Source organism: Macaca fascicularis, chromosome 13 (genome assembly GCF_037993035.2).
Source record: "Macaca fascicularis isolate 582-1 chromosome 13, T2T-MFA8v1.1".
Taxonomy (NCBI): Eukaryota; Metazoa; Chordata; class Mammalia; order Primates; family Cercopithecidae; genus Macaca; species Macaca fascicularis.
Window position 1 is genome coordinate 67998023 of NC_088387.1, and position 288358 is coordinate 68286380.

At 40.0% G+C, this 288358-nt stretch overlaps 4 protein-coding genes, 1 long non-coding RNA gene and 1 other non-coding gene across 33 annotated transcripts; 3 read left to right on the forward strand and 3 right to left on the reverse strand.

The window, feature by feature from the left end:
* Window positions 1–639: 639 nt before the first annotated feature.
* Window positions 640–186046, forward strand: LOC102121007 (probable G-protein coupled receptor 75). 23 transcript variants are annotated; one of them, XM_074011814.1, is made up of 12 exons: window positions 67457–67625; window positions 72307–72426; window positions 92304–92528; window positions 106732–106890; window positions 128183–128295; window positions 128906–129041; window positions 137635–137738; window positions 141106–141283; window positions 143476–143673; window positions 161570–161827; window positions 168038–168168; window positions 185357–186046. In XM_074011814.1, the coding sequence occupies exons 8-12, from the start codon at window positions 141270–141272 to the stop codon at window positions 185542–185544; spliced, it is 789 nt and encodes a 262-aa protein (XP_073867915.1). In that variant the 5' UTR covers window positions 67457–67625; window positions 72307–72426; window positions 92304–92528; window positions 106732–106890; window positions 128183–128295; window positions 128906–129041; window positions 137635–137738; window positions 141106–141269; the 3' UTR covers window positions 185545–186046. The 23 variants fall into 23 exon arrangements, 22 of the variants coding, with proteins under 22 accessions (XP_065383165.1, XP_015288928.3, XP_065383170.1 ...); XM_065527101.2 differs by lacking the exon at window positions 137635–137738 and adding an exon at window positions 146928–147008 and having other exon boundaries at window positions 92304–92512; XM_074011810.1 differs by lacking the exon at window positions 72307–72426 and adding an exon at window positions 146928–147008 and having other exon boundaries at window positions 92304–92512.
* LOC141408344 (uncharacterized) lies at window positions 10100–11602 on the forward strand. The gene is made up of 2 exons (XR_012422385.1): window positions 10100–11258; window positions 11346–11602. It is a non-coding gene; the product is annotated as an uncharacterized lncRNA (long non-coding RNA).
* On the forward strand, window positions 20206–20305 carry LOC123568539 (small nucleolar RNA U13). Its single transcript, XR_006691908.2, has one exon. It is a non-coding gene; the product is annotated as a small nucleolar RNA U13 (small nucleolar RNA).
* On the reverse strand, window positions 34224–67390 carry ERLEC1 (endoplasmic reticulum lectin 1). 3 transcript variants are annotated; one of them, XM_005575895.3, is made up of 14 exons: window positions 67065–67390; window positions 59659–59763; window positions 58088–58168; window positions 56517–56594; window positions 56317–56380; window positions 55342–55376; window positions 52784–53007; window positions 52562–52691; window positions 45928–46089; window positions 45109–45168; window positions 41017–41141; window positions 39321–39398; window positions 39002–39077; window positions 34224–35117 (listed from the first exon to the last, which is right to left on the reverse strand). In XM_005575895.3, the coding sequence occupies exons 1-14, from the start codon at window positions 67224–67226 to the stop codon at window positions 35046–35048; spliced, it is 1452 nt and encodes a 483-aa protein (XP_005575952.2). In that variant the 5' UTR covers window positions 67227–67390; the 3' UTR covers window positions 34224–35045. The 3 variants fall into 3 exon arrangements, with proteins under 3 accessions (XP_005575952.2, XP_045225278.2, XP_073867916.1); XM_045369343.2 differs by lacking the exon at window positions 39321–39398; XM_074011815.1 differs by lacking the exons at window positions 55342–55376; window positions 56317–56380; window positions 56517–56594; ... (1 more) ...; window positions 59659–59763; window positions 67065–67390 and adding an exon at window positions 53361–54470.
* Window positions 82771–90128, reverse strand: CHAC2 (ChaC glutathione specific gamma-glutamylcyclotransferase 2). 4 transcript variants are annotated; one of them, XM_045369347.3, is made up of 4 exons: window positions 89911–90128; window positions 87924–87994; window positions 86021–86061; window positions 82771–83823 (listed from the first exon to the last, which is right to left on the reverse strand). In XM_045369347.3, the coding sequence occupies exons 3-4, from the start codon at window positions 86021–86023 to the stop codon at window positions 83440–83442; spliced, it is 387 nt and encodes a 128-aa protein (XP_045225282.1). In that variant the 5' UTR covers window positions 86024–86061; window positions 87924–87994; window positions 89911–90128; the 3' UTR covers window positions 82771–83439. The 4 variants fall into 4 exon arrangements, with proteins under 4 accessions (XP_045225282.1, XP_005575950.1, XP_065383175.1 ...); XM_005575893.5 differs by lacking the exon at window positions 87924–87994 and having other exon boundaries at window positions 86026–86061; XM_065527103.2 differs by lacking the exon at window positions 87924–87994 and having other exon boundaries at window positions 89911–89954.
* On the reverse strand, window positions 96035–119625 carry LOC141408343 (syncytin-1-like). The gene is made up of 2 exons (XM_074011817.1): window positions 119106–119625; window positions 96035–97012 (listed from the first exon to the last, which is right to left on the reverse strand). The coding sequence occupies exons 1-2, from the start codon at window positions 119180–119182 to the stop codon at window positions 96820–96822; spliced, it is 270 nt and encodes an 89-aa protein (XP_073867918.1). The 5' UTR covers window positions 119183–119625; the 3' UTR covers window positions 96035–96819.
* Window positions 186047–288358: the final 102312 nt, after the last annotated feature.

The following is a 288358-nucleotide window of genomic DNA, read 5'->3' on the forward strand; positions in this document are numbered from 1 at the left end:
TATCAAGATTTTTTACATTCAACATAGTATTAAGTAATACATTAATATCCATGATTCCCGGGCTTGGTCGTTTTATTTGCATGGGTAGTTTCTTTATACTTTTCATGTTTCCTGCCAATTAGTCCCCTTGCTGAGTTCCCTCAGTTAATTCACTAAAACCTTAAGAGAGCTTAGGTAAGTTCAAATTGGTTTAATTTAAATTATATTACAATGACTTGATTTGTAAAATCTAGGTCTCAAAGTTCCAAACTGGAGCCGCCGCCAATTTCGGGGAACGAGGAGGAGGTGGGCTGCGGGCAGGGTAAGCAGCCTAGGGAGGCCCGCAAAGACCTCCCTGGTTCCCTGCGTGCCATCAGTACCCCTATCTTTCCCTTCCTTCCCACTCCACTTTGCTCTGCGTTTCAGGTTTTGGCTATATCAGGAAGCCTGAGTTCCCCAAAGAGCAAAACCGCGAGCCTGAAAAACCTTCTAGCTCAAGCGCCCCTCGTGCGGCGGGCAGCGGAAGTGTCCGGGCTCTGGGCCCCGGGAGGCCGGCGGCGGAGGCGCGGAGGGTGCGGGGCGCAGGCCGGGCGCCAGGCCCGGTGTCCGGCAGAGGGGGCGGTGCCCTGGGCGTCTCCGTGACTGCGCCTCTGCGCCCGCGTCTTGCCGCGGCTCCCGGGATGCGCGGAGGCGGTGGCGATGGCGATGATGCCTGTAGTCCTGCATCATCCGGAGCGGCAGGCGGAGCTGGGGTCCGGACTGCGAGATGGAGGAGGAGGGGAGGCGCTGCGGCCACCTGGCAGGTGAGAGGCCGCGGGCCCCTGGAGGAGGACTACCCCACGATGCCGTGGACAGCTCCCGGAGACCGGCGGGATAGCTAGGAGCGCGGCTGCGCAGGGCCAGGCCCGGCTCCGCGTACCTGTCTTCCTGGTGCGGCCTTCAGGGTAGCCTTCTCGCCCGTCCTTGCCGGTTCCCAGGCTCTGCTCAGCCGTGGAATCCCCCAACCAACCAACGCCCCTACCCCGGCTGAGCCCTCCTAACCCATCACCCCTCTGCAGATTCGTTTACAAGCTAACCTGGCCCGGCCTAGGCCCTCCTTACCGTCACCTCACCCTTGTCCGGGAAGTGCCTACCCACCGCCAGCCCCTCACGGGGGGTCGACCTCCCCTGCCTGCAGTTTCCCACTCTGTCCTCAGGTTGAGGGCTCCATGGCCTCTTCATCCCTCCCATCAAATGACTCAGGCCTTCCCATCCCATTAGCTGCTCCGGGTTCAGTGTAGTTCTGCTGGATAGACAGAGCAAGGGCTTTGAAATCCGATAAATCTGGCTCGACTCTTAGTGACCTTGGGGAAGTTATGGAACCTCCCTGAGGTTTTCCTGATCAGCAGAAATACAATGGGAATCACAATAATACAGAACCTTGCTCTCTCTGAGGGTTAGGCTCTGAAAATGCTAGCCTAAGACATTCTGGGGGAGGCGCGAGGAATGCGTTGGAAGAATTCAGGTCGTGAGTTAACTTATAAAAGCCCCTATAACATGTTTTAATATTTACTAAAATTTTAAACAGCACACTAGATATATCACAGGCTGTTCACACATCTTAATGAAAAATCATTGCCACTCAAATTATACAATAAATTTTCATCAGTATTCTTTGCTTACTTCAGGATGTCTCAGTTGTAAGAATATGCATGTGAATTCGTTCTGTCTTACTGCAGCTAATATGCATGCTTAAGACTGGTGTTCCAACTTAAAATCTTTCTGATTTTATGACTTTAATCACATCTTCTTCCATAACCTATTCTCCGTCTCAAAGATAAAGTGTAGCTTGTATGTTTGCATTGCAGATAACATGGGTAACCTTTATTTAATATTTAAGAGTAGCAAATCAGTATTAATTTACTCCCCTTCCAAAATCACTTTTATTTTCTGCCATCATCATGTCGTTCCAAATTATGGTCACAGCCTCCTCTTTCTTAAAGTCTCAGGGGTTACTACTAAGACCTGAGTTTACTTTCCCTCAATTTTCTTGATTTCTATTACACTAAAGTATTTCTGCAAACCTTTTCGTCTATTCTGTCCTCTGCTTTTTCTCCCTTTTCTCTTCCCAGCCCATGATTCCTTCTTTTTTCTAATTTGAGATAATTTGAGATATAGGAGTGATTTATGATTACATTATATGTGCACTACAATTATCAAGTTTGCCAAAAAGATACGTAGAAGAGTGTGTGTGTGTGTGTGTCTATCTGTATCTACATAGATGTAGATATAGCTATATAGATATATTAGAATTTCAGATTCCACAAAGTTTCAGCGGGGAAGGGGTTGCAATACCTATTCATAGGATTATTGTGAGAATGAAATAAAGCTTGATAATTTATGTAAAGCCTCTAGAATAGGTGCCTGGTGTGTAATAACCACTTAATACTTCTGACCTGGGGATGCCTCCCAAAAAGGTTTTTTTGTTGTTCGGCTTAGCACGGTGGTGAAGAGTGTGGAAGAGCAACTGCTTAGATTCAAGTCCATGTTCCACCACTTTAAATAACTTCTCTTTGACTTGGTTTCCTCAACTGCAAAATGGAGATGTTATACCAAATATTTCAGGGTTTCGTGAGGACCCAATAAGCTAATAGTGTAGAACCTTGAGAACAGCATCTGGCACATCCTAAGCACTTGATAAAATTAATATACTAATAATGATGCTGATAATTATACTGCCATTGTTATTTCCTGACCTGGAATTCTTATTTTTTTTAATTTATTGAAGGCTGAGTACAGTGGCTCACACCTGTAATCTCAGCACTTTGGGAGGCCAAAGCAGGCAGATCGCTTGAGCCCAGACATTGGAGACCAGCGAGGGCAACATAGTGAGACCCCCATCTCTATTAAAAATATATATACTGAAAATTTTAAAATTTGTTGGAAAAATGTAACTGTACAAAACGTGAAAGTTGCCTCTCCTCTACCCCAAATCACCTTTTTTCCTGCTGCCTCCTATTCTTGACTTACGTTAGTGTTTCATCATCTCATTTTTCTCTTAATCCCTTTTTCCAAATATCTCTTAGCCTGAAGTCTTCATAACTTCTGTCATCTCACTTCATTATTACCTAGTTACTTTTCATTTCTCTTAGCATCCTAATTCCAGACTCTTCATTCTTCTAACTTCCCCAGGCCAAATTCCTGCATCCCTCTTCACCCCTCTTCATTTCTCTACTTCCAAGGAAACCCTTGGAGATGAGGGGGTTAGAGACACCAGTATCACCTCCCTGCTCTTCCTGCCTCCTCAAATTGTGTTTTCTCTTCTACTTCTCTTTTCATAAATTAGCTCTAGTCCTCCCGTTAGCAATTTTAAAAAACAGTAAAAAGTTGTCTTTCTCACTATAGGTATCAAAAGTGTTCAGAAACAAGTATACAGCCTTTAAGTGGAAATAGAGCTGTCTGGTACTATTTTTAAAAAATTCTAACCATCAAAAAACAAAAGTTCAGGATTTTCTTCTCTTATGGAACTTTTATTTAAAAGGAAAGTATAGAAAAGTTGGTCTCACTTTCCCGTGGACAAATTCACCGTGTCGTCCTGATCTGTACCATATGAACGTTAAGAGTAGAGATGGGGAGGGATTGCATTGGGAGTTATACCTGATGTAAATGACGAGTTGATGGGTGCAGCACAGCAACATGGCACAAGTATACATATGTAACAAACCTGCACGTTATGCACATGTACCCTACAACTTAAAGTATAATAATAATAAATAAAATTAAAAAAAAAAAAAAAAAAAAAAAAGAGTAGAGATGAAGATATCTTCTTCCTTGATGAAGGACACCAGTCAATTATATGGATTTCCCAGGACTGGTATATGTCCGATAGTCACTGGCATGGCTGTACCTGTTGTTAAATGCAGAGAGACCTCACTATTGGGTAGTCCATAGCTGCTAATCGGAGCCCCAGGTAATCCCTGACTGACCTGGTTCATTCCTCTGTACCCCCTTGATCCGGCAACTAAAGGGTTAACAGCTGGAGGCTTCTGGGATCCAGCTTGAGCTGGTGGTTAAGTACACTGAATATCAGCCCTGGACCTCCACAGTGCCACTGATTATTCCTAAAATTCTAGATTAAGGCAAACACTTTTTGGTTGTCAAGAACATAGCGCTGTCTCCAAGGAACAGCTTAGCCGGTCCCACCAGAAGCATCTGTTGGGAGCAGGTTGGGCACCAAGCCATGCAGGACTTTGGGATTTAGGACAATGTAGATTTGTGTGAGTGCACATTAAGTCTCATTGCAAAATAGAAAAAAAGAAGTTAGGAAAGCAAGAAGTTATTCTTTTAAAGTAGTGACTGTGCCTTACTCATCCTAGCACTTAGCACCTGGCATAATACTGGCATATGGTATACACATAATTAATGTAAATTGAGTGAACAAATGCAGGAATGGGTGCATGCCTCCTGCTTCACCATCAGGATATTCTTGTTGGGGATGATGGTAACTCACATTTATATAGCAGTTTAGACTTTCCAATGTGGTGCTTTGCACCTTGTAAATTTCTAGTATAATTCCAACATCCTTGGTTACTTCCAGTTTTCCCCCTCACATGTAGTTGTACACAAGGTTTTTTTTCCAAAGGAGAATATGCAGTTAATTGGCCAAGACATTGCAAGCTGGGGGAAAAATTATAAATACTGGGAAATAAAGGATTCTTCACAGGGAATGAAACAGGATTTGTTAATGATTTATGGGAAATATGTGAAGGGCCACATTATGCATCAACAATACCCTCCAACCTGTATTTCAAGCACGTGCAGTTTTTTGCCTCAGTGTCTCTGCTGCAAAGACCCACCCCCACTTCTCCTAGCCTGTCTGTCCCCACTCCATACCCCCGACCTTTCATCCAGCTGGCCCCTACTCGCTAAAGCACCCTTCATCCTTTCCCAGCTCCCTTTCCACGTTGGAGTAGGTTCCCCCCTTCCATGCTCTCATAGCACCCTGCAACCTTATTAGGCTATAATTACATAGTTAGATTGATCTCCAACTAGATTGTGATCTCTTTGATGGAGAGGTTACGTTCTTGTATATCTTCAGTGCCTGACACAGAAGTGTTTCTAAAAGTAACATCTGCACACCCCTCAAACAGAATCACAAGGGGCGAGGCCAAGAAATCTGCTCTCCAAGTGATAACTTAAACTTTTTAACATGCTCTCCAGGTGACACTTAAACTCGTTTGAAAACCTCTGTGTCATACAACTAAATATTAGCTGGATTAATGCATCTGTTTGTATCTTTTTCTGTGTTGGGTCTTGTGAGGAGAAGTGCTTTCTGTGCACCAAGTCAGAGCTGAAAAATTCTAGTGCTTCGTTAAAAAGAGAGAGAGAGAGAGCTGGGTTTGGTGGTGCATGCTGTAGTCCCAGCTACTTAGGAAGCTAAGCCACGAGGACTACTTGAGCACAGGAGTTCAAGTTCAGCCTGGGCAACATGGCAAGACCCCATCGCTAATAAGTGAATAAATTTTTCTCTCAAGGTGACAGATATTAGTACTAATACTATTACTAATAATAATGAGATCACTGTATGAATTCCTTTGTTTCTACATTAATCCCTTTCTGTTTCTGGGTATGCATTTTTGTGTGTAGGCTCATCTGCCTTGGGCCTCTTTTGTCACATATTGTTCATATTGTTCGTCTGTGAGCTGAGGTCCTGACTCACTGAGTGTTTTTGGGGAGCAGAAGAAGGAGACATTTCTCTCTGAAGATGAACTCAACAGGCCACCTTCAAGATGCCCCCAATGCCACCTCGCTCCATGTGCCTCACTCACCAGAAGGAAACAGCACCTCTCTCCAGGAGGGTCTTCAGGATCTCATCCACACAGCCACCTTGGTGACCTGTACTTTTCTACTGGCGGTCATCTTCTGCCTGGGTTCCTACGGCAACTTCATTGTCTTCTTGTCCTTCTTCGATCCAGCCTTCAGGAAATTTAGAACCAACTTTGATTTCATGATCCTGAACCTGTCCTTCTGTGACCTCTTCATTTGTGGAGTGACGGCACCCATGTTCACCTTTGTGTTATTCTTCAGCTCAGCCAGTAGTATCCCAGATGCTTTCTGCTTCACTTTCCATCTCACCAGTTCCGGCTTCATCATCATGTCCCTGAAGACAGTGGCAGTGATTGCCCTGCACCGGCTCCGCATGGTGTTGGGGAAGCAACCTAATCGCATGGCCTCGTTTCCCTGCACCGTCCTCCTCACCCTGCTTCTCTGGGCCACCAGCTTCACCCTTGCCACCTTGGCTACCTTGAAAACCAGCAAGTCCCACCTCTGTCTTCCCATGTCCAGTCTGATTGCTGGAAAAGGGAAAGCCATTTTGTCTCTCTATGTGGTCGACTTCACCTTCTGTGTTGCTGTGGTCTCTGTCTCTTACATCATGATTGCTCAGACCCTGCGGAAGAACGCTCAAGTCAGAAAGTGTCCCCCTGTAATCACAGTCGATGCTTCCAGACCACAGCCTTTCATGGGGGTCCCTGTGCAGGGAGGTGGAGATCCCATCCAGTGTGCCATGCCGGCTCTGTATAGGAACCAGAATTACAACAAACTGCAGCACGTTCAGACCCGTGGATATACCAAGAGTCCCAACCAGCTGGCCACCCCTGCAGCGAGCCGACTCCAGCTGGTATCAGCCATCAACCTCTCCACTGCCAAGGATTCCAAAGCCGTGGTCACCTGCGTGATCATTGTGCTGTCAGTCCTGGTGTGCTGTCTTCCACTGGGGATCTCCTTGGTACAGGTGGTTCTCTCCAGCAATGGGAGCTTCATTCTTTACCAGTTTGAATTGTTTGGATTTACCCTTATATTTTTCAAGTCAGGATTAAACCCTTTTATATATTCTCGGAACAGTGCAGGGCTGAGAAGGAAAGTGCTCTGGTGCCTCCAGTACATAGGCCTGGGTTTTTTCTGCTGCAAACAAAAGACTCGACTTCGAGCCATGGGAAAAGGGAACCTCGAAGTCAACAGAAACAAATCCTCCCATCATGAAACAAACTCTGCCTACATGTTATCTCCAAAGCCACAGAAGAAATTTGTGGACCAGGCTTGTGGCCCAAGTCATTCAAAGGAAAGTGTGGTGAGCCCCAAGATCTCTGCTGGACATCAACACTGTGGTCAGAGCAGCTCAACCCCCATCAACACTCGGATTGAACCTTACTACAGCATCTATAACAGCAGCCCTTCCCAGGAGGAGAGCAGCCCATGTAACTTACAGCCAGTAAACTCTTTTGGATTTGCCAATTCATATATTGCCATGCATTATCACACCACTAATGACTTAATGCAGGAATATGACAGCACTTCAGCCAAGCAGATTCCAGTTCCCTCTGTTTAAAGTCACTGAGGCTATAGGATCTTATTTTTGTTTCTGATACTAATGGACTTTCTTCTAACTTTGAGTTCAGTGACGGATCAAAACCTAAAAGATTCAACTGAAAAGTTGGCAGTTATGGTTTTCTTTCGTCTGATGTGTCAGTATGTGTTGATTTGCTTTGTAGTTTGTTGACATCTTAAGATTTGATGTGAAAGTTTTAGATTTTTACCTTGATCTTTGCCCCAGTCTTTTGTACCAAACCTTTAAATAGATGCCAGGAATGAAGCTACTGTGTTAAAGTAGAAAGTCAACCGATTTTTATGATTTGAGTCAGTGTTATGTGTCTTCAAAATAAGATATTGACTGGACTTTTTTAAAGAATGTGAAGGTGTGATTTTTGCTGAGGTGTTATTTTTATTAAATGAATTGTAAATTTTGATTTTTTGAAGTGCTGAAATTGGGAACACTATACCTTTTTGGTAGCAGGTTGATTTGAATAAATAATATATTGTTAGCTGGGTGCAGTGGTGTGCACCTGTAGTCCTAGCTACTTGGGAGGCTGAGGCAGGAGGATCACTTGAGCTTGGGAGTATGAGTCCAGCCTGGGCAACACAGCAAGACCTGTCTCTAAAAGAAATGTATATATTCTTTTTTTTCTTTTTTCTTTTTTTGAGACAGAGTTTCACTCTTGTTGCCCAGGCTGGAGTGCAATGGCACAATCTCGGCTCACCGCAGCCTCCACCTCCCGGGTTCAAGCGATTCTCCTGCCTCAGCCTCCCGACTAGCTGGGATTACAGGTGCATACCACCATGCCTGGCTAATTTTTGTATTTTTAGTAGAGACAGGGTTTCTCCGTGTTGGTCAGGCTGGTCTTGAACTCCTGACCTTAGGTGATCCGCCTGCCTTGGCCACCTAAAGTGCTGGGATTACAGGCATGAGCCACTGCACCCAGCCAGAAATATATATATTCTTAAGGCAGAAAAGGAGATAACTCTGTCTTTACCAAAAACACTCAAACATAGGCATTAGGTACTTTTCTTTCATAGGACAGTCAACTAAGAACATAGTAGTGTGATTATTGCCATTTCTTATTATAGACATATTTTATGTCAATTGAGTAGGTTTACAGTTCTTTTGAAAAAGAAATATGTTTGGGCCAGGCGAGGTGGCTCACGCCTATAATCCCAGCACTTTGGGAGGCTGAGGCGGGTGGATCACCTGAGGTCAGGAGTTCGAGACCAGCCTGGCCAACATGGTGAAACCCCGTCTCTACTAAAAACACAAAAATTAGCCAGGTGTGGTGGCAAGTGCCTGTAATCCCATCTACTTGGGAGGTTGAGGCAGGAGAATCGCTTGAACCTGGGAGACAGAGGTTACAGTGAGCTGAGATTGTGCCATTGCATCCAGCCTGGGTGACAAGAGCAAGACTTCATCTTAAAAAAAAAAAGGAAAAAGAAAAAGAAAAAAAAGATATATTTTTGCTTGTTAAAAGTGTATTCTTTTTTTTTTTTTTTTTTTTTTTCTGAGATGGAGTCTTGCTCTGTCGCCCAGGCTGGAGTGCAGTGGTATGATCTCTGCTCACTGCAACCTGCACCTCGCAGGCTCAAGCGATTCTCTTGCCTCAGCCTCCCAAGTTGCTGTGGTTACAGGCATGTGCCACCACACCCAGCTCATTTTTGTATTTTTAGTAGAAATGGGGTTTCACCATGTTGGCCAGGCTGGTCTTGAACTCCTGTCCTCAGGTGATCTGCCTGCCTCGGCCTCCCAACATGCTGGAATTACAGGCGTGAGCCGCCCCACCTGGCCCAAAAGTGAATTGTTTCTGAATGATCTTACTCGAGAAGCCTAGTGACAAGGACTGCGTCTATGGTAGCGGTGCACTCTTCCCGGGAGAGAAGGCACTGCTGTAATCATCTCAGTTGCTGGTGTTCTGTGGAAAACAGTGTGGACTCCTGTCATGCATTGGGCAATATTCATTATTGCTTAACAAGGTGTAGAGATGAGATTGGGAATGTTTTGATTTATGTTTTCCTTCTGTGTGAGAAGAGTTTGCTAACTGCCTGACAGTATTCAAGTAACTATTTAGAAATGACTTTTTTGTCTTTATATATTACTATGGTAGAAAAATTCTCAAGATAATCTATTTTCAAACTAATTGTTTTATTTCTCTCCCATTAATCTTAAACTGGAAATGGACAGAAAGAAAAAATAGATTAAGTATTTCTTTACCTGAAACTAATTTTACTATATGCTCTGCGATTCCTAGCATAACAACTGTGAACTCATATTTTTATGTAAAAATATTTTCATTATACAGTTAGTATTTGAACTCACTAGGTTTTTAAATGTTAGACACCCAAGATGAGCATCAATATACAACACCTATCTTTATAAGTTGTTATAGTCAAGAATTATTATTGCACATTGGAAGGTGCTTTGTTCCTTTACATAAAAGGCTTTTTTTTTTTTTTTTTTTTTTTTTTGTAGAAACAGAGTGTCATTCTGTCACCCAGGCTAAAGTGCAGTGGCATGATCTCAGCTCACTGCAACTTCCACCTCCCGGGTTCAAGCAATTTTCTTGCCTCAGCCTCTGGAGTAGCTGGGATTACAGGTGCCTGCCACCATGCCCAGCTAATTTTTGTATTTTTGGTAGAGACAGGGTTTCACCATGATAGCCAGGCTGGTCTTGTATTCTTGGCCTCAAGTGATGCACCTGCCTCGGCCTCCCAAAGTGCTAGGATTACAGGCGTGAGAAACCACATCCAGCTGAAAGGCATTTAATTATAGTTTCCTCCCCCAGTTATCCCCAAATACAGGGGTCATGAGAGGTATAGAGAAGACAGAATAGATATTCAGTTAGAACTCTGCTCAACCTCATCTTACAACTGTTACCTTTCAGTATTGATCAGTTATTTCTATTTCTGAGATTTAAATATGAGGCATACATTTTATTTTGTTTTCCTTTTCTTCTAAATGTTTTTCTTGCCACACCCAGGGATAGCCTCAGATTACTTTGTTTTTAAGTTCACCTTTTAGACTGATTTGCCTACCTACTCCCTCCTTCTTTTCCTTTCTCCCTCCCTCCTTCCCTTTTTCCCTTTCTTTTCTTTTCTTTTTTTTTTTTTTTTTTTGAGATGGAGTCTCACTCTTGTTGCCTAGGCTGGAGTACAGTGGCACGATCTCAGCTCACTGCAACCACCACCTCCCGGGTTCAAGCGATTCTCCTGCCTCAGCCTCCTGAGTAGCTGGGATTACAGGTGCACACCACCATGCCCAGCTAATTTTTGTATTTTTAATAGAGACAAGGTTTCACCATGTTAGCCAGGCTGGTCTCGCACTCCTGACCTTGTGATCCACCCACCTCGGCCTCCCAAAGTGCTGGGCTTACAGGCATGAGCCAGTGCACCTGGCCTATTATCTCTTTTTAACAAAGAGTTAAGAAATCTAATATTCTCTCCCAAGATCATTTGAAGAATTGTGGCAAATTAGGAATTAGATTTTTGTCTTAATTCAAAACCTGGTATTTACCCCAGTATGCCAAACAGCTTTATAAAGAATACAACATTAATCAAGAATCACATTTTTAAAGGCATACATCTATTTTTTTGGCTAGGCATTTCAAATGTGATGTAATAAAAGATTAACACAAAAGTAATTTCTATTTATAAAATTTAAAATGGCAGGTTTTCTGTGTGATGTTTGAATCTGAGATGATTTGACTGGCATGAGGCCCATCATTGGGAGGTAAAAATTATAGCACAAAGAAAACTAAGCAGGTGCATGTGAGGTATTGTCTCTTTATGCTCATCAAAAAATTATCTCCAAAAGAAAAGTTTAAAAAAAGGAAATTATTGTTACAAATTGCATGAAATATATAGTGGGCTCAATTCGTAGCCCCCTCCATATCTGTGTCTCTATATGTAAATATAGAGATGTAGACATAACTTGTTTCTTCCTAAGTTATATATGTCTACCTCTACCTGCGTTAACATAACATAATAAAGGTGTCATGGTACAGGAGGTAGACATATATAACTTACCTCTTCATAAGGGCTAAAATGAGAACTAAAAGTAATGAGAATTCATTTGAATATGATTAATTATCAGGATATGTCAATTAGTTCTCTTGATGCTTACTGTGATGCAAAGTATGTGATGTATTTTAAACATTTTATAATAATTGTTCTTATGTTAACCATTAGGCAAGATTTGTATTTCTAATGCTTTTAATGTTCTTTTAAAATAATGTTTGGAAAATAAAAATACTGAAAATCCTAACATTTCTGAATACCAGTTTGCAATATAATGATTTTCCTGTCTAATCATTTTAAAACTATCAGAGCATGGCAATGATCATTTTTGCACAATGGATAACAATGTGTTGAACCACAGAGAACTCTTTCCCTTAAGAGATGAAATAACGTGTTTGATTTTATATATTTTTTATTTTATTTATTTTTTGTAGAGACAGTGTCTCCCTGTGTTGCCCAGGTTGGTCTCCAACTCCTGGGCTCAAGCAATCCTCCCGCCTCAGCCTTCCAAATTGCTGGGAAAGAGGCGTGAGCCACTTACCGGTGTTTGACTACGTTTTGTATCATATATGCTTAGACTAACCAAGGATAGATAATGCCAAAGACTATTTACAAAACTAAGTTTCTTGCTCAGTGAAAAGAGGCTAAATGAACGTTTCAACAACTCATTTAAATGAGATTTACCTGGAAAAACAAAATTTTCGAATTTTTAGTTTACCGATCAGAGTTTGGATTTAAGAATCAAAAAACATTAACATAAGCAGGAACGGGTTTCATATAGGAAACTAGATGTCTACAGAATGGTTACATAGGGCTCTATGATGAGTCTCCAGGAAAGATTCCACCATAAACATGACCAGCCGGACTAGCCAGAAATGCTACTACTTCTGCTCCAACCAAGAAGAGAGGAAGTCAGGAAGCCTACCTTGGACTTTTGACTTCTAGAACACACTGTTAAAGTTGTCCAGCAATGAGGAAGTTGCTGCCACCACTATTTCCACAAAAAACTCTCTTGATACCTTCAAAGCAAGTATCTAAACAAGACATTGCTGTAGGAAAAATCTGGCAGCATGCAATTGGGTGGAGAAACTAAGTTTGCCTCTGGAACGCTAGCTTCAGGGGAATCTGGAAAGTGTACTAACACAAAAGTATACTCAAAGGAGATGCAGAGTTCTAATCTGTTCTGTCCACAGTGGTTCAACTTGTTAGTCAACAATTTTTTTTTTTTTTGAGATGGATTCTCACTCTGTTGCCTAGGCTGGAGTGTAGTGGTGCAGTCTTGGCTCACTGCAACCTCCACCTCCTGGGTTCCAGTGATTCTCCTGCCTCAGCCTCCTGAGTAGCTGGGATTACAGGCACGCGCCACCATGCCTGGCTAATTTTTGTAGCAGAGACAGGGTTTCACCATGTTGGCCAGCTGGTCTTGAACTCCTGATCTCAGGTGATCCATCCGCCTCAGCCTCCCAAAGTGCTGTGATTACAGGCATGAGCCACCGTGCATGGCCAGTAGTCAACATTTTTTATACATACCTCTAGCCATACTTCCAAACAACAGCAGTAGCCATACCACCATTCTCCCTCTTGAAATAATGCAGCTTCTCTCATTTAAACAAAAGTGTGTACTTTGCTAGGTGCTGCGGTAATCTTAGCACTTTGGGAGGCTGAAGTGGGAGGATCACTTGAGCCCAGGAGTTTAAGATGCACCTGGGCAACATGGCAAAACCCCGTTTCTACAGAAAAGTTACCTGGGCATGGTGGTAGGTACCTATAGTCCCAGCTACTGGGGTGGCTGAGGTGGGAGGATCACCTGAGTGAATCCAGGAGGCCTCGGCTTCAGTGAGCCCTGCAGAGTGAGATCCTGTCACAGAACAAAACAAAACAAAACAAAAAATGTGTGCTCTCCTCCAGAGGGAAGATGCTAAGTCTGATCAATCTCTGGGTTTCTCAGTGATGTTCATTATTATTCTAGTTCAGTCAAAAATCTCTACGTGATGCTCTGTAACCTAAGGACTAAATTATAAAACTTACCACCAACAAACAAATTTAATCATCAAGGGAAAACAGAGTACAAAGAAGAAATTGGTTGAAAAGGTTTCATAGACACACACACACACAGACACACACACACCCTAGGATAAAGAAGAAATGGGGATTAGTACAGACTTTGCTTGATTCCATTGGTCAAGAAGCTGTGATTGGTATTTTATAATGTCTTCCACTTCCCATTTCCTATCCCTTTGCCATTAGCTAGCTTATCATATAGTCTGAGAAAGTAAGTTTTATCAAATAGCAGAGGGAATGAAATACTAAGAAAACAAAATTTATAAAACATAACGTAGGATTACAGAAATAACTGGATAAATGGAAATGCTTAATATCATATATAAAAGACAAATCTTTGAATTAAAAAACAACATGAAGGCCGGGCGCGGTGGCTCTCGCCTGTAATCCCAGCACTTTGGGAGGCCGAGGTGAGCAGATCACTTGAGGTCAGGAGTTCAAGACCAGTCTGACCAACATGGTGAAACCCCATCTCTACCACAAATACAAAAATTAGCCGGGCATGGTGGCAGGTGCATGTAATCCCAGCTACTCGGGAGTCTGAAGCAGAAGAACTGCTTGAACCTGGGAGGCGGAGGTTGCAGTGAGCCAAGATCACGCCACTGCTCTCCAGTCTGGGTGACAGAGCGAGACTGCGTCTCAAAAAAATAAATAAATAAATAAAAACAACATGAAAATACATGCAACATTTGCTGCTTGGAATAGAGAAACACAAACTGGAGTAAAAATTAAGATATAGACAAAAGTAGACAAGCCTTCATGAACAAAAAATGATGATGACAATATAAATATCAAAGAACTGAAAGCAAAACCACATTCTAGAAGATAACTAATACTGATTGATAAGAGGAACAACCAAAAAATAAAGCAATAAGTTTCATTCATTCAGCTGATATTTGTTGAATACTATGTACCAGCTTGAGATAATGGGTGAACACAACAATGAAGTTTCTACCCCCATAACACATTATACTGCAGATGAAAAATATGTAATTTTCAAGCACAGGATCCCACAGTAATGCATGGGGGCTATGTCCCAAGACCCCCAGTGGATACCTGAAACCTGGGATAGTGCCAAACCTGAAATATTCCATACTTTTTCCTTTACACACATACCAGTGATAAAGCCTAATTTATAAGGCATGGCAAGAGATTAACAATAACGAATAATATTGTAATAAAAGTTATGTGAATGTGGTCTCTCTCGAAATATACCACAGGAAACTGAAACCAAGGATAAGGGGGGACTACGGTAGTGATACGTTGTATGAAAACGATAAAATAGTAAAAGCGGAGAAAGTATAGGGGGCGGTGGGGATGTGATTTTGACACAGGGAGACTAGAGATAGTCTTTCTTAGGAGATATTTGAGCAGCATCTTGAATGAAGTCTAAGGAATTGAGCCAGGAACATAGTTGGGACAAGAGCTTTCCAAGCTCCAGGAGTAGCCACTAAAGGCCCAAAACAGGCATATGTTTGGCATGTTTAAGAAAATCGGAGGTGGAGTGCGGTGGCTCATACCTGTAATCCCAGCACTTTGGGAGGCCAAGGCGGGCGATCACTTGAGGTCAGGAGGTCAGACCAGCCTCGCCAACGTGGCGAAACCCCTTCTCTACTGAAAATACACAAGTTAGCCAGGCGTCGTGGTGTATGCCTGTAGTCCCAGCTCCTTGGGAAGCCGAGGCAGGAGAGTCCCTTGAACCCGGGAGGAGAGGATGGCAGTGAGCCGAGATCACACCACTGCACTCCAGCCTGGGCGACAGAGTGAAACTCTGTCTCAAGAAAAAAAAAAAAAATTGGCAGACAGAATGGCAGGAAATGAGGTAGCCAGGAACCAGATCATATAGGCTCTTTGCAGGACTTGACAAGTGTTTTAGATTTTTATTCCACATATGATGAAAAATCATTGCAAGGTTGAGAGCAGAGGCTTCATAAAACCAGATTTGTCAAAAACAACAAAGTGCACAAAGCAAAATCTGTTAGAACTACAAGAAGAAATGGGCAGAAACATGAGCAAAGTAGGAGATTTTAATACCCCATTAAGTCTAGGATGGACCAAGAAGACAAGAATAATAAGAACATAGAACAGTTTACAAATATATAATTAGAAAATAGAATTAATATTGAGGTGTATATACATAATTTTATATACCTCACAGCAAATAAGCTTTCTTTTACATGTTAGCAGAAATAAAGAAAACTGAGTAAATTAATAGACCAAAAGAAAACGCTCAATGAAATAGAAATGCTGAGTCCCAGTGTAATAAACTAACAATGTTATACACCATTTAAGCTCTATTTAGCTCCATTCAACTTTTGTTGTTTTTGCCATTTTTAATTCTCATCTGTTTTTATTTTGAACCTGACAAGATATTACAGTTATTGTGTGGTCAATATCTTTTTTTTTTTTCTGAGACAGAGTCTCACTCTGGAGTGCAATGGCATCTCTGCTCACTGCAGCCTCCACCTCCACCTCCCCAAATTAAGCAATCCTCCCACCTCAGGCTCCTGAGTAGCTGGAACTACCCGCACAGGCCACCATGTCCAGCAAATTTTTGTTGTTTTTGTTGTTGTTTTTGTAGAGGCAGAGTTTCATCGTGTTGCCCAGGCTGGTCTCAAATTCCTGGGCTCAAGTGGTCAGCCTCCCAAAGTGCTGGGATTACAGGTGTGAGCCGCCACACTTGGCCTACTCATTGATATTTACCCATATATTATCACATTTCTTAAAAATTTTATTTTTTTTTTGAGACAGGTCACTCTGTCACCCAGGTTGGAGTGCAGTGGCACAGTGATGGCTCACTGCAGCCTCATCCTTGTGGGCTGAAGCGATTTTCCTGTCTTAGCCTCCCAAGTAGCTGGGACTATAGGCACGCCCCACCGTGCCTGGGCTAATATTTTTTTTTTTTTTTTTTTTAAGTAGAGGTGGGGTCTCCCTATGTTGCCCAGGCTGGTCTCAAACTCCTGGGCTCAAGCAATCCCATTTTGGCCTCACAAAGTGCAGAGATTACAGCCATGAGTCATCATGCTCGGCCCTTAAAATTTTTAAATAAATTTTCAATTGTTTTGATTCAGCAGGTAAGTTATTACATACTCCTTAGTGGATTCTGACTTCTGACCTCCATGGCCCCCATCTAGCTTATTTTCCTCCCTCCCTCCCTCCCTTCCTTCCTCTCTCTCTCTCTTTCTCTCTTCTTTTCAAAGAGATTAGGTCTTGCTCTGTCACCAGACTGGGGTGCTGTGGTGCGATCTTGGCTCACTGCGGCCTCCACCTCCTGGGCTCAAGTGATCCTCCCACCTCAGTCTCCTGAGTAGCAGGGACTACAGGAGTATGCCACCAGGCCTGGCTAATTTTTCTGTAGAGACATAGTTTCTCTCTGTTGCCCAGGCTGATCTTGAACTCCTGGGCTCAAGCAGTCCTCCCACCTCAAGCCTTCCAAAATGCTGGGATTATAGGCATTAACCAAAGTGCCTGGCTTATATTTCTTCCTTACTATTCTTTCTTGCATCTCAGACCTTTCATTTGGTTCCATTTCCTTCTGTCTTAATGTGTCGTTTAGAATTTCCTTTAATGTTTCTTTTCTGTTAGTGAATGATCTCTGTTTGTTTTCTGGTAACATTTTTATTTTGCCATCATTCTTTATTTTATTTTATTTTATTTTATTTTATTTTATTTTATTTTATTTGAGACAGGGTCTCATTCTGGCACCCTGGAATGCAATGGTGCAATCACAGCTCACTGCAGCCTCAACCTCCCATTGCCTTCATTCTTACAATAATTTTTTTCTGAGTAAAGACTTTGTGTTTTATCTTTTAGTGTAGTAGTGTATTCCCTACTTCTTGGTTAGTGCTTCGTTAAAAAAAAAAAAGAAGGAAAGTATTATTCCATTGTCTTCTGACTTTCACTGTTGCTATTACAAACTCAACTGTTTGGCCAGGTGCAGTGGCTCATTCCTGTAATCCCAGCACTTTGGGAGGCCAAGGTGGGTGAATCACCTGAGGTCAGGTGTTCGAGACCAGCCTGGCCAACATGGTGAAACCCCGTCTCATCTAAAAATACAAAAATTAGCTGGGCGTGGTGATGGGTGCCTGTAATCTCAGTTACTTCGGAGGCTGAGGCAGGATAATCGTTTGATCTCAGGAGGTGGAGGTGGCAGTGAGCCGAGATCGTGCCACTGCACTCTAGCCTGGGTGAAAGAGTGAGACTCCATCTCAAAAAAAAAAAAAAAAAAAAATAGCTGTTTGACTGCATGCTGCTTATTTGACTGCATGCTGCTACCCCATTCCATATCCCACCTTCTGGCTACTTTTATTATATTTTTGTCTTTGGTGTTCTATAGTTTTAATAGATGTGTATTTTTTTAATTTATCTTGGGATTTGTTGGACTTCTCAAATTTATGGCTTGGTGTCTTTCATCAACTGTGGACAATTCTCCGCCATTAATCTCTTCAAATATTGCTTCTGTCCCATTCTCTCTACTCTCTCCTTAACCTGGCTTTCATTTTTTTCATCTCTTGCTTTCTTTGTTGTACTTTGAATAACTCCGTCCACCCTATCTTCTAGTTCATCAATTCTCCCTTCTTCTGAATCTATTCTGTTAAAATTGATTATCAAATTATCAATTTTAATTATGATTACTATATTTTTCATTTTGAGAAATTTTCTCATGTTAAAAAAAAACCTGTTGGCCAGGTGTGGTGGCTCACACTTGTAATCCCAGCACTTTGGGAAGCCAAGGCTGACTAACATGGTGAAACCCCATCTTTACTAAAAATGCAAAATTAGCCAGGCATGGTGGCATGCGCCTGTAATCCCAGCTACTTGGGAGGCTGAGGCAGGAGAATCACTTGATCTCAGGAGGCGGAGGTTGCAGTGAGCTGGGATTGCACCACTGCACTCCAGACTGGGCAACAGAGCAAGACTCTGTCTAAAAAAAAACCCAAAAAACAGAAAACAAAACAAAAAAAACACCTGTTAGGTTATATTTTTAGAGTTTCCAGTTTCTACATATAATTAAAAGTGTGGTGGCTCACACCTGTAATCCCAGCACTTTGGGAGGCTGAGGCCGGATGGGTGGGTCATCTGATGTCAGGAGTTTGAGACCAGCCTGACCAACATGGAGAGAAACCCCATCTCTCCTAAAAATACAAAATTAGCTGGGCGTGGTGCCGAATGCCTGTAATCCCAGCTACTTGGGAGGCTAAGGCAAGAGAGTCGCTTGAACCCGGGAGGCGGAGGTTGCGGTGAGCTGAGATCGCGCCATTGCACTCCAGCCAGGGCAACAAGAGCAAAGTTCCATCTCAAAAAAAAAAAAAAAGAAAGAAAAGAAAGTGCATCATTTATTTTTTATTTAGTGCAAGGATAGTTTTCTAAAATGACTAATAATCCTATTGTAATATTTGATTTTCATAAAATAGGACTTTTGTCAATTATTTTTGCTGGTAGTCCTTCATCGTGCCTTGTTTCCTTGATTCTGTGTTTACTTTTACTGTGAGTTGCTAATTTTCCTTAAAATTTTTTGGTGAAAATTTTCACCCCGGTTGATAGCACTGCCTTAAGTGAAGGTACATTCCTCCAGAAAGAACTTGCATTTGCCTCTTCTAGGTGCCTAAATGTATTACCAGTTCAGGACCACTTTAAACTGAGCTTAGAGTTCTTCTGAACTACTTAGGTGATGTGGGTATATAGGTTACTATCTACAAGGCACTAAGTTTGCGATTATAACCTCTAAGAGATAATTTTTTCCATTTCTCTGTTTATATCAAGGACAACTTTTCCTGATGTTCCCTGGACATGAGGTAGAGAGGAGTGGGATGGATTTATTTCTTCTTTACCATTACCTTGAGGATGTAGCACTTTGGAGTCTTAGTTTTAAGGAAAGTGGGTCTCCTTTTAAGAAGCTTCAGTCATCAAAACTGAAGCGCAATTTCTCTAACGTTGGCAAACACCTTCAGGGCAAAAGTGTCTACCATCCTTCACTTACCTCTTGGAGTCCTCTCCTTAGAGTCCTCTCCTCTCCCCTCTTCTCCCCTCCCCTCCCCTCCTCTCCTCCCCTCCCTTCCCCTCCTTTCCCCTCCCCTCCCTTTTCCTTTCTCCTTTCTTCTCCTTTTCTTTCCTTTTTCCTTTCTTTTCCTTTCCTTTCTTCCCCTTTCTTTTCTTTTCCTTTCCTTTCTTCCTCCTCCCCTCCCCCTGCTCCCCTTCCCTTCCCTTTCTTTCCCCTCCCCTTTCCTTTTTGTTTGAGACAGATTCTCACTCTGTCGCCCAGGCTGGAGTGCAGTGGTGTGATCCTGGCTCAAGTGAGCCTGCCACCTCAGCCTCTCAAGTAGTTGTTACCACACGTGTGCGCCACCATGGCCAGCTAATTTTTCATATGTTTTGTAGAGACTGGGTTTCACCATGTTGCCTAGGCTTATATTTTTGTCTTGTAATTTTTCACTCTTTTATCAGCTCTTTGAAGTTTTTAAGACGTTTTATGTATTAGAGCATATTGTGAAGTTGAAATATTTATTGTTAACGAAATCAGAGCGTTGTTATTATCATCAACCTCTTACCCAAACTGCTCAATTTAATAATAATAATATCATCTACATTGTGGACACTTCTTGGCTATCTTTCCAGACCTACTCTATGTATGTACCCATGTATATGTAGAGAAACCCGAGAAAATAATGCGAGGTATAAAGTAAATGCTACAGGGACGTATAGGCTGCTACTGGAGTGCAAAGTAGGGAACAGTTTATTCAGAGTGAGAAAAAGGGAAGGCTTGATTAAGAAGAGAAGGGAGATGGGGAGATCCTTTTGTAGTTCGTAAGTGTGATGATTGGGTTTTCACACGCATGTTTGAGATGTGCCTCCTTCAAACCTATATTAGTCTGTTTTCACACAGCTGTAAAGAACTACCTGGGACTGGATAATTTATGAAGACGAGAGGTTTAATTGACTCAGGGTTCTGCAGGCTTAACAGGAGCATGACTGGGAGGCCTCAGGAAACTTACCATCATGGCAGAAGGGGAAGGGGAGGAAGCACCTTCTCCACATGGTGGCAGGAGAGAGAGAGAGAGGAAGCGAGGAGGGAAGTGCCACACACTTTTAAACTATAAGATCTCATGAGAACTCACTCATTATCACGAGAACGGAATGAGGAAATCGCCCCCATAATCCAATCACCTCTACCGGGTCACTTCCCCAACACTAGGAATTATGATTCAACATGAGATTTTGATGGGGACACACAGCCAAACCACATCAAATCTTGTTACAACGTGGGCACATTACCCATCTGACATGAATAAGTAAATAATAAAAATTAAAAGAGGGGGAAAAGGAAATTGATGTATGGAACATGCACAAAATGCCTGTACAGCATTGAGGTTAAGAATGACAGCCCACATACTGCATTTCCGGGGTTTGAATGCTGGCTTGGGTGACTCTGGACAAATTTAATTACTCTAAGTTTCAGATTCTTATACATAAAGTTGAAATAATAATTGTATCTTATATGATCTCTTTGCAACTTACTGAAGAAATACTTCTCACCGTAAAATATAAGTAAGTGAACTGATGGATATATTCATTAGTGTGATTAATCATTCCATATTTTGTATGTGTATCAAAACATCCCATTGTACCCAATAAATTTATACAATTATGATTTGTCATAAAAAATAATTTAAAAAGAAATGCTTCTTTCTAGAGGTCATTCAAATATCCTATATTTTCTTTTTCTTTTTTTTTTTGAGATGGAGTTTTGCTTTGTCACCCAGGCTGGAGTCCAGTGGCACCATCTCTGCTCACTGCAACTTCTGCCTCCCAGATTCATCCAATTCTCCTGCCTCAGCCTCCCAAGTAGCTAGGATTACAGGTGTGCACTACCACACCGGGTTAATTTTGTATTTTTAGTAGGGACAGGGTTTCGCCATGTTGGCCAGGCTGGTCTCAAACTCCTGACTGCAAGTGATCCACCCACCTCAGCTTTCCAAAGTGCTGGGATTACAGGTGTGAGCCACTGCGCAAGGGCAGATTATTTCTTTTCTTAAATTAATGTTTGTTTTTTGCTGAGGCATAGAAGTGCAATATTTTATGTAAATCAATTTTATATCTAGCCACTTGACTAAACTCTCTTATTTTTAATAATTTATCTAACACATGTTTTGGGGTTATTATGTAGAAAAAAAATGTTATCTACTTGACAGAGGAAACTGTTTTGTAATGTTTTCTAAAAATGTCATCTACAAATAATAATGTTTTGGTTTTTGGTTGTTTTGGATTTTTTGTTTGTCTGTTTGAGACAGAGTCTTGCTCAGTTGCCCAGGCTGGAGTGCAGTGATGCAATCTCAGCTCCCTACAACCTAAGCCTCAAGTGATCCTTCCATCTCAGCTTCCCGAGTAGCTGGGACTACAGGTGGGCACCTCCACACCCTCCTAATTTTTGTATTTTTTGTAGATGGGGTTTCACCATGTTGCCCAGGCTGGTCTTGAATTCCTGGACTCAAGTGATCCTCCTGCCTCGGCCTCCCAAAGTGCTGGGATGACAGGTGTGGGCCACAGCACTCAGCCAAATGTGGTGTTCTTGATACTGCGCACGTGCAGGTAATAGCAATAGCTATTGAGCTCACATGGTGGGAAGATATATCAATTTCAGAGAATTTTTTTTTTTTTTTTTTTTTTTTTTTTTGAGACAGAGTCTGGCTCTGTCACCCAGGCTGGAGTGCAGTGGCGCGATCTCGGCTCACTGCAAGCTCCGCCTCCCGGGTTTACGCCATTCTCCTGCCTCAGCCTCCCGAGTAGCTGGGACTACAGGCGCCGGCCACCTCGCCCAGCTAGTTTTTTGTATTTTTTAGTAGAGACGGGGTTTCACCGTGTTAGCCAGGATGGTCTCGATCTCCTGACCTCGTGATCCGCCCGTCTCGGCCTCCCAAAGTGCTGGGATTACAGGCTTGAGCCACCGCACCCGGCCTGAGAATTTTTTACAATGTGAAAAAAATGCACATTTCAGACTTGGTGATATGTTGTGTGTGTACGCTGGGGAAGACACAAAATCATGGTTCATTCATAAATAATTTAGAGATTTGAAACTAATATTTTTCATAGTTCCTTAGTTAGTAGCTTTTTATATCCAGGAGCAATGCACCCTAGTAAGATTCAAGGTGGGAATTCTTTTCTGATGTAGGAAGAGGTATATTTCTCAGACAGGTCAGTTTTAGGAGCATGAAAAGTGAGCAACTATAAACCACTCTCTTATTTGTATCCATGGTACTCACCGTTCAGTTGGAAGACCTCTAGTCTAGCCCACCAGTATCTCCTCTTGGGTGTTGCAGTCTCAGGGTCCCCTCCATATCTGACTTGTGATAACAGCTCTTACTTAAATGACACTCCATAATCCAGCCAGGTCAGTTTACAGAGCCCCCGCTTTCGAGGCCACTCTTGTCATTCACAGATCAGTGGCAACATATAAAGTAATGAGGATGAAGGCTGTAATGGGATCTTTCAATCTCTCAGACACACAGTTTTTCTCCTATATTCACTAAAAGCAGGTTTTTTGTTTTGTTTTGTTTTGTTTTTTTTCATTAATGCAAGATGACCATGGTTATCTTTTTTTTTTTTTTTTTTTTTTTTTTTTTGAGACGGAGTCTCGCTCTGTCGCCCAGGCTGGAGTGCAGTGGCCGGATCTCAGCTCACTGCAAGCTCCGCCTCCCGGGTTCACGCCATTCTCCTGCCTCAGCCTCCCGAGTAGCTGGGACTACAGGCGCCCGCCACCTCGCCCGGCTAGTTTTTTGTATTTTTTAGTAGAGACGGAGTTTCACCGGGTTAGCCAGGATGGTCTCGATCTCCTGACCTCATGATCCGCCCGTCTCGGCCTCCCAAAGTGCTGGGATTACAGGCTTGAGCCACCGCGCCCGGCCGACCATGGTTATCTTAAAAGAGACTTGCCTCACTGTTCTCCTACCGCAGTTGAGGAAAAATCCAAGTCAGTGAAAACTTTAAGGCCTTGGCCAGGCGTGGTGGCTCAGGCCTGTAATCCCAGCACTTTGGGAGGCCCAGGCAGGTGGATCACCTGAGGTCAGGAGTTAGAGACCAGCCTGGCCAACATGGTGAATACCCGTCTCTACTAAAAATACCAAAATCAGCCAGTGTGGTGGTGTGCCTGTAATCCCAGCTACTTGGGAGGCTGAGGCAGGAGAATCACTTGAAGAGGGGAGGCAGAGGTTGCGGTGAGCCGAGATCACACCACTGCACTCCAGCCTGGGCAATAGGGCGAGACTCTGTCTCAAAAACAACAAAAAACAACAAAAAAGACATTAAGGCCTTGTGGAATGGTGAGAGGAGTGGCAGGCAAGCTGCTGGGAAAAGACTTGCCTTTGTCAGGGGTCCAGGCTTTAGAGAGGTCAGGCCTAGATTTAGTTTGGAACCACGGGCAGAGCAGCCAAGCTCCAGCACTGGGAAGACTCTGCCTTAGCAGATGCCCAGAGCATGTGCTCCCATGTGCCCCAGTCCGGCTGCACTGGCCCAAATGCGGTGAAGGGCGGGACAGGCAAAGTCACTTCCAGGAATAGCAGACAGTGGCCGCTTGAAGCTGGATGGGGTAATCTTGAGGGGTTAGAGAAGGAAAAGGTGGAACAGGAAGATTGGAAAATAGCTTTTCATCCCCTCCTGCATCCCTAAAGAAGGATCTGTAAATTGAGAAGCAGGTGCTGGTAGTAATTACGATAATACTCAGCCTTCTGCTTTCAACTTTGTTTAAATGCTAATGACACTCACTTTTCTATTTCCAGTCCTGATCTTTCCCTTCACTCCATGCTGCTCTATCAAGTTGCCTATTTAACATTTCCACTTGTGTGTCTAACAGGCATCCCAAAATGTAACATGTGCAAAACAACCCTTGACTCAACTCTGTTCTCTACCACACGAACTCCTCCTACCGTTTTATCATCTCTGTAAAAAGCACTGCAGTAACCCAGCTGCACAGCTCAGTTTGGCGTCCTTGACTCTTTTCTTTCTCTTGCACACCATGTCCAACCTATTGACAGATCCTGAATTATTTTAAAAATAGACTCTTAAATCCAACAATTTCTCACCTCTTCCATCCCCACCCCACTAGCCCATGTCCCCATCATCTTTTACCTGGAAAATTAAACCAACCTCATCATTGTTTTCCAGCTTCCAGTCCTTCTCTCCTACAGTCTCTTTCCTATGTAATAGTGATCCTTTTAAGGTAAATCATATATGTCACTGTCCTGCTTACAGACTTCCAGTAGCTTTCTATTCCACTTAGAACAAAATCTGAAGTCTTTGCCATGGCCTGTGTAGCCAGAATGAACTGGTCCCTGGTTTCCTCTGTCTCTGTTTACTTTCATTCCTACCCTGCCCAATGTGCTCAGGCTGCAGAGACTTTCTGGCTGTTTTTCACATGCCGCATTTTTGTCCCCATGTCAGAGAATTGCCCCTGAAATATTTCCATCTCGAATGGTCTTCCCCAGTGGCCTTTTCTGGTCCCCATACTCAGTGCCATTTTCCATTCTGCCACTGCCTATCTATCTGTCCCTCTACCTTACATGATTTCCTTAATAGTTCTGATCATTTTCTAATATTATGTTATTGTATTAGTCTGCTCAGGTGGGCATAACACAGTAATACCACACACTGCGTTGCTTAAACAATGGAAATCAATTTTCTCATGGTTCTGGAGGCTGGAAGTCCAAGGTGCTGTCAGGTTTGGTTTCTGGTGAGGGACTCTCTGGCTTTTAGAAGGCCACCTTCTTTCCGTGTCCTTACATGGTACAGAGGAAGAGAGGAAGCCAGCTCTTTGGTGTCTTTTCTTGTAAAGAGCACAAATCCCATCATAAGGGCCTCACTCTTATGACCTCACTTAACCTTGATTACTTCCTGGAAAGACTCTGTCTTCAAACATAGTCACGGTTGCATTTAGAGTTTCGCCATATGAATTTGGAGGGGGACACAGTTCAGTCTACAAGTTACACTTCACTGTTTACTAGCTGTCTCCCCACTAGAATACAGCTCGAATGGAGCCAAGACTGTCTGTTTTGTTTAGCACCCTACCCCTAGTACCTATCAGTCCTTGTCCCTTGTGGGCTTTCAGTGAATAATTGTTGAATAAATGGATCAATAAATAAATGGATGGATGAAGTGATCCATGGAAGTGATGTCAACCCAAATCAATATCTGGCTGGCTTATAATTTCCTCATGTTTATTTTTTGTATGACTGTCTATTTTCCCAGGATGATTTTCCGCAGGACTTTAGTGAAAGGGGACCTGGGTTCTGACTTAGGACTGCAAGGCCCTCTTCCTGACTGTTTACTCAGTTAAGGGAACCGTCAGCCAGCTCAGAGGGCATCTTTTCCCAGGGACAGCCCTGGCTGCCCAGCAGCTGCCAGACAACCTGCATTCATTCTCATTGGAATTCCTTGGCTCATTATACTGCCTGAAGACGAAATAAAACTCTTCAGCAACCACAAAAGAATTAAAGGAAAAAAGGGACAACTGGTTCTTGCAAAGAGAGGAGAGGGGGTACCAATTATTTTAAAGCATAGGACAATTTGAATAAAGGATATTGAGGGAAATGTTACTTTCCCTTAGAGATAGTTTGACAGACAATCACTTTAGGTCTAATGCCTTGGAGATTATTTTTATTTGTATGTTTTGAGACAGAATCTCACTCTGTTGCCTAGGCTGGAGTGCAGTGGCATGATCACAGTTCACTGCAGCCTTGACCTCTGCAGCTCAAGCAAACCTTCTGACTCAGCCTCCCAAGTAGCTGGGACCACAGATGTGTGCCACCACCTCTGGCTAATTTTTGTATTTTTTTGTAGAGATGGAGTTTTGCCATGTTGCTCAGACTGGTCTCGAACTGCTGAGCTCAAGCCATCTGTCCACCTTGGCCTCCCAAAGTGCTGGGATTACAGGCAGGAGCCACTGCATCTGGCTGCCTTTGCAATTAATTTTACCAAACGAAAAATAACACTTAGTTGCATATGGACAAATTAGTGAATTTCCTTCTTCTCATCCCAATAAACACGTTTTGGTTTTTTTTGTGTGTACACTTGGCTGATGCTAAGTTCAGTTCAGTTTGTTTCTCTGAGTTCCATTTCTGTGAAGGTTTGCCCTTTTGACATCTTCCTGATCCTTCAGCGGCCTTGTAGCATGCTAATGAGTGGGAGATCTCTCAATGGACTCTCAGTGTGGGAATCCGAATTTTCATGCATAGCCTGATGTTTTGCAAAATGTCGCTTGTTCAGGTGCCAGATAGACCTTACAAAGCTAAGCAGTTCACAAAGAGTGCTTTATGCCTGTCTTCTGAGGCCAATGTACTAGGACAAGTTTCATAACCTGTGTAAATGCCTCAGAGTTATGTCACATTAGGGCTTATGAAAGCTTGTGGATCATTTGTTTGGCTTTAGCAACAATGTTTGTCAAAGAAATTTTAAAAACTAGTTTTATTAAGATTACTTGAGGAAAGAGAAGACAGAATTACATTTCGCGAAGAGGCCATGAAAATAGCCACTTTTTATGGAAGAGTTCAGAGTGCCTCAGAATTGGAATGCTTTCAGTTCATGGAGCGGGGTGGGTATGCCACAGAGGAGGGAGACACAGACGCTGCTTTCTCGTTAGTTTGGAGAAGCAACATATGAGACTGTGAGAAATCAGTGCAAGGCAGCAAAAATTTGATTACATGATGCTGTATGGAATCCAAGAGAAAAGGAACACGGATGAAACAAAACAATAAAAATGGTTCCTTTTTCTTTCCTGACCATTGAAAACTGAAGAACATATTTTTTTTTCCCCCTCAAAGCACAAAACACTGAAAAATAAGGAGTGTTGAGAGTGAACAGAGGGATTAGTTTTGTTTTTTTTTTAAAAAGTACTAGGGAAAATTGGAGTGGTTGAGGAAGATTTGATAAGGTGTGGGTTAAGAGAAGATCAGGGTTCATTCATTTATTCAGCAAGTGTTTGTTGAGGGTCACTTTTATTCACAGTCTGAGGAGAAACAAAAATAAAATGCGTTCTTCACTCCAAAACAGAAAGCCATACATAAAAGATGAAGGAATTATCATTCTGTTATTTAAATCATAAGCATGATCTGGATCTAGATAATTGGCATTGTGCTTGCATTGTTTACCGTCACCAAAAGATGATCAAAGAAGAGAGGGTTTGGCATGTAACCTAGCCAGAATTCCCAAGGTGACATTTTAATCTTACTAATGAATTATTTGCCAGATTTTTGAATTGCATTAGCATAATAAAAATAACATATGGGAAAAAATGAGTGTCATATGTTGCCAGGACAAAATTAATCACTGTAATCATTTTACAGAGAATTTTGCCGAGCCCGTCTATGTGTTCTCTCAGGTGGCAGATGACAGTAGAGAATGGTCTTCTGCATGAGGCAGAAGACGTTTCTGTGAAGCAAAGGCAGTGTGGCGCTCATTTATACTTGATCTAGCTGAAAGGCCGAGAAGCGGTATGGCATACATTTATAAACGTAGACTCTGAGTTGGTTCAAATGCTGACTCAGCCACATGGAGTAGTTAGTTCAGTGTTTGTTTTGTTTTTTTGAGACAGTCTTGCTCTGTCACCCAGGCTAGAGTGCAGTGGCACGATCTCAGCTCACTGCTATCTCCGCCTTCCGGGTTCAAGGGATTCTCCTGCCTCAGCCTCCCGAACAGCTGGGACTATAGGTACCCGCCACCATGCCTGGCTAATTTTTGTATTTTTAGTAGAGATGGGATTTCACCATGTTGGCCAGTATGGTCTGGATCTCTTGACCTCCTGATCTGCCCCCCTCTGCCTCCCAGAGTGCTGGGATAACAGGCATGAGCCAACGCGCTTGGCCTCAACTTTTTTTTTTTTTTTTTTTTGAGACGGAGTCTTCCTCTGTCCCCCAGGCTGGAGTGCAGTGGCTCGATCTCGGCTCACTGCAAGCTCCACCCCCCGGGTTCACGACATTCTCCTGCCTCAGCCTCCTGAGTAGCTGGGACTACAGGCGCCCGTCACTACGCCCAGCTAATCTTTTTGTATTTTTAGTAGAGACGGGGTTTCACCGTGTTAGCCAGGATGGTCTCGATCTCCTGACCTCGTGATCCGCCCGCCTCGGCCTCCCAAAGTGCTGGGATTACAGGCTTGAGCCACCGCGCCCGGCTTTTTTTTTTTTTTTTTTAGAGACAGGGTCTTACTCTGTCACGCGGGCTGGACTGCAGTGGCATAATACTGGCTCACTGCAGCCTCTAACTCCTGGGTTTAAGCAATCCTGTTGTCTCAGGCTCCAGAGGAACTGCCACCACAGTGGGTGGCAAAAAAGAAAAAAAATTACAAATAGCCATGGATGCAAGATACTTCAAGCTCTGTGTTTTATTTGTTAATTATTTTGCTTTTCTTTCTACTTTAATTTGAGACTGTCAGGCTTGCCTTTATTTTCTCCATGTATTAAAAAGTGGAATTCTAGTAGTCTTCAAACTGTAGGCTCTTCTGGCTGTTAACCAGGAAAACATGCTCATTCTTCCCCATAACTGTAAAAAAGACATTACTATATTCTTTCTTTTTTTTTTTTTTGAGATGGAATTTCGCTGCTCTTGTCACCCAGGCTGGAGTGCAATGGCGCGATCTCAGCTCACCGCAACCTCTGCCTCCCAGGTTCAAGCGATTCTCCTACCTCAGCCTCCCGAGTAGCTGGGATTACAGGCATGCCCCATAAGAGTTTCACCATATTGGTCAGGCTGGTCTCGAACTCCTGACCTCAGGTGATCAGCCCACCTTGGCCTCCCAAAGTGCTGGGATTACAGGCGTGAGCCACTGTCTCCTGCAGAAGGCATTCCTCTATTATTTCTAAAAGAGAAGTCTTGCAAGATCCGAGAACCTCAGTGATTATAACCATGGCTGGTGAAAGTCACCTTTTAACCTCCACATCATAATTCTGATTGGTTATCTACCTGATAAGGTAAAATCTTTTTGTTTTTTTTTTGGAGATGGAGTCTCACTCACTCTGTTGCCCAGGCTGGAGTGCAGTGGTGCAATATCGGCTCACTGCAACCTCTGCCTCTGAGGTTCAAGTGATTCTCCTGCCTCAGCCCCGAGTAGCTGGGACTACAGGCGTGCGCCACCATTCCTGGCTAATTTTTGTATTAGCAGAGACGGTGTTTTACTATGTTGGCCAGGCTGATCTCGAACTCCTGACCTCAAGTAATCGGCCTGCTTTGGGTTCCCAAAGTGCTGGGATTACAGGCGTGAGCCATCACGCCCGGACAAGGTATGATCTTAATGCTTACATTTAGAGTAACAATTCCATTTTCTGAAAGGTAATTACTTTAGTCTATGATCCTGTAACAGGATGAAAGTGAAAAATAAAGAAGGGTATCCCATCAATTCCTCCAAACGTGTAACACCAACTCTTAGGATGTTTTGTTTATGACATAAGACTTTCTGATTTATGAATTACTGTGTGTACCACATATTATATATTAGTGAGGCTTAACATCTTTCACAGATTAAAAACTAATAGAATTTCGAATATGTTCTTCCTACAACCCACTGCATCATCTTGCCTGCTTGCTGAAACCACTTTTGAGACTATCAGCATAGGAGGTAAAACATGCTCTTGAGTGTACAATGGGTTCCTTACCTCCCCTGCTAAACAAGTGAGAAAAAGAGAGCCAGCATGGTGACGCCCATCTTGAGTTCCCAAGAGGCTGCAGCTGGAGGGTGGCTTGAGCCCATGAGTTCTGGGCCTTAGTGTGCTATGGCAATGGGGTGGTCTGCATGAAGGCTGGCTTCAATATGGTGACCTCCTGGGAGCCGGGGACCACCAGATTGCTCAAGAAGGGTGAATCAGCCCAGGTCAGAAATGAAGTAGGTCAACAACAACGACAAAAAAAAAAAAGAGATGGATTGTCTTCTAAGCCGTGCTATCATGGCAGGCACTGGTAATAAAATCGCCCAACACTAGGAAGAGTTTGAAATCATTCTAGGAGTCCAGCGTGGTGGTGCACACCTGTAGTCCCAACTACTTGGGAAAGTGAGGCTGGAAGATTGCTTGAGCACAGGAGTTTGAAGCCGTAGTTAGCTGGGATGGCACCACTGCACTCCAGCCTGTGCAAAAGAGTAAGACACCGCTTCTAAAAATAGCATCAAATAAAAAATAAAATCATTCTAGGGAAGCTGATATGTATTTTCATTTGAAGCTCTGATTGCAAAACATAATTATTCAAAATTTAGTCTTAGCTTTATTTTCTTGTTTAGCTTAAGTCCTTTCATGCTAGATCTTTGGTGCTGCTGGGTCAATAATTTGGCCTGATTATGTGCTAAGTTTAACTACATAAAGTTTATGTACTTAAGTATTGTCAGAAACCAGGTTAGGTCTTTGGGTAGCAGACTGATTGAAAGGGATAGCTCACGGGGGACAGTACACGAAGCATAACTATTCAATTTTGAGACAGTTTGTTGCCAATGTCCCTTTAATCAAGGATTATAAACTAGGGGCCAGTGCAGAGGCTCACCCCTATAATCCCAGCAGTTTGGGAGGCCAAGGCGGTAGGATCGCTTGAGCTCAAAAGTTCGAGACCAGCCTGGGCAACATAGGGAGATCTTGTCTCTACAAAAGTTTAAAAATGAGCCAAGTGTGTTGGTGCATGCCTGTAGTCCCACTACCCAGGAGCAGAGGCAGGAGGATCCCTTGAGCCCAAGAGGTCAAGGCTGCAGTGAGCCATAACCATGCCACTGCATTCCAGCCTGGGCAACAGAGTGAGACCATCTCTCAAATAAGTAAACAAACAAACAAACAAATAAACAAACTAGGGCTGGGCTATAAGCCTCACCTAGTAGCCTCTCAAAGAAAAGAGGTAAAATTTCAAAAAGCAGGAAAAAAAAAATACCCAAAACAAAACCCCGACAACAGTTTCCATGTCACATCCTTCTTGTAAAGATGAACTACTAATTATTTCCCTGAAACCCTCACCTGGAGACAGGAGGGCTAGTAGTTAGTGAAGTCCCCATCAACAATTCTCAATCACTGGAGAATTTATTTAACCAAGAGAATCACTTGCTATGTTTATTTAAAATACAGATTCTTAGGCCCTGTCTTAAGAGTCTGGTTGGCTGGGAGCAGTGGCTCACGCCTGTAATCCCAGCGCTTTGGGAGGCTGAGGTGAGCGGATCATGAGGTCAGGAGTTTGAGACCAGCCCAACCGACATGGTTAAACCCTGTCTCTACTAAAAATACAAAAATTAGCTGGGTGTGGTGGCTCTGTACTCCAGCCTGGGTGACAGAGCGAGACTCCGTCTCAAAAAAAAAAAAAAAAAAAAAAAAAAAATCTGATTTAGGTGTGGGATAGCACCGGCTTTAATAGAGACAAGATAGACTTCTCAAAATGCATTAGACACATTATAGCTGAGCCATTTCCCTTCCCTATTAGCAATTCAGCCTGCTTATACAGAATGATTGTATCACAGAGTTAGTAGCAAGTAAGCTGGAGAGCAAATGAGATTTCAAAGACTACTGATATACTGATAGGGGACTCAAGATTTAAAACAGATATGGAGATACCTGGACTAGCACCTACCCTCAAAGAAGTTTGAGCTGTGTTAGTTAAGACAGAGAACTATTTTTTTGTTGAGACTGGGTCTTGCCATGTCACCCAGTCTGGAGTGCAGTGGCTATTCACAGGTGCCATCGTGCAGTACAGCCTTTAACTCCTGGGCTCAAGCCATCCTCCAGCGTCAGCCTACTGAGTAGCTAGGCATGTACTCAACTAGAAGCCTGACTCATTCATATAAAATCTTTTTCATTTTAAAATAATGAATTGTTTTTGAGACTCTTCCCTAGTAAACTATTCCAGTACAGTTTTTAAAAGATGATTTTTTCCCCTCTTCTAAGACAGAATTTGTTCTATATATTCTAAACGTATCTTCTGGCACTGAACTAATTAACTCCCTCTCCTATCACCGATACTAAATATGAGGGTAGTTATGTTATTTTAACTAATTGATATAATGATTCCGTAATTCATTAAAGAAATGAATTTTGGCCTGGTGTGATGGCTCACGCCTGTAATCCCAGCACTTATGGGAGGCCAAGGAGGGCAGATTACTTGAGGTCAGGGGTTTGAGACCAGTCTGGCCAACATGGCAAAACCCCATCTATACAAAAATACAAAAACTAGCCGGGCATGGTGGCATACGCCTGTAATCCCAGCTACGCAGCGGGCCGAGACAAAGGAATCGCTTGAACCCAGGAGGCAGAGGTTGTGGTGAGCTGAGATTGTGCCCCTACACTCCAGCCTGGTCGTCAGAGCGAGACTCCATCTCAAAAAAAAGTATTTTAATGGCTTTGATCTTCTTATGTTAACAGGAGACAAACGCCAATAAAAGGAAGTTAACACATACTGGTATCAAGTACTGGACAAGACTTTTTACACACAGTAAAATTCATGCACTGATATAACCACTTTATGAAGTAAGTATTCTCTTCACAAAAGAGGGAGAGAGACTAAAAGACATTCACTGACATGTCTAGGATCACATAGCTAGTATGTGTTATAAGAAGAAATTTGGTGTTTGTCTCAGGTTCTTAACACAGAGCTCCTAAAACCCTAGGAACTTCCCAAGTGATGGGACTGTCTTACCTGTAAGGAGCCCTTTTTGATCACCCTATTGCTATCTGGATAGAATTTATGCTGGATAGTTTATGTTAATGAGGTTACTTAGGCGGAGCCCCTAGATAGCCTCAGGATGTGGCTTACTACATCCCGATTATCATGGCTTACTACAAAGACCAAGTGACTGATTAGCCGTTGGAACTTTCAGACCCACCTATTGACCTCGGGGAAGGAAAGAGGGAGGGGGGTCTGAAAATCAAACTCTGTAACTCTTGGGATCTGATGAGCTTCCAGGTTCCCGAATCTAGTGTTGGGGGAGTGGCATGCCCAGAGGAAGCCTAGAAGGTCTGCAGGCACCCCCTTGCCTCCCACCCTGCCATACCTTGCCTTATGCAGCTCTTCCATCTGGCCGTCCCTGAATTGTATCCTTTATGATAAACTGGTAAACATAAGTGAAGTGTTTCCTTTAATTCTGTGAGGCATTCTAGCAAATTATTAAACCCAAAAAGGGAGTCATGGAACCCCTGATTTATAGCTGGTTGGTCAAAAGTACTAGATGCCCAGACTTGCAATTGGCATCTGAAGTAAGCAAAAGCAGTGTTGTGCAACTGAGTCCTTTACTTGTGGGTCTGATGTCAACTCCAAGTAGACGAGTGTCAGAACTGAACTGAACTGTAGGACACCCAACTGGTGTCAGAAAATTGGTTGGCGTGAAGAAGTAAAACCACACATTTTCGTGACCTAGTGTTCTGTGCTGTATTGGGTGTGTTTGGTTTTTCCTCTCTTGTACACAGTAAGTTAAAGAGAGGATTTTGCACTGGTCTTGTTGGCGTGTGCCTGGTAGTCCCAGCTATCCGGGAGGCTGAGGTGGGAAAACTGCTTGAGCCCAGGGGTTCAGAGCAGCCTGAGCAGCCCCATCTCTGGATAGAGAGAGAGAAGAAAAAAAGGATTTTGACCTAGGTCTGAATTCAAAGTTCATGCTCTTTCTCTATGTGCTGCTTCCTACTAAAATCTATAAATAACCCTAAAATAGTCAATTATATTAGCCTTTTCTTAAACTATCTTTGGCCAGAACTACTGAAAAGGAGGAAAACACTCTTATGACCCTTTTCTGTTCTTGTTCAGATATGTATGTTTAAAATGTGTACAACAGGATAATGGAAAAAATAAAGGAATTTCATAATCTGCCATTGACTACATGACAACACTGCTTGTGGACATTTTATTCACTTTAAAATAAATATTGTGCTGTAAACTGTTCAGAAGTGAAATCTATATTACAGTAGGCAAGTACAAGGGATAGACAGCACAGTGTTTTGTTAGAGCAAACCATTCTGAGTCTCAGAGAAGCATCACCAACTGTCTACATCAGATAGATACTCTGAGAGTAAACATAAGAAGAAAAAAGAAATAGATAGAAGTTCTGAGAGAGAAGCAACCTATTATAAATAAGAGTTTCTTAAGATTAACAAGGGTGAGGACAACTCCCATGTGAGCCTCTACCATGTGCCCAGTTTCTACTTTAACACCTTGCAGAGAGCAGTTGCTATATAAAAATCTGTTGAAAGGATTTCAGGCACTAGAATTTACATATTTTACATGGTCTCTCATTTAAACCTATCAATTTCTTTCTTCATGAATTTTACTTCATTAGCTAGTTATATACATTATAATTTACATAATAAATCTATTATTTAAAAACTTTCAATAGGTACAACAATTATGACATTTGATTAGGCTGGACTCTAACTTGCTTGGATGAGATTTATTTTGGAATCACAGTATCCAAGCAAGAAAAACAATCAGTTTATAAGACACAATAAAAATGAAAAAGAGCGAGACAAATGTCTGCCTTAGAAGTTTATCAATAACCTCTTATATACACATATATATTCACAAAGTGTTTGAGAGTCATTTTATACGATCTTTTAGAAGAGGTCCAATGGCTGAGAACTCTATAATGAGACACGGTCGGACAGAAATTATCATGGCTTTCAATGATCTTTTCTTTCCCCTAACTTGAATATCCTTTAGTTGGGGAGAGAAAGAAGTCCATTTTCGTCTGCTGTATCTAAGATTTTACAGATCACTGGAGATTCAACCTAAAGAAGAAGAACAAAGCCATTAAAAAGTTGCTAAGCTGAATACTTTTCAGTACTATTCTGCTGAATGGATACATGTAGTTATATTTGCTAGAAGCATGAGTCCTTGTTTTAGATAAACATCCAACATTATTTCTACAAATTAAGCTTCTTGAAAAACAACTTTTAGTCATCCATACAGAATATCAGACAAGTGGAGAAAATATTTTTAAACAAGCAGGGGAGGGAAAAGGAACAAAGGACAGGAATAAGACAGGAATACATAGCTAGATTTTAGACAACAAAAATGATAGAACATTATGGCAAAATAATTAAGTGTATTTAAAATAAAAGGTAAAGAAAAATGTAACCCAAAGATGGAATACATGTTGAAATTATCAGATGTTATAATAATTATAATAAACATGATGAAGAAAACATGCACGACCAGATAGGAAATTTCAGCAGAGATAAAAAAGAACCAAGTGGAGGCTGGGCGCGGTGGCTCACACCTGTAATCCCAGCACTTTGGGAGGCCGAGGCGGGCGGATCATGAAGTCATAAGATCGAGACCATCCTGGCTAACACAGTGAAACCGCGTCTCTACTAAAAATACAAAAAATTAGCTGGGCGTGGTGGCACACGCCTGTAGTCCCAGCTACCGGGGAGGCTGAGGCAGGACAATCCCTTGAACCCAGGAGGCAGAGGTTGCAGTGAGCCAAGATTGTGCCACCGCACTCCAGCCTGGGCGACAGAGCAAGATTCCATCTCAAAAAAAAGAGAAAGAAATAAAAAACAGGCCGGGCGCGGTGGCTCACGCCTGTAATCCCAGCACTTTGGGAGGCCGAGGCGGGCGGATCACAAGGTCAGGAGATCGAGACCACGGTGAAACCCTGTCTCTACTAAAAATTACAAAAAATTAGCCGGGCGCGGTTGTGGGCGCCTGTAGTCCCAGCTACTCGGGAGGCTGAGGCAGGAGAATGGCGTGAACCCGGGAGGCGGAGCTTGCAGTGAGCCGAGATCGCGCCACTGCACTCCAGCCTGGGCTGGGCGACAGAGCGAGACTCCGTCTCAAAAAAAAAAAAAAAAAAAAAAAGAAAAAGAAATAAAAAACAAACAAACAAAAAGAACCAAGTAGAAATGTTAAGAGATAAAAAATACGTCAGTGATAAATTCATTCACTGGAATGGACACAGCAGAGGAATTAACAAGTTTGAAGAGAGCTTAATAGAAATGACCCAAATTGAAACAAAGGAAGAAAAGTGTGAATAAAGGAGTGTCTGACATTTTGGGATAATTTTATACTAATATGTCTTACTGGAGTATCAGAAATAGAGGAGAAAAAGAATAGAGCAGAATAAATCTTTGAGGAGAAAATGTCCAAAAATTTCCCCAAATTGATGAAATATATCAACCCACAAATCCAAGAAGCTCAGTGAACTCCAAGCAAGATAAATACAGAGAAAACCACATTTAAGCATTAGATAATCAAAGGTAGAACCATAGTCTTTAGAAGGAAATACAGGAGAACATTTTCATGATTTTGGGGTAGTCAAAATTTCTTTTTTTTTTTTTTTTGAGACGGAGTCTTGCTCTGTTGCCCAGGCTGGAGGGCAGTGGAGCGATTTTGGCTCACTGCAAGCTCTGCCTCCCGGGTTCACGCCATTCTCCTGGCTCAGCCTCCCAAGTAGCTGGGACTACAGGTGCCCGCCACCGCACCCGGCTAATTTTTTTGTATTTTTAGTAGAGACGGGGTTTCACCATGTTAGCCAGGATGGTCTCGATCTCCTGACCTCGTGATCTGCCCGCCTCGGCCTCCCAAAGTGCTGGGATTACAGGCGTGAGCCACCGCGCCCGGCCCATAAAAATTTCTTAGAACACAAAAAGCATTAGCTATTAAAGAGGAATAAATGATAATTGAATTTCATGAAATAAAAAATTTTTGGTCACCAAAAGACATTAGTAAGAAAATGGGGCTGGGTGCAAGTGGCTCACACTGTAATCCCAGCAATTTGGGAGGCCGAGGCGGGCAGATCACCTGAGGTGAGGAGTTGGAGACTAGCCTGGCCAACAAGGTGAAACCCTGTCTCTACTAAAAATACAAAAATTAGCCGCATGTGGTACCATATGCCTGTAATCCCAGCTACTGGGGAGGCAGAGGCAGGACAATTGCTTGAACCCAGGAGGCGGACGGAGGTTGTGGTGAGCCGAGATCGTGCCACTGCACTCCAGCCTGGGTGACAGAGTGAGACTCCATTTCAAAAAAAAAAAAACCAAAACCCCAAAATCAGCCAGGCATGGTGGTGCATGCTTATAGTCCCAGCTACCTGGAAGGCTGAGGCACAAGAATTGCTTAAACTTGGAAGGCAGAGACTACAGTGAGCCAAGATTGCACCACTGCATTCCAGCCTGTGTGGTGGCTGAGCCTATAATCCCAGCACTTTGGGAGGCCAAGGTGGGAGGATCGCTTGAGTCTAGGAGTTTGAGACCCACATGGCCAATATGGCAAGACTCTATCTGTATTTAAAAAAAAAAAAAAAGAAAGAAAAATGAATAGGCAAGCCACAGACAGAGAAAAAAATACGTGCAATACAAATACAAAGTTAATATCGAGACCTCTGTTAAGACGTGTTGAGAAGTGAGGACCTGAAATGTTCTCAACACATAGAAATAATAAATGCTTGTGGTGATGAATATTCTGAATACCCTGACTGGATCACTACACATTCTATGGATGTAACAAAGTATCATATGTAACCCATAAACATATACAAATACTATGTATCAATAGGAAAAAAATAACACAACACCAAACAAAAAGTGTTACACTTAGTCAAAGACTTCAGGCACAAAAATATTATATACTATATGATTCCATTCATGTGGAATCCAAAAAACAGACAAAACTAATCTACAATGTCATAAATCAGAAAGGAGTATCTTTGAGCAAGGCTAAGTGGTGTTTACTGGAAGGGAGTATGAGAGAACTTTCTGCAGTGACATATCTTGTTTTGGGTGATAGTTACATGGGTATATATAATTGTCAAAACTTTTCACGCTCAACACTTAATATCTGTGGATTTTATTTCATGTAAATTGTCTCTCAATAAAAAATGTCACAGGCCGGGCGCGGTGGCTCAAGCCTGTAATCCCAGCACTTTGGGAGGCCGAGACGGGCGGATCACGAGGTCAGGAGTTCGAGACCATCCTGGTTAACATGGTGAAACCCCGTCTCTACTAAAAAATACAAAAAACTAGCCGGGCGAGGTGGTGGGCGCCTGTAGTCCCGGCTACTCGGGAGGCTGAGGCAGGAGAATGGCGTAAAAACCCGGGAGGCGGAGCTTGCAGTGAGCTGAGATCCGGCCACTGCACTCCACCCTGGGCGACATAGCGAGACTCCGTCTCAAAAAAAAAAAAAAAAAAAAAAAAGTCACAAAAAACCATGTCAACTACTACACAAGTGGTATGTGGGCCATATTAAGCCTTGGAGACTACTGAAGGTCCTGCCTAAATTTAATGCAAAAAATTATAACATGGCGGCCGAGCGCAGTGGCTCACACCTGTAATCCCAGCACTTTGCAAGGCTGAGGCGGGTGGATAACCAGAAGTCAGGAGTTTGAGACCAGCCTGGCCAACATGGTGAAACCCCGTCTCTACTAAAAATACAAAAATTAGCTGGACGTGGTGGTGCGTGCCTGTAATCCCAGCTACACAGGGGGCTGAGGCAGAAGAATCGCTTGAATCCAGGAGGCAGAGGTTGCAGTGAGCCGAGATTATGCCACTGCACTCCAGCCTGAGCCACAGAGCAAGACTCTGTCTCAAAAAGAAAAAAAAAAAAAAGAAAAAAAAGAAAAATTAACACAAGGCTCAAAATTGAATTTTTGATTATTTTCTTTTTAACTTACCCCAAGAATATATTGACAGGAGTGAGGCTCTAGCATATATACAGTAACAGCGTGAGGCGAATCTGATTCTTTACACCTAAAACAGAGAGAACTTTAAGGTATTGCCCAAATCATTTAAAGTGAGATCACTGCTAATAGCTGTACTCTTAAAAATCCCATTCAAGTGGATCCTGTATGATTTAATACAATTTTATCAATAATTTAAATAGTATACTTTCGTAATTATTCATAATTATACTTTTTGTTTACATAAAACTTTTGTCCATAGGAAGCAGGTAAAAGAAAAAGGCATATAGCATGATTTGATGGTCTAACTTACTTTAGTTTTACAGTCACCTGTCTTGGTTTGTCAGTTATATCACAAATATCTCCATTTCCATAAAAATGTGACACCATCCTGAATCAGAGAAACACACAAGTTTTATTAAACTAAAATCTCACTAATAGAATAATTGTAATGGGTAAGGTGAGAAGATGGTTAGAGGGATCAGTTTAACATTAGCTAAAAAATAAACCTGACTATATTCTTTTTTTTTTTTTTGAGACAGAGTCTTGCTCTGTCTCCCGGGCTGGAGTGCAGTGGCCAGATCTCAGCTCACTGCAAGCTCCGCCTCCCGGGTTTACGCCATTCTCCTGCCTCAGCCTCCCGAGTAGCTGGGACTACAGGCGCCGCCACCTCGCCCGGCTAGTTTTTTGTATTTTTTAGTAGAGACGGGGTTTCACCGTGTTAGCCAGGATGGCCTCGATCTCTTGACCTCGTGATCCGCCCATCTCGGCCTCCCAAAAGTGTTGGGATTACAGGCTTGAGCCACCGCGCCCGGCCTGACTATATTCTTTAAAAGAGTATTTTTAGGGTTATCTCACAGAGGCAGTCTCTTGGATTCTATAAAGAGAATATAAGAGAGAGAAACTTCATACTGGCTTAGTTAATAATGATTATTTTCAGCTTGCATATTATTTATTTGTATACAAATAATTATGGTTAGATCCCTTTAAAAAATTGTTTTAAAGTTATCAGTTTCCCTAGCCCACTATATTGTTTTGTGAAACAGTTCTTTGCTTCCGTCCTCCATCAAGCTACTCCCATTAAAATACTGTACGTTAGGCACTGTAGTATAGGAGACAAAGCCTAGGCCAAACTGTCAATCTCAAATGAGCAGGATCCAAAGAAAAGCTTCATTTTACCAGTCTAACACTCATGCTTCAACATATATTGTACATGATACCACAACTGTTTTCACATAAAACATATACCTACAAGGATAAGAGAAATCAATCTGTTTAGTATAATAATTAAATGTCTATGTTTTAATTTTGCTGACTTTGACTCTGATCAGCCCAAAAAGTCAGTACACTCTGAAAACAATCCAAATCATCTGTTTTAGGAAGGAAAAGGTAATACCCAAGAAGGAACAAGAAAGAATAATTTAAAACATACTGAGTAAAAGTCTACAAGAAAAGCTAAAGTGTAGTTATTCTTGGGAAATGAGATTAACTTACTGGTGTTTTGACAAGATATACTCATATATCCTAAAACAGATGTGAGGTAGTTTTTAAAAAATAGCCTCAGTTCTAACAGAATTGAGTCATTGTTACTAACACCACCACCACTCTCATTAATGTACTACCCCCATTGTTAAAGGCAGCAGCCCAGGTTTATTGCATGCTATTGTCAGGCATTCTCCTTTACATAAATTACCTCTTAAATGACACAATAATTGTAAGAGGCAAATACCATTAGACACCAAAAGTGACAGAAAAAAGATTCTGTCATTTCTCCAAGGTAGGAAGTGATGAGCCAGCATTTGAATCCAGGTAGTGTGACTCCAAGGACTGTGCTCTCAACTATTACACTGTGTTGCTTCCCCAAGAAAAGAAAACTAACCTAAAAGATGTCCCTTGAAAAAAACTAACCAGGGATTTTACTTAAATGTTTGAATTTTTTTGTTTTTCAATATTTTGAGTTTTAGAAATTCTACTAATTAGCTACAAAGGCAAGTAAAGTGAATCTTTACCTGACTGTCTGGGTACCATCATCTTGAAGATGATAAGCTCTAGCAGTATTCTTCTTAGCCCATTCAATATGCTCTTCTTGGTTCCATGTCCCGACAACCACAGAGGTTTTCCCACTATCCTTGTCCTAACACAGGAAAAAATATTTGTGATAATGCATGCTTGATATCATCAAGTAGATATTTATGCTGATGACCTGACCTTCTTGTAGGCTAGTCTTTATCTGCACAGTGGATCTATATTTAGGTGTAATGATATTAGTCGAATTCAATGAGTGGAAATTTAAGTACATTATCTTCTTTATTCCTTGCTTCTCTGAATAACGTAACTAATTTCTAGTCACGCTAGCTCTAAATGTAGTTATTATTGGCTCTTCTATCTCTTTTCTCTTCTACAGATCAGTCCCATCAGTTCTTTCCTGGAGATTTTTCAGCTTTAGACTCTTCCTCTACTTTTTCACTGACAGCAACTCACCCCACAACCAAGGGTTTAATCTCTCATACCTAGATAATACTATCGCATACTACTGCAATTCTTAATTCAATCTTTGGCCTCTATCTCTTCCACCGCAGCCTAACTTCATCCTATGCAATGTTATACTGATCTTTCACTATTCATTTGGTACCATACTTATTTCTCTATAGAAATTGTCTATCCAGAAACCCCTTTTCCCATCCTACTTTTATTATTATTATTATTATTATTATTTTTTTTTTTGAGACGGAGTCTCGCTCTGCCGCCCAGGCTGGAGTGCAGTGGCCGGATCTCAGCTCACTGCAAGCTCCGCCTCCCGGGTTCACGCCATTCTCCTGCCTCAGCCTCCCGAGTAGTTGGGACTACAGGCGCCCACCACCTCGCCCGGCTAGTTTTTTGTATTTTTAGTAGAGACGGGGTTTCACCGGGTTAGCCAGGATGGTCTCGATCTCCTGACTTCGTGATCCGCCCGTCTCGGCCTGGGATTATAGGCTTGAGCCACCGCGCCCAGCCTTTTATTATTTTTTTAAACACTAACTACATACTGTCTTATATGTGGACATCCTTCCTTCTTTCTTCTTCCTTTTCCTTCCTACCTCCTTGCATTCCTTTGATTTCTTTCTTCACAGTGTATGCCAGACAACCATGCTGGGCACTAACAGATATCTGGTTAGTAGAATTAAAAACCCTTGGCTGGGCACGGAGGCTCACACCTGTAATCCCAGCATATTGGGAGGCTGAGGCGGGTGAAATCACCTGAGGTCGGGAGTTCAAGACCGGCCTGACCAACATGGAGAAACTACTCTACTAAAAATACAAAATTAGCCGGGCGTGCTGGCACATGCCCATAATCCCAGCTACTCGGGAGGCTGAGGCAGGAGAATCGCTCGAACTCAGGAGGCAGAGGTTGCAGTGAGCCAAGATTGCGCCATTGCACTCTAACCTGAGCAATAAGAGGGAAACTCCATCTCAAACCAAACCAAACCAAACCAAAACAAAAAACCCCTATGGTGGCAAAGAAAACAAGCAGGGCCAATGCCCAGTAGAGCTTAGTGCCTAATTTAAGAGATAGCTAATAACATTTGGTTTTAGCTACTAGAATAAGTTCCTGGATAGGCCGAAATTAGAGCCGCGAAGTGAAGTGTTTAAGAGGTTGGATATGGAGCCAGACTGCCTGGGTCTGAATTCTAGTTTCCCCAGTTACTAACTATTTGACCTTAGGCAAGTTATTGAACCTTTATTTCTGTTTCCTCATCTTGGAATAACAACCACTTCTTAAGGTTGTTATGAATATTAAAAGAATATGTGTAAAGTACATAGTGCCTGGCATACAGTAAGCACCCTATTTGCTAGTTACTATTACTTTTAGTATCTCTCTAAATACCAAACACAGTTCCCTAGAAAGTTCCAGGTTATAAAACCTTGGCTAAAATAAGTTTCATAAAACCTAGTGTTGGCAAGTGTATAAGAATGTAGCCATTGTTTATGGGAGTGTAAACTGGTCTAACTCTGGAAGGCAATTTTCCAGTATGCAGATACTTTGACCAAGGAAGTCTGTTGACAGAAATGTCCCTTATGAATATACTTGCAAAAGTATAGCAACAGAACTATTTTTAAATGTTGACTAAAACATATCACAGCAAAAACTGGAAACAACTTAAACGTCCATTAGCAGAGGTCTGGTTAAATACACTGTGGTACAGACATAATCCTCTGTACCTGCTGAAAAGAGTGAAATTGAGTGTTGCTGACATGGAGCAATCTCCAAGATACTAAGTGAAAAGAACAAGTGGCAGAACAGTGCATGATCCCTTCTCTATAAATAAAAAAGTTATACCAACATCTATACATATGCATTTTTTTTTTTGGTGGAGGGCAATGAAAATGTTAACAGTAGTTAAACTTTTTTAAGAAGTGGTATGATGGCAGAGGAGACAGATACTTCTCATTTAAAATTTCTGGCATACATTTCTTTAAGAAACTTATCAGGTATTATAAGGGTTGTAGTTTGATGATACCCTTTTTCTGTACTGTTATTAAAAAAACAAACATCTGCAAAGTAGCAGGAATAAATGGAAAGAATACCTAAATGAAACCCCTTAGGTTTAAGTGAAAACAAAACAAAACAAAAAACAAACCCAACACATCCTAGTCTATTGATGTCTCATTCATTTTGGAAGATGTAAATGTGGAAGGTGAACTGACAATCTGTCCCAGTATGATCTATCTTGGAATTTGAGATCAGTTCAAAACATTATGAGTGGGCAAATACACACTTTTCTATTTTGGGTATTACTTTCTTTTTTAGATAATAAAAATGGCCTTTTAAAGCAGCTAGGTTCATACTCATTAATTAAAGCTTGTCTTCAATACCTAGCAGCTTACTTTACTAAACAAAGTATAAGTAGGGCAAATAACATAATTGGAACTTGAACCTCAGAATTTAAGCAGGCTAGCTCAAGTATGGGAAAATATGCTGAGTTATAAAACTATAAATAAAAGTAAGAATAAGAACTCAAAAAGTTTAATCTTAAAACTTATTTTAAACTTAGATGATATGGTATTTTCTTTTTTAAACATTTTTAAAATTTTTTGTAGAGATGGGATTTTGCTCTCTTGCTCAGGCTGGTCTTGAACTCCTGGCCTCAAGTGATCCTCCTGCCTTGGCCTCCCAAAGCGTTTAGATTACAGGCATGAGCCACTATGCCTGGCCCAGGGTATCTTATTCTTTTGGCTGAGAAACTTGCTGTATTTACCCAATTTTTGTAACCCTAGCGACAATGTATGATCTTACCATTTATTTTCTTTCTTTTTTGTTTTTTTGAGGAGTCTCGCTTTTTTGAGACAGAGTCTCGCTCTGTTGCCCAAACTGGAGTGCAGTGGCATGATTTTGGCTCACTGCAACCTCTGCCTCCCAGGTTCCAGTGATTCTCCTGCCTCAGCCTCCCAAGTAGCTGGAATTACAGGCATGCACCTGGCTAATTTTTGTATTTTTAGTAGTAGAGATGGGGTTTTACCATGTTGGCCAGGCTGGTCTGGAACTCCTGACCTCAGGTGATCAGCCCACCTTGGCCTCCTAAAGTGCTGGGAATATAGGTGTGAGCCACCGTGCCGGCCTCATTTTCTTAATTATTTTTTTGAGATGGAGTCTCACTCTGTCACCCAGGCTGGAGTGCTGTGTTGCAGTCTTGGCTCACTGCAACCTCCTCCGCCTCCCAAGTTCAAGTGATCCTCCCACCTCAGCCTCCTGAGTAGCTAGAATTACAGGCGTGCAGCACCACTCCCGGATAATTCATTTTCTTAATTTAAAGATGAGTTATAAGAATGATTAATTTCTTGATCAAAGCTAAAGAGGTATAGCCACAACAGCTCATTATTCTACTAGGCTCATAGTAATACAAGCATGTAAGTAATTAATAAGCAATATCACTTTAAGGTTACCGATTTGGTTAACGCCAAATGTTCTATTTTCCAAAATTTGGAGATACTTTGATTATACTAATCATATTAAAATCATCTCATAATTAAAAGTTACACCATTCCCCCTTTTTTTTCTACAATAGATTTTTAAAACTTTAAACCATCTAGTGGTAGAATGACATATAAATGCTATTCTATACCTCATGGTATTGATGTACATATTTGCCATAGCAGAATTCATATTTCCACCAACCAACACCCTAAAAAAAAGAAAACATATTAGATCAAGTTAAGCACTGGGCCTCTCTCAATAATGCCACATGATAGCAATAGAAATACATGTTATTTTTAAAACCTGTAAAAGCAATAGTACGGCTGAATATTAAAACAAAACATTACTGAGAAATTAAAGACAAATACAGAGAATATGCACTATCTTGGTAAAATTTTAAATACAATAAAACAAAAATTCCATTAGTAACTGTATTTCCCACTGGTGCTAATAGTCAGGGTCAAAATTTTTAACTTTGTAAAGGGAGATGTTGGCTGGGTGCAGTAGATCACACCTGTAATCCCAGCACTTTGGGAGGCTGAGGCAGGATGATTGCTTGAGCCCAGGAGTTTGAGATCAGCCTGGGTAACATAGTGACACCCTGTCTCTAATTTTTTTTTTTTTTTTAAAGGGAGATGTTAATTCTAGTTTGAAATGTGATTGCTACAGAACCAAAATGTGGGATATACAATCACATGCTCGTTCTAGCAATCAACAAGAATCACATATGATTGCCAGAGAAAAGGTCAAATTTTTACCTTGTGAAATAAAGAACATAAAAGCTATGGATTAGATTATAGACACGTGGGGAAATGAGACTGCAGAAAGAAAATGTTCTTTGAGGATGACAGGATCCTGTCATTTCTCTATAGAAAAAAATCCTTTTCAGTGCTGTTGATGCACCAATGACCATACCTGGCAGGTAAAGTTGTAAAATAAATATTTAAATGGAAGATTTACTTCTCACCCCATGAAAGCAGTAAGAACCACTAAGAAACTCTTTTATGAGCTGGTCATCTGTCAATTTGGATATGTGGGTTGTCCCAACAGTGAGGATTGGCTGAGAGCCAATACCAATGGACTTGTGGATCGCTGGAAATCTCTCTTCTTTTGTTGATTGCAAATCTTCCTAAAATTAAACACACACATCTTTAAGGGTTTCCATGCCACACTTAATTTTTTTTTTTCAGTTATGGCTTAAGTTATTATTTTTAAACTGCAGAAAATTTGAAAAATAAATTGTCCACTTGATTTTAATACATTTTAAGGTAATGGACTTTGCAGCACTTAGCATAGGGAAAGCTCTAGACGAATGTTAGTTCCATCTATCAGTTAGGACCATCCTAAACATTAAGGGATAATTTCCATTTCATATATTTTGTCTCATTCTTCTTCTTTTCTTTATTTTTGAGATGGAGTCTTGCTCTGTCGCCCAGGCTGGAGTGCAGTTGTGCGGTCTCAGCTCACTGCAACCTCTGCTTCCTGGGTTCAAGCAATTCTCCTGCCTCAGCCTCCCAAGTAGCTAGGATTACAGGAGCCTGCCACCACACCTGGCATATTTTTTTTTTTCAGTACAGATGGGGTTTCACCATGTTGGTCAGGCTCGTTTCATCCTGATCTCAGGTGATCTGCCCACCTTGGCCTCCCAAAGTGCTGGGATTATAGGCATGAGCCACCGCACCCAACCTTGTTTCATTTTTCTTAATAAGTACTTTGCTCTACTTGCTAAGCTCTGTGTCCCTACATTGGTTTTGGAAAATGTGGTCACTAAGGGTAAATAAAGAAGAACAAACAGGGTAAAGAGAGCTGGGTTCGAATAAATATGCATATTAGTTACAATTATTAAAATATAACAGCAGCATGCCTGTAATCCCAGCTACTTGGGAAGCTGAGGCATGAGAATCTCTTGAACCTGGGAGGTGGAGGTTGCAGTGAGCTGAGTTCACACCACTACACTCCAGCTTGGGTGACAGAGCGAGACTGTGTTTCAAAGAAAAAAAAAAAGGCAATAAGGGTGCAGAGAACAGGAGACTCAGAGAGGAAGAGGTGGCTCAAATAGGCTTTGACTAAGAACTGAAATATGAAGACTTCACAAAGAGAAAAACCCTCAATCAATTCTTGAAACATGAATAATAATTTGTGATTTATGTGTTTATCTGTGTGTTCTGTGACTGTGTGTGTATATATGCATATAGACTTGAGGAAGAGGTAAAACCAAAGATGTGGGGGTGTGATATTTAAAACTAAAGAGATAAGCAGGTGCTATATGGTAGAAAAGTAAATGCTGAGAGATTTGGACATTATTTTATAGGATTTAGGCAAAGATGTGCTGTGATGATATTTTTTAGTATATATGGTAGAAAAGTAAATGCTGAGATATTTGGACATTATTTTATAGGATTTAGGCAAAGATGTGCTGTGATGATATTTTTAAGTATTACTTCAGCAGTGGCAAGGAAGAAGGAATAGTAGGGACAAATCTAGAGGGAGAGAGTCAAGTTAGGAGTTACAGTAACCCAGGTGAGAGATGAAGAGAATCTAAAGTAAGGGAGTGACAGGGTTGGATGTAGAGAAAAGGATAGCTATTATTAAAGAGGTTAATACATTAGGATCTGGTGGTTAAATGGGTATTGACTGGCAAGGAAATGAATCTAGACCAGAATTTAAAAAGTGAGTGCACCAATTATAAATGAATAATTTATAAAAATTTAGATAGTACATGGGTTCCCAATAAATATATGGTGGATACTATGTCTCCTTTTTCACTTGCTGTAGTTACCGTTAACCAACTATGGTTCTTTTGCTTCTATTTCAGCTTGTAGGAGTCAGTGGACAGTTACTCCAGAAAGCAATGAACTTACTCTCTCTTCCTCCCAATATTAGGAAAAACAAGGACTGTCAAGATGTTGTCTTATTTTTTGAAAGGTCTTTGAACTGTATTGTATACCTTTTTCCACGTTCAGAGCCTACTATATTTTGGCATTATTTTAGGTGCTCAGTATTAAAAATCAAGCAAATATAGCCATTACTCCAAAGGAGTAAGGGTCTAACAGACTAAACTAATAACCTGGGGTTACACGAACCCTCTGTTAAGGTTAATGAAGAAAAACAATAATGCTGCATAGTGAAACCAGAAGCTGAGATAAGGGGAAGAGGTAGCAAGAATAGAAGCATGACCTTTTATTACTACTTCTGTACAGAACATCCATTTTCATTTTTAAGGAAAATTATTCTAATAAAAATAGGATGGTAGTTTATATAATAGAGTAGAAAATTCATTAAATGGACTGCTAATAGTCCAGTAATCTCTCAATTAATATAATAGGCAGAACATCAAACCAAAACTCTGATAGCCAGATTTGTATTTTTGTTTATAAAAGAAAAAAATTCTTTATCTGTATGGTAAACGCTGACCTCACACTTACGAGGCAAACCATATGCCAAATACACATTTTCAAAAGAAAAGTTATGTGTAACAGATTTATAGAAAAGTGATTCCGAAATAAAGATGATCAGTTTTAAGTAACTACTCATCCTACAGTATCAACTAAGATTTTCATATGGCACATGTACCCTAAAGATACTAAGTATCAACATCATTGATCATCAGAGAAAAGCAAATCAAAACTACAATGAGATGTCATCTGACTCCAGTTAAAATGGCTTTTATCCAAAAGACAGGCAATAAGAAATGCTAGCAAGGATGTGGAGAAAGGGAACCCTTGTACACTGTTGGTGGGAATGTAAAGTAGTACAAACACTATAGAGAACAGTTTGGAGCTTTCTCAAAAAACTAAACATAGAGTTATTGTAAGATCCAGCAATCCCACTTCTGGGTCTATATCCAAAAGAAAGGAAATCAGTATACTGAAGAGGTATCTGCACTTCCATGTTTGTTGCAGCACTGTTCACAACAGCCAACATTTGGAAACAACCTAAGTGTCCATCAACAGATGAATGGATAAAGAAAATGTAGGGTTGCCCAGGTGCAGTGGTTCACACCTGTAATCCTAGCGCTTTGGGAGGACAAGGCAGGAGGAGTGCTTGAGCTCAGAAGTTTGAAACCAGCTTGGGCAACACAGCGAGACCCTTTCTCTATTAAAAAAAATATTTAAAAAAAGGGTACATATATACAATGGAGTACTATGCAGCCATAAATAAAAATAAGATCCTGTTGCTGGGTGTGGTAGCTCACGCCTATAATCCCAGCACTTTGGGACGCTGAGGTGGGCAGATCATCTGAGGTCAGGAGTTCGAGACCAGCTTGCCCAACATGGTGAAACCCCGTCTCTACGAAAAATACAAAAATTAGCTGGGCATGGTGGTAGGCGCCTGTAATCCCAGCTACTTAGGAGGCTGAGGCAGGAGAATCACTTGAACCCGGCAGTTAGAGGTTGGAGTGAGCGGAGATGGCACCACTGCACTCCAGCCTGGGCAAAAGAGTTAGACTCCATCTCCAAAAAAAAAAAAAAATTAGATCCTGTCATTTGCAACAACATGGATGGAATTGGAGATCATTATGTTAAGTTAAATAAGCCAGGCAGAGAAAAACATCCCATGTTCTCACTTATTTATGGGATCTAAAAATCAAAACAATTGAATCCATGGAGATACAGAGTAGAAGGATGGTTACCATAGGCTGGGAAGGGTAGTGGGAGGTTGTGGAGGAGGTGGGGATGGTTAATGGGTACAAAAAAAACCCTTAGAATGAATAAGACCTACCACTTGATAGAACAACAGGGTGACTATAGTCAATAATACTAAAAGAGTATAATTGGATTGTTTGTAACACAAAGGACAAATGCTTGAGGGGATGGATACCTCATTCTCCAAGATGTGATTATTATGCATTGCATATCTGTATCAAAGTATCTCACGTACCTGGTCACACGTGGTGGCTCATGCCTGAAATCCCAGCACTGTGGAAGGCTGAGGTAAGCAGATCACTTGAGGCCAGGAGTTTGAGACCCACCTGGGCAACATGGCACAACCCCGTCTCTACTAAAACAAAATAAGAATTAGCTGGGCAAGGTGGCACATGCCTAGAGTCCCAGCTACTCAGGAGGCCAAGGCACAAGAAGCACTTGAACCCTGGATATGAAGGTTACAGTGAGCCAAGATCGTGCCACAGTGAGCCAAGACTTCGCCACAGCACTCCAGCTTAGGGGAAAGAGTGAGACTCTGTCTCAAAAACAACAACAACAACAACAAAAGAGTATATGTAAAATATCTCATGTACTCCATAAATATATATACCTGCTATGTACCACAAAAATTAGAAATTAAAAAAAAAATGCTGAGTATTTTTATTTTATTTTATTTTTTTGTTGAGGTGGAGTCTTGCTTTGTCACCCAGGCTGGAGTGCAGTGGTGCAATCTCGGCTCACTGTGACCTCCGCTGCTCAGGTTTGAGTAATTCTTGTGCCTCATCCTCCCAAGTAGCTGGGACTGCAGGTATGCATTACCGTGCCTGGCTAATTTTTTTGTATTTTTAGTAGAGATGGGGTTCCATGTTGGCCAGGCTAGTCTTGAACTCCTGACCTCAAGTGATCTGCCTGCCTCAGCCTCCCAAAGTGCTGGGATTACAGGCGTGGGCCATGTGCCTGGCCTCTGCTGAATATTTTTAAAGCATTATCATCTGTAGGTTAAAAAAATTCAATTTTTCTCGACTGGCAGATTAAACACATTAAATAATTAATTTTGAGATAGGGTCTTACCCTTTTTACCCAGGTTGAGTGCAACCTTGAATTCCTTGGCTCAAGTGATCCTCCCACTTCAGCCTGCTGAATAGCTGGGACTACAGCTATATGCTATCACGACTTTTATATCACTGGCTGATTTTTAAAAATTTTTTGTAGAGACAGGGTTTTAGTTGCCTAGTTTGGTCTTCAACTCCTGGCTTCAAGCGATCCTCCTGCCTCAGCCTCCCAAAGTATTGGGATTATAGGCATGAGCCACCAAGCCCAGACTAAACACATTATTTAAAGAGAAGTAAACTGGCATTTTTTCCTCGAAGAGTAATGAAAGCTGGGATTTATGAAGCATTTTGATTGAGCTAACTTTTAAGTATGTGCCAGTATACTTTACTATCAAAGGGAAGACCAGAAGAAAATTCTAGCCCAAATCTTTTAAAATAGCATTTCAAATTAAACTGTGGAATTAATCACCTTTTCCTCCCATCAGAATGACAGTGTTGGTCACAACATCCACAGAGAGTCCAGTAATACTTTTGCAAAAGTACTCAAGATGAAGGGAAGAAACAAGCCTTGCAGCCAAGTATTAGTTTCCTCTGCCTTCTGGTTTAATGTAACACCCATAGGTAAAACAACCAGTCTTAGCCATGTAAGTGCTATGATGGAGGACTGAATGAAATACAAGACCACAGAAGAGGAAGTAGTTATCTCTTTCTGGGTTAATCCACTGGAAGTTTTGGCTCATTTCTAAAGGAAGTAACATTGGAATCACATCTTCAAGCATAAGTAGAAGTTCATGAGCAGAAGGGGTGGGAGGAGACAATGCAAGAGAAGAAGAAAACAGTATGCTGAAAGTCAAGGAGGGCTGGGTGTGGTGGCACACGCTTGTGATCCCAGCACTTTGGGAGGCAGAGGCAGGAGAATCACTTGAACTCGGGAGGCGGAGACTGCAGTAAGCCTAGATCACGCCACTGCACTCCAGACTGGGTGACAGAGCAGAACTCCGTGGTACTTTTAAGAAACTAAGTGGTTCAAAACAGCTGGGATAAAGGGAATGGTGATGAAAGATGAGGCTGAAGTCAGACCACAAAGGGGTTTGTATTACATGAGTGATGATTCTATCCTGAAATGTATTATGTGTTAACTACCAAGAGATTAAACACATAATCAAAGGGTGATTTCAGAAACAGCATTTTATCAGCTGTGTGGGAAGAATTAGAAAGGGGATGTGTTAAGAGACAAGTTTCTGGTTCCAGGAAATAATGAGGTCCTGAACTAATGACAGGATGGATTTGAAAAGCCTTTAGAAGATAACACTGATGCCTTTTACTGAATGATTAGAGTTAGAGATAAATGAAGAGATACAGGTAAGAAAAATGACTTAGGTTTCTAATTGGTCAATTGGGTAGAACACAGGAGAAGGCAAGAAAAGGGTCAGCATGAAAGAGAAAAAAATGATGAGTGTGAGATTATTAAAAATGTTTATGGCTATGCCCAGTAGGCAGATGAAGATGGAAGACAGTATATTAAACTGGGGAGGCAGTGCACAGAAGTGGTTAAAAGGGCAGCAATGAGCTGAAGAATTAATAATGTATTAGGAGATACAGATTGAGTTTTAGTCTATTTTTTCAAGAGAGTTAGCTGGGACAAATACCTAAAAATTAAATTATAATGAGTAGGATGTCAAACTTTAAAATACGAAATTATGAATATAAGAGAATATTAAAATAGCTTGAGTAGTACTAGAATAAGGAAAAGGATTAAAATCAATGAAAAATGAAATTCAAAAGGTTGGGCCAGTAAAACAAATTACTACTATTATACTACAAAAATCATTAAAATATTGACATATGCTCTGAAATTTTAAAAATGAAGCACTGAAAAGCTATCATTAGACAATTCTCATACCTCTTTAGTTCTCCTAAAAGGCACCCTTAGTATTTCTTCCTGCTGCTCCAACTGCCTCAGGGTGAGGGGCTTAAATGGCGATCCTGGCAGTGATTGACAAAATATGTCATTCACAGGAGATGCTCTGAACCTATTCAGTAGGAACAAAGCATTAAAGCTATGCACAGAACACTTTAAAGCATGTGTGCATTTTATGTTTAAAATATTAAATGCACATCCTACCTGTATTTAGGATGACTGCACAAGAGTGGTGTCAAAATGACAACTTCATATTCACAAGTTGTAACTTCAGCTACTGAAAGAATTTCATGCTTAGATTCAGGATGACATATGTACATCACAGTACTTGATCTGGGCCGGTTCTGTTTCAAACTACAAGGTGTACCATTTCCCATTCCCACAGGATAGTATGGTGTCATCTGACCTTCGATATTTTTAGTGGGAATCTTAAAAAAAAAGAGTATAAGACAGACTTTTAATTAGACATGGAAATGGGACTGAGGATGGGAGAGGAACTTATTATTCTGAAAGGAAGAAAACTATACATTTTACTTATTAACTGAAAGGTAATATTTCTATATTTTAAGTTCTCCCTCTAATATTATTTTGATTCATAAGTTTTTATTTGAGCAAATATGTATTTTCAGAGCTAGTTTAATACAGCAAAAAGATTATTTGGTGCCAAAATTAACATGTTAAGTAAAAGTACATTTATATAAAGGGCCATAAAATAATGATTAATATGAATTATTCTCAACAGTTCTAAAGAAAGAGACTAAGATAAAATATAGAAACTTACTATACTGGGCTGCTCAGAGCTTTCTTCTCTAAACTCTTGGTGAATGTTACAGTTTAGATTCGACAGGTCTGAAGGCTGATTTGCCAAAAAATAGGGTTGTATAGTAAAACACTGTATTCTAAAACAGAAGTTTAAATACAGTGCTGACTGGTTCATCAATCTGCTTACTCTTCTTCCCCGTTTTTCATATTAACAGCAATACTAGCCAGCATGTAAACTCCTATATAAATCTACTCAAGGCCAGCAAATGACAAATTAAAAAATTTTCATGGAATGAAGGAATAAAGGATAGAACCTGAGAAGACAAGGATCACTAACAAGTTAGCTCCCATACTTTTCTCTACATAAACACAAGAAAAATCTACTGTAAGAACTTTAAAAAAAGTCACTGTTTATAGTATCTCCAAGCAAGCTCTTTGGAGGCAGGGATCTCATCTTCTATCACTTTAGTACCCTGTCAGCACTATGTCCAAAACCAGCAATAAATAAATGTTTTCAGGAAAAAAGGTTTTGAGATTTCCTTATATGTATGTGATTTTTAAGCCAGTGTCTAAAATTAGAAAATCCTGGGTTCAAATCCAAGCTTTAAATTTACTAGATTTATGACTTTGAATAAATTTCAGTTTTTGTCATTTGTAAAAGTAGAATAATAATATACAGTCGTGCACTGCATAATGACGTTTTGGTCAACAATGGACCTTATATAAGACAGTGGCCCCATAAGATTATAATGGAGCATATACAGAAATCTGATATATTGCATTTGATATTTGCATTGCGGTAGCGGAAATAACTGCTATTCAGTAATGGTAATGAGAACTTGGTTTTCCATGGGAAAAAAACATAAATAAAAATATACATACCATGTAGGTCTGTGTAAGTACACTCTATTATGCTCGCACAATAATAATAAAATCACCTAACCACATAATTCTCATAATGCACCTCCACTGTTAAGCGATTCATGACTGTATATTAAAAGGTTTTTGGAAGAATTAAACATTAGCTTTTGTTACATGTCTGGCAGTGTCTAGCTTATAAACTGGGGCTCAAAAAATAGTTTTCTTCCCTTACCATTTTCTTCCTCTTCCTTTATCATTTTACACTTTGAATTCCATCTTTTGCTGTCTTCCAGAGTCACAGTAAATAACTATTTTAATCTCAAAGGTAGTCTGTAAAATTAAAATCTTTTAAAACAGCAATGCTATGTGTGTCTATGCTTAGCTTATCAAGTCTCTCCAAAGCTACCCTTTTAAGTTATAGGCATCACTTTTAAGTAATTTTCAAGGCCTTTGCCATTTTACTTTACTTCTAAAAAAAGTCTCAGTATGGTATTAAGCCATTTATGGAAATATCCTCTATTAATAAGTTATTTTTTAAAAAACTCTATAAACATTTTTGGGATTTAAAAATTGTGATTAGGTTTCCTGAGGAATTACTCTTTTTAAACAATCCTATGTTACAGACATCATTTATCCATTCTTTCAATTAACATTTATGAAGTGCCTACAATATGTCTAACACTCTGCTTGGTACTGTGGGGTAAACAGATAAAAGACAGGCCCTGCTTTTAAGATGCTTGCAGTTTGGTAGTTTGTTATTTATATTATAGTTTACCCGTTTTGCCCACAGGAGAGGGGGATCAAACAAGAGAAAAAAATGCAAAAACCTCTTAACAGTTTCAAGTGTTACATAGAGGGAACCACTGCTAAGCACAGAAGTGATATAATGCTATAACAGAATCTTTCCCAGACACATCAGTGATAGATTTATTTTTGTATAATCTTAAGAGTAAATAGAAAGACCACAGTGTAACTTTTCTCAGAAAAAACGAATATACTGCAAAGGTTCTTTGACCCAATCCTTTGAGGTATTTGACAGATGAAGAATAAGAACACAAAGCTATATTCTGTCAGTTAGGTTATATAAATTCATACCTCACTAAGTGTTAAGAGTAAAAAAAGCAACATCTGTCACTTGCCTCATTTGATTTTTCCTTTTCTTCTGCTTCTCGTTCTGTGGAATAAAGTAAGTGTAAAGAATGAGCAGTGGCATATGTGATACAAATGACTAAGTTTTCAACCACCTTTGTAACCTTAAACTTCCTTCTAAAGAAGGTCTAAAGCACATACGATTTTACTTTAAAGCTAGTTTCCTTGAAATGGTTTTGTATGAAAGGACAGTCATATTTAATCTTTACCTAGGAAATACTCTATTTCAGGCAGAAAACTGGCCACAACAACTTTCTTTTGAAGTATTTTTATCTCAGTGAAAAATTTAATATTAAATTAGTTGACCAATCTGAATATAGAATAAACATATATCACCATTTGAGAGATACATCTCTTTCTACATATAATAACTGCTTAAACCAAGCAGAAGACTAACACTATATAAATATAACACTAACATGCACCTGACATTGTTTTCACTATTTTCTGCTTTGATAAACATGTTTTTTTCTTACTTATTTTAGTAAAGCTTTTAGGCTGTGCATGGTGACTCATGCTCATGCATACAATCCCAGTACTTGGGGAGGTTGGGGTGGGTGGATCGCCTGAGCCAGGAGTTTGAGACCAGCCTGGGAAACATGGCGAGATTCCATCTCTACAACAAATACAAAAATTAGTGGGCATGGTGGCATGTGCCCGTGGTCCCAGCTACTTGGGAGGCTGAGGCAGGAAGATCACTTGAGCCCAGGAGGTCGAGGCTGCAATGAGCTAATGTTCATGCCACTGCACTCCAGTCTGGGTGACAAAGAGAGACTCTGTCTCAAAAAAAAAAAAGGTGAAAACAAAGACTTCTTCAAAAGTTTTGCAAGGGACAGTTCAGAAACCTATTTCAGTATTTTAAAATTCACAGACTGTCCAAAAAAAAAATCTCTTAAATTCCAATTTGAACATATATTTTAAACCAAATTCCAGCATTACTGTCAAATCACTGGGTAGACACCAACCTTTTTCAAATAGAAGGTTCTTGGCCAACATATTCCCAAGGTAGTACTCGTGAATATTTATTTTCTATATTGAAAAGTAAAATAAAAATATACTAAGTATTTTGCAAAGACATTTTTAAGGATACAACTTTAAAACTATCAATCTCATTATTCAAGTTCTCATCTTATAATGTTTCATAATATTTTGAAGAAAAACACACCTGACCAGTTTCTTTCTCTTCATGGTACTGCCGAATGTGTTTTCCGTGACATACTTCATAAGTCCAATAAGACTCAATCTAAGAAAGACGGATATGTTTCAATATACAAAAGCCACATAACTCAGCTGAATTACTTTTTGATATTTGAAGCAGCTGAGATTTCCCCTAAGATTTCGGAGTAAGCTTTCATTAAATGACACTTACAATTATGCCTCAGAAAAATGTGAAATTTCTGAAGTCTATTCATTATTTTCACTAGCTCTGTGTGAGAATTCTGTGAAGTAAATAGGTCTAGAATACACTTGGGGTCTGTAATAATTACCTGGCTTAGGGATAATTTTCTACATAGCTTAAAAAATAAAAATTAGCATTTTAAATTAAAATTATCTTATATACTTTTGGCCGGGTGTAGTGGCTCACGCCTGTAATCCCAGCACTTTGGGAGGCCAAGGTGGGCGGATCACCTGAGGCCAGGAGTTCAAGACCAGCCTGGCGAACATGGCAAAACCCCATCTCTACTAAAAAACACAAAAAAATTAGCGGGGTGTAGTAGCGCGTGCATGTAATCCTAGCTACTGGGAGGCTGAGGCAGAATCACTTGAACTTGGGAGGCAGAGGCTGCGGTGAGCTGAGATCGTGCCACTGCACTCCAGCATGGGCTGCATGGGTGACAGAGCTAGACTCTGTCTCATTAAAAAAAAAAAAAAAAAAAAAGGCAGAAAACTTTAGTTTCAACTGAAAAACATTCAAAACAGCTTGCTAAATGGTATGATTTGTTATTGGTATTATTTGGTATCTGCTGCACACACTAGACAGGAATTGAAATGAGTAAGATGTTATTAAGAAACAACTAGCCAGACACAGTGGCTCATGCCTGTAATTCTAGCACTTTGAAAGGCTGAGGTGGGTGGATGGCTTGAGTTCAGGAGTTTGAGACTAGTCTGGGCAACACTGTGAAAAACCTCGTCTCTACAAAAGAACACAAAAATTAGCAGGGCATGGTGGTGCTCAGCTACTGGGGAGTCTGAGGTGGGAGAACAGCTTGAGCATGGGAGGTTGGGGCTGCAGCTAGTCGTGATCATGCCACTATACTCCAGCCTGGGTGACAGAATGAGACCTTTTCTCTAAAAGAAAAAAGCAAAAAAAAACAAAAAGAACTCAGATTTATACCTAACTTAACATCTGATACAACAGGAACAGAGAACCAAATACTCATTTATAAGTGAGAGCTAAAAAATGAGAACACACGGACACAAAGAGGGGAATAACAGACTTGGGGCATTCTTGAAGTTAGAGAATGGGAGGAGGGAGAGGATAAAAACAAAAACAAAAACAAAAAAAAGCAACCCATCAGGTACTATACTCATTACCTAGGTGACTAAATAGTCCGTACACCAAACTCCTGTGACATGCAGTTTACCTATGTAACAATCCTGCACGTGTAACCCTAAACCTATAACAATAGTTAAAAAAAACCTGATACAACATAATAAAGAAGAAACGGTATTTTCAAAGGTCTGTTGGCTGTTGGTAATCATTTTCTAGTCATCAAGTAAACATAAAATACATACTCTGTAGGAACAACTGCTTTGTTTAAATAGTGGTTCCAAAAGTTCTCTTGGATTAGGGCCTTTATAATCCTTTTCTTCTTCCTAAGAAAGAATTGGAGTTTAATACTTACAGTCTTTCTAGAATTTCACCCAACTTTGCTGTTCGGGTGTTAACTCATTACTCAAATCACAAATGCTTAGAAATAAAAGAGAAAAAAAGTCAAAATGTTTAACAACATCCTAAGGTATGCCACTGCTTTCAAATGAACTGAAGTACAAAATATGGAGCCATAAAATCATCTTTCATAGAGTTCATTCTTTCTTTAAAAAAAGGTCTTTTAAAATGTATTTTTGTTTTTCACAAGGCAAGAATGGAAGGAAAAAAAGGTTTTTAAGTATCAGTTTCCTGAACAATTCTTATAAACTTATTTCAGAATTTTTAAATGCTTTTACCCAAACAAATTCTTAGATATGAAAGCCTTAGAATAGTTGAATCTTACAGAATATATTGGAAAGTTTTAAGGTACTTTTCAGTTTTCTACATATTTTTACATTTCAGATTTGAATGCCGTGTGTGTGTGTGTGTGTATGTGTGTGTGTGTGTGTGTGTGTGTCTCAAGGAGACTTAAAATAGTGGTCTTAGATTTCAAATCTGAACAAAACCCAATAAAGCACTGAGTTTAATATTTCTGTTTTCCAGATCATGAAAATATTATTGAATTGGCTTAATAAATTTATTGAGTGGAGGAAGTGAGTTTCAAATTTGTTCCACAGCTAACTATAGCCTATACCTCAGCCTCCTGGCTCCTAGGCTGGTGTCCTTTCCATTTTACCATGCTGCCTCTCCTGTTTCATCTTGAAAGAAGTCATTGCCTTGAAGGATGGATAAGAGGCAGTTAGGGCATTTCAGGAGGAAGATAAGGGCATGAGCTAAGGTAATGAGAAAGCATGGGGTACCTACAGACTTACTTATAAACAATTCTTTATTTTGAAAGTCACATATACATTTAAAAATTATATCTTGCTTTAAAACTCTAATGTCTACAAAGAAAGCAAGTGTGGAGTTAGATTTTTATTCAAACCATTAAAAATTGGTTGCAGCTGGGCATGGTGTCTCACGTCTGTAATCCCAGCACTTTGGGAGGCTGAGATGGGTGGATCACGAGGTCAAGAGATCCAGACCCTCCTGGCCAACATGGTGAAACCCTGTCTCTACTAAAAATACAGAAATTAGCTGGGCGTGGTGGCGTGCACCTGTAATCCCAGCTACTCAGAAGGCTGAGGCAGGAGAACTGCTTGAACCTGGGAGGCGGAGGTTGCAGTGAGTCAAGATCATGCCACTGCCCTCCAGTCTGGCGACAGAATAAGACTTCGTCTCAAAAAAAAAAAAAAAAAAAAATTTGGTTGCTAATTTTTCCAAGATAAACTGCAAAATCAAAGAATTCAGGAATATTAAAACCAATTAATACTTTTATGCTAAAACAGTCTTATTGAGAAATCTATTATTCAATTTTACTTCAAAGTATGTAGTTACAATGTTTTACATAAATATTTTTGGTGACAGGATTATCGATATATCTATAAAAACTTACCTCATCCCCACTTGTCACAAGGGGAAGTATGCATTTATATTTTTCTTTATGTGCAGTTGTCATGATGACATAATTATCTTCTTTATACAAAACTCCAGTTGTGGGCTGCAAATAGAACAAAAAATATACATTACGTTCTTCTCTGTGAAATTGTATCACATTGAATAACTTCAGTCCTAGCTGGAAAAAAAGATTCTTTAAACTAATTTAACATTTCAACATATGATTATTTTAAAGGGAGGGAAAATATGCTACATACATTAATAAAAATTTTAGATTCAGGAGGGTACATGTGCAGGGTCTGTTACATGGATATATTGCATGATGATGAAGTCTGAGCTTCTAATATTCCTGTCGCCCAAGTATTGAACATAGTACCCCAGTACTTGGTAAGTAGTTTGTCACCCTTTCCTCTCTCCTGTCTTTTGGAATCTCCGGTGTTTATTGTTCTTGTCTTTGAGTGTGTATTCAACGCTTAGCCTCTACTTATAAATGAAAATATACGGTATTTGGTTTTCAGTTTCTGTCTTAATTCACTTAAGATAATGACCTCCAAGCTGCATCCATGTTGTTGCAAAGGACGTGCTTTCATTCTTTTTTGTGGCTTCATCAACATACTTATTAATTACAAAATGAAGGTAATAAGCTTTATTCTGGTGTCATAATAGGAAAATAAATGAACAAAATAATGTTTGGAGTATAAAGAAAAAAAGGAGGAATGCAATAGATTGAAGCTAAAATAGTGATTATACTTGGGAGGTTGAGGTGGGAGGACTGCTTTAGCCCAGGAGTTCAAGATCAGCCTGAGCAACGTGGCAAGACCCTGTTACAAAACAAAACAAAACAAAAAAAAAAAAAGGAAAAGAAAAGAAAAAAAGGCACTAAGAGGTGGCAATGAATGTTCATAGATACACCATCACTGAACACTTATTACTGCTACTAGCAATTACCATCTATATATGAATCCACAGCACTTTACAAATATATAGTACTCTCAGTTCTGTTGCATGGGACATGAAAGTAATGTAATTCAGTATTTTTCATATTTGGAGAATGTATGAATTTATCCACAAATAAATTCCTTTTAAAAGCAAATTACTACAATCATCTGTGTTGACTTGACTTTATTTTTATTATTATTATTATTTTAATTTTTTTTTTGAGGTGGAGTCTTGCTCTGTCTCCCAGGCTGGAGTGCAGCGGCGCAATCTTGGCTCACTGCAAGCTCCATCCCCCGGGTTCACGCCATTCCCCTGCCTCACCCTCCCAAGTAGCTGGGACTACAGGCACCCACCACCACGCCCGGCTGATTTTTTCTATTTTTAGTAGAGACGGGGTTTCACCGTGTTAGCCAAGATGGTCTCGACCCCGACCTTGTGATCCGCCCGCCTCGGCCTCGCAAAGTGTTGGGATTACAGGCGTGAGCCACCGCACCTGGGCGACTTAACTTTTTCTTAGTATATATCAGGGGTCAGCAAACTTTTGTAAAGGGCCAGAGAGTAAATATTTTAGGGTTTGTGAGCCATATGGTCTCTGTTGCGCCTCTGCCACTCTAGCAACCAAAGTACACAAACAGTAGGTAAACAAATAGGGATGATGATGTACTAATAGAACCTTATTTATAGAAATACATGGTGGGACAGCACCATGGCTGTAGTTTGCTGACTTCTGGCATATATTGACAAAATTATCCTTAAAGCTTTTTACAATATGAAACCAAACAAATTCACATTGGTTAGTATGAATCAACAGAATTCAAATAAACACTTCAATTAATACAACTGATATTATTTTAGTAAAAACAAATCTCTGCTCTCTGATAGAAAATGTGATACTTGTTTTACTAAGGCAGAAATGTTTGTGTTTTATGATACATGTTCTAAGATAATTCAATTATCTCTTCACTTTCCTCTTATGGTACTGTGCAACTATGGTACTATTTAGCTATTCCTGGCAAGGAGAACCTCTTCTTATTAAGGACTTTTGTTCTATTCTCAATTTAATAATAACTTTTTTTTTTTTTTTTTTTTTTTGAGACAGGGTCTCTCACTAACCTAGGCTGAGTGCAGTGGCATGATCAAAGCTCACTGTAGCCTGACCTCCTGGACTCAGGCGATCCTCCCATCTCAGCCTCCCTAGTAGCTGGGACTACAGGTACGTGCCACCATGCCTCGGTAATTTTTCTGTAGAGATGGGGTTTTGTCCTGTTGCCCAGGTAGGTCTCAAACTCCTAGGCTCAAGCCATCTGGCAGCCTCTGTCTCCCAGGGTGTTCGTATTACAGGCATGAGCCACTGCCCTGGCCTAACAACTCTTAACTATAATAAAACCAGCACTACTTGGCACCAATGTAATCCTAAACACAAATGCAAATTACAGCATTTTCCGCAAGACAACAAAACAAAACAAAGCAGTAAGTACTAGCTGTATTAGTTCTAGGACAGTACTGTTTTTAAGTGTTTTACATTCATTAACTCATTAATCCTCAAAACAAGCATTACACTCATTTTTACAGAAACATATACTAAGGTCCAGGGCTTAAACAATTTGACCAAGGTTAAAAAACCTAGAGGTAGCAGAGGCCAGAGAATTCAAACAGATTGGCTCCATATTCTGTAAGCTCTTAAATATTTTAACATATTTGAATGAGCTTTTACAAATGTTTTCTAGATTACTATGTAGACTTGAATTGTGGCCAAGGACACTTGTTTAAAAGGCCACTGTAAGTCAGGTGTGTCTCAGCTACTCAGGAGGCTGAGGCGGGAGAATTGCTTGAGCCCAAGAGTTTGAGTCCAGTCTGGGCAACTTAGTGAGACCCCGTCTCTCTTTAAAAAAAAAAAAAAAAAAAAAAAAGAGCATTATAGATGATGAGGGAATCAAAGAGATTTGAAACTAAGAGTTGCAAAGCTAAACTTACAAAGAATTTCTTAGAAACATTCAATTGTGCCAACGATTTGCTATAAGACATAACATTTGTAATTCCTTTCAAAATGGTCTCCAAAATGCTTACCATGTAAAAAGAAAATGCTTGTTTGGAACCACAGCAAAAAAGGGAAGACAATTCTTGATGCAAATAATTGTCTTTCATTAGTTTAGGAAAGGCTGCTTTCCCAATAAAATAGGCCAAATAGCAATTCTATCTGAAAACTCTTTGCTGAAATATTGAGTCACTTATTGGGACCACAAAACATATTTTTAGCAAACTTTACTTTTTGGTAACAGCAATTACGGAGAAAAAGTTAATCTTTTGTGATTTTTCTAAAAATTTTGATCTACTAAAATCAGGATTCTGATTTTGTAAAACAGGTTCTTACTTTAAGAAAACAAAATATAATAAACTCAGAATGTACAGAATTAGATAGTATAAAAAACTTTTTTTATATAACAAGGTATTCTCAGTGGAAGAGGAAATCAGCGATTTGACATAAAGTCAAATTTTATTAGAGATTTGATATAAAGTCAAACTTTAATATAATGAAACTAATCAGAGGAGCTGGGGTACTTTAAAAGTTAAGGAACTTTAAAAATATATTGGCATGAGAGGAATTCCTAATGTTTGACATGGGTCTGGAGGAATTAAGATGGTTAGAGGATGAGAGAACTTCTATAATGGTAGAGGCTATAAAATACACCTGTCGACAGAACCTGTCAATGCTATAAACATGCTATAAACCATGGAGTTGGTCAAAGAGTAGTGCTTGGTAAAATCTGAGTAAAATATATTCTACATCCACAACAGAAGTAGACAGAAAATTAGACTGATTCGTGGTTTAATTTGGTGAAATCTATGAACTCTATAAAGTGATGAATAATTGAACATAATGACAGAGGTGATACTTCAGAAGGAAAATATATACACAAAAACAAAACAATGCTAAACATCAATAAGCAAAGAATATCATAATTATTAACTAGTTAATGTACACATTAAAAAATTCACAAATTTTTTGTTCAGGTGAGATGGCTCATGCCTGTAATCCCAGTGCTTTAAGAGGCTGAGACCAGAGGATAGTTGTGACCAGGAGTTTGAAACCAGCATGAGCAACATAGGGAAACTATCTCTACCAAAACACAAACAACCCCCATTTTACAGTTTTGGTGCTTAATACTTTTTCTAAGCAAATCTGAAAGCAAGATTGTAAGTGATTATATATTGTTTCAATATATCTGAATGGGAAGATGATTTAAATAAGGTAATTTTAAAGCTTAAAAAATTCAGATCTTCTAATCCAGTCTCTTCCAATTTCAGATAGTAGACAGACAAAGGACCTTATCCTATTTCATACAGCTGCATATTAGGTACAATGTCCAACCAGCGGCCAGGCACGGTGGCTCACGCCTGTAATCCCAGCACTTTGGGAGGCCGAGGTGGGCGGATCACTTGAGGTCAGGAGTTTGAGACCAGCCTGGCCAAAATGGTGAAACCCCATCTCTACTAAAAATACAAAAAAAATTAGACGGGTGTGGTAGCGAATGCCTACAATCCCAGCTACCGGGGAGGCTGAGGCATGAGAATCGCTTGAACTTGGGAGGCAGAAGTTGTAGTGAGCTGAGATGGCACCATTGTACTCTGGCCTGAATGACAGAGCGAGACTCTGTCACAAACACACACAAATGTCCAACCAACTGGCCCATTAAAAAAATGGCAGTGCCAGGTGAGGAGGGCAGTAGTTTCTTTTTCTTTCTTTTTGAGACAGACTCCTTCTCTGTTGCCCAGGATGGAGTGCAGTGGCATGATCTTGGATCACTGCAACTTCTGCCTCCAAGGTTCAAGCAACTCTCCTGCCTCAGCATACCAAGTAGCTGGAACTACAGGCATGTGCCACCATGATGGGCTAATTTTTTCATTTGCAGTAGAGACAGGGTTTTGCCATGTTGCCTAGGCTAGTCTCAAACATCTGGCCTCAAGTGATCCACCCAGCTCAGCCTCCTAAAGTGCTGGGATTATAGGCGTGAGCCACTGTGCCCAGCCAGTAGTTTCAGTTAAATGTACCAGCAAAGGGAAGCCTTAGATTATAGAAATATTAAAAAAAAAAAATGCCAATGATAATGACTATTGTGGCTTATTTTTACATAAAGGACATAGGCCTTGTGCCAATTCATAGAACAGTATCTCTAATTTTTCTCAAACTAACGCAGACTTAAAGAAAAAAAAGCCAGATGCAATGGTGACCACCTGTAGTCCTTGCTGCTCCAGAGGCTGAGGCAGGAGGATCGCTTGAGTCCAGGAGTTCGAGGCTGTAGTGAGCATAATCATGCCTATAAATACCTACTGCACTCCAGCCTTTAAAAAAGAATTTTTTTTTTTTTTTGAGATGGAGTCTCACTCTGTCACCCAGGCTGGAGTGCAGTGGTGCGATCTTGGCTCACTGCAACCTCCGCCTCCCGGGTTTAAGCGATTCTCCTGCCTCAGCCTCCCAACTAGCTGGGATTACTGGTGTGCACCACCACACCCAGCTAATTTTTGTGTTTTTAGTAGAGACAGGGTTTCACCATGTTGGTCAGGTTTGTCTTGAACTCCTGACCTTATGATCCGCCTGCCTCGGCCCCCCAAACTGCTGGGATTACAGGCGTGAGTGAGCCACCACGCCTGGCTAAAGAATTTTTTTTGAAATAAAATTGTTAGATACGTGAAAGGTTGGTGTAGCATATGCTAAGACTGAAAGAAAATGGAATGACAATTTGGTAGTGACCTCTAAAAATGCTAGTTTTAATCGCTCACTTATAGGCAATTAAGTTTTCAGGGCTATGTATCAGCAAGTTTTTTTAAATTTAAAAAAAACCACAGGTGCAAGAGTAAAAAATTTTAATGACATAATTCTTCAGACATCTGCCATATTCACTCCAAGTGTGCTCTTTGGATACAATAACAGAGATTAAAGTATTCTCATCCAAGCTTGCTAAAGTTATATCTGATTCATAACAAAATTTTGCATAGGCATTTTAATATAGCAATATTTCGTGGCAATACAAAGAGAAATTTGACTTCCCAGAAAAATGTTTACCTAGATAAATTCAGAAGCCATTGAACAACCAGAATGGGAGAACAAAGGCTGGAGAAACAAACCAGATGTGAAAAATAAGCAAAAAAAACTTAACATTTGATTCACATATGTAATCCGAGTACTTTGGGAGGCTGAGGCAGGAGGATTGCTTGAGCCCAGGAGTTCAAGACTCTGACTTTAGGAAAAAAAAAAAAAATTAGCCAGGGGTGATGGGGTTTCCCTGTAGTCCCAGCTACTGGGAAGCTGAGGCAGGAGGATCTCTTGAGCCCAGGAGGTCCTCTTGAGCCCAGGAGGTCGAGGCTGCAGCCAGTGGTGACCGTGCCACTGCACTTCAGGATGGGCAACAGACTGAGACCCTGTCTCAAAAAACAAACAAAAACAAAAACACCCAACCCAAACCAAAAAACCCCTAACATTTGCAAATAGAAAGCTATCTGGTAATCATAACATCCATTAACTTGATACATCTTGTTTTGACATCATAGTATCACTTACTGTTTCAATAATATCGTAATAAAAGAATATAATAAAGTATTGCAAGTTGAACGCCTGAAGGTAATTGGAATAAAAAGTTAAAAAAAAATTTGCTTTTTCCGGGACTTCAATTTGAAATAAATGAGTTAATTATTACATGGTAAGTGTCATAAGAGTACAATTTGTATGGGCCTGCAGTAGGTACACGTGGACAGGAAGACTTTTCAGCGGTCCACTCCCCCGAGACTGAATTTTCATTTCCGCGAGGTTATAAATATGTTCTTCACTATAGGAAAACAACATAGAAGCTCATGTTCTGGGGACTCAAATAGCAGTCGTAATACATGAAAACTGTAAAGCATATTCTGCATAAAGGGTCGTTAACATCTCACAAGCCAAACAGCCCTCTCAGAAACAACTCTGAAAGGAAAAGATTCCCTTGGAGCTGTGCGTTTGCGTATGTTCGTGTGTGTATACAACAGAGGGAGAACGAATACGAGAGAGGGAACTCGAGTCTGAAGTACTGTGGTGTGGGCAGCGTGCCGTGTAATACTGAAGGAAAGAAGTCTGCTGGTGGAGAAAGAGCCACAGTTAATTTTCCAAAAGGAAGATGAGTAAGTGCACCTGACGTTACTCTACGAAAGCTGCTTCTGCAGGGTGGGAGTGTTCGGAAGCAAGGTCTAGTGCGACAGAATTAAAAAGGTAGAGAGCAGGTGATCGCTGGATCCCTAATGCTCAGCAAGGGGGACGCCTCCACATAACGTGAGACGAATGAATGAACGAACGCGACATAAAAGCAGCTTTGGCTTGGAGAAGGTAAGAGTCTGCAGAGAAGGTCTTAGGGAGAAAAAGCAAAGAAAACCGAGGGAAGAGGCCGAACCCTTAGTATCAGGAGGAGGGGTGGCTGCGGGGTTAGTGAGGGCACTGACCAGAGAGAACTCGGTGCCGGGCCAATTGACTCGGAAAGGGATGTCATCGCTGAGTTGAGGGAGGGCTAGGCCGCCGCGAGACGCCTCCAGGAGGCCGCAGAGGACCAGTAACACCGGCCCGCCCGGGACCAGACTCCGTACGCCGCCTCCTCCTTCCTCCATCCTCCGCCACCGCTTTTTCCAGCCACTTCCACAACCTCCTCTGCTCTAGGAGGAGAGGAGGAGGAGGAGGTGGAGGAGGAGGCGGCGGGACTATAAAGGGCCCGGGTAGCCCCGGCCCAACCGCCGCCACGTCTCCTTCCGGAGAGCCCGGTAACACCGCCTCCGCCCCCTTGAGCTTCTTGTCGCCGTTTCCGGGGCAGACGACATATCAACATCCGGGGCCGGGGGTCGCGGAGCCGTCCGCCTACGGGGGCCGGGACGTCGGCTGAGCGTTTCTCGTTTTCGGACCGCTGCAACATCGCGGTGGGGCTCGAAAGCGGGGACCTTCTGGGACGCCGCATCTGGAGACGCGGTCTCGGACCGGCCATTTCGGTGTAGAAGTGGCAGCACGGCAGGCCGGTGAGTCTCGGTGGCGGCAGCCGCTTCCTGAAGCCACTTGTGCTGCTCTCCAGTGGGCAGGTAGAGGTTTGGCCCATACGGAGTGAGAGTGGGAAGAAGACAGTGTGAACAGTGCGGGTGCGGTCCTTAGATGAGAAAATTCAAAGTAGCATGAGTTATGAGAAATGGCGGTGTTCCTGACTGACCTGCCTTCTCGCAGCTTTTCTTCTTTTTCTCCGCGTTTGGCATTTGTCTTGCCCGCCTGAAGCTTCCCTGCACCTCTTCTGCTGTACACCGTGGCCGTCTCGTTACTTCACAGCTTCTGACTAACGCAGGGCAGTTTGTTCAGCGACTGCAACTCTGTGTTAGGGGAAACCTGGGGTGAGGTAGCCCGCCATCTCCCGGTAGAATACCGCGAGCCTCCGAATTTGGCGTGGTGGGAGACTCTCGTGGAATGGACAGCTAGACATTACATACAGCCCTACATTTTTTACCCCAAGTGGGGTCCTCCGTCTCTAGATTCAAGTGTTGGGATGTTGTTTTATCAAGGAAGCCGATAAGATTCCTTATGTGAGGTTCAGCGCCAGATGAATGTGTCGTTATAAACTAAGTCACATCTGACTGCATCCCCAAATTAAACAAAAACTTTTGGTTTCCCCTCCCCCTCTTCAGAAAAAAATGCCGTTGTCTGTTTTGATCTCCAATGTGATGGACATACTGTGTTGGCTTTAGAGCAATTACCATTCTCTTCCTGCGAGGTTGGAAAAGCTCGACAGTCTTGCTAGATCTGTTAAAGACTGGTTGCCCCCACTTCCTCAGATTTGAACCAAATCCAAAAGCAGGAAGAACAGTCCCATTTTCTATCTGTAAAAATTTATTTTTAACATAAGGAATCCATGGTCTCAAAGAAAATAACTTTGTTCAGAATTGTTATTCGCTAATTATATTCAGCACTTCTTATTAATGCTTAATATGTTCCAGACTACTGGGATTTTTGTTGTTGTTTGTTTGTTTGTTTTGAGACAGAGTCTCCCTCCGTCACCCAGGCTGGAGTGGGCGTAATCTCGGCTCACTGCAACCTCCGCCTCCCGAGTTCAAGGGATTTTCCTTTTTCTCAACCTTCCCAGTAGTTGAGATTACAGGTGCGTGCCACCACACCCTAATTTTTGTATTTTTAGTAGAGACAGGGTTTCACCCTGTTAGCCAGGCTGGTCTTGAACTCCTGACCTCGGGTGATCCGCCCTCCTTGGCCTTCCAAAGTGCTGGGATTACAGGCCTGAGCCACTGTGCCCGGCTCCACTGGGATTGGTAAAATGGCAAATAAATGGGTTTCTGTCTTCGGTCTCAGTCTAGCCAGGGAGATTGTACAAACAAATGATTGCAAACTATTACAGTAGTAATAACAGTTAACTTCCTTTTTTTTTTTTTTTTTTTTTTTTTTTTAGCATTTATTCTGTACTAAGCACTAGTCTTAAGTCATGAAGGAAAAGAGATGTACTTGACTAAATAAAAATGAAAACTTTCTGTGACGTCCTGTTTTAGCATTTAGAACTATAGTGATTGAATCTGTGTTCAATACAGCTGATATTTAAGTAAGAGGGGACTTAAGTAAAATAATTTCTGGTATTGGTAAGTGCTGCGAAGAAACTAGGGTTATGTGAAAGAGAATACCCGTGGGATGTGTTGCTTTTAGTACGTAGGGCAGAGGAGACTTCTGTGAGGAAGTGACATCTGAGCTGTGACTTGAATGATGAGAAGGGAGCCAGACAGATTTCCAGGCAGAGGCCCTGAGGCAGGAATGAGCTTGATGTGTTGGAGTGATAGAAAGAAGGCCGGTGTGGCTGGAGTGTAAGAGGAAGGTGGTAGAAATTTGAGAAGCAGAAAGAGGCCAGGGAGACACAGCTCTGTAGGCAGGAGAGTGGACAGGACGCGATGTGCATTTGTGAAGATCATTCTGGCTGCTGTGTGGAAAATTGATTATAGGGGGTGTTGTGGGTTTAATTGTGTTCACCAAAAAGATACGTTTAAGTCCTATCCCCTACAACCTGTGAGAGTGAACTTAGTTGGGATAGGGACTTTGCAAATGTAATTCAAGTAAGGATGAGGTCATACTGAATCGAAGGAGGCCCTAATCCAATGACTGGTATCTTTATAAGAAGCGGGAAATTTGGATACAGATGGAGACACAAGGAGAATGCCATGCCATGAAGGAGGAGGCAGAGATTGGAGCATGTGTCTGTAAACCAAGGAACGCTAAAGATTGCCAGTAATCACCACAAGCTAGGAAGAGGCAAGGAAGAATCCTCCTCTAGAGCTTTCAGAGAGAATAGCCCTGCTGACGTCTTGATTTCTGACCTCCAGTTTCTAGAATTGTGAGAGAATCAATTTATGTTGTCTAAGCTGCTCAGTTTGTGGTAATTTGTTACAGCAGCCTCAGGAAGGTAATAGAGGCTGAAAACAAAAAAGTAGCTGAGACAAGTGTCAACCAATTTAGAAGTTTATTTTGCCAAGGTTAAGGACATGTCATTGACACAGCCTCAGGAGGTCCTGACAGCATGTGCCCAAAGTGGTCGGGCTACACTTGGGTTTTATACATTTTAAGGAGCCATAAGACATCAATCAATACAAGTCTTCTATGCTTTATTTATAGGTTGATTCTTAAACATTGAAAACCTATCAACTATTTGCCATATTATAATTATGCAATCATCATTCACTATAAAACCAGTAAGTATGATTGCATCTGCAGGGAAAAAATGTAATTCTACCTCTGCCAATTAAGGTATCCTATTAGCTTCCTAATAATGGCACTATATTTGCTAAAATAAATTCATTTTGCTCCTGAAGCTATCTTTCCAGCTCTCACACGTGTAATTTAGACTAGCTGCTTTCCAAGTCAGTTGCATACCTGTTTTCTGAGATTTCTTTGTGTCATGCCTGGGTTAGGTCTACTGCTTTATGTATTCCATGTCCTCATTTGTCACAGATTTTTTTCCCACCTTGTTGGGGTAAAACTAATTTCAAGCAATTTTTTTCAGAAAGGATTAAACAGGTAATTTAATTTCCACAGGCTTCATATGTCTGAAAATGCCTTTACCTTTCCTGCTCATTTAATGATAGCTTGGGAATAGACTTAGTCCACAATCATTTTGTTTTCTTCAAAACTTTGAAGACATTTTGTTGCTTTTTAGCGTCTAGTGTATCTGATGACAAGTCTAATGCTGTGTCTTTCTTTTGCAGGTATCATACTTTTTTCTCTGGAAGATTTTATTAGACTGTTTTCTTTATCATTGGTTCTGTGATATTTTATCAGAGTGTTTCTAGGTGGTGAATCTTTTTTCATTCATCCTTCTTGGCACTCTATGAGTCCTATTTTTCACTTCTGGAAAATTTTCTTCAGTTATTTCTTTAATTATGTTCTTACATTTTCTCTATTCTATTCAGAATTTAGATACGTTCTTCCACATACATTTAGATAGATTCTTCCAAATACAGAGGAAAAATATAAAAAGAAAAAATATATAATATGAAGGATCAATCCAAGAGGACCATTTCCTTGACTTTCAGTTTTTTTCACTTTCTTTATTCAGTGGTTCCCCCCCCCCCCCCCCCCAGTTTCTAGTTACTGATTTTTAATGGATGCATTGTTCTCATGACATGAATTTCTTTGAGGATTACACTTATAACTTTTAAGTATTTATCCCCCATTCCTGGAAATAGCTCTACTTCTTTCAGGTCAATTGTTTATTTTCATCTTTTTCTGTTGAGATTTTCCTTAAAAAAAAAAAAAAAAATCTTGGTCGGGCATAGTGGCTCACACCTGTAATCCCAGCACTTTGGGAGATTACCTGAGGTCGGGAGGTCGAGACCAGCATGGCCAACATGGTGAAACCCTGTCTCTCTGAAAATACAAAAATTAGCCAGAAGTCCTGGCAGGCTCCTGCAATTCCAGCTACTCAAGAGGCTGGTGCAGGAGAATCACTTAAACCTGGGAGGCGGAGGTTGCAGAGAGCCAAGATTGCACCATTGTACTCCAGCCTGGGTGACAAGAGTGAAACTTCATCTTAAAAAAAAAAAAAAATTATTGAGTTCTTTTGTAAGTGAGCAGGGTACTAGCTGTTGGGTCTCACTTGAGGGTCCTTGAGTGAAGTGCAAGAAACGAGTTACCTCTTTCCTCCTCTCTTTCCACCCTGTACCCAAATAACGAATGCTTTGTTATGGAACATGAGGATGCTCAAATGCTTCCAGGGTAGACTGTTAAATTAAAAAGAGCAACAACAACAAAATAGATGTGGTTTTAGCCAGAAACAAATACTGTTACTGCCAGGCTTTTTATGTGTAAAGGGCTGTGGTAAAAAGTTTGACTTGCTGTTTCATATAAATCTTACAATAATTCTGATTTTAGTCCTACATCGTTCTTCTGCTTCTGTTTCTAAGATTGGTACATCTCCAGGCTCTGCTGGCAAGAATGTCTTCTACATTGCTATAGCCTTCTCATGTACGCATGTGTGTTTGTTCTGGACTGCAGTTTTCTCTGCACTGGCTTAAACCTCAATATGATCCCACCTGCTTTCTCTTCCAGAATGAATGAATACATTTCAGTGGGATTTTGTTAGGAAGCGGAGGAAAATGTATGTGCTTAGTTTGTCTTGCATAGAGTGAGTAATCCTTTTTTTTTTTTTTTTTTTTTTTTTTGAGGCAGTGTCTCACATTGTCACCTGGCTGGAGTACAGTTGCGTGGTCACTGCTCACTGCCACCTCAACCTCTGGGGCTCAAGCAATCCTCCCATCACCTCAGCCTCCTCAGTAGCTGGGACTACAGGTGTGCACCAGCTTGCCTAGCTAATTATTTTATTTTTTAAATTCTTGGTTTCCCAGAGTGTTGGGATTACAGATGTGAGCCATGGCAACCAGCCAGTATATTTGCTGAATAAATCAATGCTGTTGAGAAAATTGGGCAAAGCATACTGTTGTTTAAAAAGAAAATTATGGCTGTAGGATATAGGTAATTAGGTGAATCTTTTAAATCCTGTTTTAAAAAGTCCTATTTTTATTTTGTCCTATTTTAGAAAAGAATCTCAGCCAGGCGTGATGGCTCACGCCTGTAATCCCAGCACTTTGGGAGGCTGAGGCAGGCGGATCACCTGAGATTGGGAGTTCGAGACCAGCCTGACCAACTTGGAGAAACCGTGTCTCTACTAAAAATAGAAAATTAGCCGGGCGTGGTGGCACATTTCTGTAATCCCAGCTACTCTGGAGGCTGAGGCAGGAGAATCGCTTGAACCTGAGAGGTGGATGCTGTGGTGAGCCGAGATGGTGCCACTGCACTACTCCAGCCTGGGTACCAAGAGTGAAACTTCCTCTCTCTAAAAAAAAAAAAAAAAAAAAAAAAAAAAGAAAGAAAACAATTTCAATGGGGTTAAGCCCTACCAATGGAGTTACAAAATGAGGTAACTACCATCTCTCACCTTTTTTTTTTTTTTGGAGACAGAGTCTCGCTTTGTTGCCTAGGCTAGAGTGCAGTGGCATGATTTTGGCTCGTTGTAGTCTCAACCTCCTGGGCTAAAGTGATCCTCTCACCTCAGCCTCCTCAGTAGCTGGGACTACAGGTGTGCGCCACCATGCTTGGCTAATTTTTTTTGTATTTTTTTGTAAGAGATAAGGTTTTGCCATGTTGCCCAAGCTGGTCTCGAACTCCTGGGCTCAAGTGATCTGCCCCCTCAAGCCTCCCAAAGTGCTGGGATTACAGGTGTGAACCTCTGTGCCTGGCTGCCTTTTTTGTTCTTTTTAAAATTGTAGGCCTTAATTTCATTTTGTTCCTATTCAGTGCTTAGCACAGTGCCTAGCATGTTGAAAATGTTCAATAAATGATACTACGTTTGTTTTACTTAAACTCTTTGCCTCTCATTTTCATCATCATAGAAAATAAGGATTGAGTTAATATACGTAACGCACTTGGTATAGAATCTAGCATGTAGTTAGTGCTACATAAGTGTTAACCATTATTCTCTGACACATGAACACCTTTTTGTTTTTTTCTGTGAAGCTTTCTCTGATTCTGCTACTTTGAATTGGTAATTTGCCTTTCTGTATTCTGCTTGTATTTTATTTATTTGTTATTAGTTTTAGAGACAGAGTATTGTTGTGTTGCTCAGGCTGAAGTGCAGGGGCATTATGATATCTCACTGCAGCCTTGAACTTCTGGGCTCAAGAGATCCTTCTGCTTCATCCTCCAGAGTAGCTAGGACTGCAGACATGTGCCACTATGCCCAGCTAATTTTTACATTTTTGTAGAGACGTGGTCTCACTATATTGCCCAGGCGGGGAACCCCACCTCCGATATTCAACGTGGGTTCTTTTCTACTTCCCTAAGTGTTGGCTGGTCTGAGAAATAAAGGGAAAGTGTACAAAAGAGAGAAATTTTAAAGCTGAGTGTCCGGGGGAGACATCACATGTTGGCAGGTTCCGTGATGCTCCCTGAGCCGTAAAACCAGCAAGTTTTTATTAGCGATTTTCAAAAGGGGAGGAGTGTACGAATAGGGTGTGGGTCACAGAGATCACATACTTCACAAGGTAATAAAATATCACAAGCAAATGGAGGCAGGGCAAGATCACAGGACCACAGGATGGGGCGAAATTAAAATTGCTAATGAAGTTTTGGCATGCATTGTCATTGATAACATCTTATCAGGAGACAGGGTTTGATACCAGACAACCAGTCTGACCAAAATTTATTAGGCGGGAATTTCCTTGTCCTAGTAAGCCTGGGAATGCTACAGGAGACCGGGGCTTATTTCATCCCTTTGTCTACGATCTTACAAGACAGCCATCCCCAAAGCGGCCATTTTAGAGGCCTCCCCTCAGGGACGCATTCTTTTTCTCAGGGATGTTCCTTGCTGAGAAAAAGAATTCAGCGGTATTTCTCCTATCTGCTTTTGAAAGAAGAGAAATATGGCTCTTTTCCGCCCGGCTCACTGGCAGTCAGAGTTTAAAGTTGTCTCCTTTGTTCCCTGAACATTGCTGTTACCCTGTTCTTTTTTCAAGGTGCCCAGATTTCATATTGTTCAAACACACATGCTATACAAACAATTTGTGCAGTTAATACGATCGTCACAGGGTCCCGAGGTGACATACATCCTCCTCAGCTTACGAAGATGATGGGATTAAGAGATTAAAGACAGGCATAGGAAATAACAAGGGTATTGACTGGGGAAGTGATAAGTGTCCTTGAAATCTTCACTATTTATGTTCAGAGATTGCAGTAAAGACAGGCGTAAGAAATTATAAAAATATTACTTTGGGGAACTAATAAATGTCCATGAAATCTTCACAATTATGTTCTTCTGCCATGGCTTCAGCCGGTCCCTCCCTTTGGGGTCCCTGACTTCCCGCAACAATGTTGCTCAGGCTAAAATGCAGTGGCATTATGATAGCTCACTGCACTCTTGAACTTCTGGGCTCAAGAAATCCTTCTGCTTTATTCTCCAGAGTAGCTAGGACTGCAGACATGTACCACTATGCCCAGCTAATTTTTTTTTTTTTTTTGAGATGGAGTCTCGCTCTGTCGCCCAGGCTGGGGTGCAGTGGCCGGATCTCAGCTCACTGCAAGCTCCGCCTCCCGGGTTTACGCCATTCTCCTGCCTCAGCCTCCCGAGTAGCTGGGACTACAGGCGCCTGCCACCTCGCCCGGCTAGTTTTTTGTATTTTTTAGTAGAGATGGGGTTTCACCTTGTTAGCCAGGATGGTCTCGATCTCCTGACCTTGTGATCCGCCCGTCTCGGCCTCCCAAAGTGCTGGGATTACAGGCGTGAGCCACCGCGCCCGGCTGCCCAGCTAATTTTTACATTTTTGTAGAGACGTCGTCTCACTGTATTGCCCAGGCTGGTCTCAAACTACTGACTTCAAGTGATTCCCTTGCTTTGGCCTCCCAAATTGCTGATATTACAGGCACGAGCACCATACCCATCCCTCTGCTTGTATTTTATATCACATCTTTTATATTAAATAACATAGATTTGTTTGTTTGTTTTTTTGAGATGGAGATTCTCGCTTTGTCGCCCAGGCTGGAGTGCAGTGGTGCGATCTTGGCTCACTGCAAGCTCCGCCTCCCGGGTTCACGCCATTCTCCTGCCTCAGCCTCCCGAGTAGCTGGGACTACAGGCACCCGCCACCACGCCCGGCTAATTTTTTGTGTTTTTAGTAGAGATGGGGTTTCACTGTGATAGCAAGGATGGTCTCAATCTCCTGACCTCGTGATCCGCCCGCCTTGGCCTCCCAAAGTGCTGGGATTACAGGCGCGAGCCACTGTGCCCAGCCTTGTTTGTTTCTCCACCAAATATGATTCTTGATAGCTGGGGACTATCTTATTTATTTTGGTCTCAGTGCATAGTCATTGCTTGCCACCTATCATTAGTTCTCCCATTTGAGCTAGGTCTTAAGGAATGAGGAGGGTGGTGTGATTGGAGCACGAGGGGCAGGGGAGTACATCAGTGGGAAGTGAAATTTGACAAATACACTGACACCACCAGATTGACGAGATTGTAAATAGTTGAATGCCAGATTAAAGGATTTGAATTCATTTTATATGCAGTAGGAAGGGATTTTTGATTACTGACCTTAGTTCCGTATTTTAGGAAAGTAATTATGAGTGCAGAGTAGAGCATGTATTGGAAAGAGGAAAAGAGATTGGAAACAAGAAGAATATGTAAGAAACTCTGGCTCTTGACGTGTGTATGATAAGGCTCTTTCGTTGAGAATCTTTCAGCATGTAACCTTTTACTATCATGTAACCTTTTAAGCCTTATCACAAAAAGACTTCAGGGCTTCCTTGGTAACTTCGTTTTGACTTTGTTAAAAGAAGAACTTTAGACAAAATGAATTTTGTCTGAAGACAGAATTTGTGTGTTAAAGGATTAATGAATGAGGCAGCACCCAAAACTAGAAGAAATTCAGGGAGCTCTGTTTTAATAGTGTAAGCAGCAGACCTTTGCAGGCTGAATATGGAAGCAAAGTAAAGAAATTACTTGATTGGACTGGGCATGGTGGCTTACACCTGTAATCCCAGCATTTTGGGAAGCTGAGGTAGGCGGATCACTTGAGCTCAGGAGTTCAAGACCAGCCTGGGCAACATGGTGAAACTCCATCTCTAATGCAAAAATTAGCCAGGCATGGTGGCACATGCCAGTAGTCCCAGCTACTTGGGAGGCTGAGGTGGGAGGATTGCTTGAGCCTGGGAGGTTGAGGCTGCAGTGAGCTGTAATTGTGCCACTGCACTCCAGCCTGGGCAACAGAGCAAGACCCTGTCTGAAAAGAAAAATAAAATTACTTGATTGTCATAGCTACTTGTTTGTCTTATTTGGGTACAATCTGGCAGAAAGTTGCTCGTTAGAGAATAGTTGTTGATTTCTGATTAAAATTAAGTTGTGACATCCTATGGATTGGGAGGAAATATTTGCAAGCCATACATGTGATAAGGGGTTAAAATTCAGAATATAAAAGGAACTCAAATAACTCTATAGAAAGAATACAAATAATCCAATTAAAAAATGGGCAAGGAACTTGTATAGATATTTCTCAAAAGAAGACATACAAATGGCCAACAGATATATGAAAAGATGCTCAACATTACTAATCATCAGGGAAATGCAAATTAAAACCACAATGAGATGTCACCCCAATATGTGTCAGAATGACTGTTATCAAACAGATGAAAGATAAGTGTAGGTGACGATGTGGAGAAAGGGGAAACTTTGTACACTGTTAATGGCAATGTAAATTAGTACAGCCATTATGGAAAACAATGGAGGTTCCTCAAAAACCTAAAAATAGAATTACCATATGATCCAGCAATCCAACTTCTGGGTATTTACCTAAAAGATTGGAAATCAATATGTTGAAGAGATATCTGCATTCCCATGTTCATTGCAGCATTAATCCCGATAGCCAAGACATGGAATCAACCTAACGTCCTTTGACAGATGAATGGATAAAGAAATATGTGGTATACATACTCTGTGGAGTACTATTCAGCCTTAAAAATGAAAGAAACTTTGTCATTTGTGACAACATGGGTGGATTGGAGAACTTGAAGCAAAATGAGATAAGCCAAGTACAGGCAGATAAACACCGGATGTGCTTACTTATATATTTAATCTAAAACTGTTGAACTAAAAGAAACAGAGTAGAACAGTGGTTACCAGGGGTAGGGGGAGGGCATGGGGGAAGGGGGAGATGAAAGTCAAATGGGAGGAATTTTTTTCTTTGAGATATGTTGCACAGTATGGGGAATATAGTGACTAATAATGTACACTTTATACTTGCTAAGAGTAAATTTCAACAGTTTTCACTATAAAAAATAAATATTTGAGGTGATGGATATGTTAATTAGATTGATTTAATTATTCCATATTGTATTCATAAATCATTACTTTGTACCCCATAAATATGAAACTATAGTCAGTTGATAATTTAAAAATAAAAAGCAAAGATTAAGTTTTGTTTTACTATTTACATTGGGCTTCAGTTTGCTTACATAGGAACCTATCTTAGCCTAATGGCCTTCCAATTAAAGATTGCTTACACTTTCTTTTTTTGAGACAAGAATCCCACTCTGTTGCCCAGACTGGAATGCAGTGGCGCAATCTTGGCTCACTGCAATCTCTTCCTCCTGGGTTCAAGCAATTATCCTGACTTAGCCTCTTAATTTGGGACTTCAGGTGCCCACCACCATGCCTGGCTAATTTTTTTGTATTTTTAGTAGAGATGGGGTTTCACCATATTGGTCAGGCTGGTCTCGAACTCCAGACCTCAGGTGAGCCACCCGCCTTGGTCTCCCAAAGTGCTGAGATTACAGGCGTGAGCCACCACACCCAGCCAAGATTGCTTATACTTTTTAAAAAATATTATATATATTGTTTTTAGCAAAACAAAGGGTAAAATTTAATATTAAAAAAGCACAAACACATTTTGTATATATTGTGAAAATACCATCTATTTTCTCCAAAAGCATATAAATTGATGCGAGTATCATAAACCTGTTTGTTTTTTTCCTGTACTAAGTATGTTCAACATTTAATGTGTATTATGTGCAGGGAGGTAATGTGGGACCAAATTTTCTAGTTGGGAAAGGAGATGAGTACTGGCTTTAGTACAGTAAGTTTCCATGCTTGTGTAGCACAACTGGAGATGCCTTCATGTAACAGACATATGAAGAGGTTGAAAGAGTAGGCTGGAGATTGGAAGCTGTCCAAGTAAAATTGAAGCCTAAGATTTGATGAGTTTGTGTATCTGATGAAGAATAGTGTATGAGTTGTAATTGGAAGCACAATGAAATGTTTTTGTCTTTGGCTTTAGTGACATGGGATGCTTGATCACTAGTGTCTGATGCACCAGAGTAGCCTGAAAATTGAAATCTTTGGGTTCAGTGAGGAAGTGGTCATTGGAGACTTGATACTACAATGATTGAGTGGTTTGGCAGAGTAAAGTTGAATTGGAAAGGCATTAAGATGAGTTGATAAGGAAGTGAAGCACTGTGTAGTTAAAAAATTTCTGTGAAGAATAAGAAAGCTGGAAGAACACAAGAAACTGTAGGATTAGTGGTGGTTTTTCCAGTTACAGTGTGTGTACATGTGTGGGTGAACCATTTATAAAGAGAAGGAGGCTCAGTACAATTAAGTAAAACAAGAAAATGAAATTGAAATATACTATTTTAGAAAGGTAAAATGAACTGAAAAAACCCCTGAAATCCAATAAAGCTAATTTTCGTCGTATAAATTTGACATACAGAATAAAAATTTTAGTACTGTAGTTGTCTTAGGAAGAGTTAAAATTCTTTGCCATAGTAGCCACAGGATTACAAAATCTTTGAGTCTGTAATATATGCTTAGAGTGAATTCAAGGTTTTATTTTCGTTTTTTGAGACAGGATCTTGCTCTGTTGCCCAGCCTGGACTGCAGTGGTGTGATCATGGCTCACTGCAGCCTCGAACTCCTGGGTTCAGGCAATACTCCTGCCTCAGCCTTTTGAGTAGCTGGGCCTACAGGTGCATGCCACTACACCTGGCTAATTTTTAAATTTTTTATAGAGACAGGGTGCTGTTCCGTTGCTCTGGCTGGTCTCTAGTTCCTAGCCTGAAGTGATCCTCCCTTCGCAGCATCCCAAAGTACTATGATTACAGGTGTGAGCCACTACACTGGCCAAATTCAAGGTTTTAGAAATCCATAAAAATAGATTGCTAAAAGCTGAATAAATTACTAGAGAATGCAGTCAGTATTTTTCCTGAAAAAAGATAGGCATAACAGGAACATTTGATAGGTAAGTTTTAACGTGATATGATGAAAGAGAATTTTAAAGCACATTTATCATCTAATTGCCTGGAAAGAAAGAACCAGAGATGGTAAATTACAACTATGATGCTTACATTGATATTCACAACTACCCAGGATGTAAGGATATGTACTTACTCATTGAGAGAGTATTCTCTGAATTTGTAATTTAAAAATAAGATGTATCTATGGAAAAGAGAAATCTAATATAATGAAATGTTGACTGGAAAATGTTTGAAAAATATCTAATAGACCAAATATGGTTCTGGCATGATTGTAATCATTAGGAGTCTTGAAGAGATACTGAACCCATGATACTCTGAATATGTGAATATGTGATATATTTGAAATAATATTTATTAAGTATGTCAGTCATTGTATAATGTTTTACATATATTATAAGTAAATAGGCACTTTAAAGATGTATAATAATATACATTTCAGGTACTTGATTAGAAAATTAAAAATTTTGCCATTTAAGATGAATACGTATTAATAGACAATGGTCAAACTTTTAAAGTCAGTCATAATGAAATGAGTCATGTTCATGCTTTTAAATATTCAGAGTTGACATCATCATAATCTTTGTTTCCCTAAATGATAACTTTACATATGGAGATAGTGGCATCTAGATGCTTACAGTTCTTGTGAATGTATTGTTTGGGAGTGAGGAAAAGTATTATAATAGTATAGGAGTACAAAGACCAACTTCTAAAAATTTAAAAGTTGAGATTTAAAAGGAAATTTTAGTTTCTTTTCTAAATGTAGGGTTCACACACTTCTCTTGAATTTCTAAAACTGAACACCTCCCTAATATTTCTACTCTGAGGAGTGAGAATCTGAGTTTTGTGTTACATGTAATTAGGGCAGAAGGAGAGAAAATGTTTTGAAAGTGAGATCCAAGGGCTGTAAAGAGAGACTTGAGCTTTGCTAAGAAAACGAAAATACATAAGTAATTTGGCACCAGAGTTCTGTTTCTTCCTAGCTTGGAGGCTGCAAACCCCAGCTTCTGATAATGGAATTTAACTTCTCCATTTCAGTCAGGTTTCTCCCCATCCTAATGAAAATGAATATCCCTTCCCTGGGCTGTTAGAACACAATCTCCCTGTAAGTGATGATGGTATACCACATGTATATTCACAAATCTTCTAGTTTAACTTCTAATGGAAAACCTAGAAAGATGTATAAATGGGGATCCCAAAGTAATCCCTCCCTCTTGATATTTTGTAAGCTAGTTATTAAGTAGTATTGACTTTAGGGAGTCACATACTCCTTTGGACTTTGTAAAATGAAAAACTAGATCTCTGCGTTGACTAACATGATTCTGAGCATGTCAATCTTAGATAGGCTCATTATATTTGTGGCAATATATACACATCTGTCAAAATTAACTCAAACATCTTTATGTAACCAGTTACTATTTCATTATACACATGAAATTAATCATTAATCTGGTTTAATCATTAATCTTGTTTACTTTCTGAAAAAGCAAGCAGGGTAGTAAGAAAAGTTAAGTTCATATGGGTTTTTAAAAACATGTCATAGAAGAATCCTGTGCTCCAAAGTCAGAGCAACCTGGATTTTAGCCATGTTAGATGCATAACTGAGTGCAATAGAGGAATTATCCAAAAAATGAGGACATATGGCTCCGTATGTAAAGTGCCTAGCACATCCTTATGAGATATTCATTAATAAATTTATCACCCTTTCTGTTTTACAGGACAAGTGAAATGCCTTCTGGAAAGCTAATATTTAAAATGTTGGAAGATATTTAAAGTAGTTATGTAGCTGAGTAAATTACTAAGATATTAAACAGGAAAACATGAAAAGGACATGTAGGACAGTTTTATGTGAAAAACTTCTGTACTAATTATTAATCATGACTGGGTTTAAGGAGCTTTTAGTAAGTATCATATTACATTTAGTTTTATACTGAAGTTTTTATGGTGAAAGATTCTAGAGCGATTATATGTCCTATTGAGAAAGAAATAACCTATAATCAGGAATAACCTGAATAGTTTGAATCAAAGTTAATTCTATGTGAGTTAATAATTTGTTTCCTAGTTGAGTAGCAGCATACACCCAATTGATACTCTTCTTTAGGTGACAAGATAAAGAAAAAAAAGTTACGTACAAATAATCAGGTAATGCCACTTCTTAAAAAAATACAATCTATGCATGTAACAAAATGGCACTTGTAGGCCATAAATTTATACAAATAAAAAATTATAGGCTGGGCATGGTGGCTCACACCTGTAATCCTAGCACTTTGGAGGTTGAGGTGGGTAGATCACCTGAGGTTAGAAGTTCGAGACCAGCTTGGCCAACATAGTGAAACCCTGTCTCTACTAAAAATATAATTAGCTGGGTGTGGTGGCACGTGCCTGTAATCCCAGCTACCCGGGAGGCTGAGGCAGGAGAATCCCTTGAACCTGGGAGGTGGAGGCTGCAGTGAGCCGAGATTGGCACCACTGCACTCCAGCCTAGGCAACAGAGCGATACTTGGTCTCAAAAAACAAAACAAAATTATAATTCCAGGAGGTGCCTGTTCTTGGCTTCTGCCAGAGGTTACACTGTCCAGCCTGTGGGATGGCCAGACTGCAGGCTGCAAAGAAAAAAAAAAATACACACACACACACACACACACACACACACTGAGAGAGTGACACAGAGAGAGAGAGAAAGAATTCCAAAAGCTATTTTAAAAACTAAATTTTCATTATATATGCCATTAATTTGTATTATCAGAAAGCCCATCTTTTTCAGTTTTGGTGTAAGATTAATACAAAGTGAGTGACAGACCACATGATTAGTGATCACGATTTGTATAATGTAATTTATGCTTTTTACCTTCCATATAGTAAAATGCCTTTATTTTAAAAAGAAGAGGTACAGTACATTATATTTCCAAGGAAATTTTTATATTTAAAAAAAGCCAATTTTTGGCTTAAAACTGAAAGGGTTTCATTTAATACCTGAATAACAAGGAAATTCACAATTAAGGCTGAAATACTGTTCATATTATTGTGTATTTCTAGTCACGTTATTTTAAGCTTGTATATTTTAAACCATGGTTACAGAATTGTATATGAATATATTGAAGGCATAACTTTATATTTATTGGACTTTTGGTTTAATTCTTTAGAACTTCAACATAGTATTGGGATATGAAACAGGATTATTGTTACTCTGATAAAAAAAAGACTGAACTGAGTCCTTCACTGTATTTTTCTAAATAACTCACTTCTAATGAGTAAGTGTTCAATAGCATAAAGTTAGGAAATCTTTATGTTATTAAAATTTGAATTTTTCTTTCACTGTATCCCATTCTTTTGAATATATGTGTTTTAGGACATTTCCAGTTAAAATACAAGTTTAGATAATACCCTGACTACATTAAAAATAAGATCTTTAAGTAAACATATTTCCAAATCATATTGCCATCGTGCACTGAAGATAATTCTCCGAAGACTAAAAGCTCTGCTTGTTTAGAAAAGTCAATGATTAGTTCTTTATATGCAATTGAGGTTCTGTTTCCCTTCTAAACGTTCCTTTACCAATTTTTCCAAAGCGAAAAGATGCTCATCTGCTTCTTCTGGCACAAGGTTCCTAATAGAATTTGCAAGTTCAAAAAGATATTCTGTATTTCTTCCACTTGGACCAGCTGCATTAAAAATTTGTTCAGCAATGTCTTCCAGAGGTGCAGGACCAAGATAATCAGGATTATCACATGTTCCAATATATAGCAATACACTGAATGGTTTTGTTGTGGGATCTTTTGGATAAAAAATGACTGTTGTGGTTCTGTAGCCTCCTTTCTCTCTGAAGTCAAGGTATGCTTTTACTTCGTCTTCCTTTCCTACTGGCAATCTGTAAGCAACACCCCATACACATCCCTGTTGAAAAATGAAAAGAATACACTAGTATTTATAAGGCTAATTAAAATAAATGAAGATAGGTTGTGATCTAAGAAGTATCTCATATATTCTTTTCTGTTTGTTTTTGAGATGAAGTCTTGTCTGTTGCCCAGGCTGTGGTGTAGTGGCATGATCTTGGCTCACTGCAACCTCCGCCTCCCAGGTTCAAGCAATTCCCCTGCCTCAGCCTCCCCAGTGACTGGGATTACAGGAATGCACCACCATGCCCAGCTAATTTTTGTATTTTTAGTAGAGAAGGGGTTTTGTCATGTTGGCCAGGCTGGGCTCGAACTCCTGACCTCAAGTGATCTGCCTGCCTTGGCCTCCCAATGTGCTGGGATTACAGGCGTTAGCCACTATGCCTGGCCATATCTTGTATATTCCTAAAAGTGGGCCGGTAGGGCTCACGCCTGTAATACCAGCACTTTGGGGGCCTAGGCGGGTGGATCCCGAGGTCAAGAGTGCAAGACCAGCTTGGCCAAGATGGTGAAATCCCGTCTTTACTAAAAATACAAAAATTAGGCGTGGTGGCAGGCACTTGTAATCCCAGCTACTTGGGAGGCCGAGGCAGGAGGATGGCTTGAACCCCGTGGCAGAGGCGGCAGTGAGCTGAGATCGCGCCACTGAACTCCAGCCTGGGTGATGGAGTGAGACTGTCTCAAAAAACAAACAAACAAACAAAAAAACAGTCAATACAGTTTTTCTTCACTTAAAGTACACAGAAGAACATACTAAACAATAAAGGAAATAAGCACTTTAAAATCTCCATTGTGAATAATTTCTTTGTATCATAGGCACAGCAAGATATTTTATCTTAAAATTTTTTTAAATTTGGTCTTTTTTAAAAAATAATGGGACTGAAATGAAAAATACGAGGCTTTCACTTGGTTATTAAAAAATTCTACAAACAAAGTGCCATTTGTTTATTAACTAATTAGGAGTTATTAGTTACTAATTTGAAGGTCTTTTTTATAAATGCTTTTCATAGTATAAATTATGAAAGCATTTCCTATTCCACACCATTGTTTATATTCCATTACTAACTGCTTGATTTTTGTTCATTAAAGTTCTTTCCAAAGTTAAACATTTAATTTCACAATATAAAATTCTGAATCTGTACTCCAATAAAATGATTGAAAATATTTAAGAAACTGAGGTTGTTGGTTAAATAAAACTTTCTGGTGCTCCAAACCAGTTTTAAAATCACAGGTGCTACTGGGGTCTACTGGAGGGTGGAGGATGGGAGGAGGGAGAAGATCTAGAAAAATAACTAATCGATACTAGGCTTAATGTTTGTACCTGGGTGATTAAATCATCTGTACAATAAACCCCCATGACACATGTTTACGAATGTAAAAAACCTGCACATCCTGTACATGTACTCCTGAACTTAAAAAAACAAAAACACAAAACACAACACACAAGTGCTATTGATACAATTAAGTAATAAAGAAAATAATTCCTCACTTAGATTTCTGCTGAAAATGAGACTCGTAGCAAAAGTGAAGCGAGCTTTTAAGGGTTCCATTTAATTATTGGTGGTGGTCTGGCTGTCGGGGGGATATTTCCATTAATGTCAAAGGGGACGACAAAATTCTTAGTTAATACACTTGTTTTTTAAAAAAACCCACGACCAGGTGCGGTGGCTCACGCCTGTAATCCCAGCACTTTGGGAGGATGAAGCGGGCGAATCCCGAGGTCAGGAGATTGAGAGCATCCTGGCTAACACGGTGAAACCCCGTCTCTACTAAAAATACAAAAAATTAGCCGGCGAGGTGGCCGGCGCCTGTAGTCCCAGCTACTCGGGAGGCTGAGGCAGGAGAATGGCGTGAACCCCGGAGGCGGAGCTTGCAGTGAGCCGAGATAGGGCCACTGCACTCCAGCCTGGGCGACAGAGAGCGAGACTCCATCTCAAAAAACAACAACAACAACAACAAAAACCCCACAAAAACGAAAACTACATGCCATTTGTTTGTACATTGTTGTCTACCTTGCACTCTGCATTCTAACTTTTCTTACTGGCCTCATTTTTCACAAACACGAAAAAACCCACAAATACAGAGAATTCTAAACTTAGGGTAGTTCAAATTGTCTGTAATGATTGTTAATCAAATTGAAACTGAGAAACATCTCAACATTTTATAAAATTAAAATTACACAAAAAGAATATTTATACCATACCGCAGGATCTTCAACAAGAGTCACAACTCTTCCAGGCTGTTTTGAAAAAGGTAAACAAATTTTTTTTCTGAATTAATAAAGTTCATTAAGTAGCTAAGTATTAGCAACATTTTTGACATGGAATATTTGAACTATATTTGCTTATAAGAAGCACTATTTCTTAAGCATAGTTATTTTTTATGATAAAGCTAAAGTGAATTAAGAGAACCTACCTCATCTAGAGACTGTGTTGGCCTTATTTCTAAAAGATTTCCATCAATTTATACATATTAGGTATATTATATTCACTTTACATGGATATATTGGAAAACATACCAGTAACTAAAGGTCATCTAAAATGAAAGGCAAATGGAAGCAGTAATTATAAATATTCTGGTTTTTCCCTTAGGAAAAAAGAAGGTTATAGATTTATTTGTTTATTTATTGAGACGTAGTTTTGCTCAACAAGCCCAAGCTGGAGTGCAATGGTGCAATCTCGGCTCACTGCAACCTCCAACTCCTGGGTTTAAGCGATTCTCTCACATCAGCCTCCCGAGTAGCTGGGATTACACGTGCCCGCCACCATGTCCAGCTAATTTTTGTATTTTTAGTAGAGAGGGGGGTTTCACCATGTTGGCCAGGCTGGTATGGAACTCCTGACCTTAGGTAATCCACCCGCCTTGGCCTCACAAAGTGCTTGGATTACAGGCATGAGCCACTGCGCACGGCCTATAGTTTTATTAGGGGAAAAAAAATATATGACATAAAGGGTGTTTTCCTATATATAGGGAAGTGACTTTCAAACTTTTAGTGTAGATCAAAATGACCTAGAGGGCTTGAGAAACACATTGTTAGGCCACACATCCAGAGTTTCTGATTCTGTAGGTCTGGAGCTGTCTAAGAATTTGCATTTGTAACAACTTCTCGCTGATTTCAGAAATTGTTTTGGGGCTCATACTTTAAGAACCACTGCTACTAGGGGATATTAAGAGTTTTTAAGTGTGAGAGATTGAGTGATTTACACTTCTGAGTTATGAAGGGTTCTTACCTTTCTGTATATGGTAATGGTGCTTCAAGGTAGGCATTCCTTTTACATTCATAAATGAACTTTACTTTGCCCTACTGAAAGGTCAGTATTAGAACTGGCCTATTTGTTTAGTTCTTATATGGAACAATCACTTGTGTTCTAGGCAATTTTATTTTCCCATTTTGGTTGTAACACAGGTCAGTTAACAATATTATGGAAACCTTCACTTTTTACTATTCAGCTTGAGGTTGAAATGATATATTATGAAGCCAAAACAAGTTTTATTTGTTTTCCCATTTCAAAGACTGATAAAACAGTCTTTGTTTATAAATGGAAAGCCTTAGAGAAAGTTCAGACTTGGAATGTTCCGTAATTTAAGGCACAAAGGTGACACATATCAGTGCCTGCAAATTTTTTTTTTTTTAAATAAAAGTCATCCATAGAGTACCAAAGGCTGTATGTGTACTGGTACCTTAACATCATTCGTGGGAATGTTGAGTCATAAGCCACAATTTTACCTACTTGTGTGGCCAGTGTCTGGCACATAGTGAGCCTAAATCATACAGGCATTTGTGTCATCTTTGTTGCTATTTCCTTCTAGTCTTTATCTGTTCATATAGATAATTCGTAATCATGGAACACATGGGATTTTGGATTATGATTTCTCATTTAATTTTCCTTGTTAGTCTTCTCATACATTTTAATAGTTGCATAATATTGTGTCATTGATGAACTATAAACATTCCTGTGTTCTTGGACATTTAGATTTCTGACTTGTTTTCTTTTTAAGATAATGCTATAATGAGGATACATATATTGGTGAAGGTCAAGTAGATATTACCATATTATTTTCAATTTCAAAGTTACTTAGAAGTTATTTATGAATACCTACTGTGTGCTATGGAGAAGAGGAACTCTTGATTCTTGGTTCCAGTAGCTTATATTGTCATTCCAGAATGCAAACTAACATATGAAATAAATAGAGCTTATGGACTAAGTATGGTATTAAGTGCAGTTAGAATTCTGAGTCTTAGGTGATCAGAAAGACACCTTTTTTTTTTAGCTCCTCTTTTTTTTTTTGAGACAGAGTTTCACTCTTGTTGCTCAGGCTGGAGTGCAGTGGTGCAATCTCGGCTCACCGCAACCTCTGCCTCTCAGGTACAAGCAATTCTCCTGCCTCAGCCTCCAGAGTAGCTGGGATACCGGCATGCACCACCACGCCCAGCTAATTTTGTATTTTTAGTAGAGACGGGGTTTCTCCATGTTGGTCAGGCTGGTCTTGAACTCCTGACCTCAGGGGATCCACCCGCCTCGGCCTCCTAAAGTGCTGGGATTATAGGCGGGAACCACTGCGCCCGGCCCAGCTCCTTTCTCCTTTTAAAAAATCACGGACTGTTGTGTTGACTAGGCAATTTCTGATCATCAGTCTGTTCTGACAGCATACATATCTCAATGTGTTATGTAATACACTGTACGTTTTGGTCAAGACTAGAGTACTAAAGTATGTTGTTATAACCACATACATAAATATTTAATACTTGGCCATTATAATTGGAGGCTGGGCTAAAGGTTTTCTCTTCAGAATGGCAATTTTAAATATTCGTATTAAAACTGAGAACTCTCAAACTCCTGGCCTCAAGCAGTTCTCCTGGCTCAAACTTCCAAAGTGTTGAGATCACAGGCATAGCCACTGGGCCCAGCCAAAACTGACAACTCAGAAGACATTTTATTTAGCTTAATTCTTTAATGTCTTGAATATTGTTTTAGAACATTCTTGGAGATACTTTGGCCATGACATTTCTGTTGATCTATAAATGTGCATTTACCTTAAGCCATTTGCCTCTTTTCAGGTCATTGTGTCCAATGTCCCAATAGGCCAGTATAGTCTACGTAAAAGCTAAGTTCTTAAGTGATCAATTGTAGTTGAGATAGAATGGTTTCTAACTCAGCTTCTTTTCGTGATTTTAATCCCGTGACTCTTTTATGAGCAGGTGCAAACTACTTTAGAGCCTTGATCTTTTCCCATTTCCATTGACCAATTTCCAAATTATTAGTTACCTCAATCTTAGTTTTCTTTATGGGTTAGTTGTTTTGTAGCCAGTACAAAGCTGATTTGCATAAGCAGTGAGCTGCTGCTAATTCTCTATACATATATTAATGCCTTTGTATGACCGACTGAAAAGTGGATCAAATAACTTACATTTCACATTATAATTATGAGAACCATCAAGAAAGTAACATTAAAATAATGCTGGATATAGTAATGAGCTTGGTACTGTGTTACTCATATAACCAGAACTTCATTTAACTTCGCTAGTACCTGAAAACCAAAGTGAGTTCCTCGATAACTAGAGAAAATTTCGGAAACTCGTTCTGTAATCCTAGGTGTCAGAAAATAGAACACTTGAAAGATGTAAAGAAATCCTAGAAGTAACATGCACGTTTAATCGCAAACCCATGAAAGTCGGCTAGAACGCAGAAATGCCAACAAGTTTAATTGCTAAAAAGCTGAATTTGCAACTTGATTTTACTATTTCAACTATGTAATGACATGAAAATTCATCTTCCCGCCAGTGGGATTTTTTTTCCCCTCTCCGCACTCAGCCTGGCGCGAGCTCGTGTGCCCGTGCCCGCGCTTCTCGCCGCCTCTAGAAACTAACCACCGGCATCTTAAGCAGCTTCGGAAGGAGTGCCCGGGCTGGGTTAGAGATGGCGGGCAGGTGGCAGGGAAAATCTACAGAAATAAGTGTTGCCCCAAGCCATGTGCTTGGCCCCCATGAAGCGCTAAGGTGTGGTTCCCTAGGGTGTGAGTGCTGTGTGTGGAGTTGGGGAGCGGGGGTCCGGGGGCAGTAAGTGTGGGGAGCTGGCCGGCGCCTCACCTTGCCGGGGACCCCGCGGTGGTCCGTGCTGCCCTGCCAGAAGCGCCTGCTGTAGTTTGTGATGTATCCGACCAGCTTGTCCTGATAGGGGAAATCCACCTTCCAGATCAGGGACCCGTAACCAAAAACCCACATCTTTTCGCGGCTCCTCTGCCACGGCGACGGTGAACCCTAGTTGTCGCCGCGCCGCGGGAGACTGCAGCCTCCGGTAAGCGAGTAACCGGCTGCGCGGGGCGCAGGCGCGATGGCCACTTGGGGCGCAAAGCGCACTGGGAGTTTGGATCCAGAAAGGTTTTCCGAGTGAGTCTCAGTCAGCTTTATTTTATTTCCTTGATTAGGGAGTCAAGAGGCATTAACCTTCGGTGTAGTAAGCAACGGATTCTTTTGCAGCCTCTCTAAATCACCCTAACCTACCTTTAGTGCGCGTGTGCAGAAAACTACAACACCCACAATGCTTTTTGGAGCTATTTGGCTCTGAAATTGGAACTGGACTTATTTCTAACGGGGGCGAGGAAGGAGAAAAGGGCAGGAGTCGTCGCTCGTGGTGTCGAGATACGGAGGCGGTGTACTAGCACCGCAGGCAGCACCTAGAAACACGTTTTGCTCTGCTTTGGAAATTAGATTTTTGCCTATATAACAGCAGCAGGAGGAATGTAATCCATATTTGATTTTATGTCCTCAAAAGAATGTCTTTTGCCTTTCAAATAAAAGCGGGAAGTTTACAATAGAAGTTTACGCCTGTGAAAGAGTATGTGTCATTTCAATGGGAATTGTTTATATATTTAAATTTTACACAAATTTATTCATCTTTAGTATTATCAGTGACTTGTTCACAAAAGAGCAGGCAAATGTTCTTAACTTGGGGCCCCTGTAAAGGCTTTGGAAAGGAGCTGGGGAACCTGCCGAATTTGTGTACAAAATTTGGGGTGTACACTTTTCTGAGGGGAAACTACAGCTTTCATGAGTTTCTCCAAGGCGTCAGGGATCCTAAAATTTTTTGAAGATCTGCTCGTTAGAGCTCTTGCTGCAAAATATTGTTTAGGAAACTCGCTTGGACTATCATGGCTGTGTCTGTGTGTGAAAACAGAAGCCTTACAAGTGATTGTTCTTTCTTGAAGATTTTTATACTGTGGTTTTGAATGCTAAAACACTCAGATTCAAGGGGTATTATTTCTTTTCTTATAAAGAAATCAGCAGGAAGCTACCAAACAAACAAAAAACAAGTCTTTTCCTATTTTCTCTAAGTTGTAGTTTCAAATTGCCTGACATGTTTGCTAACCCTTCTTTTCTGAAAAATTTCGAATATACAGAAAACTTAGATAAAAAGAGTGTAATGACCAATACGTTTCATCTAGATCCGATAATTACCATTTTTCACAGTTGCTTTACTTCCTTTTTACTCTATACTTTTAAATGGAAAACATTTGAAGTAAGTTGCATGTGTTACGACGTTTTACTGCCACATGCTCTACATGTATCTTATAAGAATAAGGACATTCATCCTAGAACAAGTTCCCTAAAAAAAAAGAATAAGGACATTCTCCTCATAACTGTAATGCCATTATCACATCTAAGAAAATTAACAATAGTTATGTAATCAAATATGTATTCCATATCCAAACTGCTTCATAGAGTCACTAACAAGAAATTGTGTCTTCGAGAGAGTCACATGAGAGCTATACTGGACTCTGACTGGAGGGGAACTTGAAGTGAGCATTGGAGGGAGATGATGATGCGGGGAAGAACTCTGTTAAGAATTTTCTGGGCTATGTAGGAAAGTGGGGCTCGTCTCTTTATGGTGTTCTATGTTGGTTTCAATATGCTCAGTCAGTACGACTATTTGGTCAAGCATAGAGAACCTGAGTGTTTAACCTCTTCTGGAAAGGACCAGCAGGTGCAGGAAGACTAGAATGACACCTATCTTTCACTGCTTTTCTGGACTTTTTGGGTTTAGTTGTTTCCTATAGAGGGCTATATATTGAGACTGAGCATTGCTGGTAGTGGAATGGTCATCTCTGCATAATGTAGTGTACACTGGGGATTAAGTAGAGGTGCTCTCATCAATGGAGCACCAAAGAGTACATTGTGGTGGGGTATGAACAGGAGCAGAAGCCTGCTGCTCAAACATTTCCAGAGGAGGAAAGATAGAACACTTAAAAGTCCCTTCATGTTTTTAGTAGGAACATTCCAAGGAATTCTAATCTGCCAAACGGAGAAACTCCCTGGTTTAGGCACCAGCAGAGACTGTGGCGTGGTAGTCACTTTCTGTATTGTGGGCCCTTCTTTGGCAGTCATGTGAGAGATACTAGACAGGCCCACCATGATCTGCTAACCTCTAGGAGTGAAGTGTTGTTTTATTGACTATAGTATTATCCTTCTACCTTGTTTTGTAGACTGGTCAAACAAATGGATTTTACAGAGGCTTATGCGGACACGTGCTCTACGGTTGGACTTGCTGCCAGGGAAGGCAATGTTAAAGTCTTAAGGAAACTGCTCAAAAAGGGCCGAAGTGTCGATGTTGCTGATAACAGGGGATGGATGCCAATTCATGAAGCAGCTTATCACAACTCTGTAGAATGTTTGCAGATGTTAATTAATGCAGGTAAAGTAAATTTAAGGTATGGAGGCTTCGCTTACAAGCTGGGTTAATAAAACATTAAAAAATTATAATACATAACTTATTAACAGCAGTATTTGTTTCCCTTTCTATAGTCATAAAATAACTGCCTGAATTTATTTATTAAGGATAGTAAGATTACTTGCCTTGGATTCAATTCGTATGATATTCTAGTTGGACATTTTATATGCAAGCGCCTCTGTCTGGCCTCTTTTTATTGACCGAGCTAGATGACATGGGAGAAGTAGTCTGCTGTTTGAATTTAAGCATTTGGTAGTTACTGGTCATGTTTATTCTTTCTTCCTTTACCAAACAGAAAGAGCAATCATACTGAAATTGAGGATGTGTTTTGATTGAATTAGTCTTTTTCTTTTTAAACACTTTTTAATACTTGTGGGAATTTTTACAACTACTTAGCATGAGACAAGATGCCTGCCTTCCTGATGCTTTTCCTTATCAAGGAAAACAGATGACAAATATCTAAACAAACAAGATAATTTAAAAAGGTAAAAGTATCATGAAGAAAAGAAAACATAGTAGAGATAATAAAACAAATGGGATAGAGAATAATGGTGTGCTACTGCACATCTCTTTACATCTCTGCATTCAGTGACTTCACGCTTGCGGTCTATCATGGTAGGAGTATTTACAGCACAGAAATAAGCCAGTGCTACAAACCAGTGCTATAAACTGGGTTTTCTTCTTCCTGGACAGCTAGTTGTTAAACGTTAACCAGCATGCTACTGAGTGAAGAGGACTGACTAAAGGCGAGATTCTGACATTTAGTAGAGAGGGGGTAGGAAGAAAACAGATGGTGGATTGAGCATTGCTTTGTAATAGTCATTGTGCCACATGCTCAAGTTTGTCTTCTTTAATATTTATAAAAGTGGTGTTAGAGGCAGTATTCTCCTCATTGGTGAAAAGACCAAGGCTCAGAGAAGTTGACTTGTAAAAGGTTACATAATAAACTAGGGTATTTGATTTGAACCAATTTCTCTGACTCTAAAGCCCCTCTCTCATACCATGCTTCTAACATTTAATTGAATGAATTTATAGCATTCAGTTAAACTGAGGTTGACTATAATACTCTGCATTGTAACACTCAGAGAACCATTTACATTTCATTGATCATGGAAATTCAGACCCTCTTCCCTTCATACTTATCATCACCAGGTATAGGTGCTTAAAATACAGACTTCTGGGTCCATAGCTCATCAGAACTACTAATTTGTTACCTCCTGGACAGGAAAGGAAATAATCTTTACATTGTTTTTAGTAGTGGTAGGTGGGTTTTTTTTTTTTTTTTTTGTCTTAACAGGTAAGAGATGGTAAGGCTAAACTCCCTAAATCGTACTGCAGGAAATCTGTCATGATTGTTTTTAAAATCACATGTTCAAGTGTCTAGTGTCTATTATAGTTAAGTTTTTGAAGATACTGGAAAAATAGATATTATTCCTCTAATTTCAAATGCTTAAGATATGTTTTCAGAATCTGTTTGAAGTAAACTATAAAGCTTGAGTTCCCAGACTATTTGTAGTAACAAAGACGTGAGTTTGAATATCCTTTTCTAGGCAAAAAGCTCATTTCCAATATACTGTTACGTCTCTTCTTCATATCGGAATAGCATAGTTTATGTTACAGATTTTTTTCCTTTATCTGCTGAGTAAAGTTGGGCATGCTTTTGGCTAAAGGCATTTGAACTGGCTGTTAAATTCATCTCTACAGTTGTCCCTCTGTATCCGCAGGGATTTGATTCCAAAATGTCCACGGACACCAAAATTCATGGATGCTCCTCAAGTTCTGCAGTCTGTCCTGAAGATAGAAAAATGTCTTATACGCAGATACGAAAAGTCAGCCGTTTGCATCTGGGGGTTCCACATCCCACAGATGCTATTATCTTCCATCCCAGTTGGTCGAATCTGCAGGTGCAAAACCCATGGATACAGAGGCCGACTGTATTTCCTTTTCTTCTGAGATGGAGTCTTGCTCTGTCGCCCAGGTGGGAGTGCAGTGGTGCGATCTCAGCTCACTGCCACCTCCACCTCCCAAGTTCAAGCAGTTCTCCTGCCTCGGCCTCCCAAGTAGCTGAGACTACAGGTGCACACCACCAGTGCCTGGCTAACTGTCTCACTTTGTTGCCCAGGCTGGTCTCAAACTCTTGGCTCAAGTGATCCTCCTGCCTCAGCTTCCCAAAGTGCTGGGATTACAGGTGTGATGCACCACACCTGCTGTCTTTTGTTATATAATTTTCCTACCTCCCTGAGGTTTATCTAATATTAATGCACTGTCACAGATTCCTAAAAGATAATTAGTGCACCAAAATAAGAAGGTATGTAGGCCTACACAAATAAAATGGAAATACCTAAACTGGTTAGAAGAGTTTTGCTTCACTGTCTGTTCAATTTAGATTTGGAATCCATTCTGAGTACAATACGTGGTCTTCTGACTCAGATTGGAGAAGAGCATTCAAGTGTGGTGTAGATTACATAGATGTTTAATATGCATACATATTTTTGTATTTCTTATGTATCTCATTTTAGTTTTCTATTTAACATATTAGTACAGATAACAAATTTGCTTGTCTTCTTTCCTGTATTGGAGGTTGGGTGTAATGGGTATTGAAATTTTATGAAGCTTGTCATCCTGGAGGGCAGTAATGATCTTCACTGACAATTAATGCCATTCAATAATAAATCATTTGCTGACTAAAAGTCCCTTAAAATCTTATAATTATTAAGCATATAGCTAACAAATACTTTTATTTGCCTAATAAATGACCTAGCTTATAGTATTTTTTGTTAGTTCATGTTAACTAAGAAAATATGCACTAATACTGGGCACAGTAACAGATGCTGTTCCTTAGACAAATCATTGTAGCATAGTGATTAAGAGTTGTGGTCAGATGGACCTGGATTCTAGTGATTCTACCATTTTATTGGTGTGACTTTGGACAGGATTTTTAAACTCTAGGTGGTTTAGTTTTTTCATCTGTTAGATAGAAATATTCCATTGTTCCAGCTCAGGCCAGAAACTCTGGGCCACCATTCATTTCTTTCTTTTTCTCATATTTTTCATCTAGTCAGTCAGCAAATTTGTGTACGTGTATGTTAGGGAGAGACATCCTAGCAAAAGCAGGGGCCAGTCAGATCACTTCTCACTACCATTAGTACATTTGTCAGAGCCACATCTCTTGTCTGGGTTGCTATAGTAGCATCTTAACAGATCTTCTCTACTTGCTGTTGCTCCTTCTCCATCCCATGACAGGCCATCCCCAACATATTAGAGGGATCATTTTAAAATACAACAGTCCAAGTCACTCTTCTGCTCTCTGAGTGAAAACACTTTTGTGTAGTATTTCATGGTAGAAATGTAGTGTAATTTATGTAACCATTCTCCTATTGATAGACATTTTGTTGGTTTCCTAAAGTTTTGCTGTTATAACTAGTGATTCAGTGAACATCCTTTTGTATATATCTTTGTGCACATGGTTGAGCATTTCTGTAGGATGGAGTTTTAGAAGTGCATTTACTGGTTTGATAAGTTAGAGTTTTCTGGAGAAATAGAACCAATAAAATATATATAGATAGACAAGAGGGGATTTACTATGGGAATTGGCTAATGTAATTATGGGAGCTGAGAAGTCCCATGATACGCTGTCCGTAAGATGGAGAACCAGGGAAGCTGGTGGTGTAACTCAGCCTGAGTCTGAAGGCCTGAGAACCAGGGGAAGTGATCGTGTAACTCTTAGTCTGAGGCCAAAGGACTGAGAACTGGGGTATGGGAGGCCACTGGTGTAAGTCCTGGAGTTCGAAGGCCTGAGGATCAGGATCTTTAGTATCCAAGGGCAGGAGAAGATGCATGTCCTAGCTCAAGAGAGAATGAATTCTCCCTCTTGCCTTTTTTTTTTCTTTCAGTTGCAAGATTAATAGAGTGAAAACAGAGCTCCCATACAACAGGAGGGGACCCAAAGGGGGTTGCCGCTCCCTGTTCAAATGCCTGAGTTTATATCCCAATCATTGTCCCTCCCCCTGTGCTCTCAAGCGATATGTGATTTGACTATTTCTTTACCTCCTGCTTTAGCCTAATTGTATTTTAGTGAGCCTCTTTACTACCTGATTGGTTGGGTGTGAGCTGAGTTACAAGCCCTGTGTTTAAAGGTGGATGTGGTCACCTTCCCAACTAGGCTTAGGAATTCTTAGTTGGCCTAGGAAATCTAACTAGTCTTGTCTCTCAGTTCCCCCTCTCAACAGGAAAAACCAAGTGGTGTTGGGGATGTTGGCCGACGACTGCTCTTAACTGCTTCCTGCTGAATTGGGGCATAGTAGGGGTTGTGCATTTGAGATTTCCTCGGGAGGGGTGCCTTCAATGTCATCAACATTGGAGCATGGGCTAGCAGGCCGGTCCAGGGGTCTACAGTAGATCTTAGTCATGGACTGCATCTGGGGTTCCATTTGAAGAACAATTTGTAGTTTTACAGCTTTGATTCTGGAAGAGACAAACGTAACAAGGAGGTTAACGATACAGGGATTGAAATGTAGACCTGAAGTGCAGGGGATTATTTCTTTGGCACACTTCACAGGCCCTGACTATCTGCTTGATAGTTTTGAAAAGGCCTGGTCTAGTAAATAATGATTTGGCCATCTGATGGGTGCTATCAATGCCTAAGTGAAAGGTCTGGTGAAGGGTTTTAAGTAATTTCCATTGGTTAGCTGCAGGCAAAGGTATTTTTCCTTCTTCAGTGGCTAGCCATCCTGAGGGGAGGAAGTGGTGTCCTCTTTTGGTTCCCGATTCTATTTCTTCTGTTGAATACAGGGGCTTGGTTTCCTTGAAGGGCTTACCCCATACAAGGGGTCCTCCTGTAAGCATTTCTAATGGAGGGTCCCGCCTTGTGGCTCTTTTGGCTTCAATATCTGCTTCGCGGTTCCCTTCTATTTCTCTTTTCTTTTCTTTCTGATGACCCCAGCAGTGTAAGACTGCCGCCTCTTTACGTTTCTTTGTACAGCCAAAAATAATCTCCTGATGGCTTCCTGATGTTTGATAGGTGTTCTCTCGGAAGTTAGGAATTCCCTTTCTCTCCGTATTGTTGCGTGGGCGTGGAGGACTAGGTAAGCATACTTTGAGTCTGTATATATATTTACCCTTTTTCCTCCTCCTAATTCTAGTGTATAATGGCACCTGTTTTTGCTAGGATGTCTCTCCCTAACAAAGAAGTGGGGCTTTCAGGCATAATTAGAAAGGCATGTGAAAAGAGTAAAGTTAGCCAGTCACAACTTAGTGGCTGGCAGAAGTATCTAGTGACTGACTGTCCTAGGACCCCTCGAATAGTGACAGATCTGGAGGACAGTTGTCCGGGACAGGAGAGTAAGACTGAGAAGGCCGCACCAGTGTCCAGGACAGTTAACCTCCTGGCCCTCAATGGTCAAGCGTACCTGGGGCTATGTGAGGGTGATGGCATGGGTTGGTGCTTGCCCTGGGCACCCTCAGTCCTGCTGCTGGATCATCTGGTTAGTGGCTTCTGACTCAGAGGACCTTCATCCCCTGGGGCAGTGGGCCTTCCAGCGATTCCCTTGACAAAAGGGAGCGGCTTATTCCTATTGGGACAGTCTTTTAAAGTGTCCTTGTATACCGCACTGGAAGCAATCCCCATTAGGCATTCAATTTGCCCAGACTTTCCCTGTACCAGAGACTCCAAAGTCCACTTGCCTGAGGGTCATGACTAAAACGGTAGCCTTTTTCTTATCCCGTTTATCCCGTTCTGACTACTCCTCCTAATCTGTGTTATAAAAAACTGAGGTTGCCAAGTTCAATAGGGTTTCGAAGTTTTGCTCCGGGCCTAAGGCAGACTTTTGAAGTTTTCTTCCAATGTCTGCAGTTGACTGAGTAATTAAACTTATCCTTTAAGATTAGTTGGCCTTCAATAGAGTCAGGCGACAGGGAGGTATGTTTCTCAGTGCCTCCCTTAGTCTCTTCAGAAAGGCAGTAGGACTTTCTTCCTTTCCCTGTGTTATAGTGGACATCATTGAACAATTCATAGGCTTCTTCCTACTTTTCCTTAGCCTTCTAGCATGCAAGTTAGCAAACGTCTGCGGCACCAATCTCCATATTCTGATTCTGCGTCCCAGTGAGGGTCTACACTGGGAACTGCCTGCTGACCTGTGGGGAATTTTTCTCTTTCCTCTTGTCATCCTGTTGTTGACCTGACTGAGACACCAGAGATAGCCAAACTCTCGGGCTGCAGTTATGGTGGCACTTCTCTCTTTTGGGGTTAGTGTCTGATCTAGCAGTAACATTATATCTTTCTATGTCAGATCAAAGGATTGCCCTAACCCTTGTAAAACATCAATATAGCCATCAGGGTTATCTGAGAATTTACCTAGGTCTATTTTAATTTTCTTCAAGTCTGACAGAGAAAAAGGTACATACACTCTGACTGGGCTGAATTCTCCAGAATACATCTTAGGGGCATTTTTGCCTTGCAGGGAGTACCTCCCATCTGAAAAAAGAACATAGAGATGCCAGCGCCCCTAGTCATTTTCCAATGAGCATTAGTCCTAGAGCGTCCTCTGTGGTCCTAATGCTTATTCCTTTCCAGGGTGTGTAACCACCCGTGGACCTCTGCTTGTCGGATTAGTTACACTCACCGATGTAGCAGTCCTGCACCTGTTTTCCCGCCTTTCTTGACCGCAAAGAAAGGGGTCCAGGCTGCTTTATTCTAGCGGTCCTTTACCAGCGTGCCCAACATTGCCTCTGTGATCAGGTGAGTTCTAGAGCTGGGCGGGGTTCCTGAGTATTTCATAACAACGCAGCTGCCCCATCAAGATGCATTCCCATAAACAACAGTTCTTACGCAAATTATTTTCAGAGAGGGTGTAGGTAACCTTTTGAGTCAGGATTGAGATACAGTTTTTGCCCACTAGGGCCTCTGTCCTTCTTTTCGCTTGCAGGAATATGCCCTAATTATTGATCTTAAACTTTTTGTTGCCCTGGATTAAGTCCTTTCGGATGTGTAATATGAGAGATGGCTCCTATTTATCCTATGTGCCTTTTTCCGTGGGTTACTGGGTTAAGGATTTTTGATAGGAAGGCTACAGGTTGCCAGTGGTCTCAGTGTTTTCAGGCTACGCCCTTGTTTATACTGACAACAAGGTAGTATTGGAGTGTTATAGGGTCACAGGGAAGACCTTCAATTATCAATTAAAGGTTTTAAATTTACCCTTTTAAAGGAATAGGGCACAATTTTTTCTTTACTACTTCTATGTCTCTTTTTCTCTCTCTCCCTCTTTTCTCTCTTTTCTTTCTCTATCTCTTCTCTCCTTGACTTACTCAGTTCACTTTCATCCTATTATGTTGTTGTAGACCCAGTTCCAGTTGTTAAAGTACTGGGCCATTAGTTCTAAGGCCCCGGCCAAGGAGCCAAGGGTTGGAGATTGTATTGCAGAGGGGTAAGCTGGGTAGAAATTGGGGGAGGAGAGCATCTTACACAATGGGAGAGTAATCTTCCTGCCATTTATAAACATGGGGCCCTGGCAACAGTGGTAGGGAATGGGTCCCATATAACTGCCCATGTCAAGAGCTGTATATCTAAACTGGGAGGGACACCAGGGACAAGACTCCCTGGGTTCATAGCCTAGATGCCTAAGGACACAGCATAGAGCTTCCTTATATCCCTTTGGAGATACAACTTGCTCTAATACTTGGGAAAGGAAATGAAAGTATGAACCATTAGTACCTAGGAGGCAAGGAGGATTGGAGGAAGGAGAATCAGAGATAAGGAGAATTTTGGGCTATACTTTCAAGAAAGTCATGGTCAGGACCCAGGAGGTATGGGTCAGAAGGAAAGGTAGGAGAGCATGCATGGGCAACTGTTGAGTAGAAACTTCTGGCTGTGGGAATTCGGGACAACAGCTTTCTGTCTCTAGTCGGTCCTCAGCTTCCCCAGGAAAATTGAAAGTGGAAGCTGGTTCCAGGCAGACCAACGTTCCCAACCCAGAAAGGTTGGGGGTTGTTAGAAACCCTTTTCCCAGATAGCCTCACACCTGAGTCTTAAGTCCGGCAGCCACGCTAATCATTTTTAACCAGCTGACAGGTGCCCGGTATTTTCTTCCAATTCTAAGGAAGGATAGGACAGAATAGCAGGTGAAAGTGGTCCAATATTACTCACTGCTTTCGAGGTCCCTTTGTGGTCGCCAAAATGTTACCTGGGGGGACTTGTTCTTAGAGTTCCCAAGATGGTGGTGGGCTGCTTCCAAGATGGCGGCAAGCCTCTTGTTCTCTGACCTGGGGTTCTTGGCCTTATGGATTCCAAGGAATGGAATCTTGGGCCACGTGGTGAGTGTTATAGCTCTATTCAGCTCGATTAGGACGAACCCCAGGCACTTAGCCCGTGCAGGAACAATGGCGAGCCTCCAGCTCAATTGGGAGTGGCAGTGGGCGCCGCCTCGCTGGATCAGAAGTGCAGTGGACGCCCTGCCGGATTGGAGGGGTGGAAGTCAGCGGCGGGTCTGTGACAACAGCAATCAGCGGTGGTGGACGGCAAGCAAAAGCTCAGTTCAAACCGGAACAAACACGGACCAGAGAGTGTGCAGTTGCAAGATTTAATAGAGTGAAAACAGAGCTCCCATACAACGGGAGGGGACCCAAAGGGGGTTGCCTGCCTTTTTTTTTTTTTTTTTAGGTCCTTCAAGGATTAGATGATGCCTGCCCACATTGGTGAGGGCGGGTCTTGTTTATTCAGTCTACTGATTCAGATGGTAATGCCTTCCTGAAACATCTTCACGGATATACCCAGAAATGTTTTAGCAGCCATCTAGGCATCCCTTAACCCAGTCAAGTTAACATGTAAAATTAACCATCACCATGCCAAGTTAAAATATTGATAGATCCTGCTAAATTGTATGCTATGTTAATCAGGATTCTTTCAGTAGTGAGCGAAAGAAACCTAGTTCAAACTAGCTTAAGCAAAGAAAGGGAATATAGTAACTCAAGTAAACGTAAATCTGAATGATAGGTCTCTTCAGAGATTGCTGGATTCTGCTATTAGAATGATGTCATTAGACAGGCAAGATTTCCCTTTGGAAGTTCTAGACTTACCTTATTTATTTTTTTAATTAAAAAAAATTTTTTTAAAGAGATGGGGTCTTACTCTGTTGTCCAAGCTGGAGTGCAGTGGTGTGATCATGGCCCACTGCAGCCTCCAACTCTTGGGCTTAAGTGATCTTCCCATCTCAGTCTCTGGGATAAATGGGACCACAGACATATGCCATCACATCAGGCTAATTTTTTATTTTTTATATTTCATACAGATGGGAGGTCTTGCTATGTTGTCCAGGTTGGTCTCGAACTCCTGGCCTCAAGTGATACTCCTTCCTTGGCCTCCCAGAGTGCTGGGATTACAGGCATGAGCCACTGCATTAGGCCTTACCTTATCTGTAAAGAGCTCTTTATGTATTCTGGATATTAATCCTTCGGTGTTATATGTGTTTCGGGTATTTTCTCTTCACTTTTCTTATAGCGTCTACTTTCTTTGTAATGCCTTGCAACCTCTTCCTCTTCACTGACTTCTTTCATGCATTTTGTGTGCATTATGAAGTCTCTCCTGAGGGTTTTCTGAGAAGTTTGCACATAATAAAATTCCTTGTATTGTGGAAATCATTTTATATCTAACCTTATAATTCCTAAGTAAAATATAGTAAGATGATATAAATTGTGTAAATGGCGTGGCGATATAATCTTGACATTTATTACACTTGTGATTGGCACGTAGTAAATTTGTCATCAAATTCTGGCTCAGCTGTTAAGAAAGATTCTGATCTTAATACTTAACCTATCTCCTCTACTGAAAACCTTGTGTTTTTACTTTCCCTGTTAGAGTCTGCAGAAAACAAAAATAACGGTCTACCACCCATCGCTACCACTTTTGTAAGAAGTAATAGGCAAGTTTATTATTCATAAGTAAAAAGACACTTTGTGTCAGCAAACATAGGGTGTGGTTTCATTGGCAGTGTTTGGGCCAACTCTTGTCATTGCTACACAGGCGTCAGTGGCTGGCGTTGGTTCAGCTGTGGTGGCTCTACTTCTCCAAGTAGTCCCAGGAAAGAACTCACAAGTTGTGAAAGACCTGAAGTGCTCATTGTATTTGTCCATTAAGAATGTGTTTAATACCCATACCATTTAAAGTTTCAGTAAGTAGATGAGAAGGAGAAATCACTTTGCCTTCCTTTTAGGGTAAAGAGACATTAAAGCATTAAAAACAGTGAGTAGGATGAGCCATTTCTTTTTCAGGAAACCCCCCTGTAGAGAAAGGAAGAGAGTGAGAAGGTGGTGATTGATGGTCCAGTACAAGGTAGATAAGATCCCTTTGCTAAAGCTCATGTATCAGTTTAAGGAAAGCAGTTTATCTTTGGAACTTTCAAAACTAATTTATAGTGGGTGCTGAAAACTTTCTTAAAATGGTACTTTGGAGACTTTACTAAATTTGTAACAACTTTGACAGTACTTAAATTGCGTATCTATCTGCATTTGTATTTTACAAAAATTTAGACTATATACCTAATTGTATTGAACCCCATTGAGAGTTGGTCCAGCTAATTTATCTTTGTTTCACTGTTACGGAACTTGAGCCTCAGAGAGATTTAAGTAATTGGCCCAAAGTGTAATCCATATTATTTCTGGCAGAGTCAAAATTGCAGCCTAAATCCAACTTCAAATGTTACCTTCCTGGTCCAGTGATTTAAAAGTTAGCTTACTACTTTTTTTTCTATAGGTAAAGTATTTCAGGATCTCAAATTAGTAGTAAATTGACTTCAGTATTTCTCACCTGTGTGAGAAGTGCCTTTTATTTTCTTTATTTCATAATCACACAGGAGATTTTATTTCCTTTTCCTAAGATGAGTGTGTATGCAAGTCACTAAAGGTGGCTTGCATTCAAGAAGTGGGAATTAAACTCTACTTCCTTGATGGAGGAGTCTTTACAGAAATTATTTGGAAGTCTTCTATATCGGAGATTTATCTCTTCTCTCCCATTAATTTATATATTTAGACATTTATATTTGCATGGACTCATTGTTACTTATTTCATACCTGTACTTTAGGTTACAATCCAATACAAAGTAATTTATTTTGTTGCTCATATTGTTTTGGTCATAGGATGCCCTTTCAGAGTGGCTCCTGTGTCTCTTTTGCATGTCCCCATTGTTTGTTTTTTGAGCACTTTTTACTTTTTGGACCTGTGGTATGCTCCAGACTCTTTGTATGTTTCCCACCTCAGCCCTGGGATCAGCCATTTTCATAAGAGCTCTGGTTTCTTTTATGGGAGAATGGTATTGAAAACCAAGATCTGAGGTCAGGCACGGTGGCTCACGTCTGTAATCCCAGCACTTTGGGAGGCCGAGTTGGGCGGATCACCTGAGGCCAGGAGTTTGAGACCAGCCTGGCCAACATGGCAAAAACATGTCTCTACGAAAAAAATACAAAAAATTACCCGGCTGCGGTGGCACGCCTGTAATTCCAGCTACTCGGGGGGCTGAGGCAGCAGAATCTCTTGAATCCGGGAGGTGGAGGTTGCAGTGAGCCAAGATCACACCACCGCACTCCATCCTGGGCAACAAGAGTGAAACTCCATCTCAAAAAAAAAAGGGGGGGGGGGAGCAAGATCCGAGGACTGAGTGTGCTTGTTGCTACTGAACTGTCATTGATTTTAAGCTAAACATGAATTCATACTGATGTCTGGACTCTAATCCAGAACCACATGGTTCATTCTAGCCTTCCCTCTTTCCTTAACTGTAATGTTCCTCTCCAGCAGTAAGAAACCTGGCTCGCAGATCTACCATCTGTTTATTTATTTGTTTGTTCTTCGTATTCATGTAGAATGGTTTCAGAATTGTTAATCTCTACTCCTAGAAACAGCTTTACCAACTAGACTATAGTGTTTATGTGCAGTTCTTTTTGTCTTTAGTCTGACAGTTTTCAGTCATAGCATCATTTATCAAACTTATATAGACCAGCATCTTTTTTCTCTATCTCTCGATGTGGTTATGACATATATTTGTATTCCAATTAGATTCTTTTGTCACAGTCTGCATTCTATTCTAGGATCCCCCTTCCTTTTACCTCTTGGTTGATTTTTTTTTTTTTTTATGTTGCATACATTAAAGTTCACTCTTTCTGCTGTAAGGCATATTATTTAAATGGCCAGGATTAAACTTTATCTCTTTTTTTCCTTTGTAAGTAGAGGAGAACATCTCTTCTTTATAACAGAAAGTTCCTTGGCCTCTGTAATATAACACTGGTCTACGTCTCCTACCTTTTAGCGATCATCTTTCTTAGTCTCCTATTGCATCTGTTGATTCCTTTCCCTGATGGGTACCTTCCTTTCTGCATTTGTACCAGGAGCACATTACTTTACTTTTTCTAACTTTAAGACATGGTTTAGTATATAGTAAGTCTAGGTATGCTTCAATGCTTGTCTTGTTCATTTTTCTAAATTCTTTGTTACTCTTACCTGCCCTACTGATAGAGGAGACAGCCAAATGCTGCCTAGGTCATTGTGCACCGGGAGCTTGCCTAAACATGCCCATGGGGGTGAAAAATTCCGTCCCTTAATACATGCACAGAAGGGAAATAAATCAATGTGGAGTGGCTCAGAATAAGGGGCTGCCTGTGCACTGGAAGAATGGGGTGAAGCCACCGGGAATTCTCGTCTTATGTGAGGGGAGGAGCCTGGTCTCTTCAGCTCATGTGTGGTGGTCTGCTATTCAATCTGTGGAATGGGAACCTGTTGGCAGGACCCCCTTTGTTAGCTGAGAGCTTTCTTTTAATAAATTCCACTCTCCTCACCTTTCAGTGTGTCCACATGCCTGATTTTTCCTGGTGGTGACATAAGAACCTGGATTTTAGCTGAACTAAGGAGCAAAAAATCCTGCGTCACTACCTTAGCCTTATCAACTTGAGTTACTTTATCAAGTATAAAACAAGCAAACAGCTCTACTGGCATTTTTATTAGAATTGTATTAAATTTATTAATTATTTTGGGAAGAATCAGCGTCTTTATAATATTGAAATTTCCCAGTTAGGAGCCAATCTACCAATGTCAATTATCTATATATATCTTTGTGTTCCTTGGTTTTCATGTCATTTGTATTCACAAAACTGTCAGGTTAATACATGAAATAAGGGTCATGTCTGACTAATCTCTGACTAATCTCAATAGACTACTTTGAATAAGAGTCAACTTCTGACTAATGTCTGAAACCCTATTTCTGTGATATGCCCTTTTAATAATGACTACCTTATCTTGCCAATTAGTTGTGCGTCTGTAAAGTTTGAGACTATTTTCTTTGAATATATGTACTTAGAAGCTGTTACTGTGATATTATGACTTAATTTACTTGTTTCATCAGTGAGTTACAATTACAAGAATTACTTGAAATAGATGACTAGTTAGGAGCATTCATTTCAATTCTGATACTTCAAGAAAATGTTTTTAAAAGTTTTTTTTTATTTTCTGTTTAGTTTATTCCAACTATCAGAAATGTCTTCACCATTCACTTTAGAGCCCATCCTTCTATAATGGGCAGTTGGAGTGTTACCAGAACCTTGGCTTTTTCATAACAAGTATATTTCAGAAACTTTAACTCATAAATTCCTTATTATATATCACTGTTTGGTTGTGTTGGAGTGCATTTTATTCTTTTAGAACTGCAGTTTTCATTAACTATTAGACCATAGTCTTAAGTTAGAAAAGGAGTATTTAAAACTGCCTCATGGTATTAGTTGAGTACAAGGAAGTAATGCTAGAGATTAGACCATTTCCCTTATGGAAATTTAAAAATAAAAAAATAAAATTGATTAATTTTTCGATAAATTCTGTTTAAGCAAATCTTTAGTGCTGCATCCTCCCCAGATTATTGCTTTTGTGTTACCTTTCAATTTCTGCCACTCCTTTTCCCTTACTCACCAAAAATTAGAGAAGAGAAAATAAGAGTGAGTGGGCAGGATTTGTGTATTAAGAATACCAAAGAGCTGTCCACATTGGGATCTCTGTAGAACTTTTTCTTGATTTTTCTAGAGTTTTAAATGGTGAAACCTGTCATTTATAAATTACTGACATTTTAATAGTTCATTAAATTCCTCTTGGAATCTTTGCTTTTTAAAACCAGGAAATAGAAGTAATATCTTCTAGTTGATGGGCTTTGATTCTTCCATAGATTCATCTGAAAACTACATTAAGATGAAGACCTTTGAAGGTTTCTGTGCTTTACATCTCGCTGCAAGTCAAGGACATTGGAAAATCGTACAGATTCTTTTAGAAGCTGGGGCAGATCCTAATGCAACTACTTTAGAAGAAACGACACCATTGTTTTTAGGTAAGTATGCTATTTGTGGTACCGTTGCAGTTTTTCATCATTTTTTTGTTAAACTAAGCTCAATTTTTCCTTCAGCTGTTGTAATTATAGTATGTTCTTTTGGCAACTATTATACCACTACTTCTTTGATTTTGAAACTGAAAAGATATTTTTAAAGGTTTTGGTCTTGTTTTCTATTCTTGGGTGGTAGCTTCTGGGACTTTGTTTATTTAAAGGTGCAAAATCTGTTTTGAATTGTAGGCACCATCATTGTTCTCAGTGTTGTTCTGAAGACTAGGCATCACTGAAATTGTAGCAATAGTTGCAAGGTTACCTGTGAATGTTTTATGTTTGCTTTTGCCTTTTCTTAGCATTAAAAAATTAAGAAGCTTTTATGGAAGAAATCACCAGCTAATACTTTAATGCCAGTTAATGTGTTGCCTGTATGGATCACTGTTCACACCTCTTCCATTAAAGACTGTTTTTTAATTCCTTAAGGATGACAGCCAAATTCTAAATGGCTTTCTTCCAATAACTGTCTTTTTTCTTCTTTTCCTCCTTTCTTCTATTCGATTCTATTTGTCTTCAGGGACATTGTGTCCCATAAAGTTTATGAGAAAATTGAGTCAATGAAGTGTTTGGAATAGAATCAGTGCATCTGGACTGTAGTTTTGGTCCTGCCACATGTAATTTGTATATTTATTTATTTACTGCATGCTTCAGTGTCCTCACTTATGGAATGAGAGTAATAGTACCTATCTGGTCTTTGTTATTGGGCTGAGAATAAAATGAGTTGTCTATGAAAGTACTTTTTTCCCTTGTGGACTTAAAAATATTATTTAAATTTATGTACTTTAGTAAAATTCATTTTTTTTGGTATAACAGTTCTGTGAGTTTTGATGTATTCATAAAATTCTGTAATGACAACAATCAAAATATAGAACCATTCCATCACTCCTCAAAATTCCATCATGCTGCCAATTTTTATCAATATTTTCCTCCCTCCCCCTGGCTCCACCCCTGACAGCGACTGATCTGTTCCTATCCCTGTAGTTTGCATTTTGCTGAATGTCATAGACATATAACATGTATATATATATATATGCACACACACACACACACCATATAGCCTTTGAGACTGGCTTCCTTTAACTAGTATGATACTTTTGAGATTCATCCATATTGTTGCATGTATCAATAATCCATTCCTTTTTGTTGCTGAATCCTATTCTATTAAATAGATGTAATACAGTCTATCCATTTATCAGTTGGATATTTGAGTTTTCAGTGTTCAGTGGTTATGACTAAATCTAAAAACATTTGCAGACAGGTTTTGTATCAATATAAGTTTTTATTTCTCTTGGGTTAATACTTAGGATTGGTATGACATATAGTAAATATGTGTTTAACTTTGGAAAACAAGTTGGAAGTTTTTTTCTACCGGTTTGCATTTCCTTCAGTAATGTTTGAGACTTTTAGTTGCCCTATATCCTTGTCAACATTTGCTATTGGCAGCTTTTTGTTTTTCTCCCTTATATTTTAGTAATTTTAATGGGGGTTTAGTAGTTGTTGTGGGAAGTCAGGGACCCCGAATGGAGGGACCGGCTGAAACCACGGCAGAAGAACATAAATTATGAAGATTTCATGGACATTTATTTGTTCCCCAAATTAATACTTTTATAATTTCTTACACCTGTCTTTACTGTAATCTCCGAACATAAATTGTGAAGATTTCATGGACACTTATCACTTCCCCAGTGAATATCCTCGTGATTTCCTATGCCTGTCTTTATTTTAATCTCTTAATCCCGTCATCTTCTTTGTAAACTGAGGAGGATGAATGTCACCTCAGGACCCTGTGATTGTATCAGCTGCACAAATTGTTTGTAGAGCGTGTGTATTTGAACAATATGAAATTTGGGCATCTTAACAAAAGAACAGGATAACCGTGATGTTCAGGGAACGAGAGAGGTAACTTTGAACTGGCCGCCAGCGAGCCGGACGGAACAGAGCTATATTCCTCCTCTTTCATAAGCAAATAGGAGAAATATTGCTGAATTCTTTTTCTCAGCAAGGAACATCCCTGAGAAAGAGAATGCGCCCTTAAGGTAGGCTTGTAGATGGCTCCTTTTAAGGCGTCCCGTCTTTTATGGTTGAAGCCGATAGGATGAAATAAGCCCTGGTCTCCTATAGTGCTCCCAGGCTTACTAGAATGGGAAAATTCCCACCTAATAAATTGTGATCAGACAGGTTACCTGCTCTCAAACACTGTTTCCTGATAAGATGTTATCAATGACAATGCGTGCCGGAAATTTCATTAGCAATTTTAATTTCTCCTCATCTGGTGGTCCTGTGATCTCACCCTGCCTCCATTTGCTTTGTGATATTGTATTATCTTGTGAAGTATGTGATCTCTGTGACCCACACCCTGTTTGTGCACTCCCTCCCCTTTTGAAAATCGCTAATGAAAACTTGCTGATTTTATGGCTCGGGGAATATCACGGATCCTGCCGACATGTGATGTCTTCCCCCGACACTCAGCTTTAAATTTCTCTCTCTTGTGCTCTTTCCCTTTATTTCTCAGCCCAGCCGAGACACTTGAGAAATAGAAAAGAACCCACGTTAAACATCGGGAGCGGGTTATCCCGATATCTAGTATCTCACTGTGGTTTTTATTTGCATTTTCCTAATTGCTGATGATGTTGAGCATCTATTCATATGATTATTTTCCATCTGTCCTTTTTTCCTTGTTACTTTTGTATTTAGACATTTTGTTTTGAAATAATTTCAGACTTATGGAAAGTTAAGGATATTCTGTACAACTACAGAGGAAGCATTTATTGAGGCTCAGCTATATGCAGTCTGTATTCTAGTTGCTTTCCTCAAGAAATCTTCTATGTAGAGGAGTAAAAAAAGTGATTTTACAAGTTTGAGATTTTAAAAGGGAGAATAATTAGTCACCCTTGAATGACAGAAGACTTCACGTGCACAGTGCTGTATTAACAGTAACAATAACATTTATTGAGCAGAGTATATACTAAGCCTTGTGTGGGTGTTTTACATGAAGTAGATAATTGGATCTTCAGTATGATTCTGAGACATGTAATATTATTCCCACTTTTACAGGTGAGGAAACTTTAGAATGGATTTAGGAAGAGAAGAGCTATCCTGGAATCTTGATCTTGCTGTTGTCTGTGTTTTGGCTAGAAAACTGATTCAGTGAACTATTAAAAACATGTTTATTGACAAAACGTTTCCTAATCACATACATTTGCGAAACACTATGTGCTATATCCTCCAGCATAGAAAAACATGAAGACATTACACATGCAACTTATTGTGCCCACCCAGTCTGAAGTATCCACTAATCTCTTTATGCATTCTCTTTTAGTGTCTTCATCACTGACTCCGGTTAATTATTGTTTATTTACTTCCCCCTTTACTAGAAAGAATGTTCCATGAAGGCAGGGATTTTATTCATGTTGTTCACTGTTTTAACTCCCAAACTCAGTTTAGTGCCTGGTATATGGTAGGCGTTCAGTAAATTATTTGTTCAATAAAAGAATGAAGGTTTCTGAGAAGACCTCTCATTAAACATTTGTTTAACACAGAGCTTTGAAACGTATTTGACCGTACTATTCTTTCGCTCTTGTTATCCAGGCTGGAGTGCAATGGTGTAATCTCGGCTGACGCAACCTCTGCCTCCCGGGTTCAAGTGATTCTCCTGCCTCAGCCTCCCAAGTAGCTGGGACTACAGGCCCCTGCCACCATGCCCGGCTAATTTTTGTATTTTTAGTAGAGATGGGGTTTCACCATGTTGGCAAGGCTAATCTCGAACTCCTGATCTCAGGCGATCTGCCTGCCTCAGCCTTCTGAAGTGCTGGGATTACAGGCGTGAGCCACTGGCCCTGCTGTATTCTTTTTCTTTATGGAGCATTTAGGAATACCTCAAGGAACATCGATATTCCATGGGACTATTTGAGAAATGCTATTCTGGCCACATAGTTTACAGTTTCAAATTATTATTATTAGAGTCCCATTTATGAAATTCAGTATTGTATCTACTTTTATTAGTATTTGGAGAAAATTAGAGATGCAGAGTGTTTAGGGGTTTATATTTTAACATATAGTTAACTGGAACTTTTTATGTTAATGAAGCAAGAGATGGGAAATAATTCAAACCAGTAAATAACTTTAAATTGCTTATTTTTAGTAGTAGGATTTATTTTGTTTCTTTGGCAGTGAATTTACCATTTTGTAAATGGTAAATTTGTATTGACTAATAAATAAATATTTTGTATTGACTAATACAAAATACTGTGCCCGACCAATATAGTATTTTAAAAAAGGAAAGTAGAGCGTTAGTGTTTGTGAAAACGTAATGTGAAAGGGCCAGGTGTGGTGGCTTACGCCTGTAATCTCAGCACTTTGTGAGGCTGAGGTGGGTGGATCACCTCAGGTGAAGAGTTCAAGACCAGCCTGGCTAACATGGTGAAATTCTGTTTCTACTAAAAATACAAAAAATTAGCCGGGTGTGGTGGCACATACCTGTAATCTCAGCTACTCGGGAGGCTGAGGCAGATGTTGCAGTGAGCCAAGGTCGCACCATTGCACTCCAGCTTGGGCAACAAGAGTGAAACTCTGTCTCAAAAAATAAATAAATAAATAAATATAGTGTGGAAGAATGGACATGTCTACATCTGTGTTGTGTGTGGAAAAAAAAGGAATGGACATATGAGTCTTCTGTGAGATAATACGGGCTTCAGTGTCTTCTCTGCCTCATGAATCATAGGACAAATTTTAGCACTCTGCCTTGGTCACCTTTACATTTTTTTATTTTTCAACGTGGGGTCTTGCTCTTTTGCCCAGGCTGGAGTGCAGTGGCAGAGTCATAGCTCACTACAGCCTCAAACTATTGGGCTCAAGCTATCCTCCTGCCTCAGCCTCCTGAGTAGCTGGGACCACAAGTACACGCCACCACACCCAGCTAATTTTTTTTTTAATGTTTAATTTTTGTAGAGTTGGGGTCTTGCTGTGTTTCCCAGGCTGGTCTTCAAGCGATCCTCCTCCCTTAGCTTCCCAAAGTGCTAGGATTACAGGCCTGAGCCACTGCACTTGGACAATCTGTCTGTCTTTTAAATAACCGTATAGTGATTCATGCTTCAGTCTATAATGGAAAAGTTTTAAAATTAAAACAATCCAAAATACTTCAAGGTTTGTATCAAACTACAGATAATTTCTAGATGAGAAAGAGTAGCTGGACCAGTTGGACTGGTGAGAAAGGTTCCTTTCCCATCTGTAGAATTATCTTCCAAAACTGAACATTGGAATATATTGTTTGAGGTATTTTGTTTCTCTCCCTCAAGGGAAGGCATACTCTATTACATGTTGTAGGACCTGTCCTGATGGCCCAGTTACCACCAGCCTATTGCTGGAGGTTATAGAATATAAACCCAGGGAATCGAAGGGTAGAAAGTGAATATAGAACTATGGAAATCTCCCAGGTGACCGGAAAAGTTGTTGACATGGGAAGTGTGTTGGATCTGATTATGATTGAATGTAAAGCTAAATGGAGGGACTCTAGAAAATCAACTACTCCACTGTTCGTAATGGGAATATCTTCCCTTCACAGAACTCACCAACATTTTAATAAAGATGAGCTTTAAAAGGGAACTCTTCAACTTGATGGCAGTAGGAATCAAAATGAGAAAACCTCATGAGAAAGGGGAAATGCAGGGAACATCTCATCTTTCTACATGAATATTGTCCTTCCAGAACATCTTTTTGCTAGCACACAGGTTAGAGTTTTTTAACAAGCAGTCTTGGCCGGGCGCGGTGGCTCTAGCCTGTAATCCCAGCACTTTGGGAGGCCGAGACGGGCGGATCACGAGGTCAGGAGATCGAGACCATCCTGGCTAACACCGTGAAACCCCATCTCTACTAAAAAATACAAAAAACTAGCCGGGCGAGGTGGCGGGCGCCTGTAGTCCCAGCTACTCGGGAGGCTGAGGCAGGAGAATGGCGTAAACCTGGGAGGCGGAGCTTGCAGTGAACTGAGATCCGGCCACTGCACTCCAACCTGGGTGACAGAGCGAGACTCCGTCTCAAAAAAAAAAAAAAAAAACAAGCAGTCTTGCTGCCTTATTTCTTTTCTCTACCCTTGCCTCGTCCTTGCCCTGCTCTCTTTCCCTTCCCCTTGCTCCATATCACATAATAAATATTCTAAGGGTAGGTAAAACTGCTTTGGAAATAAACTATTCTTATTGATAGCTATAATAAATTCTAAATGAAAAAGCCAGCTAGTTTTTAGGAAATAGATTTCCTTTTTATTTTGTTATATGTAGAAAACATTGGTAAATTGGAGGCTGAAATCTAAACCAGTGTGATTTCACAGAACACTCCATGGGAACTGCATGGTGTGCGCTTTTGGCTTTTGATGGATTGTTTTTCAGTTTTTGTTCTTCTGAGTTTGCTTATTCTGTGTAACCTTCAATATTAAACATGGCTGTAATATTTAATAAGAACCGCATGTTTTATAGTGTTGGGTGAGACTGCCTATTTCAATATTTCACTGTAAAATGTGTCATACTTCAGCTCACATAGCATATCCTTAAACTCTGACTCTGCTGACATATTCCAAAATTGAACAAACCACCATGTGATTCACTTTTCATTAGTGTCTTCATGGATAAGTGATCATTCATAAGGCTATTTTTTGATGTGCCAAGAATTTTGAGGTTTCACATTCGTATCTCTTTATATTATGTTAAGTAAACTTTGCTTTGGAGTTTTGTTTTTAGATTTTTCAACTAAAAGATTAATCATCTTCCTCAGGGATTGTCATGTAAGCATTTTTACTTGAGGACATGTTTTTTAAAATACGAGTTTGAGTTTTCTTAGATTAAAAGTATGGAGTTTACTAAAAGTTACATTTAAAAAGTGTTAATTTCATGTTCTGGTTTTACTTTTGTTTGTCTTTTTAGTTTTATGGTTCTTGATACAACTTTATATTTTATATTTCTTTCTATGTTTTAACACAATGTCTTTTTTTTTTTTTTTTTTTTTGAGACGGAGTCTCGCTCTGTCGCCCAGGCTGGAGTGCAGTGTCGCGATCTTGGCTCACTGCAAGCTCTGCCTCCTGGGTTCGGGCCATTCTCCTGCCTCAGCCTCCCGAGTAGCTGGGACTACAGATGCCTGCCACCACACCCGGCTCATTTTTTTTTTTATTTTTAGTAGAGATGGGGTTTCACCGTGTTAGCCAGGATGGTCTTGATCTCCTGACCTTGTGATCCGCCTGCCTCGGCCTCCCAAAGTGCTGGGATTACAGGCGTGAGCCACCGCGCCCGGCCACAATGTCTTTTAATTACTTTTTTTTTGAGACAGAGAGAGTCTCACTCTGTCACCCAGGCTGGAGTGCAGTGGTGCGATCTCCACCCATTGCAACTTCCACCTGCAGGATTCAAATGATTCTTGTGTCTCAGCCTCCTGAGTAGCTGAGCTTACAGGTGCCTGCCACCATGGCAGACTAATTTTTGTGTATTTAGTGGAGATGAGGTTTCACTGTGTTGGCCAGGCTGGTCTCAAAATCCTGACCTGAAGTGATCCGCCTGCCTTGGCCTTCCAAAGAACTGGGATTACAGGAGTGAGCCACTGCACCTGGCTTTTAATTCCTTAATGTAAGCAATTATGAAACTAGGATATTTATTATCTTTCTGGTTTTACCTTCATATAATTAAATATATTTATATAATGTGTTACTTTATTAGTCACATTTGATTAATAGATTTAAACCTCCAGCTTTTAAAGATGAGGAAATCAGTATCCTTATATTGTTCTTACATAACTCTCTTTCTCCCCCGACTTTTCCAACTTTTGTCAGTTATATTTGCATTGTTAGTGGGAACAACATTTTGCATTTTGTTCTGGCATCCTAAATCCATGATTTAATTTTATTCTTAGTTCTACAGTTAAATAGCTTAGAAGTTTATCACCAGTTATTTTGTCATGTTTTTTCCAGTCTTGTTTGGTTAGCTAAATTATTTCTTTAACACAGTCCTCTAACAGGACCTATGGCAATACTATTCCCTGAGGTTTTACATGTTCAAAATTGAATAATTTCACTGGGCACTGTTGCTCATGCGTGTATTCCCAGCACTTTGGGAGGCTGAGGTGAGAGGCTCACTTGAGGCCAGGAGTTCGAGACCAGCCTGGGCAACAAAGCGAGACTATCCCATCTCTACCAAAAAAAAAAAAAAGGTAAAAAAATTGAATCATTTTAATTGAATAATGATTCAATTCAATAATGATTCAAACTTGAACAACAGTTTGATCAGGTACAAAATCCTTGAATTACATTTCTTTGCTTGAGAACTTTAAAAATGATGATCCATTCTGTTCTAGAGTTGAAGTCTGAAGCTAGCCTAATTTTATTCTCTTTTTGTGACAATACTTTTCCATGTCTGTTCCTTATCAGCTTTCTCTCACACAGTGTGTGCCTTTTCAGTATGTAGACTTGGATATTTTAAATTTTAGTTAATCTTTCTGGAATTATATCTTTAAGTATTTGTTCTGTTATTATGGTGGTGTTCTTGGGCCAGTGTATTTACATGTTGGTATCTTATCTGTTTTCAATGTCTATTGTTTTTTCTCTATTTTTCTTTCTTTGTGTTTTTGTTTTACTTTTCCTGGTTTTTTTTTTTTAAAGCCTCTATGTTCCTATTCAGAAATGTCTATTCTCTCTGGTGTTTCTTCCTATTTCAATTTCAGTTGGATTTTTTATGATTGTTTTTGTTTTTCCCAGGTATTTTCTGAATTCATTAAATTATATCTTTTCCTGTCAGCCATTTTTTACTGAGCACTTGTATTTCAGTGTTGTGCTCTTTTCACAGAGACAGTTGCTTCCTTCACTTCTTTTTAAACATTTACAGCTGTAGATTTAGCTACAATTTTCATTTGGTTTGTGGTAATATTTTTCTGATGAGAGGTTTTTGCTTTGTTTTGTTGTTGGTCTATTAATTGTTTTTCTGTAACTTGTCTTCCTTTATTCTTGTATCTTTGTATGGATTTGTGCTGGTACCTTTGTGATAAATCATCTTGGGAATATGTGAGTTTTTGCTCAATTAGCTGCTTTCAGGAGGTGTATAATAGGGAGGAGGTAGAGGCACATTCCATATTAATGTGTCTAAATTCCTTTAGACTCAGGATTTTTGGACATGAATTCATTTAGCTAGTATCTTTCACTAGCCAGTGGGGTTTGGCAGCTGTGGGATTTTTGCAATGAAGTTTCCCATTTGTGGTAGCAGATATAGACCCCTTTTTGTGATTCTTTGTTTGGATCCAATCCCTCTGATTTTCCCATTTCAACTGCCCCAGAGAAGTTCCTGCTGCTAGCCTGTGCATTTTTTTCCTGGTACTTAGTTTTGTTCCTCAGAGGGAGCCTCTGACCTTTGAGAAGTGTTCTTTGCTAGCTTTTTCTAAGATGTGCAGCTGACACATCTGTCCTCTTTCTCACACAAGTACCCAGGATTGATCTTCATTCTTTTGGAGCCCCTTTTACAAATTTTGATCTGGAGTTCAAAAATCTAAAACTAGAATTATAGTTTTACTAAAAATGGAGAGTGTGTTTTTATTTTACTTTTCTTGCTGATTTTGGATTAATTGTTCTTGGATGATTTCTAAGAAAAGTAAAGGGAAATGCCTATATTGTGCTACAATATTAAAATTGGAAGTCTATATTCATTTTTAAAGTAAAACAAAAATTCTTGATTTCAGTATTTTTGTAATAATTTGATATTCTAGTGTATGGTAGAAATGAATAGACTAGACAAAATCTCCCCCAACCCCAGTCCATACAATACAATCTGTGTTCTAGTTAGGTGTACCATAGAGCAGTGTCGCTCAAAATGTCAGTCAATTTATATAAGAAGCTTGAGCCATTGTATAAATCAACATATTGGTTTCTTCATGAAGGAAGTCCTGTCTCAAGGAAAATGTCAGTTAAAGTATTCTTTGGGACATAGTTGTTTACATTCTGTTCAAAATGTCTTACCTTGTTGAGGACTAATATAACAGTTTGCACATTGACAGCCAGTTTGTTACAATGTTGAGTAGCCCTGCTGTACAGCATGCCATGCCTTTGTGGCTATCAACCTGGATTGTTACATGGTTAACGCAATTGTCTCTTCATTCTTTGTGATTACTAATGCCATTGGCCAACTAATGATATGTGATTATCATTGATTTAGTATGGCTAAAATGGAAATGTTGTTCCTACATAAATAGAGTCTTTGGGATTACAAAGTGTATGGACAAAGTGTATGGACAAACTATCCATACAAATAGTTTTTTGATAGGGAACTCCCAGAATATTTTGTTTCTTTAAGACTTAGTATGGGTCATTCTTACAGGGTGGATCTAGTAAGGAGAATACTGCTGTATGAATGCTTCAAAAAGTTGAATAATTTCTGAAAGTAGTAGAATTACAATGTTATAGCCCTAGAAGAAGGTGTAAGTTTAGGGATGTGTTATCTAAATCACATGTTTCTTGACTCTGTTGCTGAGGAGACTTACGGAAAAATAATCAATATATAATAGGATAGTGGAATTTTAGCTTTTTGTCTTTTAATACTTTCATTTGATCGAAAGATGTATTTTTCTGGATGTGGTTTCTGATGTCTAATTGGCCATTAGACTTCTCCCTGTCTGTTAGAAACCATGAGAAATGTCAGTGATAACATGGATAATTGGATTGGGATATTCGCCACAACGTTTTTGTTATATCCCTAACATAATGAGTTTTGCCCAGAAGGTCATGGTTTTTCCCATCAGTATGCATCTTTAAGATTGTTAGCCACTGGGCAGACGTGAAGAAATTTATAAAACAGAAATGTAACTTTTTATTATAATTTTTAAAAAATTCTATATATCAATAAAATACTACATTTCAGACTAAAGATTCAGGGCCAAGACATTGTAGGAATCTATCTGATTCCTTAGAGAGTGGTTTGAAATTATGTTTCTGGGCCGGGCGCGGTGGCTCACGCCTGTAATCCCAGCACTTTGGGAGGCCGAGGTGAGTGGATCACGCGGTCAGGAGATTGAGACCATCCTGGCTAACACGGTGAAACCCCGTCTCTACTAAAAATACAAAAAACTAGCCGGGCGCGGTGGCGGGCGCCTGTAGTCCCAGCTACTGGGAGGCTGAGGCAGGAGAATGGCGTGAACCCGGGAGGCGGAGCTTGCAGTGAGCCGAGATGGCGCCACCGCACTCCAGCCTGGGCGACAAAGTAAGATTCCTTCTCAAAAAAAAAAAAAAAGAAAAGAAAAAAAGAAATTATGTTTCTGTACTTGATGGGAAAGCCTCATTTTATAACCATTCTGATCATGAACTTTAGTTATGAAATAAATAAGTGGATAGTCCTACTTTGCTAGTAACATTCTTGCAATAGTGGAAGATTCTACATCTTTGCCGTTCACATTGCCAGAGTGAAGGGATGCAATTAACATATATCATCAACTGGAGTTGCGATGGTACTTTAATTGTTCTGCTGTCTTGGGTATGCATAAAGTGCTGGAAAAACATAAACTTGAGGATACCAGAATAAATGGACAACACTGGAAAAAAAATATCTGTCACAGCAATGGAGTTTCTTTTCTAGTGCCACCAGATGTCAGTATGAACACAGGACCAGAGAAATACTGCAGGAGATAAATGTTCCTATGAATGTTCTTTTTTGCTTCATAAAAGAGGTGGGGAAAAAAGTTTTACATAAACTAGGTATACAATGAAAAAATCATTTTACTGTTCAATTGTATAGAAAAATGAAATGTATAATAGAGAACAGAGTACATGTAGAACTCAAAAAAGTAGAGATACAATTAAAAATTCATATATAATTCTAATGTAAAATTGAATATATAGATGATCTCTGCAGAGCCAGCCAGCCTGCTGCTATAACTGGAGGAGATGGACAGCCCGTGGTTAAACTGTTCGTTACAGACTTACTGACCATGTTATTTTTTAGAATTGTTGTCAAAATCTGAGCCTCAAAATGAAAGACTAGGCTGGGTGTGATGGCTTATGCCTATAATCTCAACATTTTGGGAGGTTGAGGGGGGAGGATCACTTGATCCCATGAGTTCAAGACCAGCCTAGGCAACATAGCAAGACCTTGTCTGTACAAAAAATGGAAAATTAGGCATGTGGGTGGTGCATGCCTGTAATCCCAGCTACTCACGAGTTTGAGGTGGGAGCATCACTTGAGCCCAGGAAGTTGAGGCTGCAGTGAGCCGTCAATGTGTCACTCTCCTCCATCGTGGGCGACAGAGCAAGACCCTATCTTGAGAACAAAACAAAACAAACAAAAATATGGAAGAGTATATTTTCTAACTAATAGATATAAAACTCACCTCACTGTAATTTTCATTTGGTACAGAATTGTGTTTATAATTGTAATTTGTACAGAATTGTTATAGTAATTCCGTAGAACTCAACAGTCACATTAAGCATTTTTCTAAAAGAGCATTCAGTAATATAATTACATTTTTAAAAAGCCCCTTAAAAAATTATTCTTTAATGAATGCTGTATTAAACAATGATGATTGTGTACTATTTCTAGTTAGATTTAGTACTTACATGTGTGTATAGGTCTACCATATTTCTCCTAGATGAGAATCCCGTTTTGAGTTCTTGCCTTCATGAAATCTTCTCATGAGGCTTTGCTTTTAACTGTATTCAATATGTTACGTGACACAACTGAGTTGATTTTGGTCAAAAGTTTTGTGTGGGTCAAAGGCTGCTTCTAGTTTCTCAATTTCTTGTTTTCAAAAATATTTGGTTACCTAAGATATGTTTTCCCAGATTGCTTCATTTTTCCTCTAATTTAGGAAATAGAAAAAGGTGTTTTTTCAAAACCAGAAAATGTCTGCCTAGAAATTATTGCTGGAAATGTTCTCATGCCATTCTTGCTTTCTTAAGCATTTAAAATTAGAGATTTCTTCCATACTATATTATGTGATCTGTTGTGGGAAAAGCAGTGTTCCTACCCTCAGAGGTTCTGGCTTTTCTCTTCTACTGTCTCACTTGGAGTCTTACCTGTTTGCATCGAAGAAGGGAAAGTCTTTCTCTCATCTCTCTGTGTACTTCAGACACTTGGAGCTCTGCCTTCCAAAGTGGGGTCTTTTATTTCATCCTTAATCTTTTTCCTTGGTCTCTGGTCCCTATTGATACCATTTTAATACCAGATACTATGATTCTGCTTTCTTTTTCTTTCCAGGAACCCACAGCACTTTTCTAGCTTCTAGAATTACACATTTTCTTTCTCTCTTTGACACTTACTCCAAGACCTGCAATTGATTGACTGGCTGTCTGTTTCCAATGCTAAACATGTATCTTGAAGACAGGTATGCCTAATATTCTAGGTTAAATTTCAGTTCAGTTCAGTTCTAATCTCTAGACCAGTGCTACCCAATAGAACTTGGAATTGTCCTATATCTACATTGTCCCTTATGATAGTCACTAGCCACATGGGGCTCTTGAGCACTTGAAGTTTGTCTGGTTTGATTGAAGGACTCACATTTTATTTTTATTCCATTTTAATTAATTCAGATTTAAATTTAAACAGCCAAATGAAGCTTGTGTCTTCTATATTCAAGAGCAGTTCTGGATAGTAGCAGAATGAGTGCAGTTCTTCATACATCCTTAACCGAACAATAGTCCTGTTTTATTTTTGAAATATTTATCTCCTTTACCCTAACATGTGGTCCTAGATAGGTCTCACATAAAAAGGTGAAGGAGCAAAGAAACACCAGCTTAGCCAACCAGTTTTGCTTATCAATAGGATAGTAAAAGTCACAACTGAATTTTTCTCATTATCCTCCATTGATTAGGTGATTATCAGGCTTCTACACTATCAGACTTAGTTCCTGATATCATGGGCTTACAATTTAATTGAGGATATTATAATAACCAGAATTCAAGATAGGCTGTAATAAATACCATAAGAGGTGTAAAGTATATGAAGGTTGGTTCTGTCCTAATTACTGTGTTATTATTCTGCCGTGGATTTATCTATTTCTTGTCTCTTCTTTCTCTCCCTGTTTCTTTAGGTTTTAAGTCATTTTTCAATTAATATACAAAATGTGACTTTAATATTACTGAGTGAATAGGACAGTGTTCAGTTTGATTTTTATTCTGATGTGTTTTAAAAAATTCAGGGTATACTATATGCACATTAGGAATATTTTAGATACTCAAAGTGTTTTTGAAATTTTCATTTTGGAATTCCCTTCTGAATTTGTGGCAGTCTTTTTTTTTTTCTTTCCTTTTTTAAAATGTCATGGACAATTTCATACGTACACAAAAGCGTGGAGACATCCTTCCCCTTCCTCTCACAAGTACCTAGGATTGATCTCCATTCTTTTGGAACAGTATGGTCTCATCACTCTGACTCAGCCAGAAGTCTTAGGAGTTCCATGGCCCCTCAGTAGTGTTTTACCTCTAATTATTTTCCCATGTTTTAAAAATAATTTATCTTTTTATTGATTTAAGGAGTTCTTAATTTTAACGTGGTCCAATTTATCACTATTTACCTTTATGTTTATTGCTTTTAATATAAAGATTAAAAATTATTTTTCTATTCCAAGGTCAGTTTATAGATTTTTCCTTTCTGCTTTTTATTTTTTTCTAGAAGCTTTGTTGTTCCCAGATCCAATCTGGAATTTAATTCCCAATCCATATGAAATTGATTATTGTGTATTGTGTGGGACAGGGATCAAGGTATTTTTTTCCCTGTATGGATATTCAGTGGACCCCAAACCATTGTCACCTTTGTCATAAAAGTGACCATTTGTTGGGGATATCTGTTTTTGCAGTTTCAGTTTTATTAGTCTCTTTCTCTATCCTGTACCAATACCATGCTACCTTAATTATTCCAGCTTTATTAGTTTTGATATCTGGGTGTTTGAGTCCTCTCGCTTTATTCTACATGATTGTTTTGGCATAATTTGGCTCTTTACATTCCCATCTATATGAATCAGTTTTTTTTTTTTTTTTTTTTTTTTTTCCAACTATTAAGACAATACCCGTAGCACCTTTGGGTGTTTTGATTGGGCTCACATTGAATCTTTAGATTGATTTGGGGAGAATTGATATTTTTATAATAGTGAATCATTATATCCATGAACATGGTGTATTCTACTTTTTTTTTTTTTTTAGATCTTTGCTTTTCTCAGTAGTATTTTGTAGTTTTCAGTATAGAGGTTTTGCATGTTTTATTAAATTCATGCCTCCAGTTTTGTGTTAAACGCGTCGATTTTAAGGGGCTGATAGAATGTCTGGATGGAAATATTTGGCAGATACTTGGAAATTTGGTTCTGGACCATGACGGAAAGTTCAGTTAGGAGCAATCATTCACCTGGAGATGAATTTGCTCAGTGACGTTTCAGAATTGAACAAATTCACTAATAGAGAACATGCATAGGCCGGGCATGGTGGCTCACATCTGTAACCCCAGCACTTTGGTAGGCTGAGGCGGGCTGATCAGTCGAGGTCAGGAGTTCGAGACCAGCCTGGCTAACATGGTGAAACCCCATTTCTACTAAAAGTACAAAATTTATCTGGGCATGGAGGCATATGTCTGTACCAGCAACTAGGGAGGCTGAGGCAGGAGAATTGCTTGAACCTGGGAGGTGGAGGTTGCAGTGAGCTGAGATCACACCACTGCACTCCAGCCTAGGCAACAGAACAAGACTCCATCTCAAAAAAAAAAAAAAAAAAAAGAACATGTACAAAGTAAAGGAAAAAAAAATAGAGTTTGAAGACAGAATCCTGGTGAGTCATCACATTTCTAGACTAGCAGGATAGAAAAAGTAAACCAAGAAGAATGAGTTGTTACAGAAAGTTGTAACACTACAACAGTGCTGTTAACATGGAGAAAAAAGTTTATATTAGAAAAATATGGGGAATTTAATGCCAGAGACAGTAGGAACTGAATAGGAGGTTCAAGGCTGATTCAAATCATTGAATTTAATGATTATTTTCTTGGGAAGAGCTTCACATGAATTATGGCAGTAGAATTTACATGATAGTTATTGATTAAGTGATTAAAAGGTCCATGGAGGCAGGTATTTTTGTCTGTTATTCACTTCTATGTCTCTAGTACCTGGAATATTACCTGGTACATAGTAGACACTAAGTAGAATTTGTTGAATGAATGAATGAGTGATTGGTGGGAAAATGTGATCATTGAATGTAGACTCATTAAGAGTAGTCTTTGGGGGAAGTTTAGTGGTAAAAACAGAAAGTGAGAGAAAACGGTAGATTGGAAGATATTTTGTTTGTTTGTTTTATTTTTAGGGAAAGAAAAACCTAAATTAGATTGCAGGTTGAACAGTAGAGCCCAACAGAGATGGAATAATGAGAGAAAATTGGAGAAGAGACAATATGAGGAGCAAACTCCAAAGTGGAGTGTTGGGAGCAGGCCCCCCAAAATCTGGCCATAAACTGGCCCCCAAACTGGCCATAAACAAAATCTCTGCAGCACTGTGACATGTTTGTGATGGCCCTAATGCCCACGCTGGAAGGTTGTGTGGGTTTACTTCAGTGAGGGCAGGGGACACCTGGCCCACCTGGAGTGGAAAACCGCTTAAAGGCATTCTTAAACCTCTGTGCCTTAAGGACATACTCCTGCTAGTTAAGGACATACTCCTGCTAGTTAAGGATAACTAGCCCAACCCAGCCCTTTATTTCCACCCATCCCTTTGTTTCCCATAAGGAATACTTTTAGTTAATCTATAATCTATAGAAACAATGCTTATCACTGGCTTGCTGTTAATAAATACATGAGTAAATCTCTGTTCAAGGCTCTCAGCTCTGAAGGCTGTGAGACCCCTGATTTCCCACTCCACACCTCTATATTTCTGTGTGTGTGTCTTTAATTCCTCTAGCGCTGCTGGGTTAGGGTCTCCCCGATTGAGCTGGTCTCGGCAGTGGAGAAGGTGGGAAGCCAAGGCGGGCAGATTATATGAGGTCAGGAGTTCAAGACCAGCCTGGCCAAAATGGAGAAACCCCATCTCTACTAAAAATACAAAAATTAGCTGGGCTTGGTGGCACATGCCGGTAGTCCCAGCTACTTGGGAGGCTGAGGCAGGAGAATCGCTCGTACCCGGGGGACAGAGGTTGCTATGAGCCGAAATAGTGCCACTGCACTCTAGCTTGGGTGACAGAATGAGAATCCATCTTAAAGAAAAAAAAAAAAAAAAGTGGAGAAGGTATGGGATCGAGGGAAAGGACACAGATGAAACTCTGAAAAGGTGGAAGCCTGCTTCTTCTTATGAGATATGGAAAAAGTAACAAGTAAATCAAGTTTCTACACAGAATATAATGTAAAATATCATTGTGTAGTTCATTTCTGTTAGCATCATTGTTTCAATTGGGTAGGGTTAATTTGCTGTTGCTGACATGTATCATTTTTCTCTACATCTAGATAGCTCTCAAGGCAGAAGCACTCTTTTTATACTTTGATATCCTTCTCTATCCTTCCCCATTCATCTGTATTCCCACTATCTCCATGGAATTCACAGGTACTCAATGTTTATAGATACTTGAGTGGTTGACTCTGTTCTTAGAAAAGATTGCAAAGTCTGTTTTATTTGCTAGGTAGTTTCTAAACATGCTCTTATATTTGGTTTTCTCAGTAGGCTTGAGAAAGTATGTCTGTGTATGTATGTATGTGTAAAGTAATGACCTCCTTTTTGAAAGCAAACCATTCAGCCCATCCTATTTGATAATTCCATTTTAATAGACAAAGTGAATGCTCCTCTTCCAAAGCGGAGGCTTTGGTAGTAAATCTGAGCTCTAAATACACTTTTCTAAACCACGATTTCTCAACTGATAACTATTAAATTTGCTTTATTTTGAAATAATTAACAAGGGCTGTGAAAATAATATTTTTCTGCTCATGTGTAGGTTTTACTTTTGTCGTTGGGAAATGTTTTTAATAGTTGCAGATATCAGATTTCTTAATGTATTTATGATATTAAAAGTGAAAACATACTATTGCATCATGAGGTTAAAAAAATGAAAATTTTGGCTTGGTGTGGTGGCTCATGCCTGTAATCCCAGCACTTTGGGAGGCTGAGGTGGGCGGGTCACGAGATCAGGAGATCAAGAGCATCCTGGCTAACACGGTGAAACGCCATCTCTACTAAAAATGCAAAAACAAAAACAAAAACAAAAAATCAGCTGGGCATGGTGGCGGACGCCTATAGTCCCAGCTGCTTGGGAGGCTGAGGCAGGAGAATGGCATGAACCCAGGAGGCGGAGTGTGCAGTGAGCCGAGATTGGGCCACTGCACTCCAGCCTGGGCGACAGAGCGAAAGTGCATCTCAAAAAAAAAAAAAAAAAAAACTTTTCCTGTATCTATATTGTATTTAATAATCAATACACATTTTTTTTGACTTGAATTTTTATAAGGTCAGCCTAACTCCTGGAAAACAAACTTATCTTCACTCTCCTTCATATATCACTGCTGACAACCTGATAATCTTCAAGTCATGGACTGGCTATAGAATGATTTTTGCTAACAATCACTGATAATGATGTATGAATTTGATATGAAACAGATTTTTTTCCTTTTGTGACCTCTACCTGAAATTATTACTGTTACTTTCAGACTTTATTTTTTTATATGGTAATTTCATTTGTAATTTCTTTATTTTTCTTTTTTTGAAATTTTCAGTTATTTTTAAAAAACTGTTGTGGGGCTGGGTGTGGTGGCTCATGCCTATAATCCCAGCACTTTGGGAGGCTGAGGCAGGTGTATCACGTGAGGCCAGGAGTTCGAGACCAACTTGGCCAACATGGTGAAACCTTGTATCTACTAAAAATACCAAAATTAGCCAGACATGGTGGTGCACGCCTGTAATCCCAGCTACTCAGGAGGCTGAGGCAGGAGAATCGCGTGAAACCCGGGACGGGGAGGTTATAGTAAGTCAAGATTGCACCACTGCATTCTAGCCTAGGTGACAGAGTGAGACTCTGTCTCAAAATAAAACAAAACAAACTGTTGTGGGGGCCGAGTGTGGTGGCTCACGCTTGTAATCCCAGCATTTTGGGAGGCCGAGGCAGGTGGATCACCTGAGGTCAGGAGTTCAAGACCACCGTGGCTAACATGGTGAGACACCGTCTCTACAAAAATACCAAAAATTAGCCAAGCATGATGGCGGGTGTCTATAATCCCAGCTACTCAGGAGGCTGAGGTGGGAGAATTGCTTGAACCTGGGAGGCAGAGGTTGCAGTGAACTGAGATTGCACCATTGCACTCCAGCCTGGGCGACAGAGCGAGACTCCATCCCCAAAAAAAGACAAAAAAACCCCCCCAAAAAGCCCAAAAAACTGTTGTGGGTAAGGTCAGTGTATATATTTATGGGGTACCTGCAAGCCACCCCAAATTAGATTGACTTTAGATCATTTATACAGAAATTGCTTAGCTTGAAAAACTGTTTTCTCTATGGTAAATGCTTTTGAATATTAACTTAGTTATGTTAGATTCCTACCTCAGTGGTACTATCACAGCCATTGGTTACATTTCTGAAACCCTTCAGATTAAGAGTATTTGTTTTTGTTTTTGTTTTTGAGATGGAGTCTTGCTCTGTTACCCAGGCTGGAGTACACTGCCGCAATCTCGGCTCACTGCAACCTCCACCTCCCAGGTTCAAACAATTCTCCTGCCTCAGCCTCCCGAGTAGCTAGGAATACAGGTGCTTGCCACCACACCCGGCTAATTTTTTGTATTTTTAGTAGAGACGGGTTTTCACGGTGTTAGCCAGGATGGTCTTGATCTCCTGACCTCGTGATCCACCCACCTTGGCCTCCCAAAGTGCTGGGATTACAGGTGTGAGCCACCACACCCGGTGGATAATTTTTTATTAAAGAACTTCTGAGAGTCTTATGGAGAAATAAGCTTTGGTGTAAATTCAATATATAAAACTAGTAGAATATCAGTGGCGTGTTACTCATCTTCAGTAGTAATGAGGACACTTATCATTTCTTGCTTTACACTTTTAAGGATTTTTATATTCCCATTGTTTCATGTATATTAACATTTTCTAATGTGACTCATTATCCAAATGTGCCTTTCTAATTTTGTGACTGAGAAGTGTTGATTCCCACTTCCTGCCTCCTACTATAGTAGGAGATACAGAATAACTGTATGTTTGAAATGAAAAAAAAAATCTTATTCTTCAAATCTTTTTTCCTGCGAATCAAAACCACAATGAGCTACCATCTCACAGCAGTCAGAATGGCTGGTATTAAAAAGTAAAAAAATAACAGGTGCTGGCGAGGTTGAGGAGAAAAAGGAACATGTGTACACTGTTGATGGGAGTGTACATTAATTCAACCATTGTGGAAGGCTGTATAGTGATTCCTCAGAGAGCTGAAAACAACTGCCATTTGACCCAGCAATCCCGTTACTGGGTATATACCCAAAGGAATAGAAATCATTTTACCATAAAGATACATGCACATGTATGTTCATTGCAGCACCATTCACAATCGCCAAGATATGAAATCAACTTAAATCTTCTTTCCCATATCCAAGCACGTTAGCCAGACCTTCTTATACACGTCTTACCTTTCTTTCTTATAAATATTACTATTTCTTGATTTTAAGTTTCTGAACTTAAAATTTAAGGATGTCACTCAGTAGCCTTACACGTAACAACATTCACAATATACCTAATTTGCTAATGATGTGTGTATGTGTTTGTACTTATTTTATAAAGCACTTTATAATTCTATTTTGGCATTCTGTTTTTCATTAATGTCGTGCTTAAATTCCTCCATAATTAGTGCCAAAAAAAAAAAAAATAAGATGAAGAACTTGCTTTTTCATTTTGTCAGTGACTCTTTTTATTTATGATCAAATGTAGTAATAACAAACCTTTCAGTCCTTTTGAGATTGCTTTTCCAGACTGGTACTGTTGATTCTGAATTGTCCATCTTATATCCTCCCAGTTTCATTTTAACAAACTAGAACTAGGCTGTTTCCATTTCCAGAGAGAATAAACGTTTGCTTCTTGCTTCCAGTTCCTCTGTGTCTTTTAACATGCTGTTGAAAATAATTTTGTGTGTGTTCAGAAAGACTTAGATATTTGTTAATAGATTTGGGCTAAGCAAATTGTGATAAATGTTTAGGAATAATGAGAGCATTGTGGTTCTGAGGTGAATAAGTGATGAGAACATCACCAAAGTGTCCAGTCCTACAAACATGCCTTTTTGCTGACATTAATTTTTCTAACTGCTGTATTGCAGCTGTTGAAAATGGACAGATAGATGTGTTAAAGCTGTTGCTTCAACATGGAGCAAATGTTAATGGATCCCATTCTATGTGTGGATGGAACTCCTTGCACCAGGCTTCTTTTCAGGTAACCTCTGAATTTATTATCTCATTTCCATGTAAATTGTGTGTTTTAGCCTCTTAAAATGACAGTCCTATGCAGTTTTTGCTTTCTGCTTGCCTGTGATTTATGATGGTTAGTGCAGTACAGAAAAGGCAGTCTAAATGCTAATGATGATTCTGAATAAACCAACTTCTGTAGTAGCTGTAGAAGCTTTGGGCTATAGGGATTATCTACATTTTAAAAATGTTGATGGCGTGTTTAAGAAACCGTCAGTTATTTGGGATATAAATTGATGAAGAGCAATGGGTTATTTTATTTAGAATAGTGTGTTTAGAAATTGTGATGGCTCCTTAGTGCTTGGGTTAGCAAGCTAATTTTGCAGGATTCTATAAGGTTTATAATTCCTAGAGATCAGTGTTTCATGTTTACATTTATTGAGTTAACTGGAAGTATAGGATAATCTGATTGTTTGGCCAATTTCTTTCCAACCAATACAGCAGTATACTGTTTTGTTTTTTTCTTCAAGTTATCCTTTAGTGAGAGGATAAAAAAGAAAAAAAAAACACAATAAGAAAAAAGATACCTTTTATTTTCTTTGTTTTTTTCTTATTTAAAATGTGAATCTGTGCTTTAGGAAAATGCTGAGATCATAAAATTGCTTCTTAAAAAAGGAGCAAACAAGGAATGCCAGGATGACTTTGGAATCACACCTTTATTTGTGGCTGCTCAATATGGCAAGCTAGAAAGCTTGAGCATACTTATTTCATCTGGTAAGATTATCCATTAGCCTTTGTACTGTTAAGATCATGAGCTTTAAACTTTATATTTCCTAGAGGAATAATTCTTGACTCAAATATAAATCAGGTTGTGAAATTTATGGTTTATATAAGTGGTAAATAAGAGTAAATAAAAGCTGATTTATAAACCTGGTTATTCAGTGTCTATTACTGACAATGCAATGCACAGCTACTAATTTATCTGAGTAGGAGCATAATGATCTGTCACTGAAGCAGGTTTATTGGCAAGTTGAATGACGGGGCTGTCCTTTCCTGTAGGGAATTGAGCAGTTTCAGCTTTCTAGGGTGTAAGACTAGTTTAGGCTTAATTACCTTATTAGATGGCTATTTTGTGTATTAAGGCCTTGAGGTGTATGTTTTATTAATTTTGTCATTATTTAAATGGGTTTATTTCAAAGCAAGTTTACACTTTATTATGTTAATAGTAGCATAACCTGCTAAAGGTTTTTCTTTGACAACCCTTCCACATTCAGCATTGCCAGGGAAGTTGGTGTTCAGGTGGCATTCTTACTCTTAAGTCACAGTTTTGTGACCAGAAATGTTTATTATGTAGGGGCTTTTAAATCTCTCCCAAACACCAGATATGTGCTTCACAGTGCTAACTTGATGAAGCGTGAATCACGGTAGCCTAGGCAGTTAAAAAAAAAAATACCTGGACTTTTTTTGTCCAGGCACGGTTGCTCATGCCTGTAATCCCAGCCCTTTGGGAGGCCGAGGTGAGCAGATCACTTGAGGTCAGGAGTTTGAGACCAGCCTGGCCAACATGGCGAAACCCCATCTCTACTGAAAATACAAAAATTAGCTGGACATGTTGGCATGCACCTGTAATCCCAGCTACTAGCGAAGCTGAAACACTAGAATTGCTTGAACCTAGGAGGCAGAGGTTGCAGTGAGCCAAGATTGCACCACTGCACTCCAGCGTGGGCGACAGAGCGAGACTGTGTCTCAAGAAAAAAAAAGAAAGAAAGAAAATCTAGGCTTTTTATGAACTTCCTTCAAATAGATCATACAAAGTTTGTTTGTTTGCTTGTTTATTGATTAATTGAGGCCAGGCCTTGCTCCATCACCCAGGCTGGAGTATAGTGGTATGATCACAGCTCATTGTAACCTTAAACTCCTGGCCTCAAGTGATTTTCCCACTTTAGCCTACCAAATAGCTGCGACTACAGGTGCATTTCACCATGCCCAGCTAATTAAAAAACCTTTTTTTTTTTTTTTAAGACATGGGGTCTTGCTGTGTTGCCCAAGTGGGTCTCAATCTCCCAACCTCAAGTGATCCTCCTGCCTCAGCCTCCCAAAATGCTGGGATTACACTGTGAGCCACTATGCCTGCCCAGCAATCCACAGTTTATTTAAACAGCAGGGCACATATTTTCTTATTTTTGCTTTCTTTTACAAACCTTGAAACACTTAAGTCAGAGTAGGAAGTAAAAGAAACAAATATCCATTAAGTGCCAATTTAAGGCATCTGTTATAATGAGTCTATAAATCTTACAGTTAAGAGGAATCCCCAGAATAATCTCTTCAAACATAATCGTTTTTAGATTAAGAGTCCAGACCGTGAATGTTTAAGTGCCTTTTCAAAGATCTAGACTCTTGTTTCCTGGCAGAATCAGGGCTTGGACCCAGGCCTTCTGACTTCTGATCTTCCTTCTACTACATCATACTTTCCAGAGGACTATCCTAATTCAGTTTATGACTTGCAGTCCCATAAGTTACAATTATTAGTGTTTAGGCCGGGTACGGTGGCTCACGTCTGTAATCCCAGCACTTTGGGAGGCTGAGGCGGGCAGATTGCCTGAGGTCAGGAGCTTGAGACCATCCTGGCCAACATGGGGAAACCTTGTCTCTACTGAAAATATAAAAATTAGCCAGGTGTGGTGGCACACACCTGTCCTTGCTACTGGGGAGCCTGAGGCAGGAGAATTGTTTGAACCCATGAGGCGGAGGTTGTAGTGAGCCGAGATCACAACACCGCACTCCAGTCGGGGCGACAGAGTGAGACTCCGTCTCAAAAAAAAAAAAAGAAAGAAAAAAAAAAATATGTGTGTGTGTGTGTATATATATGTGTATGTGTGTGTGTGTGTGTGTATATATATATATATATGTTAATATTTAGATTAAATAGGCCAGGTGCGGTGGCTCATGCCTGTAATCCCAACACTTTGGGAGGCCAAGGCGGGCGGATTGCCTGAGCTCAGGAGTTTGCAGCCAGCCTGGGCAACATGGTGAAACCCTGTCTCTATTAAAACACAAAAAATTAGCCAGGTGTAGCAGTGTGCACCTGTAGTCCCAGCTACTTAGGAGGCTGAGGCAGGAGAATTGCTTAAACCCAGTAGGTGGAGGTTGCAGCGAGCCTAGATCTCGCGACTACACTCCAGCCTGGGTGACAGAGTGAGACTCCGTCCCTCCCCCCAAAATTTTTTTTTAAAATTAAATAGATTAAACTGCACCTTAATGTCTCTCCTCATGTCAGGTCTGTTATCTTGTCGCCTGGAGCTCTGAGCTCCTGTTTTGTTTTGCTTTGTTCTTTTTATTTCTTTTCTCTGAATTGTTCTAAATAATCAGTTGAAAAGGTGTGTAGGTATGTTTATCATGTAACCATACATGTTTCCAACCCCCAGTACTTTCCTTTCAGTGACTTGTCTGTCATTTTTCCAACTTTTTCACCAGTAGTCTTTAAAGAAATTGGTTCCTTATTCTTTGTGATACTTTGAAATTGTCACTCACAATAACGCATTGATTAAAAAAAAAAGTTAAGGTTTCTTTCTTGACTTAGTCCCTTTTCAGTTATAGTGTTTACTTCTTTCTGAAACTGACAGTGGGTAAAACATCTCCCTCATATAAATCATGAAGGTTCTAGTTTCTAGCATTTGGAATTTCTGAAGGATCTATAGACTCTTTAATTTACCATTTGTGTTCTATGTAGTTTTTGTGTACATAAAACTTTGGTCTATTCAAGGTGCATTTATGGAATATTCTTTTAAATAGAAGATAGTCCTTTCCCTCTTGATGATGATCTTTCCACCGAGATGTATTCTAGAAATTTAAAAAACTCTCATGGTCATGTAACAACATCATATTTAGCATATTTAATACATTATTTGCCAACAAGAAAAGTTTGGGGATGACTGCTATTTTCACAATCTTCACAAAAACTGAGGTCAGGTTTTAAAAATCTTTATACAATGATGTATACATAATTTAATTAGATTTATGATTTTATTTTATTTTTTATAATTTCAACTTTTATTTCAGATTCAGAGGGTACACATGCAGGTTTGTTACATAGGTGTATTGCATGATGCTGATGCTGAGGTTTGGGATATGAGTGATCTCATCCCCTAGATAGTGGGCATAGTACCCAACAGTTAGCTTTTGAGCCCTTGCCCTGTTCCCTGCCTCCCTTCTCTATTAGTCCCCAGTATCTGTTGTTGCTATCTTTATGTCCACGAGTACCCAGTGTTTAGCCTCCACTTATAAGTGAGAACATGCAGTATTTGGTTTTCTGTTAATTTGTTAATTCACTTAGAATAATGGCCTCCAGCTGCATCCATGTTGCTAAAGGGACATGATTTTATTCTTTTCTATGACTGTGTAGTATTCCGTGGTGTATATCTACTGTGTTTTCTTTATCCAATCCACCAGGTATCCATTGATGGGCACCTAGGTTGATTCCATGTCTTTGCTATTGTGAGTGGTGCTGTGATGAACGTGCAAGTGCATGTGTATTTTTGGTAGAATGATTTATTTTCTTTTGGATATATACCCAGTGATAAATTGCTGGGTCGAATGGTAGTTTTGATTTAAGCTATTTGAGAAATTTCCAAACTGCTTTCCACTATGGCTGAACTAATTTACATTCCCACCAACAATGTATAAGTGTTCCCCTTTGTCTTCAACCTCTCTAGCATCTGTTGTTTTTTGACTTTTTAGTAATAGCCATTCTGACTGGTATGAGTTTATGTCTCATTGTGGTTTTGATTTGCATTTCTTTGGTGATTGGTGATGTTGAGCAATTCTTCATGTGTTTGTTGGATGCTCATATGTCTTCTTTTGAGAAGTGTCTTTTCATGTCTTTTGCCCAATTTTTTTTTTTTTTGACATGGAGTCTCACTGTATCACCCAGGCTGGAGTACAGTGGCGCTATCTCTGCTCGCTGCAACCTCTGCCTCCTGGGTTCAAGCGATTCTCCTGCTTCAGCCTCCCAAGTAGCTGGGACTACAGGCATGTGCCACCATGCCTGGCTAATTTTTTGTATTTTTAGTACAGACAGGGTTTGTCCGTGTTAACCAGGATGGTCTTGGTCTCCTGACCTCGTGATCCACCCGCCTTGGCCTCCAAAGTGCTGGGATTACAGGCGTGAGCCAGTGTGCTCAGTTCTTTTGCCCAGTTTTTACTGGGATTGTTTTTTGCTTGTTGAATTGTTTAATTTCCTTATAGATTCTAGATATTAGACAAAGTTAGGATAAAGACCTTTGTCTAATGTCCAGAATCTTTAAAGATACGTAGTTAGCAAATATTTTTTCCTATTCTGTGGATTGTCTGTGGATTCTGTTGTTTTACAGAAGCTAAAGAGCTTAATTAATCTAAAGAGATTAATTAGGTCCCACTTATCAATTTTTGTTTTTGTTGCAATTGCTTTTGAGAACTTAGTCATAAGTTCTTTCTCAGGGCCAATGTCCAGAACGGTGTTTTCTCTTTTTTTTCTAACTAGGATTTTTATAGTTTGAGGTCTTACGTTTTAATATTTAATCCATCTTGAGTTGATTTTTGTATATGGTGAAAGGTAGGGGTCCAGTTTCATTCTTCTGCATATAGCTAGCCACCTATCCTAGCACCATTTATTGAATAAGGAGTCTCTAACTCATTGCTTATTTTTGTCAACTTTGTCAAAGATCAGATGGCTGTAGGTGCGTGGCTGTATTTCTGGATTCTCTATTCTATTCCATTGATCTGTGTGTCTGTTTTTGTACCAGGACTATGCTGTTTTGGTTACCTTAGCCTTAAAGTATAGTTTGAAATTGGGTAATGTGATGCCTCCAGCTTTATTCTTTTTGCTTAGGATTGCTTTGGCTATTTGTGCCATTTTTTGGTTCCATATGAATTTAAGAACATTTTTTTTCTGATTCTGTGAAAAATGGTGTTGGTAGTTTGACAGGAATAGCATTGAAGCATAAAAATGACACAATAGAATTCAGGGACTTGGGGAAAGGATGGGAAGGGGGTGAGGGATAAAAGATCACAAACTGGTTGCAGTGTATACTGCTTGGGTGATGAGGTGAATCTCACAGATCACCACTAAAGAACTTTCTGATGTAACCAGACACCACCTGTTCCCCAATAACTTATGGAAATAAAAAACAAAAACCAAAGACTCTGACATTTAACAGGGGAAAAAATAAAAAAAGGAATAGTGTTGAATCTATAGGTTGCCTTGGGCAGCATGGGTATTTTAAAAAATGATAATTGATTTTTGCAATCCATAAGCATGGATTTTCCATTTGTTGGTGTCATCTGTGATTTCTTTCAGTAGTATTTTGTAGTTCTCCTTGTAGGGATCTCTCACCTCCTTGGTAAGATGTATTCCTAGGTTTTTAATTTTTTTTTTTTTTTTTTGGTGGCTATTGTAAATGGAGTTGCATTCTTGATTTGGCTGTCAGCTTGAACATTATTGATGTCTAGAAATGCTGCTGATTTTATACATTGATTTTGTAACCTGAAATTTTACTGAAGTTGTTTATCAGCTTCAGGAGCCTTTTTGTGGAGTCTTTAGGGTTTTCTTGGTATGGAATCATATTGTCAAAGAAGAGAGATTGTTTGACTTCTTCTTTTCCTATTCGGATGCCTTTTATTTCTTTCTCTTGCCTGATTGTTCTGGCAAGGACTTCCAGTACTATGTTGAATAGGAGTGGTGAGAGTTGGTATCCTTGTCTTCTTCCAGTTCTCAGGGAGAATGCTTCCAGCTTTTGCCTCTTCAGTATGATATTGGCTGTGGGTTTGTCATAGATGATTCTTATTATTTTGAGATATGTTCCTTCAATGCCTAGTTTGTTGAGGGTTTTGTTTATTTATCATGAATAATGAAGGCTATTCTCACATCTATTGAGGTGATCATGTAGTTTTTAATTTTCTTTATGTGGTGAATCCCAATTATTAATTTGCGTATATGGAACCAACGTTGCATCTCAACAATGAAGCCTACTTGATCATGATGCATTAACTTTTTGATGTGTTGCGGGATTCGATTTGCTAGTGTTTTGTTGAGGATTTTTGTGTCTATGTTCATCAGGGATATTGGCCTGTACTTTTCTTTCTTCATTGTGTCTTTTCCAGGTTTTGGTATTAGGGTGATGCTGGCTTTGTAGAACAACTTAGGGAGGAATTCCTCCTCCTTAATTTTTGAGAATGGTTTCAGTAGAATTGGTACCCATTCTTCTTTGTATATCTGGTAGAATTCAGCTGTGAATTCATCTGGTCCAGGACTTTTTGGTTGGTAGGTTATTTTTGTTTTATTATTATGGATTCAGTTTTGGAACTTGATATTGGTCTATTTCAATTTCTTTCTGATTCAGTCTTGGGAGATTGTGTAGTTTATCCATTTCCTCTAGATTTTCTAGTTTGTGTGCATTGAGGTGTTCATAATAGTCTCTGAGGATCTTGTGTATTTCTGTAGAATCTATTGTAATGTCAACTTTGTTGTTTCAGATTGTGCTTATTTGGATCTTCACTCTTTTTTTTTTCTTTGTTAATCTAGCTAGTAGTCTATCAATTTTGTTTAACCTTTCAAAGAGCCAACTTTTGGTTTCATTGATCCTTTGTGTGGATTTTTGGGTCTCAATTTCATTCAGTTCCACTCTGATTTTAATTATTTTTTTTTCTTCTGCTAGCTTTGGGGTTAGTTTGTTCTGGTTTTTCTTGTTCTTCTAAGTGTGATATTGGATCATTAATTTGAGATCTTTCTGAGTTAGATGTTTAGCATTATAAACTTCTTAACACTTTTTGCTGCATTTTAATATGTTTTGTGTCTGTTTTTATTTATTTCAAAGAATTTTTTGATTTCTGTCATAATTTTATTGTTTACTTAAAAGCTATACAAGAGCAAGTTTGTTTGTTTGTGAGACAGAGTCTCGCTCTGTCGCCCGGCTGGAGTTCAGTGGCACCATCTCGGCTCACTGTAACCTCCACCTCTTGGGTTCAAGCAATTCTCCTGCCTCAGCCTCTTGAGTAACTGGGACTAGAGGCGCACACCACCACGCCTGTCTAATTTTTTTTTGTTTTTTTTGTAGTTTAGTACAGATGGGGTTTCACCACATTGCCCAGGTTGGTCTCGAACTCCTGAGCTTAGGCAGTCTGCCCGCCTTGGCCTCCCAAAGTGCTAGGATTATAGGCGTGAGCCACCGCGCCCAACCAAGAGCCAAGTTAATTTCTATGTAATTGTGTGGTTTTGGAAGATCTTCTTGGTATTGATTTCTGTTTTTATTCTACTGTGTTCTGAGAGTATGGTTGGTATAATTCAGTTTGTTTGTTTATTTATTTATTTATTTATTTGGAGACAGGGTCTTGCTCTGTACCCAGACTAGAGTGCAGTGGCATTATTTCAGCTCACTGCAACCTCTGCCTCCTGGTTCAGGTGATTCTCCTGCCTCAGCCTCCTGAGTACCTGGGATTACAGGCACGCACCACTGTGGCCAAACTAATTTTTTGTATTTTTAGTAGAGATGGGGTTTCACCATGTTGGCCAATCTGGTCGCGAACTCCTGACCTTCAAGTGATCCACCTGCCTCGGCCTCACAAATGAATCAGTTTTTTAAAATTTATTGAGATGTGCTTTTTGGCCAAGCATGTGGTCCATCTTGGAGTATGTTCTGTGTGCTGTTGAGAAGAATATATATTCTGTGGTTGATGAGTGGAGTGTTCTGTAGATATGTATTAGGTCCAATTGGTCAAATGTTGAATTTATACCCAGAATTTGTTTTTTAATTTTCTGCCTTAATGATCTATCTAATGCTGTCAATGGGATGTTGAAATCTCCCAATATTATTACTATCTCTATAGATCTCTAAGAGCTTGTTTTATGAAACTGGATGCTTTGGCGTTGGGTGTGTGTATATTTAGAATTGTTAAGTCTTGTTGAATCGAACCCTTTATCATTATGTAATTACCTTCTTTGTCCTTTTGTACTGTCATTGGTTTTTTATATATAATTTTTTCTTTGTTTTTTTAAATAGAAATGGGGTCTCACTGTGTTGCTGTGAACCCAAAATATCTGAGACAGATCTCAGTCAATTTAGGAAGTTTATTTTGCCAACGTTAAGGGCACGTGCCTGTGACACACCCTCAGGAGGTCCTGACAACATGTGCCCAAAGTGGTTGGGGCACAACTTGGTTTTATACATTTTAGGGAGGCATGAGACATCAATCAATATATATAAGATATGTATTGTTCTCTCTGGAAAAGCAGGACAACGCAAAGTGGGGAGAGTATGTCCAGGTCGTAGGTAGCTAAGAGACAAATGGTTGCCTTTTGTTTTTTTTTTTGTTTTTTTTTTGAGTTTCTAATTAGGCTTTCCAAAGGAGGCACTCAGATATGTGCTTATCCCAGTGAGCAGAGGGATGACTTTGAATTCTGTCTGTCCTTCATCCACAGGGAAATTCCTTGTGAGGGAGGTATGTAACTTTTTTCTAATCTTAGTAGCTATCTTTTAGGAGCAGAATAGGAGGCAGGGTTGCACTAAGCATTTCCCAGCTTGACTTTTCTCTTTGGCTTAGTGATTGTGGGGTTCCAAGATTTATTTTCCTTTCACATTGCCCTGTCTGGTCTTGAACTCCTGAGCTCAAGTGATCCTCCTACCTTGTAAGAGTTAAAGAAAGGGGAAAGAGACACATAGGATGGCTTGGCAGTTAAAGACAGGTTTACTTTAGGTAAAACCTGAGAAGGGCTTCTGGCAGATTTTTTTTTTTTTTGTTCAGGAGTGCTTTCTCTTACAGACTGAGTACATCAGTATATATTGGTTTTAGGGTGAGGGGGCTTGTCACAAGCTTGGAATATTTATGTGTGGGGGAGAAGTTTATGGTGAAGTTGGAATGTCTCTTGGCAAAGGGGGGGTTATCTTGGGGTTGACATCTTTCCAGCAGGAAGGGGGTTATCTCGGGGCTGGCATCTTCCCAGCCAGAGTGGGGTGGCTAGCATGTCTCTGGTCGCTGAGGAGTTTGGAATGTTTCTCGTTGGAGATGTTTTTTTGGTTTACGGTCATGCTGACCTTAGCCATTTAGGCTGATGCCCTTTGGATTTAGGCAGTTTTTTATTAAGGTGAATTGGAAAATAACAGTGCTTGTGCAAGATGGGGATATTCCTTCTCTGTCACAGTTCGGCCTCTCAAAGCTCTGGGATTATAGTTGTGAGCCACTGTACCTGGCCCTGTTGTTTGATTTAAAGTCTGTTTTATCTGACATAAGAATCGTGACCCCTGGTCAGGTGCAGTGGCTCACACCTGTAATCCCAGCACTTTGGGGGGCCGAGGTGGATGGATCACAAGGACAAGAGATCGAGACCATCCTGGCCAACATGGTGAAACCCCGTCTCTATCTACCAAAAATACAAAAATTAGCTGGGCGTGTGGTGTGCGCCTGTAGTCCCAGCTACTCAGGAGGCTGAGGCAGGAGAATTGCTTGAACCCAGGAGGTAGAGGTTGCAGTAAGCTGAGATCGCACCATTGCACTCCAGCCTGGTGACAGAGCAAGACTCCATCTCAAAAATGGAAGGGGAAGGGGAAGGGGAAGGGGAAGGGAGACCCCTGACCTTTTTTGTTTTCCATTTGCTTGCTTTTTCCAACCCTTTACTTTGAGCCTGTAGATATTTTTACATGTGAGACGTGTCTCTTGAAGGCAGCAGATGAATGAGTCTTCTTTCTTTCTTTCTTTTTTTCTTTCTTTCTTTCTTTCTTTCTTTCTTTCTTTCTTTCTTTCTTTCTTTCTTTCTTTCTTTCTTTCTTTCTTTCTTTCTTTCTTTCTTTTTAATCCAAATTGCAACTCTGTACCTTTTAAGCAGGATGTTTAGTAAAAGGCGAAAGATTTATATATTCTGAAGAGACCCTTTACATTCAAGGTTAATGTTGATAGGTGAGGTTTTGATCCTATTATTAAATTGGTAGATGGTTGCTTTGCCATGTCTGTTGCATGGCTGCATTATGGGGTCTTTGGGCTATGTTCTTCAGTGTGTTTTTGTGGTATCAGTGTTGTTCTTTCATTTCCATGTTTAGAAGTCCTTTAAGGATCTCTGCTAAGGCTGATCTAGTGGTAACAAATTATCTTAGTGCTTGCTTGTCTGTAAAATATTTTATTTCTCCTTCATTTGTGAAGCTTAGTTTGGTAGAATATGAAATTCTTGGTTGTAGTGTCCTTTCTTTAAGAATGCTGAAAATAGACCCCCCATCTCTCTTGCCTTGTAAGGTTTCCACTGAGAAGTCCACTGTTCCTTTTGTATGGGATCTAACTTTTTTCTCTAGCTGCCTTTAAGATTTTTTCTTTAGCGTTAACCTTCAACAGTCTGGTGTCTATATGCCATGGTGATGTTCATGTTCACAGGGAGTTCTCTGGATTGCTTCTATCTGGATATCTTCCTCTCTGGCAAGATTAGGGAAATTTTCTTAAATTACGTCCTCAAATATGTTTTCCAGATCATTTACTTTTTCTCCTTCTCTCTCAGGAATACCAATAATTCATAGATTTGGTTGCTTTACATTATCAAATATTTCTCAAAACCTTCTTCATTAAAAAAAAAATACTTTTTAATCTGACTGAGTTAGTTTGAAAGACTGATCTTCAAGCTCCAAAATTCTTTCTTCTGCTTGATCCAGTCTATTAATAAAACTTAGTTATATTTTGAAATTCCTTAAGTGAGTTTTTCAATTCCAGAAGCTCTGATTGATTCCTTTTTAAAATGTTTATCTTAAGATGCCTTCATTTCCTGAGTTGCTTTAGAAGTTTCTTTGTGTTTATTTTCAACCTTGTCTGGATCTTGTTGCGCTTCCTTGCAATCCTTACTTTGAATTCTTTATCTGTCATTTCTGAGTTTCCATTTGGGTCAGGAGCCATTGTGGGAACACGACTGTGATCCCTCAGTGGTGTCACTACATTTAGATTTTTCACAAATCCAAAATTCTTGGGATAGTTCCTTTTCATCTGGAGACATTCCCACTTCTAATTTTTGTAATTATTTTAATGCGGGCGGGATTTTTTCTTTTTCTTTCTTTCACTACAATGTTGTTGTTTTTCCCTTTCACATTTGTGATTTTAAATATCAACTCAGAAACCTGTTGAAAGAGACCCTTTTTCTCTGATTTTAGGTATTATTTATTATGCAGTGGTTATGAAGAAAGAAATGTAATAGAGAGTATAGTCAATACTAGTTTAAGGTGTAGCTCCCGTATATGTCATATTTACTGATAATTAATCATAAATCTTAGCCTGAATCAATTAGTGGCATAATTTAGATTTTATCTTTTTGAGCATTTGTCAGAAATATTATCCATGTTTGATAGTTTGCATTTTTTCTTTTTAAATATTTACTTATTGGGCCCCAGAATGCTTGTTGGAGGAGGGATTGGAATGAAATGTATCCTTCATTGAACAGGATTTTTGTTTTAGCTTAAAAATGAATTCTAAGATATGAATCACTTGTTTTCTTGCTGACATAAAAGCAAAACCTTTTTATTTTTGATAGAGACAGGGTCTTACTATGTTGCCCAGGCTGGTCTCAAACACGTGGCCTCAAGCAGTCCTCTCGCCACAGCCTCCTAAATTGCTGGGATTCCAGGCATGAGCTACCCTGTCAGTTTAGCAAAGACAATTTAAATGATTACCAAGAAGTTAGCAAAGTAAATATGTTTATTTAACAACATCCAACATCCAGTGATGAGGGAAAAGCTTATTGTGCTATAAAACCCTTTTGTGGTAGTTCCTTTGAAATTTATGTTGATTTTTTTTTTTTTTTTTAATATGAGGATTATCTGTTAAATGGTTTATTTTGTATTAGGTGCAAATGTCAATTGTCAAGCCTTGGACAAAGCTACTCCCTTGTTCATTGCTGCTCAAGAGGGACACACAAAATGTGTGGAGCTTTTGCTCTCCAGTGGGGCAGATCCTGATCTTTACTGTAATGAGGACAATTGGCAGTTACCTATTCATGCAGCTGCACAAATGGGCCATACAAAGTAAGTGTTAAAACAGAAAATAAGCGTCGTCTCTTAATCAAAAGCTAATAAGGAATAAATCTGGGCTAGACCCTTCACCTCTAAGCAAAATTCTCTTCCTTACCAATCTGCTGGGTGAATAGATCTACCCCTAATCTGTCCCTCGTGCTGTCTTTTGCTCCTACTAGTCCTGGACTTTGATATTGTGAGGCAGAGTTGCTAGAGACTGGGTAGGCTCGGGGACTTTCTCAGGGTATTGACTCTTCCCATTGATTTCTCTAGTAATGGCTGTATCCACCACCTCCTCCTCCCTAGTTTTATCCCAGGCATCTTTTTAGGCATCAATCTGATGAGGCCATCCGTGTTACCTCTTTGACCCCGGAAAGCTTTTGATTTTGTGATGCCTGTTGAAGTGTATGCTAAGTAGTCCTCCCTGTCTTAAACCCTTTGACTGAACTTTTCTTGATCTAACTTCAAATTAGAGAGAGAGTAAATGGGGGTTCCAGGAATCTTAGAAGCTATATCCTGTGAGAATATGGCTGTCTATCTTAAATTGATAGTCAATAATTTTTAGAAATACATGTTTAGAATCTTTACAGCCATAATTCTACAATAATACTTTTTATAGCTGTTGTTAGTATTATCTGATTTAAAAAGTAACAGTAAAATATTCATTACTTAATTTAGTTTGTTTACATAGTAGGAAAACAGATTCTGGAATTTGGTCATTGTGCCACTAGGTGACACAATACCTTACTATTTCATTAATATTTGTAAGCATGTTTATGTCTTGTGGGAGAGTATAATTTTTCCAGCCTATTTAAAAAAATTAAACACATTAAATTTAAGAGACATTAGACTATTTTAACAAAATGCTTAGATTTAAAAATTTGATATTTTCCCCAATTCTTGATCATTTATTTAAACATAAGTGTTAGATATTATACTCTGAGCTTTAAATGATACCAAAAGTCTCTTGGGCATTTGCTCTCAATTTTGAGAATTCTCATTGTCACTGATGATTTTCTTTATAGCCTACTTCAAAGGTAGCCCCTTTTGTGAATTAAGTTCTACTTAAATGTTATCTTAGACATACATTACATGAGGAAAAGTTACAAAGAGAAATTTACTGTTATAAAAATACTTCAGAGTAGCCCTGTCTGTCTGTTCCTAGAAAGAGGGAATTTCCTGGCTTTGTTATACAGTTTTATTTTTAATTTTAGAAGGGTGGAATAGTCCTTTTTTCTTTCCAGTTGACTGCCAGAGGTAAGTTTACAAATAACCTAAGAACTTTTGTTTTAATTATTTTCTGAGAACTTTCTCTTCCTAGGAACCAGCTTCTTTATAAGTCTGCCTCCATAATTTAATAAGCTCACTTTTTTTCCTTTCCTTTTTTTTTTTTTGAGACGGAGTCTCGCTCTGTCGCCCAGGCTGGAGTGCAGTGGCGCAATCTCGGCTCACTGCAAGCTCCGCCTCCCGGGTTCACGCCATTCTCTTGCCTCAGCCTCCTGAGTAGCTGGGACTACAGGCGCCTGCCACCGCGCCCGGCTAATTTTTTGTGTTTTTAGTAGAGACGGGGTTTCACCGTGGTCTCGATCTCCGGACCTTGTGATTCGCCCGTCTCGGCCTCCCAAAGTGCTGGGATTACAGGTGTGAGCCACCGCGCCTGGCCTTTTTTTCCAGATAATAGAATATTTTAGCAGAAATTATAATTTCTTCCCGATGAAAATATTAGTCTTCATGTCAATTATCATCTTTACAAATTTTTACTAATTGGACAAGAAAAACTAATTGGTACTTTAAGAAGGAAAATAGTGCATTTTCTTGATGCTAGTTTATACTTAGAAGAATGATGTTTTAAATAATTTATTAGACCCTAAAATATCTAACATAACATTTGAATTTTGGGGAATAAGGTGGTGCCAGTAAGGTAATAAAATTAAAAGAGCACCTTTTCTGTTTACATATAGGGACGTTAATTTTGTTTCACATGTATTTAAAGACCTTTATATTAAGTGATAATAAGTGTAACATTTTAGAGTAAATATATAACATGTAATAGTTTAACGTTGTTGGTAGAAGGTACACCCTAGACAGAAATATTTCTTTAAATGAATCAGTTGGTAATTCTGAAAAAATTGTGCTTTAGAAATGTTGCCTACACTTATGCACTTATAAAAACACTAAAATCTCCTGAATTTGTGTATTTATAGAATCTTGGACTTACTAATACCACTTACTAACCGGGCCTGTGACACTGAGCTGAACAAAGTAAGCCCTGTTTACTCAGCAGTGTTTGGGGGACATGAAGATTGCCTAGAAATATTACTCCGGAATGGCTACAGCCCAGACGCCCAGGCGTGCCTTGTCTTTGGATTCAGTTCTCCCGTGTGCATGGCTTTCCAAAAGGAGTATGTATATTTGCTGTGTTTTTATTTTTATTCTTTTTTGCTGTATGGAGATATGTTTTGAAGTGACTTTCTTTCACAGTGAAACTTAGTATCTCTGTTAGTGCTCAATTGCTAGCTTGGAACACAAATAGGAAAAAACGGATCCTTCAGTCAAGCTGTAGCACAAATGAGGTGATAATATCAGATTGTTTTCCTTCCTTCTTTGGATCTGGATTACATTTTTAGTGCAGCAATTTTAGGAAATACAATTTAAGTAGATGCAGAAATTCACTGATATTTTTGGTCTTCAAAACAATTCCAGAATTAAAAATGGGACTTTATCAAGTAAGGCAGTGACTGTTTCAGGTCATTTACCATTTAAAATTTATAAGATATGAGCCTAAAAATAAAACTTTAGTTTTATAGAAATTATTGTATTTCTAATGTATTTGATGCATAGCATTAAAAAAAATTTTTTTTTGAGACAGAGTCTCACTCTGTGGCCCAGGCTGGAGTGCAGTGGCACCATCTTGACTCACTGCATCCTCCACATCCCAGGCTCAAGTGATCCTTCTACCTCAGCCTCCAGAGTAGCTGGGTCTACAGGCATACACCAACACTCCCAGCGAATGTTTTTATTTTTAGTAGAGATGAAGTTTCTCCATGTTGCCCAGGCTGGTCTTGAACTCCTGGGCTCAAGCAGTTCACTTGCCTTGGCCTCCCAAAATGCTAGGAGTACAGGCGCGAGCTACCATGCCTGGCTGTATATTATTTTTTGATGCAAGTCTGAATAGTTAAGTTTTTAAAAGCCCCCAAATTAATTATTTTTCTAAACTGTCATAATTCTGTGAAATAGAGTAAGTGAAGAATTACTGCTGCCTTGTTAGTGTCTGGCCAGTAACTTTGTCTATAACACTCTTACGGTTTTAAAACACTGAGAATAAAGCCATGTGTAAGAAAAGCCATATTGAGTAATATCTGATCATCTAGTAATGGAATAAGTTGTGAAGATAGATGCTATTGTGTTTAATGACACAGAAGAGGTTGCAGGCATACCTCAAATTGTATTGGCCTTCTTCAATTCACTATTATGGATCTCTATTTAATTTAAGTAGTTATCAAGAAATTATTTACTAAGCTTTTCAGCCTTTACTGTCTCTTAACATTTGCCATGTAAAATTAGTAGTTCACTATATTTGTTTGAAGTTTAAGCTTATACATTTTAGTAGAGACAGGGTTTCACCAGGCTGGTCTCAAACTCCTGGCCTCAAGTGATCTGTCTGCCTCCAGCCTCCCAAAGTGATGGGATTATAGGTGTGAGCCACCCCACCTGGCCTCTTAAACTTATACATTTTAGTTTGAATATTTGGGTTTTGGTTAATCTGAGTATCTGGGACCCACTTTATGCATAACTTTCATGATCCCATAGGATTTTCTTGTGTGCCCCATTAAGTTTTGTCTTTTTAAAGAGAAGAGCTGTAATTACTTTAGTTGACCTTCAGTGAGATTGCACTGATGACTTTTATTTGCCCTTCTCTATCCCAAATCTTAACGCCATTACAGAGCTGAACATTTCTTATTAGACCAGAATATAACAATTTTGGATTGCGTGCACGTGTGCATGTGCATGTGTACGTGTGTGTGTGTATTCAGTACGATGATGGTCTTTTTTGGCCTTCATCTTATCTTTTGGATGAACAATGTGTTTGGTTCATACGATCACAGCAGCTAAGCTCATGCCTCATTACCTTATAAGTGTAGTTTGAATTAAGCCATATAATGTAGTACCCCTGTTAACCCTGAAACACCTTAAAATTAATGATATTCCTTGGGAGCTGTGCAGTATGTTTCATGCCATCTATAGGTTCAGATAAATGAAATTAGGTGGGAAAGATCTTAAATAGGGTTTTAGATTTTCCAAGATTAGCTGAAATTTTAGGGGGGCAGACCCTTTTTTCTGCTTAGATTTCTACAAAATCAGTCAATAACACTAATTGACCATTTTGTTATATAGAGAGCACTAAATAGATCCTGTTAAACTTACTGAGGAAGCTGAAACATAGACACTCTCCTTTGAGAATTTAAAACCTAGTGGGGAAAATAGTATTTAGTGGCATTTGCTTCACTGTCTTCTGCTATCTTTGGCAAAGAAGCATTTTTAATGTATTTTTTTTGTATTTTTTATAGACTCATAGAAGGGAAGATTCCTATTTTTTTTCTGCTGTGTCTGGGATAACTGCAAATATGAACTATTATCTCATTCTTGAGTAGTGATATAAATGATTTTTTTCTTTTCCTTTCACAAGTACTCCAAAGTTGTATTTTTAAGGAACTCCACAGTTTGGTTTGCTTTTTATGTCTCAGTTACTCTGTAGAATTTTTTTCTGTGTCAACTTCAGTGATGCTAAGTTCTTAACATGCTGTGTAGCCTACGTGGAGTAATTCCACTACAGCCTGTTTCTTTCTCTCTCACTAATGACTACAAAAAACTGTGGTCAAAATTCAAAACAAAACTACCTGAGGACTCTCAAAGGGACAAAAGCAGATAGATTATGAAAGAGAGTGGTAACTTGATGAAGAGATCCACATGAAAATGAATTTTCCAGTTTCCTTTTCCTCTTTTTTTTTTGAGACAGTCTCGCTGTGTTGCCCAGACTGGAGTACAGTGGTGCGATCTGGGCTCACTGCAACCTCCATCTCCCGGGTTCAAGTGATTATCCTGTCTCAGCCACCCAAGTACCTGGGATTATAGGCAAGTGCCACCATGCTCAGCTACTTTTTGTATTTTAAAAGAGATGGGGTTTCACCATGTTGGCCAGGCTGGTCTTAAACTTCTGACCTCAAGTGATCTGCCCGCCTTGGCCTCCCAAAGTGCTGGCATGAGCCACTGTGCCTGGCCTCCTTTTTCTTTTGCTTTGTTGCCCTGAGGGCCAACCCTGAACTGGAACTGAGTAGCACCAGTGGCACCAGCAGCTAAAATCAGTCAGTAACATTAATTGTCCAATTGTTTAATATAGAGAGCACTAAACAGATCCTATTCAACTTACTGAGAAAGCTGAAACATAGACACGATAGAAAGCCTGTTTTTCTGGTCAGAGGAATCAGGTAAATGGAACCCTATGGGCCAGAGAATGGTAGGGGAGTCTTGGAGAAGAGAGAGCTTGGAGAAGTGGATATCCTAATTCGGCATATGAATTTGCATATTCCCGACTTACCCCAAGCTTTAAATGCACAAGACAGACCCAAATTGTTTTTTATTTTGTTTTGTTTTTGAGACAGGATCTCATTCTGTTGCCCAGAACAGAGTGCGGTGACATGATCATGACTCACTGCAGCCTTAACTTTCCTGGACTCAGGTAAATATCCTGCCTCAGCCTCTTGAGTAGCTAGGACGACAGTTGTGCGCCACCGTGCCTGGATTTTTTTTGTTGTTGTTTTGTTTTTTTTGTAGAGACAGGGTTTGCCGTGTTGCCTAGGCTGGTCTTAAACTCCGAGCTCAAGTGATCTGCCTGCCTTAGCCTCTCAAAGTGCTGGGATTGCAGGCATGAGCCACGGCACCCAGCCAACCCAAAATGTTGAAAGTAAGATTTGAACTATCATCAGAGTCTCAGGCTAGACCCTGAGTGGCACATTCATGGGTCCAGGCTTAAAGCAGGAAAGCAGAGGCTTTTGAGAGCTGAACTGACATTAGAACCACTGTGTAAGGTGAAACAGAAATTGCAGTTTGAACCTAACTAGGTTATATGCTTGCTGAAATAAACAAACGAAAAAACTAGTGTTCTTCAAAGGATTATAACGAGACCCAGGACTCAGAATTTATATAGCATGTAAATGTTAATTCACAATGTCCAGGAGGCAACCTAAAATTATTTGGCATATGAAGAACTGATAAAACATGACTAAATCTCATGGTTTGAAAAAGCAATTAATAGAAGCCAGTGCTGAGATGGTACAGATGTTAGAAATATCAGATACTTGAAAGCAGCTCTTACAACAGTGCTTCATGAGGCTAACATACTGGAAAAAATGAAAAGGTAGAAATTCTCAGCTGAGAATTAGAAACTATAAAAAAACTAAAAAATACAATAATCTGAAATAAAAAAATTTACTACATGTACTCCATAGCAGAATGAAAGATATAGGAAAGAGTAAATTAACTTAAAAGTAAACCAGTAGAAATTATTAACACAGGATAAGACATGCTCTCTGGCAGCTGGAGTGTGCAGGCTGGCCTGGCACAACCATGCAGCTTCTGGAGTTTCTGTTGGTTAGAGATTCAGGAATAGCTTGGTGGGCAGTTCTGGCTTGGACGTTTCTCTTATAGTTGCATTAAATATTAGTTGAAGCTACAGTCATTAGCAAACTTGACAGGAGCCAGAGGATCAACTTCCACAGAGGCTTACTGACATGGATCACTCATATGGCTGGGTGTTGGCAGGAAACCTCGGTTTCTTTCTATAAAAGCCTCTCCACAGGACGGCTGGAATATCCTCATGGCATGGTAGCAGATTCCCTCAGAGGAAGAGATCCAAGAGAGAACAAGACAGAAGTCATAGTGACCTGGTTCATTGAAATTATGGCTGTCACCTCCACAGATCACATACACAAGCCCTGATTCAATATGGAAAGACTGTACAAAAGCACAAATATGAGGAGGAGAGGATCATTGGGAGCAATCTTGGAGGCTAGCTGTCTCACACATTATCTCTGAAATTGGTATTTTTTTATTTTGAAATTTTTTTTTTTTTTTTTTTTTTTTTGAGACGGAGTCTCACTCTGTCGCCCAGGCTGGAGTGCAGTGGCCGGATCTCAGCTCACTGCAAGCTCCGCCTCCCGGGTTTACGCCATTCTCCTGCCTCAGCCTCCCGAGTAGCTGGGACTATAGGTGCCCGCCACCTCGCCCGGCTAGATTTTTTGTATTTTTTTTAGTAGAAACGGGGTTTCACCGTGTTAGCCAGGATGGTCTCGATCTCCTGACCTCGTGATCCACCCGTCTCGGCCTCCCAAAGTGCTGGGATTACAGGCTTGAGCCACCGCGCCCGGCCTTATTTTGAAATTTTTAAACATACGTAAAAGTAGAGAGATTGGTACAATGAACTCCCATAGACCCATCATTCATACTCAGTAGTGATCAAGGAAATGAATGCCATCATTTTATTCTTTGCAAATATCCCTGAGAAACACATGCTCTTCCCACCTCCAGCCTTCATCCAAACATCTTATACTAACTTTCTTTAAATTTCAGTGTTCCAGGCTCTCTCCTTCTCCCCTCTTTCTAGTATGTTTATGGGGTAGAGGCAAGACCATTACAAAGAAAGAAGGCCCTTTATGCTGGGCATCTAGGCTTTTTCAGACATCCTGTGAAACCTAGGCAGAGTCTCCCAAGCCTCTGCTCTTACACTCTGCACCCACAGGCTTAACACCATGACCATGAAGAAGCCACCATTATGACTTGCACCCTCTGAAGCAGTGGCCTGAGCTGTACCTGGGCCCCTTTGAGCCATGGCAGGAGCAGCTAGGATGCAGGGGCTAGTGTCCCAAGGCCGTGGAGCAGTGGGGCACTGGGCCTGGCCCATGAAACAATTCAGTCCTCCTAGGCCTCTGGGCCTGTGATGGGTGAGGCTGCTGGGAAGATCTCTGAAATGCCTTTGAGGCCTTCCACCACCCCCTGGTGGTTTTTGCTATTAGCACTTGGCTCCTTTTTACTTAACGCAGATTTCCGAAGTCTGCTTGAATTCCTTCCCTGAAAATAGGCTTTTCTTTTCTACCATTTGCCAGGCCGCAACTTTTCCAAACTTTTATACTCTGCTTCTCCTTTAAATGTAAGTTCCAACATTAGGTTATTTCTTTGCTGATGCATATGAGCGTAGGTTCTTACAAGCAGACAGGCTACCTCTTGAACACTTTACTGCTTCGAAGTTTCTTCCACCAGATACCCTAAATCATCACTCTCAAGTTCAGAGTTCTACAGATCTCCAGAGCAGGGGCACAATGCGTCCAGGTTCTTTGCTAAGGCATAACAAAAGTGACCTTTGCTCTAGTTCCCAGTAAGCTCTGCTTTTCCATCTGAGACCTTGTCAGCCCAGCCTTTACTATTATTCACTATCACCACTTTGGTGACAGTCATTTAACCAGTCTCCAGGGAGTTCCAAACTTTCGCTCATCTTTCTGTGTTCTTCTGAGCCCTCCAAACTCTTCCACCCTCTGCCCATTACCCAGTTCCCAAGTTGTTTCCACATTTTTAGGTGTCTTTATAGCAGTGCCCTACTCTTCAGTCCCAATTTTCTGTATTAGTTCGTTCTTGCATTGCTATAAAGAAATATACCTGAGACTAGGTAATTTATAAAGAAAAAGGTTTAATTGGCTCACAGTTCCACAGGTTATACAGGAACCATGATGTTGGTGTCTGCTCAGCTTTTGGAGACACCTCAGGAAACATAATCATGGCAGAAGGTGAAGTGAGAGCAGGCCACTTCTTACACGGCAGGAGCAAGAGAGTGAGTGTGGGAGGTGCCACATACTTTTAAACAACCAGATCTCACAAGAACTCACTACTGTGAGGACACTACTGAGAGGGATGGTGCTAAACCATTTATGAGAAACCCATCCCCATGATCCAGTCACCTCCCACCAAGCCCCACCTTCAACCCTGGGGATTACAATTCATCATGAGATTTGGGTGGGGGCACAGATCCAAACCACTTCAGTAGATCTAGGGTGGGACCTGATGTTCTGCATTTCTTTCTTTTTCTTTTCTTTCTTCCTTTTTTTTTTTTTTTTTTTGAGACAAGAGTCTCACTCTATCACCCAGGCTGGAGTACAGTGACACCATCTAGACTCACTGCAACCACAACCTCCCGGGTTTATGCATTTCTCATGCGTCAGCCTCCTGAATAGCTGGGATTACAGGTATGTGCCACCATACCTGGCTAATTTTTGTATTTTTAGTAGAGATGGGGTTTCACCATGTTGGCCAGGCTGGTCTCAACTCCTAAGCTCAAGTGATCTGCCCCCCTCAGCCTCTCAAAAGTGTTGGGATTACAGGCGTGAGCCACTGTGCCCAGCATACCCTGCATTTCTTTCTTTCTTTCTTTCTTTTTTTTTTTTTTTTTTGAGACGAAGTCTTGCTCTGTCACCCAGGTTGGAGTGCAGTGATGCGATCTTGGCTCACTGCAAGCTCTGCCTCCTGGGTTCACACCATTCTCCCACCTCAGCCTCCCGAGTAGCTGGGACTACAGGTGCCCACCATCACATCTGGCTAATTTTGTTTTTGTGTTTTTAGTACAGACGGGGGTTTCACCATGTTAGCCAGGATGGTCTTGAACTCTTGACCTCAAGTGATCTGCCGGCTTCGGCCTCCCAGAAGTGCTGGGATTACAGGCGTGAGCCACCGTGCCCAGGCCATATTCTGCATTTCTAATAAGCTAACAAGGTGGTGCCAATGCTGCTGATCCACAGACCACACTGTGAGTAGCAAGAGTGTAGAGCTGTGCTGCCCAGATTGGTAGCCACCAGCCACATGTGGCTATTTAAATTAATTAAAATTAAGTAGCATTATAAATTACTTCTTCAGTTTCCCTAGCCACCCTTCGGGTGCTCCAGAATCATGTGTGGCTAGCTACCCTACCGAATAGTACATCATCACAGAAATTTCCGCTGCATGGCGGTGGTATAGAGAATTGACTCATAGTAACTCTCCCGCAGCTACTTTTTAGACCAAAACAATTATTTATTCACAGCAAAAGAAGACCTGGGCAGGGTAAACAGCAACAGGTTACTTATAGTATGTATTTCCTCTTTCTGGAACGGACAACCCAGTGTTCCCAAAGACAATATGGAAGGTTGTTTGGTTAGCTCAGCACCTGAGCAAAAGAGGTTGGATATGTTTACCAGATTGTGAGAATGGATGAATTGCTTTTCTTCACACTAGAAGTATATTTTTCTTAATAACTAGTATTGGGCATAAGAATCAGGGCTGAGAATGCTGGGGGAAGACATCCTATTAAGAAACTGCCTTTTGGCCGGGTGCGGTGACTTATGCATGTAATCCCAGCACTTTGGGAGGGCGAGGCGGGCGAACCACGAGATCAAGAGATCGAGACCATTCTGGCTAACATGCTGAAACCCTGTCTCTACTAAAAATGCAAAAAGTTAGTCGGGCATGGAGGCACGCTCCTGTAGTCCCAGCTACTCAGGAGGCTGAGCCAGGAGAATGGCATGAACCCGGGAGGTGGAGCTTGCAGTCAGCCGAGATTGCGCCACCGCACTCCAGCCTGGGCAACAGAGCAAGACTCCGTCTCAAAAAACAAAACAAAACAAAAACACAAAAGAAGCTGCCTTTTGACTCCTTTTTAAAGACATAATATTTTGTCTGTCTGTTTACATATCTGCTTCTTCATTAGACTGTAAGCTCCTTGAGAGCAGGGATTTGCCCTGGATCTGACTCCTATTAGACATTCAAAATATATTCGTGAGTTAATGAATCAATAATTATATCAGATTAGCATATTTATTATATCTTAGTCTTCTTCAGTGCCTTGTAGAGAGAGAAGGATGGAGCATGATTCTTGGGCTTGGATGAGTCACAGATGTATAGTGGCTGTGTGACTTCAGGTATTTCACTTCATTCTGCTAAATCTCATTCCATTATCTTTAAAATATGGATAGTAATAACACTTAAGCTTGCTTTAGAAAATTATTTTGAGGATCAAATGAACTAACAGTTGTGAAATGCTTTGTAATTTATAATTATTATCTTTAAAAAACCCTAGTTTTTTGGGTGAGAGGGTCTTCGGTCTCAATGTCCATATACATACAGATCACCTTGCACAGGTGTCTGTCTTGTTCTCTCATTCTAGGGTATTGCCTGTTTGGAACATCCACTCATATTTTCAAACTGTCCCTCTCTGGCCAACTAGCTTTTGCAATTTAAAATATTTACAAATGTTTAACAAATTTAAAAGTTAAAAAAAAATTAAAGAAATTATCCACACAGAAGTACGGAAAAGAAAAAAGATTGAAGAGAAAAACAAGAGCCTCCGGGAACGAAGGTTCAATATCAACAGGTCTAACATTCATGTCATTAAAATCCAGAAGCAGAGGAGATTGGGCACAGAAAAAATATGTAAATTAATAATTGCTAAAAACTTCCTGTTATTGGATAAAGATATAAATTTACAGATTTAAGAAGCCTGTTAAACCCAAACAGGATAAACTCACAGAAAGGCATGATCAGAAAAATCAAACTGCTATAAACCAAATGTAAAGGAGACCTAGTCTCTCCCCGGATCAAAGAAGAAAAAGAAAAACAAAAGTAAAGGGGAAGCAGTATGGTGTACAGTAGTCCTTGGTCACAGACATGAGTTAACAAACTTTGTTTTTGTTTTTGCATCTCTTAGTAATTTTGCTCCTTGAAGTGGCCATGTAGGCATAATTACAATTTTTTTGTGTATGGCTATTGAAAGGGCATATGAAGTCTTTTCTTTCATGTGAGACTTGTAATTGAACCAATATATTATTTGGTCGATTTTCAGTGAGTAGTCATTGGAAAATGCTATATTTTTAGCCTTTAAAAAATAAAGTCAAAACATCAAAATATCTGTTTTAGGAGTGTGTATTCTCTTAGTCTGTCTTTTATTTTTCATTCTAGAATTGGGCCACACCTTATTCTATAAAATAGAACATAGCAAACTTTAAGGACAAAGAGACTGAGAATTTGGTTGTGGGAATTTTGTCAAAAATATCAAGGTTCAGAATTTACCAAAGTAGGATCACAGATCAATGTGAAATAATAGTCACTTATGTCAACTAGAGTGATAATTAAATGGCTTCAGAAGGCAAATGCAGAAAGTTATATAGTTGTAGAAAAACCTTAGGTCTTTATTAGAGAGTTTTCATAAGTAATCAAATAGAATAAAGACAACATGAAGCACAGGGAATCATCTTGATAAAATGCAGAATCTTTGTTTTTTTAGACCAGTTACCTAAAAAGTGAAGGAAAACCTTTCATTATTTCTAAAACTAAATACTACATTTTTATTATCTAATGTCTGGCTGGTTGCTTATACAGTTCCTGTATGTGTAATGGGAAACTCATTTATTTTGAGTTTCTGTTTGAAGCTTTGCCAATTAGGCAAGAAAATGATCATTTTCCCAGTAGGTTTTGCTTTAGTATGTCAAGAGGGTCATATAACCAGTGTCTGAGGGAAAAAAATTGAAGCTGAAAAATATGGTTTTGGTTATTTCTTTTTTTTTTTTTTAAATGTATTTATTATTATTATACTTTAAGTTGTAGGGTACATGTGCATAACGTGCAGGTTTGTTACATATGTATACTTGTGCCATGTTGGTGTGCTGCACCCATCAACTCGTCATTTACATCAGGTATAACTCCCAATGCAATCCCTCCCCCCTCCCCCCTCCCCATGATAGGCCCCAGTGTGTGATGTTCCCCTTCCTGAGTCCAAGTGATCTCATTGTTCAGTTCCCACCTATGAGTGAGAACATGCGGTGTTTGGTTTTCTGTTCTTGTGATAGTTTGCTAAGAATGATGGTTTCCAGCTGCATCCATGTCCCTACAAAGGACACAAACTCATCCTTTTTGATGGCTGCATAGTATTCCATGGTGTATATGTGCCACATTTTCTTAATCCAATCTGTCACTGATGGACATTTGGGTTGATTCCAAGTCTTTGCTATTGTGAATAGTGCTGCAATAAACATACGTGTGCATGTGTCTTTGTAGCAGCATGATTTATAATCCTTTGGGTATATACCCAGTAATGGGATGGCTGGGTCATATGGTACATCTAGTTCTAGATCCTTGAGGAATCACCATACTGTTTTCCATAATGGTTGAACTAGTTTACAATCCCACCAACAGTGTAAAAGTGTTCCTATTTCTCCACATCCTCTCCAGCACCTGTTGTTTCCTGACTTTTTAATGATCGCCATTCTAACTGGTGTGAGATGGTATCTCATTGTGGTTTTGATTTGCATTTCTCTGATGGCCAGTGATGATGAGCATTTTTTCATGTGTCTGTTGGCTGTATGAATGTCTTCTTTTGAGAAATGTCTGTTCATATCCTTTGCCCACTTTTTGATGGGGTTGTTTGTTTTTTTCTTGTAAATTTGTTTGAGTTCTTTGTAGGTTCTGGATATTAGCCCTTTGTCAGATGAGTAGATTGCAAAAATTTTCTCCCATTTTGTAGGTTGCCTGTTCACTCTGATGGTAGTTTCTTTTGCTGTGCAGAAGCTCTTTAGTTTAATGAGATCCCATTTGTCAATTTTGGCTTTTGCTGCCGTTGCTTTTGGTGTTTTAGACATGAAGTCTTTGCCCATGCCTATGTCCTGAATGGTACTACCTAGGTTTTCCTCTAGGATTTGTATGGTACTAGGTCTAACATTTAAGTCTCTAATCCATCTTGAATTAATTTTCGTGTAAGGAGTAAGGAAAGGATCCAGTTTCAGCTTTCTACTTATGGCTAGCCAATTTTCCCAGCACCATTTATTAAATAGGGAATCCTTTCCCCATTTCTTGTTTCTCTCAGGTTTGTCAAAGATCAGATGGCTGTAGATGTGTGGTATTATTTCTGAGGACTCTGTTCTGTTCCATTGGTCTATATCTCTGTTTTGGTCCCAGTACCATGCTGTTTTGGTTACTGTAGCCTTGTAGTATAGTTTGAAGTCAGGTAGCGTGATGCCTGCAGCTTTGTTCTTTTGACTTAGGATTGTCTTGGCGATGCGGGCTCTTTTTTGGTTCCATATGAACTTGAAAGCAGTTTTTTCCAATTCTGTGAAGAAACTCATTGGTAGCTTGATGGGGATGGCATTGAATCTATAAATTACCTTGGGCAGTATGGCCATTTTCACAATATTGATTCTTCCTATCCATGAGCATGGTATGTTCTTCCATTTGTTTGTGTCCTCTTTTATTTCACTGAGCAGTGGTTTGTAGTTCTCCTTGAAGAGGTCCTTTACATCCCTTGTAAGTTGGATTCCTAGGTATTTGATTCTCTTTGAAGCAATTGTGAATGGAAGTTCATTCCTGATTTGGCTCTCTGTTTGTCTGTTACTGGTGTATAAGAATGCTTGTGATTTTTGCACATTAATTTTGTATCCTGAGACTTTGCTGAAGTTGCTTATCAGCTTAAGGAGATTTTGGGCTGAGACAATGGGGTTTTCTAAATATACAATCATGTCATCTGCAAACAGGGACAATTTGACTTCTTCTTTTCCTAACTGAATACCCTTGATTTCTTTCTCTTGCCTAATTGCCCTAGCCAGAACTTCCAACACTATGTTGAATAGGAGTGGTGAGAGAGGGCATCCCTGTCTTGTGCCAGTTTTCAAAGGGAATGTTTCCAGTTTTTGCCCATTCAGTATGATATTGGCTGTGGGTTTGTCATAAATAGCTGTTATTATTTTGAGGTACGTTCCATCAATACCGAATTTATTGAGCGTTTTTAGCATGAAGGGCTGTTGAATTTTGTCAAAAGCCTTTTCTGCATCTATTGAGATAATCATGTGGTTCTTGTCTTTGGTTCTGTTTCTATGCTGGATTATGTTTATTGATTTGCGAATGTTGAACCAGCCTTGCATCCCAGGGATGAAGCCCACTTGATCATGGTGGATAAGCTTTTTGATGTGTTGCTGAATCCGGTTTGCCAGTATTTTATTGAGGATTTTTGCATCGATGTTCATCAGGGATATTGGTCTAAAATTCTCTTTTTCTGTTGTGTCTCTGCCAGGCTTTGGTATCAGGATGATGTTGGCCTCATAAAATGAGTTAGGGAGGATTCCCTCTTTTTCTATTGATTGGAATAGTTTCAGAAGGAATGGTACCAACTCCTCCTTGTACCTCTGGTAGAATTCAGCTGTGAATCCATCTGGTCCTGGACTTTTTTTGGTTGGTAGGCTATTAATTATTGCCTCAATTTCAGAGCCTGCTATTGGTCTATTCAGGGATTCAACTTCTTCCTGGTTTAGTCTTGGAAGAGTGTAAGTGTCCAGGAAATTATCCATTTCTTCTAGATTTTACAGTTTATTTGTGTAGAGGTGTTTATAGTATTCTCTGATGGTAGTTTGTATTTTTGTGGGGTCGGTGGTGATATCCCCTTTATCATTTTTAATTGCGTCGATTTGATTCTTCTCTCTTTTCTTCTTTATTAGTCTTGCTAGTGGTCTGTCAATTTTGTTGATCTTTTCAAAAAACCAACTCCTGGATTCATTGATTTTTTGGAGAGTTTTTTGTGTCTCTATCTCCTTCAGTTCTGCTCTGATCTTAGTTATTTCTTGCCTTCTGCTAACTTTTGAATGTGTTTGCTCTTGCTTCTCTAGTTCTTTTAATTGCGATGTTAGAGTGTCAATTTTAGATCTTTCCTGCTTTCTCTTGTGGGCATTTAGTGCTATAAATTTCCCTCTACACACTGCTTTAAATGTGTCCCAGAGATTCTGGTATGTTGTATCTTTGTTCTCATTGGTTTCAAAGAACATCTTTATTTCTGCCTTCATTTCGTTATGTACCCAGTAGTCATTCAGGAGCAGGTTGTTCAGTTTCCATGTAGTTGAGCGGTTTTGATTGAGTTTGGTTATTTCTTTCAATAAGTAAGCATTTTAAAATTTGGATTGCCCACAATCACATGACTAAAATTAATTAAATTAATTAGAGTCACCAATTATAAAGCAAGGACAATTGAATATAATCTTAATTTAAAAATAGCTGTCATATGTTGTTTTTTCCTTTTTTTTTTTTGAGGCAGAGTCTCTTGCTCTGTGGCCCAGGCTGGAGTGCAGTGGCGTGATCTTGGCTCACTGCAACCTCTGCCTTCTGGGTTCAGGCGTTTCTCATGCCTCAGCCTCCTGAGTAGCTGGAATTACAGGTGTATGCCACCACACCTGGCTAATTTTTGTATTTTTAATAAAGATGGGGTTTCGCCATGTTGGTCAGGCTGATCTCAAACTCCTGGCCTCAAGTGATCTGTCTGCCTTGGCTTTTTAAAGTGTGGAATTACAGGTGTGAGCCACCACGCCCAGACCTTCTTTGTTTTCTTAATGCGACATACATGAATTTCCTGTATCACTTTTACCAGTTATTAATAAGAGTTCAGATTTGGTCACAATACTGGTACCAGGTAACTTAGAAGACTTAATTTTCCAAAATTAATTATTTGATATTCTAATTTTTAGGGATTTGGTAACAGATAAGTTTAATGGTGTAAATTTAAAATTTTTATTTTTATAGCCACAATGTGTTATGATAGTGTTAATTTGGTATGATTGTTGTAATTAACACCTATCTGACTTCAGGTGTTAATGGCTAAAAGACTTTCCTTTTCTCATTTGTATGTTTCCTAGTATTTCTCTGAAATCTATTAATTTAGTATTTGTGGTCTTTCTTGCACTATTGACCTGTTGTATTCTAATAAACTTTTATCTACTTTTATAAATAGTACAACTAATACCAAAAGGTGATGAAATTGATAGGTAACAGCTTTGGGTTTTCATTATTATTGTTGTGGTTTTGAGATAGAGTTTCACTCTGTTGCCCAGGCTGGAGTACAGTGGTGCAGTCATTGCTCACTGCAGCCTCAAACTTATGAGGTCAAGTGATCCTCCTGCCTTGGCCTCCTAAAGTGCCCCAGGTTTTAAGTTTTCTCTTCCTTATTATTTTTTCAGCTAATTCAACTTTTAAGTTCAGTATCAGTGTTCTGAAACATTTTTGGTAAGTATTCTTTGTGAGGGTGACCTTTACCTCCTTTCACCACTCCCAGGGATGATGGAAAGGTGTCTCTTCCACTACTGTACAGATCCTGCAACAAAAGCAGTTTTTGTCCTTTGGAGCTAAAAAGTTAGCAGGTATATTGATATGAAGCCAGTCTTTCAAGAGTAATTGAGTAATCCATCTCGAATGAGGAAATATAAGAAAAAGCTTCCTCCAAATGGAATGGGGAGGGGAGAGGGAAGTTGAGAAGTTTTAGGACTGAGCAAATATGAATGCCTTTTATATATGGCCATAGAAGTAAATTGTGGCTTAGCTCACCTGATTTTATCTGTTTTTCTAATTGATACTAATCATTGTTATTATATTAGTTTCACAGAATTCATTGTGTTCATTCTAGCCCCCATGTCGTGTGGGCACATCTGACAAAACTGAATGTCTTCATGTTGTTTTCAGCTAATGGTCAAAAGCCATTCAGTAAAACTCACTATTTGGCCTGTTATAATTCATCTGATAAATTGGTTGGATATTTTGTTTGCTAATTGAGCATAAAATGCTGAAGATATTTGCCCATTTTTATTTGTTTAAAAGAAATTTTTTTTTCTTGTTGAATTTTCTCTTACTGTTCTTTTATATGTGAGCACTGTTTTTTTGCACAGTTTCGAACTTCAAGGAGCAAAGTGGTAGAAAATGTACAAACCCCCAAAATAAGGTCTAGACATTGGATCTTAATTTTTAAATCTCTCCTCTCAGTATCTGATGTTGTTCACTTTTTATATAATATACAGTCTCTCTATGTCACAATTAACTCTTGAGATTTATGTTAAACAAGACAGACTTTTGTTTAAATCTCGGGTACTTGAAGAGTTTTCTCAATTTGATATTAGGGCTATGGAGAGAATTTGTTGAAGTGTTAAGAGAAATACATACTAATTTATATTTTAACGAGAGGTTATCCGTGCTCAAAGATTTACTGTGTACTTAGTGACATGTAATAATCAAGGTCATATAGAACCCTGAAGTTGAAGTTGCTTGTGTTTTTGTAGTGTGCACACGTGTATTTGAGACCTTCTTTAATAACTTTCCCAGAAGCTCAGGGCATGCTGACGAAACTCTTTGCTTCTCCAGTTTATTTTGTGTTTATTTTATTCTTCAAATAAATGGTAGTTTTCTGGGAAAAGGGTCTATATTGTAGCACTCTGCCGTTTTATAAGGCTTTTGGGATTTGCTCTTGCCCCTTCTAATACAAGGCGATGTGAATAATTGGAAGAGGTTTAGAGCAATTTTCTAAAGTGTGTTTTGGTAGAATACTAATTCTGTAGATTGTTAATAGATATCATATGGGATCAAAGGGGTTGTATTGTTAAATAAGTTTGGGAAGTACAGGATTAAATAATATTGAATATGTTTCTTTTGTGGAGGGCTTTTGAGAATTTTTCTTATTGAAGTGTGCTTTGTGAATTCCTAAAAGAGGAATGGATCTACAAAGATTTGAAAAGTCCAGAAACATAGGATAGAACTTATATTTAAGTATATATACAATTGTTCTTGTGTTTACAGAGTTTAGGGCATTTTATACTTTTGTTTGCTTTTTTCAGATTAATGATTGGACCCATTGCTTTAATTTTAAAGGTACTTCTTCTGAAAGGTATCTGGAGGTTGAATAAAAACATAGAGCATATAATTGGAAATGTAACTAACATACTGTTTAAAAACACACTCATCCTATCTTTCTTTCTCAGACTCACTGTATACTGTGTAAGATTTCTCAATTTTTTTCACTGGAGAGTATTTTTCATATGGATCATTTTCAGGAACTAAAGTTCCGTGTAACCTACTTTGGAAAACATAGGTCTGGCTTTAAAATATTCTTCAATTTGACTGTATCATGAAGTGTTCAGTTTTCAGTAGAGAAGAGATATTGCAGCAATTTGCAATGTCATATTCACTGTTAGATTTTAGTTTGATATTTTTATACCAGTTCTGCCAATTACTAGCTTTGTGACTCAGCTTCAGTTTTTGCATCTGCAATGGAGATAATAATAGAACTTAATTAATTTTAAGATGTAGTACCATAAATTAAATTTTTGTTCATTAAAAAGTTTTTAAATTTTTTAAAATACCATTATAAATGTAAGGCCAGTCACTGTATCATACCTTTTGGGAGACCAAAGCAGGAGGATTGCTTGAGGCCAGGTGTTCGAGACCAGCCTGGGCAACATAGTGAGAATCTGTCTCTACAAAAAAATTTTAAAATTAGCCAGGCATAGTGGCATGTACCTGTAGTCCCACCTAGTCAGGAGGCTGAAGTGGGCAGATCACTGGAGCCCAAGAGTTCAGTTACAGTGAGCCTTGATTGTGCCACTGCATACCAGCCTGGGCCACAGAGCAAGACCCTGTCTCTAGAAAAATAAATAAATTTAACAGTGGGAGGGAAATTGGCTAAGGTTATTGCTGAACAAAATGATATCTTAGAGATTCCTAGAATGAATCATTTAGTTTTAAGGACTGATCACATTGTTTATTGATTTTGTTAAGCAAAGCATTTTGTAGTAAAGATACTTAATTGTACAAAATGTCACAATTTGGGTTTTCTATTTGTCAATGATAATTTTTTAAATGACATATTTATTTAAGATGAATGTTTTAAATTATAATACTTGTTCACAGTTGAAAATTAAAAACCATGAAGGACGGTGTAAAAAGCAAAAGCCCCACCACATTCTCTAATCTCAATCCACTAGATGTGTAAAAACCATCCACTATCTCATCTGCCATACTTATTCTGCAGCTGTAAATACTATTAACAATTTGTGGCTGGGCGCGGTGGCTCGTGCCTGTAATCCCAGCACTTTGGGAGGCTGAGGTAGGCAGATCAAGAGGTCAGGAGATCAAGACCATCCTCGCTAACACGGTGAAACCCGTCTCTATTAAAAAATACAAAAAATTAACTGAGCGTGGTGGCGGGAGCCTGTAGTCCCAACTACTCAGGAGGCTGAGGCAGGAGAATGGCGTGAACCCGGGAGGCGGAACTTGCAGTGAGCCGAGATCGGGCCACTGCACTCCAGCCTGGGCGACAGAGCAGGACTCCGTCTCAAAAAAAACAAACAACAGCAACAACAAAAAAGCAATTTGTAAGAAGTATCTTATGTCAAAGTCTAACTTGTTCTTTTTTTGTTTTTATTTTTTATGGTGGAGCTGTGAGTTCTTTGGAATTGTGAACATTCTTTTGAAATATGGAGCCCGGATAAATGAACTTCATTTGGCATACTGCCTGAAGTACGAGAAGTTTTCGATATTTCGCTACTTTTTGAGGAAAGGTTGCTCATTGGGACCATGGAACCATATATATGAATTTGTAAATCATGCAATTAAAGCACAAGCAAAATATAAGGAATGGTTACCACATCTTCTGGTTGCTGGATTTGACCCACAGATTCTACTGTGTAGTTCTTGGTAAGAAATTCTACCATAGTGGGGCTTACCCTTTTTGAGTGAATATACTACCTTTAATTTCCTTCAGTTTCTTGAGATCGCAGTGTTTGGAGAAGAGTGTGTCTGTGTTTTGACTGCGATGGCTGAATTGGGGTGAAGGAGTTGGTAGCTGCTAATAGTGAGATTGAGTTTAAGCCCAGAGTCCTGGGAAAAGATAAGAGGTGACTGGAAGGAGGTATGAGGGGATAGATGCCAGTGAACTCTTCTAAGAAAGATATTTCTTCGACTTCTGGCCATTCCTCATGCTCCTCTTAAAATGCCTGTGACAGAAGAAAGAATGCTTGGAGCTGCTTTGAAGATTTCTGTTGTCTATCCCTCAGCCAACCAGACTGAATACTCCTGCCCTACAGCATCCTGTCTATTTGAAATATGTCACCCTTAATAAATACTGATTTCTGAAGTATCTGAGAATATGACTTGTTTACTTCAGGTAGTTTCTCAGAAGGGCAGTCCTCAGTGACAGATTATACAAATGTCGAGTCAGTATTTTTTGGGGGGCAAGAAGACGACTATTAGCCTCCAGCCTTTGCAAAAATTGTTGGAGTCCTAAGACAGGTAATTGTAGTAGCGAGAGGACTCTCTTGGGCTGATCATTCAAGTCGAATGAGAAAATAAAATGGAAAATAGAGGACATGTTATTTTATAGAATTTCAGTAAAATATCTAGAAGTCTTCACTTTTGTGTTTCAATTCTCACCCCATGTGGTGTCTGTCCCTAAGGCACTCATTTTCTTCTTAGCCACACTCCTTGTGTTCTTCTACCCAAGCTCTTAACTCTGACTCAATATGACTTGCCCAGTACTTTCAGCCTTCATGCTCCTTTCTGGTTTCTAATTTATTTCTTTCTTTTAACCAAAACATAGAAGCTGTCTGATACCTACTGTTGTGGTTTGAATGTGTTCTCAAATTTCAGGTGTTGGAAACAATCCTCAAATTCATTTGTTGATGATATTTGGAGGTGAGATCTTTGGGAGGTAATTAGGATTAGATAAGATCATCAAGATGGTGCCCCAGTGATGGGACTGGTGGGTGGCTTTATAAGAAGAAGAGAGACCTGAGCTGGCATGCTTTTGCTCTCTCACCGAGTGATGACCTCTGCCATGTTATGACACAGCAAGAAGGCCCTCATCAGGTGTGCCCCTTGACCTTGGACTTCCCAGTCTCTAGAACTGTAAGAAATAAATGTATTTTCTTTATAAATTACCCAGTCTCAGGTATTGAGTAATAGCAACAGAGAATGGACTAAGACAGAAATGTGGTACTGAGAAGTGGGGCTGTTGCTAATAACGATTACCTAAGAATGTGGAAGTGGCTTTTGAACTAGGTAATGGGTAGAGGCTGATAAAGTTTGGAAGAACAGTCTAGAAAAAGCCTGTATTTCCATAAATGGAGTGTTAAGGGTGACTCTGGTGAGTGCTCAAAGATGAGAAGACTAGGAGAGTCTGACCTTTCTTAGAGATTATTTAAGTAGTTGTGCCAAAATGTTCATAGAAATATGGATAGCAAAGGCCATTTTGACAAGGTCTCAGATGAAAATGAGCAATACCCTGTTGGAAACTGGAGTAAACGCCATCCTTGTTATGAATTAGTGAAGAACTGGGATGAACTCTATCTATGCCTAAGGACTTTATGGAAGGCTGAATTTAAGAGTGACGAACTAGGATATCTGGTAGGAGAAATAACTAAGTAGCAAAGCATTCAGGCTGCTGCATGGCTACTTTTGGCCACTTATAGTGAGATGTGAAGGCAAAGGAATGACTTGGGACAGAGCCTATAATTAAAAGGGAAGAAGAGTAGAAAAATTTAGAAAATTCTCAGCCTGGCTGTGTGGAAAAGAATGAAAGACAATGTTCAGGAGAGGAACCCAAGGTTGTGACTAGCAACCCTTTGCTGAGCAGATTTGTACAAATAGAAAGTACCATCAAGACAATTAGAAAAAAACCTTGAAGGCATTCCAGAGATCTTTGAGGCTGCGCCTCCCATCATAGGCCCAGGGCTCTAGGAGGTCAGAATGGTTTTCAGGAGGGTTTGTGGGGTGGTACTAATTCTGCAGGCATGTAGAATGCAAGAGCTGTGGGGGCATGGATTCTTCCACCTAGATTCCAGAGGTTGTTGAAAACAGTCTAGGGGCTCAGGCAGAGACCTGTCCCAGGGGAGGAGCCACTGCAGAGAGCCTTTCTAGAGCAATGCCCAGTGGAAATGTAGGGTTAGAGCTGCCACAGTTTCTACCACGGCAATGCCTAGAGGACCCATGGGAGCAGGGCTGCCATTGAGACCTCAGGACTGTAGAGCTACCAGCATGCAGTGCCATCTTGGGAGAGCTAAAGTCTGGGCAAAGCCATAGGGGTGGGACTGAGCCCAGCAAAGTCATAGGGGTGGAGCTTCCTGAGGTAGTGGAGGCTCAACTCCCATCCCAGTTTATCCAGGAAGCTTGACATGGAGTCATGGAAGATTATCTTGGAGTTTCAAGGTAATCCTCTTGAATTTTGGACTTATTTGGGTCCTATTATTCTTTGCTTCTTGGATATGTCTCCCTTTTGGAATGGGAATGTTTGTCTTATGCCTGTCCCACCATCGAATTTTGGAAGTATATAACTTGTTTGATTTCACAGGCTCACAGCTGGCAGAAATTTAAGGTGAATTATGCCTTGAGTCTCACCCCCATGAGATACCAAAATCCATGTGTTACTGGAAAGGGGTCCCGATCTAGACCCCAAGAGAGGGTTCTCGGATCTCGTACGAGAAAGAATTTGGGGCAAGTCCATAGAGTAAAATGAAAGCACGTTTATTAACAAAGTAAGGGAACAAAAGAATGGCTATTCCATAGGCAGAGCAGCAGCATGGGCTGCTGAGCTGCTTATACTTACTGTTACTTCTTGGTTACATGCTAAAGAAGGGGTGAATGATTCATGAATGAGTTTTCCAAGAAGGGGGTGGGCAAGTCCCAGGACTGTGGGTTCTCCCCATTTTTAGACTATCTAGGGTAACTTCCTGAAGTTTCCGTGGCATTGGTAAACTGTCATGGGGCCGGTGGGAGTGTCTCCTAGCATGCTAATGCATTATAATTAGCATATAATGAACAATGAGGATGACCAGAGATCACTTTCATCACCATCTTTGTTTTGATGGGGTTTGGCCAGCTTCTTGACAAGTGCTGTTTCATCAGCAAGGTCTTTGTGACCTGTATCTTGTGCGGGCCTCCTGTCTCATCCTGTGACTAAGAATGCCTTAATTTCCTGGGCATGTAGCCCAGTAGGTCTCAGCCTTATTTTACCTAGCCGCTATTCAAGATGGAGTTGCTCTGGCTCATACACCTCTGACACATGGATGCTCAAGTCCCTTATGTAAAATGGCATAGTATTTGTGTCTAGTCTATGCACTTCCTCCCATCTACTTTGTCATCTCTAGATTACTTATAATACCTAATGCCATATAAATGCTATGTAAATAGTTGTTGTACTGTATTTTTAAATTTTTGTTATTTTTTATTGTTGTATTGTTATTTTTTATTATTGTTGTTAGTATTCTCAATCTACCATTGGTTGACTCTTCGGATGTGGAGGATGAGTTCTGTTACTCAATTTTAGTAATCCTTAATCCCTTGCCTAACCTGAGGGATCTGTACCAATTTTTCATGCTTCTTTCTGCTCCTAAATTAGGAAAAACCTAAGCAGGGGAAAAAAATCAAACATTGCCTGTTATCCTTTCCTCCCCAGCCAACTAAATGAACTACTTGTAGGGAGAAGGATTTATTTAGCTTTATTCTCTTAGAAGGCTTTGTAAATTTATCCTCTCTTTCCCCAGTTCTGATACAGCTCCCCCATTTTCCCCCACTTGTGAACAGTTGAGAATTTTTGTGACAATAAGCTGTTGGGTATGTACTGTATTTATCGGATATGTGAAATAGAAGAGTTAAGAACTAGTAAACTAGAAACTATTTTGAAGTAAGTTGTAAAACTTTCAGTATTCTGAATGGAGAATGCCAATTACATGTTTTTTACTCCTGAAGAGTAAGTAACTTTGGTTACTTTATATTAATTAGAAAAAATGCAGTGGAAAATTTCACTTTAGCAATGAAAATGCTTAACATGTTCAAATTTTTGTTCACTGATATTTTATTGAATGGGTAAACCAATGTTTACACTGCATATGATAAATGTTTTGCTTTCTTTGATCAAATTTACATTCAAAGAACTATTACAAGAAACATTCTATAAAAATTCCAATATATTGTTAAAGGGGATTTTGATTGTTATTTAAATCACATGCAGATCTGTTGCTTATCTTTGTCACGTAAATTATAAACATATTTTCTGGGTATTGCTTGTCTTAAGCATCTGGCTGAATAATTGCCTGTCACAATATTTAAATGCAAGACTAAGTCTTCCTTTACCTGCGCACCCCACCCCCATGTAATGGGAGAATAGAACATAAATGTCATTTGTGTATTTAGTTGATTAAATGTCACTCGTTTGTGATTGTACAACTGCTCTATACAGTGTAATGGTCACTGTAGTAAAGTAACAATACATTTTTAGTGGCATTATCAGTGTTGGTAAAATAAACTCACCATCATATTAACTAAAGCTGTGCAAACAGATTTACTTGTCTTGTGTATGTTCAGATAACTGCATAAAAATGACTTTGTGTTTGGTCACAGTAAGACCTAAAGCGCATTAAGGCAGAAAAATGAAATCATTAAAAAAAGAAATAAAGAACCAGAACCAAGTAACCTTTGGTTTGGGACCCTTAAGAAGTCAAGGAAATTGTTAGTCTTTGAATATATTTTATCATTTCATTTATCCTCAGTATTTCCTGATAAGTTGTGATTTCACTGATGTCTCCTGAGAAATAAAATGTTTTCCCAAGACATCTGTGCTACACTTTAAGTTCTTCCTTAGATGTTTGCATATGGGAGAATTAAGAATTTGGGAAATAATTTTCATAATCTCTAGTCCATCATTTCAAAGATATTTTGACTCCAAATTACCAGAAGTGTCTTTGAGATGATAAGCTTAGATTATTACTCAGCTTTTCTTTCCTTGTATTTCCTTTCCTTCTTTAGTTGTTGCTCAGTACTATTTCCAAAGAGGTGACCATGAGAAGAATTTCTGTTTTGGTAGTAATTACCAGAAGCCCTAGTGACTTTTTTTTCTCCAGCCATTGTGATGGTAGGGGAGTGTCTAATTGAATACAGGATAAGTAATCTTGTTAGGATTTAGAGTTCTTTTAAGGGTTTGACTGAATTTTAAAGCTTCTAAAAATATAATACTGAAGTTTTCAAATCATTTCTGGTAATACCAGTTTTTCATATAATACTTTATAGTTTTAAAAGTATGTTTACTTTGTTATCTCATATTATTTTCACATATAGTTCCCTGTAATGGGCAGATTATGTATTATTCTCATTTTAAAGAGCAGGAGCTAGAGCTTAAAGAATTCAGGCAACCTGTTTATAAGTAGCAGAAGCAGTATTAAACAGCAAGACTTTTCTTAAGCCAGTGCTCTTTCCATTAGGCTTCAAGTACTTATAAATTTTGGGTTAGCCTCTTTTGAGTGGGTTGGTAGGGAATCTGACATTATTTTGAGAGAACAGAGGAAAGCCTATTTGGAACCCCTTCTTTCAGTCCTTAAAGACAAGTCTTATTCTGTTACATCACTTAGGGCTGAATTTATAATGGGGGGAAGGTTCTTAGAGGAGAACAGCTGTGCATGCCTGGGAGTTGGGCAGAAAGAAGCCATACTTGTACACTTGTACACTCAGGGATAACTTGGGGTGTTTGGGCTTTATCCTTTTAGGATTATTAAATTATATGTCTCTAAGGATGGTCAATTTACATTTGGCAAGATAGTCCAAATGGGAGGAAATAATGGCAGATCCACTGATGTCATTGGTTCTGTCACCCATGAGAAGGAAAGTTCCTACTCTCTCTGAGGTTCCTTTTGTCATCTCGTAGACAGCGACATAGAAAGTCAGTTCAGTTAATAGGAACCTGTAGTTGATTCTTCATATCCACTGATTTTGCCTATAGTTACATAAATACTTAACATGCCCTGATTTTCTGTCTGCCCTCCTCATTGAGATTTTGTAAGAATAGGTATATGGTGTTTGTTTCTAGTACGAACCCTTGGCATGTTTTGTTTCTAATATATTAACATCTTGCTAACATAGGATTGACTCAGTCAGTATTGACACCCTTACCTTCACTTTGGAGTTTACTAATTGGAAGACACTTCCGCCAGCTGTTGAAAGGATGCTCTCTGCTCGTGCCTCAAACGCTTGGATTCTACAGCAACATATTGGTAAGAAAGAATAACTTTTAAACACACTTCACTTCTTTTCCTTCTCTTGCTTCTCTAGCTGTGTTGTAATTATAAGTGAAAAGATTCATTGGCAAACACAAATTAGACATAATTTTGCATTTTTTCTCATGTGAGGAAAAGATGGCATTGTTAGGGAGATGGCTACTAATTCCCTTCAGTAAAAATCATACCTGATTTTATAAGCTTAACCTAAGAAACATACAAAAAAAGCAGATGCTTACTGATATTTTAATTTTATGATATCCTTTTATTTTTAATAAGGATTATATACACAAAAGTAGGTCCAAAAAATCTGCTTATTCTGTATTTAGTTTCTGGTCAGAAAAATGCTAAACTTAATTTTTCTCTTTGGAATGTCTGTGGAGTTATGTTCTCTGTGTAATATTTAATCGTATCTAAAAGGAAATGTAACCATTCTTTACACCTGTCCTTACTGAATGTATACCAGTCTGTTGGTATGGTATAACTATAGAGATAAGCTGAGTGAACATTCTGTGAATTGGTTGATATTTTAAAAGACTATTCTAGAACAAAATTTCAACTTACCTCACTTAAAAAAATTTTTAAACTAGTTGAAAAAATGAAAGAACACACAGTGGGGGAAGATTTCGCACAAGGAACAAGTTTAAACATAACATATGCAAAGTATCCCTATTTACTTTTTCAGATTTATTTTGCTTTGACTGTATTTTGTTAACCATGTTATATGTCTTAAGTTAGGAAAATTGTTTCTTCACTGCTATTTTTACAAGAAATGTAACTCTTCATAAAACGTTTTGAATAGGTTTTTAACAAGTGAACTTATTCATATGGAGGAATGTGTCTTCTAATTTTTTGGAAAATTACATTTAAGTAAATTTTCTCAATCAAAAACAGACATTCAGGAAGATATGCCTTTGAACTGAGGTGTATTCAAACTGTTAGAGAGGTTTCTGTTAAAGAAAAATAATTCATTTGGAGTCTTTGAGCCTTCTAGTATAGAATTTCTTTAATGATAATGCTGGAAAATTCACTCTGTGTAACTCTCAATGTTGAGAATTGCGTCTGCTTTTACTAATTATGTATCTACAGCAGTAGAAAACAAATATCTATTCAGAACAGATAGACTATGGAACAATGGATTTGAGAACAAAGAGTCAAAAGAGGGAGCATATACCAAATGGGAAAAGTATTGCTACGTATCAATTAGTAAGGATATGTGGGAGTTTACCCTGAGGACCTTAACATATGGCATGTTTGTCCAGATGAAGGTAAAAATTGTGCATGAGTACTACATTACCCTGCAGTAGACTAAATCCATCAAGGGCTTCTTGTTTAATTAAGTACTAGGTAGAGCTTGTGTAGGGTAATAATCATCATCTATTGAGAGATTTTTATTTCAGCTGAAGATTCAAAAAAGCCTTTCTCAGAGGCTTTTTCTTAGCTAATGTAGCTAATGGTTTTCTGGTTTGTTTCTTTAGCCAAGGCCTCTTTTCTTGTTTCCAGTCTCATATATCCAACTATCTTTTGGACATTTCCATTTGCTGTCTCACATCTTGACATATCCAAAATTGAACTTATTATTTTTACTACAAGTTCTTCTGTTCTGTCTCTTTTTCCTGGTTCAGGAGGTGAGGTGGTTTGGGAGTGTTATTTACCAAGAGAGTGAGTTAACACTGGAAGCTGTTTGTTATTTTATCCGTAGCATAGGGGTGATTTTTGCCCCCCTATAGACATTTGGTAATGTCTGCAGACATTTTTTTGGTTGTCACAATGGTTAGGGATGCTGTTGCCATCTAAGGGGTAGAGACCAGGGATCCTGCTAAGCATCCTACAGTGCACAAGGCAGCCTCCTACAATAAAGAATTATCTGGCTACAAATGTCAGTAGCGCCGAGGTTGAGAAATCCGGATCCACAGTGATTCTTGTGTTGTCCTATCATGGAAAGGCTTTTTATCCCTCTCCTCGTTACAACCTACTTGGGGAAAGCTTGTATTCTTCCTCCTACTTATATTGGTGTCTCAGGGTATTCTTTGGTGCTTCCTCTTCTGCAGATAGTAGGCACCATTACAATGCTGGAATTTTAGTAAGACAGAGAAAAACTTAGTTGCCTGGCTTTCAGATGGCATTGTGACTCTTCCTTTCTATAATTCAGGGCTCTCTTGGGGGCACCCTTTTCTCATCAATTTTCAGGATAATAAATTTCTGCATGTTGGTCATCAGGACTCCCTCCTTTACTGGGATTTTGAGCTACAGGATCTCTAGTAAGCAGAAGCATGATCAGGGTTTTAACACTAATGGGCACGAGCCTAGCAGGACAACTGTTTGATTAACCTCTTTACAAAACTAACCTTGCTTTTACCCCTCTTCCTCCAATAACTTATCATGATATTAACAACTGCTGCCTTATCAACATGCTAAAAATTTTTTTTTTGAAAAGATACCTCTTGCACCTCTGCCACTGTTAGTAAACTCTTAGATAATTCCTAGCTTCCTAGCTCCACTCAGTATTCAATTTCTATCCCTTGGGAAAGATTTTTCTTCCATTTTTTATTTAAGCCCTTTTCAAGTCCTATAGATGCCATGTACTTGGTCAAAATTATTCTTTCCTCCCCTTTTTTCTCCCTAAGTAAGTAGCAACTTGCCATGGTAGTTTATAAACAAAAGTAACAACACATTTCTTGCTTCTCATATTTTAATCATTGAGTCAGATTTGTCTTCAAAAAGTTTCTTGCATCCAAAAGGAAATGTATACCAGGTAAAATTTACTGAGTGGTTGCAGTTTCAGTAACCGTCTTTTAATCAAGTGCCTCTTACATACCTCTTAGAAACATCAGGCTAACCACGTAGCAATAGATGTCTTACTCAAAAAATTTGCCAACTCCTGGTCAGGTCTAAGTAATTAAATTATTATGGATAAAAGCACATGGCTTTAGTTCGTCCTGAACCTTTAATGATTAGATATATATAATTCTCTCCAGAGTGTTAAATGGATCTGGATCCTACAAAGGGTCCTTTAAAGGACCCCAGGAAACTCTCTTGATCTTTTTATTTCAGTATTTCCTTGCTTTGTTCTGAAAAGGATTTAAAGCAGTTTATATAATACATATATATTATCACAAAACAGTAAAACAAAAGTAGAAGGAAAAGAAAAATGAAAAAAAAAAAGGTGGGGGGTAGATTTAAAAAATGGAGTCAGGGAAAGCGTAGCAATGGGAATTTGATACTTGTCTATGGATAGGCTGTATGTTTGACTCTGAGCTCTGTTGTCATTGACACTAGGTGACAGGGTTCATAAGATCAAATAAACCTGTTCCTCAGAATAGATTTTCTTGGATGCTGTTACAGCTTCCTAGACAATGTCTTGGTAGCTGTGGTTTCTTGGGACTTCTTTTACGTGGACTGTTGTTTTCATACCAAAGTGCAATTCAGTAAAAGCAGTTCTTAAGTAGTCATTACAGTGTGGTTCAGGTACCCTGACTTCCGTTGCTGTGACTTGACGAAGAGCTAGATTTTAGAATATCTGGGAATGGATGGCCTGTGTGCCTTTTGAGCAGTTCTCTCTAAATATTGTATGTCTCAACTCAGTTTTTAATTTAATAAATTAATTAATTAATTTGTGGGGGCAAGGTCTTGCTCTGTTGCCTAGGCTAGAGTGCAGTGGCATGATCATGGCTCACTGCAGCCTCTACCTCCTGGGCTCAAGCAGTCTTCCCACCTCAGCCTCTTGAGTAGCTGGGATCACAGGCATGTGCCACCACGCCCAGCTAATTTTTGTATTTTTTATTGAGGCAGGGTTTCGCCATGTTTCCTGGGCTGCTCTTGAACTTCTCCTGGGCTCAAATGATCCTTCCGCCTCAGCCTCCCAAAGTGCCGGTATTATAGGCACGAGACACTGTGCCTAGCTTCAGCTTAGTTTTTAATAGTAGTACATAGCAATGAGTTCAAAGTTATGCTACCTAAGAAGTATGAGAATGCAGATATTTTGTATTGCAAATTGGATTGAGAACATATTTTTAAGTAACAGTTGATCTTAAAAGTAGAAGCAAAAGAAAAATGAATAATGAAGGTTGATCTGTGGTAGGGTGAGTACTCCAGGAACATTATAAGGATTCCTAACTAAATATGGTGGGTTAAGCAAGTATCCAGTTTAAGCAAAAATTTCCCTTGAAACTTTGAGCAGTGCCTCTAGTTTTGAGCAATGTTCTTTTCTCACATAGCCTTCAAGATAAATAATCTGTGGTAAGTACACCAAGGTAACTACATACGATAATTTATTTTATGTGATTGTTAGATGCAGAAACAAAGCTTAGGGTTAGGAATAGTTGGTCTGTAATCCTTTCTGGTAACAATGAGCTAGCATTCCAGTTGTCTGCTAAAACCATTTCTAGTTTAGGATAATAAAACATTAGTTTTTAAAAGAATATTTGTTTTTCTGTTTTCTTTAGCAAGAACATGTATCTTGCTCAGTTTATAACACATCATTAAGTTACTTGTTAAAAAGATGAGAGTTGGAGCACAACCTTATTTTATGCCAAAGAAAAATTTTAACTTTTCTGCTGACTTCAACCCTATGGTAATGATCTGGTGCAGGTTCTGCATGGACAGCAGACAGAATATAATGGTTGAAGGTTGGAGCTCTAGAATTAAATAGACATGCCTCCACCACTTTCTCTCTTTTTTTTCCTTTGACTACCCAAATTTATTCATTTTAAACTTGACATGATTTATCTTTTTTAACTCTTAATATAGCACTAGAACCTCTTTAAAATTTCATGGAAAGAAAGGATTTATGACATATATTTAAAATTTATTGGCTAAAATTAAAAAAAAATTTTTTGATCAATTTATTTCAGGCCGTTGTAATCTGGTTTATATGGTCCTGGAGGAATAATCATGTACCGCAAATCCTTTTTTTTTTTTTTTTTTTTAATTATACTTTAAGTTCTGGGATACATGTGCAGAACATCATGGTTTGTTACATAGGTATACACGTGCCCTGGTGGTTTGCTGCACCCATCAACCCATCATGTACATAAGGTATTTCTCCTAATGCTGTCCCTCCCCTAGCTCCCCACCTTCCAACAGGCCCCGGTGTGTGATTTTCCCCTCCCCGTGTCCATGTGTTCTCATTGTTCAACTACCACTTATGAGAGAGAAAATGCGGTGTTTGGTTTTCTGTTCCTGTGTCAGTTTGCTGAGAGCCTCTATCACTTTCTAGCTACAGAGAAGTTACTTACATCCCTGAACTTTGGTTTCCTCAATTATAAGAAGAGATGGTAATAGTAGCTACCTCATATCATTTTCACAATAGACATTGTCATTGTGGCAGAGACAGACCTCAGTTAACTGAGTTCCATTTCATTTTTATCTTCCCTGGAACAAAGAAAGACTGGATTTTTCAGCTTTGATTGTTACATGATTGAGGCAAGTGGTCAAAGCATAAACCATGGCAGGTAAGCACTCTTTGCTCTCCCTTCCCTTGTTGAAAGCAATTTGAAAGCTCATGTTTGAGATGGTGGTTACACAGGATGGGTGACACCTGGGACACTCAAGTGTCATTTTAGGAGAATTGCCTGACCTACAGAGGATTTTGCATGAGCAAGAAGTAAACCTGTGTTGTATTAAGACACTGGTTTTTAGGGTTTATTTGTTAGCATAGCATAACCTAGCCTATAGCCAAGTTAATTTATAACCAGATCCTATCCCAGAGTCAGTGACCAAGGAAAGAGCAATAAAAACAAAACAAACTGGATTAAGAAAATGTAGCACATATACACCATGGAATACTATGCAGTCATAAAAAAAGGATGAGTTCGTGTCCTTTGTAGGGACATGGATGCAGCTGGAAACCATCATTCTCAGCAAACTATCGCAAGAACAGAAAACCAAACATTGCATGTTCTCACTCATAGGTGGGAACTGAACAATGAGAACACTTGGGCACAGGAAGGGGAACATCACACACGGGGCCTGTTGTGGGGTGGGGGGAGGGGGGGATAGCATTAGGAGATATACCTAATGTAAATGACAAGTTAATGGGTGCCGTACACCAACATGGCACATGTATACGTATGTAGCAAACCTTAACGTTGTACACATGTACCCTAGAACATAAAGTATTAAAAAAAGAAAAAAAGCGACAAATAGGCCTGTAATGCCACTTTGAGAGGCCGAGGTGGGAGGATTGCTTGAGGCCAGTAGTTCAAGACCAGTTGGGCAACATGGCAAGACCCCATCTCTACAAAATAAAATAAGAAAATTAACCAGGCGTGATGGTGAATGACTGTAGTCCCAGCTACTTGGGAGGCCTAGGCAGGAGGATTGCTTGAGCCCAGGAGATTGAGGCTACAGTGAGCTGTGTTCATGCCATTGTACTCCAGCCTGGATGACAGAACCTGATCCTGTCTCTTAAATGAAAAAAAAAAGAGCTACAAATAATGGAGCAGTATACTTGGTAAGAGTATTTATATGAGTGATCTATGGTGCAATAACTCAACTATAGGCCACCTGCTCCTTATTTGAAACATTGATATGCAAAGCCCTAACTTATAGTTTTTAAAGCACATCTTCAATAAACTCAGTTTGGTGGGAAGTGGGGTAATAGTGGGCCTTTTAAAATATATGGGATAAATTGTGCAGTTTGTCTACCATGGGGTCCATGCTCATAGAGTTAATAAAGCTAAATATTTAGTGAGAATCAGAGCCCATTCTTCACAGTAGTTCTTAACTCTAGATTCATTTCCTCTGGATGCTTTTCACCTGGGTGAGGCATTATTACTAAGAACCCAATCAGTAATTTCCTGTTATCTTAAAAAACTGGACACATGACCTTTCATTTGTTGAGTGGGAAACTTTCAACCTCCCAGACACCAGCCATGTTGTGGACCTTCACAAGTTTAGCAGATTCGTGCCTTGGTTAACATTGCCTACATTCTACTTTATTTCTAGATTTAAGAGCCAGACTGATAAATTTGTTTTTTTTTTTTTTTAGTGAGAAATTTATACTTAAACTTGAAATTTTAACAGGGTTGCAACTGCCCACTTACAGTTTTAACTTCACATAGCCTCTTGTTACTCCAAGTTTTTTGGGTTTTGTTTTTGTGCGGAAATTCTTTTTAAACTAGATACTAATGGGTTGTACTCACATTTACTGGGACATTTTGCTGTTAAAACTATTTTAAAGTTACCATCATGTCCATTGGTACGTTAAGAAAGGAGAAATTGACCAGGCGCCGTGGCTTATGCCTGTAATCCCAGCACTTTGGGAGGCCGAGGCAGGCGGATCACCTGAGTCGGGAGTTCGAGACCAGCCTGACGAACATGGAGAAACCCCGTCTCTACTGAAAATACAAAATTAGCTGGGTGTGGTGGCGAGCGCCTGTAATCCCAGCTACTTGGTAGGCTGAGGCAGGAGAATCACTTGAATCTGGGAGGTGGAAGTTGTGGTGAGCCGAGATCCTGCCATTGCACTCCATCCTGGGTAACAAGAATGAAACTCTGTCTCTCAAAAAAAAAAAAAAAAAGAAAAGAAAAAAAAAGGAGAAATTATGGCCTTAGAGTAAACAGAGGTTTTTTTTACATGTTCTAAGTATGAGATCACCAGTATTGGTTTGAAAGCCCATCCCACTCTTTCCACATAACTACTTTATTTATAGACTGTAGGATGTTTACTAGGTTCCTGTCTGAAATAAGTATTATGAAAAAGCTAGTATTAAATATCATCCAACTTCTTAGGGAACTGAACAAGATTAGAAGGAAAGGTTTCTCGTTGCAGCTGCCTAGATGACAGCTCCGTTGAACATGAAAAAATTAAAGGTGACCAATATATAAAAGGTACAAAACCATGGCTCTGAGGAGAGTGTTGGGGCAGTGGGTGAAAAATTAAGGGGTTAAGGCAGAGTTCATGGTCCTTGGTTTGACAATGAGATATACCTTTTATTTTCTTTATGATTTGTCTTTCTTGGTAGGCCTGAATTACAGAATTTAGAACCTTAAAAATTAAAATAACCATCCAGAGGTAGAACTGACCCAACCACAAGAGCTCTCATTTTACCCAAGTTTCCTCTTGGTTCTCAAGATGATCAAAGGAAGCTATAGAGAGTAGCACTTCAAGAGGCTTCCTCCCTGATACTTCAGAAAGGGAAGGGGAGCAGAATCATGTGATAATAAGGAGGCTTAAAAAAGGCTGTTGTAAAGATAGCACCAGAACCTCACTTCTGCATCCCTGTTGCCTCTTCTATCTGTCATGACCCTTTTTGAGGGAGTTCCCATGTGACAGTCCCTCACAGGATCAGGCCAAGGCACTGGATGAAGCGTCTAAAAACACATTATTTGTATCTACTGGAGATTGTGGAATTTTAGGACCCACCATTTCTTATATAAAGAAGGGCTAGATTATGTGAAATGTCAGCCATTGCCCTTTCTCCAGGTTAATCCTTAAAAGGATTTCCTTAAAAGGAAATAGTGTTATTAAAAGTGCAAGCACAAGTGAACCAACGTAATCACTGTAGAGCTGCATCCTCTTGTTCTTTACCAGGCATGTTATGTGATAAAAATGATGACCACCTGGGTTACCAGGTTGAAGGCGGGTTGGTGGTGGGGAAAATGAAAAGATGTAGGTCAAACAGTATAAAGCTGCAGTTATGTAGCATGAGGAAGTTCTAGAGATCATGAGGACTGTAGTTAAAAATACTGTGTTGTGTACTGGTAATTTACCAAGATAGTAAGTTTTAGGCACTCTCACCACACACAAACACATGAGCGCGCACACGCACACACACACGCACCAGCAAGGTAACTATATGAACTATATAAGATGATGGGTATATTAATATTTGTTTGACTATAGTAATCACTTCATTATGGTAGGTATATCAACATAAGCATACAAAACATCACATTGTTCACTTTAAATATGTACAATAAAATAATAAAAATTTTAAAAAGCTAAAAAGAGCTAAAATAGAAATGACTACCTACCACCTAATTGCAACTGACAAGAAGTTTAAAATTATCAAGAAAGTATTTGAAATATAGTCTCACCTTTACTTTAACAGTGAGCCTTGTCCTTAACATGTAGTGTGCCTTGAGATAATTAGCTAATGAAAGAACCATACTCAGCAAGACACTGTAATGTACACATTCGGAACATGAGGACAAGCACTGATTTTTTTTTCTCAATGTTTAAGTCTTAGGATACCCAGTCCATTATTTTTTTACAAAATTTACTAACCATAATGATAAAGGCTTAGAGCTCTTTTTGAGTTTTCTTATTCAATAGCAAAAGACAAAAAGTCACAGACCACTGGGGAAACACATGTCTTTCCTGCCACAGTAAAACTGGCTGAAATAATATGAGGACAAAACAAAATGCATTCCTTATTAGCAAATGTTGTTAAAGGAGCATAGAAAACATTACTAAAGCATTAAAGAAGAGTTTTTTTTAGAAAAACCCTGCAGATAGAAAGTTTGGTATACTAAGTTGGAAGGAGATTTGTGGTATTTATAACATGTTACAACTTAGGGTATTTGTTAAGATTCTGTTTCAGTGAGAGAATAGACAATTTTTTAAGAGCCACTAAAGGAAAAATGCACCAGAGAAGAGATACAGTGAGGTGTTTTTAACAATGGGGATACAGTCTGAGAAGTGCTTTGTTAGGTAGTTTTGTCGTTGTGCAAGTATCATAAAGTATTCTTATGTAAACTAGATGGTAGAGCCTGCTACACACCTGAGGCTACATAGTATAGCCTATTGCTCCTAGGCTACAAACTTGTACAGCATATTACTGTGCTGAACACTATAGCCAATTGTAACACATTGGTAAGTATTTGTGTTTCTAAACATAGGAAAAATACAGTAAAAATACAGCATAGGTGGGGCGTGGTGGCTCACGCCTGTAATCCCAGCACTTTGGGAGGCCGAGGTGGGCGGATCACCTGAGGTCTGGAGTTCGAGACCAGCCTGGCCAACATGGTGAAATCCTGTCTCTACCAAAAATGCAAAAATTAACTGGGCGTGGTGGCGGGCGCCTGTAATCCCAGCAACTTGGGAGGCTGAGGCAGGAGAATCGCTTGAACCCGGGAGGCAAAGTTGCAGTGAGCTGAGATCATGCCACTGCACTCCAGCCTGGCGACAGAGTGAGACTGTCTCAAAGCAAAGCAAAACAAACAAACAAAACAGCATAAAAGGTAAAAAAATAAATGGTAGATCTGTATAGGGCACTTACTATGAATGGGACTTGCAGGACTGGAAATTGCTCTGGGCGATATCAGTGAGTGAGTGGAGAGTCAATGTGAAGGCCTCAGACATTACTGTATGCTACTATATACTTTAACGCCATATACTTAGGCCACACTAAATTTGTAAAAAAATTAATTGATGTTATGACACCTGTGACATCACTAGACAATAGGAATTTTTCAGCTCCATTATAATCTTGTGGGGCCACCATCGTATATGTGGCCCATTGTTTACTAAAACATCCTTACGCAGCACATGGCTGTATTGGCAACAGTAATGGCTTATTTAACAGAAAGATGTGTTTTGGAAAAGCTATGTAAGAATGACCATTGATGGAGTGGTGGCTGCTTTTATCCAAATGTAAGGTAATGGAGATAACAGGAAATGAGTTTACTGCATCATTCATAGGCTAGTACAGGAAAAGAGATGAATCCAGAATTGCACGAAGTAGTGTCATTGTGGATAGTTTTTAAAAACGTGACCTTTAAAATATATTAGGGTCTTTGCAGTACTTTATAATGAGGTGGGAGTGACCATAATTATTGTTTATACATCCAAAGTTTTGTTCATTATCTGTGATACAAAATATAAAAGAACCGTTAAATTCAAAGATAAATTATGTGCTTTTCTTTTACAAAAATACAGCTTTTCCTTTCTTGGCGATAAATAACTGTCAGTACTTTGCAACCTACCACATATTTTGTAAAAATTCTGTTGATTTAGGGAAGAGATGGCATTTTAACTGAGTGAGAAGGTAACTGCCTTCTGAAAGGAACTCCCCTCCATGCCCCCCAACACAAGTTAAAGCCAAGCCCTGAAAGAAACTTTTACTATGTGGAGATGATTTTGAAAATAGGTACTAGGAAATACTTTTATTGTTATGTGATTTTCTTGCGAAAAGTAGTATATATCACCTGGAAAAACTCTTACATTGACATACTTAAAACACTTGGAAATAGTTCCCCTCTGTTTTGAATTGCATTTAGTAAAAATGCAAAACTTTCTAATTAGCTTATAAGCTAATTGATATCAGGAAAAAATAGAAATTTACCAGATTAATTTTGACAATAACTTTTTCATAATTGCTAGATAGGCTAGAATAGAATCCTGGTTTAGTTCAGCTAAGCCATAATGTACTTCTCCCATTTAGACGTTTTTTCAGCTACATCCATGTATCAGAATAAACTGGGCTTAGAACCAACTTTTGGAATTGCTAGATCACTAAGAATTAAATTAATAAAGCCTAGTCAATCACCATGTTCTTGTTAAAATATTAATATTTAATGGAGTCTTATACCTTTAGTTAAAAATGAAATTATTTAAAATATTTCATATTGGCTTATTTTAATTTTATTTTATAGTACAAATAATGTTTGGTTAGTAGTATACATATAATTTATATGTAAAACATATACATTGGGTTCTGTGCTCAGAGACTTTGCTAATTTAGTGTGTAATCAAAACATTTGGAGATCGGTAGATTTTTTTTTTTTTTTTGAGACGGAGTCTTGCTCTGTGCCCCAGGCTGGAGTGCAGTGGCGCGATCTCAGCTCACTGCAAGCTCCGCCCCCACGGGTTCACGCCATTCTTCTGCCTCAGCCTCCCGAGTAGCTGGGACTACAGGTGCCCGCCACCTCGCCCGGCTAATTTTCTTGTATTTTTAGTAGAGACGGGGTTTCACCGTGTTAGCCAGGATGGTCTCGATCTCCTGACCTCGTGATCCGCCCGTCTCGGCCTCCCAAAGTGCTGGGATTACAGGCTTGAGCCACCGCGCCCGGCCGAGATCAGTAGATTATGTGGTGCCTAGGATTTGTGTGGTATTTCACTTTATAAAATGCTTTTGCAAATGTGTACCAACTTGAACCTCCTCAACAGCCTTTTGATGCAGGGAAGTGTCATTATGCCCATATTGTAGATGAGGCATTATTCTCATTTTGTGGAGGGGGAACTGAAAGTCTGAATATTTAGATGACTTGCCCAAGGTCACACAGCTAGTTAATAGTCAGCGCCAGCACAGGTGTTACTACTAGATGGTGCTTTTCCATTGAATCCATTCATTGCCTCTATACTGGTCATTCGTCTATACTGGTCATTCCTGTTGTTTTGACTTCATGTCCTAATCTACTACTTATTTTTCAGAGTCCTCAAGTAGTCGTCTTTTGTGTGTTTTCTCTAGCGGTTTTAGTTATAGTCAGTGAGAGAGAGAGACAACACAAGTAAATTAAGAAAAATTGGGAACAAAAGGATGGAAGCCAACCAGAAAGACAATATATTAATGATGAAAATAAAAATGGTAGTAGATGACTCAGAAGTCAGATAAATACATTTGATGTGCAAAACATTTCAAAGAAACCAGAGAAATGTAGTTCAGGCAAATAGGTCATTTGAACATTGGCCTGAGGACAGACTAGAGATGAATGTAAAAATACAGTGGGTGTGTATGATATAGATATAGTTTTGTGCTATAGTAAAGTTGGCATTTGTGAGCATAATGAATTAAGAATTGTGATGTTTAATTTGATCATTGTGTCTGCTTTTGATTTTAACAAAACTTTATATAACAACATGTAGTCTTCTATCTTGATTGTTCTGCCAGTACATATAACAAAATGAACAAAATAGAGGAATTCTGTATAGGAATTAAAAGTTAAATGTTACTTGTCTGCTAGATCTATAGATAAACTAAGTTTAACATACTGAATAAAAATGATTGGGTCAGAAAAGTGACTTAAAAGTGTGGCATGGTTTCAGACATCATTTTCTAGGTTACAGTCACTGCCATAATCCAAGAACATGGAGTTTTATTCAACAAACTAAAATATAGTTTTAATAGGTTTCATGAAAGTAAGTTTTACATACCGTTTCTGTGGCCTTTTTGTATTATAAATTCAAGGCATGACTTGATCTTCTAGCCTAGTGGCAACATGTCTGGAAATACTATGCGTCACTAAAACTTTCAAAGGGATTTTGTACGCTTTGAAATATTGCATATATGGTTATAAAATTCTCTTAGTATTTACTGGCATATTAAACTAAAATGGCACTGACAGGCATATTATTGTCTGTGTTAACAATCTACACATGAAAGACTCCCTCAGTTCAGCTGAACATAGTTCTTACCTCTAATTGTTCATTAGGCCAGTGATCTGTTGTGCTCTTAGAAGGAAAACCAAAATGGTGCAATTGAAAGTTGAACCAATACCTGAAGTAGCTATACTTTTCCTTTTTTATTGTTAAATGGAAAGATATTCTAAAATTTATGATAGTTTCAGTGGTTTAGAAGATGTTGGAGAATTATATTGAGCTTGTCACAATTTAAAGAACCCTGGACTGGGAGTCAAATCATTTAGATCTAGTTAACAACAGCTATGTTGTGGTGTGCAACATCTCAGTGGGCAAGTCACTTAAGTTTCTCCTAACAAACGCCGAACTGGTCTAGTGTGGCTTGATCACTCATGGTTAAACTTCTACACACATAATTAGCATCAACAAATGATTTATTAAGCTTTAAAGATAGACCCCCAGTGATGTAGTCATGTAACCTAGACAAGCTGGTCAGTGCTACATGAAGTGTTAGGGCATGTGGAGGAACTCTTCCCAGTCAGCCTATAGAATTTTAAGCCAGTGTAGTCTGTCCACTCTGAGAAGCTGGAGCATCATTAAGGATCCCTTATCTCCAAGGAGCAGCTCTCCTCCGGGTTGCACAGCCGTCCTTTATCTTTCTTCTGGGTGTGTAATAAGTATTCATGTTCCTAAGAATGTGCAGAATGAAGAGATTCAATTTAACAGATGCCTGTTAAACTCTAACTGAATATAAGTAGAAATTCTCTTCACCAACTTCACTTTAAAAACACACACTGGATTAACCAGTCTTGTCATGTTTTCTTTCATTTCCATCTGACTGTGTCTATTGGCATGCTCTGTGTTTGCAGCTGGCCAGCTACACTCTAGAATGCCAGTGTTCCTACCAGCAGAGGTGTGTGCTTACCAAACAGCAGTTATGTTTATTTCTGAAACTTTTTATTACATTGTGCATATTATTGTATGCTGAGACCATGCGGTCAGGGAGACCCTAACCCGACAGCGCTAGAGGAATTAAAGACACACACACAGAAATACAGAGGTGTGAAGTGGGAAATCAGGGGTCTCATAGCCTTCGGAGCTGAGAGCCTTGAACAGAGATTTACTCACGTATTTATTAACAGCAAACCAGTAATTAGCATTGTTTCTGTAGATATTCGATTAACTAAAAGTATTCCTTATGGGAAACAAAGGGATGGGCCGGATTAAAGGAATAGGTTGGGCTAGTTATCTGCAGGAGGAGCATGTCCTTAAGGCACAGATCGCTCATGCTATATTTTGTGGCTTAAGAACACCTTTAAGCGGTTTTCCGCCCTGGGCAGGCCAGGTGTTCCTTGCCCTCATCCCTGTAAACCCACAACCTTCCAGCTTGGGCGTTAGGACCATGATGAACATGTCACAGTGCTGCAGAGATTTTGTTTATGGCCAGTTTTGGGGCCAGTTTATGGCCAGATTTTGGGGGGCCTGCTCCCAACAATTGTAGTTGAATAATTCCAGATTGCACAAGCTAATGAATTGTGAGTGTGAAAAGAGAATGATTGTTTCTTTTAAGGAAAAGTAGAATCCTTTAAAAAGACTTGATATAGATAAGCACAGAACAGAAATAGATATTGAATTAGATGTGGCTACAACAACTGAAAGCGGAAATGCCTGTGAAAATATGGAAGGATTATGCACTCACCTTGTTTCATACATGCGTTTAAATCCATGCTGTAACTTAAAGAAAGTGAAACTATGTCCTTATTTATATAGTGGTGAGTAAAAAATACATAAATAAACTGCAAGCCTAAGATGTTACATTCTAGATGTGGTTCATGTATCCATTTTAAATTAGAATGTTTAAAGTATGTGTGGTGTTTTGGTCACCTGCTTTAAGGTGAGTTTCTATGAACTGACCAATTATTGTTCATGATCCTCCTAAGAAGGCTTCCTTATACTTGATAGTTGAACATAGTCAATCTACTTAAACCTTGGGAAAACTGTGGTGTTTGCAGCTTGGGCGTGCTTTCCGTATGTATTCCTGCTACTTCGTCCAGTGGCCCCTTTACCTGTGTATTCCCATCTTTCATGTGAGAACCATCATTTCTCCTTTAAGTTTATAGAAAAGGGTCAAATTTAAGTAAGATATGGATATGAAAAATGTTGGAAATAAATGTGCTATATACTATAGATACTGTAATCTTATTATTTATAATAGGGAATCTATGACTCATGGTTTAAGAAAATGCCCAGCTTAGACTCAGATTTTATGTACAAAATTGATAACTTCTGCTTTCTTATTTGGCATTTTAAAACACCAGTTTGAGTGATTTCTTTAATTCTGAATAAACTAAACCTAAACTAGTAAACCAAAATGATGATAAGTTAACTTCTGTGGCTTGGAAGATATTGAAGATGTTAGAGAATTAATTTGTCTCAAGCCCTTTGGGTATTAGAGTTTAAAGAACCCTAGACCTGGAATCAGACTAGCTGGTCTGGTATCAGCTGTGCTCTTGATAGTACTTGTCTTTGATGCTCTGATCCTGGTCTGTTAATCATTGTTACATTTCACAGGGATTTATAAAAGATTTCTTGAACTAACAAAAGGCTTTAGGTCCGATTCACATAAAAGCAGACATTAACTTCTTTATTTAACACTTTTCATCTTGGAAAATGAAACTGCTATCATATGATTTTCTTTTTTTTTTTTTTTTTGAGACGCAGTTTTGCTCTCGTTGCCCAGGCTGGAGTGCAATGGTGTGATCTCGGCTCACTGCAACCTCCGCCTTCCAGGTTCAAGTGATTCTTTTGCCTCAGCCTCCCTAGTAGTTGCTATTACAGGCATGTGCCACCACGCCAAGCTAATTTTGTATTTTTAGTAGAGACGGTGTTTCACCATGTTGGTCAGGCTGGTTTTGAACTCCTGACGTCAGGTGATCTGCCCGCCTCAGCCTCCCAGAATACTGGGATTACAGGCATGAGCCATCACGCCTGGCCTACCCAAAGTATTAGGATTACAGGCGTGAGCCAACATGCCTGGCCTATCATACAGTTCTTAATTATGTGCACGTGGATTGTCCTTTAATTGGTAATTAGCTTTTGGCTGCAGTGCCTTGCAGATACACACACATACACACACACACACACACACATACACACACACACACACACACACACACACACACACACACACACACACACACGCTTTGGGTTCAGATAGATCTGAGTTTGAATCCTGGCTCTGCTTCTTACTAGCTCTGTGACTTTGGAAAGTTGTTTTTTTAAATCTCTACAATAGCCTGATAATATATACCTCATGAAGTTAATGAAGCTAAAAAAAGAGTTTGAGTGAAGTATTTGGGCTTATTGCATAGAAGGCACTCAGTAAATACTCCCTTTCTCTCAGAGCCAATTAAAAATTTTCATTCTGTGTTACGGTTAAAAAGGAAAACTTGCAAGCTGTACATCTATTCACTTGATGTGATAGGTCTGGAAACCATTTGTAATGAAATAGATTAAGAGAAAGGTAGCATTTGCTACCGTGAGCTTCTACCATTTCTAAAGTTGGTTCATCCATTTCTTAAGTGCAGTTATTGACAGATCTTTAGAATTTGAGCATTTAGTGTTTGCGGCCCTGGATACTGACTTTAAATGTGTGGCCAACAACTGAAGGGAGAGGAGCCAGTTGAAGGCTGTAGAAAAGAATAAATAAGGTTTATTGTGGTCATACTGACTCCAAGTAGTCTTCTTTCAAAGTAATTCTAAGCAATATATCACTTTTATTACTAAGAGTTGGGAAAAAGAAAAAAAAATGAATTTCCCTTAATGTACTATTACATCTTTCTGTTTAAAAAAAGTTTCACCTTGCTTTTTTTGTTTCTCCAGCCACTATTCCATCCCTGACCCATCTTTGTCGTTTGGAAATTCGGTCCAGTCTAAAATCAGAACGTCTACGGTCTGACAGTTATATTAGTGAGTTGCCGCTTCCCAGAAGCCTACATAATTATTTGCTCTATGAAGATGTTCTGAGGACGTATGAGGTTCCGGAACTGGCAGCTATTCAAGATGGATAAATCTGTGAAACTACTTATCACAGCTCATTTTTTCCTCTGAAAAACCATCGAGACAAAAGAGCCATGGAGTACAAGGTTTTATGATTTTATAGTCAAAAGATGATTATTGTTTGTGAGATAGGTTAGGTTTTGGGGGGCTAGTAGTTTAATGTGAATGTTTATGTTTACAACTAGCCTTCCCAGTAAAAAAAAAAAAAAGAAAAGTAAATCTCACTTATATTACTTTATTGCAGCTTCATCACCAGTACATTATATGTTGTAATATTTATTTACCTGACCATTTTCCGCTTTATTTTGCTAATAAACTGTGATGTTGCTTCTAGTGCTAAACATGGCATATTTCCACCTATGATTCGTGTTTACCTGGTGCTGGGAGCTCAGAATGGAATGCATAAAGCTTCACTGGAAGTGTATACAACTGTGGTGTAGAATCTGTTGTTGTTATTATTTTACTTAGACTTGAAGATGTCTTATGTTTATTAAAGAACACGTTTTCCTATTTTATCGCAGTTCATTTCATCTCCTAATTAAATCGCTTTTTTTTTTTTTTTTTTCGAGATAGAGTCTTGCTTTGTCACCCAGACTGGAATGCAGTGGCACAATCTCAGCTCACTGCAACCTCTGCCCCAGGGTAATTCAGTCACTTTTATGAAGAATTGATACTCATTGCCTTTTCACATGTAAACTCACAGGAAAAAATTATTTTACAAGAATATAGAAAATCAAGCATATTGCTGGGTTTTCCCTTCCAGTTTCTTTTTATTGTTTGACAAAAACAAAAAACAACCACCACCAACCCACCCAATTCTAATCTGCAAAGGCAAGAACGCCCTAAACTCAAAGACGTGCTCAGTTGGGAAAAAAAATTGGTTTCAGTTTTGAGATAAATGAGCATGTTAGCACAATTAGGATTTTAATCAGGAGACTGAGAGGGGCATGTCTGTGGCACCATCTTCAAAGAAAGAAAGGGGTTGGGCATGGTGACTCCCGCCTGTAATCCCAGCACTTTGGGAGGCCGAGGCAGGCGGATCATGAGGTCAGGAGATTGAGACCATCCTGGCTAACATGGTGAAACCCCGTCTCTATTAAAAATACAAAAGAAATCCAGGCATGGTGGTGGGCGCCTGTAGTAGCAGCTACTCTGGAGATTGAGGCAGGAGAATGGTGTGAACCTGGGAGGCAGAGCTTGCAGTGAGCTGAGATCGCGCCACTGCACTCCAGCCTGGCAGACAGAGCGAGACTCCGTCTGGAAAGAAAGAAAGAAAAGAAAGAAGGAAAGGAAAGGAAAAGAAAGGGAAGGGAAAGGAAGGGAGGGGAGGGGAGAAGGGGGGGAGGGAGGGAGGGAGAGAGGAAGGAAGGAGAGGAAGGAAGGAAGGAAAAAGAAAAAAGAGTAGATATTACTGAGTTGGTTAGTATTTATATATAAAGTTCAGGCTCCATTCAGCTCCAGAATCATTGAGCAGCTTTGTTCCTATGAAGCAGTAATAGGAAGTTCTATTAATATTATGGTGTTTTTCCTTCTTATTATCTAGATAAGCTGTCAAACAGTCCATGAAATAAAGACCTCAGAATCCTAGGTTAATGAGGCGCCACCTCATGGGTTTTTACAATTGCTTGATCTAAATTTAGAGTCAGGAAGAACTAAACACTGGATCAAGTGAGCCGTGGTAACAGGCTATAGAGAATGACCTTGAGAGAAAGGTTATGAGAGCATTACTGTCAGAGTAGACTACCTGAGATGAGGTCCAAGGAGGCAAAGTCTTCTGTCCTGTTGGGATCCTGTGGCTTAAAATAGATGAGAGTGGGTCAGCCATGCCCATTTCTGATAGGCCTTTGGTGGTAGGCAAAAGCAGTGATGAAGGTGGACCAAACAAGGATGACATTGCTAAGACGCAAAGGTACGACTGAACTGTTACCTCAGACTAGAACTGCCTGTGGGGTGGAGGTAAGAGTTTGAATGTGGGTGTACAGGCAGAAATAAGTTTGCATATAGAAAACCAGGTGGAAATTCTGATAATTTCATAAAGAATTTCCAAAACTGTGTATATAGTGTAGTATTTTTTAAATGTCATAATGTTTATTTTCCAAACCCTAAATCTCTGATTTGTAGGATAGCACCCAGCTTTTTCTTGGGGGAAAATATATGTAGAATGTTTAAAGTTTTTTTAAATTTCTCTCTTTTTTTTAAATTTCCATAGGTTACTGGGGAACAGGTGACATTTGGTTACATGACTAAGTTCTTTAGTGGTGATTTGTAAGATTTTGGTGCACCCGTCACCCAAGCAGTGTACACTGTATCCAGTGTGTAGTCTTTTATCCCTCACCCTCCTCTCACCCTTTTCCCTGAGTCCCCAAAGTCCACTGTATTATTCTTACACCTTTGCATCCTCATAGCTTAGCTTCCACTCAGGAGTGAGAACGTACGATGTTTGATTTTCCATTTCTCAGTTACTTCACTTAGAATATGGTCTCCAATTCCATCTAGGTTGCTGCAAATGTAATTATTTTGCTTTTTTTTTTTTTTTTAAAACAATCTTTACATTTTTAAAAAAAATTATACTTTAAATTCTAGGGTACATGTGCAGAACATGCAGGTTTGTTACATATGTATACATGTGCCATGGTGGTATGCTGTACCCATCAACTCATCATCTACATTAGGTATTTCTCCTAATGCTATCCCTCCCCCTTCCCCCACCCCCTGACAGCCCCCGGTGTGTGATGTTCCCCTCCCTGTGTCCATGTATTCTCATTGTTCAACTCCCACTTATGAGTGAAAACATACGGTGTTTGGTTTTCTGTTCTTGTGTTAGTTTGCTGAGAATGATGGTTTCCAGCTTCATCCATGTCCCTGCAAAGGACATGAACTCATCCTTTTTTATGGCTGCATAGTATTCCATGGTATATATGTCTCACATTTTCTTTATCTAGTCTATCATTGATGGACATTTGGGTTGGTTCCGAGTCTTTGCTATTGTGAACAGTGCCACAACAAACATACATGTACATGTGTCTTTATAGTAGCATGATTTATAATACTTTGGGTATATACCCTGTAATGGGATTGCTGGGTCAAATGGTATTTCTGGTTCTAGATCCTTGAGGAATTGCCACACTGTCTTCCACAAGAGTTGAGCTAAGTTACACTCCCACCAAGAATGTAAAAGTGTTCCTATTTCTCCACATCCTCTCCAGCATCTGTTGTTTCCTGACTTTTTAATAATTGCTATTCTAACTGGCATGAGATGGTATTTCATTGTGGTTTTGATTTGCATTTCTCTAATGACCAGTGATGATGAACATTTTTTCATATGTTTGTTGGCTGCATAAATGTCTTCTTTTGTGAAGTGTCTGTTCATCTCCTTCACCCACTTTTTGATGGGGTTGTTGTTTTCTTGTAAATCTGTTTAAATTATTTATAGATTCTGGATATTACCCCTTTGTCAGATGGATAGATTGCAGAAATTTTCTCCCATTCTGTAGGTTGCCTGTTCACTCTGATGATAGTTTCTTTTGCTGTGCACAAGCTCTTTAGTTTCATTAGATCCCATTTGTCAATTTTGGCTTCTGTTGCCATTGCTTTTGGTGTTTGAGTCATGAAGTCTCTGCCCATGCCTGTGTCCTGAATGGTATTGCCTATGGTTTCTTCTAGGGTTTTTATGGTTTTAGGTCTTGTGTTTATGTCTTTAATCCATCTTAATTTTTATATAAGGTGCAAGGAAGAATCTGATTTTAGCTTTTTGCATATGGCTAGCCAGTTTTCCCAACACCATTTATTAAATAGGGAATCCTTTCCCCATTTCTTGTTTTTGTCATGTTTGTCAGAGATCAGATGGTTGTAGATATGTGGTGTTATTTCTGAGGCCTCTGTTCTGTTCCATTGGTCTATGTATCTGTTTTGGTACCAGTACCATGCTGTTTTGGTTACTGTAGCTTGTAGTATAGTTTGAAGTCAGGGAGAGTGAAGCCTCCAACTTTGTTCTTTTTGCTTAGGGTTGTCTTGGCTATGCAGGCTCTTTTTTGGTTCCATATTAAATTTAAAGTAGTTTTTTCCAGTTCTGTGAAGAAAGTCAATAGTAGCTTGATGGGGATAGCATTGAATCTATAAATTACTTTGGGCAGTATCGCCATTTTCACGATACTGATTCTCTCTATCCATAAGCATGGAATGTTTTTCCATTTGTTTGTGTCTTCTTTTATTTCCTTAAGTAGTGGTTTGTAGTTCTCTTTGAAGAGTTCCTTCACATCCCTTGTAAGTTGTATTCCTAGGTATTTTATTCTCCTTGTAGCAATAGTGAATGGGAGTTCACTCATGATTTGGCTCTGTTTGTCTGTTATTGGTGTATAGGAATGCTTGTGATTTTTGCACATTGATTTTAAATCCTGAGACTTTGCTGAAGTTGCTTTCACTTTAAGGAGATTTTGGACTGAGACAGTGGGGTTTTCTAAATATACAATCATGTCATCTACAAACAGAGACAATTTGACTTCCTAGTTGAATACCCTTTATTTCTTTCTCTTGCCTGATTGCCCTAACCAGAACTTCAAATACTATGTTGAATAGGAGTGATGAGAGAGGGCACCATTGTCTTGTGCCGGTTTTCAAAGGGAATGCTTCCAGTTTTTGCCCATTCAGGATGATATTGGCTGTGGGTTTGTTATAAATAGCTCTTATTGTTTTGAGAATATGTTCCATCAATACCTAGTTTATTGAGAATTTTTAGCATGAAGTGCTGTTGAATTTTGTCAAAGGCCTTTTCTGCATCTATTGAGATAATCGTGGTTTTGCTGTTAGTTTTGTTTATGTGATGGATTATGTTTATTGATTTGCATATGTTGAATCAGCCTTGCATCCCAGGGATGAAGCTGACTTGATCATGGTGAATAAACTTTTTGATGTGCTGCTGGATTTGTTTTACCAGTATTTTATTGAGGATTTTCACATCGGTATTCATCAGGGTTATTGTCTTAAAATTTTCTTTTTTCGTTGTGTCTCTGCCAGGTTTTGGTATCAGGATGCTAGCCTCATAAAATGAGTTATGGAGGATTCCCTCTCTTTGTATTGTTTGGAATAGTTTCAAAAGGAATGGTACCAGCTCCTCTTTGTACCTCTGGTAGAATTTGGCTGTGAATCCATCTGGTCCTGGAGTTTTTTTGGTTGGTAGGCTATTAAATACTGCCTCAATTTCAGAACTTGTTATTGATCTATTCAGGGATTTGACTTCTTCCTGGTTTAGCCTTGGGAGGGTGTATGTGTCTAGGAATTTATCTATTTCTTCTAGATTTTCTAGTTTATTTGCATAGAGGTGTTTGTAGTATTCTCTGATGGTAGTTTGTATTTCTGTGGCATTGGTGTTGATATCCCCTTTATAATTTTTTATTGCGTCTATTTGATTCTTCTCTCTTTTCTTCTTTATTAGTCTGGCTAGCGGTCTATCTACTTTGCTGATCTTTTCAAAAAACCAGCTCCTGGATTCATTGACTTTTTTTTTTGAAGGCTTTTTCGGTCTCTAGCTCCTTCAGTTTTGCTCGGATCTTAGTTATTTCTTTTTTTTTTTTTTTTTTTTTTTTTGAGACAGAGTCTCACTCTGTCACCCAGGCTGGAGTGCAGTGACCAGGTCTCAGCTCACTGCAAGCCCTACCTGCCGGGTTTACGCCATTCTCCTGCCTCAGCCTCCCGAGTAGCTGGGTCTACAGACGCCCACCACGTCGCCTGGCTAGTTTTTTTGTTTTGTTTTGTTTTTGGTTTTTGTTTTTTTTTTGAGACAGAGTCTTGCTCTGTCGCCCAGGCTGGAGTGCAGTGGCTGGATCTCAGCTCACTGCAAGCTCCGCCTCCCAGGTTCACGCCATTCTCCTGCCTCAGCCTCCCGAGTAGCTGGGACTACAGGCGCCCGCCACCTCGCCCGGCTAGTTTTTTGTATTTTTTAGTAGAGACGGGGCTTCACCGTGTTAGCCAGGATGGTCTCGATCTCCTGACCTTGTGATCCACCTGCCTCGGCCTCCCAAAGTGCTGGGATTACAGGCGTGAGCCACCGCGTGCAGCCTGATCTTAGTTATTTCTTGCTTTCTGCTAGTTTTTGAATTTGCTCTTGCTTCTCTAGTTCTTTTAATAGTGTTGGTAGGGTGTCGATTTTAGATCTTTCCTGCTTTCTCTTGTGGGCATTTAGTGCTATAAATTTCCCTCTACACCCTGCTTTAAATGTGTACCAGAGATTCTGGTACATTGTGTCTTCATTCTCTTTGGTTTCAAAGAACATCTTTATTTCTGCCTTCATTTCGTTATGTACCCAGTAGTCATTCAGGAGCAGGTTGTTCAGTTCCCATGTAGTTTTGTGGTTTTGAGTCAGTTTCTTAGTCCTGAGTTCTAATTTGATTGCACTGTGGTTAGAGAGACTGTTTGTTATGATTTCTGTTCTTTTGCATTTGCTGAGGAGTGTTTTACTTCCAATTATGTGGTCAGTTTTAGAGTAAGTGCAATGTGGTGCTGAGAAGAATGTATATTCTGTTGATTTGGGGTGGAGAGTTCTGTAGATGTCTATTACGTCTGCTTGGTGCTGAGCTGAGTTCAAGTCCTGGATATCCTTGTTAATTTTCTGTCTTGTTGGTCTGTCTAGTGTTGACAGTGGGGTGTTAAAGTCTCCCATTATTATAGTGTGGGAGTCTAAGTCTCTTTGTAGGTCTCTAAGAACTTGCTTTACAATCTGGGTGCTCTTTTATTGGGTGCCTATATATTTAGGATAGTTAGCTCTTCCTGTTGAATTGATTCCTTTACCATTATGTAATGCCCTTCTTTGTCTCTTTTGATCTTTCTTAGTTTAAAGTCTATTTTATCAGAGACTAGGGTCGCAACCCCTGCTTTTTTTTGCTTTCTGAATTTGCTTTTGAATATTCCACCATCCCTTTATTTTGAGCCTCTGTGTGTCTTTGCACATGAGATGGGTCTCCTGAATGCAGCACACCAATGGGTCTTGACTCTTTATCCAATTTGCCAGTCTTTGTCTTTTAATTGGGGTATTTAATCTGTTTACATTTAAGGTTAATATTGCTATGTGTGGATTTGATCCTGTCGTTATGGTGCTAGCTGGTTATTTTGCCCATTAGTTGATGCAGTTTCTTCAAAGTGTTGATGGTCTTTACAATTTGGTATGTTTTTGCCGTGGCTGATACTGGTTGTTCCTTTCCATGTTTAGTGCTTCCTTCAGGAGCTCTTGTAAGGCAGGCATGGTGGTGACAGAGTATCTCAGCATTTGCTTGTCTGTAAAGGATTTTGTTTCTCCTTTGCTTATGAAGCTTACTTTGGCTGGATGTGAACTTCTGGGTTGAAAATTCTTTTCTTTAAGAATGTTGAATATTGGCCCCCACTATCTTCTGGCTTGTAGGGTTTCTGCCAAGAGATCCATTCTTAGTCTGATGGGCTTCCTTTTGTGGGTAAACCGACCTTTCTCTTTGGGTGCCCTTAACATTTTTTCCTTCATTTCAACCTTGGTGAATCTGATGATTAGGTGTCTTGGGGTTTCTCTTCTCAAGGAATATCTTTGTGGCATTCTTTGTATTTCCTGAATTTGAATGTTGGCCTGCCTTGCTAGGTTGGGGAAGTTCTTCTGGATAATATCCTGAAGAGTGTTTTCCAACTTAGTTTCATTCTCCCTGTCACTTTCAGGTATACCAATTAAATGTAGATTTGGTCTTTTCACATAGTCCCATATTTCCTGGAGGCTTTGTTCATTTATTTTCACTCTTTTTTTTTCTCTAATCTTTCCTTCTTGCTTCATTTCGTTGAGTTGATCTTCAGTCTCTGATATCCTTTCTTCCACTTGATTGATTCGGCTATTGATACTTGTGTATACTTTACAAAGTTCTCATGCTGTGTGTTTCAGCTCCATCAGGTCGTTTATGTTCTTCTCTATACTGGTTATTCTAGTTAGCAATTCACCTAACCTTTTTTCAAGGTTCTTAGCTGATGAATGCATTGGGTTAGAATGCAAAGCTCCTTTAGCTTGGAGGAGTTTGTTATTACCCACCTTCTGAAGCCTACTTCTGTCAGTTTGTCAAACTCATTCTCCATGCACTTTTGTTCCCTTGCTGGCAAGAAGTTGTGATCCTTTGGAGGAGAAGAGGCATTCTGGCTTTTGGAGTTTTCAGCCTTTTTGCACTGGTTTCTCCCCATCTTCGTGGATTTATCTACCTTCGGTCTTTGAAGTTGGTGACCTTTGGCTGGGGTCTCTGAGTGGATGTCCTTTTTGTTGATAGTGCTACTATGCCTTTCTGTTAGTTAGTTTTCCTTCTAATGGTCAGGCCCCTCTTCTGCAGGTCTGCTGGAGTTTGCTGGAGGTCCACTCCAGACCCTGTTTGCCTGGGTATCACCAGCAGAGGCTGCAGAACAGCAAAAATTACTGCCTGTTCCCTCCTCTGGAAGCTTCGTCCCAGTGGGGCACCGCCAGATGCCAGCAAGAGCTCTCCTGTATGAGGTGTTTGTCAGCCCCTACTGGGAGGTGTCTCCCAGTCAGGATACATGGGTGTCAGGGACTCACTTGAGGAGGCAGCCTGTCCCTTATCAGAGCTTCAATGCTGTGCTGGGAGATCTGCTGCTCTCTTAAGAGCTGTCAAGCAGGGATGTGTAAGTCTGCTGAAGCTGCTCCTGCAGCCACCCCTTCCCCCCGGTGCTCTGTCCCAGGGAGATAGTGGTTTTATCTATAAGTCCCTGACTGGCGCTGCTGCCTTTTTTTCAGAGATGCCCTGCCCACAGAGGAGAAATCGAGAGAAACAGTCTGGCCACTGCGGCCTTGATGAGCTGCAGTGGGCCCAGTTCGAACTTCCTGGCAGCTTTGTTTACACTGTGAAAATAAAACTGCCTACTTAAGCCTCAGAATGGAGGACGCCCCCTCCCCCCACCAAGCTTAAGCGTCCCGGGTCGACCTCAGACTGCTGTGCTGGTGGCGAGAATTTCAAGCCAGTGGATCTTAGCTTGCTGGGCTCTGTGGGAGTGGGACCTTCCAAGTCGGGCACTGGAGGGAATCTGCTGGTCTGCTGGTTGTGAAGACCATCGGAAAAGTGCAGTATTTGGGCCGGAGTGCGCTGTTTCTCCTAGTATAGCCTCTCATGACTTCCCTTGTCTAGGAAAGGGAAATCCCTCCATCCCTTGTGCTTCCTGGGTGAGGCGACACCCTACTCTGCTTCAACTTGCCCTCCATGGGCTGCACCCACTGTCCAACCAGTCCCAGTGAGAAGAACTGGGTACCTCAGTTGGAAATGCAGAAATCACCCACCTTCTGTGTCAATCTCACTGGGAGCTGGAGACCAGAGCTGTTCCTATTTGGCCATCTTGCCAGCAAGTCCCCTGAATGTTTAAATTTGAGGGTGAATCTTTTTGTGTTTTGTTCATGTTCTAATGTCTAATAAAAGCTCAGTTATCTGTAACTTATCATTGAGTTCTTATTCTTAAAAATCTGAAAATCAGTATTTCAGAAACATTTAAAAAGCCTTTGGTATTTAAAACTGATGAATGATTTCACCTTATTGTATATAATGTATTTTTAGACTATTTTATAATAAAAATACTTATGATATTTATGATTTACAGCAAGGACTCAGAAATGTAATCTAAAGGTATGCAAAGGTTAGGGGAGTTATAATTACAACTTCTGATCAAAATGACACATCTAGTTAGTGTGAATCTTAAGCCCTGCCCCAAATGCATAATGGTGATTTAATACTCTCAGTTTGTAGTATTATGAGCCTCATGAAGAATCCTAATACAATGGTTCTCTAAAGGTGGCACATACTTAAGCAGGGCACAGTTTTAAAACTGCCAAAATGTCATCCTTTCTTGATCACATGTTTTCCTTTCAGTATGGTTTCTGCTGACCCTTCCTGTCATGGGATATCTTTGACCATTTGATATAATAACAGTAACCTGCTTGATACGGTTTGGCTGTGTGCCCAGCGAAATCTCAGCTTGGATTGTGTCTCCCGAATTTCCACGTGTTGTGAGAGGGACCCAGGGGGAGGTAATAGAATCGTATCTTTCCCATGCTATTCTCATGATAGTGAATGAGTCTCACAAGATCTGATAGGTTTATTGGGTTTCTGCTTTTGCTTCCCATTTTTCTCTTGCTACCACCATGTAAGAAGTGCCTTTCACCTGCAGCCATGATTCTGAGGCCTCCCCAGCCATGTGGAACTGTAAGTCCAATTAAACCTTCCCCCCGCCCCCGCCCCCAGTTTTGGGTATGTCTTTATTGGCAGCATGAAAATGAACTAATACAGTAAAATTGGTACCAGTAGAGTGGGGCATTGCTGAAAAGATACCCAAAAATGTGTAAATGGCTTTGGAACTGGGAAACAGGCAGAGATTGGAACACTTTGGAGGGCTCAGAAGTAGACAGGAAAATGTGGGAAAGTTTGTAACTTCTTAGAGACTTATTGAATGGCTTTGCCCAAAATGCTGATAGCCATATGGACAATAAGGTCCAGGCTGAGGTGGTCTCAGATGGAGATGAGAAACTTACTGGGATCTGGAGCAAAGTTGACTCTTGTTATGTTTTAGCAAAGAGACTGGCAGCATTTTGTCCCTGCTCTAGAGATTTGTGGAACTCTGAACTTGAGAGAGATGATTTAGGGTATCTGGCAGAAGAAATTTCTAAGCACAGAAGCATTCAGGAGGTGACTTGGGTACTGATAAAGGTATTCAGTTTTAGAAGGGAAGCAAAGGGTAAAAGTTTGGAAAATTTGCAGCCTGACTATGCAATAGAAAAGAAAAACCCATTTTCTAGGGAGAAATTCAAGCTGGCTGCAGAAATTTGCATAAGTAGCAAGGAGCCTAATGTTAATCCCCGAGACCATGGGGAAAATGTCCCCAGGTTATGTCAGAGACCTTCACAGCAGCCTCGCCCATCACAGGCCTGGAGGCCCAGGAGGAAAAAGTGGTTTCATGGGCTGGGCCCAGGGTCCCTGTGCTAGGGACTTGGTGCCCATTGTCCCAGCAGCTCCAGTCGTGGCTGAAAGGGGCCAATGTACAGCTCAGGCTGTGACTTCAGAGGGTTGAAATCCCAACCTTGGCAGCTTCCATATGGTGTTGAACCTGTGGGTGCACAGAAGTCAAGAATTGAAGTTTGGGAACCTCCGTTTAGATTTCAGAAGCTGTGTGGAAATGCCTGGATGCTCAGGCAAAAGTTTGCTGCAGGGACGGGCCCTCATGGAGAACCTCTGCTAGGGCAGTGTGGAAGGGAAATGTAGGGTTGGAGCTCCCACACAGAGTCCCTACTAGGGCACCCCCTAGTGGAGCTGTGAGAAGAGGGCCCCAGAATTGTAGATCCACTGACACCTTGCATCGTGCACCTGGAAAAGCTGCATAGCCTCAGCACCAGCTGTGAAAGAAGCAGGGAGGAAGGCTGTATCCTACAAAGCCACAGAGGCAGAGCTGCCCAAGACCATGGGAGCCCACCTCTTACATCAGTGTAACCTGGATGTGAGACCTGAAGTCAAAGGAGATAATTTTGGAGCTTTAAAATTTGCCCTGCTGGATTTTGGACTTGCATAGGCCCTGTAATCCCCATTTTTTGGCCGGTTTCTCCCATTTGGAATGGCTGTATTTACCCAATGCCTGTACCCCCATTGTATCTAGGAAGTAACACTTGCTTTTGATTTTACAGGCTCATCAGTGGAAGGAACTTGCCTTGTCTCAGATGAAACTTTGGACTGTGGACTTTTGGGTTAATGTTGAAATGAATTAGGACTTTGGGGGACAGTTGGGAAGGCATGATTGGTTTTGAAATGTGAAGACATGAGATTTGGAGGGGCCAGGGATGGAAAGATATGGTTCGCCTGTGTTCCCACCCAAATCTCAACTTGAGTTGTATCTCCCAGAATTCCCATGTGTTGTGAGAAGGACCCAGGGGGAGGTAATTGAGCCATGGGGGTCAGGTCTTTTCCATGCTATTCTCATGATAGCGAATGAGTCTTATAAAATCTGGTGGGTTTATCAGGGGTTTCCACTTTTGCTGCTTCCTCATTTTTCTCCTGCTGCCACTATATAAAAAGTGCCTTTCACCTCCTACCATGATTCAGAGGCCTCCCCAACCATGTGGAACTGTAAGTCCAATCAAATCTCTTTTCCTTTCCAGTTTCAGGACTATCTTTATCAGCAGTGTGAAAACCAACAAATACACTGGTCATCCTTTTTTCTAATTTCCCTCCCCTCTTTTGCCAGTTACAAGTCTCTTGATCTACAGCTTTCTGGTGTTCCTCCTTTCCAGAGATCTGTTACAGTCTCCTGTGGTCTCAGCTACTTGAGAAGCTGAAGTGGGAGGATGGCTTGAACCTGGGAGGTGGAGGTTGTAGTGAGCTGAGATAGCACTCCTGCACTTCAGTCTGGGCCAGAGAGACAGACCTTGTCTCAAAACAAGCAAACAAACAAAAAACAAACCAAAACAAAAAAAAACCTGTGAGTACTTTTTATTGACTATGCCTTAAAATTCTATAATTTTGTTGCTTTTCAAAAAATATCATGAATAATAACTGTAGTGAGAATATTTGTGTATAATTACATCTTTTCTGGAACAGTGGACTTAATGGTTTTATTGGAATGGGATATATAAAGAAGTTGAGAAGAGTCATCTGAAAGTTTGCCTTTTCCATCTTATACTCCTTTACATCCTCAGAAGTATATTCCCTTAATTGTATTCCCTGATTACTTCTAGAAATACTTGTTTGAAGAGGAACTCTTAGTATAATTATTGCCAGCAGGTTCCTAGTGCCACTGGGGAAAGATTTTAAATGGTGGGGAATGGTTGATGGGCTAATGAAGTTGCTAGTAATGTGGCTATGTTAAGATTTATGATCAAGTGTTTTACACTTAACATTTTGGGGGGAATAACCAGAAAAACTGCAGATTGCCTCCTTACAGTTTCATAAATTCATCCCCTGTATAAAGTAAATAGAAAGTCAGCCCACTGGCTCCATCCAAGTACTCAATTTCAAGAGGATTTCCAAGCCAAACAAATCTATAAAGCTTTTCCTTTGAGCAAGGAACATAATAGCACCTTGAGTACTATTAATTCCTCTTAAATTCCTATGCTGGAGCACTTGCCTCTTCTCATCTCTCTTATCTCAGTCATATATAACTGAGGTGTCAAAACTAACATGTAGATGGAGCCCAAACCAAGAGATTCCATTACTCATGGCTCTGTATGACCTGGGGCAGTTGTTTGAGAGGTCACAGTGTTGGTGTTTATGCATTCTATTAAGACCTAATGTAGGATCTCTGCGTTTACGCCTGTACGTTTCCTCTAGGGAAAGGTACTGTTCATGACTTCAGGTAAAGATGGCTCATATTTGTCAGCTTACAGACTAACATGAGAGTGTTATAAACATACATTTCCCCCCACTCTTTATCCTTCTTGAATTGCTTTACAAACCATTTAAGAACAATTTAATATTCTTGTGTGCAGCCATTCAGTTTTCTTGTTTTGCTTTCTCTCATTATTTTTCTCTTTAAGGCTGAATTGTCTGTTTATTTTCATTTGTATTTATTGTTGTTGTTGTTGTTGTTGTTGTTGTTGTTGTTTTGAGATGGAGTTTTGCTCTGTCACCCAGGGTGGAGTGCAGTGGCACCATCTTGGCTCACTGCAACCTCCGACTCCTGGGTTCAAGCGATTCTCCTGCCTCAGCCTCCCGAGTAGCTGGGATTACAGGTCTGCATCACCACGCCCGGCTAATTTTTGTATTTTTAGTAGAGATAGGGTTTCACCATGTTGGTCAGGCTGGTCTCGAACTTCTGACCTTGTGATCCACCCACCTCAGCCTCCCAAAGTGCTGGGGTTACAGGCGTGAGCCACCATGCCTGGCTTATTGTTGTTGTTAAGTGACAGATGGTCATTGAAACATAATACCTTACAGTAAGTGAACTATTTTTTGTTCAATACAATTGTATGGTTTTTGTGAAATAAGGAACTGATTATGCTTAGTATTTCTGTGACATTGGTAGGAAATATATAACCCCTATTTGCAACAACACGTGAATCACGTTGAGAGGAGGCCAGTCTGAATTATATTTTTTATGGAAAAATACTTTGAAATAACTTAGGCACGAATTTTAAGTACATTTATTCTGCGGTTGTTTTAGTGAATGAAATGTATTTAAATTTTAAATAAAGGACATTTATTAACCTGCCACTGTGCTGATAAAAATTTTTTTAAAATTCTCAATAGGAATAACAATAATAGCACATTTTAAGTGTTTCATTTAAAAGGAAATATATGATATTCAAGAAACAGTAAGCCAGGTACGGTGGCTCACACCTTTATCCCAGCACTTTGGGAGGCGGAGGTGGGAGAATTACTTGAGGTCAGGAGCTCAAGACCACCCAGGGCAACATAGTGAAACCGCGTCTGATAAGGTTTGGATGTTTGTCCCCTCCAAATCTCAGGTTGAAATGTGATTCTCAGTGTTGGAGGTGGGGCCTGGTGGGAGGTGATTGGATCATGGGGCAGATCCCTCATGAGTGGTTCAGTACCATTCCCTCGGTGCTAAGTGAGTTCTCGCTTAGTTCACTGGAGATCTGGTTCTTTAAGAGTGTGTGGCACTCCCCACTTCTGTCTTGCTCCCACTTTGCCATGTGACAGACTGGCTCTTCATTGCTTTCTGCCATGAGTGTAAACTTATTGAGGCCTCATCAGAGGCAGATGCCAGCACCATGCTTCCTTAAAGCCTGCAAAACCTAAGACAATTAAACTTCATTTCTTTATAAATTACCCAGCCTCAGGTATTTCTTTATAGCAGCACAAGAGGGGCCTAATACACTGAGTCTATAAAAAATGAAAAAATTAGTCAGGTAGGGTGGCACACATCTGTAGTCCTAGCTGCTTGGGAGGCTGGGGAAGGAGGATCCCTTGAGCCCAGAGTTTGAGGCTGCAGTAAGCTATGATAAAAAAAAAAAAAAAAAAAAAGAAAGAAAAAAGAAAGAAGATAAATATATTTTAAAATTCAGAAAAAAATAAGGAAGGGAGGAAGAGAGATGGATCTACAGTCTTATCCAGACCCATTATTAATGTTAACGTATATATTGGAATATTTTTTTCTCACTTAAAAAAAATCTATACACAAGTTTGACGGAGAATTTTTTTTTTCATACTTAAACCACATTTACAATTTTGTATTGCTGATCAATCCTCCTCTTACCATGTTAGTGATACCTGCAGCCAAGCTCAAGCCAAGAGTTATGACAAATTCTGAATTGGTAAGAATGAGAAATTATGAGGCCTCTCCAGTTGATTATTTTCCTAAGACATCTGCATAGAGCAACCAGTCCCTCCCTCCTATTGGTAAAGGAAAGAAGAAAAAGGAGGTGAGACCTTTGTGAACCTGCCCCAATCTGGTCTCAGCTCAGGGTAGTCATGTAATTGCATGTCCTTTGTATTACTCTATTATAATTATGTGTGGTGTGTATTTTTAATGAAGGAATTTAAAATGCAATTGTTGCAGTGAAGATTTGTGTCTGCATGATTTTTCTGTCTCTTGGCTTCTCGTTCATGCATAGTCCTTAATAGAGGGAGCAGAACAGGTGGTGATTGCCGCTGGCACACTGAGACTTGTGAATAGCATCTGTTTATGTCCCTTTTCCCATTGAATAGTTAGGATAACCACCTCCTCACTGCTTTCCTATGTGGATGATAAAAGTCTATCATGAGTCATTGTAAGGTGCTAATTTACACTCTTTCTAACATGATGGAATAGGTGAAGAAGAAAGTCCATCTGGTGACTAAATACAACTATGATTCGAATTGAACAATTAAAAAGAAGGCATAAGACTTCTGAGGTTATTATGGATTACCGGGTCAAATAATATGTGCCAAAGATACCAATTCCAATTCAGAGTATTTCCTTCAATAGATGGAGTGATTAGTAATGTGGAGTCTGGAGTTTGGTTTTGACACTTAAAATCAAAATCATTATTTGACACTTAAAAAAAATCATTATTTACCTTTTTTACTAATTTTTTTACTTCATTTTTTACTAATTTATTTACTTTTAATTATATAATAAAACATTCAAACGCTTATAGTCTTCATCTTGTTTGGAATTAGTTTTGTTAAGCCCACTCTTAAAATGTTGTGTGGTATTTGTTTATGTATGTTGATATAACCAGCCCTGGATGTAGATGCTTGATCAGGTTCATATTTGATACTCACACACTTTGTTTCTTGCAGTAGTGCTTCACAGATGTTGGGTACTTCATCCCTCCTGGTGATGTTAGCAGCAATTGGTGATCACCAGCTAAATCTATTAATTCATTATAGTTTTCTTTTTAAAAAAACATTTACTATGGAGAATTATGAAATGAACTATGTTCTTATCACTCAGCTTCAATAGTAATCAACTCATCGTGAATCTTATTTTCTTTTTCCACCAATTCTCTCCCTCCCATAGACATTTTGAAGAAAATTCTAGGCATGTTATCTTTAAATATTTTAGTGCGTATCTCTAGAAGTCAAGGACTCCCCTTTTAAAACATAACTATGATACTATCATCTTACCCACCTCCCTAACAAGATCAGCAATAACTTGTTAATACTATCAGATATTCAGTCAGTATTTGCATGGTTTTAATTGCCCTGTAACTGTTTTTTTAGTAGTTTGTTTGAATCCGGATCCAAAAAAGGTGCCTATGATGTGCTCATTTTTCCTTGAATTGTTTTGGTTGAAGGTGTTAGGTGATTTTCCCACAGGCTGGATTTTGTCTTTTTTTTTTTTAGACAGAGTCTCGCTCTGTAGCCCAGGCTGGAGTGCGGTGGCAAAATCTCGGCTCACTGCAAGCTCTGCCTCCCGGGTTCACGCCATTCTCCTGCCTCAGCTTCCCAAGTAGCTGGGACTATAAGCGCCTGCCACCACGCCTGGCTAATTTTTTTCTATTTTTAGTAGAGACGGGGTTTCACGGTGTTAGCTAGGATGGTTTTGATCTCCTGACCTCGTGATCCACCCGCCTTGGCCTCCCAAAGTGCTGGGATTACTGGCGTGAGCCACCCCGCCCGGCCTGGATTTTGGTGATAGTAATCCCACACTGTCCTTGAGCATGTTCCTTGTTTCTTCTTGTATTACGTACTCCTGTGTAATGAATTTCCTCAAAACATAGCAACTTAAAACAATAATTAGCATTACCTTTCCTTACAATTGCTGTGGGTCAGGAATTCAAAGTGGCTTGGCCGAGTGGTTGTGACTCAGGGTCTGTCATGAGGTTGCATTCAAACTGTAAGCTGGGGCTGCAGTGATCTAAAAGCTTGATTAGGGCAGAAGGAGCCACTCCAAGATGGCTCACTCACATGGCTGTTGGCTGGAGGCCTTGGTCCCTCACCACATAGACCGCTCCATACAACTTTTTGAGACTCCTCTCATATCAGCTGGCTTACTCCAGTGCAAGTGACCTTAAAGCAAGGTGGATGCCACAGTGTCTTATAATCTATTCTTGGAAGTCACACACCATCATTTCTAATCTATTCATTTGAAGCAAATCACAAAGTACAGGCCATACTTAAGGAGAGAGGAACTAGGCTTTGCTTTTGGAAGGAAGGAATATCAAAGAATCTGTGGACAGCTCTTAAAACTACAGCACTTACTTCCTATAAATTAGTAGTCAGATGTAGACATGAATGCAACATACTTTGGGCCCAGTGCAAAATGAAAATGTGGAACTTGTTCAGATTTCTCTTCCTCCCCTCTCCTCCCCTCCCTTCCTCTCTTCTTCCCTTTCCTTTCCTTCTTTTTCTTCTTTCTTGCTCTTTCTCTCTCTCTCTCCCTTCCTTCCTTCCTTCCTTCCTTCCTTCCTTCCTTCCTTCCTTCCTTCCTTCCTTCCTTCCGTCCTTCCTTCCTTCCTTCCTTCTTTCCTTCCTTCCTTCCTTCCCCTCCCCTCCTCTTCCCTCCCCTCTCCTCCCCTCCTCTTCCCTCCCCTCCCCTTCCTCCCTCCCTCTCTCCCTTCCTTCCTTCCTTCCTTCCTTCCTCCCTCCCTCCCTCCCTCCTTCCCTTGGTTTGGCTCTGTATCCCCACTCAAATTGTAATCCCCACATGTGTGGGAGGGACCTGATGGGAAGTGATTAGATCGTGGGGGCAGATACTCCCTATGCTGTTCTCATAAGTTCTTGCAAGCTCTGATGTTTTAAATAATGGGGCACTTCCCCACTCGTGCTCTCTCTTTCCTGCCACCTTGTGAAGAAGATGCTTGCCTCTCCTTGCCTTCCACCATGATTGTAAGTTTCCTGAGGCCTCCCCAGCCATGTGGAACTGTGAGTCAATTAAACCTCTTTTCTTTATAAATTACCCAGTCTCAGGTAGTTCTTGATAGCAGTGTAAAAACGAACTAATTCTTTTTCTTTCTTTCAGACAGGGTCTTGTTTTGTCACTCAGTCTGGAGTGCAGGGGGGCAATCATAGCTCACTGCATTCTTGAGCTCTTGGGCTCAAGGGATCCTCCTGCCTCAGCCTCCCAAGTAGCTAGGACTACAGGCATGCACTCGCATGCCTGGCTGATTTTTGTAATTTTTGTAGATATGGGGTCTCGCTATGTTGCTCAGGATGATCTCGAACTCCTGGCCTCAAGTGATCCTCCCACCCTGGCCTCCCAAAGTACTGGGATTACAGGTATGAGCCATCTTGGCTGGTCAAAACAGAGCAGCAGAACATAAAATGGGACCCTTCTGAGCTCAGAGCCCTGTGAAACTGAATAGATTACACCTATGAAACCGGTCCTAGATGTAGAGGCTTTCTTGGATTCAGATTCAATACCCATACACTTTCTTTCTTGCAGTACTGTTTCACAGATGTTGGTTACTTCATCTCTCCTAGTGATATTAGCAGCAATTGGTGATCACTAGCTAGATCTATTAATTCATTATAGTTTTCTTTACATATTTGCTGTAATAATTTCAAGAAAAGAACTTCCCATGGTAATTTGGTTACTCTGAGATGTGGTTTGTATAGAAAAAATAGTTATTTTCTTTTATTTGCCAGTTTTCAGAATAATGAATTGGTTCTCTAATATCCTTTAAAGATGGTCAATAGGCTTTTTGTTAACTTTTAAGTTCAGGGGTACATGTGCAGGTTTGTTACATAGGTAAACTTGTGTCATGGGAGTATGTTATGCAGTTTATTTCATCCACTCAAGTATTAAGTCTAGTACCCATTAGTTATTTTTCCTGATCCTCTCCCTCCTCCCACCCTCCTTCCTCCAGTAGGCCACAGTGTGTGCTGTTTCCCTCTACGTGTCCATGTGTTCTCATCATTTAGTTTCCACTTATAAGTGAGAAAATGTGGTATTAGGTTTTCTATTCCTGCATTAGTTTGCTTAGGATAATGGCCTCCAGCTTAATCTGTGTCCCTGCAAAGGACATGATCTCATTCTTTTTATGGCTGCATAGTATTCCACGGTGTATATGTTCCACATTTTCTCTATCCAGTCATCAATGATGGGCATTTAGGTTGATTCCATGTCATTGCTATTGTGAATAGTGCTGCAATGAACATATGTGTGCATGTGTCTTCATAATAGAATGATTTATATTCCTTTGGGTATATACCCAGTTATGGGATTGCTGGGTTGAATGGTGTTTCTGTCTTTAGACCTTTAAGGAATCGCCACACTGTCTTCCACAATGGTTGAACTAATTTACACTCCCACCAACAGTGTATAAGTGTTTCTTTTTCTCCGCAACCAGCATTAATATAAATGTAGATTTTTGATGTTTTCTAATCTATTGTAGTTAATTACTCTTACTGATATTGATTGTCCTATCTTTAATTCATGTTTAAGTATTCTTTGATAGCTTTCTTGTGTTCTGGTAATAAGATAGTTCAGGTTTATGTTGTATATTTCCCTCCAGACCTTGAATCATACATATATCCAAAGAATTTTGTTTGTTTGTTCAGAAATGGTATTATATGGACTGTAATACATATTACATGCATTGGGGAACTCATTTCTACTGGTTACTTAGTGGACAGAGCTAAGAAATACAGTCCTGCATCACATAACGATGTTTTGATCGACAGACTGCATATATAATGGTGGTCCCATAAGATAATATACTGTGTTTTTACTGTAGTTGTTCTATGTTTATATATATAAATACTCTTGTATTATAATTGCCTACAGTATTCAGTACAGTAACATCATGTACAGATTTGTAGCCTACGAGCCATGGACTACACCATATAGCTTAGATGTGTAGTAGGCTGGCCATACCATCTATGTTTGTTTAAGTCCACTTTAGGACATTCACGTGATGACCAAAATTGCCTAAGACACATTTCTCAGAGTGTATTTTATTGTTAAGTGATGCATGGCTGTTTGTGTGTATTCATTCTGTTTATAATCTTTATACCAATACTTCAAATTCAGTACTGTAAATTATTATTATTATTTTTTTAGATGGAGTTTCGCTCTTGTCGCCCAGGCTGGAGTGCAGTGGCGCGATCTTGGCTCACTGCAACCTCCGCCTCCCAGGTTCAAGAGGTTCTCCTGCCTCAGCCTCCCGAGCAACTGGGATTACAGGTGCCTGCCCAGCTAATTTTTGTATTTTTGGTAGAGACGGGGTTTCACCATGTTCGCTAGGGTAGTCTCGAACTGCCGACCTCCGGTGATCTGCCTGCCTCAGCCTCCCAAAGTTCTGGGATTACAGTCATGAGCCACCACGTGCGGCCAGTACTGTAGATTTTTTTATTCAACTTCATGGATCTTATATCTGTGTATTTCTTATATGCTGAAAATGCTACTTCTCAATGACACTAACAATTACTCATTTGTTTTATACAAGACTGACACACAATGGTCTTGGAATAACAGCTTCTACCCAGCCTTCAATCATTAAACTGATTATAATTCTTATTTCCCCTCAACCACCATTTTTTTTTTTTTTGTCATTTAAGTATAGCTCACTAGGGGTGTACACTCAGATTGCTGTGTTTTAAAGTCATTTGTATGCACAGGATTGTGTTTCATTTTTGTCTTTTAGGAATTTAAAATTTTATTTTTGCTTATTGGTTGTGGGAAATATTTACATGGTTTCAAAGTCAAATTTACAAGAAAAAAGTATATTCAAAGAAATGTAGCTTCTGTCTTCTATCCTCCTCATCCTATTTCTCCCTCTTCCAAAGGAAGCCTGTTCATAGTTTATTCTTTTATTTACTTTAAACATAAGCATATATTTTTAAAACCCTTCCTTTGATAAGCAGAAAAGTCATGTATACAGTTTTATTCATCCTGCTTTTGTCACTAACATATATCCTGGAGATAACGCCATAATAGTATATCGACAGCTTATTGCTTTTTATAGCGTCATATTCCTTCACTGTGCAGATATTCCACAGTTTATTCAACTTTTCCCCTGTTGATGGGCATTTGAATTATTTCTAGTCTTTTGTTATTACAGATGGTGCTGTAATGAATAGCTTTGTGCTGTTTGTATTTTTGCCAGTACAGCTTCGGGAGATTCCTAGAAGCGGGATTTCTTGCTCAAAAGGTAGATGCATTCTCAGGTTTGCTAGATATTACCAAATTCCCCTCTATGGGTACATGGTGTATATTAGCAATGTATTAGAGTACCAATAGAGAAAACTGTCAAACATTTTGGATCTTGCCAATCTCTTAGGTGAGAAATGTACTTAAGCATAGTTTTGATTTGCATTTCTCTTATTATGAGCAAGATGGAGCATCTTTTCATGTTAACGGGAGAAACTGATCCAATTTTAATTATTTCCATGTGACTCTCCAGTTATCCCAACAATATTTATTAGAAAGCCCATTTTTTTCCCTACCAATTGAGCTATTACCATTAATGGACACTAAATTTCTGTATGCTCTTTTGTTTTCCATTAGTCTGCCCTGTAAGAACGCACTTGTACCAAACGGATTTAGTTATCAAAGATTTATAATATATGTGATGCTTGGCAAGACCATTTCCTCTTTACTGCTCTCTTAGAATTGTTCTGGCAATTTTTCCTTGTTTATTCTTCCAGGTAAACTTTAAATAGTTCTTCTCACTCCAGGAAAATGCTTTATTGTATTTTCATTGGGCTTGTGATAAATGTATTACTTTAGAGACAATTAACATCTCTGTGATGTGTCTTCCTATTCGAGAACATCATAGGTTTTTCCTGTTGTTCATACCTATTTTTGCATTTTAGTGACATCTAACCAACAGACTGTGTTAGAAGCAATGACTTAAGAGACTAGGTCACAAAAGGCAATACAACTTCTGCCCTTCTCACTCTCCACCTTTGGAACTTAACTGTCATATTGTGAGGAAGTCCAGGCTACATGTAGGCGTTCTGGCCAATAGCCCCAGCTAAGGTTCCAGCAAATAGCCAGTATCAACCAGCAGACATGTGAGTTAGCGAGTCTTCAGATGATTACAAGTTTTAACTTTTAAACTACCCCAGCTGACACCAAGTGAAATCGTTTGAAGCTATCGTTGCCAATTCCTGCCCAAATCACAGATGCTTTAGCAAAATAAATGTTTTAATCTACTAAGTTTGGGTGGTTTTTAAAGCAACAATACCAAGTACCCATCACCCAATTCAATCCATAGTCAACCTTGTTTCACCTATATGCCCACCTATTTTCCCAACTATCTTGAAGCAGATTCCACATTTCACATCATTTTTCCATTTATACATACATACATACACAACACTTTTTAAAGAACATAACCACAATGCCTTTATCACAGCTTACAATTCTTTTTTTTTTTTTTTTTTTTTTTTTTGAGACAGAGTCTCGCTCTGCCGCCCAGGCTGGAGTGCAGTGGTATGATCTTGGCTCACTGCAAGCTCCGCCTCCCGGGTTCACGCCATTCTCCTGCCTCAGCCTCCCGAGTAGCTGGGACTACAGGCGCCCGCCACCTCGCCCGGCTAGTTTTTTTGTATTTTTTAGTAGAGACGGGGTTTCACTGTGTCAGCCAGGATGGTCTCGATCTCCTGACCTCGTGATCCGCCCGTCTCGGCCTCCCAAAGTGCTGGGATTACAGGCTTGAGCCACCGCGCCCGGCCCTTACAATTCTTTAATATCGTCAAGTACCCAATCAATGTTCAACTTTTCATAATTGTCTCACAAATTTTTTCAGCAACTTATTTGTCTGGATCAGGATTCAGTTAAATTCTCTGCATTGTAATCAGTTAATGTGTCTTTAAATCTCTTTTTAAAAATCTATACATCTCCCAACATTTTAAAGGAACTAATTTGTACAAGGCTTTAGGAAGTTTGTAAAGGAGGATGAATAGCCTGAAATTACTTAGCAGGAAAGAGCTGTGTGTACACAAAGACTATGAAACGAAGAATAATGTGATAGGCTTTGGATGAATAAAGTGTGGCGAGATTTGAGAAAAGGAAGCGAACCCTTTTCTCATTTTAAGGCTATAGTGGCTGTGGTGTCCAGAGAGGCCTGTACAGTTATCTTAGTCAGTTGGGGCTGCTATAACGAAATACCATAAATTGAGTGGCTTAAACAACTGTTGGGTGCAGAAGATGATACCTCAAAATATGATGCTGATATAGGAGTTAAGAAGAAATTATTTAGGCAGATAGTGAGGGTAAGAAGGTCCTCGGGAAGGTTTTCCTGTTAATGAAAAGCAGCCCCCAAATCATTTTCTTTTCGAACAAAGAGCAGCCTGTAAAATCAAGCTGGAGACATAGAAAGGCAGGCTAGAAGCTTGCATGGGTGAATGCTGGCAGCCATGCCAGCAGGAAAGAGGCTGCCTGGGGATAGGCATGCCCAACATGGTGGCTCCATCTTCTCTTCTCTTTGCCAGCCACGTGTACACTAAAGAGTAGACAACATGGCACTGGCCAAGTGGAAAGCCTATTTGCATAATAAAATTAGGGTGAGGTGGCCAGCTTCCCCTGTAGACTATGTAAAGGTCACACCTGGTCCAACCAATCTGTGGGCCCTATGTAAATCAGAAACCGCCCCCTCAAACCTATCTATAAAATCCGGTGCACTCTGCCGTGGGCCGGTAGTCCCATTCTGGAACCCCTCTCTCTCCCAGGAGAGAGAGCTATTCTTTCTCTTTCTTTTGCCTATTAAACCTCCACTCCTTAGCCCACTTCTTGTGTCTCACACTTGATTTCCTTGGTGCCAGATGAGGAACCCCAGGTTTTCACCCCAGACAGTGACGCTGTTTCAATGCTTTGTCCTGCGGAATGCTATGAAGTAAATAAAATTGAGAAGCCTCAGAAATAAGCCTCAGAGGCTGGGTGCAGTGGCTTTCGCCTGTAATCCTAACACTTTGGGAGGCTGAGGCGGGTGGGTGGATCACCTGAGGTCAGGAGTTCAAGACCAGCTTGACCAACATGGCGAAACCACGTCTCTACTAAAAATACAAAAACTAGGCCGGGCGCGGTGGCTCAAGCCTGTAATCCCAGCACTTTGGGAGGCCGAGACGGGCGGATCACGAGGTCAGGAGTTCGAGACCATCCTGGCTAACACGGTGAAACCCCGTCTCTACTAAAAAATACAAAAAACTAGCTGGGCGAGGTGGTGGGCGCCTGTAGTCCCGGCTACTCGGGAGGCTGAGGCAGGAGAATGGCGTAAAAACCCAGGAGGCGGAGCTTGCAGTGAGCTGAGATCCGGCCACTGCACACCAGCCTGGGCGACATAGCGAGACTCCGTCTCAAAAAAAAAAAAAAAAAAAAAAAATACAAAAACTAGCCAGGTGTGGTGGAGTGTGCCTGTAATCCCAGCTGCCTGGGAGGCTGAGGCAGGAGGATCGCTGGAACCCAGGAGGCAGAGGCTGCAGTGAGCCAAGATTGGGCCATTGCACGCCAGCCTGGGCAACAGAGTGAGGCAATGTCTCAAAAAACAAAAAAAAAAAAAGAAAGAAAAATAAATAAGTCTCAGAACCAAAGTTTCTCTCTGACCTTCCCCTCCCCAAGTGCCCCCACCCCCACCCCATCTCCTTTCTTTCCTGAAGCACTGGAAGGGACTCTCTCTGGAATATTCTTATCTGGGAAAAAAAAAACAAACAACTTGTTTCCAAAAGAAAAGCAATTGTATTAAGACTTCCTCCCTAGGAGGTCTTAAGAGAAGAGACATAACTCAGAGTTGCCACCACAAACAGACTTTTCATCTATTCCCCTGAGGGTAGCTCTGAGCGATTACTTGGGAGGTTTCATCTACATAATAAGACAACATTTATTCACAAGAACTTCCACCCCTCACCTTTTTATCACCTTCCTCAGAGCTCAAAAGAACTTTGTCTCAGGCCGTTGTTTTTTGGACTCATTCATTTCCCCTGAAAAGCATTTACTCCTACACCCATCATCTCCCCTTCCCCTGTGGAGAAGGATATGTAAGCATCTGGACCTCATTGGGTTATTGGGTAATCACATTCCTGTGATTTTCCCCTGTGCATGTTAAATGAATTTTGTGTGCCTCTTTCTCTGATCAATCTCTCTTTTGTCAGTTCATTTTCAGCAAACCTTCAGTGGGCAGAGAGGAAGCTTTCCTTCTACTCTACACAAACAAACATTTATTTCTTACAGTTCTAGAAGCTGAGAAGTCCAAGATCAAGGTTTTGGTAGATTCAGTGTCTGGTCAGGGCCCTATTTCTGGTTTCCAAACAGGTGCCTTCTTTCTGTATTTTCACATAGGGGGAAGGAGGAGGTGGGGAGGGAGGGAGGGAGAGAGAGAGAGAGAAAGAGAGAGAGATTGAAGTGCTGTCATTGTCTGGAATAAATACCTGAGGTTTGTTGTCTCATGCCAAGAAAATTAAGGACATGGACACACACAAGGAGTGAGTTTAGGAGAAGAGGTTTAATAGGCAAAAGAAAGAGAAAGGAGAGCAGCTCTCTGTCTTGTGAGAGAGAGGGGCACCTGAGTGAGAGTTCTGGCCTGTGGTGGAGTGCACTGGATTTTATAGACAGTTGAGGAGGCCGTGTCTTGAGTTACATAGGGCCCACAGATTGGTTGGACCAATTGTGACGTTTACATAGCATGCGGGGAAGGCTGGTCACCCTAATCATACTATGCAAACGGGCTTTCCACTTAGCTGGTACCATCTTGTCTGCTCCTTACCGTACACGTGGCTGGTCCCAGGTAGCCTTTTCCTATTGTTACAGCTGCTGGCATTTACCTGTGCAAGCTTCCAGTTTGCTTGTCTATGTTTGCAGCTCAATTTTGTTAGAAAAGAAAAGGATTTTGGGACTGCTTTTCATTAACAGGAAAAACTTACCAAGGACTCCTGTACCCTCACTGTCTGCCTAAATAATTTCTTGTTAACTTGTATATCAATATCTCTTGTCTCTTTCTCTTCCTATAAGGACATTTATCTCATCATGAGAGCCCCATCCTTATAGTCTAATTATCTCCCAAAGGCCCCATCTCTAAATATCATCACAATTGGAGTTAAGGCTTCTATATATGAATTTTGTGGGTAACACAAACATTCAGGCCATAGGAGCATGGCAGAAAACAGACAGAAATAAAGAATAGAGACTTATACCACGTTCCCAAGGACTTCGTGGATGTTGAGACTAGGAAGTCAAAGAAGTAGAATATCCATTTCTTGTAACTTCCCTTAGAACAACTCCACTTGAGATTATTATTGATCCTTGCATCCATTATAAGCTTTCATTCTCACAGTCTTTAGTTCTCCAGCTGCAAAAGCTCATAAGATAGTTTGTATAACAAACTTTCAGAATTACTGAAGAGCCCTTTACAGTGGAGATTTTACCCTGTCAGAACTGGATGTGAGAGTAGTTTTACTATAATAAGAGCAACCATAAATATTTAAGTGTGATTCAGACTGAGGAGGGGGGGACCTTAGTAGAAGAACTTTTTGCCCGTTCATTATTAGTGGTACAGTTTTTTGGGCAATACACAATCAGAATTAAGCTTTATTAATTTATTGGTTTCCAAAAAAAATGCAAATAATACTGGCTTTGGCAATCTTTTGATTACATCTCCAGAACATTTATAAGCCTAAATGAGGTGGTTTTAACTAGTTCCGAGGGCAGTTTATTCATTTTGTCCTATTTTAATTCCCTAAAAACCTACTGTAAGAAATAGGGATATTTATGACCTGTGACTAATATCTAGTAATCATGATGAACAATGGCTTTTTTTTTTTTTTTTTTTTTTCATTTAAGAGCTACTTAAGGAAGGGGAAAGGCTTTCAGTGGTCAGTAGGGCAGTTTTTAAAATCTAATAAACTGCTATTACTGCTTCAGTAATAAAAATGTAATGGCTTCTCAGACATAAAAATTGCATGAAACTTATTTAAAAACAATTTTTGGGTCAAAATGGAGATTTACACATGTAATTATCCTATTGATCAAGGTGAAGGTGCATAATTTGCTTATATGAAAAATGTAAGGGGGCATGCTTATTTTGTTCTTTTTGTATGTAATGAGTCTTGGGAAGAGGTTAGATATTGGTGGTGGCTGCAGTTATGGAGTAATTATCCTATAGTAGTAGTTTTCACTTTAAATGGGATGAACTTTGGCAGGGAGATGGGGGGAAAGGGAGTGCAGAACTCTGAAGAGAACTGGGAATCAAATGATTGTTTCTTTTTAATCCTAGACAATAGCATATCTAGGCTATGGGGAAGTTTGAGTAGCCATGCAATCGCCTGATGAGTTCTTCTTGCCCACTGCACAGACAAAATCAGTTCACTGGGAGCATGGCATTTCAATAAAGAAAGACTTTAATTGGCATGAGGCAAGTGACACCAAGCAGAAGATGGAAGTATTACTCAAATCAATCTCCCTGAAAATTTGGAGTCTAGGCTTTTTCAAGGATAGTTTGGTGGGCAGGAGGCTAGGAGAATAGGTGCTGCTGACTGGTTGGGTATGCAATCATAGGGGTGTGGAAAATAGTCCTTGTGCACAGAGTCCACTTCTGAGTGGGGCCACAGGACTGGTTGAGCAGAGAGTTGAGGGTCGGCATGGAGTCATCCAGTAGTCAGAAATGCAGAAGCCTAAAAAGACATCTCAAAAGGCCAATACTATAGTGAATTGGAGAAACTGCAAATGGTGTGACCTCCAGAATAATGGCTGGTAATGGTTTATGCTTGTGTCTTAGCAAAATTCAGGTCCTTTTTATCCTCCTAACCTGGTAGCCTTTCATTAGCTTTATAAAGGCAGTTTAATTTTGGGGAAGGTCTATTATCATTTAAACGATAAGCTAAATTTTTCCCAAAGTTAGCTTGGCCTAAGTGTAGGAATGAACAAGGGCGATTTGGAGGTTAAAGGCAAGATGGGAGTTAGATTAGGTCTCTTTCGCTGTCATTATTTTCTCATTGTTAATACTTTTTGCAAAGATGGTTTCAGTTAGAACTTTTTTCTAGAATATTCAAGTTTAGATATGAGCAGCTACAGAATCTGAGGCAACCCACATACTTGCTATCACCGTAATTTTGTCTAAAGGGCAAAATTTGACCCATCAATTTGTTCTGTTCACTTTTTTAACTATATCTACCATCTAAAAAATTAAAATTGCTTAGTCACTTAAAAGTTACTATTTTCTTCTTTGTATATCATTCTAAATACTCATAAATTTTTAAAAAAGTTTTTAAAATTAAAAAAAGAATATATATATATATATATATATATATATATTTTTTTTTTTTTTTTGAGACCAAGTTTCACTCTTTATTGCCCAGGCTGGAGTGCAGCAGCATGGTATAGACTCACCGCCTCCTGAGTTCAAGCTGTTCTCCTGACTCAGCCTCCAGAGTAGCTTGGATTACAGGCGCCCGCCACCACGCCCAGCTAATTTTTGTATTTTTAGTAGAGACGGGGTTTCAGCATGCTGGTCAGGCTGGTCTCAAATTCCTGACCTCAGGTGATCCACCCACCTCAGCCTCCCAAAGTGCTGGGATTACAGGTGTGAGCCACTGCGCCCAGCCCAGTATTTTATATTTGTATCAGTTATCTGTTGCTGCATAACAAACTACCACAAATATAGTGGCTTAAAGCATACACACATTTATTTTCTCACACTTTCTGTGGATTGGGAATCTGGGGATGGATTAGTCAGATCCTGTGCTTTGGGATCTTGTCATGAATTTGCGATCAAGGTGCTGGCTAGGGCTAGGATCTCATCTGATGGCTTGACCAAAGAAAGATCTGCTTCCAAGTTCCTATGGTTGTTGGCAAGATTTAGGTCCTTGCCACCTGTTGGATTGAGGGCCTCACTTTCTTGCTGGCTGTTGGCTTTCAATCTTACTTAGCTGTTGGCCTGAGGTCACACTCCATTTCTTGCCACATAGTTGTCCCTAATGTGGCTGCTTGCTTTTTTGAAGTGCACATGGCGAAAAAGCAATAGAGAGTCTGCTAGCAAGATGAAAGTCACTATTTTATAATTTAATCATGGAAATGACAACCTGTCACCTTTGCCATATCCAATTATTGTTTAGAGCAAGTCAAAGGTCATGACTGCACTCAAAGGGATGATATTACACAAGATGTGACTGGAAAGAGGTGAAGACAATTGGGGGCTATTTTAGACTCTGTCTGATACAATGCTATTTTATTAATATTAAACAATATGTTCTTTTAGAAAATGTAAGCAGTATGGTTGTTACCAAAAAAAATCCTGCAATCTCATCACCCAGAGATAAAAACTATTAATTTTTGTTACACATTCTTCCAGTCTTTTTTTCCTATTTTATATATTATTAAAAGTAATAAAATGTGGTCATAACTTGATGCATTGTGGTATAATCTCTCTATTTCATTTAATTAATTAAACATTCTTGCAAAGTAGTAAATAATCTTCTATATAATTTTAAATAGCTACGTTATTTTATGTTATGATTAGATCATGGTTTATTTAACCCAGAGTTTGGCAAACTTTTCATGTAAAGGTGAGACAGTGAATATTTTAGTCTTTGAGGACATACAAGCTGTTGCATCTACCCACCTCTGCTATTGTATCATGAAATCAGCCATAGACAATATGTCAATGAGTAGGATGTGGCTGTGTTTCAGTAAAACTTTCTTTATGGACACTAAAATTTGAATTTCATATACTTCTCATGAGTAATAAAATTGTTTTCTTTTGATTTCTTTCAACCATTTAAAAATGTGGAAATGACTCTTAGCTTGCAGGTTGAATGAAAAAAGGTGATGGGGTCAGGTTTGGTCTGTGGGCTGTGGTTTGGTTTATCCTATTAATACAGGAATTATTAAGAAATATTTTTTAGGAAGCTAGAAAGCATAAAGATTCTCAGTGGAATATTCCTTTAATAAAAACCAACCCCCAAAACATTTCTTTTCTAACAAGTAGGTGGCTTGAAGAGCCAAGCTGGCAAGCTTTGATATGCAAATGCTGGCGATTAGAAACTGGGTCCATCCAACATGGCAATTCCTGCCCTCTTCTCCTTGTCACCAAGTGTGCCAAGTGTCATGGCCACCTCCAGATAATACCATGTGTACAGGACATCATGGTGCCACGCATTTGCATATTAAAAGGCTAGAGTAGGAGGGCCAGGTTTTTTGTCAGCTATGTAAATGACACACTTCGTCAAACCAATCCCCTGGGCCCTATGCAAATCAGACGCCACCTCCTCCAGCTTCCCAAAGTAACCCAACTACTCTTCCGCCGCACACAGGGGTTTTCTGTCTCCGCTTGGAGCCCCGCTCCCTCTGTCTTTGTACAGGGGAGCCTTTTCCTTCTTTCTTGCCGATTAAACTCTCCGCTCCTTAAAACCACTCCACATGTGTTCATGTCATTTATCTAATTGGCGCAAGGCCAAGGACCCTGGTGTTCCTCCAGTCATCGGAGCCGTATCACTAATATTTCTAGATAAATATCAGATAATTCCAAATGTTTGCTATTAGCATGAATGCTGAGATTAACATCCTGGTAGCTAAATCTATGGTCTATTTACAATTATTTACTGAGGAAAAATTCTTAAAAAGTAGAATTATTGAGCTAAATGTTATGCAGCTAAAAAACTTTAATACATATTAGTAAATTACCCTCTACAAAGGTGGTGTCAGAGTTTTATTATTACTCAAATCAGTGTCCCTGAGTATTTGGGGAGCAGAGTTTTTAAGGACAACTTGGTGGGTTGGGGAAGCCAGTGAGTGGGGGGTGCTGATTGGTCAGAGATGAAACTATAGGGAGTCAAAGCTGTCTTATTGCACTTACTCAGTTCCTGGGTGGGGCCGCAAGATCAGATGAGCAAGTTTATTGATCTGGGAGGTGCCAGCTGATCCATCAAGTCCTGGGTCTGCAAAATATCTGAAGTACCGATCTTAGGAGCAGTTTAGGGAGGGTCAGAATCTTGTAGCCTCCAGCTGCAAGACTCCTAAACTGTAATTTCTAATCTTGTGGCTAGTGTTAGTCCTGTAAAGATAATCTAGTCCCCAGGCAAGAAGGAGGTCTGCTTTGGGAAAAGGCTGTTAATCATCTTTGTTTTAAACTATAAACTATAAATTTCTCCCAAAGTTAGTTCAGCCTACACCCAGGAATGAACAAGGACAGTTTGGAGGTTAAAAGCAAGATGGAGTCAGTTAAGTTAGATCTCTTTTACTGTCTCAGTCATAATTTTGCAAAGGCAGTTTCAATCATTTCTCTGTGTCCTCTCCAACACTGGGTATTATCTTTTTATAAATCTTTGCCAATTTGAGAGGTTAAAAAACGTCAAGGATTTCTCTTTATAAAAAACACTTCATGTAATATTTTAAGTTAACGTTCTAAAAATTTATTTCAAATCTTTTTTTTCTTCAGACTATACATCTAGGTGTCCTAAGATAACTTTCCCAGCTGAAATGACTTGCGTATAAATCAAGGCCGACAGCCACTTGACTATTAAGAATCTGTAATATTATGCTAATGCCTATTACAGGAGATTATTGATTAAAAGACTGCTTGATAAAGACTACCTATTTGAGCTATTGGCATTATATCACCAGAAAGTATAAATTGGCAGTATAGGCATTTTGTAGTACTTAAGGTAAAGTGTTAATTATGTCCGATAAGGAAGTGTGCTAATAGTTTTGGGCCATTTTCAGAGATGGACAAAATGGAAATTTAAAAATTTTGAATCTGTATCTCTACCCTTATTTATTTCTATCTGGGTTTAATTTTTTGTTTCCTAAAGCTCAGATATGATCATGTCATTCCTGTTACCATAATCTTTTCTGACTCCTTTCTTGCCAACTGAAGTCCAGATTCCTAAACATCATATTCAAGATTCAATAAGATTGATCCTTAATGTATGTTTTTAATCTCATGTAATGCTGCTTTCCCAAGGAAATAATAATAACTCAATAATAGCAACTAATATTTATTAAGCCTTAAACTATGTACCAAATATTGGGGGAAGTGCTTTCAATTTGGTAATAAAATTCTTACTATTTGAAAGATGGAAAAATAGGTTTAGCAAATGTAAGTAGCTTGTCCAAGATCCAACAGTAAGTTGTGTTTACTTTTCTCCTCTCCTGATCTCACTATCCCAAACAATAAAATTAATTTATTCTTTGCTGGTTTAAGGCCCTCAGTTGAGGGGCTCTATCTAGCAGAATCCATCAGGGTCTCAGAGAAAAGACGTGTTCTCCCCTCTGCCTTGGATGAGCTTTAAGAATCTTACTTGGTCCAGAAGTGCAGTCTGTCTATTTCAAATAACCGTAATGCAGATGAGCTTTAGAACATGCTAATATCCCTCTTTTGGACACTTGGAGAATACTGGAATGCCCAAGATGGGAAATACAGCTCCCTAGAGAATATTTCATTGGATAATAAAATTCTTGAATGGCTTGCTTTGAGTTGATGATCTATGGCAGCGTGTGTATATTATTTTTATATTCTATGTTAAAATATAGCAATAATAATTTGGGGCATAAGGGATAGTAATAGATTATCAAATATTATTGCCTTTAATGAAATGAGAGTCTCATTGGAAAATGATGGGAAATTAATGACTTAAGCAATAAACCCAAATCACTATACCCTGTACAAAAGAAATGGCAGGAATATCTCCCTTCTCAATAGCTTTTCTCTCTGCGTCTTAGAGGAAATAATCGGGAAGCTGAAGAAAGGTCTAAGCTTATTAGGGGGAATATTGTGGCTATCCGAAGTGCTGGGATTCCTGAGTCCCTGCTGTTGCATATGAAGTAAGCTATGAGCTCTGTTGAGGTTGTCAGCGGAGTGTACAACGTTGTCAGTGACAATGCATGTCAGCTAAGGAACCACCCTAAGCTCATAAACTGGAGGTTCCTTATTATAAAGCCCGAATTTAAATAACTGGTACAGCTTTGCTGGTGCCTTACTCCCCTCCTACCAGGTGGAAGACATTTCCTTAAAAGGAATCGCTTGAGGGGACTTACCACTTTTGGTCATTTTCTCCCACCTTGGACCACATTCAGGATGTCCATCAAGAAGCTCTTACATGAACAATGTCAACTGTCTGAAATTCCACTTTCCACTTAGTCTAGGAGAACCTGGCAAAAGAACTGTGATGGAGTTTATTTTTCTTCCCAAACCCAACTAAGCAAAAGCATGTAAATTATTCATTATTTTTTATCACAAAGTATAACATATAGAAGCAAGAAGTTAACTGTATCTAAAGTTTTGTCTTCTTTCCCACTTTTTTTCCCATTCAATGAGAGAAAACCATCCTGGTCAGTTTGGTGACTTTCTTGGCTTCCCCTGTAGCTAAAGCTACTGGCACTGTGTAAAAAGGCACAGCAGTGGCTTTCTCAGGTGCAGAGTTTTCCAGGCATGTTCCTCTGCACTGGACCCTTAGGACCTTAAATCTTAGATGGTCCTGCTGCTTTGCATTCAGATGTTTGTCTCCAGCCCTGGATGGTTGCTTGTGTGCATACTCTGTCTGAGCTTTGGTTGGGCTCTTTCCCATGATGCTGCTGCCTCTGACAATATTAGTCCATGGGGAAGGGTTAGACCTCTAGGTGCCCAGGCTCCCAGGTCCTCCCACCTCGCCTGAACCTTGTCCCCTGCACCCTCACTTTGTCTAGAAAGAAGGATTCATTAGACTGAATTCAAGGTAATATTAAAAGGCAGAGGTGGTTGACAGGGATACCAAGAATTAGGAGACAATGTTCCCTGCTCTCCAGAAGATACCATTTAGGAAAGATAGATGAGAGGCACACTTAAAATGTAATTATGATTTACATAATATGATTCATAGGACATTATAGGATACTATGAAGATCATTCAAAAAATGTTTTCCGTGCATCTGCTTGCACAGCACATTTTTAGAAAACTGACTATGTAGTCTCATACATTATTATTGGGCCTGGTTGGGACAGAATATGTTCTGGTTAGTCCAACATTGGGTTAACATATACTATATGAGATATATTAGTAAAATCGACTAAAGTATGCTAAACTCTAAAGTCACAATTTTTTATTTTTATGTTTGTAATTTAATGTTGTAATATGCCCTACATATACCTATTGGAAAAAGCTTCAAATTAACTGTTTGGATTTTTGTTTGTTGTATTGATTAGACAATAAATTACATAATAATGAATATACTTTAATCTTGGATAATTCGGAAGGCATATTGTGGTCTTATACAGCCTCAGGGCAGATCAAATGAGGCTGTAGACAGATTGGAGTGTAGATGCATTACTCATAGCTAAGGGGATCTATGTCGTATTGAATAGGAAGTGAAAGTATCTGGGAACATGGGATTGCAAGATACAGAAGAATGACTTTTTCCAAAGCTTATCTTTACTTGAGAGAGGACAATGCATGATACAGTACAACTAGAAAAAAAATACAACTTGAAAAGTCCCAGAAAGGTACTAAATGTCCACTCTATATAAGGTACTTGACCCAATTGACAAGATGCACAGTAGGTCCTTCAAGAGGAGAGTAGTAACTGCTCACCAAGCATTTTCAAAGAAGTAAGACAGGCACCTAAGTTAAGCAGGATGCAAAGAAGTAACATTTGAGGGTGGTTGGAGGAGACCTGAGTATTGTGAATTGGAAAGCCTGAAGGTAAGAAAACTATCAGAAACAAGGGAGCAATTTCAAATCAGTTAGCAGGGATGTCATCTTATTCTGGTTTTCATGAAACAAATATCTTTACTGGGCCATGCAGAGGTGAAATAAATTTTTGCTCAAGGACTTATGTGCTCCATTTGTTTTTCAAGTTCATAGCCGTTTTGGAAAACAACATAGTGTGTCAAGTGTTCTGGAGCGTAGGTCGTGAAATGTCATGTGTAGTTTGTGGCATGTTGAAAAGTTTGGGAGCTCAAGGTGAGGGGAGGCAGGTGGCAGTTTTCGATGGATTTTTTTCTTTCCTGCACACGCAGCAAGCCCAGACTTTAGAGCCAGAGGGGACGAGATTCTAGCTCTGCTTCCACCATCACTTGCTCTGTGTCCTTGGGAAGGTCATCTCTGAACCATAAACTGGTGACAGTAAAAGAATCTGCCCACTGCTGTTGCTTCGCATCAAAGCTGCCGTCTGATTCCTGCTGGATTCATGAAGAGAAGCCAAAAAAAAGTCATTTGATCTGCAGCTCCCCATCCCCCAATTCTCTCCATTGACATGTATAAGTGAGAAGTGAATGTAGAACAAAGAAACAGAGTTACAGTGGCTAGAAGTTGACAGGTTGCTTTTCTTCAGGTGCTTTATTCAAGTTTCAATTGTTCTTCCTTGGCTCTGTCAGGAAAAGGGAGGGGAGCCGTCTTCCTTCCATGTAGTGCCTCCTATTTGCCAGTGCGAGAGAGCGCTATCCCCGCCCCACCTCCACAGTAGCTACAAGTTATCCTGTGTCCAATGTCTCCATCTTGCAAAAACATTGCAGCAGAAGATACAATTTTCACATGGAATCTGCACTCCCAGCAAAAGCAACAATCCCCAGAGTTGTACAGCTGATCAAGGTTGTCTGAATATTCCACTGACAACTTCAATTTAAACATGTTGCTAGTACAACCCTAACCATGTCCTAATACCACTAAATCTCCTTTGGCTTTTTATTTTACCACCTCCCAACCTAGGTTAGTATTTTAATATAAAATATACTGTTTTTTCACAAAGTGTTTTTCCCTGGTAAAATCACTTTAATGTATTTTAAACTATACTATGTTGAAAAGTACTTGAATGTTTTTTCCAAGAACAATTTCTTTGTAAAAGTAGGGTGTATGTTATATATGTTTGCATCTGCTTATTCTGGCAAATAGAGTACCAGGGCGAACAGAGAGCTGAGATTGAACTGGAAGAGTGCAAGTTGTATATCTGAAGTTAGCTCATTCCCTCTGGTACTTTCTGCTCTGATGATCTGTGTTGTCTTTCTGTGTGTGTGTGTGTGTGTGTGTGTGTGTGTGTGTGTGTGTGTGTGTGTGTGAACTGACAAAAAGTAAAATTTTTCTTGTGCCATTATTGAAAAATGATGCGTCAGAGCCACTGATTTCTTTAATTCAACTAGGGCCTAAAGAAAATGAGTCAGATACACAGACTTGTGGCTCTTTCTACTAACAAAGGAATGAAGGAATTTTTGGTGATGGTATAGACCCCAGGTTGAGTATAGTTTCCCATCACAAATAATTAGCATATTTGAGATTAATGGTTACGTTCCACAGGAGATAACATTAACATTTTGCAGTCTTGATGTCTTAAGGGGACATATTACAAATAATCTAGCAAGGACACATTTCTTTCAGTTACAAAATACTAAGTAGGATGGTTATGAGATATGGAACAGGTGTAAATCCACTCAAGAGCCTATGTCAGACAGGTGGTTTGGATTCCTATCCTTATGAGTGTTTCTAGCCTTTATCTTTAGCTAGTAAGTTCTTCTAATGGTTATACTACCATAATCTTGTCTCCATGCTCATGTAATAACTACCACTGATTTTAGCAACTGTTTGTAAAAGGGTCCAGAGAAGCAAGTCACTAGAATTTTGAAAGTTCTTGTCCTACCTATTTGTTTACATTGTTTTTGTAACCTTGAACATGTCACCCAATTCCTCATTCTTATTTGAGAAACCAGGTTCACAGGGTTTTTTTTGAAGACTTAATCATTGTAAATTACCTTAAAAAATGACATGCTAATAAATGATGTATACACATGGATGAGTGTTTATTTTACAACTCAATCATATATGGTCATTGTCTTAGTCTGTTACAGTGGCTAGAACAAAATACCATAAACCAGTAACTCATAAACGACAGAAATTTATTTCTTGCAGTTCTAGAGGCTGGAAAGTTCAAGGTCAAGACACCAGCAGATTTGGTGTCTGGTGAGGGCCCACTTTCTGGTTCATAGATTGCACCTTTTTGCTGTGTCTGCACATGGTGGAAGGGACAAAGATTCTTTCTCAGGCCTCTTTTGTAAGGGCACTAATCCCATTCATGAGAGCTCTCCTCTCATGACCCAATCATTTCCCAAAGGACCCACCTCCTAATACCCTCAGTTTGGGAGTTAGAATTTCAACATGCAAACTTTGGGGACACACTAGCATTTAGGCCATAGTGGTCATTATTTTACAATCTGATTTTCCAGTTTTCTCTGGGCCACTTCTTTCCTTCATTGTGGACAAAAGCTTCATGCCAGGTTTCTAAAATTCTTATTTTCCGCAATTAAAAAGTTTTGAAACTGTATGTAGTTGACTTGAAGGCTAAAAAAAAAAAAAAAAAGCATTTATTTTGAGTACTGATTTTATTGTATGATTTACAGACATATTCTTAAATACGTAGGTCCTAAAATGGCCAATTTCTCACCAGAGAAGGATGTATTGCCCATTAATCCACTCATTTGCCAAAATCCTTCATATTCAGTATTCTAGGGCCCAAACATGGTAAGTTGCTGCCAGCTAAATCAGACTTTTCATCCCAAAATACTTATTTATTTATTTACAGGCTGGAGTGCAGAGGCGTGATCTTGGCTCACTGCAACCTCTGCCTCCTGGGTTCAAGCGATTCTCCTGCCTCAGCCTCCCGAGTAGCTGGGACTACAGACGCACACCATCACACCCAGCTAATTTTTGTATTTTTAGTAGAGACGGGGTTTCACCATGTTGGCCAGGCTGGTCTAGAACTCCTGACTTAGGCGATTCACCCACCTCGGCCTCCCAAAGTGCTGGGATTATAGGCGTGAGGCACCACGCCCAGCCTCCAAAATACTCTTGAACTTCTCTTGACTTCCTATTGCTCTACAGTTTTTGTTTTTTTTTTTTTTTTTTTTGAGACGGAGTCTCGCTCTGTCGCCCAAGCTGGAGTGCAGTGGCCGGATCTCAGCTCACTGCAAGCTCCGCCGCCCGAGTTTACGCCATTCTCCTGCCTCAGCCTCCCGAGTAGCTGGGACTACAGGCGCCCGCCACCTCGCCCGGCTAGTTTTTTGTATTTTTTAGTAGAGACGGGGTTTCACCGTGTTAGCCAGGATGGTCTTGATCTCCTGACCTCGTGATCCGCCCGTCTCGGCCTCCCAAAGTGCTGGGATTACAGGCTTGAGCCACCGCGCCCGGCTACAGTTTTTTGTTTTTTTGTTTTTTTGTTTTTTTTTTTGAGACGGAGTCTCGCTCTGTCGCCCGGGCTGGAGTACAGTGGCCGGATCTCAGCTCACTGCAAGCTCCGCCTCCCGGGTTCACGCCATTCTCCTGCCTCAGCCTCCTGAGTAGCTGGGACTACAGGCGTCCGCCACATCGCCCGGCTAGTTTTTTGTATTTTTTAGTAGAGACGGGGTTTCACCGTGTTAGCCAGGATGGTCTCGATCTCCTCACCTCGTGATCCACCCCTCTTGGCCTCCCAAAGTGCTGGGATTACAGGTGTGAGTCACTGTGCCTGGACTAGATTAGCTTTTTAAATGGCTATCACTAATGAAATTAATGTATAATTTAAATTTTGAAATGCGCACTATGAAAGAGGCCACAAAATTGCATGTGTTTATTAGTAGCATAAATTTTCTCTTTAGTAGCATCTTTAAGCAGATAAGAAACAAAAAATTGCTAGCATAATATAATTGTTAGTGCAATTTAAAAGCAGAAGTATAGCTATGAAAGGGAAAGATTCTATTTGGGCAGAAAGTTGTAACCTTAAACCTGAACTTCCCTTAAGCCATTTGCTTATTTATGAAAATACTTCTTCATGAATTTACCATTTCTTAAATATGTTATTTCATTCACTCATTTGTTTTGCACTCACTGAAGGCTAAAACAGATCACAACAAGTAACAAATTAATAAAATGATGATTCTACAGGCAATAAGCCGGGGAGGCTGAGATGCCATGAGTTGGGGGAAGAACATTCTAAAGGAAAGGATTAGCAAGCCCAAGGCCCTGGAGGTAGAAGAGCTTCAAGAATGGAAAGGAGACCAGTGTAATGGTCCATGGAGAGGGAGGGAGGGCAAGCATAGAAAGAGGAGAGATTGAGGAAGGGGCCAGCAGCTGGCTCAAGCAAGGCCTCTTGTGGCACAGAAGGAGTTTGGGGTTTTTTTTTGAGACGAAGTCTCACGCTGTCACCCAGGCTGGAGTGCAGTGGCTCGATCTTGGCTCACTGCAAGCTCCGCCTCCCAGGTTCACACCATTCTTCTGCCTCAGCCTCCCGAGTAGCTGGGACTACAGGCGCCCACCACCACTCCTGGCTAATTTTTTATATTTTTAGTAGAGATGGGGTTCCACCATGTTAGCCAGGATGGTCTCGATCTCCTGACCTCGTGATCCGCCTGCCTGGGCCTCCCAAAGTGCTGGAATTACAGGCATGAGCCACCGCGCCCGGCCTGAGTTTGGGTTTTATTTAAAGGGTAACAGATGCCTTTGAAAGGTCTGAAGCAGAGCAGTGACAGGATCTGATTAAGTTTTCAAAAAGATCTCTCAGCCTACTGTGGGAAGAATGAATTGGAGGGATCAAGAGCAGAAGAAAAGTAGGGAAGAGGAGATGATTAATAGGTGCCAAAACAGAGTTTGGTAGAAGAAATAAGACCTAGTGTTTGGTGGATCAGTAGGGTGCTATAGTTCACAGTAATCTATTATCTATTTCAAAGTAGCTTAAAGAGAACAGTTTGAATGTTTCTAGCATAAAGGACAAATATTTAAGAGGATAGATATCCCAGCTACGTGGATTTGATCTTTACAAGTTATATGACTATATTAACTTACCATATATACCTTGAAAATACGTACATCTATTATGTGTCAATAAAATAAAATGAAGAGCAGAAGGGAAAAGGCCAGTTAAGAGGTTAAGGTTACAGGGGTTTGGGCCAGGGTGTCAGCAGTGAACATGGAGAGAAGTGTACGGTTTTGAGATAAATTTGCAGATGAAACCTACAGAAGTTGATGATGAATGGGGTGTGGGGATAAGGTAAGAGATGAATGAAGGATGAATCCCATGATTTTTCATCCATATGTCCCCATTCCTCCAGTTAATTTTTGCCTTTACTAAAAACTAAGTCTTTCAAATCTTAAGGAGAAAGAAAAACAAAAGGAATATAGGAAAAAATGCATTCATGGCTTTAAAAAATGTCGTGAATCTTATGCAGAATTTTGAACGCTTGGTCTTACAGTGGCTTTTGGCCAAAAGCAATAAAATTACAATGTGCACATTGGGTGCATAGCTGGCCAGATTGTGGAATCATTTCAAGGCATATACTGAAAAATGTTTCTGTCTCTTGAATCACTTCTGATTGTAATGTAAGTTCCACCAGTCGAACTAATTTTATATGCACAGAAAGCTATACAACTTCACGGGAAATATAAATTTTTCATTGACTAGTGGCCTGTAACTACTTTGAGTGTAATTACACATTTTTCATTTAAGATCAATTCCACAAAATCGTTTTTATGACCTAAGGCTGCCTTCTTAATAATTGGGTGCAGCTAATTTATTAGGGTGTGCACGTATTGGTATAGGTGTCATTCTTGCCAGGTTTTAATTTAGAAACAAGCTCCATGTGGGGATGGAAAGGACTCTCTGGTTTCACATGTTTTCCCTTATGCTGAGCCCTCCTTTGTTTCTCAGGATATACAGTTATGGAGAAAGCCTACGACAACCTGTTCTTAAAACAGCTCAGTAGACAAATGAGAGTATTTTCTATTTAATACTAGGGAAGATGCCCCTCTCAAAACATAAAAATCAAATCTGATCTCTCTCACTTGAAGCAGATGAATAATTCATGGCGTTAGGCATAATGAGGTTTGGCTTTGAGAAATTTTTAGTTTTATTTTAATTAGTTATTTAGTTGTTATTGCATTCACTCATTTGTTTTGCACTCACTGAAGGCTAAAACAGATCACAACAAGTAACAAATTAATAAAATGATGATTCTACAGGCAATAAGCCCGGGGGCTGAGATACCATGAGTTGGGGGAAGAACATTCTAAAGGAAAGGATTAGCAAGCCCAAGGCCCTGGAGGTAGAAGAGCTTCAAGAATGGAAAGGAGACTAGTGTAATGGTCCATGGAGAGGGAGGGAAGGCAAGGGTAGAAAGAGGAGAGATTGAGGAAGGGGCCAGTTTTTATATAACAACTAAATAACGAATATTTAGTTTTTTGTTTGTTTTTTTTTGTCTTTAAAGGAAAAGAGCCTATGGAGTTGTCTTCTATCACAAGATTCAAGTGCCATGGAGGCTCCAGTAAGGGAGCATGGGGGTAGGGGACCATCACTTTATGTGGAAGGAAATGTGCTTGTATAGACACTTAATTCAATACATTTATGTGAATTTGCATCTCCTCAGTGGCTTGTCTCCCTTCAGTAAATATGAGCCAGAGGCCTGACTTCTTTAAGTAGGTGGAGTCTAGTATGAAGGGGTACGTCCTAAAGCTCGGGCTGGTTTTGCTTTGTGCTCCATTAGTGTTACTGAAACCTAGGTCCTGTTGCTCACTGCACAGAAAGCCAATCACTGAGAGAGGAAAGAAGGCTGTCTTTGGGTGCTGCAGCCAAGGAGAACAGGAGATGAGTCTCTAATCTGTCTCTCCAACCAACTAAAATTAGGGGCTTATATAGCAGGAGATAAATGTAACTACATGTGGAAAAACAGGAATTAGGGAGCAGTAGGGAAGAGGAGATGGTAAACAGGAATCATAATGGGTGAGTGGTATGGTATCTTCTTGTCTGGATGTGGTGATCTGGTGAATTTCAGTTCCTTGATCCTGTCTGGAAGGCCTGAAGGTGGAGTTCCTGAGGAAGGATCTCAGATAAGACAAATTTAAGTTTCAAGCTTACAGAGGATCGATTTCTCTGTTTAACCCCAAACCTTTTAGCACCAGTTCTATGGAACATTTGGGCTGGTTTCATTAGGAGGAGCCTGGCAGTTGGGATGTAGTCCTCTGGCTATGCTCATTCAGAAGTGTTCAAGAAGTTGCTGGCAGGGTTGACCAAGGAAGCTCTCTGTGGACTCAGACCCCACTGTTTATTTCCTTTTAATAGTGATAGCCTGGTGTCTTCGATCTTTTTGTGAGACTTACAGATCTTCCTGTTTTCTTTTCTTTTTTTTTTCTGTTTCCTTTAACTTTTAATTGTGAACATTTGGATCTGTAATAAAATATTTGAAAACAGCTTTTTTTTTTTTTATTATACTTTAAGTTCTAGGGTACATGTGCACAACGTGCAGGTTTGTTACATATGTATACTTGTGCCATGTTGCTGTACTGTACCCATCAACTCGTCAGCACCCATCAACTCGTCATTTACATCAGGTATAACTCCCAATGGAATCCCTTCTCCCTCCCCCTCCCCATGATAGGCCCCGGTGTGTGATGTTCCCCTTCCAGAGTCCAAGTGATCTCATTGTTCAATTCCCACCTATGAGTGAGAACATGCGGTGTTTGGTTTTCTGTTCTTGTGTAGTTTGCTGAAAATGATGGTTTCCAGCTGCATCCATGTCCCTACAAAGGACACAAACTCATCCTTTTTGATGGCTGCATAGTATTCCATGGTGTATATGTGCCACATTTTCTTAATCCAGTCTGTCACTGATGGACATTTGGGTTGATTCCAAGTCTTTGCTATTGTGAATAGTGCCACAATAAACATATGTGTGCATGTGTCTTTATAGCAGCATGATTTATAATCCTTTGGGTATATACCCAGTAATGGGATGGCTGGGTCATATGGTATTTCTAGTTCTGGATCCTTGAGGAATCGCCATACTGTTTTCCACAATGGTTGAACTAGTTTACAGTCCCACCAACAGTGTAAAAGTGTTCCTATTTCTCCACATCCTCTCCAGCACCTGTTGTTTCCTGACTTTTTAATGATTGCCATTCTAACTGGTGTGAGATGGTATCCCATTGTGGTTTTGATTTGCATTTCTCTGATGGCCAGTGATGACCAGCATTTTTTCATGTGCCTGTTGGCAAAAAAAAAAAAAAAAAAAAAAAAAAGTGGGAAGGATATGAATAGACATTTCTGAAAAGAAGACATGCAGATCTTCTTGTTTTCTCAAGGATGCCAACACAGCAACATTTTAGATGCTAAATATGAAAATGATAACACCTGGCTCCTGCATTCATAAAAAGGTTGCTATTTAAATAAAAGATGAGACAGCTTCATGTGAGAATCTCACCAGCAGGACGGGTGTCTGTAATGAGTGGGCCAATGCAAAGCTGATGCTCTGGGAGGAAGAGATCACTTCATATTGATTGAAGTATGCAGAGAAAGCCTCTTGACAATGGTACTGTGGGTAGGTTTTGAGTGATTTAGGGATTTTGTTGAATGTTGAGAAAGAGAGAGGAAATCTTAAAAGGCCTATGCTGGGAATAGACATGGCCTGTTCGGTAACAATGAGGAAACTGATTTGACAGCAAGGAGGTTTGTACTGGAGAAGTAGGCTTAGGGCCAGGTTATGGAGGCCTTCAACACTGGGTGAGGCTTCTGGGCTGAAGGCAGTGGGGAGCTTGAAGGCTTCTGGGTAGGGAGAGCGCATGATCCCACTGGCATTTAGGAAGATTAATCCAGTAGCAAGGCTTGCAGTTAACTGGTGATCTAAGATTGCAGGTATTGCACTTATCCATAGGAGAGATCGACAGGACTTTGGGAAGCACACAGGAAGGAACAGGGAAAGCAGGATTAGTTCATATGAAGGAGAAGCAGGCAGCTCTTGGTGACTGGCTGTCAGTGAGGGAAAGAGGTGGGCGCAGGGGCACACTTGCACCCCTCTAGTCTATTTTACACATGGTTCTGCTTTCCTCTTCTTGGTGTTTAGTCCTCTGACAAAAAGCAATTTGTCCCAAGATGTTAGAGCCTTAATGTTTTACTCTTAGGAAGATACAGATGTATATATATTTAGAGACCAAAAACTGTTGGCAGGCATGAAAACCAATGCATCGGGTTACCAAGCATCACTACAGGCAAGGAGTAGAGCTATGTTCATATTTTTATGTAGAGGCCCTCCCACAATCCCTCAAACATACCACCTGGGTGGGCATCTCTGAGTAAGGGTTGCCTGGGATGCCTGTATATTACCTGACGGACGAGCCCACCACTTGGTCCTGCCACATGCAAACTTAGAGTTAGATGACCAACACATTTAGGGAAAGTCATTGGTCTTTTCTCTTTGTGGATTCCAATGATGTGCCCCAATTACTAAAGCTCTCAAATGAGGACCCACTTAGGGTAGCAGGTACATTGTGTTTGCGGCATTCCTCTGAAATGTAAATGACAGAATAACATTTGTGGCAGACACTTGGGCAGTGCTACTTTTAGAATTGACTATAATTGCCGGTGCCTCTGTGCTCCTTGCTGTGGTATAATAGGGCCTGCCTCATGAAGCTTACAGTCCAGTGAGCCTTTCTTATCTTTGATCAGCCCACATACCCATGTGATGACTTGGATATCCCTAGACAATAGATATTTGGGGTTTTGCCCTGAAGCATCCAGGACGCATGTGAAACCTGGGAAAGCGGCACAGATGTTGACAAGTTAGGCAAGAGCTGCTCATGGGAGCACTGTGAACTTCCTGATGGCACGAATTCATTCACTGGGCACATACATGGTATACCTACAGTAGTGAATACTTGCTTATACACTCATATTGGTGCAGAGTCTGACACATAGTAAATGCTTTAAAATGTTTGTTCAATGAATAAAGGAATGTTATGAAATACCCTACTGATTCCTTGAAGATCCTCTGGCTCACTCAGCTGCCTCTATTTCTCTATGTGAAATAGAAAGAGAGAGAGAGAGAGAGAAAAGATAGATAGAGAGAGACCAAGACTGAGCCCCATCAGACCATATCCTCAAAGGAAAGTGCCTGGGAACAGAGTGTGTGAGTGGGGTCCTGCCAGTCACAGCAGGGAACAAAGGCCACCTGGAAGACTGTGTGATCTAGCATCACCGGGAAGGCAGCACTGGACTTGCTTCCTTGGTCTAGGTCATTGGGTCTTTTTGAGGAACCAACTGCAAGATGGACCTTATAATGGCTTTAAATAACTCCTTAACACAGTTAAGGTTCCATTCACACTTTGTGGTCAGAGTGCTAGCTGTTCAGGAGAAGGTACTGACCATGACTGTGTACCAGCAAAGGATAGTGTGTCATCACCCAGGGCAGAGACCACACTTGATTGCAGTCAAGCTGTGTCCTGCATGTGTGGAGTCAGGAAAAGATCGAGATGAGGCTGGTGGTTTAGGTTTGGCTCTTATTGTGAAGAGCCTCATTTCCTCAGGAACCTGGACTGTGTCCAAAGGTAACAGGGAGGGAGTCATTGCAAAATTTTTAAGCAGGAGAACTGAAATTCTCTGGTGTATGTTTTAGAAGCAAACCGTGGCAGAAATGTGTATGGAATTGGAGGGGAAGAAAATTGAAAGTAGAGAAGCCAGTAAGAATGTCATTACCATTCCCAAGTGAGTAGCACTATGGGCTGTGGGTGATTTTTGAGGATTTTTCTATCTATTGTTGTGTTTGTGGGGATGCAATTAGGCTCATGATGCAGCTGAATGTTAAAAATGGTGAAATTCTTTTGTATTTGCATTGTAGTTTAGTAAGTTATGAGATTAGTTATGCCCGTTAATGAATCAGCAAATTAACATTCTGTGATTTTATGATCTGGCAGAATTCCATCTCCTTATATTTCACTCTTTGCTAAAGGAATATCTTGCTTTCCTTCTTTTAGAAGTTGAGTTGGAATCACATAAAAATATAGCAAAACATTATTTGCTGTGAAACGCTACTAACATGGGCCTCTAGTGCCGTGAAGGAGTTGGTTTATTCATCAAAGCATCTAAACTGCACTCAGGGAGGAAGTTAGAAGCCAGCAGAATTGGGCTCACTTTCATAGATGGTCATATACATACAGGTTCTTGAGCTTTGGGCAGATGCAGTGCAAGCATATTTATTTGTTTAGTCTGTTAGAAAGAGATCCTTTCTTCCCCCAGCACCTATCTTATATTATTGCAGTTACTGGGATTGCTCGGGTATGATGTGAGTTTAATCAGGGCCAAGTGTGTAAAGTAGCTTTTTAAACATGGGCTTGGACTGAAGATTCTGAGGATCGTGTTCTTAGTTAAAAGGAGAGGGAAGCTGCCACCTCTCTTGGGTGGTTTTCACTAATGAATCCCTGTTCTCTGTGGTATCAGAGTTACAGCTTTTGGAGATGGAAAGAAGTATCTGGGTTTCAGATGGAAAGAAGAGTAGCTGGGTTTCAACACAATGGTGATTAGTAAATGGAACTTTCTTGTTATTGGCCGAGGGATCAGCTACTAGCCTTGGCTTACTGCTAAAGTGGAATACCACCTGTAAGAGAAATCTCACGAAGGGCTTTGGTCTAGGCCACGGGTTGGCAAGCTTTTTCTGTAAAGTGCCAGGTAGTCAACATTTTAGGATTTGTGGGCTGTGTCGTCTCTGTTGCAACTACTCAACTCTGCCATTGTAGTGAGGAAAGCAGTCACAGACAATACTCAAATCAATGAGCATGGCTGTGATCCAGTAAAACTTTATTTACAAAATAGGTGGTGGCAAGATTTGGCCTGTGAGCTTTAGTTTGCTGAGTGTTGGTCTAGGGAATAACTAATGTTAGAGAAGTGGGTGGAGAGGATTGCATTACTAAACTATCATATTCCCCTCTCTCTCACCTTTTCACATGTTTGCCTCTAGGCACCTTCCCAGAAATATAGCAGAAAATTATAGCACCATCCAAACCCTACAGTTTGTTTTATTTAAGAACTCAATGCAATGCCATGCCAAGGGGAATAAAGGAATTGCAAAAAGTCATCGAGGGTATGCCAGCAAATTTCATATTTGTTGATAGAGTGAATTGAAGCTAATCACAGGGTAGTGGATGATCACGTAAAAATGAACATTTCATATGGAGGTGAACAATTTATATTTTTTTATTCTTTTGGTGTACCCAGAAGAAGATTGGTTGTTTTTCACATGGTTGTGAACACTAGAGTTTCTCTGTTTATGTCCCATTAACTTTCCAGCTCTGGTTTTATCATTACCCAGAGGTTTCGATGCTCCTTTCCAAACCATTAGGGGTTAGTCTGCTTTTCTTTTTTTCCCCAAAGCTTAGAAAACTCATTGTATCAGACACCTTTGTGCACTTGTTTGCATTTTCTCAGCCTCACTTGCCTCTTGCTCCAACTTTGCAGAACCTTGAGTGAATTCCGCCAGGTACAACCTGACATCACCTTGTCCCTTGCCCTCTAATCAACCTTCTTGCTCCCCACCCAGGGCTTTCTAGTTGAACTGTAGCAGGCACCCCCGCCCACTCCTCCACGCCCACAAGCAGTAAACTTCTAACAAAGGAGAATGGGAGCCAGTGGATATATTCTTTACCTTTCTCCCCCATGTGGTATAATCCTGAAATGCTGTTCTGTGACTTCTCAAGCAGTCACAGTTAGCGGTGGCCAGTTCAATGGCGCATCAGTATGTTGGCCCCCACTTGTTCCTCACTCCTGCTCCTGAGGGTTGCACTCTCTTCTAACATGCTAGCATACAAATCCTGTGACTTGGGATCTTCTTTCTGGGAACCCAAGCTATGTCTGCTCTAGGGAGAAATAGCTGACATGCCAAAGGAATTGCAGGGCCCAAGGGCACATGTGCAGGAAGGGAGCTTGTGGGTGTCTGACTGGGGAGTAGTGTGTGGAATAGAAGCCTGGACGGGAGGATTTACTAACATGGGGGCACTCACCTGTGACTCTGGACTTGATGTTTTGGCAATCATTTTTGGAATCAACACAGAAAGCCATAGGAACTGCCTCAGCTTCACTCCTCCTAGTACCTCCTCCTCCCCACATTATCGCTGATTTCACTATTGCCTGGGGGGCCCATTTTGCAGCCTGATGGTCTCACATTGCGGGGGTTTGCCCAGAATGCAAAGTAGCTGCTAGCTGGTGTTTGCTGTGCCTTGTTTTTCTGAGTCCATAGGAGGGAAGATTGCTGTACTCTGCTCTACATTTTCTAACACACCCTCCTTTCAGCCCCAGGAAAGATGCCTCCCTTCTCTGTGCACAATCTTGGCCAGCAGCCTCAGGAGGCGTTGAGGATGTAACTCATGGAAAGTATGATGTGGCGCTGTCACAGAGGCTCAGGGTTTCCAGCTGGGTTTGTAGCATCCCAGAAGGTGGCAGGAATTCTGTTCCAAATTGAATCTCAGAGTTCGAACCAGGTCCTAGAAATCCCTTCTGACCAAGTCACAGAAATGGGAGTGGGGAAAACTAAAGGAAGATCCCAGCAAAGCAGCACACCCTCTCCTTGCTCTGATGCCACCCACAGCTAGCCCAGTCCTAGCTAAAGTTGGTGTGAATAATTATCACTTTCTTTCCAGTAACGGTCCTTCCAGCTCATTTACCCAGTAGTAGAGATTCAGATTCAGCATTGTCTTTTTTTTTTTTAAATCAACCTCTAGGATTTTTCTATTACTTTTCGTGATCGTATTAGTTTCATGCTTCAGCTGTTCATGCTTCTATAACTGCATCTGCATTTTCGTCTCCAGTCCCAGGCTGATCTCACACAATATCATCAGCGTTAGAGCATTAGAAGGGAAAAAGAAAAGCTCCAAGTAGATTGAGGGGCAGAAAAAGAATGAGACATGATACAACATCTGGGCTCTCAAAAGGCCCTCCTGCTTAAACTTCCTGGTTTGCAAAGGAATTTACAGACCGAGTGTATTCACGTTTTCATTTGCGTGTATCCCCTAGCCTCCTTCTTAGTTTTGAGACAATTAGAAAGATTTTTTTCCCAGCTTGGTGTTCTTCCCGATGGGCTTCCAGGAGCAGCCCTGATTTCCTAGGACTTGTGGAAAAGGTATGATTTTTTTATTACCTTGAAACCTAGTTGATGAAAACAAACGAAGATGTGCTTAACCTCTCTTAGCAATTTTCCATTTGCTTTTATTCAGAGACTCAATCCTGAGAGGTAATCAGAAAATTGCATCAGAGAGGAGATAGACTACTACAGATGCCCTCTAGTCTCTAAGAACTATGGCCACATAATTGTTTTCACTGTACTTGATGATAATTCCTGAGAGAAAGGATTATGTAAGAGAAAAAATATTCCTAATCCGTAAACAAGCCTATGCAAGCAAGGATCAAGTCTCCATTTTACCACATATTAACCGTGCCACACTGGGTAGATTGTTTAGCTCTCTGAGGTTTCTTCTGACAGTTGCAAAACTTTGTTGCTCTGTTGCAAGGTTAGAGTTTGTTAAGTTGCTCACACAGAGTGCATAGTAGGTACACAGTAAATGGTTGTTTTTATTAGGCAACAAGGCACTTTGTATATCTGTTGATGCTTTCCTGCTTAGTGTCTGCAAATTTGCAGTCTTTTTTTTTTTTTCTGAGACAGAGTTTTGCTCAGTAGCCTGGCTGGAGTGCTGTGGCGCGATCTCAGCTCACTGCAAGCTCTGCCTCCCAGGCTCACGCCATTCTCATGCCTCAGCCTCCTGAGTAGCTGGGACTATAGGCGCCCGCCAGCAGGCCCGGCTAATTTTTTTTTGTATTTTTAGTAGAGACGGGGTTTCACCATGCTAGCTGGGATGGTCTCGATCTCCTGACCTCATGATCCACCCGCCTCGGCTTCCCAAAGTGCTGGGATTACAGGTGTGAGCCACCGCACCCAGGAAATTTGCAGTCTTGGATTGAATTGCTGAGTCCATCAAAAGAGACTTGAAAAGACCAATAATAAATCTTTGAAGAGAAAGAATATGCGTAAGTGCCATTTGTTCCTATCAAACAAACTTTTTGACATGCTAAGAAGATCCCCCTCAGACAGCATCATTAATTAATCGGGAAAATTATTAGATTAGGAGATATATCATCTAAACACAATCAACCTGTTTTTCAATTATCACTATTACATGATACACAGAAGAATAAGAAGAGCTAACACTTATTCGTTACTGAGTATGTGCCAAGTGCTTGACCATCAATATTTCATGGAATCCTCACAGCCATTCTGGTGGGCAGGCACGACTGTTATCCGTGTGCTCCTGGGGAGGACACCGAACTGACAGAGGATGGCTTCCTTGCCTAAAGTCACATGGCGGGCAGTTTAGGAGGTAGGCCTTGGCCCTGGTCTCGACTCAGAGCTCTTGCCCACTGTGTCCTGCTGCCTCTAACCTCTGCGTTTTACCAGTGTCGCCTTTAACACAAGGCAAACGTGGTACTTCCTTCACTGCGGTGTCCTCATGGCCACATTGGAGACTGAGGCAAAAGGAAAAGTGTGCACCCCTAGAGACACTGATCAGAATATCCTCTCATTTTTGAAACAAGTGGAAACAGTTAATAAAAGCTCTACAGTAACAACAAAAACCCCCACAAAGGCTATATGTAAAGCCAAACATTGCCTAATTCTTTTTTTTTTTTTTCGAGATGGAGTTTCCCTCTTGTTGCCCAGGCTGGAGTACAACTCCTCAGGTTCAAGCAGTTCTCCTGCCTCAGCCTCCCAAGTAGCTGGGATTACGGGCGCCCGCCACCACACCTAGCTAATTTTTTGTATTTTTAGTAGAGATGGGGTTTCACCATGTTGACCAGGCTGGTCTCGAACTCCAGACCTCGGGTGATCCACCCGCCTCAGCTTCCCAAAGTGCTGAGATTACAGGCGTGAGCCACCGTACTTGGCCACATTGCCCAATTCTTATACCATTGTCAACCTTCATAAACCTGGAGGGGTCAGTAGGGCAGGGGGAGGGTTGGCCCAGGGGTCCTATGGCCCAGGGAGGTTGGGCAGATTGGGAATGACTGTTCCCATTATAAAATAACACAGGGTGGTAAAACAAACAAACAGCATGGCCATCTTTATTTACAATTTTGATTTTTTTCCATCATGGATCTTTTTTGGCATTCGTTTTTATTTTTTAAAAGATTGCATTTGACCAGGCATAGTGGCTCAGGCCTGTAATCTCAGCACTTTGGGAGGCTAAGGCTGGAGGATTACTTGAGTCCAGGAGTTCAAGACCAACTTGGACAGCATAGGGATACTCTGTCTCTCCAATAAATTTGAGAAGAAAAATTAGCCAGGTGTGGTGGCATGTGCCGGTGGTCCCAGGTCCTCAGGAGGCTGAAGTGGGAGAATTGTGTGACAGAGTGAGACTCTGTCTCAAACAAACAAACAAAAAAAAGGACTGCAGTAAAATTTTCTGTATCTTGATTTTAGAGTTCTTTGGTGCTACGTTGTTGGGCCTGCAGTGACAGCCTCCCATGCCTCACCTTAATCTTGGCTTTGCTTTGTTGCCACGAAAATTTGAGGAGTGAATGGTCTGTTTTAAAAAATACCCAGCTACAGTGAAGTGAGTGATGAGACTATAAGGGTAAGAACAACAACAAATGATCACTAAACTGAACTGCAGGACCAAGGAGAGGAATTTGATTTTCTCTTCTTTTGGGACAGGGTCTTGCTCTGTCACTCAGGCTGTAATACAATGGTACAATCATAGCTCACTGCAGCCTTGAACTCCCAGGCTCAAGATACCCTCCCACCTCAGCCTCTCAAGTAGCTACAACTACAGGCGCGCACCACTACACTCAGTTATTTATTTATTTATTTTCATAGAGACAAGGTTTTGCTATGTTGCCCAGGGTGGTCTTGAACTCCTGGGCTTAAGTGATCCTCCTGCCTCGGCCTCCCAAAGTGCTGGGATTATAGGTGTGAACCACCACACCCAATTGTTTTTTGTTTTCTCCTCTGAGAAGAAAAGGGTGAGGGAGAGAAGGAAGGATGGATTGGGAAAGCACGGTCACTGATCTGCAGAGAGGCTGTGCTGGGCGAAAGGGGATAGAACACTCCCTGGTCGTGTCAGAGTTTGTCATAATAATGCTACTTACCCTTCCATTTGAAGAGGTGTGTGTCATTGGGGTTTAAACCATCTTTGTCTCATTGAAATTTTCAGTTGAGGCCAGGAGTAGCGGCTCACGCCACACTGCTAGGATTACACCTAGCACTTTGGGAGGCTGAGGTGAGAGGATTGCTTGAGCCCAGGAGTTCGAGACCCCTGTCTCTACGAAAAGTCAAAAAATGTGGCGGGAAGATTGTTTGAGCCTGGGAGGTCGAGGGTGCAGGGAGCCATGATTGCACCACTGTACTCCCACCTGGGTGATGGGAGTGAGACGCTGGATCAACAAATAAATAAATAAGAAATCTTTAGTAGATTATGTTAAACCTACTTATGTTTTGGGTTGCAGAAATAAACAGGCTGCTGAGTTCATGCTCAGTGGATGTTGCAAGGAACAGATCGACTTCAGCAGGAGCCTGGAGGGAAAGGGTCCGAGACAACTTGACCTCCTAGGAGTTTATAGAAATCATGGGAAAGTGTTTACATTTCCATAGAGCAAGTAAGAAGGGGTTTGAGTTAGTCTTATCTAAATCTGGAGGGGCAGGGAAGGACTCCCACATCTTCTGGTTTCCTGAAAAATCTTCTGGAAGAAATTCAGGAGACTAAGTTCTAGATAGGGTTGTGACTTGATTCTAGCAGATGCTCCTGGGATTGCAGATTTGCTAAATGTTTTTCCGTTTCTGTTTCTCGTCTTCAGGGGGCAGGATCACTGTCTTATTATTATGTATCATGAGCTTGCAGAACATAGTAAGTAGTCCCACCCTGCTTGCTCCTTTTTCCTTTTACACAACCTCCCTGCCAACTTGGGTATATCCACCTGGGCAGGCAGGAAGAACAGTGCTGCATGCTGTCTAGGCATTTGTGTGTGACTGGAGGGTATCAGTACCCCTCTCTCCTGTCCTGGAGTGTGCCCCTCCCTAACCTGGGCAAGGGAGGCGATCAGGGAACACAGCATTCTCAGGCACCCAGGGGTCTCTCCACCACCATTCCAGTTGAAACTCCACTTGGAGAAGAAGGGAAAGGTGGTCCTCCAGCCTGTCCCCAGGGGAGCTTGTAGCAGAGTGGAAGTGGGTAAGTCCTTCCCCTTCCTGGAATCCGCCTGCTACTCTGGTCTCTGCTCCATAAACCTCACAGGACTATGAGACAAATTTATGAAATTTTTATTGACGAGATAGGGGATCTGAGAATGGCAGCTTAGTGTGAGTTTTATCTTACGTAAAGCTGCACAAAGATGGGGAGGTCTTTGCATGCTCAGAACTTTGCTAGGAGAGTGTTACCTGATATATCCCTCTTTCTCGCTAGCCCCCCCAGTCCCAGATAGCACCCCTGCTTCAGGTCCCCGAGTCAGGCACACTCATGAGCAACACTCCATGGGGTTCAGGCAGCAATTCTGCTTATTGGGGGCTTCCTGCAGTTGCAGTAATGAACAATGTCTCAGAGCCTTTTGCAAGGCCCTGGGGCAGTGGTGGGGTGGCATCTGGTCCTGTGTGTGAAGTTTTATGTGGATCTTTGGAATACAGTTCTGTGTTACTACCAAGAAGGTTCAGTGCCTGATTTTCTTACTCACCTCCTCACCAATGTAAGCATTCAATTTTCTTAGAAACAACACAGTTCAGTCTCATGGGAGGAGGGACATTTATCCATTTAGCATGGCTTTGACTTTGCAGTTTTTAGGGTAGGTTCAATTGTTATGGCTCTTTCCTGCTTTCCTGAGCCTGGCTTGTTTTAGAAAGAAACCACGTCTACTTTAAACAATATTATTACCAGTGAGGTATGGCATTAATTCTAATTACATTAATTCCACTTATCCCTTTGCCAGCGTACAAAACCTGCATGGTTTGGGAAAGAAGAATATTTTACCATCTTACATACTGTATTAGTGTTTTTTGGGCTGCTGTAATGGAATGCCATAGACTGGGTGGTTTATAAAAACAAAAATTTGTTTCTCATGGTTCTAGAGGCTGGGAAGCCCAAGATCAAGGTGCTGGCAAATTTGGTGTTAGGTGAAGGCCTACTTCCTGGTTCATGGATAGATGTCTTCTTGCTGCATTCCGAAATGGTAGAAGGGATGAGGGCTCCCCAGGGCTTCTTTTATAAGGGCACAAATCCCATTTGCAAGTGCTCTACCATCATGACTTCATCACCTCCCAAGTGCTTCACCTCCAAACACCATCACCTTGGGCACTAGGATTTAACCTATGAATTTCGGGAGGACACAAATGTTCCGTCTATAGCACATACTTTATCCAAAATAAAGGTATTTATAAGCACACAAATTTGGTCCATCACTATTTTGGACATGAAGTAGAAAAGCTCCAAGTTGATTATTTCTTCTTGGAGAAAATTAAACACACAACAGAATTATAATACAGCCTTGTCTTCCTCTATTGACCCTTTTGCACTTAATACACTTCTATCACACACGGTACCCCACTGGGGATATGCTGTGTCAGCCAAGACATTCTTCTTTTTGTTCCCAAAATGTACTGTGTTTATTCCTTTACAGCTGAATTAAATCTCTGCTAACAGCAGAACCTACAAGCATATTTCCTTTACCATCCAGAGAAGATGTACTCCATCTCCCAAAATGATTGGTTTGAATGATGTTGCGTCTCTTGATATTTATCAGACATTTCTAACTTCTACCTCAAGACCCCTATCCTTTCTTCTGTGAAGAGATGACCATGATAGAATAGCCATAGTAATAAAAACAGAGTGTTTTCAGTGTGCCAGGCACTGGGAGGTGTCCTGGTTAAAAACAAAAGCTCTGGAGACGGTCTAGTGTTTCAGTTTTGGCTCTGCCACTTACAAAGGTGACTTTGAGAAATAACTTAAACTCTTTAGTTCACTCATCTGTAAAATGGGGATACTTACAGTATTCTCCTCATGGAGTTGATGTGAAGAGTAAGTGAGTTCGTGTATGGAAAGCATTTATCATGGAGGTACATAGTAATTTCTCTGTACAAGTTAGCCATATTATTATAAATAACCTACCTGAAATCACAGGGCTGTGAGTTGGTGCAGAAGTCCTGGAGCCATAGTCACTGCCCAAAATGAAATGTTAGTCTTATTACTATTATTAATTGGAGGATCTTTCCGTTCTTAATGAAGGGATGGCCTGCCCCTCCACACCTGTGGGCGTTTCCCGTTAGGTGGAACGAGAGACTTGAGAAAAGAAATGAGACACAGAGACAAAGTATAGAGAAAGAAAAAGTGGGCCCAGAGGACGGGCACTCAGCTTACAGAGGACCCATGTCAGCACCGGTCTCTGAGTTCCCTCGTATTTATTGATCATTATCTTTACCATCTTAGAAAAAGGGAAGTGGCAGGATAATAGGATCATCCTAGGGAGAAGGTCAGCAGTAAGACATATGAATAAAGATCTCTGTGACATAAGTTTAAGGAAAGTGCTGTGCCTTGATATGCATATGTAAACATCTCCATAAACCTTTTTAGTGCATAAAGAGCAGCATTGCGCTAGCAAGTCCCACCTTTCACCCTAAGGTGGTTTTCTCCTTTCTCAGTAAACAGAACATACAATCGGATTTACACCGAGATGTTCCATTGCCCAGGGACAGGCAGGAGACAGATGCTTTTCTCTGTCTCAACTGCCAAGAGGTTTCTTTCCTCTTAACTAGTCCTCCTCAGCACAGACCCTTCACGGGTGTCAGGCTGGGGGATGATCAGGTCTTTCTCTTCCCACGAGGCCATATTTCAGACTATCACATGGGGAGAAACCTTGGACAATACCTAGCTTTCCTAGGCAGAGGTCCCTGCAACCTTTGGCAGTGAACGTGTCCCTGGGTACTTGAGATTAAGAGAATGGTGATGACTTTTCACAAGCATACTGCCTTCAGGCACTTGTTTAACAAAGCACACCCTGCACAGCCCAAAATCCGTTAAACCTTGAGTCACCACAGCACATGTCTCTTGCAAGGACGAGGTTGGGGGTAGGGTCACAGATTAACAGCATCTCAAATACAGAACAAGATGGAGTCTCTTATGTCTACTTCTTTCCATACAGACACAGTAACAGTCTGATCTTTCTTTTCCCCACACTTAAATTTCCATTTGGAGGACACTTCATTAAATGCTCATTTTTCTTGGTTGCCGCTTCCCCTCCTGACACACTTACACTTATTCCGCGCTGGAAGAAGAGGAATGATTCATCTGGTTGCTAAGTTTTGATGAAGGAACTGAGCATGGTGGCTCATGTTCCTCCTTCCACTGTTTTGTCACCTGCCTGCAGAGGATTTACGTGCCCCTTGGCAGGCCCCTGGGAGTCAGAGGGTGTCCTCTAGGTGTCCAGGACTGCCAGTGCCTGGGTGATTACATGCTCCTTTATCATATTTGGTATTAGTAAGCCCATGTGGCTACATGCCTGAGACATATCCTTCTACATGGGCCTTATCAGTAATAAAGCTTATGTTTTGATATTTATCTGCTGGACACCTATATCTATCTATTAATTGGATTCTGAACTCAGGCTTGGGAAAGGGAGGTACTACTTATTAACTCTTCAGACCCCACCAGTATCCTTCAAATAGACCATCAGGCTCTGTCGATTACCTGGTCTTGATTTCTCCTAAATTCATTTCTTCTCTCTGGCCTTTGTGCCATTGCCTTGATGTAGAATCTTATCAGTACTGCAGCAGCTTTCTAACGGTTTTCATTGCTAGTAGAGAATGAGATATATAGAGAATGAAATGTTTCTATTTCAGCCCATCCCTCTTCACCTCTGCACCTCTGTCTCAGCCCTAGAGTGCAGATACGACACTCCCCTACTCACAGTTCTTAAGTGCTTCCCTCTGACTCCAGAACAATACATTGCTTAGTGCTTAATACAAGGCCTTCAAGGCCTGGCCACCCCTTTGCCTTCTTAGTCATATGTATGCCTTAAGCAGCCTCTGTTCCAATTAATTTGAGCTAGTTGTTACATTCATGGACATATCAGGTTCTCCTTTACCTGCATGACTTTGCAGATACTATTTCCTCACTTTAGAATGCTCTTTCCCCCTTCTGTACCTGGCCACCATGAATTACTAAACTATTAGCTAAGGGCCATCTTCTCCAGGAAGCTTTACCTTTCTACTGAGTACATTCTACTTGTGGGCATCTGTGGCATTTACCCCACAGAGGTGCAAATGTCTGCCTTCACCTGTCTGCTCTGCTAGTTAATGAACATCTTTAAACTGAGCACTTAGCTACAATGTTTTGTCCTGAGGAGGAGTCGTACATCCTCTTGTATCTTCTTGGTTCAAGTTGATGAACAGACAAATCACAGAAGAGGAAAACTAGCCGTTACGTAAACGTATAAAAAGCAACTCAACCTCAGGAGTGATTAGGAAAGATTCTAATTAAAACCACAACTGGATACCATTTCATACTTTTAGGGCTGACAAAAATTTAAAAGCCTAGTAAGACCAAGTGCTGAAATAGATGCAGGCAACTGGTCCTGCCATGCACTGTTAATGGTAGTGGCAATTAGAACAATCACTGTGGTGTAATTTTACAACATCTAGTAAATTTGAAGATGCATGTGTGCTATGGCCCAGCCGTTCTACTTCTAGTTATATCCTCTGAACAAATTCTTGCACCAGAAAAGTACAAGTATGCTCATTGCAGCATTACTTGTAATTATGAAAAGTCAAATGCGTTTAAATATCCATCCACAGAAGAATGAATAATAAATCACAGTGCATTTATGAAGTAGAATATTATATAGCAGAGAACATAAATCAACTAGAGCTAAAGTTACCAACATGAATAAATTTCACCATGATGAGTGAAAATGCAAATTGTAAATTGATACTTACAGTATACCATTTATTTAAAGTTTAAATGAGCAGCCAAAACAATATAATACATTGTTTAAGTATACACGCATATGTAGTAAAAATATAAAGGAATACTTGAGAATAATAAACACCAAGTTCATATTTATGGCTATTGCTGGGAGGGAGTGGAATGCACATAAGATATCTTAACTGTGTTTGTAATGTTTATTCACAAACTGAGTAGTGAGGTCAAAGTCACTCTATTATCCTCTGTTGCTTGATTATCTCTTGTATCTTGTTTTTCAAATGAGCAAAATATTTTATTACCAAAAGAAAAATAAAAAAAATCCTATATTTTGGAGTTGGATTTGAATTCAAATCCCTTTTCTTCTCTTTAGCAGCAAGGGCAAGTATGTTAACCCCTCTGGGCCTCAGTTTTCCCATCCATAAACTGAGAATAGTAATTCCTTATTCTGTAGGTTATGTTAGGATCAAATGAGAGATTGCAAGCCGAACAGATAGCACAGTGTCTGGCACACATATTGAACGTTCAACTAATGTTAGAATTGATGATAATTCTAGAAGGCTCTTTATATATGCATGTTAAGTTTAAAGTGAAATAATGTCAGTTGTCAATAGCAAATACATTATCAGTTCCCTTCCTGCCTATCCGAATTCCAAAACCTCAGCCTGAAAGATGGGTGATGCATTTAATTTTTCATGTTTAGAGTTTAATTAAGTCTTTCCCTGAGGTCATGACTGCATAGGTCAATATTGTTTTCAAAGCTAGGTTAATGTCCTTGACTTTTTAGATAATTTAGATAATTGAGATGCTTCAGGCAGAACCTGTCTAAATGCATAGTGTGTTGGACACGTAGACGAGTCCTGACACATTAAATGTTCTCTCTTTCTCTGTCTCTCTCTCTTTCTCTCTCTCTCTCTCACACACACACACACACACACACACACACACACACTGTGCAGTCCATCCTGCACATTGCATTACTCTTCTTGCTTTAAAGTATTTAAGTGGCTTTTGATTTCATTGCAAACTGAATCCCCTCAACCCAGATCAGCTCTACTGCCTGGCTTCCTTTCCAGCCTATCTTTGCCCCAGCAAAACCAAGTGATTTGTCTTGTTCCACCTCCACGCCTGTGCTGCTACATCACAGCCAAACGGAGAGCATCTTTGGAATGTGCAGGCCTCCTTGATAGTCTGACTTCCCATGGGTGAGACCAAGGAACAAAGGAACCAAGGAACAGTCCACTATGCGTGCTGCAGAAGAGAATAACATAAAAAGCAGTGTGGTAGAAAGAAGGCACATATCATAAAGTTGGGGCAGAGTCAGGCAATATGCTGGACTTTTGTAATACATTTTGTAATAATTTTCTCCTACCATAAAATTGAATAATGGCTATAAAATCAATTATGAATATCATGAGTTAATGTTCTAATGAATTATTATAAAACTCCATGGAGGCTCTAAAAGTCTAGTCAACAAATCTTTTTGTGCTGCAAACCTTGCCCAAATATTCTGGAGCCAGAAATCCAGGTTTTGAATCTCAACCCTCTCTCTACACAGAGAGGTTAAGTTACTTGTGACCTTTAGTAAATTACCTCTGTGACTGTTTAAGATGAGGGAAATTATAGTGCCTATTTCATAGGTTTATTGTGAAGGTTAAATGAGTTCATATGTGGAATCAAATAGTGCCTAGTTACAGAAAGTGTGAAAATTGTTAGCCATTCTTCTCTGCCTAATTTGGTTGGACTAGAAAAGGTTCTTTGTATCTTTTAATATAAGTTGTTTGTATTTTAGAAGCGCAAGCATAATTTGATTGTTTTAACAGAATTACTGTTAAATAGGCTGATAGGGACCATGAAGAAGCAGTAAGACCAGATAGTAGGCTTTTGAAAGAATCTAGGTGAGAGATGATAGTGGTTCAGACAGGGTGCTGACAGGTAAGGTGATGAGAAGTCTATACAACAAAATCTACTAAATAGTCTCTCATCCCCTATTGCTTTGTGGTACCCAACTTTATCACAAATCAAGTGCCTTTGCATGTGTGTGCGAGTGTGTATTGTATGCATGCATATGTGTGTGATGTGTGTGAATGCATGTGTGTATGAGTGTCTTTGAGCTGTACTCGATTTAGTGTATCTACCTGTTCTCCTGTGAGTACTATACGATTTTTAATACAAAGACTGTGATATGTGTTAGTATCTGGTAGAGTGAGTCCTTTTTTGTTCTTCTTTTTCAAAGTTAACATAGTTATGTTCTTTTATTCCGCTGTATACATTTTTTGACTGACTTTATCACATTCCTCAAAGCAGAAATTGTATTTGGAATGATACTAAATCTGTAATTAATTTGAAGAGAAATGTCATCTTTACGATGTTGTTATCACTTCTATGCATTCATATCCTTTCCTTATGTCCCATAATTAAAATTTTAAATTAGTTCCCATAAAAATCTTTTGTGTTCTTTCTTAGGTTGATTCTTAAATGCTTTGTTGTAAAGAGTATGTTATTTTCTATTTGATTAGGGCTGGAATAAAGAAATATTGATTTTCGTAAATTGATCCTGTTCTAGTAACCTTGCTGAGGTTTCTCATTAGATCCCATAATTTATCTCTATTTTATTGGGTTTTTACATTTTGTGCAATTGATTATAGTTTGGAACTGAAGTTCATGGTTCACTGCCTGAAAGATGAAATTCTAATTTTAATAAAAGTGCAAAATTCAAGGTCCCTTCTTTTCATAAGGGTAAACAAAATGTACAATTCCAGGACCTTAGTGAAACCACAGCTAGGGATAATCAAACTATTTTTCCAATTATAATCACACCGAACCACATTCCCAAACACAGTATCTTTCCTAATGTTAATGATAACATTAGTAGCAATAAAAATACTAATCTTTCAATTTATATATATTTTTAGCATAATAATTCAGAAGCATAAATGAATATATCAACCTTTTACATGTTTAAGTTACTATACCACAAGTAAATGTTATGTTTTTATTTTTTCTTTCATTAAGCATACTTGTCTTTGTTTATAACATAAACATCAGTGTCATATTGTTTTTCATTTTCTTCACATATCATATACATTAATTTAACACAAGTCAGGACTGATAATTAATAGTAATTGATTATTAATAGTAAAATTCACCAGATATTTGAATATTTAAATACAAGACTGAAAAAGGAATCTGTTTTCAATTTTGTTTTATTTGAATATTCTTTCACATAAAGGAATTCAGGAATCCATCAGTTTTCAGCCAGTTTAGAATTATAACTTCAGGTTTAAAAAAAGGTCATTCATTTATGTGGACTTACAGGTAAGAATAATTGTGAATTTCTATGAGCAATTCAAACAACAGTTTATATAGTCACATCACATTTTATTAAGTACAAATATTCAAACAGGATAGTAATTTAAAACATTTCTAACAGTAGAAACAATTTTTCAGCTTCATAAATTCCCAAGGGATGCCATTTCTAGTTGAGGATAGTCCAGTGAAAACGTTAGAATACTAGTTTGTTTTTAGACCATACGTAAAAACACACACAAATTCATTCACTGTGACATAATATTCTTCTGTTTAGAAGTTTGAAATATTCAAAGAAAAGGAATGACTTATATGCCAGGACATCTCATGAAAAATTAGAAGCACTATAAGTAGTCAAAACTAAGGAAATAATTACAAAACTATACCATGTCAATGATGGAATATTAGGCAACCACTGAAATGTGAAAACCATACAGCATATTAAAAAGTATCTATGCTGTTGAGTAAAGAAGGAAAATCTATAAAAGCTGAATATAGCCAGCTGTGATAGTGCATGCCTGTACTCCCAGCTGCTTGGGAGGCTGAGGTAGGAGAATGCACTTGAACCTGGGAAGTTGAGGTGACAGTCAGTCATGATCACGCCACTGCACTCCAGCCTGGGGGACAAAGCAAGACCTTGTCTCAAAAAACAAAACAAAAACAAACAAGCAAAAAAGTAAAAAAAAAAAAAAAAAAAAAAAAGAACAAATACAAGGATCTTAACTATGTGTTTAAAATACAAGTGTTGACTGGGCGTGGTGGCTCATGCCTGTAATCCCAGCACTTTGGGAGGCCAAGGTGGGTGGATCTCGAGGTCAGGAGATCAAGACCATCCTGGCTAACACAGTGAAGCTCCGTCTCTACTAAAAATACGAAAACAAAAGTAGCTGGGTGTGGTGGCGGGCACCTATAGTCCCAGCTACTCGGGAGGCTGAGGTGGAAGAATGGCATGAACCTGGGAGGTGGAGCTTGCAGTGAGCCGAGATCGTGCCACTGCACTCCAGCCTGGGCAACAGAGCAAGACTCCATCTAAAACAAAAACAAAAACAAAAACAAAAACAAAAAAAGAAACAAGTGTCTTTGGCCAAGTAAAAAATGAAATTATTAGTTATAGAGTGGTGAGATCATTAGAGAATTCTTCATTCTCCAAATTTGCTGGGGTAGTAATAATAATAGTCACAAAAATATCTTGAGTATCTGCTTTTGTGCCAGGACCTATACTAAATACTTTATATACATAATTTCTCATCTTCGCAAAAATCACTGTCAGTGCTTCTCAAGCTTTAGTGAGCATCAGGAGGGCTTGTTAAAACACAGATTGCAGGCCTACCTCCCAGAATTTCTGATTCAGTAGGTCTGGGATGGATTTCAGATTTTGAATTTCTCACGAGTTCCTAGGAATTTTGATGCTGTTGGTCTAGGGACCACACTTTGAGAATCTCTGATTTATAACATAGGCATATTCCCCATGTTGTAAATGAGAAAATGAAGAGTCAGCAGTTAGATAACAAAGTTAGTAAGCTATAGAGGGGAAATTCCTCACATGCGCAAAGCTCTCAACAGGCTGATATATGAAGTCAGGATGCCAGCTTACTAAGAGAAATGTTATTACCACGGGACCAGACATTCCGGGTTGGCCTGACTGGGCACACTTTTCCTGGAGATATGTCCCATGGATGAGAAACCAAATTATCAGAAGGCCACTTGGTGATGATGGAATCAAGGCTGAGAGATTTAATAATATAATTTAAATATTTCATGTCATAAGTCCCTTCTGGTGTGCCCCAGGGCATATATTTTCACAAAAGAGAATCCACAGCAGGTAGATTGGTGTCTGAGCTGGACTGATAAAGTGCTTCACTGATCCCTGGATGCTGCTCAAAGGGGCCTGACAGATTGGCTCTTAGAAGTCCCATCTTTCCCATGTTTTTTAGGACCAATTATATCTTCTTTCTGACTGATGGTGTTTTAGGTGTCTAAGTAGCTTCAATCTGGTGGAAGTCAAGGCTTGTACATCTGGGTGGCATTTTCCTTTTCTTGTTTTAAAAAAATTATTTCAACAAAAGCCACATTCAAGGCATTTTTCTTTTTAAGGTGACTTTGCATATGTCTTTGCTGATCTATTTTTAATTTATAACTGTAGTTGAGCTCTCACTGGGCAGTCATTTCTATCTGCAATGGCTTGATTTTTGGATTACAGAAATAAATTCATGGAGGTACTGGTTTTCTTGGCTTTGAAAATGTGACTCCCAAAGTGCAGAGAAAGGGTAACATCTGGAGGACTGTTTAAGACCCTAGACCTGAGAGAGGTGATCAAAGGCAGAGACATTCTTGCTCTGGTCAGCAGGGCAAGACTTGGAATAAGAGGCATAAGAGATGCTCATCAGTGAAAACAGATTCGATGAACACATTCAGTTTGTTGGCACACGTGGATGATTGCCCTTGTGGAGGTCCTGACCAGGGCATGCCCTTCACATGCTCTTGTTTCACTCTGTAGGCCAGTAGTTCTGAAAGCGTGGCCCCCACTTGAGCAGCAGCAGCAGCAACCACTAGGAGCTTTTTTGGAATTCAAATTTACTGGCCCCGCCCAAGACCCACCATATCAGAAACTGTAGGAATGAGGCCCAACGATCTGAGTTTTTCTAAGGCTTCCATGTGAGTCTGATGCTTGCTACAGTTTGAGAACCATGATCCTATACCTTTATGTCTAAGTTACTTGAAGAAGGAGCTCTCATATATTCTAAAATGTTCCGTACGTTCCATATGTGCCATCAATAGGCACAAGCAGGGCCCATCATGCCTATTGATCTCTCACAGCAACTGGAGTTGTGGGTGAGTTCCCTCTTGGATTTGAGCTCTGCAAATTTATGTTTCGAACTTTCTGACTTTATTGAAGCAATTTTCACTGGCCTGGGTCCAGGATCGACTTGGATACAATTACCTGGGTTGGATATGGTTAGAGGTCTCAGGTAGGCATTTCTTGAAAACAGGTTCTTCCAAATATAAGGAATCTGGGTCTACAGGAGTTTGGGACCTCACTTTCTGGCACACTAACTAACTTTATGCACAAAAATTATGGGCCCACAAGAACATACATCGGGGAAAGAACAACTTCTTCAATAAACGGTGCTGGAAAACTGGATATCCATATGCAGAAGAATGAAACTAGACTCCTATCTCTCACCATATATAAAAATCAACTCAAAATGGATTAAAGACCTAAATGTAAGACCCAAAACTATAAAAGTACTAGAAGAAAACATCCGGAAAATGCTTCAAGGCAAAGATTTTATGGCTAAGACATCAAAAGCACAGGCATCAAAAATAAAAATAGACAAATGTGAATGTATTAAATTAAAAAGCTTCTGAGCTGGGCGCAGTGGCTCACGCCTGTAATCCCAGTACTTTGGGAGGCTGAGGCGGGCAGATCACGAGGTCAGGAGATCAAGACCATCCTGCCAGCATGGCGAAACCCCATCTCTATTAAAAATACAAAAACTAGCTGGGTGTGGTGGTGTGTGCCTGTAGTCCCAGCTACTTGGGAGGCTGAGGCAGGAGAATTGCTTGAACCTTGGAGATGGAGGTTGCAGTGAGCTGAGATCGCGCCACTGCACTCCAGCCTGGCAACAGAGTGAGACTCCATCTAAAAAAAAAAGAAAAAACTCTGACCAGCAAAGGAAACAATGAACCGAGTGAAGAGACAACCTGCAGAATGGGAGAAAATATTTGCAAATTTTTGATCCAACAAGGAACCAATATCCAGAATATACAAGGAACTCAAAAGAACTCAACAGCAAAAAAATAAATAATTCCATTAAAAAGTGGGCAAAAATCGAAGTAGATATTTCTCAGAATAAAACATACAAATGGCCAATGGCTATATGAAAAAATGTTAAAATGGCTATAACAAAAACCAAAAAATAACAAATGCTGATGAGGATGTGGAGAAAAAGAAACTTTCAAACACTGTTGGTGGGAATGTAAACTAGTACATCCATTGTGGAAAACAGTGTGGAGGTTTCTCAGAAAATTAAAAATAGAACTACCACACGATCCTACAATCCCACTACTGGATATTTATCCAAAGGAAAGGAAATCAGTATATTAAAGGGATACCTTGTACCTCCATGTTTATTGTAGCACTATGCACACTAGCTAAGATATGCAATCAACCTAAGTGGCCATGAGTGGATGAATACATAAAGAAAACATGGTATATATACACAAAGGAATACCATTTATTCATAAAAAAGAATGAAATCTTGTTATTTGTAGCAACATAGACGGAAATGGAGGTCATTATGTTAAGCGAAATAAGTCAGATACAGAAGGACAAATATTGCATGGTCTCACTCACATGTGGGAGGTAAAAATGTTGAACTCATGGAGGTAGAAAGTAGAATGATAGTTACCAGAGGTTGGGAAGGGTGTGTGTGTGTGTGTGTGTGTGCGCGCGTTTGTGTGAAGGAAGTAGGAGGAAGATGAAGAGAGATAGGTTTATAGGTAAAAACATACAGTTAGATAGAAGAAATAAGTTATAATGTTTGCTAACAAAGTAGAGTGACTGTTGTTAACAACATTATATTGTATATTTCAAAATAGCTAGAAGAGAAGATTTGAAATGTTCTCAACACAAAGAAATGATAAATGTTCAAGGTGATAAATATCCTAAATACTCTAATTTGACCTACACATTGTATGCATGTATCAAAATATCACATGTACCCCCAGAAATATGTAAAAACATGTATCAATTGAAAAATCAAAATACGTATGGGCCTGGAATCTGTGTATTTTTGGAACAAAGGGTTAATCTTACAAAGGACGACTTAGAATGACAGTGGCCACAGTGGGGAAGTTTTAATCTGTCTGTAGGCTGAGGCAACTAAGGAGGTTTGGTTTTTCTTTTTCTTTTAGGAATGTTTAAAAATGACCTCTTCCTAGGGGAGGACACTGACCAATATGTAGGTAACCATTTCACTACTGCTCTTGCAATCTGTGTCTGTTCAGAAAGAAGACCTCATCAGTTCCCATTTGGGGGAATTTTTAGAGTTTCAATTTCAGGACATTCCAATTTAGAAATTTCTTTAATTTGTTATGCTTCCCTTTATGTCTGGAACTGCATTTTTAATATCTTGGCAGATGGTGTGTAAACTCAGGAATTTTATACCCATAATTTTCTTAGTGTGCTGGTAGGGCATTTCTTCAGAGCTTAGTTTTTTTTTTTTTTCTTCTGATTATAGCATAACTGCAAGACTTTCATCAACCAATTTGGAGGAATTTGGGCATAGCCTACCCATATTTGCACATTAAGCAGCAGTTTCTAATTCTTATTTCTTTTAATAAGTATTTCTTTTTCTATTGGTGAAACCTCACAATGTTATTAATGACTATTTCATTAAAGGAGAACAAACATTTAGGTTGTGTGTAGAGAATGAATTTATGCCAAATTATGCTCAAAGTCTTTAGGTGATAATGTTTTCCAAATAACAACATAGAGGATTTTTGTAATAGAGAGTAAGTCTGCATGGTTTTAAGTCAGGTCTTTTGGATATGAGAATTTGGCTTGGGACCCATGTCCAACCTAGTCAACCTACTGATGAAACACATTAGTGTTCCAAGGTTTGTTTTTTCACAAATTTGGAAAGTTAACTTTGTATAACCCTTGTTCTTATCAATCCTTTAAAAACCAAGTATGTATTAAGTATTCATTATTTACTCAGCATTGTATTTGCTTCAGTGAGGGACACAAGCCATTTAAGACATGGTTTCTGTCCTGAAGAAGCTTAAAAATCCAGATGAAAGAAGAGAACTAACATGCATAGAGAAATGTAATGCAAGACTATGTACTGGAGGAGAACATTTTCCCCACCACTGGCTTTTTTGAAGGGGAGTTCGACGGAGCACACCCCAGGTTTCTCTTTCCCCATTGTTCACTCCACCTTCATGGATTGAACAGCAAGCTCAGGACAATTCCATCCTTCTTTCTCCTCTTGGGAGCTAGCTTGTCTACACTGAGCATGGGCCTTCCTCGATGTTTCCCTTCCAAGGTATGTGTTTCACTTGGGTGTGCATCCACCTCTTGCTCTGCACCAGGGCTGTCTGAGACTGGGGGTAAGTATATGTAAATAAATACACTAGCGGTTACTCTTAGCAAAATCACGTACTAATAAAGTCAATATTTTGGCCCTCATATTTATTCTTCGTTTTAACTCTCAGTTTTTACAGAAACCAACTTGGGAAGAGACCTGAAGAATATATGATACTGAAGTTAACATCCATAGTAAGTCCTGGTGGGTTGTGATTGTTTGAGAAAGATCTTGTGAAGATTTGTTGGGACTGAGTCATGGAGGATGAATAGAATTCAGAAAATAGGAAGAAGAGAGCCTTTTCAGCCTCATTTGCAATTCTTTTAACTTTTAGACTGATGAAGTGTAGAGAAATAGCACAGTTATTTTCCTATCTCAGATGATTTCATGGGACAAAGGAAAATAAATGGGAAGGAGAATTCCAGATTTTCAGAAGTTGCCAGGCTTATGGAATGAAGCAAAGATATGTTCATGACTGGTCTAATTACAAAAGATTCTCTAAAGGAGTGTCATTTGCCCAATCCCACTAGTCAAACACATCCAAGTCCTTGGAGAAATGCGTCTGTCTGCCAGAGGACACAGGGGCCTTTAAGTCCTGCTGATGCGGATGGAGAATCAGATGCCAAACATGGAAACATGACCTTCTGATGATACATTTGAAGGCACCTCTTCCCCATATTGTGTAATTACAGGCAAATCATCTAAATGTTCTGGGTTCTATTTCTCATGCATCAGAGTTTGGGATAAAGTGGATGTTCTTAAAGGCCACTGACAGCTCCTGGACAGAGCTTCTGTTAGGAAAGTTGTGTACCAACCTGGAACTCTATAAAATCTTGTGGACTTGAACCAAAACAAGTAGAAAATGCCTACGATCTTCAAATTAACCCTTCTATTGTGTTTTCAAATGGATCTAAAATACACATTTACATGCTGTAAGGGCATAAAGCCTCTCAAAAATTATTTGACATCTGAGCTGATTGCAAAAGGATTGATTTCAAGCAAATGTGGCAAAATGAGTAAGAATAATTCAGGACATTGTTTTATGCACTCTGATATTCAATAAAAGATCATTGATTCCAGATGATATTAAGGATTCCTTAGCATGTCACCAATGTTCCTGTGTCTTACTATTTCCTCTGTCTTCCTCCATATCCCCAATCTCCCCTAAATCTACGGCCAAACAAATTAGCAAATGCTGGAAGAGGAAAGTTGGAGTCCTGCTGTGTTTACTTTGCTTTATTTGTTCTGGATGTAGACTTAAAACCTTCCAGTAGGTGAACTGTATCAAGGACTTTTTATTTTATATTGTGAAATGTGTTGTTATGCACAGTTCATTCTATTAAAAAACAAAACGCGTAAACCTAAATTAAAATGCAGAATGTGGATCCCTCAGCGGGGACTTTTGAAACACCCAGGCATAAAATGTTGCATGGGTTTCTCGTTAACCAGAAAATTATTTTAGCAAGCGATCCTTCCTGAGGCCTCGGGTAGGAGCTGGCGCGTCGTGAGCCTCCAAAGTTGTGAGGTGGGTGCTTGATATTGCTCTCATTTATCTCACTTGCCAGCAACTTCACATTGCCATCTGTCTCAAGCTTTGCCAGAAGCTACCTGTGGTTTCTGAAGGCCAGAAAGGTCTGGACAACAGGGGGCTTAGGGAAATAATGTGGAAATAAAATATTGTAAATTTTTTTGTTGTTGCTAATGCTGCTCTTGACACATTGTATGAAGCGTTGAGCTCTCTGTCTCAGGTTTCATGCTGTGAGGATGCTTTCATGATGATATTTTAAAAAGACAAAACCAACTTCCTATGGTGGACACAGTCATAACCTGGTATCTGGAAATACAGTCATCAGCCCTTACATTTGAGCTATTTGCTGGTGCTCCAGATGAAGTGAACCACTGGTGAAGAGCTCTCTGTAGGAAGAGGCTGAAATTGTTCACTAAACCTCAGCTCTTCTATAACTGAAAGAAATAAGAGAGCTGAAACAGTGATTAGTAGAGTTCAGAAAAACCCTCTTTCAGGCTAAATTTCCAGTAATGGTCTCAGTGCATTGGTATGAATACTGACAACTGCCCCTTCTTGTCCTCTATAACTACATTCTTTAAAGAAACACACTGGAAATCAGATTTTAAAATTGTGGCTATTCAATGAACTGTGGACCACGAAAGCCTTAACTAAGTATGTGAAGGGGAAATGAAAGTTGTCTAGGTAAATGCCGATGTCACAGTAAATATGTTGCATTTTTATTTCCACTTACAAATCAAAGCCTAACCCATGTAATACAATCCTAACAAATGAAGCAGTGAGTCTAAATAGCAGTTGGCCAGCAGTTCTAAAAGACAAATTACAGGCCAGCTACTTTGTTACTTGCTCTGGGACCTTGGCCAAGCTACTTAACTCCTATTTCCTGATTTCTTTTTCCTTCCTTCCTTCCTTCCTTCCTTCCTTCCTTCCTTCCTTCCTTCCTTCCTTCCTTCCTTCCTTCCTTCCTCTCTCTCTTTCTCTTTCTCTCTTCCTTTCTCTCTCTTTCTTTCTTTCTTTTCTTTCTCTTTCTTTCTTTCTTTCTTTCTTTCTTTCTTTCTTTCTTTCTTTCCTTCCTTCCTTCCTTCCTTCCTTCCTTCCTTCCTTCCTTCCTTCCTTCCTTCCTTCCTTCCTTCCTTCCTTCCTTCCTTCCTTCTTTCTTTCTTTCTTTCTTTCTTTCTTTCTTTCTTTCTTTCTTTCTTTCTTTCTTTCTTTCTTTCTTTCTTTCTTTTTCTTTCTCTCTTTCTTTCTTTCTTCTTTTTTGGTGATGGAGTCTTGTTCTGTCACCCAGGCTGGAGCTGCAGTGCCGTGGTGCAATCTCGGCTCACTGCAACCTCCTCCTCCCAGATTCAAGTGTTTCTCCTGCTTCAGCCTCCCGAATAGCTGGGATTACAGATGCCCCCCACCACGCCTAGCTGATTTTTTTTTTTTTTTTTTTTTTGATAGAGACGGGGTTTCACTATGTTGGCCAGGCTGGTCTCCAACTCCTAACCTCAATTGATCCACCCGCCTCGGCCTCCCAAAGCGCTGGGATTACAGATGTGAACCACTGCTCCCAGCCCTGCTTCCTGATTTCTAAAATGTAGATGCGTGAGGGTCTTATGACATACCACGTGTTAATTCACCAAGCCTGGTACTTGGCACATTGTAAGGTTCAACATTTTTACTGTTTCATTTCCACTCCCTTTCTTGTCCCTCTGTGTTGTCTTAGTGTGACAAAGTTAAAAGGAGTAACAAGGTAACATCAGAAACCAAGCTTTCCTGTGAATCTAAAAACAAAAATCACAATATTAAAGAAATTTTCCTGGATAATACAAAAAAAAAAGCAAACAACAACAACAACAACAACAACCAGAGTCGTTTGATTATGGAGGATCATCACCAAAAAAATAAACTTTATTTCCACATGGTGGAAAGATTTCAAGATGTCCTGGTCTGTTCCGCAGAGGTTTGCCTGTCCTTCCGCATGTCCTCCAAGATGTTCCTTAGCAGATAACATCTGGTATCTTTTATCAGTGATTGCGTGCAAAGCATCCACTCGGTTTGGAGTAGAGGTAGTTTTGGGATCTTTGGAAGAGCTGGGCACTGGGAAACGGGGAGGAGAGGCCTTGGAGCGTCCTCTACCTCTGACTGACTGTGGTTCCTTGGGCAGCCTCAATTGAGAAAATTAGTGTAAAGGCACGTCTAAGGATCAAGATCTCTTCCTCCTCCTTTTCTCATTCTTCTCCTTCTAGCCAATGATGGAGACAATGTGAGCCCTTGTCCTCGAAGGCTTTTGGTTTTATCGTTTGGCTGTAGACAGGAGTATTTCATGAGTCCTTGGAAGGCATGTGTGTGGGTCAAGGGTTCCACTAGGTGGGGCAGGTACATGAATGAAGGTAGGAGCCTAAGAAGAGAGGGCATGATGGAGACCGGTAAGTTGGGAAAGCACAGCCCACTTGAGCTTTATTTTAAACTCTTCTAAATGCATGTAAATGTGAACTTACGAAAATGGCATCTGCAGCTGGATTCAGCCTCAAATTGCCAGTTGATAGACTCTAGTGTGGATGGCAGCTGGAAAGTCAGGTGAAGCTGAGAAAGGTGCTGACCGGTGTCATCTAGGTGTTGTTTTTTTCAGAAGAAGTGGGTCCCAGTCTGAGTTGTAGTTTTTTCTGTTTCTAAACAATTCAGCCTCATTAGAGTCTCACATCCTGAAAAATCAGCAGAATTTTAACTGCCTCAATTTCTTTGAGTCAGCATCAGATGCTGATGTGTTCCCAGTCACACCTTTGGTTTGCTTTGCAATTCAAAATTTGGTTTCCCTGCTGTGGCTGATGCAGTTGGCTTTGGTTATAGTGCAATAAATTCAAATAAACATTTATGAGGGTAAGTAATCATATTTCATGCAAACAAATTATTCTTCCTTAAAAGTCACTTTAAAAAAATGCATACTATATCTTTTCTCAGTCAGCACATCAAGCTAATAACGGTTATTGTATCATAAAAATTTCCTTCATGACTGTTTATTGTTCCATTTATGTTAAATTTGAAGATTGGTCTCTATTTTGTTTCTCCCTTCCCCCTATTAAAATTTTATACTAGTACAAGTCATCATCATTAGTTCACATATCACATAATTATGCCAAAAAATCTAGAGATGGCTACTCCTGAGAGAAGACAGTGTCCATTAAAAAGTGTATGTAGGTTCCAAATCCAAGGAAACACGAATTACTAGCTAATTAACATTGAATATTTATGATGCAAAGTGTCTTCTTGGTCAAAGAATGAATACTTTTTCGCCCATTTTAGGTGTCCATTTTGCTTCCTTATTAAAGAACACCTGGGCTGCTGCTGTGGAATTTAGGCAGGAGGTGATGAAGGAGAACTTTCCTCAGCCCCTCTTTCCTGCCAGTGGAGGAACATAATGAAGCAGACTTGTGCCTTGAAGCACTTATTTGAGCACTTATTTGAATGCAGGAAGGTGCCTCTAGGGAGGGTGGGAGATGCTTTTACTTCTTCTTCTTATTATTATTTTTTATTTTTTTTTTGAGGGGGGGAGGCGGGACAGAGTCTTTCTCTGTCGCCCAGGCTGGAGTGCAGTGGCGAGATCTTGGCTCACTGCAAGCTCCGCCTCCCGGGTTCGCGCCATTCTCCTGCCTCAGCCTCCCGGGTAGCTGGGACTATAGGCGCCCGCCACCGCGCCCGGCTAATTTTTTGTATTTTTAGTAGAGGCAGGGTTTCACCGTGTTAGCCAGGATGGTCTCGATCTCCTGACCTTGTGATCCGCCTGCCTCAGCCTCCCACAGTATTGGGATTACAGGCGTGAGCCACCGTGCCTGGCAGAGATGCTTTTACTTCTAAGGGAAATTATGGGAACAGAGGATTAGGGAAAATGGTGTGAGCCATTGTAGGATGCAGTCCTTCTGCAGTGTCCTGTGGGAGAAACCCTAAGCAGACAATCAGCATTTATTGTGTCCTCAGTGACTAGTCCATTCTATGCCATGTACAACGGTCTTTACAGAGCTTGCAGTTTGCTGAGGGTAACATCCAAAACGATCTGAAGCCCCGGGCCGAACCAGGCTCTGCAGACGTTGGTGGTGTCCTGGAAGGCTCTTGCTGAGATCTGATGTCTGAAAAGAAATCCTCGGAAACCCACTTGAGTCTGTCTTGCATTTCACATGAGTGTGTACCGTCTGCTTACTTCTCGGTGAGAGAACATAACTGTAGAGTTTTCACATCCGTATTCTCTGGGAGGTTCTAAAGATGATGGCATTTGACTGGGCAAAGCCTTGTAACCAGAGTAAGCACCTGGATGTCATTTCCCCAAAGGCTGAGATGAAGGAGGCAATGTAGAAACAGGAAGCAAATATAGACTTGTTGGGGGAGATACAGGTCTAAATCCTAGTTTGGCCACTTGCTAGCACTGTAACCTTGGGCAGATGACTTAATCTCTCTGTACTTTGATTTCATCATCTGCAAAATAGGGTTAATATTACCTCCTTCTTGGGGTTGCTGTGAGTATTAACTAAGAGAGCACATATAAAATATCCATCACAGCCTTTGGCATAAAATAGGTACTCAAAAAATAGTAGCTTTATTATTTTTATTATGGTGATTTCCCATCACAGTAACTCTAACATAAAACAGTTAAGCTGATTTGCATGTACACTTAGATATGCAGTTTGCTCTCGTTATTTAAATACATTTTTATTCCATATTCAGTTTGAAGTATAGTTCATGTCATGAATATTACTTCGTCTTTAAACTGGAAACACTCAGAAAATTATTGTCGGCAATGTATAATAATTATAATATTTTTGTCTTAGCATTTTAAAAATAACCACTCATCCTTATAAATATCTAAGTATAATATTTCCCTTTCTACTGAAGGGAAAATATTTTTCATTTATTGCAGTTCTACCTCTGAAAATAAACACCACAATGTAAACATACTAGCAAGGCTGTCTAAAGCTTAAAAGTCAGTGAAAATGAATTTATAACTCCAGGGAAAGATAATGAATGCACACTTACAAACCTCTATTTGAGAAGATGTATGAAGTAAGGGTAAAGGTGTGAAAAGTAGTCAAAATGGGGCACTGTCTCAAATTCTTGGTAAAAACAATATGTTTAATCATCATCATTCTCATTAACCTTGCCTAGCTTAATGTACTGTACTTTGTCTTTGGCCTTTGTAGAACAAGGCTCCATTATGCGAAAATATGGGGGACCTTCAAATTCACAGGTGGATTTTCTGCTCAGGGGAGAGCTGCCAATCCATTGAAAGGTATGTTACAGCTCTAAGAAGCTGCATCCATTTCCTATAGGATCTCTAGTTTCTGGGTCTGTTTCCGGGGTATCACTTTACCTGTGTGGTTTCCACTCCTTCCTCCATGGCTGGTTTCTGTTTCTGGGGCTTTTTGTCCCTCTGTAATTCCCGTCAACCACTTCTCCTTCTCTATATTGACATCGGCTCCCTGAACTGCCCTAGTTGTGGTTGTGGTCTTACTACTCTTTATTTTGCCTATCTGCATTCTCCCACTTTGCAGTTCTGTGTAACTGCTGGGCCGCTTGGTTCTTTGTGTCTGTTCCTGGAGGCCACTGAAGTCACATCCTGAGTTGCCTCTCATCTGGGCCTTGGTTTGCCCCATCTTTGGCTGGGCTTCAAGAGATCTCTTCACCTGAAAGGAACTCCTTCAGATGAACTGGTCGCCGTATGAACTGATACTTTACTTTGAGCCTGGCCGCAGTCAGGTGAATTCAAGCTACAGAGAAGAGGCGATTCACATTTTTTCTCTCTTGTGTATTATTCCTCCAGCTCAAGAACCTGCCAGGTGATACCTCATGTGAGTGTGTGTGTGTGTGTGTGTGTGTGTGTGTGTGTACATAAGATCTATCTTTCTACCTATAGTGGGAAGAGAAGTTTGTCATTTTAAATGCTAGTTGCTTTAGGAGAGCACGTTCAAACTACCATGTGAGATCCATTAGTGGGTAATGAAATCAGTGTAACAGGTTTCAGCCAACTAGAATTTTCCATTAAAAAAAGTAGAATTAAAAAGGAAAATAATCAGGGAGCAGTTTATTTTTATTGTGTTTTACTTTTTTTTCTGAGATAGGGTCTCACTTTGTTACCTAGGCTGGAGTACAGTGATGCAAACATGGCTCACTGCAGCCTTGACCTTCTAGGCTCAAACAATCCTCCCACCTCAGCTTCCTGAGTAGCTGGGACCACAGGTGTGCACCACCACACTCGGCTAAGTTTTGTATTTTTTTTTTGTAGAGACTACTTGGTTTTAGGGTCTCACTTTGTTGCCCAGTCTGGAGTGCAGTTGTGTGATCACAGCACACTGCAGCCTTGACCTCCCAGGCCCAAATGATTTTCCCACCTCAGCCTCTTGAGTAGCTGAACTACAGGCATGCACCTCCACACCCAGCTGATTTTTTATTTTTTGTTGAGATGAGATCTCACTATGTTGCCCAGGCTGGTCTTGAAGTCCTGGGCTCAAGTGATCCTCCCACCTCAGCCACCTGAGTAACTGGGACCACAGGTGTCTGCCACCATGCCTAGCTAATTCATTATTATTATTATTATTATTATTTGTAGAGACGGGATCTCCCTATGTTCCCCAGGCTGATCTTGAATTTCTGAGCTCAAGCAATCCTCCTGCCTTGGCCTCCCAAAGTGCCAGGATTACAGGCGTGAGCCACCATGCCTGGCCAGAGAGCATTTTAGTAAGGGTAAGAGATCTCTCTCTGTCTCTGTCTCTCAGTCTCTTTCTCATCCATCATGTTTGTATGTGTATATATTGAGTTGCAGTGTAAATCTATTTCTTACTGAGGTTCTCAACCAAGAAAGTTTGAAATCCACTACTCTAGTAGAATTAGAGCAGAATTCCATCCAGGAGGAACGTTTTTCTTTTGTTTTAAAAATTCGTATACCTTATTGGGGTGGTTGTATAGAAATGTTGATTTCTCTGCTCACTATACCATTCAGCTCCATGCCAGCTGCTGCTAGGGTGCTTAGGGTAGGGCATGCAAACGAGAAATGATTTGCATGATAAAGTTTCCACCACTGTTCTGTGGGCAAGAGAGCTAAGGGTTTGGAGGCTCTGCCAATAAACATGAGGAATGTTGGGGAGAGGCTGCTGGAAACTGAAGTTTGGCGGTTCAGATGACAGAAGGATGAAAGGACAAACACATAAACAAAGCTGGTGGCATGGAGGTAGAGGAGCAAGGAGAACCCAGATAGTAAGAAATTCTTTAAAAGTTAGGGGGAAAGATGGCCGGGCGTGGTAGCTCATGCCTGTAATCCCAGCACTTTGGGAGACCGAGGCGGGCGGATCACAAGGTCAGGAGATTGAGACCATCCTGGCTAACACGGTGAAACCCTGTCTCTACTAAAAATACAAAAAAAAAAAAAAGAAAAATAGCTGGGCATGGTGGCGGGCACCTGTAGTCCCAGCTACTTGAGAGGCTGAGGCAGGAGAATGGCGTGAACCCAAGAGGCGGAGCTTGCAGTGTGCCGAGATCATGCCACTGCACTCCAGCCTGGGTGGCAGAGGGAGACTCCATCTCAAAAAAAAAAAAGCCGGGGGTAAAGGAAGGTGGCAGTAGAAGGAAGTAGGGGGAAGGGGTGAGGGAGTCCTTGAGAAATGTTGGCACGTATTTATGATAGTCAGTTTCAAGTTGTATATTCCGTGCTGCACTCCATTACTTCCAAATCCTTACACAAATACTTATTTTGCTCATAACCTTGTATTTGTGATGTTCTGCAGAAAGAGGGCAAAAGACAGTGGTCCCAGAACTCCTAAAATGGAGCTGAGCATGTCGATTAGGATCCAGAGAATAGCCATGAAGCAGGATTGACCCAAGTATGGAAGCTAGATAACCCCTTTCTCTCAAATATGCCAGGGGAAATGACATTTGAAAAGATAAGGTTAAATTCTGATGTTCCGTGTCTCAATATCCTGTAGCCAAAGACCACCAGGAACACATATGTATTAATAGTTGAACAAGTTGGGTCTACTACTCATTGCAGCTGCAGCGGGGGAGAACTTACATTGTGGGGAGCTGTGGGGTGTCTCAGTGAATGGACTTATAAAGGCTTGGTCTTGTGTTGGGTGATTTTAGGGGAGGTTTTAAGGAAGTGGGCTTTGCTCTAATTGAACGCTGTCAGGAAGCGGAGATAATTCTATGATTGGTTATCTTAACTATTTTATGCATAGGGTGGGCAGGCTAGAATGAGGCTGAAACAGTAGTTGGTAAAGAAGCAGCAGTTGCCCACATTAGCTCGGAGAGGGGGACATGTGGTATTTCGTGGGTTGGACAGTGTTCCTGCTTTGTCTATATTCACACATGTGGAGTGGTCTTGTTTTTGTCTTGATCCATCGTGGGCACAGAGTGGCCTTGTTTGATGCTGACGGTCCATAAAGTTATTTGTGTTCAACGAAAGAATACCCGAGACGGGCGGATCACAAGGTCAGGAGATCGAGACCATCCTGGCTAACACGGTGAAACCCCGTCTCTACTAAAAAATGCAAAAAAACTAGCCGGGCGGGTTGGCGGGCGCCTGTAGTCCCAGCTACTCGGGAGGCTGAGGTAGGAGAATGGCGTAAACCTGGGAGGCGGAGCTTGCAGTGAGCTGAGATCCGGCCACTGCACCCCAGCCTGGGCGACAGAGCAAGACTCCGTCTCAAAAAAAAAAAAAAAAAGAATACACCAAGGTGTGGCTCATAGTACCAGGCCAGTTCCCAGATAATCAGGGTCTGCTCGTCTCCTCAGTAGTATGGTTGTTTGAATCGTTTTACTTGAATATTAAGAGACAGGGTGAACCCAGGGAGTTGTGAGATTGGGGTCATCAAGATGACAAACACATATTTATATGCATACATATGTAATGTAGTTTATGTACACATAAAGGTTTCCTACATAGTTGTTTAGCGTATGTTGTTTAATGTATGCTGTTTAATGTACGTTGTTTAATATATATGTGAAGTACCAAGTTCCCTCTGTGAAAGGAAGGCAAATTTACATCTTCCTCAATAATTGAGAGAAATTCCACAATCTCTCTTGTGACTTTCATTAACTACCTTCAAATTTGCCCATCAAGAAATTAGGAAGCTGGGCACCTGACTCAGAATTTTCTAGTATAATTTGAATGACAAGGTCAGATGTCTTTAAGGATGGATGGAACGGATTACCTCCACAAATTAGGATGGGATCTTGTAGATATGGAGTTGCAGCATTCTTTGTGTGCTGAGTGCTAGAAGCCCTGCGGATGGCCTGAAACATGCAGTTTACATGAGTCAGCTGGCTGGGTTGGGGAATGGCTCTGGCAATATCTTGTTTGTGGGGTTAAATTCAGCTGAGCTCCTCTTGAAATATAGCCGGCTGGGCTTCAAAGGAAAACAGAACTACAATGAATCATTGCACACTAGAGTGGGTTAATACCATAATATCACTGAGAAGTCATTTGTAATAATGGTGAATTACACAACACAACAATATGCTGACTTCAATTCCAGCGCCATATGGCTTTTTGGTTTACTTTTATGCCTTTGGGGGATGGGTTGCTGTGGTTTAAGGTTTTTTGCATGAAGAAGATCATAAAAGCAGGATGTTATTTTATTAGGAGAATAGAAATCTCAGTAAAATGTAGACCTAGGACATAAAATGGAGGTGGAGGAGGATTAGCAAATGCAAGATGACTTTTATTATTGTGTAGTCAATGAGAGTTGTAGTACATTTAGCACTCCTTTCTGTGGTTCCCTGGGCAGTGGGTGACTTCAGAATGTCTGGCTTCTGCTCTAGGGCTGTAGCATTCAGTGCAAACTTGTCTCTGGGTATGCTGCTTACACATCCCTGCAAAGAAGGTTATGTTCCTTGTTTTTCGGAAAAGAACTCAGGTTGAGCACATCACCCTACTTAAAGTACACAGGACGAGGCCGGGCATGGTGGCTCATGCCTGTAATCCCAACACTTCGACAGGCTGAGTTGGGTGGATTGCTTGAGCCCGGAAGTTCGAGACCAGCCTGAGCAACACGGTGAAACCCCGTCTCTACTTAAAAAAACCCCAAAAAAGCTAGCTACAGGTGGTGCATACCTGTAGTTCCAGGAACTTGATAGGCTGAAGTGGGAGAATGACCTGAGCTGAGGTCGAGGCTGCAGTGAGCTGTGACCACTGGACTCCAGCCTGGGCATTCATGTGAGACCCTGTCTCAAGGGAAAAAAAAATATGCAGGACTAAAAACTGTGACTTCTAAGCGTCAAACTCGTTTCAAATCACCATAGGTGTGGTCAGTTGGCATTTCACTCAGAGAAGTGAATTTACCATTGCCCTTCTCTGTAACTCTGTTCCCCACTCTAGCCAAACGCTCACACCGATGTCACCTTTGAACCCTGGGCCAGCCAGGTGCTGGTATTGATGCCCCCATAGTCCTGCAACTGGCAGAACTACGTGATCGGTTGTGCATCTACTGGTGCCTGGCTGGTGACTGTCTAGCTTCTTGGCCTGATGTCCTACTTCTTGTTGTCTGCTTTCCTGAACCCTGGTCTTTGTTACCTTCTGACCTGGGGCATCTGTGCACCCATTAAATCCTGCCTGTCCCTTGCCTTGTGATCCCTGTTCTCCATTCCCAGGTGCTCTGCCCCACTGGGACTTGCCCCAGGTTCTGGCTATGTGCTTTATTATCTCTTTTAGCTGTCCAGATTTGAATAACTTGGTGGCTCTTATTTGTTTGTAGATTATAACAAACCCATTTTATTTTTCAAATATAAATTTATATTAAAATGTTGAATATGCTTTTAAAAATACATGTATTTCCCTGTCACTAGATCCTGAGACATCTTCGATATGCTTCAGATATGCCTCTCTGAGAGGGTTATTATATCTACCAGCAACGTGGTTCTGAATCTTAGATGTCCACTAAAACCCCCTGGGGAGCTTAAAATAATGCCTGGGTACTATTCCCGGAACTGATTTAGCTGCTCTAAAGGGTGGGCCTAGGCAACCACAGGTAATTCTAATATGTTGCCAGAATTGGGGACCACTAAGCTGGCACCATCAGCATTCTTAATGTTAGGTGAGGCATTAAAATGTACCTTTACGGTATCATCGCCAGGTTTAGCAAATAAAAATACAAGATGCCAAGGAAAATTTGAATTTCAGATATATGACAAATCATTCTTCAGTACGTGTCCCATGCATTATTTGGGACTTATTTTTACTAAAAATTATTTGTCATTTATCTGAAACTCAAAATTAACTGGGAATCCTGCATTTTACCTGGCAACTCTACTTTTAGGGAGAATCCCATATTTTGGAGAATTTTGTTCATTTTACAAGTTTGATTGATAATCAAACTAATATGTTCTTTGTATTCATGCTCCATTGAAAAAGCACCTGAAATCAAGTTTGTGTGTTTATACCTAGGAATTTCTGAAGGAGAAAGCCTTATACATCCAAAGAAGCTAACATGTCAGCTAACAGTGGATTTCTCCTTCCTTCCTTCCTTCCTTCCTTCCTTCCTTCCTTCCTTCCTTCCTTCCTTCCTTCCTTCCTTCCTTCTTTCCTTCCTTCCTTCTCTCTCTCTCTTTCTGTTTCTTTCTTTCTCTCTGCCTCTCTGTCTTCTTCCTTCCTTCCCTCCCTTTGCCTTCCCTTCCTTCCTCCCTCCCTCCCTCCCTCCCTCCCTCTCTGTCTCCCTCTCTTTCTCTTTCTTTCCTTTCTTTTTCTTTAGAGACAGAATCAAGTGCAGTGGCATGATCACAGCTCACTGCAACCTCAAACTCCTGGGCTCAAACAGTCGTCTTGCCTCAGCCTCTTGAATAGCTGTAACGATAGCTGCACACCATCACACTTGACTAGTTTTTGTATTTTTTTGTAAAGATGGCGTCTCACTATATTTCCCAGGCTGGTCTTGAACTCCGAGATCAGGCAATCCTCCTGCCTCAGCCTTCCAAAGTGCTAGGATTACAGGCATGAGCCACCACTCATGGCCTAGCAGTGGATTTCTAACTCCCCAGCTCCTTCCTCCTTTTGTACTCTCTGGTCAGTGGCTTCTCCAGGCAAATTTATAATCATATCATTGCACTAGTGTCCTCTTTGAAGTAAGTCAGCCCGTAAGTCAGTCTTGGCTTGGGACATGAGAAGATTCCAAAGAACAATTTGGAAGAACCCGGGGAGACCTAGGAGCAAAGTAACTTGGCTGAAGGGGGACGAACAAGTTCTGGGATGTGGAAAAAGCATATACTGTATTGGCTTTGTCAAATGGGAGTAATGTGATTATGAACCAAGTTTTCATCAATAATGCATTATTATTTTGAAGACATTAGAAGTATCAAAATGTTTACAAGGTTTATGACAGTTCTGACAATTTAATGGGTCTTTAAATGGAGTGTATTATTAAAAAACATACTTCAGATGAGGTCATGGACTCTTTAAGTTTCAGGATCAATAGACATAGCCTGTGTGTGTCAATGTGGTGAAAGCTATATGCCAGTAATTTGTGCGGGCAGGTTATCATATTAAAATGTAACGATGAGAACCAGTCTTCTCCTTCTTACCATCCCCTCTCATCCAACATACATCAGGAATACCAGATATAGCACAAGGATCCAATAATGAAAGTCTCATCTATTTCAGTTCTCATATGAAAAATACACATATATGTTGACCTTTCATTAACTTATTATACTAAAAATGACAAGAAGGAAAGTAAAAATAACAAGAAAAAAGAGAGTATCTTCTGACTTCCTATCTTTCCCTTAATGATGTGGTTTTTTATTTTGGTAAAAATTTTGCAAAAATTTTATTGTTTATTATGCCTCCAAAACATTAAGAGTGTCAACTGGTGTTTCACAACAACAAGAAAGCCATTCTTCAAGTTGAGTATTGTACAAGACCAATATATTAAAAGCACAGATAAAAGAAGAGCTTTTCATTTGAACAGGGGCCCGGGATTTAGCCATTTCCTCAATCCCCTCTCACTTTCATTTGAGGTGTTTCTGTAGAGAATCTCGAGGGTTCTAGGGAGCTCAGTTAAAAACCACTGCTGTAGACCAAACTTCTAATTTATTTGAATTTTTCATTTAGTCTCGGGTTGTTTGAATGTGTATTTGCCATTATTATTAAGAAGGTTGCTAATTGGGGAAACTTGTGACTCTGTGGCAGGATTTGTAGAACATGGCAGTTTAGGACTCTTACTATCAAAATCTTGTTAGCAGAGTGTTCAGTTTTCATTGTATTGTTGCTGATAAGGAAGTGTCTAGAGATTTGCATTTAATGGCGGTGGAAAATGGTGTTTGTCATTCACTGCAACTCATCCCGTTGGGAAAGTCGGAGCCTGTAAGTACTTAGGGTTCTAATAGGTATGCTTTGTTACTGAGAAAGAAGGCAAAGAGCCCCGAGCACAAAGGCACAGTTGGAATATGGGGAAATACAGAGTTGGCAAAGGCTCTTGGGAGAGTGAAGACCCCGTCTCCTGCTAATGGGGAGGTTCACGGTATACGCTCTCCCAGATACACTCCGGCTTTTTACCTTTTGGAATTTAACAATCAGGAGCTTAAACCTGTGACATCGTTTCTAGATGATGTGTGAGAAATCAACGAGCAAGGGGAAAAACATTAAAGAGGTTTTAAAATTTAAGATACTTGCGGCTGAAAATAACAGAAAAGAGATCTGAAAGTGGCAGTAACAATAGGAATACATATTCTGTTAAACAACACATTTTTAGGTAGGGCAGTGCTAGAATTGCTTAATTTCATAGCACAACACCATCATCTAATACCCGTCTTGCCATCTGTCTGCTCCACCATCTTCAGTGTTTGTTCTCTGACTTGTCTTTTTATGGTTGCAAGGTTCCTGATACGTTCTAGGCACAGGCAGGTAGCAATTTTGATGGAAGAGGGATCTTTCTTTTTGTATGTCTCTTTCTGTTCAGTGAGAAATGCAATTGGCAGAGACCCCGCCCCCCGGCAGGTTTTTCGTCACATATCATTGGCCAACATGGTAAGACAAACCCAGGCCTGAATCAGTCACCGAAAAAGAAAATATTTGGCTTGGGCCTATCATGATTCACCTGGCCTTGGGCTAGGGAGGAGCCCAGTCTCCCAGAAGCACTTGTCTCTTCTATAGACATGAAAAAAAAAAAAAAAAAGAGAAGAAGTCTCCAGTTATAGTGTCCACCTTAGGTCTTGGTTGTCATTCTTTGCCATTGTTTTGGTGACAATTCTGTGATCACCAGTTAGCCTTAGGAATATTGTAGGCATTTAAAAACCAAGTTACTGTGAACTATTTTTAGTTAAAAATAAGAACAATTCTGAAAACTATCTACATTTTACAGTATATATGAAAATTAATTCCTGATGGATTTGGGGTACAAACAAAATGAAACATCTCTTTATAAATTCTAGAGAAACTAGAAGAAAATAGCAGTTCAGATCAGAGGGAAAATGTGAACTCTCTTAGCTATGCAGTACTAGAAAGCAATGGAAGAAATAACATAGAAGTATTTATATATTTGAATGTAAAAAATTATAAATTTTTGTGTACCAAGAAAAGCAAACTTGTATAAATGGACAATTGACTGGAAAAACATTTTAATCAAAGATCAAAGGCTATAAAAGGTTAATATTTCTAATCTGTAATTTTACATCCAAATTTATAAGAAAAGTGAAACTAAAACTAGGATCATCACAGATCATAGGAGGAGATAATTCACAAAAGTAGAAACAATAATTATACATGTAAAAAAGAAACCCATACAATCTCATTAGGAATCAGAGAAATTTAAATTAAAGCAAACGAGATGCAATTTTGTACCTTTTAGCACAACTTCAAATGCTTATAATATAATTATGGTTGTAGTGTAGCTGGTATACTTATTCATTGCTGATAAATTGATGTATCTTTTTGAAAAGAAAATATGATATTATTTAATGAGAGGCACAAAGGCATTCATACATTTTTCCCCAGTAATTCAAATATAGAAAGTTTATCTTAACCAAATAAGAGAAGCAAAAAGCTATATATTCAAAAATATGCACTACAGTAAAAGTTCTAATAGAAAAAAATCTGAAAACCACTGAAATGTTCAATATTATGGAAATTACTTAAAAATTATGGCATATCCACATGAACAAGTGTTATTTAAATGTTAAAAATATCAATTATAAAGACATTATAACAGCAAATGACATGTTTAAATATGACAATATGACAGAATAAGAATTGTAATAGCTTATGATAACAATTATATAAAGCATTTACATGTGGAAGAGAATATACAAAGATGAAAACCATATTAGAATGATGGGTTTTTGGTGGTAATTGTATATATTTTTAATGTAATTGAATTAGTGATTTATTCTTATGCAATAAATCATCCCCAAACTTAATGGCTTCCAACAATAAACACTTATTATTTCTTATAATAGAAATAAATACACACTTATTTCTATGCATTAGAAAATTGAGAGCAGCTTAATTGGATAGTCTTGGCTCAAGGTCTCTCACGAGTTTGCAGTAAACAGTCTGAGGCTGTAGTCGTCTGAGCCTTGACTGAGACTGGAGGATCCGCTTCTGAGCTCATTTATGTGGCTGTTGGCAGGAGGCCTCAGTTCCCCTCTATGAGGGTCTCTGCACAAGGCTTGAGTGACTTTGTTACATGAAAGCTGGCTCTTCCCAGAGCGAGTAATATGAGAGAGAGAGAGAGAGAGAGAGAGAGAGAGAGAGAGAGAGAGAGAGGGTGGAGAGATTGCAATGCCTTTTACAACCTAGTCTCCCAGTTATACACTGTCCTTTCCATTTTATTCTATTTGTCAGAAATGAGTTATGGAGTTTAGCCCACATTCAGAGGGAAGAGAATGAGGCTTCCTTTTTTGAAAGGAGATGTGAACATATTTCACGTATCAAAGCATTTGTGGACATATTTAAGCCACCACAGAAGATACAGTTTCTTCTCATTAAAAATATGCTGAAACAAAAAAGAGGATGACTCATTTAACATGTATGAGGTTTGAGTGTTGAATGGTGGAAATATGGAAAAAAAAAGTGACCAAATTAAAATGCCAAAAAGAAAAACAAACAAAAATCCAACCAAGAACTTAGACTGTACCGGGTGAAGGTAATTATTTCTGTCATTGTGTTAGCCGAAAGTGTGGTATCGATGGTTTGCCTCTCATGTGGGTTGAGAGGGGCAGGTGGAGGAATGGCATCTTGCCAGCAGATGACAAGAAATGTCCTTTCTTTCTAACAACATTGAACAGGTTGAGCATCACATTTTCTCAACCATCTCCGAGGGGCCTTTTCTGCTTGGGAAAGCTCTGGTTGTTAGGTGTACATTTCATCTGAATGAATAATTACCTTTGAGTGATCGCAATGCATTTGGAAGTCACTTTAAAAAAATCACAGAATGTGAGCTTTGGTCTATAAATACTAAATATGTGTGGAAAAATAAAAAGCAAGTGCCAGTTAGTGCTGGGTCTACAATTAGGTATGCCAGAGCTTCCTACTTGAACTTTGAAATATTTTTCTTGGTTATATTCAGCTTTTATTTTTTCTTGGAAACTAGTCACTCAGTTTGGCTATTTTTCAGGCTCTGTTGTCCTCCTGCCCAGCTTTTGGTTACTCTCCGTGCTTCTGGGTCCTCTATTAGAGGGCAAGAGAGAAATGTGATAATGAGGATGATGATAATAAACAGTAAAACTCTATGGTGTCTTTGAATGAGAGGATGGAGAGTTTTTACAATGGATGTCTAAAATATGTTGTTTTATTTTTTCATAGTCAGTGTTACATAATGAACAGAGTGTGGCCTTTGGAATTGGAAAGGTCTGAGTTTGACTCCTTGCTTTGTCACTTCATTCAGTCAATAAAGGCTTATTGTGCCAGACACTGTGATAGATGCTAGGATACAGTGATGAAAATACATGGTACCATCTTCAAAGAGTTTGGTCCAGTGGAGGATACAGACAAGAAAAATGGCAGGTAGTTTCCAAGGAGCTAAGAAAACTGATAGGACAGCATTTACCCACTCTTGATGGCAGGAGGTGTTTGAGCCAGGGAAGATGTCAAAGGAGAGGAAACACATCCAGGTAAAGAGAGAAGAAGGAAGAACATGTGCAAGGCTCTAGGAATAACAGCAATCATTGGCATTCTGTAACTTTCACAGTAACTCTGGATGGTTGAGTGCAGATATTGTTGGTTGGCTAACCTGAAAATTATTTCTATCTATTTTTTCTTCTCTACCTTCTGTCATAGAGGACTCTCTTGCAGCTAATGATAGCTGTGATACAGTTCTGGTCAATGAGATATTAGCACGATTTCCTGGAGGGATTCTGGAAAATTTTTTGTTTCATGATTAAGGAGCAACACTTGGCTAGCACAGACCTTTGCCCTTCCTCCTCTTCCTTACTGTGAATGCTGACACAATGCATACAGGACAGCTGCCATTTGTGACCTGAAGTAACAACGCAATATACCAGAATAGTGGAGAGGAACAATTAAAAGAGCCTGGGACCTTGCTTATATCACAGGGCCACTGTGACAGCCCCACATTTCCTACTTCCAGAATTCCTAGGTGAAAAAATAAACTGTTTAATCCACTTTGTACCACATTTCTAACTGAAGAGAATGAAACATTAGATTGGCATTTGAGCCATGAAAGAAAGAGGATGAAGTTAGAGTTGTAAACCATATTAAGAAATTTAAGTCCTGTACATCATGGTGACTATAATTAATAACAAAATATTGTATACTTGAATATGGCTAAAAAATAGATTTTAAGTGTTCTCACCACAAAAAAAATAAGTATGTAAGGTAATGCATACATTAATTACCTTGATTTAGCCATTCCATAGTGTATAAATATATTAAAACATCATGTTGTATACTAGAAATGCATACAATTTTTACTTGTCAATTAAGAAAAATAATAATAATACAGGAAGAAAAGGAAAACTTAAGTCCCATCTCAAGGGCAATTGGAAAGCTTTGGTGAATAATTTCTCTAAGCCTCAGTTTTTTTTTTATCTGGAAAGCGGGAATAATAATGTGTGCCATATGGCTTGTGATGATTAAATGAGATGTGTAAAATGCCCAATAGTGTTGGCACTTAATAGGTACTTAATAATCTGAAGCTGTTTTTATGGTGATCATAATGATAATGAAGAAAAACTTTTCAATTATCTGTGCAACTCTGAATTCGTAGACATAGTGTACAACTTCTGTGTTCCCTGTGGTTTGTTCATTCATTCCTCCATATATATACTGTAATTATTAATTATGGTCCAGTGGAGGATACAGACAAGAAAAAAGTCAGGTAGCCTCCAAGGAGCTATAATTATAATGAATAAATATAGCTATACTATATTTAGTGATAACATTATTATTTATAATTATAATTAATAAATAAAGCTATACTATATTTATTAATAATGATTAATTATAGTGTATATATAAAGCAACACTTGTTTCCTAGGTACTATGTTAGGAGTCTAGGACAGAAATTGCCCCTATCCTCATGGAATTTAACATCCCAGTGGGAGGAGATATAAACAAGCCAGCGAACTGGGACATGAGATAATTTCAGCTATGATTGAAGTGCTTTCTAGGTTGTGTAATAACTTGGTCATGGAGAGCCACTTCTTGAAAATGGATCGCTCTTAGGCAGGGAGAAGAGTTCCTAATGAATCTAAAAACGCCAAAGAAACAATAGACACTGGAGACTACTAGAGGGAAGAGACAAGGAGGGGGATGACAGCTGAAAAACCAACTGTTGAATACTATTCTCAGTACCTGCGTGATGGGATCCTTTGTACCCCAAACCTCAGTGTCATGCAATATACCCAGGAAACAAACTGGAATGTACACCTCCTGAATCTAAAATAAAAGTTGAAAGATGAAATGAAATAAAAATAAATTTAAAAAAATGTCAAGGAAAGCACATGTGGTAAATGAGTGTGTTTCCCTAGACAGCATTATCAGATGCTATGGACCGCTGATTGGGAAGAGGGAAAGTCATGCAGGGCGCCCTGAGCAGCCCTTTCACTGGACTCTTTCTAAGGTTCTGGCGAGGCTGCTTCTCTGTCTTGAGCACAGACCACAGCCCAGTGGCATGCCGTGGCCAGGGAGCCCTCTTGCTTTGTAAATGCAAGCCCCCTGGGCTGAATGATTAATGTCTTGGAACTTCCTTCTGAGAGCATCAAACCACTGCCCGTAATCATTAGAGACTCCTCATAAGATCTGAATAGACAAAATCATTCATGTTAAAATTAAATTGGGCTGGGCGTGCTGGCTCATGCCTGTAATCCCAGCACTTTGGGAGTCTGAGGCAGGTCGATCACCTGAGGTCAGGAGCTCGAAACCAGTCTAGCCAACATGGTGAAACCCCGTTTCTACTAAAAATACATAAAATTAGCCGGGCATGGTGCCATGCACGTATAATCCAAGCTACTCAGGAGGCCGAGGCAGGAGAATCACTTGAACCTGGGAGGCGGAGGTTACAGTGAGACGAGATCATGCCAGTGCACTCCAGCCTGGGTAACAGAGCGAGACTCTGTCTCACACACACAATAAAATAAAATTTAAAAAATCAGATGCTTGGCCAGGCGCGGTGGCTCACGCCTGTAATCCCAGGACTTTGGGAGGCCGGGGTGGGCGGATCACGAGGTCGGGAGATTGAGACCATCCTGGCTAACACGGTGAAACCCCATCTCTACTAAAAATGCAAAAAATTATCCTGGCGTGGTGGTATGTGCCCGTAGTCCCAGCTACTCGGGAGGCTGAGGCAGGGGAATTGTTTGAACCTGGGAGGCGGAGGTTGCAGTGAGCCGAGATTGCACCACTGCACTCCAGCCTGGGTGACAGAGTGAGACTCCATTAAAAAAAAAAAAAAAATCAAATTCTTTTGAATAAAAGCAAAAGAGAAATTGTGAATTCTGCAAAATTGATGGCTAAGCTTGATGGGTGAGATGACAAGTTAGATGCTGCCAATGAGGAAACTGACAATAACAAAAATAGCTACTATTTAGTGAGTGGCTGTCATACATTGGTACTACACATAGATTAATTCTTTGACCATCACATAAATGAATTCTGCAGTCATTACTGTTCGTGTTCTTTCTTGTACTGCATAGGAAATTGAGACTTAATAATTTTGGAAACTAAATATTTCCAAATGTTACACAGCTGTTAGGGGTGAGGTTCAGTTTGAACCCCGACAGTCTAATTCCAGAGCCCATACCACACTCCCTGAAAATTATCCCTGTTTTCATACAAAATGCTTGGGTGCACATAGGCTACTTCCTGCAGGTTAAATATGGGTGTCGTCAGAAACCAGGTCATCTCATCATAGTCTGGGTAAACTGTAATTTCCTCTTGCTCATATGTTTCTTCTATATAAACTGAAATATGGCCAGTGTCACTTTGCAGAAGCTAGTGGCTTTCTGTCCTTTCAAAGTCAGAAAATGTTCATTCATTAAACAAATATTTACTGAGCACCTGCCATATGCTGGCAGTGTTTTTCAGAGCACACAGCACTTAATTCTTCTAGCAGCTCTCTCAGAGAGACCATGGGGTTTGTGTGGCCACTTGACAGTAGGTAGTCATCTATAGTTGATGCAAGACTGTCTGTCACCAGAAGAACAGCTTGTTTGCCTATGTACGACCCTGAGTCCTGAATGATTGATTGTCTTTCCTGTCTTGTCAATTACTGAAAGATATTAGCCTTTCATTCTGTTAGGCAAACTTTTCTTCCCTTTATAGGAGAATACTCTTGCACAGACTTTCCTGCTGTGACATTAATGTTAAGATCCACCTTCTTCTCATTGGCAGTTTTTTTAGATTTGTTTTTACTGAGAATAATTGTTTCCTTCTGCACCTGAGCCTCCCACCATACCACGGTGTTAACTGGCTGTGAAAGCCATTTCTCTGTGTGTAGCTAAGGCAGACTAGTAGGGGTAGAGGGGAATCCAGGGGTCAGAGGGTAGGCAGATGTCTTATCTTGATTAAGACAGTTCTGAGCTGTGAGGGAAAAACACGGCTGTCATTTCTTTACAGGTTGGTCCCTCACTAGGACAGGTTCTTGTGACCATCATGGAAGCATGAACTTTAAAGCTGAACAGATAATGGAGTATAAAGGAAACCCCAAAAAACATCGATTTAAGGATTGATGTTCCTCAAGAGAAACCACTGTTTTATACTCTTCCATCAAAGCAATAGAAGATGAGCAAATATTTAAATCCAGAAATGATTTCTAATATGAATAATAGAAACCCAGACTACAGGCTTATTGTTTTCATGTAACAAGCTGATATTGTTAGCTCAGTGGCTCAGTAACATTAGAGCTAGCATGTCTAAGATTCTCTTGGCCTTTTTTTTGGATAGCAAAATGTTCCAGCTGAACATCACATCTGTGTTCAAGGCAGGAAGAAAAGGGAAAGAAAAAGATAATGCCAAGCATTTCTCTTGCTTTTGTTAGGAAAGTACAACTTTCCCTGAAGACCCCTGCCTGACTTCCCTTGACAAGTCATTAACAGAACTGGATCATATGGCCATCCCTTGATACAGAAATGTCTGGGACAGTTAGCAATGGGATGGTCATGATTGATTTAGACTAGTCAAAGTTTATTCTGTGGGGTGGGACATATTTTCACTCTGGTCAAAATTAAGGTTATATTAGCAGGAAGAAGGAGGAATAGGTACTATGTAGGCAGCTAACAGTGTGTACCGCTTTGTTCATTTTCCTTGCCATTGGGAGCCACATGGAACAGGCTGTTCCGTGAAAGCCCTAAAAGGACCTCTTTTCTCAACTTTATTCTCGCTGTGATTCAGGGCACAGCAGGCACCATGAGCACCCACTTTGAAAGTGGGGAAATGTCCTCATTTGAATCCATATCTTTTCAAGGGCACCACCTCCTCCTCAGATTCACACCTATGTGGAAACCAACAGATTTATGTCATTCCCCAAACCCCCTCTAAGCTCAGTTCTAAAGTCTTTTGATAGCTGCAAAGCAAACAACTGAGCTTTTCTGCTGTACACACACACACACACACACACACACACATATTTTTGGGCAGCTAATAAAGGGAAAAGTGGGACGCCAGTAACAGATGACTTTCAGCCAGCAAATGCTTTTTGTGTTTAAAATGAAAAGCAAAACTAATCTCCAAGTCCTAAACATTAGAGATCCAGAGATAATGCACAATGAAAGTATTCAATATTAATATCCCAGCTCTACCCAGCACAGAGGAAATGCAGGTTCTATCATTTGAGGCAAATAAGTGTCCACACACTGACTTTTTATTTCAGCCTCGCCTTATGTTAATGTTTCCTTGTCCCAGAATGTGTCCTCCCTCAGCAGTGATAGATTTGACTTATGGAGAGTTGGGTTGTGGTCTTGTTTTGTAAGTGAAGGTTGGAGGTGGTTGGAGAGAGGGAAGGGTAAGACAGAGAGGGGACATCCAAGACACAGTTTGTCATCTCGGAGGGGCACCTCTTCCCCACGACCACTCTTCCAGCAGTGCGCTAGAGAGCGACCAGTAGAGTGCTGCACATTGTTGCTTTCTGACAGTTATAAAGCTTAGATGAACTGTTTGCATTACCTTTCTTGAGTGGAGTGGAAGTGGGCCACACATTCAGTACCCAGCAACGTCTTCTCTTGATCAAGAAAGGACTGCTAAACCTTTCATATTGCAACTTCATATGAAGTGACATATGACCCTTTCATATGGTAAGTTACGTACATACTGAAGATACATATGACCCTTTCATATTGTATCTTCCCCTCCATACTTTGGGCATAGCCATAATGAACTCAACCAAGGCATTCCACGTAACACATCCTATTTATTTATTTATTTTATTTTTAATTTTTTTATTACATGCTTTATTTGTCTATCAACTGGATAAGAAGTTTGATTGGCCTCGGGCTGAAGTTTGCAATTACATTTTGAATGCCCGTGGGTACATTATTGACGTTGTCCTGAGAGAGGGACACACAGTTTGACTGTGTTGCTTTCTTTGGAGTTAGTTTTGGAGCTGTTAAGGATTAGCTGGAAACATTAGATGAAACTGGGGCTGGACACTTCTTCTCAGGACAGAAGCACGTTCATCTAAATGGAAATCTAAGGTGAATTGTCACTGTTATACTCAATGACAAAGAGTCTGAACCTAGAGTTAAATTAGAGATAAGTCAAGGATTTGACTTAGGCTCTGGGCCCAGGCTCTGGGCAAGTGGTCCATTCCTGTGTTTAAAAGCATAGAGGAAGTTTTCTTTCAACATTCATGCTTCAACTGAATTGCAAGTGAGTGAAAATGCGAATGCTGGATTTTTCGTGAAGAAGCTTTGATTATTGTTATATTTGTTATTCATTTAATAGAAAACATTAAGAAACAGGGAACTTAAACGTTGCTTTTGGCTGCAGGTAATTTTAAATGAAAGATGAAGTCAGTTCTGTTTCCTTCCTTGTTTCATAATATGCTTATCAGTTTAAGAGTTTTTAATTGACTCTGTGGAAAATAATTGAAACAAAATATTTTAAGGGATTTGAGCCAACCAATTCAGCTTGCTTTAGAAAATGGAGGAGAGCAAGAAATATCACAGCATTGGCTGGTTAAAAATTGGCAAGCATTGTGTGCCAAGTATGGCTCTTTTTTCCTAAATAAAATAAGAATCAGTAACTAGAAGACTGTTCCCTACTGAATCCTTAGCACTCAGAACAGGATCCTGTACATACTAGGACACACACATGTACCATCTTTGCAGGGCTAGTGTGTTTTCATCTTTACGTTTAAAAAAATAAAGTTTAAAATTTTGGAAGAATTTCAGATTCACAGTAAAGTTCTAGAAGTGTTATAGAAAATAGTGCATACCCTTCACCCAGCTTATCCTAATGTTCATCATGTCTCCTACTGTACATCTGTCAACACCCACTAGTTGACACTGGGATGTTTAGTCTGAACTTCGAATTTACTCTGGTTTCGCTAGTTTTTCCACTAACGTCCTTCTCCTCTCCCCATCCGGGATTCCACACCACATTTAGCTGTCATGCCTCCTTCCTCAGCTCTGTGCGGAGGCAGCTTCTCAGATGTTCCTTGTTTTTCCTGACCTTGGTAGTTTGAGGAGTACTAGTGAGGTATTTTGTAGACTGCTCCTCAATTCTGGCTTTTCTGATGTTTTTCTCATGATTTCTCACGTCGGGAGGATGTGAAGTGCCATTTCATCACATCCTATCCAGGAGGCATACTCTCAACATAACAGCACCAGTGCCATACATACCTAGAGAGGCCTGTCCGAGTTACCCTCACTCAAAAAGGTGTTTCCAGTCATTCTCACTTCAGCCTTTTAGTTATTTTTTCAGTACTTACTACAACTGGGGATTGTTGTCTTGTTGGACTGTTTGTTCCTCTAACTGGACTGTAAACTTTAGGAGGACAGAACTGTGTTTATCTTGTTCACCTGTTTATTCCCAGCACCTAGTACGCTACCTGGCACATAGCTGGCAATCAAAAATGTTTCATAAAGAAAACATTGTGATTTTCTTATGTAAATGTGTAAACATTCTTATTATAAAGATACATAATACTCATTTCTCCATTTGTCATCTGGTAGAGTTCTGAGAACTGTATTCTCATGCCGTCTTTTCTTTGCTTCAGCCGATTTCTCCACATAGAAAGCACTAGAACAACTGAGGGCAAAAACAAAAACTAAACACAAAGACTCCTGGAATCTTCTTGACTCTCATTTCCCTCAATTCCTTCAGTTAAGTTTTCTCTTATCTACCTTGCAGGTGAAAACTCTAGAATGGCAGAAGGGATAAGTCTTCTTTCTGTAGTTTTAAGGAAAGTAAGTGCTTCCATCCCTGACGGAACCGATTTATTTTCTCCAGGGCCTTTGTGTCCCTGGCTCAGCTTCCCTTCAGTTGCTGGTGGGGTTAGTTTACCAGCCCTAACCTGCAGCATGAGCTCATGCAGAGAACCCAGGCCTCTTCAGCTTTCACAGGAAAATCTGCCCTGGGGGGTTGGGGAGTTGGGGAGCTGGAGGTGGGTTTTCAGGGAAGGATGTGGGTGGAAGTTCTCAGTTTTAACCTTTCTAGACTTGATCATCTTATTCCATTGTATGTTATTGCCCGAAATGAGCTTTTACAAGTACGGTTCCCAGCATCATTCTAACCTGATCTTTTCATGGGTAATCACTTTCACCGGAATCTTGTGTAGGGCAGTGACTTGAGCTTCCATTGGTTATGTCTTGTTATGGAATCCCTGTTCACAGATGAAAACACTGAGGTGGTTCTTTGGAGGGGATTTATCCATAGCGTAAGGGGGAGTATGCAGTACATGTGAGATGAGGCTGTGGCCCATGTCTCTTGTGCATTATATCTTTGCCCCGATATGGCCAGGAACCATATCATTTTTCCAGGGATCTTTTCTACCAAGCTGATTTAGGAGGCATTCAAAAATTTTTTTTGTCCTCCTACTTTGTAGGAACATTGCTACTGTTGGGGAAATGGAATTAAAAACAAAATCTTATCTTAACCCAGGATTCTTGTCCACAAAGTTAGAAGAGAAAAAACAGTTGTATTATTGAATAAGCATTAAACCAGAGTGTGATACACATCACAGGCAATCCACTAAGAGATCTCAGAGACAGAAAGCAATCTCATCCCCTTCTATAGCCAAGCAGTTACTACCCATTGCAAATGTTTTCAAAAGACACAATAACTAGTCCTCAAGCAAGAGGGCTTGATGGCACCATTTGTCATATGTAGTTCATTTTAACTTTTCCTGGTAACTGGGGTGATCGCCTGTGTTAGCTTTTTTGATTTATCCAGAAGAAAAACAAAACCCCTATCTTTATGACAGGAGAGAGTTTTGCAAATTGGAACAAGGCAGCCATGGAAGTTAGGCTCCTACCTTCCCACAGAAACTGGGAGATGGGGGACTATCTTCCCTGGCGATTGCTTTTCAGAAAGATGGCTCTCAGGTCCTTGGGAAAGACATTCCTGGGCCATTAAGCATGTAAAAGACCTATCTTGTTTTCAAAAGGATTTATATGCATTTCAAAGAGAGGAGAAAGTACTTATAATTATAGGTTTTCTAAAAGTAAATCCTGTAAGCAAAAGAAAAAGTTTCTTTGCTTCTTTTCAACAGCGACAATTAAGCCTCTTATTTTTAATTTTTATTTTTCTTTATACTACTGTTGACTCCACACAACATCCTAGCAGGAACTAACCATAGGAGAGCCTCTAAGAGGAGAGAGGCTATGTTTTCTAAACTTTAACATGTAGAAGAATTATCTGGGAAGCTTATTTAAACTGCAGATTCCCAATTCTGTCCTCCAGTCTCAACCCCAGAGATTCTAATTCAGTCTGTCTAAAAAAAAAAAAAAAAAAAAAAAAAAAAAGACTCAGGGCCAGGTGTGGTGGCTCACGCCTGTAATCCCAGCACTTTGGGAGGCCAAGATGGGCGGATCATGAGGTCAGGAGATCGAGACCATCCTGGCTAACATGGTGAAACTCTGTCTCTACTAAAAATACAAAAAAATTAGCCAGGTGTGGTGGCGGGCGCCTGTAGTCCCAGCTACTCAGGAGGCTGAGGCAGGAGAATGGCATGAGCCCTGGAGGTGGAGCTTGCAGTGAGCCGAGATCACATCACTGCGCTCCAGCCTGGGTGACAGACCAAGACTCTGTCTCAAAACAAACAAACAAAAAACAAAACAAAACAAAATGACTGAAGAATCTCAATGTTTAACAATACTCAATGTGAATTTAATACATACAGATGGTTCAGATCACACTTTGAAAAACCCTAGCAGAGGAGAATGAGCTTTGGTGTCAGGCCAATCTAGCTTTTTATCATTCAGAGCTGCTCCATTTCAGCAAAGTACCTTCTCTCTGCATCAAGGTCCTTATGTATAAGACCATTTACTTGTCAGGGTTAGGTTAGCATGAAAAGTATGAATGTAAAATGTCCTGAGCAGTACACATAGCATGTAGCATGTATTCAGTAAATAGTAGCTCTCATTTCTATTGTTATGGTATAAGCCATTAGCTGTAATTACAGAAATGCTAAGAAATGGACCTTCAGCCAGGTGCAGTGGCTCACACCTGCAATTCCAGCACTTTGGGAGGCTGAGGCGGGCAGATCACTTGAGGTCAGGAGTTCAGGACCAGCCTGGTAAACATGGTGAGACCCCATCTCTACTCAGAAAACAAAAAATAGCTGGGCGTAGTGGCGGGCACCTGTAATCCCAGCTACTCGGAAGGCTGAGGCAGGAGAATTGGTTGAGCCAGGAAGGCGGAGGTTGCAGTGAGCCGAGATCGCACCACTGCACTCCAGCCTGAGCAATACAGCTAGTCTCCATCTCAAAAAAAAAAAAAAAAAAAAAAAAGAAAAAAAAGAAATGGACCTTCAGCATAGAGTTGAAAGGCCACAAAACCCTGAGGTATCTCAGGGTATCACAGGTGTATCTGACCTCGTGGATGCATTAGATATCACTTTTTAAAAATTGCAGATAACAGAAATAAAATTGAGCTAGCTTAGGTCAGGCATGGTGGCTTGCTGCACTTACGGAGGCCTAGGCAGATGGGTCACTTGAGGCCAGGAGTTCGAGACCAGCCTGGTCAACATGGTGAAACCCTGTCTCTACTAAAAATACAAAAATTAGCCAGGTGTGGTGGTGCACACCTATAGTCCCAGCTACTTGGGAGGCTGAGGCAGGAGAATCGTTTGAACCCAGGAGGCAGAGGTTGCAGGGAGTCAAGATGGCGTCACTGCACTCCAGCCTGGGCAATAGAGCCAGACCCTGTCTCAAAATGAAAATGAAAACAAAAACAAAACAAAACAACAACAAAAACAAACTGAGCTAGTGTAAACAAGACAAAATAAAATGAAACATTTATTGTATGGATACTAGGTGTTGTCAGAAATGCATGGGTAGGAATTGAGCTGCATATTTGGGAGATCTAGGAAGCTGACAGGTTATGCCATGGGCTCCTCCTTTCATCTCTGCTTGTCTTTGAGAAGTTGCTTTGTATCTTTCCTGTCCGTAAATAGCATCCTGCCTTGAATGTGAACCTGAAGCTGTGGATGGGGTAGGGAGCCTGCAACCTCTTGCTGACAATCATAAAGTGACAAGCCAAGAAGCTAAGGATGGAGGAGGGATGTAGCATCCCTGGCCACATGGCTGAGCCACTGCATCAGCTCTGGGCTGCTCATGCTGGACTTTCTGTAGCGTGAGGTGAATAAACCCTTCTCTGCTTAAGCCACCCAAAAGTCTGTGTTTCAGCTACTGCAGCCGAGCACTCTCCTTACTCAAATGGGAGTCTGGGGAGTTAGAGCCAAGTAGCAATCAGTCCTATGTGGCCCTGGGGACAGTTGCACTTGCCCTCCTCTGACCACATGCTTTGGGAAGACTGTGCCAGATTCTGACTTGATCTGCTTGTTGTGTTTGACCCAAGCCTCCCTCTCTTAGGGAGACACATGCAGTCTCGCCTTTGCTACTTGTGTCTCTATGTGGGACGAGCAGTCTGTTTCCCAGAGGCGGATCTGCCTCCCTTTCCAGTCATGACAGAGGCAGGAGAGACCTTTTGTCAACAAAATGTTCCCCTTGCCCTTAAACTGTGCCCTTGTTGGGCATCTAATCTCCTAATGGGCTTCCCTGAGACCTCTGCCAAGTCTAGTTTCAGTATAAAGTGATACTCCGCAGGGACCCATTTTTGTCTTGTCCACTTAATATTCCTGGTTTAGAATCTAGTGGTATATATATGGAGCTGAGGTAACCTGTGCAGTGCATAGGAGGTGTACTGGGGAAGTGGTGCCAGGTTTCACTACCCTGCTGTTCTGTTTGTACCATTTGTTAAACACAAATTGTTTCCACCCAACCTTGATGTTATGAGGTGCCGTTTATTGCATAGACAACTAAATTTGCCTACTCAGTGATGTTCCTGTGACCAATCTCCCCATTCCCAAGCCACCTTTTTGAAGGTCTCAGGCAGAGGGGCAGTCAAATTCCCAGACTCACCTTATAAATATGCAGGACCATGAATATGACTCCTCTGTCTTGTCCTGTCCCAGGGGGTAAGCTGAGTCAGAACCTACCTTCGCAATCCAGGTGTGGCCACCTCTTTCTCTTCCTCTGAAGCACTCTGTGGACTGGTACTATCACTTGAGCCCTGCCCAGCTGGAAGAGGCCCTGTCTGTGTTAAGCCTAAACCACGTGCTTTAGTCCAGTTTAATAAACAAGCTCTGCCATGGGATGGTGGGCACAAGCTCGGTCTATAATGATGAAATGAGTCATGCTTTCCATTTTCTTTTGTCACATGGGAGTTTATATCCCTCAAGATGATCACTGGGAAGAAAATCTAAGACAGGACTCAAATATTTTGAGTTCTGTGGTCAGGTAGTACTTAATAATGCTCCAGTCAAAGCCCTAAAACTTACTAGAAAAAGGTATTTCATCTTGTCATTACCTTCATTCTGTCTAGAGCAGGGATTACAAACCTAGGGTTGTAAACTTTAGAAGCCAGGCAGGTAACATAAATGACTAGGCTGTGAGTAATCATGTGTCCCCTCACCATCTCTTGTTTCCCCTTCTGTGGTACGGAAATGGGTACAGAGAAACATTTCTCTCTACTACAAAGAAAACAAGGCTATGTTCAATGATAAATGGCAGCTAACACTCATTGTTCATACTGGAAATATTATAGGGAATGGTACGAACTGTGGCCAACTGTGTGTCCTGTGTGGGGAAGCCAGCTGCTACTGAGATACAGGTGATTAACATGGTGAAACCCTGTCTCTACTAAAAATACAAAAAAGTAGCCGGGCATGGTGGCGGGTGCCTGTAGTCCCAGCTACTCGGGAGGCTGAGACAGGAGAATGGTGTGAACCCAGGAGGTGGAGCTTGCAGTGAGCTGAGATCGTGCCACTGCACTCCAGCCTGGGCGACAGAGCGAGACTCCGTCTCAAAAAAAAAAAAAAAAAAAAAAAAAGTAAAAATAAATAAATAAATAAATAAATAAATCCATGTGGAAACATAGGCCTAGTGTTGGCAGAAGTTCTATGTTAAAAGTAAAAAAGCCAGATGTCAGATTATTTTGGGGGAAACTCCTGAGTTTTAAATATTAGCTCAATATTTTAAAACAAATGGAAACAAAACACAACACAATGTGGAGCCATTAACTATGTTGAAGAGCCACCTTATTACACAACCTTTGGCTCAGAAGATGAGCTCAAACTACTTAGCTTGACACATAAACGTCTTCATGATTCTGCCTGCACTGCCTTCTGCATCTCCTACTTCTGACGCTCTACAGCTACTCAGGCTAAACCTCAAACTTTCGCCTGAATCTACCTCCCCATTTCGTGACCCCATACTTTTTGTATCTGCTGTTCCTTGCAGTGCCCTTCCCTGGCTGATTAATTTTGTAAATAATTTATTCTTAAAGATCTATGCCCAAGTCATCTCTTGTTTCAAGCCTTTCACAACCTCCCTGCCACCCCCACAATCAGGTAGAGACATAGAGTTCCATTTCTCTGGTCATTTTCAGCAAGGCACACAGTCTTCTTACAGAACTTAATCAGCGTCTCTTATAATTATCCATTCCATGCCCATCTTCCCAGTTCATCACCGAGGCTGTGTCTAAGTTTTCCCAGCACTTAGCATGGTGTTTGGCCCTGGGTCCATGCCTAGTAATTATTGTTTGAATAAATGAACAATGAAATTTGCTATGTATCATACATATTAGATTTAATTTTGTTGCAAGATACCTTCACATTTGCTGCAATAAAATATTTATGTGAGGGTGTCCTTAGTTATCACTTTTGATAGTGCAGATTTTGAATGGCCTAAAACCTAACTGCCCGGTCTTAAACATATTTGTATGTTGCTGACTTCTCAGGGAAATACTGTTCTTTTCCGGAGAAGGACATCTGAAGTGATACCCTTACTCCTCAGCTAAAATATTAGCGTTGAATGCAGTAGCTTTAAATACTTTATGCTTTGTTAAGGGCTTATCTAATCAGGATAAGAAAGAGAGAAGAGGATTATATGAGAACTTGCTTTTCACAGCACTCTTTTCCCAGTGCTATGGCAGGATTAATAGGGGAGTTAAAACAAGAATAAATACATATGCTATTGACATAGCAGTAAAGAATAGTTAGCTGTGAAATTCCATTTGTATTTAAGTTTACTATTCTAAGTACACTTCAACCCCTCCCTCTGACCACCCATGCCACTGACATTTTTCACATCTGACAGCTGGAGAAAGGAATTTTGTAAATGTCTCTCTTGAGGCTAGTTTTAAAAGAAAAGGCAAGTGTGCTAAGTAGAATGGCCAAATTATAAATTTAATCAAACCTGTAATATAAATAAGCCGCCAATAATAATAGGCTGAAAGCTTGTCAGGCTGTGTTGGCTCTGGTTCATTTTACATGGATTATGACAATGGAACCACAAAGCGTGGCCCTTTAAGTGCTTTTGCCCATTAGCTTCATCAAGTAATTGCAGGCTTGGCGGCATCAATAACAACAAAAGTTGACACTTTGGGAAAGAGAAGTGAATCTTTCCCCTTCCAGATCTGGCAGGAAAGAAAAGTACCTCGATGAAAGCACTGTGGTCGTGTGGATGTTCAGAGCCCAGAGAAAAGAAATAGGATGGGTGCATGAAGGAGTATATTTGATTTGCTTAGATGAACATCCAGTTTCATTTTTACTTGGTCCTCCTGGCCAATCCAGCATATAATAGGATCTCAGTGGCTTGCTGCCGGTCATCTCAGCATGAGTATTCTTCAGAAAATGTGATTTCTTGGAAATGTTAATTAAAAAAACAAAACAAAACAAAGAACTGGTAATGAGAGTGAGGAAACAAATAGCAAAAAGTACCTTCCTAGCTCCAGCTTAAGTGGAGAGAAAAACACTAAGCAATGAGAAAGTCTAGGAGAAAAACCTCACTTATCTGAAACTAGGAATTCTTTCCCCTAAATCATTTATTGTAAATAAGTTTGCATTCTTTGTTGACATTCATGTTAGAAAGGTCACAATTTCTTCTAGATGAAAATATTTATTAGTATCCCAGGAATGAACAACATAGAACATTCATGTTCAAGAAACTTGTCTTGCTCTAAGACAAGTTTCAGATCAGTTGAAACAGTTAAATAGGTATTTAGATTAATTTTACATTAAAAAAAATTGACTTTTGAGATTAAATCACCATATACTTTTTCTTTTGGGTGAATTAGATTGTTGGGAGCTTTCTCAGTGTTAAAATACACATTTTTACTGTCAGTTCAAAATTTGCTGAAAAAGTTGCAAGAGTTTGAGTTACATCTTAAAACCAGGCTGGCTCGGAGGGGACATTTTTGGACAAAGGAAGTCATAGTAAAAGCCGTTTTTAGTAGTCCTTCTTGTGTTTAGCTACAGATATCATTCCTCAAGGTTGTGAGGGGTTATTGACACTGGCTGTGTTTGAGGATTACCTGAGGAGCTCTAAAGCATCATGGCATCCAGGCTTCCTCTAGATCAAGCCTGTCCAACCTGTCCAACTCGCATCGCAGCCCACAGGCTGCATGCAACCCAGGGATGGCTTTGAATGCAGCCCAACACAAATTCATAAACTTTCTTAAAACATTATGAGAGGTTTTTGCAATTTTTTTTTTTTTTTTTTGCTCATCAGCTATCGTTAGTGTTAGTGTATTTTATGTATGGCCCAAGACAATTCTTCCAGTGTGGCCCGAGAAAGCCAAAAGATTGGACACCTCTGCTCTAGATATTAAAATTTAATTTATGGCAGTGGGGAGAATGGAGGAGGCATTGTTGTTTGTTTTTAATACTACCTCAAGTAACGCTAATGTGTGTTCAGAGGCGAGAACCACTGGAATCATGAAGATGGGGGTGATTTACTCTTATAGGTTGAATTGTGTCCCTCGAAAGCTATATTGAAGTCTCCAGAACCTACAAAGAACTCAAACAAATTTACAGGAAAAAAACAAACAACCCCATCAAAAAGTGGGCAATGGATATGAACAGACACTTCTTAAAAGAAGACATTTATGTAGCCAACAGACACAGGAAAAAATGCTCATCATCACTCGCCATCAGAGAAATGCAAATCAAAACCACAATGAGATACGATCTCACACCAGTTAGAATGGCGATCATTAAAAAGTCAGGAATCAACGGGTGCTGGAGAGGATGTGGAGAAATAGGAACACTTTTACACTGTTGGTGGGACTATAAACTAGTTCAACCATTGTAGAAAATATATTGAAGTCCTAATTGCAGGTACCTGTGTGTCTTAATCTGTTGGGGCTGCTATAACAAAGTGCCATAGACTGAGTGGCTTATAAACAGCATAAATTCATTTCTCACAGTTTTGTAGACTGGAAATCTGAGGTCAGGGTGCCAGCATGATCAGGTGCAAGTGAGAACCCTCTTCTGGGTTGTAGACTGCAACTTCCCTTTGAATCCTCACATGGCGCTGAGAGGACAAGAGAACTCTTTAATAAGGGCACTAATCCCATTTATAAGGGCTCCAGCCTCATGATCTAATTTCTTCCTGAAGACTCCACCTCCTAATACCATCACCTTGGGGTTAACATACGAATTTGGTGGGGGATGCATTTAGTCCATTGCGCTGTGAATGTTACCATATAGGATCTTTGTAGATGTAATAAGTTAAGTTAAAATGAGGTCCTATTGAATCAGGGTGAACACTAAATCCATTATAACTCGTATGCTTGTAAGAAGAGAGACACAGAGAGAAGCAGACATGCAGGGAAGAAGGCCATGTAAAGACAAAAGGAGAGATTGGAGTGATGCTGCCACAAACCAAGGAATGCCAAGGATTGCCAGCAACCACCAGAAGATATGAGAGGCTAGGAAGGATTATTCTCCAGAGCCTTTGGAGGGAAGATGATCCAGCAAAGACCTCGAGTTTGAACTTCTAGCCTTCAGAA

Bases quoted from the DNA above. Each gene is read 5' to 3' on its own strand.
- LOC102121007 (XM_065527093.2), top strand. From the start codon at position 679: ATGGCGATGATGCCTGTAGTCCTGCATCATCCGGAGCGGCAGGCGGAG. The intron at 92,513-106,731 runs GTAAAGTAAATT...ATTCTTCCATAG, and splicing joins GCAGATGTTAATTAATGCAG to ATTCATCTGAAAACTACATT. The intron at 147,009-161,569 runs GTAAATATCCTG...TTTATGGTGGAG, and splicing joins CTTAACTTTCCTGGACTCAG to CTGTGAGTTCTTTGGAATTG.
- ERLEC1 (XM_005575895.3), bottom strand. From the start codon at position 67,226: ATGGAGGAAGGAGGAGGCGGCGTACGGAGTCTGGTCCCGGGCGGGCCG. The intron at 46,090-52,561 runs GTATGAGAATTG...GTTTAATTTTAG, and splicing joins CTTTTAGGAGAACTAAAGAG to GAAGATTTGCAATCAACAAA. The intron at 35,118-39,001 runs GTAAGTTAAAAA...CTTCTTCTTTAG, and splicing joins CCTGTCAATATATTCTTGGG to GTTGAATCTCCAGTGATCTG.
- CHAC2 (XM_005575893.5), bottom strand. From the start codon at position 90,045: ATGTGGGTTTTTGGTTACGGGTCCCTGATCTGGAAGGTGGATTTCCCC. The intron at 86,062-89,910 runs GTGAGGCGCCGG...TTTTCAAAACAG, and splicing joins ACCGCGGGGTCCCCGGCAAG to CCTGGAAGAGTTGTGACTCT. The intron at 83,824-86,025 runs GTATGGTATAAA...ATTTTTCAACAG, and splicing joins CTCTTGTTGAAGATCCTGCG to GGATGTGTATGGGGTGTTGC.
- LOC141408343 (XM_074011817.1), bottom strand. From the start codon at position 119,182: ATGGAGGAGAGTGACACATTGACGGCTCACTGCAGCCTCAACTTCCTG. The intron at 97,013-119,105 runs GTGAGTAGCTGG...TGTCTCTTCCAG, and splicing joins GATGCTCCCACCTCAAACTC to AATCAAAGCTGTAAAACTAC.